Raw genomic sequence first — 288,358 nt, forward strand, 5'->3', positions numbered from 1 at the left:
CTGCTTCAGACACTCCCCTGGCTACTAGGTGGGCATTTGTGAACCTCCCTCAGTGGTACAGAACCATGGTCCAGAATGTCAAGTTTAGTTTGGACCCCAGAATAGCTGGACTGTGGCCCATTTTAAGGAGGGAATGGGTGTCTCATGCTGTGGTTCAGCTGTGTACATGAGAGGTGATCCAAGCAGTTTCTAAGCCTTTTCTCTTCTCTTGACAGATCAAGGCAAATCGAGTATCTCAAGTATCATCTTTGCCTTTGTTAAGCCCCTTTAGCCTGGCTTCCTGGCACCTTTTATGAACATCCCATGCTTCTCCCATTTCTGCTTCTCTTACCTGGTCATGAAAGATAAGGAGAAAGGGCCTCTGAGGCTTCGTGGTTTTTTGTTTTTTTTCAGGTCCAATTTATTCGCTCTCTACTAAGGAGAACTAAGCCAATTGCTGAGAATCTCCAGGGTTTCCCCCAGGAACAAAGGCACATATTGACTGTCTTAGAAAACCCTGCTGAGACTGCCGTGAAAGATGCAAGAGATTTAAGCTTGCCATCAGTCCCCTAAGGGAGCTCACCACTATGATGCAGCAAAGTAAGAGCTTGAAGGTCTTGGGCAGGACTTACTGAGTAGCCGTATGTGCCATGACAAACCTAGAAAGGGCTGCCATCACTCCAGCACCTAAGGCAGCGTGGGGATGAAAAGAATCACATGCCAGAAGTTTATTCAGTAAATATCAATCATAAGCATTTGTTATGCACATACTATGTTCTAGGGACAGGGAATACAAAGACAAAGATGAGATGTACATAGAAAATAAAACAGAAAACATATACAAAGTAATTTCTGGGAGCAGGGTATAAGCAACTTGGAGATTAAGCCATTTACAAGCATCTACTTAGCACATACTACGTGCCAGGCAGGAGGTTGAAACATGTCTAATAATGTCCCATATATAAACAAGAAGTGACTAAGAGACAAAATTGTGCAAACATGGTTGGAAAGTCAGGTGCAGTATTTCTAAAACAAGAGTGAGGGATGCAAGCTGAACAGCCCAAGTATTGTCTGTGAAATAAAGAAGTGTGATGTTGCCTGGAGCCTGCAAATTATAGATCAGTGATCTTCATTCACTTTAATTGTCCATCACAAGCTTCCCACAGAGGCCCATCCTAGAAGAGGACCCCTGCTCTAAACCAACTGTCATTAGATTCAACTATGGGAGAATCTGACCCTAAAGAGAAGGCATCAAGCTTTTGTCATATTCTGGCTTGTTATGCTGCCCCCACCCACCCTGCACTAGAGAAAATCCAGGGAAGTCTCTTAAATAAAGCTTAGATATGACTCATGTCTAGGGTCTCCTCTTTATAGGGATCAACAGGGTCTTTATTACTCTTTACTGAGATAGTCAGAAGCAATTGTCTTATGCCTCCACTCACCATCCCTGGACTTCCCAGATCAAGACACCCCTCCCCGGCTATCACTCCACTATATGCATTTTGTCTTTCTCTCTTAGAATGCAAGCCTTTTTAAAGTCCAGGGAAGAAGTTATAAGGACCTAAACTACAACAGTGGCCATGGGCATAGAGAGGAGGGGTCACCAACAGATACTGGCTGGATGAAGGAGAAGGGGGGGAAAGAGAAGCCAAAGTAGAGGTTCTGAGACTTGTTTGGGAAGGCAGAGAGAGAAAGATGTTTTGGCATAAAAATAATGACCATTTTTGGTCAACCTGAAATTGATGGGTTGGTGGAACATCTACAGAGGTGTCCTGTGGTCCCCTGGAAAGGCTGGTCTGGAATAGTAGAGAATGGGCTAGGGATACAGGCATGGGCCATATGAATTCTGGGAGTTCTTATCCCAATTCCTACTTGCACTGACAAGTCAGGTCACAAGAGGGCCTCTGACTGCATCTCTCCTGAAGGATTCCAGGAGTCTCCCTGAGGAGCAGTGGGTTTCTTTGTCTGCTGCATTAGCTTGAGCCCCCATTTCTGCTATGTTTTCCACAATCAATCTCCTGTTATAGTTAGTCTCTTCCTTGCATCATTGATTGACTCCGTGATTAACTCTCAATTTCACAAAGAAAAGTGAAATGCCCAAATTTAGAGACACTTTCACTCCAAGTGTTCACATGGACCATTTGTGTCCAACCTGTGGTAGAGCCTTCTGAGCTTGTATTAGCCTGGTCAGCCACAGTTGGGCATGTTGTACCTTGACCCCAACATAGTGATGCCATTTTGGTCCTCCAAGAGAATGAAGACAACAACCAACCAACAGCTCCCCATCTCAGTGTCACCAGTTCACTAGCTTTTACCCAGGGATATTTACTGAGACACTATAGTAACAATTACAGCCCTCTAGTAGGAGGACTTGCTGAGCCCTTTTCAGGACTGTTTGTCCACCTTTGGTGTCCACCTGTCACCCAACTCTCACCTGTGGCTCCAAGAAGCTGGAGCATGTGCAGCAACCACACCCTGGTAAAACTGTCTCAGCAGATGGGCTAAACCAGGTTGAGGGTAACTGAGGGGCCTCAAACCCCTTGGTGGGTTAGAAGATGTCTACCCCAAGCAAGTGCAGACTTTCCCTCCAGCAGAATGGGCAGATGAGAACAATTTGTTCCAATGGCCAGGAAGGTAGTGGAAGCAGGTACTGTGGAGCACTCAGAGCTTGATCAAGCATCCAAGATGCCAAGGTCACCCACTGCATCCCAGGCTAGTCTTGCCACTGGACTTAAATGACTCTGGAAGAGAGTGAGGCTGACGACTTTGTGCACCTCTGTCTCACTTCAGTCCAATTCATGTGCAAGTCAAAACATGACCCCATGATGTCACTGGTCCTTTTAAGAAATGAAGGACAAACAGTAGCAATACTAACAAGTGAACTTACACAGCATTTCTCCCCAAAACCAGAGGCAAGCTGCCTCCTGTATACCTCAGTTCCAAAGAAGAGAGGGCTCAAAACTGAAGCAGACAATGTACAGCATCCTCCCCTTCCACGTTCACTTCTGAAGGCAGCATTGCCAGTACACAAGTCATTCCCTTTCTTACAGGATGCATCTCAGGGCCGATCCACTACAGGTGTAGGTCTTATTGGTGGTTCCTTGGGGCAGACCTCTTCTTTAGTCTTGGCTGTCAGCAAACTCTGGTATGAAGTTCCTGGACATATGGCAGCTTGGCCTTCCAACATTTGGACATTTGATGGTTGCAGCCATGTAATAGTAATTAAGGTGGGACTTTTTGCTGTTGACCATTAATGATTCTGGCCTTTGTTTGAATGGGGCAGATAAAGTGGGATGTTTTTGTATTTCTCAGCACTGAGACAATTGGGAGCCATTGATTTGTATCTGATGTGATATTGGGGGTGGGGAACTTCTCCACACCCAGCCTGGGTGAGGTCGGGGCCCTCCAGCCCTGAACAGGATATATAAGCGCAGAGGTTAGTTCTCTTTGGGAGCTCTTAGCCACAGCAAGAGTGGCGCGTGACTCTGGGCCAGCCTTTGTAATGAGCTCCCTGGCTGAACACTCGGATGTTGAAAACTATGGATTGTATTTGGTCTGTAATTCAGGGTGCTGGCTTTTTCCCCTGAACTAGGTAGATGTTATTTGTATACTGGATTAAAGTAAGATTGTTAACCCCTTAACATTGCTTTCCTTAAGTAAAGCAGATCAAAAGGACCTGTGTTGGCAGCTTTCTGGGTGCTGGTGGTTGGTGGATCTTACACCCCCACAGAAACTGCTAGCTGGATTGTTGAAACAAGCCATCACCTTCACCTAAGAGCAGGAAATAACAAATGCAAAAAGACAAAGGGCGGAGATGCCATAGATTCATGGCCGTGGGGGGGCCTAAGTTAGGGGAAAGGGTTGCTATCTCTGGCATCCCCCTCTGGCTATCCAGAAGATTACAGCAATTATTTCCCTAATCAGTCTCAGGAAAAAGAGAGTGAATAAGGTAAAGTCATCGACACCTTGTGTTGGGCTTTCAGATAGTTCAGCAGCCAACCAAAAGGCCCTCTTTTCACCATGTAGTAAGTAGACAGGAAACATGACACTCTGAAGTCCACGTGGGACTGCATCCAGCAGAACATGGTGTTTACAGTCATAAGAACTGGCCATCCATTGAACAGTCTCTTCTTATACTTGGCTTGAGCGTCATCTACAAAGAGATAGTGGCGGGAACAGAGGGGCTAGGCCAGCTCACCAAAGAGAAAGAAGAGAAGGCAGAGGACAGGTCCTGGCATTTAGAGGAATGAGCTGTAGTGGAAAGAGACAAGATGAGGAGCCATTTTATTCAAACTGACCACACGTCTGCAAACATGCCTCTGATTCATCGCCCGTGCAGTTACTACCACCTACAATGTGGAACTGGCCCCATCTCTCCATCTGCATATCTACACATCTCTCCAGGTCCAGCCCCAACAACTGCTGTGAACCTCTGAGCCTGCGCTGCCATGCATGTGGTATCCTTTTTGCCCTTCTCTCAAGAGCATCAGCCCCCAAAGGCAAAAAGTACATCTAGGACCTTGTTATGACCCTGGCACTTCCCAGAACCCTGCCTTTCAGCTCTTTTCTCCTTTTACATTTTGAACATTTTGTAGTTATTGTAGGTGGCAGGTTGATGGCGGTGCTTTTCAAGTTGGAAGAATCAACCAATCATTAAGAATTTACTGAGCACCTACTATGTACTAAGAGCTCTGATAGATACTGGAGATACAAAGACAAAAAAAATGGATGTCCCTCTCCTCGAGGAGTTTGCAGTCTATTGGGGATGGCAACATGTACTTACCTTGAGTATATGCAGAATAAGTACAACATAAATATGAATAAAACACAAGGTCTTTTGAGAAGGAAAGATGCTCCCCTTCGCCCCACAAGGGGGAGGAAGAGGGGCCAGGAAAGGCTTTCGCAGAAGGTGCTACCTGAGCTGAGTTTTGAAGGAAACAGATTTAAGAGATGGAGGTGAGGAGGCAGAGCATTCGAGGCATGGGGGTATCTAGTGCAAAAACAGGTGAGAGATGGTGTGTTGTGTGGTGTGTTTGAGGAACAGGCATATCCATTTGTATACCAAATATTTCCCACAGATTATACAGCATTTTTCTTGCAGGCTGATAATAATTGCAGCACACATACAAAAGTTTTTACCTCTAAAAAGTTTAGGCTTTATATTACTGAAAATGGTCCTCAAAACAAGTCATATTTTATTCAGTTCACTTCAGCTCAGCAAAAATTTAGTATCCTGCCTACTACATACAAAGCACATACATGACGGTGTGGGGTACATGAAGACCCAAAAGAAAGACCCTGCCTTCAAGGGGAGAGTGACAGAGGCTAGTTGGAGACAGCTAAGTCTCTTGTCTGAACTTGCACAGAGCTCACCTTGAGGTGTGACTTGATCAGGTTTTCCCTGCCCTGACAGCCTTGGGTGTAGGAATGAATAATGGGCCAGATTTGACTGCACTGATGAGAATAGCCAAGGGTGCGAAGTTATTGGAATAAGCAGAAAAAGAGAGGACTGGAGCAGACATCATGCCAGAAGCAGCAGCAGGAGGAGAAACAGCTGACGTGTCACAGGGGGCTGGCCAATGATAACTGGGCTGGCAAGAGCATGGATAGCATGTTCGACCTGATGCCACCCCACCCCCACTCCATGGACTTTGGAGCTTGTGTGGGGTTTGTAGGACTGTTTCTTGTTTATTTACCGCACAGTGAAGAATGCTGACGTAAATCTGGGGGTGCAAAAACACCACCTGACCAAACAGTTCCCTGTCCATGTGAAAGGAGGAGGGCGCTGCAAGCCTCCAGGTGTGGAGGGCCTCCCCCAAAGATGGGGCCATTGCTTGTTTGTGTCTTCTTCCTTGAGACCTCCCTCAGATGGTCGGAAGAGCTATCAGATGTCCAGCAGCGGGGCCTGGGAAGGGAGCAGCCCTTTGGAGCAACCAGTTTATCCCAGCCCAGTAGGGAATCTGCCCAGCAGCTGAGACACTGTGACCTATAAGCAAGTCATTCATCTGCTAGGCTGCATTCAGAGGTTCATTGCAGGGCTTTGTAACACTCGCTTTAAGTTTGAGGCCCCTCTCCTTAGGGACTGAAATGGTAGGAGAGATTGTGCCCCATTCGGTGGGGAGGGAGAATATTCTTGTACTCCCTGCTATATTTTATTATTAAAAATACCTTTGTAAAAGCTAATTAATTTTAATGCGTTGATAGTGAAATACTAGTCACTGGGCTAATCAATGATATAGGGGAGATATTGATTACCTGGCGATTGATCCTGGAGAGAACATGCTGGAATGGAAGCACAAGCCAAAAGAGGAAGCCCCATAACCCTTAGGGCTATGTTTAGGACCCTGAGCAGTACAGTGAGATAGCTGGGCGAACTGAGGAGCCATCAAGTCCAGTGCCTTGGTGCCTCTCTGTAGCACCTAAGGTTTACAAAATGCTTTATGTACATTGTCTCGTTTGAGCCACACAACGACCCTGAGGGGAAGGTACTATGGATGTTGCTGACTACATTTCATAGATGAGAAAACTGAATCTAAGAGAGACCTAATCTATAGTCATATAAAAATACCCTAAATTAGAGAAGATCATAAGAATGGGGAAAGGACCCACATGTCCAAAATTATTTATAGCAGCTCTTTTTGTGGTGGCCAAGAATTGGAAATTGAGGAGATGACCATCAATTGGGAAATGTCTAAACAAGTTTTGATATATGAATGTAATGGAATACTAATGTTCCATAAAAAGTGATGAGCAAGCAGACTTCAGAAAAACCTGGAAAGATTTACATGAACTGATGCTGAATGAAATGAGCAGAACCAAAACATTGTACACAGTAACAGCAACATTGTGCAATGACTAACTTTGATAGACTTAGCTCTTCTCAGCAATGCAAGGATCTAAGACAACTCCAAAAGCTTCATGACGGAAAATGCCATCCACATCCAGATAAAGAACTATGGAGTCTGAATGCAGATCAGAGCATACTATTTGATCTCTCTCTCTCTCTCTCTCTCTCTGTTTCTTCTTTCTTGTGGTTCCTCCCATTGGTTCTAATTCTTCTTTACAACATGACTAATGTGAAAATATGTTTAATGTGAATGTATATGTACAGCCTATATCAGATTGCATGCCATCTTGGGGTGGGGGAGGAAATTTGGAGCTCAAAATTTTATGGAAGTGAATGTTGAAAACTAAAAATAAATAATTTTTTTTAAAAAAAGAGATAGCTAGTTGCCATAGTGAATAGAGTGTTGGACTTGGAGTCAGGAAGACCTGAGTTGGAATCCTTCCTCAAGTAAAAACTGGTTGTATGATCCTAAGTCACTTAACCACTCTGTACCTAGGTTTCCTCGCCTATGAAATGAAAGACTTGGGCTCAATGGCCTCTGTGTCACTGTAAGCCCTACATCTCCTGGACTATGATGTAGCAGGCACTGTGACAGGAGAGCAAGGAGAGAGAGAGAGAGAGAGAGGGAGAGAGAGAGAGAGAGAGAGAGAGAGAGAGAGAGAGAGAAGAAGAAGAAGAAGAAGAAGAAGAAGAAGAAGAGAGAATGAGAGAGAGAGAGTGACAGAGAAGGAGAGAGAGAGACAGAGACACAGAGAGAGAGAGGAGGGAGGGAGGGAGAGAGAGAGGAAGAGGAGAGGAGAGAGACAGAGACAGAGAGAGAGCGAGGCAAAAATGAAATAGGTTTGATTTCAAGGAGCTTCCATCCCACCAGGGGCCAATAACCTGCACAAATGGGTAGATACTGAGTCAATGCAGAGATTTCAGAGGTCAGGGGGGCAGGGCCTGGGAGATTAGAGTTAGATAAATGCCATTTCCTCTCCTGATTGTGGTCATCATGTCTTGGCTGATGATAATGAGAAATGACATTTCTATACATGGTCATTTGAGCCTCCCACCTACTTTGTGACATCTTAATCCCTCCCAAGGATTTTCGGGTTCTTTCTGGTGGGGTTGTTTGTACCCATGTGAGCCACTTGGGTAGGATGGCGGGGGAGGCTGGAGGCCATCAAATTGAACAGATTATAGGAGCTGCGCTGTCATGGTCTGGATGAATCCCCCAGGAAGACCTCATGCAATAGATATCAACTCAATTAAAAAATATTTATCAAGTTCTTAATATGTGCCAGGCATTGGGCTTAGGTGATGAGGATAAAGACAGAAATAAAACAATGCCTGAACTCAGGGAACTTACAGTCTATTGGGGAGTGGGCAGGATAAGTTAGAGTAACATGGATACCTACAAGTAAATACAGCTTTCAGCAAGGAGTCCTCAGCCATCAATCCTCTCATGATCTTTATTGCATAACCTTTCAATTAATGGCACCAATGATTCCATACCATCCTTCTTTAGAGTGCAAGAAGGTGCTTCCTCCTAAGACATTCCAATTCCTTTCTCTGCCCCCAGGCCTACGCAGTCCTCCACATACACAGAAAGAACTTCTTAACTATGACTTATCTTCAAGCATTCCCTCCTTTCCTTTCTTCTTTCTGTTCCTCTCTACCCTAAAGTCTACTGGTACAGGTCAGGATTCCCCACTCTCCTTCATAGCTTTGCCTTCTCCCTGTCCTCCTTAAAACTCTTTTTCAGCTAATAGCTAATAATAGTGCAGGCATTTTAAGCATTCTAAGATTTGTAAGGTCCTTAACATATGGTCTCCCTTGCCCATTCTCCCGGCCTAGAGAATATTGATGCCTTCTTCTAATCTTTTCACTCATGCTCTAAGATGGAGATCAAATCCTACTTTGTGCATATAGAGGTGTTATGATTCCAGGGGAAACACAAGATAGGCATGATCTCACAGACCCTTGCCCTCCATACTTGCTGGAAACCAGCGCCTAGGACTTTTGTCTTCTTTGTAGTAGTTCTTTTGACCAATCCTTGTGGCTAACTGTGGTGCAAACTGTCCATTTGCTAGTCTGTTCACTGTGCTGTGTGCCAGCTGGAGGCTTCTAGAGACTTCCTTTGTTGGGGGTGGTTTCCCACTTTTCCTAGAGCCAAAAAGATTCCATAATTCACCCACCTATAGTAGTCTGTTAGCATGTCACTGTCGCAACCTACGAAGGAAACAAGCTCTCAGAAGCTGACTGAAAGCCAAAACAGCTTCGATTCAATTAGCATTTATTAAGACCCTACTATGTACCAGGGACAAAAAGAGCCTCTGCCCTCAAAGGACCTTGGAGGTCATGTTGTCCAAACCTCTCATTTCACAAATGAGGAAACTGAGGACCCAAGAGGCTAAATAAATTGCCCCAGATCATATAGGTCATACGCACCTTAAGGGTAGTCATGGGAACTGAAGTGGTTGGGCAAGCCCCATAGACTCAAGTCCCGGAACCACACAGCCTCTCTGTGCCATTTTAGGAAGAAGCATGTATATGCAACATTAAATACAACAGATATACAAAGTAACTTCTGGGAGCACAGGCTTCCTGAAAGGGATGGCCTTGGAACTGAGCTGAGGAATAATCTGTGGATTCTACTAGGCAGAAGTGAGAAGCCAAGGCATTCTTGGCCTGTGAAAAAAACATGGAGAGAAGAGAGGGAACAGAAGACAGGCCGCCTGGGCTACTAGGAGAGAAACTTCCTGTCAGCCTGGAAAGGTAGGCTAGAAGGACTTTAAAAACCAAAGAGGAGTTTGTGTTGATCCTAGACAAAAGAAGAAACCGCTGGAACTGTTTGAGGAGGGGAGTGGCATGGCGCTTTAAGAATATCAGTCTTGGGGCAGCTAGGTGGTGCAGTGAGTAGAGCACTGGCCCTGGAGTCAGGAGGACCTGAGTTCAAATGTGACCTCAGATGCTCGGCACACTAGCTGTGTGACCTTGGGCAAGTCACTTGTCTCCAATTGCCCTGCCTTCCCCCCTGCAAAAAAAAAAATAGAATATCAGTCTGGTAGCTGTGTGAAGATGGATGGGAATGGGGAGTGGGGAGAGACTCGAGGCTAGAAGACCAATTAGGAGACCACTGCAAAAATGTAAGGGAGAGTTGGTAGCTGTGAATAAAGAGAAAGGGATGGTGGAGGTCAAATCACTGAGCTTTGGCAATGAATTGGATGAGAGGGAAGAATGGAGAATGACTCCAAGGTTATGAACCTGAGTGACTGGAAGGATCATGGCACCCTCAACCAAAATAGAGAAGGCAGCAAGAGAAGTGGGTTGGGAGACGGGTATACAAGGAGTTCAGTGATGGACATGTTGAGTTTGGGTTGTCTCCAAACCATCCAGTCTGGGACCTGTTGATGTGGGGCTGGATTTGAAGAGAGAGGTGGGGTCTGAGCACATCTAGATGGGGGGGAGTCCTCTGCCTAGAGGGGACAGCTGAATTCATGGGAGCTGATGTAGCAGAGGAATGGAGAGAGGTTATGTCCAATTACTCTTTGCAGCAGCAGGAGCAGATGGAACCAAGAGGGACAGAGAAGACTTTAGGTTCCCCAAGTCAGACCACCTGCCAGTTTTCGCCCAGGCATTCCAGTGAGAGGCTGGGATCCCACACACTTCTGCCCTTACTCTTCTGGGCTCATTCCTCTCCCACTGCAGCCTCTGGCATTCCTGCTCTAGAGACAACAAACCGCCCTTCAGATCAGACCTTTGCCCCCTCCCTGGAAATTGCTTTGTATATGTTTGGTATTTAATTGTGTTTGAACATGTTGTTTCCCCAATAGAAAGTAAGCCTCTGGAGGGCAGGGACTGTTTTGTCTTGTCTTGGTATCCCCACTGCCTGGCACACAGTAGGTGCTACATAAGGGCTCATTGAACTGACTGGAAAATGAGAGTTTCTCTGCAGAGAAGAAAATGAAGCAGCGGTCCATCCGTCCCTGCATCCAGCCTCCCTTTGGCTGTGGGGCAGCCCTGCAGAGAGTCCTGAAGAGCAGCTGCTCTCTTCCCTACAAGTGGCCTCCTCTAGGTGTCAGGGAAGGGGCACCAGGGCATCCGAAGCAAGCCTGTATTTTTTATACACAGGTATTTTTAATAAACAGACTCTGAGACAGGGCTTTGGTCCCTGCTGGGAGGAAGCTCTGTCGCCCTCTGGTGACCACTGTGAGAAAAGGCCCCCTGGTTCAGAGGGGGGGTGGGGGGGAGGGGTGCTCCCTCCCTCACTTCTTCCTCCTTCCTGCCTTTTTTCTGAGATAGAGGGAGCCCAGTATGGTGGTCTTGGCTGATATGGTTCTCATCATCAGGTCAATCAGTGAGCAATTATTCCACATCCATTGTGTGCCAGGCACTGTTCTAGGCACCTGGTAGACAAAGGCAAAAGCAAATATCCCTGACCTCCAGCCTGCAGTCTACTGGGGATTTGGGGGAGGAGAGGGAATGACATTTACCCAGATCTATGAATACCAGCTTGATCCTCCTAAGTGAATAGAATCCCTCTTTTTTTGGACTGTGACTTCATGGTAGCCAACTTCCCCCCTCAAGCTTTAGGTTGGCCAATGTGTGTGCTGATAGTGAGGGATGGGCCTGGTGATGATGCACTGGTGAGTCTGTCATCTGGGGACCAGCTCAGCTCAGGTCAGGGAGACTCATACCCACGCTGACTGCAGGGGGAGGGCTGGTTACTGAGGGCTGAGTGGTTTCTGTGCGTTGGGTGAGGGTGGCAGTGGTGACAGCACCTTCCCTTTTATGGAGTTTCTCCTCCTTTCCTATTATTTGTATGAGAATATGGTTTTGCTTTTTAGAATTTTGGAACTACTTGCTATAGAATATATGTAAGTGTATACACTTTCTATAGCACCATATGAACTGAGTTAATAGGTTCTTATTAAGTGCTACTGTGTGTTTCGCACACTGGGCCAGCTGTGAGGCTTCTAAATATCATCCATGAAACACCCCCTACTTATAGAAAGAAGGCCTTTACCCCTCTTTAGGACTTTGGGGAATGAGAAGACTATTCCCTCTTCCCTTTGGAACTCAAGTGAGTTTTTTGGCCCCAGAATTGCCCAAAGATGAGTTACTGAGTTCAAGGGGGTGGGAGTGGCCGGCTGTGGTCTATTAGTGAGCACTATCCACATTAACCAAGTTACATGCAGGACTTTGGAATATGGAAGTAACTCTTGGAAAACAGAGATTATCCACAAGGTAATGAAACTCCATTTAGAAGACCTAAGCCCAGAAGGGAACATCAGTCATATTTAAGGTACCTGACCCCTGAAGCAGCTCAGTACTTTTTCACAGATGGCGAAAGCAGAACACTCATGGAATGACTTCAGACATGGGTTCACTTCAGCTCTCCTATTGACATACCCAGATCCACAGGAAGATCCTGTGTCTCCACCCTCTTACCTGCTTCTCCAGCCTCCTCCAAATCCTGCCAGGGCTCCTGTGTGATGACCAATGCATAGAAGAGCTGTGCAACCAAGGGAATGATCAGGAAAGATCCAAGGCAGCCCTTGACCTGGGGAGGGGCCATCAGTGGTATCCACACCACCTGGAAGGACCTAGACCACCACTAGCAGACAGCCCAGAGGCTCGGTTAGTGCCAAGTCTACTGCCCTTGGTTTTCATGCCTTCTCTATCACCTATGACTCCAACACTCCAACTGGCAGCTGATGCTTTATTACAAAATCAGAAAGTGAACACATGACCTGTCAATCATCCTGACAGAACTTCCCCACAGACCACCAAGTCTGCAGCTACTCAACCTCATTGGCACTATCCCCAGAGTTACCAGAGCTAAGCCACCACCTCAGATAATCAGATGGCTTACTGTGGCCCAGTTGGCCACCTTTCATGTCATGTGGGCATGATGTCACAGATAAGTAATCCAGGTTACATTGTCTTATGCTTGTAGAAAGACTTGGAGCTTGAAGGACTTTAAAAAATTTAATATTTATTTTTCCCCAATTACGTGTAAGAATAATTTTTAACATTCATTTTTTAAAACTTTTGAGTTTCAAATTCTTTCCCACCCTCCCATCTCCTTGACATAGGTTATATATGTATAGTCTTGCAAAACATATTTCTATATGAGTCATGTTGTGAAAGAAAACAGACAAAAAAAGAAATGGAGAAAGAAAAAAATAAAGCTTTTTTTTAAAAAAAAAAAAAGCATGGTTTGATCTGCATTGATTCCATCAGTTGTTTTCCTGGAAGTGAATAGCATTTTTTATCCTAAGTCCTTAAGGAATTGTCTTGGATCATCGTATTGCTGAGAAGAGCTAAGTCATTCATAGTTCTTCATCAAACAATATTGCTGTTACTGTATACAATGTTCCTCTGGTTCTGCTCACTTCACTTTGCATCAGTTCTGATAGAAGTGAATGTTGAAAACTAAAAACAAATAAATAAAATCTTTTCAAAAAAAAACTTACATGAACTCAATTTTTCCAAGGTGGTATGATCTAAGAAGAGGTGTGTTTACTACTCTTTTCTGCTCCAGAGCTGTGACCAGGGTCCTGCTCCCCTTCAGTGAGGCCACAAGCTCTGGTGTGTTAATGCTCCTCTTCACCCTGGGACTATGATCCAAATCTGGTTATGGGTAATACACCAGAGTACTGCACCCAGAGGCAACAAAGGGACCTTTGTCATCTCCTTCTGACCAGTCATCCAGCCCCCTTACCATCTGCTGGCTGAGAGCTCCAGAAGCAGCTGCTGCCACAGATTCAGTTGCCACCAAGGCCTACTGCTGGTTTCCTGTGGCTTGTACTGGGTCAGCCTGTGCTTCACTCTCACCGCAGTGTGACAGACCTTTCCTGCTGAACTTCTAAGTTGTCTTGGGCTGGAAAATTGTTTCGCCACATGCTTTTGTGGGTTCTGCAGCTCCAGATTTTTTTTTTATTTAAAATTGTATGGAGGGGAATTTGGGAGAATTCAAGTGAGTTCTTCCTTTTCTCCACCATCTTGGCTCCACCCCCTTGAAGGACTTTTTACAGTTTTTAGTCTCATAATATCCCAAAAAAGGGAGAATGTAGCATCATCAAATTCTCCATTTAATGGGGCTGGAAGAGGAAGTTCAGGAAGCTTACTTTGATAAGAAAACATAAGCCAGTAGAAGAGATTAAAATGATGATAGATAACTTTTACATAGTACCTACTATGTGCTAAGTGTTTTACAAATTTGATCCTCACAATTCTGGGGGCAAGGGCTATCGTTACCTCCCCCCCGCCCTTTTACAGATGGAGAAACTTGATCAAACAAAAGTTAAGTGGCTTATCTGCCAAGGGGCACATAGCTAGTCAGGCTAGATTTGAACTCAGGTCTTCCTGATTCTTGGATCACTGTTCTATCCACCATATCAGCTAGCTGAGGCAGCTGAGCTGGAGGTGTGGGGCACAGGATTGGAATTGGGGTAGGCTGGGCCCTGTCTTCTAAGGCCTCATTACATGGCCTGCAGCTTAGGGCCCTCAAAAAGATGCCAAGATTATGGGGAATGTAGGATTATCTTTGTCAAACCAACAAGACATTCTTCATTTCAAGGCAATTCGACAGCTGAGTCGAGCCAGACACAAACAAGGTGCAGCAGTGACTGCCAGTGATGCAGAAATAGAAATGCAGTCATTCCCCAAGAGGAACATGCATTCCCAAAATGGAATATTCTTCCATGTGTGTATGTGTATGTATAAAAATCAGCAAGATGTAAAGGACCAAGGGCTGGACTCAGGAAGAGCTGGGTGCAAGTTCTCCCTGTGGTACATATTGCCTGTGTGACCTTGGACAAGTCACTTGGCTTGGAACATAGTAGGCACTCATTACATGCTTATTGACTTGTTGACCTAACATCTTAGTGCCCTGGGCAACTTTGACTGCAGAGCATGTGCCAACCCACATTGGTAGAGACTCCCTGTAGCAGGGAAACCACAGGTCTTGTCCACCCCAAACCTTATAGATGAGTAGATTTCTAGTAGCCTACGCTGTCTTGGGCAAACATGTCCATGCTGCCACAGTCCATCAGTGTCCTTTTCCTGTCCCCTTACCCACCGTGACCAGTTGTCCTTTTTTTGAGGGGGCCAGCCATAGCTTCAGGGCTCTCATAAGCCCTGCCCAAGCCCCATTCCTTCCATTATACATCCCAAAGATGCATCAGGAGATATTCAGTCCCCTAGTATGCTCCATTAAGCAAGCTGGTGATGCCACAACTGAGTGGGAGGGAATAAACAATTCACAGATACCACAGAGTTAGGATAGAAATAGAGTTTTGTCCACATTCTCTGACACTAGGCCACCAGATCTGAAGACCATATGAGTGGGGGCTGTGTGAATTTAATTATATGATCAATTAAATTCAGTTTCATTTATGCTTACTCATTGAGCATCAGGACTATGCCAGGGAAACAAGGGTCTGGTAGTCCTCAGCAGTTACCCAATCATGCTTGCTCTGAACGGCTTATAGTCTTTGAGGCAAGAACAGTGGGATAGCCAGTAGAGCTGTGATGTCTGAGTACCCTGAGGGTTCAGGTCCACCAATGGACTGTGTGTCTATTGTCTGACCACAAGCAATCCTGAATCCCTCAAGGCTCGTCCCCCATGGGCCGACCATCTGCTGATGGATTGTTTTGACCACACCGACTGCTTAAGAAACCTACTAAGACAAGAAAGATAAAAATGAGCAAAATGCGCACACATAGGGCTCATCCAGCCAGGAAGCCGCCTACCCTAACCCTCCCATCTGTTACAGAAGAGTATTTTCACAATCAGCCCTGCTGACTGTTCATGGAAGTTTGTTTTTGTTTGGTTTATTTTAATGATGTCTTTTGCCATTTGGCTGCAGGGTGAATTTGTGTAATTAGAATATTGAGATATGATCTAAATAAATTCTCTCTATTGGAGAAGGTCCCTCAGAAGTCCTAGTGGGTGGATGGCATTGTGCTAATTGCATCAAACCCCAGAATATATTGAGGAAGTCCAAGGGAGGTTGGCCTAATAATCCAGAAAAATTGGCTGATAGAGAAGGCCTGTTGCTTGGCTTCCGGCCTCATCCCTCCACTAAAACTGCTTTCTCCAAGGTTAAAAGGGATGGATCAGGGGAGTCTCTGAACAGTTTGGTAAATGCCCCCAAACAACATGTTAAGATTATAGGGCATGGAGCTTGCTTTGGAGTGACTTAAAGGACACCTCTAGAAGAGGAAGACACAGAGAGTCTCTCTGATTGCTTCCCACTGACTAAGGCTGCCTCTAAGATGCTTAATGACCTAGAATCAGGAGGAAGATTGCAGAAAGGAGATAGTGATTGAGGCAAAAATGATCAGGATCAAGTCCATGAAAAGATGACCAATTTGGAAAGCCAGGGAGCAGTAGAGGGGATCCAGAGTCTTGGACACCATCACACAGGTACTAATATGGGATAAGAGATATCCATCAGTGACCTTCATCAATTAGGGCCTCCTTCTGTAATAATGAAGGCTCCTTGAGTTCAAGAAATTTAATGATAAGGAGGCAGCTTGATCAATTTCTCTTGACTTTTCAGTTCCTTTATTTGACAGCAAATGCCTCTCCCAAAGAGTGAGTCTATCATACCCTTGCCTCTCCACTGGGCAGAGGGGTGGGTTGGAGTTGAGGGAAGAAGAAAACTTGTGGACAAGGTTCACCTGTCCGAAGAAGACCTGTGAAAGGATAGTTTTGGATGGCTAGAGATAGAAGTGGGCTACTGCAGGCCTGGAAATCTGCATTCAGATTGGAATGATGACAGAAATGGCATGGTAGGTCCAAGGGTGGCTTCCCAGCAAATCCGTTTATTCAGACAAGTTCCCACATCTGATGTATTTTAGAGATGCTTCTGCCATGATGGTAACTGGGATGAAGCAAGATGTTATTTGTGTAGCACTGTCTTCAGGGTTACCCCTCCCCCAGTGGCTGGATGCCCAGAGGAGTGGTTCCCACCCATTCCCCACATGGTACTACCAGTAACTCTTAGAGGCGGAGGTTTCTGTCACTCAAAAGCCCCCATTGCCGTACTTCTTATTGATTATCAGCCAGTTAATCCTTTTATAGAAAAGATATTTATTAAGTAGGTATAGTAAGGACAGTTGTTACAAAAATAATCTCTACACCACCCCCAACTGGTGGTATGCTCTCCCTTTGCACTCACAAGTTCCCTGGGGACAGTGGGCTCAGATTTAAAGTACAAAGGTACTGAGTCACATGTTCAGGAACACATGTGGCAAAGAGATAACTATTAACTCCCGCTCACCGAGAATCCTTTTCTTGCTTTGTAAAGTCCTCGTTAAGTACCCCTGAGTTTTCTGCTGAGCACCAGAGACTGATGCCTTTTTTTTATTTTTAGTTTACAACACTCAGTTCTACATAATTTTGAATTCCAGATTTTCTCCCCCCCTTCCCCCCTCCCTCCCCAAGACAGCATGGAATCCGATAAATCTTCTACGTATAACTTCGCATTGAACTTATTTACACACTAGTCCGGTTGTGAAGAATTATGACCAATGGAATGATTCATGGGAAAGAAGAAATAGAACCAAAAACAAAACCCAAAAACAAAAACAAAAGAGAGAAAAAAAGGGGGAAAAAAGGCAAGCATAAAGTATGCCTCAATCTGCATTCAAACTTCACAGTTCTTTCTCTGGATGTAAATAGCATTCTCCATCGTGAGTCCTTTGGAGTTGTCTTTGCACCTTGTGTTGCTAAGAAGAGCGAAGTCTGTCAGGGTTGGTCCTCACGGAATCCATATATCTGTGGTTGTGTACAATATTCTCCTGGTTCTGCTCCGCTCACACAGCATTATATCGTGTAGGTTTTTCCTGGTTGTTATGAAGTCCGTATCATCCCCATTTCTTATAGCACAATAGTATTCCATTACCTTCATATACCACAGCTTGTTCAGCCATTCCCCAATTGATGGGCATCCCCTTGACTTCCAATTCTTAGCTACTACAAAAAGAGCCGCTATAAATATTTTTGTACATATGGGTCCTTTTCCCACTTGTGTGATCTCTTTAGGATACAACCCTAGAAGTGGTATTGCTGGGTCAAAGGGTATGAACATTTTTATAGCCCTTTGGGCATAGTTCCAAATTGCTCTCCAGAATGGCTAGAGACTGATGCCTTTTTAGAAACCATCATCTGTGCTTCTCTTTTCCTTGAAGGGTTAGGCTACCCAATGCTACCTTTTCTTGCTGTTATCTCCTTTGGCTACAATATATCCCAATGAAGATGTTGCCATCTGCCACTGGGGCTCTGGTGACATGGCTACATTTCCAGGTGAACATTGATGGGAATGTCAGATCTTCCAACTTCTATAAGTTCAATGAGAAAAGAAGGGGGGGGAGGAGAGAGAGAGAGAGAGGGAGGAAGGGAGGGAGGGAGGGAGAGAAAAAGAGAGAGGGAGATTGAGAGAGAGAGAGATCGAGATCTTTGTTCCTCCTCCAAGTTAATGCCCTTTAAAGGATTCTACCAGTCATTTACATTTATTTGAGTGGGTGATGGAAACTCCCAACCTTACAACTGCAATCTCTGTTCCAGAAATATACTTTTTACTTGTATTTCTATCACCAGCACTTAGCACACTGCCTGGCATATAGGATGTGCTTAATAAATGTGTGCTTCCTTCCTTGTTTCCTCCCTCCCTTCCTTCTTTCCTTCTTTCCTTCCTATCTCCCTCTATCCCTCCTTCTATTCTTCAATCCTTCCCTCCCTCCTTCCCTTCCTTCCTTCCTTCCTTCCTTCCTTCCTTCCTTCCTTCCTTCCTTCCTTCCTTCCCTCCTATCATCTTTCCTTGCTTCCTATCAGATCTTTGAGCATGGTAATTGGTTGAGAGTAATGAGAGTATGAGAATGGAATGTTCCCTGATTAACTCAAGGTTAGCTACCTAAGAGATGGGAACAGGCTTATTTATGACCCCAGGTTCTATGGGTCCGACTAGATACAGATGGCCAATTTATCTAGGAAGTTATCATTGAGCAAGGAGGAGAAGACCATCTCAGATGGTTTTATTGGCAAGAGAAAAAAGCAAGGGATAATGAACCCTTCTAGGGTATGGGTTAATTACTTGACAAGTGCCATGAGAGCAACTTTGGGTTATTTCCTCAAGTATGGAATACAAGGCCTTATGGAGATGTTTGTGTCACTAAGATGGTGGAGTTCAGGCAGCAACTCAGCTGAACTCTCCCAACATTCCCCTTCAAGAAACTTTAAAATAATGCCTCACATCAAATTCTGAAGTGGCAGAGCCAACAAAAGGGTGAGAGGAGATATTTTTCTAGCCCAGGACAACTTAGGGGATCAGCAAGAGAGGTCTGGGATATCAAGGCAGTTGGCCCAGAGCATATGCAATGCCCACCTCTGCCATGCCAGCAGCAAGCTTGGAGGCAGCTGCAATGGCAGAACCAGCACCTTCAGGAGCTCTCAGCCCACAGACAGCAAGGGGATTGGACAACTGGTCAGAAAGAGATGACAGGAAATCCTCTGTTGGCACTGGGTGCAAGATGCTGCTGCATTCCCCATAGGCGGTTCTGGGTTATAGTTCTAGGGCAAAGAGGAGAATCAGCATTTGCAGTTGCAATTGAGCACGATCCCAGGTTCCAGGTCCAGGGTGGAGAGGAGTGCTTGTGGTGATCCCAAGGTAGTAGGAACCTGGTCTCAGTTCCCAGGCAGAAAAGGTATTTATGGATATGTCTATATGTTGTTCCCTCTCTTCCCCCAAATCCCCAGTAGATTGCAGGCTGGAGGTCAGGGATGTTTGCTTTTGCCTTTGTCTACCAGGTGCCTAGAACAGTGCCTGGCACACAATGGATGTGGAATAATTGCTCACTGATTGACCTGATGATGAGAACCATATCAGCCAAGACCACCATACTGGGCTCCCTCTATCTCAGAAAAAAGGCAGGAAGGAGGAAGAAGTGAGGGAGGGAGCACCCCCCCCCCCCCCCCACCCCCCACCCCCGTCTGAACCAGAGGGCCTTTTCTCACAGTGGTCACCAGAGGGCGACAGAGCTTCCTCCCAGCAGGGACCAAAGCCCTGTCTCAGAGTCTGTTTATTAAAAATACCTGTGTATAAAAAATACAGGCTTGCTTCGGATGCCCTGGTGCCCCTTCCCTGACACCTAGAGGAGGCCACTTGTAGGGAAGAGAGCAGCTGCTCTTCAGGGCTCTCTGCAGGGCTGCCCCACAGCCAAAGGGAGGCTGGATGCAGGGACGGATGGACCGCTGCTTCATTTTCTTCTCTGCAGAGAAACTCATTTTCCAGTCAGTTCAATGAGCCCTTATGTAGCACCTACTGTGTGCCAGGCAGTGGGGATACCAAGACAAGACAAAACAGTCCCTGCCCTCCAGAGGCTTACTTTCTATTGGGGAAACAACATGTTCAAACACAATTAAATACCAAACATATACAAAGCAATTTCCAGGGAGGGGGCAAAGGTCTGATCTGAAGGGCGGTTTGTTGTCTCTAGAGCAGGAATGCCAGAGGCTGCAGTGGGAGAGGAATGAGCACAGAAGAGTAAGGGCAGAAGTGTGTGGGATCCCAGCCTCTCACTGGAATGCCTGGGCGAAAACTGGCAGGTGGTCTGACTTGGGGAACCTAAAGTCTTCTCTGTCCCTCTTGGTTCCATCTGCTCCTGCTGCTGCAAAGAGTAATTGGACATAACCTCTCTCCATTCCTCTGCTACATCAGCTCCCATGAATTCAGCTGTCCCCTCTAGGCAGAGGACTCCCCCCCATCTAGATGTGCTCAGACCCCACCTCTCTCTTCAAATCCAGCCCCACATCAACAGCTCCCAGACTGGATGGTTTGGAGACAACCCAAACTCAACATGTCCATCACTGAACTCCTTGTATACCCGTCTCCCAACCCACTTCTCTTGCTGCCTTCTCTATTTTGGTTGAGGGTGCCATGATCCTTCCAGTCACTCAGGTTCATAACCTTGGAGTCATTCTCCATTCTTCCCTCTCATCCAATTCATTGCCAAAGCTCAGTGATTTGACCTCCACCATCCCTTTCTCTTTATTCACAGCTACCATCCCAATTCAGGCCCTCATCAACTCTCCCTTACATTTTTGCAGTGGTCTCCTAATTGGTCTTCTAGCCTCGATTCTCTCCCCGCTCCCCATCCATCTTCACACAGCTACCAGACTGATACTCTTAAAGCGCCATGCCACTCCCCTCCTCAAACAGTTCCAGCGGTTCCTTCTTTTGTCTAGGATAAAACGCAAATTTCTATATAGGCAAGGAGGAGCTTCTTGTTAAAGCACAGAGGGGTCATGACTTCCCTAAGGTTCCTACAACCAGGAGTGTCAATATTATTAAAACCTTGGGAACCTAAATCCAATTCATGGCTCTAGCCACCAAATGGTGATGCCTTTTTCTGACATAATCTCTCATGTTCTTCTTACAATCCATCAGTCCCTCAGGCAAGAGGAATTAGGAAAGCAAGTCAGGGGGCAGCTAGGTGGTGCACTGAGTAGAGCACTGGCCTGGGAATCAGGAGGACCTGAGTTCAAATGTGGCCTCAGACATGACATACTTACCAGCTGTGTGACCCTGGGCAAGTCACTCAACCCCAATTGTCCTTCCTTCCCCGTCCCCCCCCAAAAAAACCAAAAAAACAAGAGGAAAACAAACAAAAAAAGCCAGAAAAAAAAGAAAGAAAGCAAGTTAGGCTCCTAGAGTGTTATCTGTAAGGAAGCTGAGAATGACAATAAGCTTTGATTCTTTGTCACTCACATTCAATATTAAGCCCCAGTAAGGCACAAGGCACTCTGCCCTTCCTACAGATGCTTTTGTTCTTGTATTGATTTGAGAAAGGGATGGGTTTAATAGGTGAAGAGTACTCCCAGGTTAACTCCCACCCCTTATGTAGAAACTCATCTGTAACTTCATTGACTTAGTGTTGGAGAAAAGCTTGGAAAACATGTCATCCAACTATTTCATTTTATGGATGAAGAAACTGAGGTCGAAAGAGCATAAGTGACTTAGATCGCAGGTCTTTCTGACTCTAAGGCCAGCCACCAATTACTCCAGTCTGCCACCCAGTTCTGAATCTACTGAATTGTACTAATGGCTCTAGACCATATCTATGTTTTCCAAAGGAATGGCATTGGGACATCATTACGTGTTTTGTTAAAAATACAGGTAAACTTATCCATATCACTCTTTTAAATCTATATTGTAGAGAGTCTATCCAAAAAGGTAGAACGGGCTATTAGCATGACCTGATCGTGATGAAGCCATACTGGTTCTTTGTAATTACTACTGCTTTTTTTTTTAAGATGTTCACTAACTACTCTTTTAATATTTGTTTCAGAATTTTTTCAAGAATTCAAGTCAAAGTCACTGATCTATGCTTTACATACTCCATTCTATTTGTCCTTTTCCAATTAACTTCACTTAGCCTCTATGATCTTTAGCTACATACTACTCCAACCTACGTCCCACTGTATTGGTTCCCCAGTCTCTTTCCTCCAGGATCACTGCTTTACATGAAAGTGGTAGGCTGCCTCTTCTTCAGTCATCATCTCTATTCTGATCAGTTGTACTCACTCGCAGGTCAACCACAACCTGATTCACCATCTCCTGCTCCATTGCACTGTGTCCTTTTCAAATGCGTAGCTTTCAAAATTACATATTATTTACACAGAATGTCCCAAAAGTCTTAGTGCAGCTCTAAGCTAAAGCTGCACTCAGAATTTTGGGACACCCTGGATATTCGATGTACTTTACGTCCTTATGAGGTGTTTTTGGAGATTAAGCTTTCTTGCAAATATTATTTGCAGCCAATTAGTATGTAGTACTGACTGAATCTGACATACTTCCAATTGAACACCCCCACTGTGTATTTGGAGACCCTGTGACTCACAAAATTGTGTAGGGAGATAAAAGAGCTCATTACAGAGAATCCCCATCCTCTAAGTAAAGGAGGAATCAAGACTATCTGCAGAAGGAGAGAAGATTTAGAGCAGCCACTATTAAGAGTGATAGGTGGTCAGTAAGAGATGAACAGGATTTTTGCCTTGAACCACTGAGGATCAAATTGAGGTGAGATAGTATGAATTTCTTCTTTGGATCTCAGGTGTTGAATTTATTATATACTTTTAAAAAATCCCAGCTGTAGGCAATAGAGATTCATGATTTCATACACAATCCTTTTTTTTCTGTGCTTCATATAAGGACATGTTAATGTTTACTGATGTTTTCAAATACATAATAAAAAATAAACAAATTAAAATGCAGTTTTAAAAAACTAAAATGAAAACAATGACAGACATTGAGAAAGTTAAGAGACGAACTAACATGGGTGTTGGAGGATGACAGAAAAAAGGATGAAAAAGAGACAGTGTAAATAGCATTGACTTAAAAAGATATAATGTTATTAAGGAAGGGTCCAAAAACAACTCAAGAGAGCAAGGACAAAGCCAGCTCCTTTTCCGGGAGCTGTGAGTCAAGGGAAATAGGGCTGGTGTCCAATGGATATGACTACAAGGGAAGGAGTGACCTTAGGGGAATTCCAGGTTCTACTTACATTGAAAAGGTGGAAATACTGTTACTTGAATAAGGATGTGGGAGAGCTTGTGGAGGTTAGAGAGGCTGGAAGTTCAGGAGTTGATAGCATGAACATGTAGTTTGCATGTCAGGGAATGAGAAGGGGTGATCGGGACTGGGGAGAAAGGACCATGAGAGTTGCATATCGTTGATACAGGAAGAGACTGTTTAGTCAGCAGCACTTAAACAACGGAGGAGCTCACAAGTGCACTGAAAAGTTTTAGATCAGCACCATTTTGTAACTTTCTCTAGCAAAGCTCATGAACCTGGGAACAGGAACTTTATGTCCCTATGATACCCCCACATTTGTATCTGTTTCATTCAAGCAAAAAGCCAGTCAAGTCTCTCACTTACTTTCAATCTCTCCCTCTCTGCTGGCTCCTTCTCGAACACATACAAATATGCCCGTGTCTCCCCCATCCTGAAAAAACCCTCGCTTGATCCTTCCATCTCTGCCAACCATCATCCTATTTCTCTTCTGCCCTTTGTAGGCTAACTCCTGGAAAAGACTGTCTACAATCAGTGCCTCCTCTGTTTCTCCTCTCACGTCTCTTCTTAACCCAATGGCTTCTGATCTTATCGTTTTACTGAAACTGCTCTTTCCAAAGTTACTAATGTTTCTTGGTTTCTTTTCTCAGTCCTCATTCTGCTTAACCTCTCTGTAGCCTTTGCTATTGTTGATCGCCCTCTTCGTGATACTCTTTTTCCTCTAGGTTTTCAGGACACGCGTCTTCTGGCTTTCTTTCTAGATGACTGCTCCTTCCCTGTCTTCTTTGATGGATCCTCTTCTAGACCATACCTTCTAATTGTAGCTGTTCTTTGGGATTATGTTCTAGGCCTCTTCTTCTCCTTCTATACTATTTCACTTGGTGATCTCATCAGCTCCCATGGATGTAACTATCATCTTGATGGTGACGATTCTCAAATCTGTCTTTCCCTCCTCAGTCTCTCTGCTGATCTCCAATCTCACATCTCCAACTGCATTTCAGACATCTTGGACTAGATGTCTAGTAGACATCTTAAATCAATATGTCCCAAACAGAACTCATTATCTTTGTCTCTAAACCCTTTCCTCGTCCTATTTTCCCTATGATTATATCCTCCCAGTCCCTTAGGCTCACATCCTAGGAGTCACCCCCACCCCATATCCAATGTGGTGTGGTGCCAAGACTTGATTTCATCTTTACAATATCTCTCAAATAGGCTCCCTTCTTTCCTCTCACATCGTCCTCACCCTTGCACAGGCAATCACTACCTCACATCTGGATCACTGCAATAGCTGCTGGTCAAGCTGTCTGCCTCAAGTCTCTCCCCACTCCAATCCACCTTCCATTCAACCCCTAAAGTGATTTTGCTAAATCACAGGTCTATGTTATCCTCTTCTCAATACACTCCAGTGGCTCTCTATTGCCTCCAGGATCAAATACAAAATGCTCTGCTTGGTATTCAAACTAGCCCCCTCCTACATCTTTAGTCTTTTTACATCTTACTCCCCAACACATATTCTTCAATCCGGTGACATGGGCCTCCTGGCTATTTCCACAAATGAGGCATGATGCTATTTCTTGGGTCTGGGCATTTTATTTTGCTCTCCTGCATGCCTACAATGCTCTCCCTTCTCTCGGCTTCCTTTAAGTTTCAAATAAAATCCCACCTCCTATTCCCCAACCCTTCTTAAATCTAGTGCCCTCCCTCTGGTAATTACTTGTTATTTATCCTGTATGTAGCTAGCTTTGTATCTATATTTGATGTTATCTCCTCCACCTCTTCCCCATTAAACTGTAAGCCCCTTGCAGGCAGGGGCTGTCTTTCACTTCATTTTGTATCCCTAGCACTTAGCACTGTGCCAGGAGCATAGTAGGTGCTTAATAAATGTTTATTGAATTGAATTGCATTTCAGCAAGGTCTCTCCCATGTATGTGTCTAATCCTACAAGATTCCTTGAAAGACATTACTGGGATATCCTTGAGGGCTCAGAATATTTACACAAAACAGGCAAACGTATGCCTGTCAATGGTGTTTGCCGTTGTCATGGACAATGTCCACTGTAAAATTCGAATGGAAAGATTCCCTATAATTGGTGAGATCTTCTATTTGAGCCCACATTTGCAGATGGCACGGTTCTGATCACTTTGAGTCTTGGGACATTAGTCTCCTGAATGAGATCCATAATCACTCAAAGTTTGGTCTGACTGTCCATACAAGAAAAACCAAGGAGAAGAAGAATGCTTATTTCCTGGACTGTGATAGACCCTACAGTTGGATATGAAAGGGATAAAACTGGTCAGTGAATACCTACCTCTTTCCTTGATAGCTACGGGGGAGGGGATAGAAAATTAGGTGGGCCCAGAGTTGAACAGGAAGTAGATGAACTGTGTCTTTTTTTTTTTTTGGAGGCAATTGGGGTTAAGTGACTTTCCCAAGGTCACACAGCTAGCAAGTATCTGAGGTCGAATTTGAATTCAGGTCCTCCTGAGTCCAGGGCTGGTACTCTATCCACTACACTACCTAGCTGCCCTGTGAGCCATGTCTTTAGGAAACTTCACAGTATTTTTAATGACCCCACACTTCTAAAACAAAGACCCACTTTTTGACATGGAACGCTACCATCTCCAAAGAAGTAAGGTTGTGGATCATCCAAAAGGCAATGAAAAAACGTGGGGAAAATGCAGAATTTGCAACATATTTCCAATGAATAAAAGTGTGGAAGTAGAGAAACATATGTGAACATATCCTTTGGACTGGGTCTATTTTCCCTGCAGGCCAGGAATGGGCAGATATTTAACTAAAAACCCTCTGAGCCTTGGATTTTTCATAGGGCTTCCTAGGCAAGATCACAAGATGATGGAAGGTTTACTCAGCTAATGGGGAGTTTCATCAAGGTGCAGAAGTTAATAAGGAGAAGGTAGAACTGGGAACCAGGGTGGCGTCAGAAATCTATGATGCATGCATTTGGGTAGAGACTGCCCTGTAGGCCCTGGGTTCCTACTGTAAGACAATGAAGCTGTTTTCAGGGACCCCAAAGAAGTCCCCCCAAAGTTATTTCTTCATCCTCCCTCCCCCCTTTACCTCCATTTACTGTGTAAAGCAAATCTTGGAGGTATGTTCTTTGATTATGTCTTATCAACTTAAAAAAAAAAGCTCCTTTGTTCACGAAGCATATGTTTTGTGATCTAGAGAAGCATATTCCACTGTGTATGCTGTAAAAAGCATGTAAAACTGCAGAAATGCATGCTCAGCATGCACATGTAGCACAGTGTATGTGTGTGTATAATTCCTCAGGCCACATACATTGGAATCCTCCTTTCTTCAGCTTTGTTGTTTTATAAAAAAAAAATTACCTGGGTTAATATTGAACCAACCTTGTCTTGTTTGTACTGCATTTTATTTTTCTCTTGTTATTTATTTATTTAGTATTTTTAGTTTTCAGCATTAATTTTCGCAAGAGTTTGAATTACAAATTTTTTCCCCAGTTCTACCCTCCCCCCACTCCAAGATGGCATATATTCTGATTGCCCCGTTCCCCAGCCAACCCTCCGTTCTGTCACCTCACTCCCCCATCCCCTTTTTTCCTTATTTTCCTGTAGGGCAAGATAGATTTTTATGCCCCACTGCCTGTATATCTTACTTCCTAATTGCAAGCGAAAACTTTTTTTTTGAACATCTGCTTTTAAAACTTTGAGTTCCAAATTTCTCTCCCCTCTTCCCCACCCACCCACCCTCCCTAAGAAGGCAAGCAATCCAACATAGGCCACATGTGTATCATTATGCAAAACCCTTCCCCAATACTCATGTTGTGAAAGACTAACTATATTTTGCTCCTTCCTATCATATCCCCCTTTATCCAATTTTCTTCCTTGACCCTGTCCCTTTTCAAAAGTATTTGCTTTTGATTATCAATCTCCTTCCCCTATCTGCCATCCCTTCTATCGTCTCCCCTTTTTTATCTCCTTCCTCCTTCTTTCCTGTGGGGTAAGATAACCAATTGACTGTGTATGTTATTTCCTCCTGAGGTCAAATCTAATGAGAGCAAGATTCACTCATTCCCCCTCACCTGCCCCCTGTTCCCTCCCAACAGAACTGCTTTTTCTTGCCACTTTTATGTGAGACAATTTGCCCCATTCTATCTCTCCCTTTCTCCCTCTTTCAATATATTCCTCTCTCATCCCTTAATTTAAATTTATTTTTTTTAGATATCATCCCTTCATATTCAACTCACCCTGTGCCATCTATCTATCTATCTATCTATCTATCTATCTATCTATCTATCTATCTATATGTATATATATATACACATACACATAAATATACATATTTTATATATATATATATATATATATATATAAAATATATATATATATTTCCTTCAGCTACCCTAATACTGAGGTCTCATGAATTATACACATCATCTTTCCATGTAGGAATGTAAACAAAACAGTTCAACTTTAGTAAGTCCCTTATGATTTCTCTTTCTTGATTACCTTTTCATGCTTCTTGATTCTTGTGTTTGAAAGTCAAATTTTCTATTCAGCTCTAGTCTTTTCACTGAGAAAGCTTGAAAGTCCTCTATTTTATTGAAAATCCATATTTTGCCTTGGAGCATGATACTCAGTTTTGCTGGGTGGGTGATTCTTGGTTTTAATCCTAGCTCCATTGACCTTCGGAATATCATATTCCAAGCCCTTTGATCCCTTAATGTAGAAGCTGCTAAATCTTGTGTTATCCTGATTGTGTTTCCATAATACTCAAATTGTTTCTTTCTGGCTGCTTGCAGTATTTTCTCCTTGATCTGGGAGTCTGAATTTGATGACAATATTCCTAGTTTTCTTTTTGGGATCTTTTTCAGGAGGTGATCTGTGGATTCTTTCAATTTCTATTTTACCCTGTGGCTCTAGAATATCAGGGCAGGTATCCTTGATAATTTCTTGAAAGATGATATCTAGGCTCTTTTTTTGATCATGGCTTTCAGGTAGTCCAATAATTTTTAAATTATCTCTCCTGGATCTATTCTCCAGGTCAGTGGTTTTTCCAGTGAGATATTTCACATTGTCTTCCACTTTTTCCTTCCTTTGGTTCTGTTTTATATCTTGATTTCTCATAAAGTCACTAGCTTCCACTTGCTCCAGTCTAATTTTTAAGGTAGTATTTTCTTGAGTGGTCTTTTGGACCTCCTTTTCCATTTGGGTAATTCTGCCTTTCAAGGCATTCTTCTCCTCATTGGCTTTTTGGAGCTCTTTTGCCATTTGAGTTAGTTGATTTTTTAAGGTGTTGTTTTCTCCAGTATATTTTTCAGTATTTTTTGGGGTCTCCTTTAGCAAGTCATTGACTTGTTTTTCATGGTTTTCTCACATCACTCTCATTTCTCTTCCCAATTTTTCCTCTACTTCTCTAACTTGCTTTTCCAAATCCTTTTTGAGCTCTTCCATGGCCTGAGACCAGTTCATGTTTTTCTTAGGGCCTTTTGATGTAGGCTCTTTGATGTTGTTGACTTCTTCTGGCTGTATGTTTTGGTCTTCTTTGTCACCAACGAAAGAGTCCAAAGTCTGAGTCTGAATCTGAGTCCTTTTTCGCTGCCTGGCCATGTTCCCAGCCAACTACTTGACCCTTGAGTTTTTCGTTGGGGAATGACTGCTTGTAGAGTAGAGAGTACTTTGTCCCAAGCTTGAGGGGTTGCACTGTTGTTTTCAGAGCTATTTCTACACAGCAAGCTCTGCCACAACAGCACTTCTCCTCCCCCAAGAACCACCAACCCAGACTGTGACTCAGATCTTAAGCAGGCTCTGCACTCCTGCTTGGATCTTTCACTTAATTCCTCCCACCAGGTGGGCCTGGGGCTGGAAGCAACTGCAACTGTAGTTCTATTCTTAGAGCTACACTACTTCTGCTGCCCCCAGGGTGGTGGCCAAACTGCAAACTCCTTTCACTCTGCCCCCACAGCTTTTCCCACTAACCTTCTCTGTTGTCTTTGGTGTTTGTGGGTTGAGAAGTCTGGTAACTGCCACAGCTCACTGATTTAGGGTGCTAGGGCCTGTTCTGCCCGGCTTCTGGTCTGGTTGGTCTGCACAGCCCATGCTGGGCTCTGCTCGACTCCACTCCCAGCTCCATGCACCATGGACCTTACCCAGCGACCATCCAGGCTGTCCTGGGCTGCAGCCCTGCTTCCCTCTGCTATTCCGTGTGTTCTGCAGCTCTAGAATTTGTTCAGAGCCATTTTTATAGGTTTTTGGAGGGATCTGAGGGGGAGCTCACGCAAGTCTCTGCTTTCCAGCCGCCATCTTGGCTCTGCCCCCTAGAGTCTGCATTTTATTTTTAACTATCGGTCTGGCAGATCTCATAAAAAGACAAATGATCTCAAAATGGAATCCATCTACTCTCTCCATGGTGGGTGCTTGCAGTTTAGCATTTCCCTTCTCCTTAGTCTCAGGAAAGAGGAGTGAAATGAAGGAAGGATGATAAAGGAAAGGAAAACAGAGAAAAGAGTCGCACCTTGAGTTGACTCAAGAGGATGAGATAAGGCAGGCTTTGAGGTTGCCTCAGGCCCCTTTCTGGTTGAAAGGGATGAAAGAGACACAAATATCAAGCAGCTATAGTAACACATAGGGATTTCAGATATAATTAGAGAGACGTATGGGCAGAAAATGAAGATTTCCAATGGAGATGGCTACAAGAGATGTGTTCTTCTAGGGGAAATCATGATTTCAGTTAAAGTGAGGAAGTATGTTAATTGAATGGAAAGTTTATTGAGCATAGAGTGGGGACTCCAAGGGGCACAACAGCATGAACTAAGAGATGGGCAAACCAGGTTAAGATGGAAATGGAGAGGAGTAGGGCTTATTAGAGTATCAGTTACGATTAAAGTCAATGAAATCATATGAGAAAGAAACCCCATCCATCTATGGACAAAAAGGAAGGCTTCTTTGAAGAGGTAGAATTGGAGATGGGTCTTGAAAGTGTTTCAACAATCCAGCTAGCAGCTTCTGTGGGGGTGTAAGATCCACCCACAACCAGCACCCAGAAAGCTGCCAACACGCTGCAAAAGCACAAGTTCTTTTGATCTGCTTAACGAAGGAAAGCAAGGTTAAGGGGTTGACAAGCTTACTTTAATTCAGCATACAAATATCATTCACTTAGTTCAGGGGAAAAGATCAGCACACTGAACTTCAGAGCAAATTACAAACAAATTACAAACATCAACAGACAGACCAAATATAGATTCATAGTTACCAACATCTAGGTTCAGCCCGGGAGCTCAGAATAAGGGCTGACTCAGAGTGCGCCACCACTGCTGTGGGTAAGAGCTCCAAAGAAGAGAAAGCCAACCCCTGGTTTTATATCTTTTTCAAGGTTGGGGTGAGTCACCCATGCGACTCACCCATGTGACCTAGAATCGTCACACAGAAGCAACTTAAACCCACCTGGTCTAAAAGCCTCTGCTGTCCCAGACATGTCACTCAAATTCATATGTGAATTAGGCCCTCTCCTGAGTTAGCCCCGCCTTGGGCCCCACCTTGGTTACCAAGTCACACCCACATAGGTTTTACACCTAATAGGGGTTTGGGCCTGGGGCTTAGTACCCAGGAAGGCTCAATGAAATATACTGAATTACTCAAAGGAAACCAAAGCCAACTAAGTGCTAAGAACCCATTTTGCTTACCAACACAGAAGGAAGGATAGAGTGCTGATCTGTGCCATGAACTGTGCTAAGCACTGAGAATACGAGCAGAAAGATAATCTCTGCCCTCAAGGAGTTTACATTCTTTTAAAAAATTATTTTCAGTTCAAAATCCTCCTGTTCCCCTCCCTTATTCATTCAGAAGGCAAGAAAAATAAAAACAAATTATATAGATATACACATATATAGTTGTGAAAAACACATTTCCACATTAACCAAGTTCCTGCCGTTTTCACCCTACCCTGCTAAAATCACGAGAGTACCTATTTTTCTACATCGCTTCCAGAATTTATTTTTGTTTTCTGTCATGTTATCCAATCTGATAGGTTTGAGGTAGTACCTGAGAATTATTTTAATTTTCATTTCTCTTATTATTAGTGATTGAGAGCATTTTTATATGACTATTGATAGTTTTGATTTCTCCTTCTGAAAACTGCCTATTCATATCCTTTGACCATATAGCAACTGAGGCAATTGGGGTTATGTGACTTGCCCAAGGTCACACAGCTAGTAAGTGTGTCAAGTGTCTGAGGTCGGATTTGAATTCAGGTCCTCCTGACTCCAGGGCCGGTGCTCTATTCACTGTGCCACCTAGCTGCCCCGAGGATTGACTCTTATACTTGCAAATTTGACTATTTCATATATATTTTATAAATTAGACTTTTATCAGAGAAATTTGCTGGAAAGATTTGGCATCTCCACCCTAATTTCCTGCTTTTCTTCTAGTTTTGCCGGCAATGGTTTTATTTGTGCAAAAACTTTTAAATTTTATGTAATTGAAATTATTCATTTTACCTTCTGCAAACCTCTATCTCATTTGGTCATGAATTCTTCTCTTATCCATAGATCTGACAGGTACATTCTTCCATGTTTCACAAATTAGCTTAAATTTAAATGATACACACCTTTGAGTTTATCTTGGTATAGGCGAGATGTTGGCCAAAGTTTCTGGCAGACTACTTTCCAGTTTTTCCAACAGTTTCTGCAAAATGGTGAATTCTTGGAAGGCCTAATAGCTGGGATTTTTAAGTTCATTGAACACTAGGGTTGTTTCCGTATATTATGTACCTTGTCTGTTTCACTGATCAACTTCTCTATATCTTTGTTGTTGTTCAGTAATATCTGCCTCTTCACGACCTCATTTGGGGTTTTCTTGGAAAGGATACTGGAGTGGTTTGCCGCTTTTTCTCCGGCTCATTTTAACCAAATTGTTTTGATGATTACAGCTTTGTACTATATTTGGAAATCTGGTAGGCACCCTTCTTTCCAATTTTAGTATTATTTATTATATTATTCAGGGTTTCCCATATTATTATTTCCCCAACTACATGTAAAAACAATTTTTAACATTTAAAAAATTTTTTTGAGTTCTAGTATCTCTCTTCCTCCTCCCTCTCCTCCCCCCTCCCAGAGAAGGCAAGAAGTTTGATATTTGCTATACATATGGGAAAATGCCAAACATTATTTCCATATTAGTCATGTTGTGAAAGAAACCCCCCTCAAAAAATCCCACCTAAAATAAAGTAAAAAATAATACGCTTTGATCTGCATTGAGACTTCATCATTTCTTTCTCTGGAGATGGATAACAATTTTTTTTTGGTCATGAGTCCTTTGGAATCGTTGTATTGCTGAGAATAGCTAAATCATGCACAGCTGATAATTGTAAAATGTTTGTGTTACTGGGTACAATGTTCTCTCGATTTTGCTCACTTCACTTTTCATAGGTTCACAGAAGTCTTTCCAGGTTTTCCTGGAGGCATCCTGTTTGTCATTTCTTATAGCACAATAGTACTCCATTACAATTATATGCCACAACTTGTTCAGCCATTCCCCAATTAATGGGCATTCCCTGAATTTCCAATTTTTTGCTACCACAAAGAGTTGATATACTTTTGTCCATATAGGTCCTTTTCCTTTTTTCCCCCCACCACTTTGGGATACAGACCTAGTAGTGGTATTGTTGGGTCAAAGAGTATGCACAATTTTATAGCCCTTTGGGCATAGTTTCAAATTGTTATACAGAATGGTTAGGTCAGTTCACAATTCTACCAACAGCGAATTAGTGTCCCAATTTTCCCACATCCACTCCAACATCCAGTATTTTCCTTTTTTGTCATATTAGCTACTCTGATAGGTGTAAGGTGTTACTTCAGAGTTATTTTAATTTTCATTTCCCTAATTAATAGTGATTTTAAAAATATATATATATGTAAAATGTAATATATAATAAAATGGCATTTTAATATGACTATAGATAGCTTTGATTTCTTATCTGAAAACTGCTTCTTCACATCCTTTGACAATTTATTAATAATGGAACGACTTGTATTCTTATAAATTTGACTTTGTTCTCTACATATTCGAGAAATGAGGCCTTTCTCAGAGACACTTGCTATAAAATTTGTTTTCCTTCTAATCTTGGTTGCACTAGTTGTCTTTGTGCAAAAACTTTCAAATTTAATATAATTAAAACCATCCATTTTACATCTTGTAATGCTTTCTGTCTCGTTTCATCATAAATTCTTCTTTTAATCATAGATTTGACATGTAAAATATTCTATAGTGTTCTAATTTGCCTATGGTATCACTTTTCATGTCTAAATCATGTACCCATTTTGACCTTATCTTGGTATATGGTGTGAGATGTTGGTCTGTATCTAGTTTCTGCCAATTTTTTTTTTCCAGTTTTCTCAGTAGTTTTCTGCAAAAAGTAAGCTCTTGTCCAAAAAACTTGGATCTTGGGCTTATCAAACACTAAATTTCATTTACTACTGTGTATTGTATATCTAATCCACCATTCTATTTCTGAGCTACTACCAGATTGTTCTGATGATTACTGCTTGGCAATACAGTTTGAGAGCTGATATGACTAGGCCACCTTCCCTCACTTTTTTTTTCTTTAATTCCCTTGATATTTTTGACCTTTTTGTTCTTTCAGATAAGTTTTGCTATTATTTTTTCTCTAACTCTATAAAATTTTTTGGTAGTTTTATTGGTATGGAACAGAGTAAGCAAATTAGTTTAGGTGGAATTATCATTTTTATTATATTGACTCAGTCTATCCATGAGGAATTAATAGTTCCCTAATTATTTATTTGTCTTTGCATGAAGTTTAATAATTGTATTCATGTAATTCCTGTATGTGTCTTGGCTGGTAGAATCCAAGGTATTTTGTAGGATTTGTAGTTATTTTAACTGAAATTTATCTTTTCTTTCTCTTACTGCTGGGATTTGTTGATAATACATAGAAATGCTGATGATTTGTGTGGGTTTATTTCATATCTTGCAACCTTGGTGTAAAGTGTTTTTTGATTAGTTTTTTAGTTGACTCTCTCAAGTTCTCCAAGTAAATCCTCATAACATCTTCAGAAAGTGGTATTTTTGTTTCCTCATTGCCTGTGCTTATTCTTTTAATTTTTTTCTTATTGTTATAATTAGAATTTCTTGTACAATACTGAATAGTAATGGTGAAAATGGACTTCCTTGGTTCATCCCTGATCTTACTGGAAAAGTTTCTCAATTATCTAGATAATGATTGTTCTTGGTTTTTGATAGATAACTACTTAACATTTTAACGAAAGCTCCATTTATTTCTGTGCTCTTTAGAGTCAACAGGAATGGGTGTTACACTTTGTCAAAAGCTTTTTCTGGATCTACTGAAATAATAATTTTTATTGTTTCTGCTGTTAATATGGTCAAGTATGCTTATAGGTTTCCTAATATTGAACCAGCCCTACATTCTTGGTATAAATCCAATATGATCATAGTGTATGATTTTTCTGATATGCTACCACAATCTTTTTACTACTTTAAAATTTTGCATCAATATTCATTATGGAAATTGGTCTATAGTTTTCTTTCTGTTTTAACTCTCCCTGGTTTAGGTACCAAAATAATATTTGTGTCATAGAAGAAATTTGGTAGGCCTCCTTCTTCACCTGTTTTTTAAAAAATACTTTTATAGTATTGGAAGTAATTATTCTTTAAATGTTTGGTAGAATTGGCTTGTAAATCTATATGGTCCTGTTTCTCCCCCACCCCCACCCCAGGAAGTTAATTTATGGCTTGTTCAATTTCTTTTTCTAAAATGGGGTTAAGTATATTTCCTGTTTTTATTAATTTGGACAATTTATATTTTTTATAAATATTTATCCATTTCATTTAGATTGTCAGTTTTATTGACAAGTAGTTAAACAAAATAGCTCCTAATAATTGCTTTTATTTCCTCCTCCTTGGTTTTGAATTCACCTTTTTCATCTTTGGTACTGGTAATTTTAATTTTTTAATTTTTAAAAGTAAAATTAGCCAATGGCTTGTTTTTTTCCTTCAAAAAGATCTACTTTTATTTATAAATCCAGTGGTTTTTTTTCTTTCTTTTAATTTTGTTCATCTCTCCTCTTCAGGTCAGGATTCCTGTTTTGATGTTTAATTGGTTTTTAATTTGTTGATTTTCTGATTTTTTTTTGTTGCATGCTCAATTTATTGATTTGCTCCTTCTTTCTTTTATTGATGTAAATATTTACAATCAGTTTTCCCCTGAGTGCTGCTTTGGCTATATCCCACAAATTTTGCTATGTTGTTTCATTGCTGTTATTATCTTCAAAGGAATTGTTTCTATGATTTGTTTTTTACCTACTCATTCTTTAGCATTGTTAGTTTCTAATAAAATTTAATCCATGTTTCAAAGATCCTCACTCATGAGATTTTTATGCCCTAATACATGATCAATTTTTGTGAAAGTGCCATGCACAGATGAGAAAGATATACTTTTTTATTCCCATTCAATATTTTCCACAAGTCTATTGTGTCTAACTTTTCTTTTTAAAAAAATTATGTTTAACATTCTTTTTAAATTTTGAGTTCCAAATTCTCTTCCTTCCTCCTAGCCCCTCTCAAAGCCACTGAGAAGGCAAGCAATATACACATGTGAAATCATGCAAAACATATTTCCATATTACCCATATTTTTTAAAAAAGCAAGAAAAATAATGTGAGAAAGTTATATTTCAATTTGCACTCAAAGTTCATTAGTGCTCTCTCTGAAGATGGATAGTATTTTTTTCATCATGAGTCCTTTGGAATTTTCTTGGATCATTGTATTGATTTGAGTAGCCAAGTTTTTCCACAGTTGATCATCATTACAACATTACTCTTACTATACACAATGATCTCCCAGTTCTTCTTACTCCACTTTGCATCAATTCATATGTCTTGCCATCCTGCTCATCACTTCTTATAGCACAGTAATACTCCCTCACAATTGAATGCCACAACTTGTTCAGTCATTTCCCAACTGAGGAGCATACCCTAGATTTCCATTTTTTTTAATCACCACAAAAGAGCTGATATAAATATTTTTGTTCAAATAGGTTCTTTTCCTTTTGATCTCTTTGGGATACAGAACTAGTAGTGGGAATGCTAGGTCAAAGGGTATACACAGTTTTGTAGTGATTTGGCCATAGTTCTTAATTGCTCTCCAGAATGGCTAGATCAGTTCACAATTCCACCACAATTCATTAGTGTACCTATTTTCCCCTCATGCCCTCCAGCATTTGTCATTTTTGACAGGTATGAGGTAGAACCTCAGTGCTGTTTTGATTTGTATTTCTCCAATCAATTGTGATTAGAGTATTTTTTCATAGAACTATAGATAACTTTGATTTTTTTCTGAAAATTTCCTGTTTATATCCTTTGACCATTTATTATTTGGAGAGTGGCTCTTATTTTTATAAATGTGACTCAGTTCTATGCTGAATATATATTTAGGAGATGAAACCTTTATCCAAGAAATTTGCTGTAATTTTTTTTAATATTACATCATTGTCTATGTTACCTTTTAGCAAAATATGATTTTCCTGATTATCCCTTTTAATTAGATCTACTTTTGCTTTTGCTTTGTCTGAGATCATGATTGCTACCCCTGTCTTTTCTACTTTAGCAACAGCATATTAGATTCTGCTCTAAGCCCTTCATTTTAACTCTGTGTGTCTCTTTCAAGTACATCTCTTATAAACAACATATTGTTGGATTCTGGTTTCTAACCCATTCTGCTATCCATTTCCATTTTATGGGTGAGTTCATCCTATTCATATCCAGTTGTGATTACTGTATATTTCCCTACATTCTCAGTTATCTAGACTTTTGTCTTGTCACTGGACTCCCATGACCCTGAAGGAGAGAATGAGGCTGTGCATAGCTCTGTCTCACTCAAAACCAATTCACATGCAAGTCAAGGCCTCACCATCATCTTGTCATTAGTCCTCTTTGAGAACAAAGGACAAACAATAACCCACTATCCTATTTTCTTTAGTTTCTTCTTTTATCTTGCCCCTCCTCAAAAGTTTATTTTACCTCTAAACTCTGCCTCCTTTCCCTTTTCCTTTCTATTTTCCTATAGGTAAAGTTAGATTTCTATACACAACCAAGTGTGCATATATATATTCTTTGAACCAATTCTGATGAGAGTGAGTTTCAAGCATTGCCTGCCATCCTCTCGCATTTCTTCCTCCACTTTAAAACTTCTTCCTTGTATGCCTCTTTTATGTGAGAAAATTTCTCTATTCTATCTCTCCCTTCTCCCTTCTCCCAGTACAATCCTTCTCCCTTTCACTTCCTTTTTTGAGATCATTCCAATGTTGCTAATTCACACTTGTGCCCCTTGTCTATATAAACTCCTTTTAATTGCCCTAAAAAATAATATAGAACTTAGGAGTTACGTGTATCACTTCTCCATATAGGAATATAAAGTTTAACTTTATTGAGTCCCTTATGATTACTCTTTCATGTTTACCTTTTCATGCTTCTCCTGAATCTTGTATTTGAAAGTCAAATTTTCTATTCAACTCTAGTCTTGTCATCAGGAATGCTTGAAAGTCCTCTATTTCATTAAATCCCCTGAAGGATTATAGTCAGTTTTGCTGTGCAGATTATTCTTGGTTGTAATCCTAGTTCATTTGCCTTCCAGAATATAATATTCCAAGTCTCCTGCTCCTTTAACATGGAAGCTGCTAAATCTTGCTTGATCATAACTGTGGCTCCACAATATTTGAATTATTTCCATTCGGCTGCTTAAAGCATTTTCTCATTTACCTGGGAGCTCTGGAATTTGGCTATAATATTCCGGGGAATTTTAATATTGGGATCTTTTTCAGGAGGCAATTGGTGGATTCATTCAATTTCTATTTTGCTCTCTGGTTCTAAGATGCTGGGGCAGTGTTCCTTTGTAAATTTTTGAAATATGATATCTAGGCTCTTTTTTGATCAAGGTAGTCCAATAATTCTTTAATTATCTCTCTTTGATCTATTTTCCAGGTCACTTGTTTTTCCAATGAGATATTTCACACTTTCTTCAATTCTTTCATTCTTCTAATTTTATGTTTTTTCTCGATGTCTCATGGAGTCATTAGCTTCTACTTACCCAATTCTAATTTTTAAGGAATGATTTTCTTCAGTGTACCTCTTTTTCCATTTGTCTTATTCTGCTTTTTAAGGAGTTCTTCTCTTCAGTGAATTTTTGTGTCTATTTTACCATTTGGCCAATTGTTTTTTAAGATGGCATTTTCTTCAGTATTTTTTGTGCCTCTTTTACTAGTGTTGATTTTTTAAAAAATAATTTTCTTTTATCACTCTCATTTCTTTTCCCAATTTTTCTCCTACCACTCTTACCACTTTCTTTTAATGCCTCCAGGAATTTTTATTTGGTTTGGGTCCAATTAGTATTTTTCTTTGAGGCTTTGTCACTGTTTTCACATTGTTATCTTATTCCTAGCTAATGTCTTGGTCTTCCCTGCCAGCACAGTAGCTTTTTATAGTCAAGTTCTTTTGTTGTTGTTGTTGTCTACTCATTTTCCCAGCCTATTTTTTGACTTTGAACTTTACATTAAAGTTGGGTTCTGCTCACCTGGGGGTGGGGAAGTGCTGTCACAAGCTTCATGCTTTTTCATGCTGCTGTTTTCGGAGCTAGTTCTGGGGGTCTGTAAGTTTTTGGTACTTCCAGAGGTGTGCTCTCCTGGGATGCACTCTGATCTTTATCCAGAAAGGGCCCTGCAGCTGCAAGCCCTAGTACTCTTTTCCTTGAAACTGAGACAAGGTCTCTGCTCCTTCATGCCTGATCACCAGCACTCCTCTCTGTCCTGGAACTGCTACCAATTTGTAATGTTGCCAATCAACATCAGCTATATTCAGTGTCAACAGAGTCCCATTATCTCTTTCTGAACAGTTGTCTAACCCTCCTATAACCTCTGAGTTGAGAGCTCTCAAAGCTGCTACAACCACTGTTGTTGCCATCAGGTGTATGCACTCTGGGCAGGCCTCTATTCTGTTGTCAAAGATGTGTCTTGTCAACCTATGTTTTCTTAGGTCTGAAAAATGTTTTACTCTAATCTTTTGTTGGCTCTGCTGTTCCAAAATTTGATTTGAGGCATCATTTTAAAGTTGTTTGGAGGAGAATGTTTAGAGAGTTCAGTTGAGTTGCAGCCTCAAAACTAACATCTTGGCTCCAACCCACATCTTAACTTCTCTAATATTCATTTTATTATTTTACTTATTTTGTGGTTAAGATTTATCTAGGTCTGAAAGGGAGTAAATTGAGGTCCCTCACTGTTTTAGTTTTATTTCCTCCTGTAATTAAGATTTTCCTTTAAGAATTTTGATGCTATGCTTTATAATCATGCACACACAGAGTATTGATATTAATTCATTGTCTTTGGTACCTCTTAAGTGTAGTTTTCCTCTTTGTCTCTTTTAATTAGATCTATTTTTGCTTGGTCTAAAATCATGATTGCCACTTTTTCTTTTCAGACTTTAGCTGAAACATAGTAGATTCTGCTCAGGCCCCTTATTTTAATTCTATGTGTATCTCTGTTTCAAGTGTGTTTATTGTAAACAACATATTGTTAAATTCTATTTTCTAGTCCATTATGCTAGCTTCTTTTCTTCTATGGCTGAGTTTATCCCATTCACATTCATAATTATGATTGCTATTTCCCTCAATCCTATTCTTTTCTATTTATCCTTCTCTTTCACTCCCCTATTTGAGTCTTTCTTGCCTCCATGAACTACCTCCCTTAACCTACCCTCCCTCATATTCTCCTCCTTTCTCTTCATCAATTAATAAAAATTTATTAAGTACCTACTATGCATCTGGCACTGTGCTAAGCCCTTAATCCTTTTCCCCATCTACTTTCCTGTTGGGTAAAATCAGTTTCTGCACCCAACTCTGTTTATTCTTCCCTCCTTGAACCAGTTTAAAGATGAGATGTGAAGTTCAAGTATGTCTCACTCCCATCCATCTCACTTCCCTTCTACTGTATAAACTCTTCCTTGTGCATCCCATTTATGTGAGATAATTCCCCCCCTTCTTTCTTGAACCTCCTCTGCCAGTGCATATATCTTCCCTATTCTTTCATTCTTCTTTTGAGATCATCAAAACACAATAGCACCACCCACACCCCATCTAATTAGACTCCCTCTATGAACCCTGGTAACAGTAAAGTTCTGGTTTACATGTATCATCTCCTCCTATAAGAATGTAAACAGTTTAACCATGTTCAGTCCTTTAGGATTTCTCATTCATGTTTGCCTTTTTATGCTTCTATTCAGGCCTGTGTTTGAATGTCAAATTTTCTATTTAGACCTAGTCTTTTTATCAGGAATGCTTAGTCTTCTATTTTGGCAAAAATCCATTCCCCTGCCCACCCCACCCATGTAGGATAATTTTCAGTTTCACTGGGTAAATTATCCTTGGTTGTAATCTTAGACACTGTGCCTTCCAAAATATATTCTAAGCCTTTCTTTCTTTTGCAGTAGTGGTTGCTAAATCTTGTGTGATCCTGACTGCAACTCCTTGGTACTTGAATTCTTTCTAGCTGCTTGCAATATTTTCTTCTTGAGAGTAATGGATTTTGGCTACAATATTCCTAAAAGTTTTCATTTTGGGGTTTCTTTCAGGAAGTGACTGGTGGATTCTTTCAATTCCCACTTTGCCCTCTGGTTCTAAGATATTTGGCTAGTTTTCCTTTATAATTAAAAAAAATGAGGCCTAGGTTCCTTTTTCATGGCTTTCAGATAATCCAGTTACTCTTAAATTATGTCTCTTTGATCTGTTTTCCAGGTCATTTCCTATGAAATATACCATATTTTATTGTTTTTTTTTATCTTTTGACTTTGTTTTATATTTCTTGACATTCCATTGAGTTATTAGCTTCCCAATGGCCAATTCTAATTTTAAAGGAGTTATTTTCTTCAGTAAAGTTTTGTCCCTCTTTTATCAAGCTATTAATTCTCTTATCATATCTTTCTTCCATAGCTCTCCTATACATTTAAAAAAAATTTTTTTAGCTCCTTCTTTAACTCTTCCAGGAATTCCCCCTTCAGGTTTGTGTTCAATCCATATTTTTCTCTGAGGCTTTGTTGTAGATGTTTCCAAGTCATTGCTTTCTTCTGAGTTTGAGTCTTGATCTTCCCTGTCACCATGATATATGGTTTTATGGTTGGTTCTTTCCCTTTTTGCTCCCCCTTCCAGCCTACTTCTTTACTTTGGATTTTATTTTAGCATTGGGCTCTGATTACTTCTAGGGGAGGATGTCTGATCTGAGTTTCTGTTCTTTTATGTCCTGCTTTCCCGGCTCAGTCTGACAGCTTGCAGTTTTTCAGTGTTCCAAAAATAATGTGATATGAGGAGACATTTATTCATTGCCTTCCTGATCTGAACTCTCAAACCTTGTATAATGGTGAGTTTCAGTAGACTGCTGCTGGACTCAAGTCACTGATGGGAGGTTCTGGAGGTTTAAAAGTGACTGAATTGCTAGTTCTCCTTTGTCTAGGTCTCCTACTCTGGTTATTCCACTGCAAGCTTATGAACTAGACTAATGATTAGAACTAAGTTATCGCTCTGTTCCTAGGCTCAGAACCACAGATAAATTTCTGTAACTTACATCTTACTCAGTACTTAAGGTCTCAGGCTTACTGGTAAGCATTCCTCTCTGCCTTAGATCTATGACCAGAACTGGGTAAAAGGCAACAAAGCTATCATACGGTACCTGTTCCTGTACCCAACTAATCCAAGGGTCCCCTGGGATCTTTCTGCCTCAGGGTTTCCTGCCATATCCTGTCTTAGCTTCTTTTCTGTCATGGGAATGTTCCCTGTTCGCACTGCCATGCTGCACTGCTGGCCAGTCCCTATTCCAGTGTCCATAGACCTATCTTCCTAAGCTTGTCTGGACTGGAAAAAATGACACATTGTGACTTTTTCCTGATTTTCCTGATCAGAATTCAGCCTGGTGCACTTTCTAGGTTGTTGTAAGAGGAAGTATGCTGAGTGAGCTGGGCAAAATTCCTTTCTCTCACTCCATCATCTAGACTGCAATTCCTTCCCTCTCCAGGAGTTTGTTCTTTGTACTTGAAAAAGGACCAATAACATCATGATGTTGGGGTCAAGGTACAGTGTGTTTAACTGTGGCTGATCAGTCCTATACAAGCTCAGAAGGCTTTATCACAGGCCGGGCACAAATAGTCCATCCAAACATTCTAAAGGTGGAAGATAACACATAAATAGAAGTTGAAAAGTGGAAGAGGGAGAAGAGAAAGTGCACACAAAAGGGCATGATTAAGAAATCCTGAGAGTCAGGAGTACAGCCTGAAAAGGAATGAAGACATTCAGGCATACGAGAATTGAGTTCATTCCATGCTCATCAGTCCAGCATTGATGTCCTGAGGAACAAAGAGTGACCTTAAGAGCTTATGCTAGAGGTAGCTGAGACAAGGACTCAGCCAGTAGCAATGCCACATTTGGATGCAAGCTTGTTAAGACGAATACTACGTAGACACTGTGTGAAGTCAGATCCCACTTTTGTCAGACAGAGATGATATAGCAGGGGTCTTAGGTGTTAGAGGGGAATGTTAGTACTTCTAGTCTTGCTCTATCCTTGCAGTATATATCTCTTTGTGGATGTTAGTTGATGGTCGCTGGTTAAACAGAACTATTTAATGGTGGCTATCCCAACATCTCAGGAGTGCTCACTCTTAGAAACCAGGGGGTAAGATGCAGCTAGCCTTGCTCTGCAAGAGTCAATCTGGATTACTTGCTACAGCAGGAATGCATCTTCTACTGGCTTCCTGTAATAGTGTCTCTCCAAATGTTTCACCGTAGATGGCAGCCAGATAGCATAATGAATGGAGTACTAGACCTACAGTCAAGAAGACCTGAATTCAAATCCACCATCAGACACTTAGAAATTATGTGACCACAGGCCAGTCATTTAACATTTGTTTTGCTCAATTTCCTCACCTATAAAATAGGGATAATGATAGTGCCCATCTCCCAAGGCTATTTTAAGAATGAACACCCTTTGCAAAGCGCCTTGTAAACCTAAAAGCCCTATAGAAATGCTATTATTATCATTTACTAATGACATTAGGCAGGATAAGGTTGAATTGGTTATAACCAGAATTGAAATTCAGTGGCTTTCCTAAATATTAACAAGAAACCATAACATAGTAGTGAACAGTAACTGATTGAATGTGGGAGGGAATAGTAAAATATATATGCCCATTTTGATGTAATCATTTAGGCATAAGAAGATAACTAAACCTTTTAATCAGCCAAACCCAATATTCATCCTAATATTGTATTTAGAATAACCTCCCTACAGGTTTTAAAAGCCTGCCTGAATACCTAACTCCCGCTTGATTTTATGTGAATATATCCTGCTAATGAATTAGTATGATTTCTTAGAAACAAGAATTTCCAGATAAACTGGATGTTACTCTAATGCTTATGTGATCCCACTGAGCAATTAATCTGGTCGATAAACAGAAGGAAATGGCCTAATTACTTTGGTGTCACCACTGAAAATTATATACTACACACACACACACACACACACACACACACACACACACACACACACATACATACATATATATATATATACATATATATATATATATATACACATTTATTTATTCCCTTTTTGAAAATCACATGAGGCCCCACCCAACAATACAAAGGATGCTGATAGGGTTTCTAGAACAGTTTTCATACTAAATGACCAGAATTTAAATGACCAATTGCTAATTGGTCAGTTATTCAATAAGCATGTATTCATGCTTATTATGTTCCAGGCATTGTGCTAAGCATTGGGAATAGAAAGAAAGTCAGAAAACAGCCCCTAATTTCAAGAAGCTCAGTCTTATGGGGGAGATAGTATGTAAACAACTATGTACAAAAAAGATACATACATGATACATGGTAATAATCTTAGAGGGAAGACACTAGCATTAAGGTTGGGAAAGTCTTGAGTGAAGTTTTAGCTAGGACTTGAAGCCAGGGAAACCAGGAGGCAGAGGAGAGGAAGACCATTCCAGGAGGGGAATAGCCAGTGAAAATATATGGAGCAAGGAGATGGAGTAGCTTGTTTGAAGAACAGTAAAGAAGCCAGTGTCACTGGATCATAGAGTACATGGAGGGGAGTAAAGTGTACAAAGACTGGAAAAGTAGGAAGGGCTGGGTAATGAAGGACTTTAAAAGCCAAATAGAGGACTTTATATTTGATCATGGAGGTAATAGAGAGCCATTGGAATTTATTCTAAAATATGTTAGATTATTCTAAATACAATATTAGGACAAAATTGGATTTGGTTGGTTAAAAGTTTTAGGTACTTTTTAATTGAATGGAGGGGTGACATGATCATACCTGTGCTCTAGGTAGAGAAATCTGATAGCTGAGTGGAAGATGGACTGGAAGTGAGGATAAGGTCTGATACAGGGAGACCAACCAGAAGGCTACTGAAATGGTACAATGATAATGGCCTATCCTGGGGTGGTGGCAGTCAGAGGAGAAAAGAGGGCATGTATAAGATATATTACAAAGGTAACAGGATTGGAAAGGCGGGGGAGGGAGGAAGAGGCAGAGGGAGAGGGAGGGGGGGTAGAGAGGAAGAGGCAGAGGGAGAGGGAGGGGGGTAGAGAGGAAGAGGAAGAGGGAGAGGGAGAGAGAGAGACAGAGAGGGGAGTCATCAAGGATACCACCTAGGTCAGGAAGCCTGGGTGACTAGGAGGATAGGCGTGACCAAGACATAGGACAGTTAGGAAGAGAGGAGGGCTTGGAAAGAAGAACAAAAAGTTCAGTTTCATACATGTTGTATTTAAGATGTCTTTGGAACATCCAGTTCAATATATCCAAAGACAACTGGAAATGCAAGACTGGGGATCAGGAGAAAGTTAGGGTTGTATAGGTAGGTCTGGGAATCATCAGCATAGTGATAATCATTGAACCTATGGGAACTGATGAGATCACCAAGTGAAAGAATACAGATGGAGAAGGAGGCCCAGGACCTAGTCTTGGGAGACATCTGTGGTTAGTGGGAATGACCTGGATGGATATCTAGCAAAGGAGACTGAGAAGGAATGATCAGACGGGTAGGAGGAGCCAGATAGTATCATAAGAACCTAGAGAGAAAAGAGTATCAAGAAGTAAAGGGTAATTGACAGTGTAAAATTTCAATCTCCTAAAAGACCAGACTGGTCAAAAAACCATTTGAATATAAATTCTTCCTTAGAGACGTTTTAGGAATCTTTAGAACTTTATAAATATTGTACAAAATAATTAGAAACTTACTGGGTTCTATTTTGCCCTTTGTATCTGGGAAAGAGTTAGTGAGCTCTTTTCTTCCTAAGGAGGTAAGCGCTCCCATCCTTTCCTTCCTTCTAACTTTTGCTCAGCTATTAATTAGACCTGGTAGAAAAATCTGGTTATAGTCACCTGTACTAAATTAGGGTGGGAAGAAAGGCACAATCAGATGCTGTTGGTGAGCTAGTGAATTGGTCTGAACTGTTTTGGATATGAATTTGGCATTATGCAAGAAAGGAGACAAAACTACACACCCTTTGATCCAGGAGCTGGGCTTATATCTCAGGGAATTCATAGATAGATACAAAGGTCCAACAGATATAAAAGCATTCATAGAGTATGTTCTATGGTTGGAAGCGTAACAAGGGTCCACAGCTATCTTTCCACAATCTGATCAACTGTGTGGGAACTTTGGGGCTGGATTCCTGATGTGACTCAGAGCTAAAGTGGTTATATTCTGAGCTGCTGGACCAGCTTAGGAGACCTTTTAAAAGAAGAACTTCTGTCTAGGGCTTCTTGCCTACATCTCTTTAGGTAGCAGATATGATTCCAGTGAGGAGTGGAGGGCAGGTCTATGTCCACTCCAGTTATCATACTGACCCTTCTACCAGCCCTCATGCAGAATGTGGATTCCTATGAATTAAGTGATCCCCATTGTAGAGATGAGGAGGCAGACAAGTCAAATGACTTTGCCAGTGTCACAGAGCTGGCATCTGAGGCAGGATTTGAATTCAGGTCTTCCTGACTTCTAACCTAGTGCTCTATTCACTGTGCTGCCTAGCTGCTTAACAGAAGACAGCTCCAATATAAGTGCAATGATCACTCAAAGGAAGTTGAACTCTGAGTAAAAGAAAAACCAATGAAAGTCTCAGGACAGAGACCGTGAAACAAAACTCTCCCCTGATGGCAGAGAGGCAGAAGATTACTAAGGAAGAATCATATACATGGTTACATGTAGTGACTATTAGATGTGTTTGCTTGTTTTACTTTTTACAAAAGAGGGTTAAATCAGGGGGAGGCTGGTGTAAAATCGACTGTGATATAAAGACAGGTGCCATCAATAGAATAGATTTAAAAGAAACCAAATCAAGCCAAAATTCCTGCCAGACCCATCAGTAGTGCCTTCTGCAAAGGAAGGGATGATTTAATCACAACACGCCATAGAGACATGATAGATTTGGCTTTTTCTTAATAAATTCTCAGTCTCTGACCCCTTATTTCCAAATGAGGGGAGAGTATCATTAAATTATCTAAGAACATTTTTGTCCTTGAGGATTATTTTTACATTAACAATGTGTAACCAACTCCAATTAACCTAATTAACTATGCCTTGATACCTTTATCAACCACTTTGACTTACAGAACCACTCAAAAGTATAGATTAGTGCTTCAAGCCACTGGATGAAATCAGATGACAAAATACATTGAGATTAGTTGAAAGAATTAAGACACACTTTTGGACAGACATCTATCAAAAAGGGAGATTGCAGTAGCGGTGTTCCTGTGCTTTGAGAGGCCAGACACTTACATCTATAATCAGAGGGCAGGAGGGAGATCAAGCCCAGAGGAAGCACCACCCTCTTCTTTCCTTTCCCTGCCTCCCCCATGAATCTATCACCAAAGACACTAGACTAGTAACAAACAACGCATACTGTTGGGAGCTGAGATGACAAGACAGCCAGACAATGCTGGTAACAAGCAGCTTCAGGACTTTATAGGGGTACAGATCCTCGGGCCCCAGCAGAAAGCCACATACATCTCAGAGGAAACTTACTAGGATTCTAAGAAGGGGGAAAAGGCCTTTCATCCAATGAAGAGCAATGAGCTATCTCTTTGCCAATGGGCTCTCTAAGCCCAAGTCTATTTTCCCCTGGACTCTGCTATTTACTTGAGGAAGAATGTGTCCCCCACATTTTTAGGGGGAATGTTTTATACCGACTGTTTTTATAGCAGTGAATACCCCTAATTAAAAGCTAAACAAATCCAGGTAGTTAATTGATAAATGACAATAAATGGGGAGCACCCAAGCTGGGGTTGTGAGATAGCATTAAAAAATAATCCAACCCCTCAGCTTTAGATCTAGTATCCTGATGGGAATAGTTTCCCTCTAGGAAACCAGCCTGCCAGTAAGAGTGGGAATCAGAAGAGTATGCCCAGGTACTAGGTTGAAAGCAATTCAGGTTTTTTGGGGTGGGGGAGAATCTTTCAATTAACATGAAGAAAAATTTACCTCTTAAAAAGAAAAGGTACATTTGTTTTTCCCTACAAAAGCTCCTTTTATCCTTAAATTCAATCAACATTTATTGAATGCATATTATGTGCAAGACGTGGTGCTTTTGAAAAAAATCCGCTCCCTACACTCTTCAACTGAAATTTTTTTTTTTATGGTTAGAAGTAAATTGTAGTAGAAAGTCCTTCCCTTTCGGTACGGTAAACTTTGTCTGGCCTTGAAGCATATACTTTTCTACTTTGTTATTTTGTCCAAAACTGAGAACAACTGGTGGGTGTTAGGGGCAGGGCCACTTGCCCAATCCTTCTCCCTAAGGGACTCCTCTGCTCTGGATCTATTCATGTGACCCAAATTTGGTTCAGCCCTGGGGAGCCTGGCTTCAAATGAATGAGGCCAGTCTCCCTTTTCTCAAACTTTGACTTGTTAAATTTTACTCCCCTGCCTCCATATCCAGGGGGAAATTTTTATTGATAGCTTAGGATTTGACTCATGTATAAGGACTCCCTAAGAGGGGAAAACAAAAAGAGAACTCAATATACAATGTGACCCAGAAATGGGACAGGTATCTATTTCCTATACACAAAGTGAATGCTAACTCCAGAATGCTAACATGTATACATGTGGCTAAACAAACTTAAAATAGGATTCAGTAACATCTGATTGGGAGACTTGACATTTAAACTTAGAACATAAAACAGTCTGTGGGATTGCTGTTATTTTTCATTTTATCTCAGCTCCATAATGACCCACATAGCTTCTGGTACAACAGACCAGGCTTGCACTGGTCATCTTCTCTAAGACAGCTGGAGTAGTGGCTGGGGTCTCTTCCCCTTGCTACCTTTCAACGGTGACACAAAGAATCCAAGACCTCTGTTTCTTTCAAACTCAGGTCTACCTCAGCACAAGCACTCTTTCATTTGAGATCCAGGAAAGACATGAAAGCAGGAAAGGCAGCTAAGGACTCAGGGACAAGCGCTAGAGTTCAGTCTCTGGCTCTAGGTGCCACATGGCTAGTGGCACCTTGAAGCCAGGATGGAGGAGAGTCAGCCTTTTTCCAACCTCCCACTGGAAGTCTCCAAGTTCTGTGATGCTTCCTGCTGGGTCCAAGTAAGCACCAACCAATCAGAGGCTGGCTCTTTTTAAGTGACTTGTCCCCCACCACTGTCTATGACAGTGTGGGAGGTATGGGACACAGGTGTGGGAGGTGTGGGACACAGGTGAGGGAGAACTAAGGGACCACTCCAGGTTTGCCATATCATACCAGAACACCAGCTCTTTAGTCTGGGATTACCGCATGGCAAGAAGCAGCCAGGTACTATCTTCACGTGCTCCGTAGAACCCATATTACATCTGTTGAGAAAAAATCCTCCTCTCTTGATTCTTTTTGGCTTTTTTTTTTCTGTGACCATAAATGTGTATCATAGTTTTTAATAGGTTTTTCTATGGCATAGCGAACAGAATGCTGGATCTGGAATCAGAAAAATGTGGGTTCGAATCTTGACTGAAACTTACTCTTCGGATGAATGTGGGCACATTATTGAACTTCTTTGCATCTGAAGTTGTTGTGTTTCATGGTGCCGCCACAAGGCACCATGAAACCACAACCAGGTAACTCCCTAGGACTTATCTGTTAAGTTACAAATGGCAACTGTGTAGGTGGAGGGCATGGATGAAACTGAAGATTGTTAATCATGTTCCATTTATATTTTGTACATTGTCATAAGGTTGTTGTACTATCCTCTAAAATTGGCTATGCAGGGCAAGAACACACCAGATAGGGTCACGCCCACGTGTCAGACACGACTGGAAAGACCAAACAACAACAATGGTTACGTACGGCTAAAAGATTCTTGCCTCCTTTGGCTGAAGCTTGGGCGCAATGAAGCAAGCTTTACTTACTGCCTTTTACCCCTACTCTGCCTCATGAAACAGATGACCAAAATGAGAGCCCTGGCTGTCCCTCAATGGCAGTTTTATGACTTCCACCCCATACCAATTCCTTGTCAATGTAAGTAACGGTGTTTGACAGCTGAGCACTCAGTAATCTGCAAGGCAACCCAACTTGACTCTTCAGCTCTTCCACTAACTCATGAGGACAGCATGATGACCTAGACAATGGGATTTAAATCTCAGTTGGGTTCATGTGGGGCAAGTACAAGCTCATTAGCTCTCATGGGTTAAATGACCATTTCTATTCAAGTATCTCCTCAATCTACATATCCAGTCCTATCCATTACTGGCTGCCTGCTGCACTTCTCCATTTAGATATACCATATGCATCACAAATTCACTGTTTAAAATGGAACCCAGAGTTTTTACCCCAAACCCATCCCTTTTTAAATCTTCTACGTGTCTGTTCAGGGAACCATTATTCTTCTAACCACCCAGACTGGCAATCTTGGAATAATCTTCGGCTCTCCTCTCCCTCAGCTCTGCCACATTCTATCAGTTGCCAACTTTATTGATCCCACCCTTGCGAAATTTTTCATGCCTATGCTCTTCTCCCAACCTATAGCCTCTACGTTAGAATTCAGGCCCTCATCAAGTCATCTGGACTACTGCAACTGTTTTCTAATTGGTTTCCCTCATTATGGTCTCTAGATATTCCCAATTCATCCTCTACATAGTTGTCGATTTGATATTACCAAAATACCGATCTATATTTCCCTTTTTTAAAAAAAAAAATCTTCAATAGTTTCCTACTGCTTCAATGATAAGATACAAAATTCTAGGCCTGACATCTACTTAAAGTATTTTGCCATGTGGCTTCCTTTTCTCTTACCAGATTTATTTCACACTACTACCCTCTGGATAGTCTTTGTTCCAGTCAAATTTGCCTACTAATTGTTCTCCATTTGACATTTCACATCCCATTTTTGCCTCTGGACAAATGATCTCTCATAACATTGTGAAAACAACTTTGAAAGACTTAATAACTGCCATCGATGCAAGGATCACTCTGAGGACTGACGATGAATAATACCATTGACCTCCTGAGTCATGTGGTTTCCAAGCATTCCTGATAAAAAGCCCAGGTATGAATAGACATTGTAAAATGGAAATGTAGGCACCAAGAGAAACACAGAAAAAGACACATATTTGTTTAACTGGAAGGGAACATGTGGGGATGAATTGTTTACATGTTAATAGGGGGACAAGAAACAAATGTCTTTTCAGAAACTTACTATCTTTACGGGTCATATAGAAAAGTAAAAATGATGGTTTTGATAGGTGTAGAAGACAAAAATGGGAGGGACAAGTGACTATGCTAAGGAAGAAAAGAGGAAGTGGATGGAAATCATTATCACATAACAGAGGGACATAAGATAAAGAGTAAATAATCATGGAGGAAAGGGTAGGGAAATGAATGCGCATGGCATGAACCTCATTTTCATTTGGTTTTTAAAAACTGTATTTTCAGATCCAAATTCTCTCTCTCCCACCCCTGTATTGTCCCCACCCCCGCTGAAAAAAAAAAACAAAATGTGTTACAAATAAATAAATTTGAGCAAAACAAATTCCCACATTAGGCATGTTTTTTTTAAATTATGCCTTACTGTGCCATTTAAGACCATCAACTCCCTATCCAGAGGTGGACAGCACGTTTCATTATGAGTCCTTTGGAATTGTAGTGTTCAACTGTAGTGCTGACTAACATTCTTAAGTTTTTCAAAGTTGTTTTTACAATACTGCTATCATCATACAAATTGTTCTCCTGGTTTTGCTCCCTTCACTTTGCATCAGTTCATACTGATGCAGACTGTCACACAGATGCAAACACACTGATCCAAACTTTCCAACTTTCTCTGAAACTGTCTCCTTCATCATTTCTCACAGCACAACAGCATTCCTTCTCATTCGTATATCCTGACTTGTCCAGCCATTCCCCAATTGGTGGGTCTCCCCTCGCTTTCCAATTCTTTACCACCACAAAAAGAGCTGCTATCAATATATTTTAACATATGGATCTTTCGTATTTGTCTCTGATCTCTTTGGGGGAATAGACGTAGTACTGGTATTGCTGGGTCAAGGGCTATGCAGAGTTTTGTAGTTTTTTGGCCATCATTCCAAACTGCTTTCCAGAACGGTCAAACTAATTCACGGTTCCACCAATGGTGCATTAATGGGCCCAGTTTCCCATATCGCTGCTAGCATATGTCAATCTCATGGGTGTGAATTGGTACTTCAGAGCTGTTTTGATTTACAGTTCTCTATTAGTAATTTAGAGCACTTTTTTCACATAGTTATTTATAACTTTGATTTCTTCCTCTAAAAACTGTCTATTCATATCCTTTCCCAATTATTAATTAGGGAATGATCCCTATTCTTATAAATTTCAGTCAGTTCCCCATATATTTTAGAAATAACAGAGTTGGAGAAAAATCTGTTCTGCTTTAGTTGAATACAAAAAAGCAGAAATAGCAATTGTGTTTTCAGATAAGACAATGATAAACATGATTATGATAATAAGATTAGCAAAGAAATTACGCCAGCATAAAAGCCTGACAGACAGTAAGTCAATATCAACACTCGAAATATATGTCCAAGAACAAAGCATCTAAATTCTTAAAGGAAAAGTTAATAGGATCAGAGGAAGAAATAGTAATAATATAATAGCAGGGGACCAAAATGTTTCCCTATAAACCCAGGCACATCTAAGTAAAAGATAAATAAGAAACAAGTTAAGGACCAGAGTATAACTTTATAAAAATTAGATGATAGATCTCTGGCAATTAATGGGAAAGAAAGTGAGGCTGCTAGGTAGCATAATGGATAGTGTCGGATTTGGAATAAGGATGATCTGAGTTCAAATCCTGGTTTAGATATTTATTAGCTTGTGTGACTTTGGATAAGTCACTTGACTTCTCAGCCTGTTTCCCTATCTGCAAAATGAGCCTAACAACAGCATCTCTCTCACAGGACTGCTGTGAGGATGAAATGAAGTCAGGTGTAAAATGCTTTGCAAACCCTAAAGGGTCATATAAATGCTAGTGATGGTTTTTATTACTACCTATTTTCCAGTTGAAAATGGCACCTTTACATAACATGGAGAAAAGCAGAAATACTCAACACGTCCTTTTCTGATTACGGAATAAAAAAAATGAAAAAGTAATTCAAAACTAAATAACAATATCAAAGAACTGGTAAGTGAAAGAATAGCTTAGAGAAAAATAACAAATTTCTTCAAAGAAACGCCCATAATGAGACAAAATACCAAAACTTATGGGATGCAGGTAAAGCAATTCTGAAAAGACAATTGATATCTCTAAACACTTTCATGAACAAATCAATGAACTGGGCATATATCTAAAAAAAAAAAACTTAAAAAAATAACAAATAAAAAATCCCCAAGTAAGCAACAAAATTAGATCCCCAAATTAAAGAAGACATTAATAAAGTTGAAAGTAAAAAGACTATAGGAACTGATAAATAAAAAAAACTTGGAGTTTTTTTTGGAAAAAACAAGAAAGATAAACAGTTGACTATTCTGATGAAAAATGAGAGGAAGACCAAATTGTTTCAAAATTAAAAAAGGAGATCTCACAACAATTGATGAAGAAATGAAGGAAATTATTAGAAATGAATTTGCTTAAATTATATTCTAACAAAACTGATAAGAGAAATGGATGACTGTTTACACAAAGGAAACTATTTAAATAAGCCAATATCAGAAGAATAAATTGAACATTTACATCTCGTTCAATTTCCTTTTTCTTCCAAAATGGGAAAAAAACCTTCAGGACCCAAAGGCTATGTAAGGAAATTCTATGGGCAAAGAACAATTAATTCCAATATTATGCAAACTTTTTGTGATGATAAAAAAGAGGCATTCTTCCAATCTCTTTCTATAACAGAAATGAGGTCTTCATACATAAACCAACATCAGATAAAGTAGAGAAAGAAAATTGTAAACTCCTATCTCTAATGAACACTGATGTAAAAATTTTAAATAAAATATGAGCAAGTAAGTTACCACAACATATAAGAAATCAGGCTGGGTTTATACAGCACAGGGGGACACCTTAACATAAGGATGACTATAGATATGATATATCATGTTAATAATACAGTATAAATAATAAAATCCATATGTTCATATCAATAGGTGTTACTGAAAAGGGCTTTGACAAAATCTAGCACCTGTTTCTATTTAAAAAAAAAGCACTCTAGAAAGCATAAGAAAATTTGGACCTTTCTTTAATATAGCAAATCATATCTATCTAAATCCAAGAGCAAATATATATAATGGAGAAAACTTAAGAGGCCTTTATAATAAGATAAAGGGTAAAGCACGGATGCCCTTTATCAACACTACTTCTGAACAAAGTGCTAGAAATTGTAGTTGTCAATAAGAAAGAAATAAAAGGAAGAAGTATAGGTAAAGAAGAAACAAAATGATTGCTTTTTTTGGAGATTAGACAAAGATTTACTTACAAAATGCTAAAGAATCAACCAAAATTTTAACTGAAAAATTAAAAATTCATCGAAATTGCAGGATATAAAATAAATTCACAGGAATCATAAGCATTTCTGTGTGTTATCAACAATCACTAAAATTTGGCATCTACATATATACCAGGCACTGTGCTAAGTGCTGGAAGCACAAAGATGAAAACGATAATGCTCTCCAGGAGCTCGCAAACTAATGGGAGAGACAACCTGTAAACAAATGTATACAAAGCAAGGTATACAAGATGAATAGGAAAATAATTAAAATAGGGAAGGCATTACAATTGAGAGTGGTTCAGGAAGGCTTCCTGTAGGTGAGATTTTAGTTGTGACTAAAGCCAGGAGCAGAGAAAGGAGTGTTCCAGGCATGGGGGACAGCAGAGAAAATGCCTGGAGTCAAAAGCTGAAGTGTTTTGTTCATGAAATAGGTCATCAGTGTCACTGAATGGAAGAATAGTTGTCAGGAAGGAAGATGAAAGAAGACTGGAAAGGTGGAAGGGAACTGGGTTATGAAGGGCTTTGAATGTCAGAGGATTTTGTATTTGATCCTGGGAGTTTATTGAGTAGAGGATGGCGTGTTGATCCTGCGCTAGGAAAGTGAATCGAGGATGGCTTGCAGGGGAGACAAGCAACTCCCCCCCCCCACCAGCTGTTACTGTAATAATAAGGCCATGAGATGAGGAGGGCCTGCCCCAGCGTCGTGCCAGTGTCAGAAGAAAGGTGGTGGCATATTGGAGAGATGTCGTAGAGGGGAAATCCACAGGCTCTGGCACCATGCTAGACATGTGGGGCTAAAGGTAGTGAGGAATCCAGGAGGTCTCTTAGATTGGGAACCTGAGGGACTGGGGTGGGGGGGCTGTTACTCTTTATAGTTATAGGCAAAGTAGAAGGAAGGAGGGCTTGGGGGAAAGACAGTGAGTTGTTTTGGACATACTGAGTTTAAGATGTCTACCTGACATCCAGTTTGAGATGTATGAAAGGCAGTTGGAGATGGGAGGCTGGAGTTCAGCAGAGAAGCTGGGACAGGAAAGGCAGATTTGAGAATCACCAGCAGAGAGATGGTAATCAAATCCATGAGAGCTGATGAAATCACCAAGTGAAGTAAGACAGAGGGAAAAGAGAGGACCTAGGACAGGACCTTGAGGGACACCTATGATTAAAGGCCATGATCTGGAGAACGATCAAGCAAGGGAGACTGAGGAATAGTCAGACAAGTAGAACTAGGAGAGAGGTTTTCTGAAAGCCTAGAGAAAAGAGTTAGGTATGACCCAGGTACTCATTCCTCACCCCCACCCCAAATCATCTTGTGGCTCTGGGACTGTGGTCAAGGAGTAAAGACTACTCCTCTCCCCCCATTCGTTTTTCAGTGGGAAAGTGTCAAAAGAGAAAACAAGCACAAACAGGTTGCAATGTGCAATCTGCCTGAACCCTGCCTAACAGTAGACCTTTAAGGGCTAAGTCACCAATATACTTGAAGAACCCCTGGGGCTCCAATATGTGGGGTCTCCCCCGGTTAGAAAGTGAGCTCTCTGACAACAAGGACTGTCGATTTTTTTTGTATTCCTAGGGCTTAGCACATGGTGTCTAATAAGTGTTTTCCCATTCCATCTACCTACATCATTTATGCGTCAACAAGAATTTAGTAATTGCTTAATAGCCTAGGCAGTATGCTAAGCACTGGGTGTACAAGAAAAGGTGAAAACACGGTCTGCGCTTTCAAGGAGTTGACATTCTAACGGGGAAGACAACACGTAGACAACTATGTACATATATGACCCACACATACAGAGTGTCAATGGGAAATGATCTTAGAGGGAAGACACTAGCTGTGGGGAAGGAAAGGGGTATTGGGAAAGGGCTTGTGCTCTTAAGGGGATTTGATTTCAGGCTGGAAGGAATCCAGAAGGTAGAGGTGAGGAGGTAAAGTATTCCCAGTAGGGGAGACCGCCATTGGAAAGGCACTGAGATGGGAGATAAGAGAACAGCAAGAAAGTCAGTATCACTATGTAGATTAAGCATACAGGAGAGTAAAATGTAGGAGAAGCCAGGCAGTGAAAGACTTTAAAAGCCTAAAAGCACATTTCATATTTGATTATGGAGGTAGCTAAGGAGCTGCTAGAGGAGGGGGGTGATGTGGTCGGGCCTATAGTTTAGATCATCTTGAGACTGAAGCAGGAAGACCACCTAACAGGCTACTGCATTAGTCCAGGTGTGAAGTAACAAGGGAAGGGTACCAGAGTAGGCTGATAGGGTCATATATGAGATGTATAAGCTGAAACAAGACTTGGCAAGAGATGGAACGTGGGGGTGAGAGTGAGGAGGGTGACACCTGGGTTGCAAGTCTGGGTGATGATGATGCCTCTGACAGTAACAAGAAAGTTCAGAAAAGGGAAAGATTTGGAGACAAAAGATAATGGAATCAAGATTTGGCCACCCTGAGTTTGAAATGGCAATAGGACACAACGTTCCCTAGCATTTATATAGTGCTTTAAGGTTTGCAAAGCATTAAACAAATATCACCTTCTTTGATCCTCACAGCAACCCTAGGTGCTACTATTTTCCCTATTTTTAGAGATGAGAAAACTGAGGCAAACAGAGCTTAAGCAACTTGTTCAGGGTCACACAGCTAGCACATGTCCAAGGAGGAATTTGAATTCAAGTCTTCCTGACTCTAAATGCAGTGCTGTACCAAATGAACTACCTAGCATCTCCCTAGGTTCCAGATGTCCAATGGGCAATTAGTAATGCAAGACTGAAGGTAAGGAGCAAGATCAGATGCACTGATCTAAGAATCATCTGCAAAGAGATAACGGAATCTACCGGAGTTGATGAGCTCATGAAGTCAAACAGTGTAGAGGGAGAAGAGGAGAGATCCATGGGTACACTCCTTGATCTAGCAAAAAAGACTGAGGAGTTGTCAGATAGGTAGGAGAACCTGGAGATAGCAATGTCATGAAAACCTAAAGAGTATTTACAAGATGGTGACTGGCAGTGTCAAAGAGTATGGAGAAGTCAAGAAGGATGAAGATTAAGTAAAGGCCATTGGATTTGGAAATGAGGAGATCACTGGTAACTCTGGAGACAGCAGCTTTGGTTGAATGAGGTCAGAAATCAGAAATGCATAATTCTGAAGACAGAGAGGGGAAGGAAAGGCACCCATGGTAGACAACCATCTCAAGCAGTTTAGCCAATAAATGGAGAACAGATATGGGACGATAGCTGGTGGGGATCAGTGAGAGTTTTTAAGGACGGGGGAGACACAAGCATGTTTGCAGGCAGCAGATATGGTGAGAATGAAGACTAATGAGTGGAGATCATGGAGGGGGGCAATCTCCTGGAGAAGGGGGAAGGAAAGGGATTAACAGTGCCTGAAGCAGGGTTTGCCTTGGCCACCTCTTCATGTGAGATGGGATGGAGAAGACAGTGGGGTTAGACATCAGAGTAGTGTGATATTAGGTGGGGAAAAGAGGGGGCTCTTGGTGAATGGCAAGTGGAGACAGTGAGGAGATGGGGAACCATGGAAGGTTTGAAGAGGGATGAAAAGGTCTGAAATGATCTAAGCTTTTGGAACAAAAGCTCATTATTTGACAAAAACTGCTGGGAAAACTGGAAAACAATATGGCAGAAACTAGGTATAGACCAACATCTCACACAGTATACCAAGATAAGGTCAAAACGATTTACACCTAAAGGGTGATCCCATAAGCAAATTAAGAAAGCATGGAATAATTTATCTGTCAGATTTATGGATAAGGGAATAATTTAGGACCAAAGAGGATATAGAGGGCATGATAAAATATTAAATAGATAATTTTGATTATATAAAATTAAAAAGGTTTTGCACAAACAAAACCAATGCAACCAAAATTACAAGGAAAGCAGAAAACTGGGACAAATTTTTTGCAACAAGTATCTCTGATAAAGGCCTCATTTCTTAAACACATAGAGAACTGAGTCAAATTTATAAAAATACAAGTCATTCCCCAATTGATAAATGGTCAAAGGATATGAATAGGCAGTTTTCAGACAAAGAAATCAAAGCCATCTATAGTCATATGAAAAAAATTCTCTCAAGCATTACTGATCAGAGAAATGCAAATTAAAATAACTCCGAGGTACCACTCCAAACCTATCAAAATGGCTGATATGACAAAAAAGGAAAATGTTGGATGCTGGGCGAATGTGGAAAAACTGGGATGCTAACACACTATGGGTGGAGTTGTGAACTGATCCAACCATTCTGTAGAACAACTTGAAATTATGCCCAAAAAGCTATAAAATTGTACACATCCTTTGATTCAGCAATATCATTGCTAAGTCTATATCCCAAAGACATTTCAAAAAAAGGAAAAGGACTTAGGTGTACAAAAATTTTTATAGCAGCTCTTTTTGTGGTGGCTAAGAATTGGAAATTGAAAGGATGCTCATTAATTGGGGAATGGTTAAACAAGCTGTGGTATATGATTGTAATGGAATACTATTGTGCTATAAGAAATGACAAACAGGATGATTTCAGAAAAAACTGGGAAGATTTACATGAACTGATGCACAATGAACAGAACCAGGGGAACACTGTACACAGTAACAGCAATACTGTTCAATGAAGAACTGTGAATGACTTTGCAATTCTCAGCAATACAATGATCCGAGACAATCCCAAAGGACTAATAATGAAGCGTATTATCTGCCTCCAGAGAAAGAATTGATATTGATTGAAAACAGACAGAAGCAGGCTATTTTTCACTTTCTTTCATTTTTTCTTTCTTTTTTTGGGGGGGGGGGAAGGTAGGGTAATTGGGGTTAAGTGACTTGACCAAGGTCACACAGCTAGGAAGTGTGTCAATTGTCTGAGACTGGATTTGAACTCAGGTCCTCCTGACTCCAGGGCTTGTGCTCTGCTCACTGTGCCACCTAGCTGCCCCAACTTTCTTTCATTTTAAAAAAAACTGAGTCTTCTTGTACAAAACGACTAACATGGAAATGTTTTACATAATTGCACATGTATAACATATATCTGATTGCTTACTATCTCAGGGAAAGGAGGGAGAATTTGGAACTCAAAACTCTAAATAAAAATGTTCAAAAAATTAAACAAAAAATCTGAAATGGCTCCTACGGTAAGTAGGGTAGTGAATGGATTATGACAACAGAAAAGACTGCCTTTTGCAATGTGTAAGCATCATCCCCTAATTTTCTCCAACTGTATTCAGTAGCATATGTTGAGTAATATTAGTATGTGGCACAAATAACTCAAAGCTGGGGCTTAGGATAAGAGAAGAGTGAACTGATGGGGAAGGATCAAGAAGAGTGGAGGCGCAGCAGGGATGATGCTGTGGGAAAGAAGTGGGGAGGGGAGTGGGAAGTGGGGGGAATCCTCCCTAAGCCCCTCCTCCTTCCGGTCTTCCAAATTCATCTCCCTGTTATCCATGATTCCTCACTCAATGGAGACTGTTCTCTTCAAGGACCTAACTGCCAAATCTCATGGCATCTTCTCAATCCTCATCCTTCTTGACCTCTCTGCAGCATTTGACATTGCTGTCTACTCATTCCTCCTATATTTATTCTCTCCTCCGTGGGTTGCTAAAAATGTTGTGTCACCTGTAAAAACTCTTATCTGTGCACTTTAAAAATTTAGAAACAGAACTCCTCACCCATTTAAATCCTTTTAAACAAAGAATTTCAGTGGATTTGAACTCAGTCATTAAAAATATAACACCTTCGGATTAACTTTTAGGAACTGACTGATATTAAGGCAGATGGAAATCTAATAGTCAAATATAAACAATAACCTTTGCATGATTTGTGGATAAGACTGAAAAATGAGTATCATGATTTTTCACAAGCACAGCCAATGATACACTTTCCCATATGACTCTACATATCTTTGTAGGTATTTTTTCCCCAGATATGATAGTTCTTAATACTAAGGATCAAAATAAATGTGAACTTAGAACCATACCTTTGATTGCTGGATCACAAAGTGGTAAACCAAGATTTCCAAAAATAGGCATATTCTATCACATCGCTCTCACTAAAATTGATATTTTCAGTTTTAGTGCTGCCAATACAGTATTATTTTATCTTTATTTCAGTCTTTTAAATTTATATTTTTGTAAAGGCTTTATAATGCACATAATTATCAGTTATGTTTACTGCTAATACTCTCACTTTATAGAAATTACTGCACATTTCAGGACATACAGTGAAATGGAAGGTCAATCAGAACTTGCCTCTTCACTATCTCCCTCAAAAAGAAAAATGCTCCAAAGAGGTAAAAAAGTTATAAATTCTCATACAATAACTAAAGCTCAACAAAAAGATGTTGAACTAAAAAATTCAATACAATGAAAAACATAAAAATTATAAAATATAGCAAAGAGAAAAATATCACAAGACTAACATCCAAACAACACCAGAAACCATGAAAGAAACCTTGAAAGATAAAATTAAGTGATTAATAAACACATGCAAAGAATTAAAGGAAATAAGATCAGGAAAAAAATCACAATAGGAATTACAGGAGGAACTGAGTCAAACTCGCAGTCCAGGAAGATGATGATGAAACAGTACAAAATATCTGGAAGAAGTTATGAATACTGGAAGACAGTAAAGAAGGCAGTTTAGATGGAAAAATAAATTCAGAAATAAATCAGAAAAGAATTTGACTAGGAAGCAATGCAGAGGAATCTACTGATCAAGGAAAGATAATCTCACAATTAGTAGAGTTTCAGAAAATATCAAAGAATAATTATATCTCAGGAAACCATCCAAAAAATTTCCCCAAAAGAACAAAAAGTAATTAATATTTGGCAAATATAAAGGATGCATGGAACATATTTGCCCAAGTAACATAAGACCTGAAATCTTGGAGTTGGAAAGCACTATACCTATCTTATTTTACTTACTTTCTTGGTATCCCTACTTACAGAAGAGAAAACTGAGGATGTGTGGAATTAGGGCTAGGCCTCTAAATTCCCTAATTCTAAGATTACGATTCAATGAAGTCCAAAGATGGGGAATGGCTTGCCTATATCCTCAAACTTCAAAATTCAAGATTAAAGAAGCAATCCTTCAAGTCAGCAGGTATGAAGACTTCAAGACAGCACTTTTCAAAAACATCATTTTGGGTTTCAAAAGATTTTTCTCCAACAATCAGCACTGATTAAATAAACTGAAAAAGGAGATGCCCACAGTTTAAAAACGTGGTCTCTGATATCAGATTTAGATCCCAGAAAACCTAAGCATTGCTTGAAAACACAAGGTGAATGGTTAAAAATCCTGAGGACCTTCAAGACTTTGTGAAAAAAAATCTAAGTGGCTCTTGGTAAAATCACTCCAAGGCTGGAGAATTTAAGCTAATGTGCTTTTCAACTGTGATTAATTGCAGTCTTACTGTAAGCACCACAGAATGACTGAAATTTCGTACTGCATCATTTAATCGGTGAGTGATGATACTGCTGAGTTAGAAAACAACGACTCCCATTTACAAAAGCTTTAAGATATGCCTTTTCCTCAACACAATTCTGTAAGGGAGAGAGGGCAGGTGAGGCACATGATGTGCTGAAAAATCAAGTAACTGCACAGACAGTGTGCACATACTCGAACCCAGGCTTCCTGATTCAAATCTAATCTGCTGAATGTTTAGTGGGAAACAGAACAAAAAACAGAAAAAAAGAAGGTAAAATAAATCTAAGAATATAATTAAATGATCATTCAGAACATCAGAGAGTAATAACTGAGAACAAGGTAAGATGAATGGAAAGAAAACAACAGAACTGGGAAGAATGAATTTTGGTGATACTGATCAAATAGTATTAAATATAGACATGTTGTTCCCTTATTTAATTTTAGTTAAGGATCAGAAATCCAGCTCAAATCTATAAGTTGCAGCAAAGCATAGTCAGTGCAAATTAATAGCTATGAACACTCATATTAAGGAGAGAAAAAGAAAAACTCCTTGAGCTGATTCTGTATTTCAAACACTTAGAGAAAGTCAGGAAGATAAGAAACTGAAAGTAAAGTTGAAAAAAGGAGCCGAAATAAGATGGATCATAAAAGAAACAGAACCGGTAAAACTATAATAATACAATAAGTGCCATTTTCATAGGGCTATAAGGCTTACGAAGTACTTTCTTTATAACAACCTTGGGACACCAGGAGGGCAAGTACAATTTAAGGTTTTGGAAAGTTAGGAAATTTGCCTCTGTATGGAGAGGAACCAGCAGGCTTCCCTGTTCTAAGCTCCTGATTTTCAAAACAATACATCTATGACACTTCTCAAAGTCACGAGCTATTTCTATTAAAGGACCAATAATAAAGAGAAAATGCTGACTAAATTAGGACAAGAATGTCCTTATGAGTACAACAAACTAATAAAATCTTCAAAGACTATTCTGCAGAGTTTTGTGATAATTTGAATACCAAACATAAAATTCCCAAACTGATGAAACAGAAGATAATTTGAACTGGCCTATCTTAGGAGAAATTACATGGGTCAGTAATGAGCAGCCTCCGGAACTTCTTAAAATAACATTTTTAAATGCATAAAACACATAGGATTACAAAGGAAATCAATTATTTGGAAATAAAGTTATGTTTATGGAACTTTATACAGAAGTTAAGAATGCTTGTTTTACAGGGTAACAGTTACCAAGTAGCAAAGATAGAATTAAAATAAATTTTTTGCCTAGTGCAGGTTCACTATGTTGAATAGCAAAGAGAGATAATCCCTACAAAATGATTGCTATTAGACAGAGAAAGATAGCACAGCATTCAATTATTTCTACCAGGCAAATATGGTTTTGAGCCACGATAAGGATGAAAAAGAAAACTACAGGCCAATATCATTAATGAGTATCAATGCAAAAATATTACATAAAGTACTGGCCAAAATATAGTAACATACAAAGACGTTTATTCATTTTGATAAAAAGAACTAAAGGGAATTCAAGTATACTTTCTATTACGGGAATGTAAGAATCTTTTAAAAAATGTGATCTGGACCTATGATTTCTTCAGTGGATTTTTAAACAAATGAAAATGGAAGTTGCAAAGAAATCTTGAGCAGATACTCCTTTCACTCTGGAACAAAAAGTCATCCCACAACCTAACCTAAGGGAGTTGCCTGGAGCACTGAATGGAGAGGTGACTTATCTCTGAACCTGCTGCCAGTACTCAGGAGGGGTCAACCTCTGGTTTTCATTACTTCAAGGCTAGCTCTCTATCCACGGTACTGCAATAGCCCCTAATCATATCAATATGGAAAACATGATTACATCAAGAGGTACATAAAGCTTTGTGATAAAATGCAAGGTTCATTTGTTAAAAAAATCACTGAAATATATGAACAGAATGATTTTTCCTTAATCTAAGTAGAAGATCTGGTTTTTATTAAGCGCTGGTGTACAGGGCACTGTGTTTGGCATCAAGCTGCAAAATTTTGATCAGACAGTGTGGCAGAGCTTTTCACTGTCACCATTCCTGTCGCCTAATTTTAGGAATCTTAGTTCTAGCAAACAGACATGAAAAAGGCATGACCAGTGAAGAAGTTACATCTCTCTAGTCCAAATCCCTTCCTTTTTTTTACAGATGAGGAAAAAAAGGTCTGAGATGAGGTGATCTGCTCAAGGTCAGTAAAAGTCAGTAAAGAGCAACGCCAAGATGTAAAAACCCTTGTTGCTCTTTCACCTAGAACAAGTCAGTACCGAGGGCCTAGATCCCAGCGGGGTACAAACCTGGAAGAATGATCAATCTCTGTTTTGAGAGGAGTTACAATTTTAAAACGATGTGAACTTGATTAAAAGTGGGATGTTCTTATGAACACTTAGCATTGAATGTGACAAGCCCTGCCAGTATGCCATTGCTCACTTACGTTATCACAGAGATCTAAAATAGCTGTGGAAAAGTAGGTGGCTAAGCTTTAACCTCTGAAAGCTATATCTTATTAAGGCTATTAGGGATGCCGCATTGCTAATTATAGCCGTGTGGCAAGGTATTTGAGTTACAGTTGTTATAGCAAAAACAAGATTGTAGGTTTAGAAAAACTGATTCATTCACTTTTGAAAGGGAGTACAAGATAACCCCACAAGTATCATCCGTATTTAAAAAAAATCTTATCAACAATCAAGAAAAAATGAGAAATATTCTTATAGAAAAAGAATGAACCAAATATCTGGGTTTACCCTACTAATATACACATAAGCTCTATAAAGACAAATTTTCAATTATTTTTGACAGAAATAAAGGAAAACTGAATGATAAGGATATCTCCTACAGATTGACAGGTCAAGCTCATAATATAGTAAAATAATAGTATTTCACAAATCAAAGATTTGATGCAATAGCAATCAAAATATTAATGGACTAGTGTGGGAGGTGGGCTTACAAGACTTTCTAACACCCTCAAGAAGAAGGGCTTTAAACCTAGTGATAACCTAAGACAGGCAAACTCTAAGTATCTCTGGGTGGCACAAGTCCACTACAGTTTATGGCCTTGAAGGGCCCTTTCTTTTCTATCTCCTTAGTTTGTACCATATACTTGATGGCTTGTTATCGGTTTGTATGGGATCTGAGGGCTTGTTACTTTTTCTAAAGGTCCTAATTCTGAGGTTCCAAGGGGAAATCCTAGGCTGAGGGATGAAGAGCGGAGGGAAGCAAGTCAAAGAAAAACTATGAAGAAGCCACAAAGCTTAACCTCATTTCTCCATGAACCTCAGGTCAGGGCACAAGTTACATTTATAGAATCAGATAAAAAAACACAATAAGAAAAAATTGGCAAAGTTTTCAGAATTACGGGGAAAAACTGATTGCTCTGCCAAATTTTAAAATACAATCAATAAAAAATAACATTATCTAATCCTAAAATCAGATGGAAGATAAATGGATATGCCACCAAGAAAATAGGATTAAGGCATAAATACAACTATGCCTTGTTAAAAGGAGGTACAGAATTAAGATTTTTAATGTTCATATTTTAAAATAATTTCAGAGCTCTAAGTTTCACTTTGAAATTCCTTAATTTTATTGTTCTTTATTACTTTACAACAGAAATTTAATTCATTTGTTAAGTCCAAATCCAGATGACCCTCACAGCTCAACTGCTAGAGTCCGATAAAAAAACTAAAAACAATCCCTCATCCTTCCAGCAATTTGGGAGTTCACCTTATCGCAAGCTCCTTTTAGTCAGGGGCTGTAGCCCTGCACTTCGATACTTCCCGAGTTTCCATCTCGGGTTTTGGCCTGGACATCTTAAGTGGTCACACCGTTTATGTAGGCTTGTTAAGCACCTACCACGGCTCCTGCCCCGCGAAACGCAGGGGTGGGTGAGATGATTATAAAGTGCTTACCAACTATTCCGGGAGCCTCTAAGGGTCCCGTAGTTAAAGCCAAGGCTGGGGGTGGGGTGGGAATCAGAGCAAGAACGAGATGGCACCTGGGCAGGGGGCTGGAGGGGACGCACTCTGCGAGACCCGCGGAGGACTGGCGGGTGCGAAGGTAGGTTCTGGCACAAAAACATACATGTGTAGAAACACCAAGGGGCCCAGGGTGGGGGGCGGCCCAGGAGGCGCCCACGCTGCAGCCTGGGCTCTCCGAACCCCACTCTTGGCTAAGGCCGCCTTCCCGGGGGGCTTCTAAAGGCATCAAGTAAAGCATATGCGGCTGCGAAGGAAACGCATCCCAACGGAACCGGCAGAGAAAATACGGGAAGGACGAGAATTCGGGCCCGGTCCGGACGGGGGAAGCGGCTGGGCCGGCCCAGACCCCTGGTTCGGGCCTAGTCCTGGCCTCCCGGCCTAGGCCCCGGAGGCAGACGCGATGTCTCGAGATGCCCGCGGCTGGGTCGAGGTCCCGTTCGGGGCTCCCGCCCGAGGCCGCACCGAGGGTACCCGGCGCCGTCCCCGAGAAGGGAGGCAGGGCCGGGGCGGGCCAGCGAGGCCTCGGCTCCCTCCTGCTTTCCCGGCCTCGCAGGGCGGTTTTCTTCGAGTCTTGGGAGCCGCGGCCCCCGCACCTTCCACCCAGGCCCTGGCGCTGGTGGCGGGGCGGGGTCCGAGGGGAGGCCGCGTCCAGAGCTGCCGACCCTCGTCCTTCCTCCCTTTCCGGTAACGCTTCTTCCTCTCCACCCCCCCATCTCCATTTCCCCGGAAGTAGAGCGACGTCGTCGCACCGACTTCCGGCGCACGCACGAGGCGCGAGCACGCCGAGGGCGGAGACGATGCGACTCAGAGGGCATTCGACTCTACTAGCACCGTCGCCATTCATCTCCGCTTATGTGTGTGAGGTGTGCGTGCGCGCTCCCGGTGCAGCGTCCAGCTCGAGCGCGCGCGCGCCGAGGGCAGTCGAGGGGAGCGAAGGGGAGGGGCCGTGGAGGCTCTAGCTCCCGCCCCTCCTCACGCTCCTCCTTCTTACCTTCCCCTAGACAAGGGAAAGGGGAAGGGGCGGGGCAGCCTGCCCCCAGGGGAGGGGCCAAAAGTGGGTCGATGAGGAAGAAGACACTGCTTGGGCCCTATCTCTGGAGCCATCCCCGTACCCTCCTCTTTCCCCCCAACCCCTACTCTCCCGGAAGTCCCGCCCCTCTCCCGTTCCCCCCTCCCCTCCCCGTCGGTCTGTCAGTCAGTCAGCTACGCTCTCCTCGGTCGGCCTCACGCACTCTCGCGCCCCGCCACTGTCGTCGCCGTGCGCGCGCCCGTCAGTCCCGCTGGGGCCGCTGCGTGCGCGAGGCTGCAGGCCGGGAGTTGTTGTCAGGCCCAGGCCTCGGAGGCCGCCGACGCCGCCGCCCCCCGCCGCCGCTGGGACCGGGATCGGGATCGGGATCAGGACCGTGAGAGAGTGAGGAGGAGCGAGGACGCGCGCGCGTGCGTGGGGCCGCCGCCGCCCGAAGAGGAGCGAGCGCCTGGCCGGCCGAGGCTCCGCGCACACACACGCCCGCCGCCCGCCTGCCAACCCGGAGCCCAACGTCGGGGCGGGATGGAGTGAGGCGCCGGGGCCGCGGCCGCACCACTTCCGCCTTGTACGGCCCGAGGAGCAGCCCGTGCCGAGGCCGCCGCTGTTGTTGTCGCTTCCGGGCGCGGGCATGGCCATGGCCCGGGTGTGAGCCGGGCCCGCCGGAGCCCGAGTCGGAGGAGGCCGCGCCCGCCCCCCCGCCCCGCCCGCCAGCCGCGTCCGGCCCGTCCCGCCGCGGGCCCGCAGCCGCCCCCCCATGCCGAGCAGCTCGGACACGGCCCTGGGCGGCAGCGGCGGCGGCGGCGGCGGGGCCGGGTCCGGGGCCGGGCTGAGCTGGGCCGAGAAGAAGCTGGAGGAGCGCCGCAAGCGCCGGCGCTTCCTGTCCCCGCAGCAGCCGCCGCTGCTCCTGCCGCTCCTGCAGCCGCAGCTCCTGCAGCCGCCGCCGCCGCCTCCGCAGCCGCCGCCGCCCCCGCAGCCGCCGCCTTCGCTGCTCTTCCTGGCGGCCCCGGGCCCGGCCGCCGCCGCAGCCGCCGCCGCCGCGGCCTCCTCGTCCTCCTCCTGCTGCTTCAGCCCGGGACCGGGGCCGGGGCCGCCGGGGCTCGAGCTCAAGCGGCTGCCCAGGGGGAAGAGGCGCGCCGCGGCCCGGCAGAAGCGGCGCCGCGGGGCCCGCGCCGGGCAGGAGGCCGAGCGGCGCCGGCTCTTCGCGCCGCAGCCCCCGCCGCCGCCGCTCCCGTCGCTGCCGCCGCCGCAGCAGCCCCCGCCGCCCTCGCCCTCGCTGCCCCCGCAGCCTCCGCCGCCGCCGCGGCGGCCGCAGGACGGGGGCGGCGGGACCGGGCCCGGCGCGGCCAGCCCGCCCGCCGCCGACTACGACGACGTGAGCTCCCAGTCGGAGCAGGGCCTGGGGCCGCCCGGCGCTCCGGGGGCCGGGGCCGGGCCCGGGGCCGGCGGGGCCAGCCCGGCCTCGTCGCCCGGGGCGCCGGCGCGGCGCGGGGGCTCGTCGGAACGCAGGCCGCGCCGGGAACACCGGGGCGGCGGAGGCGGCGGCAGCGGCGGCGGCGGGGGCCGCAGCAAGGAGCGGCACCGCGAGCACCGGCGGCGGGACGCGCAGCGCGCCGGGGCCGGCGAGGCCTCGGCCAAGTCCCGCGGCCGCCACGGCCACGGCGATGACCGCGCGTCCGAGGCCTCTGCCAAGGGCGGCGGGGGCGGCGGGAGCGGCGGGGGGCGCCGCAAGAGCGCGTCGGGCGCATCGGGCCGCAAGGAGCGGGACTCGAAGGCGCACCGCAGCCGGACTAAGGCGGCCAAGGAGCCGCCCTCGGCCTACAAGGAGACGCCGCGGGCCTACCGCGACGACAAGAGCGAGCCCAAGGCCTACCGGCGTCGCGCGCGCTCTCCTAGCCCGGCCGGCGCCCGCGAGGACGGCGCCCCGCGCGGCCGCAAGTCCCCGAGCAGCCCGGGGGGTGGTGGCGCCGGCAGCAGCCCGTACTCACGGCGCGGGCCGCGCTCGCCCAGCCCGTACGGCCGCCGCCGCTCGCCCAGCTACAGCCGCCACAGCTCGTACGAGCGCGGAGGGGACGTGTCGCCCAGCCCGTACGGCGGCAGCAGCTGGCGCCGCTCCCGGAGCCCCTACAGCCCGGCTGTCAGGTGAGTGCAGGCTGCGTGCGGGAGACCGGGAGTGGGGGAGGAGTGGGGATCCGGGGTGGGGGGGGGGGCGGAGGGCGGAGTCCGCCAGGACCGCAGGTGCCGGCTCCAGTGGCTGGTGCTGAGACCTTGTGTCCTGTGGCTTCTCGTTCGGTGTCCGAAAGCGCTTGTGCGGTGACCCCAATCCCATAGCGGATGCCTGAAAGTCATGCGTCTGAGCTGAAACCCGTGGGGAACACCTTCACCCCTAATGCAGCGAGGAGAACTGGGGGAGAAACCGCCCCACTTAAGCCTGATGTTGGCACCAGTAGAAGCTCCGCAGTTTGCTGCGATCCTCCGCCGCCCTCCATCCACTGAGGTGCTCAGAGTCAGCTTCATGGTGGAGACTTCCTTACATCTTGATTACCTAAAGTTGGTCTCCATGGTTGTTAGCCAACTTTTTTAAAAAAACGATCCTCACACTTTAACCAACTGTTGTAGCATTCTCAGACTTTGAGAGTTGGTGACGCTGCGTTAAGAAGGGACACGGGGTGCAGGTAGTAGGGATGGTTCAAAGTGAAAGCAGATCAATTTTGGTGGGTTCAGAATACTCCTCAAAGCAGGACACTGCTCTGGAGTATCACAAGATCCAATTTGGAATCAGCTAAAATACACATTTTCTTTTCCTGTTGCTTCTTTGTCATAAAGCATCAGAATAATAAGATTCCATAAGTCAACAAGCATTTATTAAGCATGTACTATGGAATGGGCCAGGCATCAAGGCAAAAACGGTCCCTCCTCTCTGAGAGCTCACCTATCTTTTGGAAAGACAGGGCATTGTAGGTTCCAGCAATTTTTTAAAGCAAAATAAAGATATGAACTAATTTTTACAGCCCCTCTCATGGTGCCAGACAGGCGGAAAATGGTGTGGTATTGAAATATAGCTAACTTGAATTAACCAGGTTTATTCTATAAAGAGGAAGCTTAGACTATTTTGCAAGTCAGGGAATCAGATGAGTTCAAGACCCACCTAGGGGCACTTGAGTTTAAATTAGGCTGTGTGAGCCTAGGCAAGTCATTTAACTGATTTATGTGCCAGACAGTTCAGAGTAGGAGCTGCAGACTGGAACTGTTGCAAGGAGTTTGCTCCCTAGGAGTTTCTTTGACCAGTGAAATTATAGGTTTATCCTCCCCCCACCTTTTAAAGGGAAAAAAAAAACTATTTTAAGTTGATGTCAATACATATAGCAGATTTAAACCTTTTCTTATTTTATGAAATTGAACATGTGACTGGAGCTTTGAACCTTTGAAAATGTGTGGTTGCGTTTGCATTTCCTCTGGTCATGCCCAGTCCCAGAACTTTAAAGTAACTGACTTGGGGCCTAAAGCAGTCTGTGGTTTGTATTTTGGCATGTTTCTTTGTGCCTTAAAGAATGTGGTGACAAAACTGAACAGTCCTAGTCCTCCCTGTGATTTTGTGGGTAGCAGTGTTTGTACTCCTCTAGTGTTAGAGTCAAAAAGTACTTCAGAAGTCATTTTTAATGAAACCTCCCTCTTCTAGAGGAATTTTCTGCTCTAATGTCCCTAAATAGCCTTTCAGGTGAGTTAATACTTGTGGGGGTGGGTGTGGTTCTTTTACCCACTGACCCAGCACTTTCTGTTGTTGGACAGTTCCAAAATGGAAGATGACTTCTTTGAATCCTGTGCTGAAGTCTGTCCTGCTCTAATTTACTTCTTCCATTTGGCCCTTATTCTGCCGTATGGAATAACATAGAGATAAAGTCCTTTTCCTGTGAGTTTTACAGGTGTTTAAAGAAGACCTTAGACTTCGCTAGGCCAACCTTATCTAGTGTGTTCATCTTTTTTCCCCCTTGTTTCACATGGAACCATATAATTTTTTAGACTTGGAATTTACGTTAGAACTCATCTCATCCAGCTTGTTCATTTTAAAGATAGGGAAAACTGAGGCCTGTTGAGGGGAAGTGACTTGCCTGAGGTCATTCAGCTAATAAAGAATGGATCTGGGAGTAGACTTAACTGGTCTTCTAACACTTGCCTGGTTGAGGATTTTCAGATGAACCTTTCATCATACTGGTTGCTGTACTCTGGCCAAAAAATTCTAATGAAGAAAGGGAAAGTTCATTGTGGTTTGGAGTTGGCAGAGATGGCCCAGTGGTTGCTGAGCTAGGGTATGGATTAGTGCGGTGGGACCAAATAGTAAACAGCTGAAATGACTAATAACACATGTATGTTTGCAAAATGCTTTGCATAACATTAAGTCATTTGAACCTCTTGGGTCTCTTACCCATCTGGTGACTTCTCTCCTTCCCTGGTTTGTTGTTCTTCTTCTAACCCATAGATGTAGGAATCTCTCAAATCTCTTGTCTAGTTCAACCCATTGAATTATTAATCACTTAAGCCACTAGTCTGTGTAGGGTACCCTAGGCTGGCTGCTAGAGATGGAAAGATCCTGAAGGCCTTTCCCCTTCAGTGCTAATGGATGTACTTTGCTATTTGCATGGGCCCTTCTTTCTCCCTGCTCCCCACCCCTAGTAGAATGATAATTTTCTGGAGGGTAGAGGCTGTTGAATTTTCTCTCCCTACTCTCATGGAGGGGTGAGGAGACTAGATAATTAGATCAAGCTATTTGATGAGGGTGGGAGTACTAAGATTTTAGGGGGAAGAGAAAGGCTGCCTGGAGGAGCAGGTCACAGGAGCATCCGACGTTCTGTTTCTTTTGAACCCTTCCTGTTTGCTTGTATTTGGTTCTAGAGTTTAGCTGGTTGTACATGGAGGACTCCTACATCTGTATCTTTGTTCCAGAAGCTGTTGCTGCATGAACTTTGCCTCATCTCTACCTGCCTTATATCAATTCCTACATATCGCCAGGGTACTTCACACTGAAGATGCCCCAAACCAAATTCCTTACCTTGCCCTCATATCTACTTTTCATTACTTTCTTATTTGGAACCTGCTCTTTCTCAAGTTACCAGATCTGATGGTCCATCCTCAGCCTTCATCTTTTCTGGTCACTCTGCTGCACTGGCCACTGCTCAGCCTTTCCTAGATTCTCTCTTCTCTCTGGAGTTTTTCTAGGTAGTTCTCTTATCTGGCTTCTTTTTAGTCTTCTTTGCTCTGTATCGTTATCTGTGTTCCATCCTCTGGTGTTTATATTTGAGATCTCTGTCCTCTTCTTTCTCTGCTCTCAATGACCTCACTAATCCCAATAGTTTAAATTTCATCACAGAAGAGGATTCCTAGATGCATATATTCAGCCCTTGTTTACACTGTATCCTGAGCTCTAGTTTCTTATAACCTGTTGAGTGCTTTCAAAGTAGATGTTCTATAGGCATTTCAAACTCAGTATGTCCAAAGAAGAACTGTTATCTCTCTTCCCCACCAGCCACTCTTGTTGAGGGTATCACCATCCTACCAGTCCTCAGTTTTCTGGCTTCAGCCTGACCTTTAACTCCTTCCATATTTGTTCTTCTCCTGCATAGCCAATCAGCTGTTAGATCTTGTCATTTCCAGGAATGACGCAGCTTTACAAACAACAGCTCTGTGCCGGTTCTTTACTTGGGCTGTGTGAACTTTTTCCAAAAATATTGTGATATCTGTATCTCATATAATTGGTTTCCTTGGCAGTCCTATGGATTTATCCCTTTAAAAGCATGCTGAGAAGGGGTCCATGTTGCAGACATGGTTGAGAACCTTTACTCTAGTTTTCTGCAGGATCAGTACGAACTCTGCTGTTTTTTTCAAGCCCTTCACAGCTTTTCTCTAGCCCATCTTTCCAAGCTTATTCTGCTGGGCTTCACATGGAATGCCGGCCGCTAGTCTCTGTGCCTGGATTTTGTTTCCTCCTAAGCTCAGAGGACTCTTAGTGTCCTCAGGGGCTTTCAAAGCTTATCCCAAATACCACCTTCTACACATAAGGCTTTCTCCCCCTCTCCCATATTACCTTGTGCCTATTTTGAATATACTTTGTTTATACTTATGGTCTCCCAATGGAACAGAATCTTCTGTTTCATTGTCTCTGTAGTTAGGCCCCAGTGCCTAGCACTGTGATGGGCCCAGAGCAGGTGCTTAACAAACGATTGTCGAATGAATAATACTGCTATTCTTTATCACCCAGGCTTGAATTCTGGGCCCTCCTTGACACTGTGTTCAGTTAGTTAGCAAGGGTTTTGAATGCCATCCCACATGATCTTTGCGATCGGTCCTCTCTAGTCTTACTGTTACCTCACTAAGTAACATCTTTATTACTTCTAGCCCAGACTGAAATACCTTCCTCCCAGCCTCCCTGCCTCCTGTATCTGCTTGGTTTATTCTCTTCTTGCACCATTGCCAGAGTAAATTTAATAATGTATACTGCTAATAATGTAGCCTTTAAATACCCCTTATGGCCTACCTAGTAAATTCCACACTCCTACTTTATCATTTGAAGGCCTTTATCATCTATATTAAGCCTGTCTTTTCACCTTTTTCATACATTGTTCCCCAAATTCTTCTTGTCTGTGCTCAAATTCCCAGAATCTGAGTTCTTGAAAGAGCCTTCAGAGGACACCCAGTACCTGAATGAGAATCCCCTAGGTAACATTCCCAACTATAAGTAGTCATCCACCCTTTGCTTAAAGACCATCAGTGATGGGGACCTCATTACTTCCTGAGGTCCCTATTTGACCTTGTGATAGCTTTAATTGGTAGGTATTTCTTTACCTTTCTCACTGTTAGGAAGTTTTCCTTTTTTGCATCATCCACCCATTGTTCCTGGTTCCCCTTTCCAGAGCAGAGAACAGAATGCATCGTTGTCCCCCAACCCCACCTCCTTTGAATTATCCCCTCAACTGTCAAGGCTCCCACCATCCTCAGATTCCCCTGGGCCTTCAGGCTTGGTGTCATCCTTGCTTCCTCAAGTTCATCACCAAATCTCATTCCTGCCTGCACAGTATATTTCTTCCCTCACCTAGCCACAGTGATGAGGCCTTCACCTCATCTCACCCACTGGGTGACTGCAGTAGCCCTGGATCTCCCTGCCTCTTCTTTCCCCTTTTGGATTCATCCTCCATGTAGTTGCCACAGTGTAGGTCTAAGCACATTAGTGCTCTGTTCGGTGGCTTTGTTACTGCTGGAGCAGATAGGTAGGCTTCTACGACGTAGGACTCTTTGTAACTTGGCCCCTTCATGCCTTCTTGGATCTGCCTTTTCCCCATGCCTGGACTCCTCTCCCTCCTCATGTATCAATTCTGCCTTCAAGCTTCTCCGACTCTTCCCAGACTTACTTAGCTCATCCTATCAAATTGAAGGAGGCCTTTCCTTGTCTCCTCCCTCCGCCCAATTAGAATGTGGGCTCCTTGAGTGCAAGGACAGGCTTTTTTGCCTTTCTTTGTATCCCCAGCATTTTGTGTGGTGCCTGGCACAAAGCAGCCACTTAAAGAAATGCTTGTTGATTGACTAACTGGCTGACTGAAGTAAGTCAGAGGTAATTTGAGTAGTGAGAGAGCGCTGCCACCTGGGATTGGAGGGAGGGAAGTGATGGTTGGATATGGCCCCTGAAGTGACCTTTGAAGGGAAGTCCAGAGGGTCCAGAGGGAGAGATGAAGGCTGTGTTGGGGAGATGGGGTACTAAAGTTACTGTAGGCCAGTTTAACTGGAACATAGAATTCCTGAAGGAGGAATAATATGAGTAGGTCTGGAAAAAAGTGGATTGGAGCCAGATTGTGGAGGGTTTGAAAATGCCAAGTGAGGGAGTTTGGATTGTATTCCACAGTCAGTGAGGAGCTACAGAAGACTTTTGGGTAGGAGAATGAGGGATAAATTCACCTGTTGGGAGTGAATATAGATGGAGGCATTTTGAAAGACTAGAATGTTGTGGGTTTTTTGTAGGTTCACGTAAACAAGTTCAGCATTTCTGCTGTGACTTTTATCAATTTATCCCCAGATCATGGAAAATTGTCACCTAAATATTTTCACATCTTTCTGCTGTTTCCTCCCCCAGCTCTGTCCAAGGAAATGAAAATTCGGGGTAGACTTGTACTAGTTCAAACTCATACCCTGTGTGTGATGCTGGTCAAGGCTCCTCGCACTTAGCATAGTGCCTCCTATACAGTAGGCATTATATAAATGCTTTAAAAATAACCCTCAAGCCTACTTTTTGTAAAATTTTTCTTTACAAACTCTTTAATAACAATAATGCCAGCTAGCACTTCTTTAGCACTCAGTATGTACCAGGCACAGTACTAAAGGTTTTACAATTATTTTCTTATTTTATCCTCAACAGCCTTGACAGGTAGGTGCTGTTACCCTCTTTTGCAGATGAAACTGCGAGAAACAGGTTAAATGACTTGCAGGATCACATAGGTCAGGGCTGTCCTACCTTAGGTTTTTATTGAAACAATAGACAATATATTTTGGTTTGTCATTTAGTGGGAGCTCTACGGTAGCCCGGCTTCACTTACTAAGCATTTATGTAAATTTCTATGCTTGTAGGTGGGCTGCCAGCCACATGCGGCCGCATTTTGGACAGCCCTGATAGAGCTAACAAGTGTCTGAGGTCAGATTTGGGTTTGGATCTTCCTGACTCCAGGCCCAACCACTCTATCGCCTAGCAGCCCAATTTCTTTATTGAGCATACATAACTGTCACAGAATTTTGTTTAGCAGCATCAGGATTATAGAATTTTAAAGCTAGTCTAATCGTTGTGCTCCCCTCACCCCCATTCTCTTCCAAATACCCCAGCAGGTGGTCTCTTATTTCCCTGTGTCTGCTTGGAAAGTTCTACTGATGAGACCAGTGAGGGGAGCTTTAATGCACCCGTAGGCAAATACTGCTGTTGTGAGTAGCTTGGCCTGAAAGCTTCTCCTGGTAGTGCCAGAAACCTAACTTCCTGTATCCTTCATTTAGGCCCAAACTTAGTAGTGATTACTAACCTTTTCTCTTGCCTTTGTATTTGCTTATATAGGGACCTGGAGGAAACCATTAAAATGTGAATTCCTTGAGGGTGGGACAGTGATTTTGTCCTTCTTCCCGCTCTCCAGTGATTTGCCTGGGTAGATGCCCAATGACCCAATAGGGCTGGCCTTGACTGAGGATTGTGACTGGGTTTGAGCTGAGCAGCATTTTCTCCCAGGATGAGAATCTCAAATGCAGTGAGCGTGGGTGATGTTTAGGCACAGGGAGCGATCTCTTAGTACTAGAAGCTGATTGGCTCAAAAGGGTCCCATTGCAGTATCTTGGTCAGACTTAGACGCTCACAAGATCTGAGAGTGGGGCAGGAAGAAATAAGGTTTGGGTTTTACTCTGCAATAATTCAGTAGCAGAGTTACTGAAGAGGTTGAGCTGGACAAGGGGTGCCATTGTAATTTGGAGGTAAAGACTGCCATTGCCCCTTCCAGGGTTACTTCTGGTACCTTTTGTTCTCAAGGCTGAGGATGAAGGCTTTGAGCCTGGTTCCAGATTTTCTGCCCGTATCCTTCTCAGTCCATCAAATAAAATACTACAGGTAATGTCTACGCCGGTCGGACTTGTTTTTGCTCTTCGGCCTGCTGTCAGGAGCCTGACAGTTGTTGGTGTGGATCAGTACTTGTGGGAGTAGTTGGTTGGAATTCCAGTCACTTGCTAAGTTGTGGGTAAAGAATAGATATGGGATGACTGCATGGCCAAAGTGAGCTAAAAAGCATCAGGTTTCACTACTTAGGTAGGGAGGAGGGAGACATCCTCTTTGTCAGAGAGTCTGGAGGTTCTCTAATTGCCAAGGATTCCCTGGGATCCTCTGGCTTTCTGGTCAGGTTGGTGTCAGCACTGGGTGCACATTCTCTCTCTTAAAAATCTTTGCCATCTCTGGCTGTCCCAGGTTATCATTGTGGAGCAGGGGCTGGTTGTAGAAAAGAATCTATGGTGAAAAAACCTACTATTTTTGTGGAAGATAGAGTTCAATGTGGAGTAGAGGAGCAAGTGATTATAGCCAAACCCCATGGGGTGGAGGGAAGTTGCCTAGCTGCCTTCATTAGGCAAGGTCCTGCTTTCATATCCTTTTGGTTCTGCCTTGTTGGGTAGTGGATTGGAGCTGGCATTCTGCCAACAAAATTCATCTGAACTTGGAGGGGGAGCTGAATGGGGGCCATTATCCACAGCGAGGTGAGAGTGCAAGTAGAAGATTTCCTTGAGAAATAAAGGCGCCTCTGTCATAGTGGGTGGGGAATGAGAGTGACCATTATCCAAGAAGTTCTCACCATTAGTGTGGAATCCTGTCTTTACTAGGGTTGCATCTCTGTGAGGGGTCTGTTTTCTCTGCCCAGGGGCAGCAGCGGGCTGTGAACCCTAAAAAAGAATCCAGAACCTTTCTCATTGTTCTAGCTGACATTGTCAGCTACTAGGGGAAGGAACTTAAACCTTCTTGAGATACTAGGGTAGTTACGTTCAGCTCTGTCTGCCCGCAGGAGAATTGCAGGGAGTATGAGTGAGGGGTCCCATACATACCAAGCCTTCCTGCCACTAAGACACCATTAGTGCCACTGAGGGTTAGATGGATTCTATAGTCCTTGGTTAATATTGGCTGACATCATAAGATGTCTGAGATGGGGCTGCCAGAACTTCATAGCACAAGGGACCAGAGATTAAGACCTAGAGTGAGCCTGAAGGACTGTGGTCTGGCTGTCTTCCTTTATAGATGAGAAAACTGAGGCTGAGAGTGCTAGAATGACTTTACTGAGGTCAGATAGGTAAAAAAGCATCAGCCAGGATTTGAACCCAGTGCTCTTGTTGCTGCATCAACACGACCTGGCTGTTGGGCATGCTCTTGGAACCATCTGTTCCAACAATTTGGCTGGCAGCTGCTGTGGGGGTATAAAACCAACAACAACCAGCTCATAGAACGCTGCAAGCTCAGGTTCTTTTGATCCGCTTTACTAAGGAAAGCAACGTTAAGGGGTTAATCTTACTTTAATGCGACATACACATATCATTCACTCAGCTCAGGGGGAAAAGCCAGCACCCTGAGCTTCAGACCAAATGCAAACAAATTGCAAACGTCAACAGACCAAATACAATTCATAGTTACCAAGAAAACCATCAACATCTGAGTTCAGCCGGTAGGCCCTTACAGCGGGCTGCCCAGAGTCCCATGCCTCCAGGAGTGAGAGCCTTAAGCAGATAGCTCTGTTCTCTCTTTTTATACAGTTTCAGACATCATCAAATGTCACCTGAGCGACCAGAACTTAAGCTCTTACCATTGGCTCTGGAGTTAGCACCTCCCTTCGTTGGTCCCACCTGGAGCCCCACCTTAGTCACCAATTCACACCCACATAGGCTTAGCACCTAATAGATAGGGGTTTGGGGCCTGGGGTTTAGCACCTAGTAGGGCTCAATCAAAGACACCCAACTTAATTGATATTATACCATCCAGTGAGCCTTCTAAAGTATTGAAGTCCTGGATGGCAATACTAACTCCACAGGCTTTAAGGTTTCCAAAGAGCTGTCCTAACTCTTTGAGATATCCCCATTTTATAGGTAAGAAAACTGAGGCTCTGATCCATTTGACTTGCCCTTGGTCAATACTGGTCTAAGTCTAAAGACTGTAGTGGAAGCCAGGTGTCCTGACTCTGCCCCCCACTCTTCCCACTAGGCTGTGACTGACGCTATATAGAGTGCCCCATCAGAGACTAACCCTTCCCTTTTTGGGGTTAAAGGAACAGGTGGTCCCGAGAGAATCATCTACCATTTGAAAAAGAATCTTCTGGGACTGTATGGTCTCTGGTTTCCATCTTCTTTTCCCTTTTCCTCTCCATTTTCCATTCTTAAATTCAATTTTTAAAAAATTTCCAGTTCTGAATTCTCCCGCACCCCCCCCCAATCGAAAAAACAAAAAAAAAAGAAAAAAGAAAAGAAACAAAACCCGTTATAAATATGTGTAGTCATACAACACAGATTTCAGTTTTGGCTAGAAAAGAAAATTTGCTTCAGTTTGTACCCTTGAGTCCATTAGCTCTCTATCTGGAGGTGGACATCACGTGGTTCGACATTATGTTGATCAGAGTTACTAAGTCTTTCAAAGTTCATTATCTTTTATAACATTGTTTCTGTGGCTTAAATTGTTCTTTTGGTTCTATTCACTTTGTTTTGCATCAGTTCATATAAGTCTTCCCAGGTTTTTTCTGAAATCATCCCCTTCATTTCTTACAGCACAATAGCATTCCATCACAGTCATATACCATAACTTTTTAAGCAATTCCCCAATTGATAGGCCTCCCCTCACTCTACAGTTCTTTGCCACCACAAAAAGAACTGCTTTAAATGTGATACATGTGGGTCCTTTTCCTTTCTCCCTGTTCTTTGGGCTATAAACCTAGCAGCGGTATTGCTGGCCTAAAGGATAGGCATGGTTTAATAGCTTTTTGGGTGTAGTTCCAAACTATTCTTCACAGTGGTTGACCTAGTTCACAAATCCACCAGTAGTCCATTAGTGTACCTATTTTCCCATATCTCCTCCAGTATTAGCCCTTTTCCTTTTCTGATGTTTTAGCCAATTTGATGAGCTTGAGGTGATTTTAATTTGCAATTTTGTAATTATTAATGATTTAGAGCACTTTTATCGATATGGCTGTTGAATAGCTTTGATTTCTTTCTCCCTTTGAAAACTTCCTATTCTCATCCCTTTATCAATTGGAGAATACCTCTTATTGTAAATTTGACTCAGTTCCCTACATACATTCAAAATGTGGTTTCTGGTTTTCAAGAGGCAGCTTGGAATGCCCCTCATCTGTGTTCCCTGCAGTTTTCTCATCAGTAGGCGGGTGTCCCAAGACACGTTGGAGTTGTGTTGAGCTAACCCTCTGAACACTAGGAACATTGGATTAGATGACATCTGAGAGTTATTCCTTCACACATTTCTACTAAGTCTTTTGTCCCATTTTCTGGGATCAGCTGTTTATAGTCTTTGTTACCACTGGGCACCTTCAGTGGAGGTGGTGGGTCCTCCCTCTCTCCCCCCAAGCACACAGATTTGAAGATATGGAGGTGGAGTACCCTGGGGGTGGGGGAAGAGAAGGGAGAGCAGATAGAAAGTTTCATTTCATCTGGTGGCTTCTCTGTAGAATCCTGTACAGGTGTATAGTACAGTGGAGAGAACACTGGCTTCTGAATCTGAAGACGGACCTGGCTTCTAGCACTGCCTTGGGTTGCTGCTAGAACCTTTTAACCAACCTGTCTCCCCATTCCAGTCTTTCTTCCACTCAGCTGCCAAGTATATTTTTAAAAAATGTTTGACTGAGGTGTTACCTTGCCATATAGAGAGCCCCAGGGCTTCCCTTGTAGCTCCAGGAACAAATGTAAAATCATCTGGCCTATACATCTCTTCTGAAGTTGGCCCTCTATGGCTTTCTTATGCTTGACTCTGTGTCTAGCTCAAGAGGCCTATTTGCATTTCCTTAAACATGACCCTCTGTCTGGGGATGCTGGCATTGCATGTCCCCCCATGCCCAGAATGCTTTTTCCCCTCGCTGCCGTCTTTTAGTTTCCTTGGCTTCCTTCAAGACTCCAAATCTGACTTTGGCTTGAGACCTTTCCCAGCATGCCCCTCACCCCCACCCCAGCTGCTAGGTCAACCTTTCAGATTACTTTCTATCTACTTTGTATGTATCTTGTGTTATACATACATGCATGCACACACAAACACACATGTGTGGTCTCCCTCATTAGAAAGCATACTGCTTGAGGACAGGAACTTTCTTTTGCCTTTCTTTGTATCCCCAGCACTTAGCACAGTTCTGGCACATTCTTTAAGAGCTTAATAAATGCTTATTGTTTGCATGTGATGCCTTTGGGAGACCCCTTTCAGCTCTAGATTCTATAATCCTATGAATCTTTTCCTTGAGCCACTTCCCCAGGCATGCTGTTGCATCGTTTTCTGGTAATAATGTGTTAGTATCACCATGTACCCTCTGCAGTAAGCTTCACTGATTTCTCACGTCCATCCCTCTCCTGAGTTTCCTATGAAGAAGGAACAGAGGGGCAGCATTAATGCAGCTGGGTATTGAGGCAGGTCTTGTTTTGGATTCTGTTTTTGGGTGGTTGCTGGTTTAATTAGGAGAACCCTCATTTGAGATGGGATCTGTCAGACTTTGATCAGCTAGTGACTAGCTGCCAGTCTGTCAGAGTTGCCTGGTTCCATTAGAAGTCTTGGGCCCAGACAGCTGCTTGTAGTGCTGCTCCCTTGATGGAGTTGGATGGGTAGCTAGTTGAAAGCTTTCATGCGGCCTGTAGGAAGCTCTTTTGAAGTTGGTGAGCAGATAGTGGTCAAGCCAGGCTTCAGTCGGAACGCTCCTTGCTCTCCAGTGCCCCTGCTGGATTCTGTTGCTGCCACCATCACCTTTAAAGAGAATTCATCTAATCTAAATGTATCATCCAGCCAAGATTCTGGTAGCTGTAATCTGCCAACCTCTAGGACATTCTCCTTCTTTTCTCAGAGTTCCGTGCCTGATTCAGAGCCTTTCTTCTTGATCCCAACTTCTGCCCTTAGGGAACTTTAACATACACTTTGTTGTTTTGTTAACTTCTCAGCTTTTCAGTCTACTCAGTTCCTATGTCCTCTCCCTTCACTCCACTTTAGCTGACCACTGATGATCATGCCCTTGATCTTGCCATCACTCATAGGTGTTCCACTTCCATATTCATGAACCCTCAAATTCCTTACCTGATCGTAGTTTTTTTGCCATGACATCTTAATTTTTTTTACTGATGCCTTTTTTAATTCACCAGAATTTTTCTCCCAGTATACCCCACTCCCCAAGAGAACTATCCAGTATAACAAATAATTGTTTTTGAAGGAAAAAAGGAAAAGTCTGAAAACAAATGCAGTATTTCACACCTGTGTTCCTTTTACCTCCACAGAGGAGTGGAGTGGGAAGGTCTTTTAACTCTTTTGGGCCCTGATTGTTTCTTGTGATATTACAACATTTATTTTTGATTTTTTTTATGGTTGTTACTTCCATTTATATTGTTGTAGTCATTGCGTACTGTTTTCTTGTCTCTGCTTACTACTCTATTCAATATCAGGTCATGTAAGTCTTTGCATGTTTCTGTATTTATCATATTTGTCATTTCTTAAAGAACACAAATGTTATAGTCACGTTGACACATTTTGTTTAGCTGCTTCCCAATCAATGAGTATCTATCTAGTTTGTTCCCAGTTATTTCCTGCCAGAAAAAGTGCTATTCTAAGTGTTTTGGTGTCTGTGGGGACTTTATTCGTACCAATGTCCTCTTTGGGGTATAAGCCCTTAGAATTTCTGGGTCAGAGAATATGGATATTTTAGTCACTTTATTTGCATCATTCCAGGTTGCTTTAGAAAATGGTTGCACTGATTCTCAGCTCCACCAGCAATGCAGTAGTGTGCTTCTCTTCCCATAGCCCATTCAACATTGTCTCTTCTCATCTTTTGCAATTTGCTGGGTGAGGCAAAATCTAAGGGTCATTTTGATGTGTATTCCCCCTCCCCACCCCACTAGTGATTTGGAGCATTCTTTCTTATGGTTACTAATTAGTTTGGAATTCATCTTTTGGGAACTGTTTCTTCACATCCATTGGCTACTTATTTATTGAGGGATGCTATTATTACGTCTTTCCCTCTGTTTCTTGAGCTCCAGCCTTGTTCTTCATCCTCACAGTAACCTCTGATCCATTACACAGTTCTTTCCTATGCCATCACCTTTGCACTGACTGACTATACTTTCTTCCTTTCCCTTTCTTCACCCCTTGGTTAAATAGTTCAGTTCTGTACTTGTGTCCTTTGCCACACTCTCCTATTTGCTATCCATTGTGTCTTGCTAAGCCTAAACCTTAGATTATACCAACCAAATGCTACTTTTGCTCCTATGCTGAGTCCATTACAAATTTCTGTTTCATAATTTCCACTGAGCTCTCATGGTATCAAGGCAGTCCTTTTAAATTTCAGTAGTTCACTAGTTAAATTTCAGTAGTTCACTATTCCACTCACTACAGTGGCTGTCCCAAAACTTTTTTGTTCTTCCTCAAACTTTACAGAATACCTCTCCCTTCATCCTCTCTATTAAGAAACTTTTTCCCATGTTTCATTGAAAAAAAATGATTGAGGTCATTTGCTCAGAACTCTCTCTTCTCTCCTTCCCATCTTATGTTCCTCTGTCTCCTTTGATGAGGTCGACCTTCTTGCCAAGGCAAACCCTTCTATATGCACAACTGAACCCATTTTTTCCTTCAGATTTGTGCTCTTTATCATAGGTGCTCTCTCACTAATCTTCAGTCTTTCCTTATCTACAGACCTTTTCCCTCCTGTCAACACCCCACCCCCCACCCTATTTTCCATTGTGCTCATCTCTTGATCCATCTACTCCTGCTACCTTTAGCTTTCCTCCTTTTCTTGGCCAAACTCATTGAGAAAGCTGTCTACACTCAGTGTCTCCAATTCTTTTCCTCTCACTCTCTTTCTTACCCCTCTGCAGTCTGGCTTCTGACCTCACCTGAAACTGCTCACTTCAGGGTTACTAGTGACCTCTTAATTGGAAATCTAATGGCCTTTATCTTTATCCTTGACTTGTCTGTGGGCTTTGACACTGTCACTTACCCTCTTCATGTTTTCATGACACTCCTCCTAGTTTTCTTCCTCTCTGTCTTACTACTCCTCACTCTCTTTTGCCAGATCTTCCACTGATGGTGGATCCCTGCCTTAGGCTCAGTCCTCTGCCATTGTCTCTGCTCCTTCTACATTGCTAGGTGGTGCAGTGAGTAGAGCACTGGCCGAGGAGTTAGTAGGATCTGAGTTCAAATCCAACCTCAAACACTTGACACACTTACTAGCTGTGTGACGTTGGGCAAGTCACTTAACCCCAATTGCCCTGCCCTCTCCCCTCAGGGAAAAAAAAATCATAAAAAATACTATCTTGCTTAGTGATCTCATCAATTTACGGACAGAGTTATCTCTAGGCAAGGATTTTCAGATAGATTTATCCAGATATAACCTCTCTCCTGAATTCCAGTCTCCAACAGGACAATTGGCTGTCTTGTGGACACCTCAGATATGTTCAATATGTTCAAAACAGAACTCATTATCTTTTCCCCAAAGCTTTCCCTTCATCTCAATTTCCTTATTTCTCTTAAAGCCACCACCGTCCTTCCAGTCACCCAAGCTTGCACCTTAGGTTTCATCTTCTCCTTCGCTCTCATCCCGCGTAATCTAATCTGTTGCCAAGTCTTGTCTTTTCTACCTCCCCAGCATTTCATATATGTCCCCTTTTCTCTCCTCACACAACTGCAGTCTGGTGCAGTTGTCCCCTCATGGCCAGGACTTCTGCTTGGTCTCTTGGCCTCCACATCCATACTCCACTCAGCTGCCAGAATGATCTTCCTAATGTGCAGGTCTGACTGTCACCTCCCTTACTCAGTAACCCATAGTGTCTCCCTGTGGCCTCCAGAATTAAATATAAAATCCTCCATTTGACTTCTAAAGCCCTTCCTACCTTTCCAGTCTTGATGATACAACCAACACCACCAGCGTCGTTCCTTGAACATGATGGTTCACCTCCCAACTCTGCCTTTTCATCTACTGTCTCCCATCCATGGAATGTGCTCCCGCCTCACATCCACCTCCTGGCTTCCTTCAACTCAAGTCTTTTTGTGTATTCTTCTCCCCAACCTTGTGTTACCTCCTGCTTTAAGGGTCTATGCCCTGTGTGTATCTACTTATGTAAATGTTATCTCCTCCAAGTGAATCCGAGCTTCTTCCTGAATGTGAAGGTAGGGACTGTTTGTGCTTCCATTTCCTTTACTTAACAGTGCCTGGCTTGGGAGAAGGCGCTTGATAAATGCTTACTGACTGTTGATTTCACTGAGTAAATTTGATTCTAAGCGGGACAAGTGACTTCATCTTTAACTTAACAGCACTTCAGGTATTTGAATCCTGCTATCCCATTCCCTCCAAGTCTTCTCCAGATGAAATATCCCGAGTTTTTGCAAGGGATCCACATGTGATATGATCCTTTTCTGGAGGCTTTACAGATTGTCACATCAGAAACCTCTTAATAATGAGTTATTATTACAGTGATAGCTAGCATTTACATTACACCTGCTGTGTGCCAGGTATTTTGCCAATTTACAACCATTATCTCATTCTTTCCTCACAGCCATTCTCGGAGGGAGTCGCTAATATTATCCCCATTTTACAGTTGAGGAAACTGAGGCAAACAGAGGTTAAGTGACTTGCCCAAGGTCCCACACCTTATCACTGAGGGTTTGAACTCAGGCTTTCCTATCTCTGGGGCCAGCACTCTATCTACTGTGCCATCTAGCTCCTCAAAGGAGATCATTGTAAAGTGCTTAGCACAATAGGTGCTATATAAATATTAGCTATTATTATTAAATCTGATAATCATGTACTAAATGTCTAATCACAGTGGTGAGGTCTCTGACCTCAATTCATGGATGTGGTGGCTCTCAGTGTAGCCCAAGATTGAATTTCCTAGCTTGGTCGCCATATCCCACTGCTGACTTATTCTGAGTTTTAATCTAGCAACATTTCCCTCCTTGCTCCCCCTTGCCTGTCACGCTTTTTCCATCTTGTGTTTGTGAATAACTTTTGTTAAATTTCATCTTAATTGATCCGGTTTGGTGTTGTTGCCTATGAAGATATATTTGAACACTGAATCTCCAGGTGAAGATGTTTCCCACCAGCAGTTAAGGGTGCAGGGCTGCGGGTCATGAGAGCAGTTAAGGCTAGCTGTTCAGATTTGAGATCATTGTCTATATTGAAGACAAAATGAACCCTTGGGACATGATAAAATTGCTGAGAGGAGAATAAGAAAAGGGTGCAGTACACTGGAGATTTACAGTGAGATCTGAGAAGGAGCTGCAGAGATGGACTGTCATGAGGCAGATGATCCATGAAGTCAAGCTCATAAAGGGATGGGAACTTGACTCATACTTAGACTATACTGGCATATTCTGGCCTTAAGAGCAGGCCTGTGCATTGACTCACCCTTTTACTACAACTCATCCAAACCCTGTAGGCTAAGGAACTTGATCCTTGCTATCTTTGGCCTTCATAAAACCAGGGTACCGTGGGCTCATTTACAACCTTGTCCGAGGGTAGAAACCTGTGTGCTACGTTTGGCTTCTTCACTCTTAGGGGGTTTGTAGTGTCACACACAGTGAAAACTCCCAAAATCTCATGTGAGTAATTGGAAAAACATGTGCCAGCTCTGATGTAGATCCTTGTGGGTCCAAGTTGGGGTATGAGTTATGAGGTGCTCGGCCTGTGTTCTCTTTTCAGTAGTGTAGGGGATCTGTCGGCTGGTGCTTCATAATCCAGTCATTGTTTGGGACTCCTTGAAGGTCATCACCTTCTGTTCCTGGTATTGCCGGGAGCATTGTCTAGAACTGTATGCTGCATCTAACTATTCCCCAGCTAGACTCCAGTTCCATTGCCATTATCAGTACTATTAAGATGTATTTAGTGCAGTTAAGTCTGTGAAAGACACTGTGTGTGCCACCCCATAAGCTGTTCATTTGTATGAGCAACCTTTTCTTGGTGCCTCAGTCCTGGCTAGCTTGGTCTCCTGATTGACCAGGACAGAGATGGTGGTCTTGCAGAGTTCTTCGAAAAGAATTAGAAATCATCTCACTCATAGAACTAGTATTATTTATTAAAACAAAGAGTGGTAATCCCGTCATGACAGCAATGTTCCCATTACCATTACCATCTAGAACTGATTCCTCCATTCTTGATACCTAACTTCATGAACCAGTTTCTCAGAACATGGCTATGGATCTTATAGGATTCCTATGGGAATACAACCTAAAAATTTTTTATTTTTAAATTTTTTTCATCCTTTATAAATTTTATTTTGAAAGTTCTTTCCACAATAAAAATATTTTGGAGAAAGAAAATGGAGTGGACTCAAATTCCAAATTTTTCTGTCTTGAGCACCAAAATAACTTCTTAAATGAAATGCTGTATCCTGAGGAAAAGTAGCAAATAAAATTGTCGTGGTACAGCAGTAACTGAAAATTAACAATTGTCCATTAAGAACCGTTTTGCTAAGACGAAGAAAGAGGAAAAGAACCTATATTAACCAAAAGCTGGAAACTAAAGAGGAAGGTGGGTTTGCCCACCTGTTGGGAATGGCTAAGAACATTATGGTGTGTGAGTGTCATGGAACAATATGGCACCATATGAAATGGATGTTTTCAGTGAAATCTGGTAACATCTGTGTGAAGTGAAGTATGAAGAAATTGCATATTATATATTATAAAGAAAATAACTTTGAAAGACAATGACCATCCCAGAGGACTGATAATGAAGAAAGCTTACCCACCCCCAGAACCAGCTGTAGTTTATGTGAATATCACATGGGCCTAGTGTACTTGTAGTTTTAGTTTTATAGATGACCAAATTTTTCTTCTTAAGTTCAGTTTTTTTTTCTTTTAGTTCTACATTCTCTTCCTAGCTCTACTCCCCTCCCCTATTCATTGAGAAGGCAAGAAACTTGATACCCATTATACGTATGCAAAACATTTCCACATTAGCCGTGTTGGGGAAAGGGGGACACAAGAAAAATAAAGGATGGAAAAATCCATCAGTTCTCAATCTAGAACTGGATAGCATTGTATATCATGAGTCCTTTGGAGTTGTGATGTATCAGTGTATTGATCAGAGTAGCCAAGTCTTTCATAGTTGATTGTCCTTAGGACACTGTTGTTACTTTGTAGATTGTTCTCTTGGTTCTGCTCATTTCACTTTGCATCATCTCATACAGATCTTCTCAGGTTTTTGTGAACCTGTCTGCTTCCAGCTGACCAAATTTAAAGACCTCCTAAACTGCGTAGGCAGTACATTTTCATGTTCACTTTTATTATTGAGATCCTGCTGAGGATGTCAGATTTATCTGAGCTGTCCTCCCTTTAAGCCACACAGCCTTTCCTTGATCAAACTGGTGATCTAGTTCTTCTGCAGAGCTCCTGGTAAGTCTCTGGGCAGCAGATGTGAAGACCACTGTGGTGTACCGTCTCCTGTATACAAATAGGATACTCCGGAGGGGCTCATTGCACCTTTATCCTGCTTCTCCTGTTCAAATCCTAGAATCCTAGGGACCTGGGTTTTGAGCTGGAAGGCAATTAGGGTTCGTTGAATCCAGCCACAATAAGGAAAATGAATGGCAGAGACTGTGATTCTCTCCTGCACTGACCATTGATCTCTACTGCCTTTTGGTGAGCTGCTATTTTAACCCTTTGGATACCAGTATTCCATAACTTTCAGTCCCAACAATGATGTTGCTATTATAGGTCTTCGTTTTTATGGCAGATCTCAAGGGCATTAAAACCAGTCTTCAGTTTTCCAGTGGCAGTCCAACTAGCTCTCCTTCTAAATAATTCTAGGCCCATCTCATCGGCCATCTGCAGTGTCTGTCCAGGATGCCTTGTCCTGCTGGATGAGCTCTGCTGGTGACAGTCTGGACAATAGGCAGGCTAGAGCTCCCTTGGTTTTTTATGTGTTGATGGTTGTGCCATGTGCTTGAGTGACTATGGATCTCATTTAGGATGCTTTGCAATGCTTAAGGGATTAATTGAATCAGCACAGTGTTACCTGCACACACAAGTGTCAGAATGAACTCATTCCATGGTATTCTTTATAGCAGTAGCAAACACTGTTGAGTAGTACACATCTCTTTTAAACCTCAATTGATAGTGATAATCAGAGGATCAGAAACTCTGTTACATCCTTCAAGGACTCTGGTATGATTTTAACATGAATGGGGCACACTTTCATGTCTTAGGGTAGTATGCGACTCACACCCTATCCCACAAAAGCTGCTGAAACAGACTGGTCTTCTCATTGTGTACAAACACACCATATGCATTCTCACCCCTACTCCTTGATTCCAAATACTCATCTGGCCTGGACTAAGGTTCTTCCATTGTCATTGTGACCACGTCAGTGATTCAGAGGGGAGAGACTTGAACCCGGGAGAATAATTAGGAGCCTATTGCAGTAGTGCAGGTGAGAGGTGATGAAGAGGTAGTGTAGTGGTGGCTGTGTCAGTGGAATTAAAGGGATGGATCTGAGGGATGTAGTCATTGACTTTGTGGGCTGAAGGAGAGGGAAGAGCTGAGGATGACACCAGGGTTATAAGACTAGGCAACTGAAAGATGATAGTACCTTTGACCCTTATAGGGGAAGCTCAAAGCAGAGGTGGATTTGGAGAGAATTTGAGTTCTATTTTTGACATGGTAAGTTTGATATTCTTATGGGACATCTATTTTGAACTAACTTAGGCAGTTGATGTGAGTTTGGAATACAGGAGAGAGAAGGGCAGGAGATACAGATTTGTATAGAGATAGTAATTAAACAATTCACGGGAGTCGAATGTAGAAAACAAAAACGTGGATCCACTTTTCTGGATGACTATCCAGCAAAGGAGGCTGAGATAGTGGGGTCATAACCAAGAGAGAGTAGTGTCAATCAAACTCAGAGAACAGAGACTGTCTGGCAGGGAGAGTTTGATCATCAGTGTAAGAGGTTGCAGATCAAGAAGAAGAAGAAGAGACCATGAAATTGGGTGATTGAGATCAGTCATTGCTGACCTTGGAGAGAGCTCCTCTGTCATCTCTTTAATCATTACTGCCGTAGTGTGTGTTCTTTGTGATATATTAATATTTTCTCTTTACTAGTATTTTATTCAAAATTTTTGCATCAGTATTCATTAGAGAAATTAATTTATAGTGTTTTTTTCTCTGTTTTGACTCTGCCAGGTTTTAGGTTATCAAGACCATATATGCATCATAGAAGGAATTTGATAGGACTGCTTCTTTACCTAATTTTTCAAATAATTTATGCAATATTGGAATTAATTGTTCTTTAAGTGTTTGGTAGGATTTGCTTCTAAATCTATCTGGTCCTGGGATTTTATTTTCCTTTGAGAGTTCATTTATGACTTGTTTAATTTCTTTTTCTAAGATAAGGTCATTTAACTATTCTTTTTTTTTCCTATTAACAAATAAAACTAAGGGCTGCTTTAAAAATAAAATAGATAAGCAGTTAGCTAATTTTTAAAGAAGAAAACCACATTACCAACATAAAAATGGGAAAAATGAATATCCAATGAGGAATATAAACAATTACTATTATTGTTATTATTGTTATTGTTATTATTATTATTATTATTATTATTTCGGAGGAGGAAAGGCAGGGCAATTGGGATTGACTTGCCCAAGGTCACACAGCTAGTAAGGATGTCAAGTGTCTGAGGCCAGATTTGAACTCAGGTCCACCTGACTCCAGGGCCGGTGCACTACTCACTGCAGAAAAACAATTATTAGGAACTGTTTTGCCTGTGTCAGTAAAACTGATGGGCTAAGAAGTTTTGTGGAAGCTTTGCTTGTAGACATTTTCAAGTCCATTATTCTTCCATCTTCTTCCAGCTCTTCTTCTGTGTTTGGGTCTTGAGTTTCCCTATCATCCTCGTGTTCGTTATGGTGGGGTTCTCTTGTTTGCTCATCTGTGAAATGTCTGGTTTTTTTTCAGTTCATTACTTCGTCTGATCTTGACATCCCTAATATATAACCTAAATTTGTTTTGTTTTATGTTGTGAAAGACTAGTGAATTAATTGAAGCATTGACATGTTTTCAGTTTGAGGAATCTTATTTCTTGGGAAGTTAAGTGGCTTCTTACCAATAAACTTAGAAATTGAATGTACCAAAAATATTTAGAGGATAGGCTTAACTTTATTAGTCTCAAAGTTTCCTTTTTGGATACAGTTGATTATTTCCAATTTATGCTGAGCATAGTTTTTGCCTTTTGTCTCTCCCTTATGGATCATGACCTCTTTGAGAGCAGAGGCTGTCTTTCATGTTTCTTTTAATCTCTAGTACTTAGCACAGTGTCTGGCATGTAGTAGGCATTTAATAAATGTTTATTGACTGACTGCCTATAGTACTCAATCACCCTTTAACGTTTTATCATTTTCTCAGAATAGTTAAAAAAAGATCTTACTTGACTTATCTCACTGAATTTTACTTTGTATACCTTCATTTATCTTCCAACTTTAGTATTAGTTTTCCTTGATGGTTTTGTCTTTTCAAAAGATTATAAATATTTTATACTTGCTTCAACTTAGGCAAGAACTTTGTGATAGATTCTAGCTGTGTTTGAATGTATCTTACCTTATATAAGAACTAAAAAAATGGCCACAATTAAGTCAGTACTGACCGTGTCAGTTCTTTAGTAAATACTTTATGGGGTGTGTGACATCATTGATGATTCTCCTTCAGGTTGTAGATCACAGCCCACCTGTACCATCTTGGCCTCTGTGTCTACAGCTTCTTGGGGGGGGGGGGGTAGTGCTAAGTAACAGAGATTGGGTTGGGCCACCCAGCCTTGGAAGCTTTCTTTAAGGTCTTAAGAAAACTAACCAGAGGGGAGGGACGAAAGCAAACAAATTATATAAACAAAAGACAGCTTAACTTGGTTCCTTTTTGGCTTTTATGTATTTTAAGGAGAAAATCTAAAACATTCCATTCATTTAACAATTAGCAACAAGAAGCGTAATCTCATTCTCTTTCCTGTCAACCACCCCTCTTGCATATATCCCTGTTATCATCAGTGGTACCATTTCCTTTTGGGGCCCCCAGGTTTTCAACCCCAGCTCCTTATATTCTGCTTCACCCTACCTAATAAATCAGTTGCCAAATCTTGTTGCTGCTGCTATAAAAACTTTTACATCCTGCATTTTCTTTGCCTACACAGCCATCACCAAAGTTCAGGTCCTTATCTCTCACCTGGACCGTTGAAATAATAGCCTTTTAATTTGTCTTCTTTCATTAGGTTTCTTCCTACTCCAGTCCATCTTTGAGTCAGTTGCCAGCACAGATCTGCCTGTGTCAGTCCCTTACTTAATAATCCCCAGTGGCTCCCTGTTACATAGAGGACCAAATATAAACTTCTCTATTTGGCATTTAAAGCATTTTGTTAACTTGAGCCCAGTGAACTTTTCCAACCTGTAAAGGCCACTTCACTTCCCTTCACGAGTTCCATCTGGCCTCATTGTTCCTTTTACATGTCTCTCCATTTCCCATCTCTCTACCTTTGCTCTGGATGTTCCCTACCCTTGGCCCTTCTTCTTCCCTTCTGCCTCTTAGAATCTGAGCCAAGTGCCCTATTCTCCAGGAAGCCTTTGTTGACTCTCCCAGATGCCAGTGCGCCTACCGAACACTTTGTATCCCATTGGGCTGTACCCATGTTTGAACCTCTGTTCTCTTCCTCACTAAAATGTCTGCTCTTCCAGGGTGAGTGTACGTTTTGTATCATTAGCCCCTAGTGCAGTACTTGGGGCATTACTAGACACCTAGTAAACTCTTGGTGATTCGTAAAACTGATAAATATGAATCTGCTATTGTTTGGGGAAAATCTTTTAAGAGGAAATAAAAAAGAAAATGAAGTAGGAAGGATAGATAAACAGAGAAATATAATCTGAAGCAAAAATCATGCAGAAATGGATAGTTTTAAAATAAGAATATCATTGTGATCCTTTTAAATCAATGCTACATTTGCATGACTTTAGGCACAAATGGGGATATCAGCTCTTAGTGCTTGCTGTATGGGCTGCATGAAATCCACTATGACAAAAGGACAAGAGGACAACTGTCTCACCAGTGTGTTGTTTTGAAAAAGCCAGAAATATTTGTAATGTATTACCTTGCAAATTTGGATTAGGTGGTTTAGTTGTTGACTTTGCTTTCTATAATCACTTTTCATATTTATCAGTCATTTTCTTCAGAAGCCTCTTAAATAGTCTGTATAGAGTCATCTTTTAAAAAAGAGGCAGTTTTGGTGTAGAACAAACATCTGGGTCCCTTCCACTTCTGTCTCTTACTTTTTTTGTGATAATAAGAAAGTCATTTAATTTCCCTCAGCCTCAGGTGTTTTACATGTAAAACAGAGTTAATATTTGCCCTGCCTACCTTATTGGGGTTGTTTTAGCATAAAATGAGTTAATGTATGTGATTGTGCTAACAAATTGAAAGTGATATTCTCCCAAATTAAGTATTTCCTTGGTTTCAAACCCTTGAAAAAGGACCAAACTTCTATTTCTGGCTATGCCATTAATTCTGTGACTTTAGGCTAATCACTTTCCTCCCTTATACCTCAGTTTTTGCATCTATGAAATGTGTATAATAATCCCTGCCTTACCATCTCTCAGAGTTTTGTAAGGAAAAGATAAATAATGGTTGTTGAAACACTTTGAAATGCTGAAAACCCTTAACAAATGTGATTTGCTATAATGACTTTTAAAATAATTCTTCTGTTAAGTGCTTAACTATTAATGCTTTAGATATTAATAGAATGGTAATTTGGTAAGAATCAACTCACTCTCTTCTGTGTCCGATTTGCTGTGCTGTGTGTTAGAAGGTGAGGGTGGGGGGAGCCTTTGCTCTGTCCTCTAGGAGGCGGCCAACTTAACTGAACTTGGACCTTGCTGGGGGTGTCTGGTGGCTTCAGCTGTTGCTGAACTCTCACCACTGTAAGCCTTGCCTTGCCTGTGTTTCCTGAGGTATCAATCTTGTCTTGTGGCCCTTTTGTCTGTTATGTTTTTTCTTCTCAGAGACTACCTCTGCCTCTTATAATGGGCCAGAGGACCTTGGGAAAACCGGGCAACTCTATTTCCATGACTTCTTAACTCTAGTCAATAATTACACTTTCTGTTGATGCTTTCTTTTTGTTTCACATACATTATGGTTTTTGTTGTTGCTGTTGCTGCAGTTGAAGAACTAAAACCTTTCTGGACCTCAGTTCCCCTCATCTGTAAAATTAAGGCAGTTGAATTTGAATTCAGTGCTGTAACCTTGTAGGTAGACGTCCCTGATCTTACAATAATCCTAAGTTAAGTTGGTAACTGTGTTTCATCATAGAGTTGGGAAGTAAATAGTCGAGTTTGAATATCACCTCCCCCCCCCCCCCCAAAAAAAATGAACATTTGCTAATGCAATCTTTACTGTTTTTCAAGCAGACGATCTGCCAAGTCGAGAAGCAGAAGCCCTTACTCATCTAGGCATTCGAGGTCCCGCAGCAGACATAGATTATCTAGGTCCCGGAGTCGCCACTCTAGCATTTCTCCTAGCACCCTGACTCTGAAAAGTAGCCTGGCTGCTGAGTTGAACAAGAACAAGAAAGCCAGAGCCGCGGAAGCAGCCAAAGCTCACGCCAAAGCGTCCAACACCTCGACGCCCACCAAAGTGGGGAGTACTGACCCTGCAGGTGGTAGTGTGCCTCAGGCCAACCATGTGAAGGAGCTGAAGAAACTCAAGGCTGAACACACGCCTTCTCCCACCAGCAGTGGGACTCTGAAAAATGACAAGGCAAAAGCAAAGCCCCCTCTGCAGGGAGCAAAGGTGGAAAATAATTTGATTGTAGACAAAACCAAGAAAGGCGTTGTGGTGGGCAAAGAGAGTCAGCCAACTGTGGCGAAGGAGGAGCCAGCATTACTGAAAGAGAAAAGCAAACCTCGAACCCCAAGCTTGGGCACCAAGGAGAAGGAGCACCATGGACCTCTGGTGACCTCCACTTTACCACCTTTGCCTTTTCCTCCCCTGCTGCCTGAAGACAAGGATGCCGACAGGTGAGTGCTGAGACTTGGGATGTTCTGTGAAAAGAAAAGAGTATGTTCTGGGGGAAGAGACTGAGCACAAAGCAAGTTGTTATTAATGGAGTCCAAGGAATCAAATTGGTGTTTTTACTGTCTACATTTTGACACCAAATTAGTTTCTGTAGGATCATAGAATGAAAAGGAATGTCAGTTAGAACACTGCCACCCAAACCTATTGTTAAGTGCTGCAGTTTTGTGTAGTTACAGTGTCTTCCAAGGCATGCTGCCTGGATCCTTGGTGCCCGTCCTGAAAAAGAGTCCCAGAAATGCCAGGGGAAGGAGGTGGGGGACGTTTTGTGGGAGAACTTCATTGCCCTCAAAGGGTGAGGTATGGCTCCTGAATGTCCCCCAGATGTCCCTGTCTCCATAGCAGTTTGTGACAGTCCCTGTGGCTAAGCCTCCATGAGTCTTGCTAATCTCTCCTGTGCTATATATGTTATGTTACTGACTAGAGGATCATCTTAGCACCTACCTTGCCAAGCTGTAAGAATCAGAGTTATTAATATATGTAAAGTATTTCGCAAAACTTTGAGCACTAGAAAAATGTTAGCTATTAGAATTATGATTAATAATTACACAAGTTTATCTATCAATGCTTATAAATTCTAGAACATTTTTCTCTAATTTGTTTTGATTATTATGAATACTAAACCATAGGAGAATAGCTTTTCTTAGCTGAAACATGAGAATGAACTGAAAGATCAGTTAGTGTGTTTTCAGGGGATCTTTGAGTATAAATGTAGAAACTTAAGAATGTTTCCTGTAAGGTCTTTGCTTCCATGAAGCAGGCAGGCGATTTGTTGTCTTTCTTGGGTCCTTTTAAACAATTTCCTTTTGTGATTTTTTTTTTTTTGGTGTATGTGAGAAGAAGCCAGAGCTTTGTGGTTCTGTGCCTAGGACTTTATATCCTGCTACCCCTCCACCTTCTCTCCTTTACCCCCCTCCCCCTCTTCTATCCACTCTCCCCCCCCCCCACCCCCCGCTTCGTTTTTCTAGTCTAGTCTCTTATTTTTCCAGAACCTGAGAGCAGGCTACAAAAAGAAAAGTCAAATGCTGCCTCTTGGATTGTGTGTTTAGTAAGTCTTCATCTTCATACGAGTCTCCCTTTCTGTATCCAGATTGTTTCTTTGTGCTACCCCTCCCATCCCCTCTCTGTTAGGGGGCACATCTGGACTAGACAAGGAAGATTGCGTGCCATTAGTGAATGTGCTTTGGACCCAAGATCACTTTACATTATGCAGTAATTTGTTAATTTCAAGTGCCATCAATTAAATTGAACTTCATCCTCTGAAGATTTCATATTTTTAGCTGAGTTACTAAATTATTAACTTTTAGTTTGTATTGGCGTAGCTAAATTATTAACTTTTTATTTGGTGTAACTAAAATAACCATTTTTATCTTTTAATTGGTTACCCCATTTTCCCCTTTGTCTTGGGGAAGCTGATGACAGGTGAATTAACCACCATACCCCACCTCCACCTCTGAATGCACGTCCATGCACATGTGCACACACATACACACCCATTAATTACTAAAGTAATGGATTCATCAGTTTACAGCCAGAAGAGACATTGGAGGTCGGCTAGTCTCGTCCTCCTCATTTTAAAAAGGAGAAAACTGAAGCTTAGCTGAATGATGCCACCTCAGATGCCACTCTGATAATGAATAGTCTTATTTAAAAATAGTCACTAAGGTTAGGTGAAGTACAATATTTCTTATTTAAATAACATTTGTGACTGCCAATTTTTGGTAACATAATGGAAATGTAATAGAACGTGGACAAGTCATTGGACTGGAATTTATTGTCTACATCTCTACTTATTTTATACGCTTAGCAAGTCACTTAACTTCTTAGCTTAAACAACCTCATCTGCAAAATGGGACTATTCACATTACTTGACTACAGGATCATTTGAGGATCCAGTGAGGTAATGAGTGGGTTCTGGTCCCCTCTTGGAGTTATAAATGCTGTCTTGTAGAAAGAGGGAGAGGAATAGTTTAGGCTAACTCTTCTTTTCCATTAAAAATAGTTTTATTGATGCCTTTTGTTTTTGTTTTGTTTTGTTTTGTTTTTTTGGCCAAGGCAATGGGGCTAAGTGACTTGCCCAAGGTCACACAGCTAGTAAGTGTGTCAAGTGTCTGAGGCTGAATTTGAACTCAGGTCCTCCTGACTCCAGGGCCAGTGCTCTACTCACTGCGCCACCTAGCTGCCCCAATGCTTTTTATTTTTATATCAGTCATTTCCCCTTACACCATCATTGAACCTTTCCTTGCCACAAAGAAAAGCATTTAAAATGGCTGATTTTCCAGGGATTAGCTTTCATTTTTATTTCTTCAGCATTGCAAGTTTCATCTCAAAAAAAAGAAAGGTAGTTCTATTATACTATAGTTTAAATTCACTTGAAAGGGACAATAAAGAAATTGAAAGATGACTTTGTCATATCTCTTGTCTTTTTGGTCTGTATAGTAACTTAGAAACCATTGGTTAGTAATCATACTTCCTTTTGTTCTTCTCTTTCCCCAAATTCTTTGTATTTGTATATGTGTTTCCCTTTAGTAAATGAAGCGCAGGAAGAAAAGGGATCATAGCATTTTTGTAATTTTTTTCTTATGCCTCAGAGGTGGCTATGACCAATTTTTCCATGATCTAAAATAATCATCTTTCTTAAAATAACTTTTCTTCTGTCCCCCCCTTCATCTGCTTTGGATTGATCATCTCTGTGGAAGTTGGTGGTATCGTCAGAAATGTAGTGGCCTTTGGAGTTACAGTTTGAGTCTTTTTTATCAACCTTTCAGTGAGGAGCAGCATGTGTATGTTCTGGTTGCAGGCAAAGTTGCTTAGATGGGGATGCACTTGGAATGGATTTGGGATCGAACTTTTTCATTTCTTCCAGGATACAATGAAACACGTGTTTTTATTGTGTAGATACTTTAAGTTTCCTGTGCTAACTTCTTTACAAATATCATCTCATTTGATACTCAGAGCAACCCAAGAAGGCAGATGGTATTATCCTCCTTCTACAGGTGAGGAAAATGGAGGCAGACAGAGGTTGTGACTTGCCCAAGATTACATGGTTAGTAAGTTTCTGAGGTCAGATTTTAACTCAGATCTTCCTGGTTCCAATTCCAGTGCTCTATGCAGTGTACTACAGTTTGTGCCCACTTACTGTGCCAAGCACTGTGCTAATAGGTCTGGGGATATGAGCTAGAAAAGCCAGACAGTCTCTGATTTCCAGGAACTCATGTTCTAGCAGGAGGAGATCGCACAGAGTAGACATTTTAGTTTCAAGTCACATGGAAATGATCTTTAGAGTGAGGGACTGAGCAGATGGTGAGGCCTCTTCATTAGTGTCATTTCCACTGCTAAAACCATGTTTGTTTCTGATGTTGAAACCATTTGATAGTGCCAAGGACTTTGATGGGAAGAAGTTGGTTCTCCTGGTCTTAGGTAGCTGTGATTGCTGAGGTGGCTGGGGCTGCAGCTCCTGTAAAAACAACTCTCACTTCTCTCCACAGGTTGATTTCCTAGGTGATGGCTGTTGGGGCTGGGCTGGAAGAGGGCCATTGGTTCATGTTGGGAGTGGTAGGGAACTCTGGGGCTCAGGATTCTGCACTGGTTCCATCTGGGCTTTAGCTGAAGGTGGCAATCAAGGTCTTAGAAGTAGTTTGACTTTCCTGGAACATGCCGCCTGCCCTTCTGTCTCTCAGGGCACCTTGTTTCTTCAGCTCGGCGGATTTGCCTTCCCTGGGGGTGGCAACAGATTGACATGCAATTTATCATTCTTGTGCAAAAGACAGAGGGTTGTGAACCAAGCAGTAGTGTACGATTATCCAGATTCAGAACCAGCCAGCATAGAGGTACCAGTGAATTGTCCCGCGTCAGCTTGGATTGCAGTAGCAAGAGAAGAGTGTCCCAGGAAGTTTGGCTCGGCCTTGTGCTCTTGAATGGCTTTATTTAGGACTGGATAAAGAAACGTAGGGCACACTTGTCAAATCGGTAGATGGCACCAGGCCTGGGAGGGATTGATAATATGTTGGGAGATAGAGCGAGGATCTGAAAAGGTCATCTTAGAAAGATAGGATTGTTGAACAGAATTGGATGAGATGAGATTTCTGAAGCGTTAGTGTAAAATGTCCTACTTGGGCCCTAAAAATCACTTTTGCAAGTACAGGCAAGGTAAGGCCCAGATGGCTAGGTAATATTTGGGGTTTTAATGGACTCCAAAGCCAATATAAATCAACAGTGCGGTGTTGTAGTAAAGTACAGATCAGGTCTCCACCCCCAAACTCACACAGTCTGAGGTTAAGAAGGTCTAGAGTCCGTGGTGCTCAGCCCTGCTCTGTGACGTCCGGAATATTGTGTCGGATTTTGGGCACCGCTTTTCAGAAAGGACGTGAGGAGGGTGGCCAGCACTGTGAAGGGCCTTGATCAAGGTCATATGAGGAACATTTAAAGGGACTGGAGGTATTTAGCGTGGAGAACACAAGACTGAGGACATGAGGGCTGCTTACAGTTTGGACATGCTTTTCTGTAGAAGTGTGATTAGACTCATTCTGGGTGTCCTCAGAAAGTTGAACTAGGAACAGAGGCTTGCTGGCCATTTGTTGGGCTGGGTTGGGAATTCTTGTTCTTGTCTAAGTTGGACTCATTTGCCTCCGAAGTTCCTTCCAGTGCTGAAATTCAGTGATTTCGTATGTATATTTGAGAAAATGTTCAATCTTGAAAAAACTGAATGAATGTTTTTGACCAGATATTGCTGTGAGGAAGGTGTGACTTCTTTACTGTTGAGGTTACTCTCCCCCCACCCGCTTTCCCCCAGTCTCCTTCACATTTATTATTTATTCTTGAATAATACACAGTATAGTATATCCAGCACTTTTGAAAAAATTTTGAGTTCCACATTTTTCCCCTACCTCTAGCCTCTCTCCCACCCATTGAGAAGTCAAGCAATATTGGTATCACTTAGAGATGTGAAGTCATGCAAAACATATTTCTGGAAACATTCTTGACATACTACTTTGATATTTCCCAGTTTGGCTCTACCCAATATAGACTATTTTGTAATTGTTTTTCAAGATCCTCCATAAAATTGATAATTTGTTTCCTTACCTGAAAATTATGAATTTGATTTGATTTTCAGACAAATTTAAGACCTTTTAGCTTGGTGGAGCTCGGATTACGAAAGGAAATCCTGCAGCAGGAGGTAGTATCTGCTGAGGAAGCCATGTTAGATATTAAATAGCACATTGAGACCTAGAAATGAAAACAAATGCCCCAACACAAATGAGATATCAGTGATAACCAGAGAGGTTGCAGACACACCATCCTATATGTTCCTCCTGTTTCAAAAACCACTTCAAGTAAATTAGTAAGAGTTCCATGAATAAAACACATCATTTAAAATTAATGACTTTACCCTGTTTATTTATCATCATTTTTTGTTTTAATGAAAAAATGTGTTTAGTAAGGACAGAGAGAAGGAAAATGTGACAATATTAAAATGAAGTGCTTAAAATACGTTAGTTACTTTTTGAAAATCGTAAAATAACCTTAGTCTCTTGAACCAGAATGAAATAAAGTGTTTGGTAGCTTGGTGGCAATTCACTTTCTTTTTTACTTGGAGCTTGTGTGCTTGGGGCACACGTATAGGGTGTCATCACTGGCCGTGTGAAAGGTCAGTAGTGGAAAGTGGTGGAGAGAGTATCCCCCAGACAGTACTGTCCAAGGCGAGTGGGCATGAGAGCCGCATTCATCTGATGACCTTTTGTTTTCTAGTTTGCGGGGGAACATTTCAGTAAAGGCAGTGAAAAAAGAAGTTGAGAAGAAGCTGCGCTGTCTGCTCGCAGACCTGCCCCTGCCCCCTGAGCTCCCAGGAGGGGATGACTTCTCCACAAGCCCCGAGGAGAAGAAAGCCTCTGCCCCGACGCACAGTAAGAGAAGGCCCAAGTACGTGCTGCTCAGCCCCGATCCTTGTTTTCTGCCTGCTGTTAAAACTTGCCTCAGATATTTGTGCTTTATCCAGAAAAGCTGAAATATGAAATCAGATTGCAAAATTAAAAAAAAAAAACAACCCAATGCCCCCAAAGAACCCCAAATCTTTTATGTTAGTAGCCTAAGTTTTTAAATGCAATTTTCAGTGTACTGGAAAAATTAAGACAATCTTTATAACTACTTGGTGTAATCTTTCAGTGAGTTCCAATAAAAAAAATCTTACAAGTATATGAATTGCTGTTACTTGGAAGAGATTTTGGACATGTTTGCTTGGGAAGAGAGAGTTAGGAGCAATGGGTAGTAGCTGCAAAGAGGCAAATCTGATCCTAGAAAAATGGCTTAACAATTAAAGCTCTCAAAAAGGGCGCTGGGTGGCGGTAGGTACCTCAGTGGTCTGCCAGCGAAGGCCGAGGAGTGACTTGCTGAGAGTGTTGTTGGGGTGGAGTCGATGCTCTCTGAGCCACTTTCTGACTAAGACGCTGTAGTCGTTTTATCTTGTTAATTTCCTGTGGCTCTAGGGAATGTAATAATTCTCTTTCATATGTAGGGGATTCTAAACAAAATAGAAACAATAAAACTTAGAGGCAAAGGAAGGTATTTGTGGTCAGCTTCCTGTGAAGCTGCACAAAGTGGATTGTGGGAAAGCTGATACACCCCTTTGCTTTTAGTTTCTAATTATTTTCTTGCCTTTGATATCTCCTGTGTATCTTGTTTTCCAACAAGAACTGGAATTTAAAATAGGTTTGAAGTCTTATTCTAGTAGCTTCAGTGAAGTAACTGAAGGAAGTCTCCCTCAGCCATCTTCAAACATAGCTCCCTTTTCTTATGGCTTTCTTCCCACCAAGGGAATTTGTTACTTAGATGTGAAACATTCCATGCAGATTAATTGGAAAAGAGTGAGATATTGTTCACCCCTACTATGGACTGGGTTATAGCATAGGTTGGGGAGCTAGGACAGTTTTAAAATTTCTCCTTATTTGGGTGCTAATAGGTGATAATAATATTACATTTGAATGGTTGTAGCTATTAAAACTAACCAAGCATTTCCTTTAGAGAATATAAAAAAATTTTCTGAACTATTCCTATGTCTCAGGGTGGGGTACTGAAAATAGAGTTTGTTGGGGAAAAGTTAGGGAGTCAGAGAATCTGGGTTCAGATCCTCTCTTCCACTAAGGCCTAGTGTGACTGTGGTTAAGTCACTTGACTTTTCTGGGACTCAGTTTCCTAATCTGTAAAATTAGGGATAGGACTCGACAATTTTTAAAGTCTCTTCCTGCTGTAAATCTGTGATCTTGTGATCTGATATTAGCCTAGGTCATTGAGTTGACTGAAACGAAAAATTGTATGTAATTCCTTGACTTTAGAGCTGAATACTGATGTGTCCATTTGTCAGTATAGGACATAATTCGATACTAGCCCCCAAAGTTCTATAGTTTACCTTACAAACGTGCTTAGCATAAAGCTGTAACTGTAAGAGATGTGGTTGATGAATGGGAAAACACGAAGAGACAAATCACTTGGGGTTTTTCCCCATGAATGTTGATTCCTTTGACTTTAGTGACCTGCTGTTGTGGAAGAACCTTCATGGAGTTTCTTCCATTTAGTTCTTTCTTAGTTTATACACAGAATGAATAAATATCTGGGTGATAAACAACCCTGTAGTATTATTATAAACCCCATTGGCATTATGAAGATGGGGGTGGGCTACAAGGGAGGAAGGGATTTTACTTTGGTGATTAGTACTTAAACTAGTCTTGCTTGACTGCATGTAAAACTTGAGAACTGTATTTACTAGAATATGTGGGCCTCGCTACGGCGAAATCAAAGAAAAGGATATTGACTGGGGAAAGCGCTGCGTGGATAAATTTGATATCATTGGAATTATTGGAGAAGGCACCTATGGGCAAGTGTACAAAGCCAGGGATAAAGATACAGGTAAGAGCTCGGAAATACGGTTAGATTGCTATCTGCTGTGGCCTTGGCTTGCTTTCATCTTCTAAAAAGACACTTTTAGGAATCTTTAAGAATATAGTTGCTAGAGAGGGAATAGTTGTGTCATAATCATGTCAGCTTCTTTTGCCACATTGTGATTCTTGATAGAATCAAGTGTTTTATTCTGATTTCTTTGATTTTTAAAGAGAATTTTACATATTTTAAAAACTTTCCTTTGTTGGCCATAATGGTACAATTATTTTAACCTTAATGAGGCAGGGTTTTTTTTTTGTTGTTGTTGTTTAGGTGTTTTTTTTAATATTTAAAAAGTTGTAAGCAATTTTTTTTTTGAGAGGATTAGGAAAAAAACCTTACCCAGAATTGTTTTTATGTAGCAGATTTTATTGTAGCAAGTTCAACAAAGTACTTTTACCATTATTGGCAGAGATCCCCTTCAAGAAAGTACTTTATGATTATTTAAGGCTGTTTAGAAACATTTTATTTACTTAGTAACTTTATACAATCCAACCCTAAGGAGGTTAGTTTTTTGACAGTTAACCTTTAGGAATGTAGACAGGGACTCAGAAGCAAGTGAGAAATGTTCAGAGCATTAAAGGATAAGAGCAAGTTACATGGACAGAAGAAAAGGAACAAAAAAACCAAAACCTATAAATGGTCCTGGGGCCATTTATTCTATTCTTGTTCCCTCATCGTAGGCCTTGACCACTTCTTCATCAAGTTAATTAATTTTAATGACTCCCTGGAGCCATTAGTGAGTGCATGACATGGATGTTAAGATGATTAAAATGAAATACATGAAACAACTATATCGAAATTTTGGTTATAACAATATTTGTTATAACTTACATAACAGTATTCTTATGGTTTCTTTACGTACATACCTACACACACACACACACACGTAGGACTGCAGTGTACTTTGTGAACACATCTTGCCGACAAACTGTAAAAAAGAAAAGAACCTAAATATGATTTTCTTGTGTTTTGTCTTGTCGAATCAGGCGGTTGCTTTAAATCCCGCATGCCTTCAGTTACTTGTTTAGTGCCTGGCAGAGAGTGATTCCACTTTCAGATTGGTGCAAATGAATATGAACTAGTTATTTTTCAAAATTTACCAGTTAGAGTTGGAATTTTGGCTGTGTTTTTCTCAGATATAAGTAATCTAGGTCTCATTTATGTATAAATGCAAATTTGGATATGCTGGTAATGAAAGTGTTTGACATTTAGAGTAGACTGGAGCTTTGAGTAATAGGGATTAAATATTGAATTAAAATTTAAAATTGAGAAAAATGATATTTGGTTTGTCCATTTGTGATGTATTTTGATTTGTTTAATTTTGTTACAGGAGAAATGGTGGCATTAAAAAAAGTCCGGCTAGATAATGAAAAGGAAGGTTTCCCCATCACAGCCATCCGAGAGATTAAGATCCTTCGACAGCTTACCCACCAGAGCATTATCAACATGAAGGAAATAGTGACAGACAAAGAAGATGCTTTAGATTTTAAGAAGGACAAAGGTATGTGATGTTTATTTAGAATACTGGCTTTGTTTAGTGATAGCAACACCAACTTGTAGATAGAGCTTGTTATTTGGTTAGAAGTACATTTTGGGGGAAGTAATTGACCTTTTGGTAGTAAACAGTTAAATGAGAGCCTGTTAACCTAAGGAAAGCCCTTTATTTAGAAATTTAGTGGAATTGAATATGCTTTAGTACTTTGGTGGGTCACAAGCCATCCATGCCTTCTCATTGTGTGCCATTCTTATCCATGTCCTTCCATGAATCTTTCGTACCAGTAGAAAGCCTTCTTTGAGCTGTCTTAGATCTCATTGATGCCAAGAGAGCACCCATGCTATCTCTGCCCCTTTGCTGTAGCTCTGGGACTAGCCCACCCTCTTTTCTGGTCATACATTGCCTTGAGGATGTCTTTTATCCTTTTCCCACTTAAACCATAATCTGGAAGTATCCTATATTCTCTTCACACTGTCCATCATTCCATTGCCCTTTAGGTCCTTTTGAGTCTTCTCGGATCATGGTGGTCTATGATCCACAGCACCCTTAGGATTTTATCTGTTTTAAAAAGTTGTTCATTTGTGCAGTAGGGCATCCTGCAGTCATTGAAAGCACTGCTTAGTTTTCCCAGGGCACTCCAGTCTACCCTCCTCCTCCTGTTGAGTTCTGGGTCTAGATTTCTGTCACAGAGAAGGGCACTGATGGATTGAATCACTGGGCCACCTGGCCAACTTTGTGCTTTGAGTTGGTCTCTATGCCTTCTTCATCCACTTGGTTTTTCCTGTGTGATTTCTCATCTTGTTCAGGCAGTTGTGGATCTCACTGAGGAAGCTTGTAGTCTTCAGGAGCTCAGTGTATTCAGCATCGTGTCATCTGTAAGCAGCATCTGGGCGGTTTGATAAGCAGCTTATTTCTTTTTAGTGGCTTCTTTGCATCAGCTAAATGAAAAGCAGGCTCGCGTAGTGTGTGGAAGAGCCTGTATTTTCAAATCTAGTCATTAATTTGAAAATTTTCTTAATGATGAAAAGGCTTATGCTTGAGTGCTGCTTTGGGAGTTTATGTTGGCAAGTCTTGTATAAAGGCAGATGTTTTACAGTTAACACCATACATCTGAGTTGTACTGACCTTTAAATATTTAACATAACAATAACAGCCCTCAGACCTCCCCATACTGTCTGGAAACTGGTGTTGCCTTTGAGTCTCACTGAGCAGCTTTTCTTGGGTCTTGGTGTTGAGCAGCAGAACCACCTGTTCTCAGCTCCTGCTGGGGCTGGGCTGTTTCCTCTCCATTCCTAGAATTTGTGTTTCTTTATACACTAGATTCTCTTTAGTGACAGTGTAGATGTTGAGAAGAAGATTGAGAAAAGAGGGATTTGTAGTTCACAGTGCAGTGCCGTCGTTTTGAACGAAGAAATACTTATTTGAAAGCATTCTCAATTCAGTGTTCCATTGCCAGGTGAATATTCCTTATAGTACTGCTTTGATCCTGTTCTTCCACTCAAAAGCCTTCAGTGAATATGGCACTAGGGGTAAAGTAGGAAGTTGTTATATTCATCTGTATGATAGAGAAATTTAAAAACTAGTTGTAAATTCAAAAATGCTTTTCCTATTTTTAAAAGTTAATGATAAATTCATCCCTTCCCCTAATGACAGCTCCTTCCCTGTAATCTCAGCCTTTTGGCTCTTCGCTGGACATGGGACCTGCCCTTTTGGCTCTCAGCATCCTCTGAGCCCTTCACGGCTCAGCTGGACAGTCATTCTCTAGACCAGGCTTCTTCTTCTTTGCTCCCTTCCCCTTCCCTTCTTTGGCAGTTCCCTCTTCCTGCCCCCAAACTGATTTGTGTACATTTTGTATTGGCATATCCAGCTACATATGGGGGATTCTCCCCCTTAGTTGAGGGGGCAGCTGCCAACCCAGTGCCTGGTGCTTTAGCTACACTTGTGGAATAGATGGCTACAGTGACTTGCCCAGGCTCACATGTCCAGCTGGGGGCATAGCCTTTGCTAAACCTATTGCCATTTTATACTCTTGTGTTTGCTTGTCTGATCAGGAGGCCAAAACACATGTGTTCTGCGTGTAACTTGTATTCTGCCATTATAGGATGAGGGAACAGAAATAGCTCCAGATGTGAATTCAGTCTTAGCCCTAAAGACCTAAAGGCTAGGCATTACCTGACCCAAATGCCTCACTCTCTCCAGTGCCAGCTCCTTAGTGAGAGAAGACCCCAGGGATACAGGTACTGTGGCTGTCCTTCCTGCTATGGGATGCTAGACAGTCCCGCTAGGCCTCATTACCTGGTACTTTTCCAATCCAATGGTTAGCAGACCCCCCAGCTCTCTTTCCTGAGTTGTTGTAATTCTGAATTGCATGTTGCTCCTTAGGAGCAAAGCCATAGCTAAGCCCATTTTCCCTGCTAGCTCTCCCAGTACTGTCTTCCCTATTCAGCAGAGCCCCTTTTCCCTGAAGGCCCCTTCTGTTGTGTCCCGGGGAACTTGTGGTCATTGATAACAAAGCCCTTTCCTCTAGATCTCTTCCTTGGGCATACTCTCCATCTTACTGCACTCATGGGGACTAGATGAAGCATACCTGGGGACTCCATCACAGAGGCTTCTCTCCCATATCTGAGCCCTTTAACTCTGTCTCTCCTGCTAATTTTGGCATTTAGTAATTTACATAATTCTGAAATTGAAATTTCCAGCCTTAAAAACTAGTTTATAAACTGAGGAAACAGGTTCAGAGATTCAGGCTCCCATCTGTGATGTTGACCTTGAGCTGGCATGATCTAAGCTGTGGGGCAGAGGGAGGAATGAATACAATATTTTCCCTAAGGGAGAAGCAGGGGAAAGTGGAGCATATGTGTGTGTGAAGGAGGATGGCACCTTGGAAGGACCTGTGCTGCAAAGTAATAGGAGGTAGAGTTTGGATTAAGTGAGGTAGATTGGGACTTGATTATGCATGGACAGCTCCGAAATTGGTCTTAGAAGGAGTGGGGAGCCACTGAAGGGTTTTGAGAAGGAAAGTGGCCTGATAAAAACAGTACGTTGAAGAAAATTGATGTGCTAGAGTGATAACAGTGGGACTGGAAGAGCAGCTCGAGGGACAGTGTGATAGAGTCCACCGAGTCAGAGATTTGGGGGGAGCCTGGTTTGAAATGTGAATTTTTAGTACTAATGTGAGTGTGGGCAAGTGACTTGGCTTCTCTGAAAACAGGCAGTGACAGCGTGTGCAGTGCCTTCCTCTCTCATGTTCTTGCTGGCGAGCTCAGGGAGATGATGTCCAGCAAATACTGTACCCAACTTTTCATTGCCCTGGGATGGACTGATTCTTAGGTTTGTGCTAAAGGGGACCTTGGAAGTCACTGGGTCCAAACTGAAACCCAGAGAGGTAGTAAGTGGCAGAACTGGAGTTCGAACCCAGCACTCTTGCCACGGAGGACCTTTGCCACCAAGAGCAGGAGGAAGCTCCTTGAGAACAAGGCCTGTCTTTTGTTTCTTTTTGTATCCCTAGCACTTAGCACAGTGCCTGGCACATAGTAGGCACTTAAACAGTGTTGACTGATTGGTTGAAGTCAGCTATAGTAATAATAATATGAAAAATTTATAGATTACTTTTTTTTGGCTGCAAATGATATGACAGTTTATTTAGCATTCTTAGGTAGATCTGAGATAATTTTAGCTAAGTAGCAGAAAAAAAATTTATATCTATTGGTCATCAATTTTTTATATGTCAGTAATAAAAAGTAGAAAGTGGTATCGTACTATTTAAAAGAAAAATTCATTGTATTCATTGTCAAGAGATTAACCTACCAAGACACATGCAGAATTTATATAAGGATTACTAGAAAACACATTTTAGAATCAAAGAACTAGTTTCAGTATTCATAGCTATCAAAAGCAAATGTAGTAAAGATCATACAGTCTAAGTAAATTGGTAGATTTATTACTTTAAAAATCAGTAGTTAACATAACTTTATCAAGAACAGGTCATGCTGGAGTAACTGGAATTCCTGTTTTGTCCAGATGCTAAACTGGTAGATCCAGATGTACTTTACTTAGATTTAAGTTTTATATATCATTCTATTAGAAATATTTATAAAAATGTTTTTAATTAAACATTTAAACATTAAAAACATTCCCCTTTTCCTTTTGAAAAAGTGTTTTACTTTGGGCTTTTGTTTTTATATCACACTTATTTCCTTTACATAATGAGCCGTCCCTTGTAACAAAGTTTAAAAAAGAGAAAAATCAGTTAAATAAAACAAAACTGTACTTCATGGTATCTGATGATAGAACCGAGAGTCCATACCCATAGTCTTCCATCATGCAATGAATGAAGGGAGAGAGGTATATTTTCTCTTTTTTTACATTCCTTTTTAAAAAATTTTTTTATTGTGATCTTTTGCTTTTATATCATCTTCATTTTCACTTATCTTCCTGCCCCATCCACTTACCTGGAGAGTCATCCTTAGTAGAAAAGAACGAAGAAAGGGAAAAATGCAGCTCAGCAAAACCAACCAGCACATCGTCTGGCAGCTATATCTCCCTACTTTTCCAGAAGGGAGGGAGGTGCATTTTTTTTTTCATTCTTTTTTGGTGCCAAAGTTGGTCATTAAAATGACATAGCATTCAATGTCCTTTTAGTTGTTGTTCTTTGCATGATCATGTCTTCATGTGTTATTTTCCTGGTTCTGCTTACTTCTTTCTCCATCAGTTCAGATAAATCTTCACATACTTCTCTGAATTTTTTGCATAGTCTTTGTTTCTTGTGGCACAGTCACATTAATGTAGTTTCCCTGCTTATTTCTTGGTATTGTGAGTTTTAATTTTTGCTTTTGTGTTTGTTTGTCCTTCATTTTCAAAGAGGACCATGACATCAGGGAGATGATGACATGACTTGCAGTTGACTTTGATTTGAGTGAGGGAGGGCTGTGCAAGGTCACCAGCCTCACTTTCTTCTCCAGAGCCAATCTGGATCCAGTGACCAGATATTCACCGGGGTGACTGGAGATGGCCCAGGATGCAAGGGGAGACCCTGGCCCTTTTAGGCTAAGGCCTTTTCATGCACTCACTTAGAGTGAGGAAATGCCCATTCAGTGAATAGGAGGCCTCTTTAAGAAGTGAGAATAGTACGCTGACAACTTCTGTTCTTATGGAATTATCCAATGCATAGAAAATTTGATTCTAGTCGTTTTCTTTCTGTTATGTATCTTTCTGTTTTAGATTTACATTATTGAGTTTTTGGTTTTTTATTTGCTTTGTCACTCTTTCTTAAAGATTGCTTAATCCATTCACATTGATGGTTAGGTTTGTTTTTTCCTCTGTTAATTCTTTTGTGTTGGTTTTTTTTTTTCAATAAGTTAGTACTTTGCCCCTGAAGTTTTTTTTTTTTTTTGTTTGTTTTTTTTTTTTTTGGCTTATGCTGCTTCGATGCTTGTCTTTTTCCAAAGGCGCTTCCCCTAGTCCCATTTACTTTCTCTATTCCAAGTTTCTTTAAGTTACTTATGTTGTTAATTTCTTTTTTTTCTTGCTTTTAAAAAAAAATCTGTTTAATCTGTCTTTTTGCTTTCTTTTCCTCTCCATTTAATCTTGCAACAACAACAAAAAAAAACCCAAACCCCACCTCCCCCATTTAAATTTTACTTCATCTTCCACTTTAGTCCTTCTCATTTCTCTTTTCATATTTATTGAGTTGTTTTCTAATTCATGTGCTGTATGCTTACTTGTTCTTTATTTTCTGTATCCCTAGTTAGGTTGAAGCTTCTGAAGTACCAATTTTGGACTTTCATTCCTGTGTTATTGTAGATCTTACCTTGTTCACTTTTTTTTTTTTGCTTTTCCTTTGCTTTTCCTCTAAGAAATGTTAATTTGTGGGGAGCACAGTGTCAAATGGAAACAGTATCATGTGATCAGAGTCACTCCCCATTCTTACCATGACTACTCTTGACTCAAAATACTGGGTTATCCAATTTCTGTCGTCTGGGTGCTGGCTGCCCTTGGCCTCATGAATCTCTTCTCCTGTGGTTGGTCAAGTCCCTGCAGGGAAGCCCTTTTTGGAAGGTGGTTTTCAAATGTGCAGGTTCCTCTCCCACCCCCACCCCCAGCCCCCTTGGAATTCACTATAAGGTTCCTCTGTCTCACCACAAACATACTCTTCCTTGGTGGGAATATTCTTTGATGGCTCCCTTCCCTTTTCTCTTCTGGGATGAGACTTTTCTTTGTATTCCACCTCCCTCCAACCCCCATCCCAGTCCTCCAGTCTCTTAATAGTGCCCCACAGTTGTTTAGAGATGAAAGAAATTATTCTTTTGACATTTACCTATGGACTTGGTGGGGACACGTCTTCTTCCCTCTCACTTGGCTCTGTTCTTCCTGTTCTTCGCTCTCAAAAGATTTTGATTTACTAATGGGGAGCGGGAAAAGCATACTGGGCATGGAGGTATGTGTATTATTAACTTTAATCCAATGAGTAATCATTCACGTGTTTCTCTCCCAAATTTTAAAATTCCCCTTAAATTTTTAGCTCTTTAGGTCCTTTTGGTCCCTTGATTATTCTTTTATACCTCAGTTCAGTCTTTTTTTTTTTTTTTTTTTTTAGCAATAGAATATAAACTATAAGGAAATTGATTTCATTACTTAGGCTTGACAGTTAGACTTGTTGACTTTTCTTTAATTTGAAAGTCAAATATTCTGTGAGCATTTAGGGCTAACCCTTACCCTCTGATTCATTTTTTTATTTTTTATTTTTTTATAGGAATGCTTCAAATGTCCCTGTTGCTGAGGGTCTACCTCTTTTCATTGTTTCTCAGTTTTACAATAAACATAATCTTGGGTTGACCTTGAGCTCTTGCTTTTTTTTGCAGTATATACTATTCTGTTCTCTTTGATTACTTGAGACTATTCTCTTGACTGCTTGCAAAGTATATTATTTATTGTTGAAATTGTATAATTTAACCAGTACATGCCTTGCAGTTTTAAATGTTATTTTCCATCTGGTGGTAATTCAGAGAACCAATTGATTGGTAATTTGCCTGTATTCAGATGTTCTGGGGAGTTCACTTTCCTGCTATGTCGTATTCAAGTTTTTTGACGTATCATGCTTGTCTGGGAGATCCTGAAGTTATATTGGCATGCTACATTATCAAAGAAAGTTGCTTTGACTTCTGTAGAATTTGTGCTCTTTTAACATTATTATTGCCTTTTTCTTCTCTTTTGCCAAATTATCTTCTACTTCTTTATTTTTCTGTCCAAAAGCTGTCATTTGCACCTTTCATATCTACTTCTTTGGTGAAACTATCCATTTTACCAGTAAGTTCTATACTCTTTTGTCTGATTTTTTCCCCAAATAAAATGTAAAGTTTTTTGTCTTTTACCTTCTGTTGAAAGTTCCTGTATCTATCATTATAGCATTCTTAACATCTTTTAACCTTACTTCTTGTTTGAAACCTTCCGGATTTCTTGCTGTTGCTCCATGATCTCTGGGATGTCCCCAAACTCTGATGGGGGCATTTTGGTTCATCTTTTTTCATCTTTTAGTACTTGTTCACAATGTTCAAGCCTTCCTTGGAGCTCATCCTTCCATCTTTATGAGCTCCTTTGTTGGTTTTCCTGTTTGTGAGTGGTGTTTTTGCTCACAGGTTCTCTCTTGACTTTTTGCTTTTTTCAGCCTTTCTCTTGTATTTCTAGTTGCTTGTCTGAACTCTTGCCACTCATGCTTCCACTGTTGACAGACTCAGCCTTCTCCAGTAGGAGATGTAGACGCTTCACCTGGGTTTTTAACTGTAGTCAACTCTGGTGGAGAGAATGCTGGCTCTAGGTGGGTTTCTAGTCCCTTTTTCCATAGGCAGAAGCTTTCCCCTCTTTTCCTTCATATGGCTGCATGGGATCAGCAGATACTATCTCTTTTTGTGTTTCTTTTCTTTTGAGGCAGTTCGGGTTAAGTGACTTAGCCAGGGTCACACAGCTAGTAAGTGTCTGAGGGTGGTGCTTTATCCACTGTGCTACCTAACCACCTCTATACTGCCTCTTAAGGGATGATCTGGATTCTAGACTGAGTCATTGCTGTGGGGGTGAGGGTAGGAAGGAGGGGAAAGAAGGGAAGAGGGCAGGAACTCCTACAGTTGGACCTAAAGCCACAGGCCTTTAAAGTTGCTTTTGTGTTCTTTGTATTGGATGAGCACAGGGAGGCAAGAGGATAGGGAACTACACTGGCTCCATAGCTTAAGAACTGTTTTGTTTTACTTCAGTATTTTTACTCTTATCTTGTGGTTTCATTTCAGTTACTCTGTCTGGTCCATAATTCTCTTTTATGGGATGTTATTAAGCACGTGCTTTTCATTTACTTAAATTTGGGCAAGTCACTTGACGATATCTCATGCTCTGCTGTTGGCTAGATGATGGTACATTTAGGTGGCGTTAGAACTCCTTGAGCGACCCTATCTAAAGGGTAGTCATTGAGGGTTCCATGTCCTTTTGGCAGGATGTCTTTGGTGGTGTCCCCTGATGATCTGTGCCTCAGTGTTTGTATAAAGGTCTTGAATAAAGGCCTAGATGGGGTGACTGACATGCATGAGGTGAATTGTAAAGCCTTGGTTTTAGAGCTGGAAAAAGGTATCTAGTCCAATCCTTGCATTTTACAAGTGAGGAATATGAGGGTCAGAGCAGTAAAGAGACCTGCTTGGCTGGTTGGATGGCCTGCAGCGTCTCTGAGATAGCAGGGTTCCATGATACTGAGTCATATAATATCACTGGAAGACTTTTGATGTTAAAATGAGATGGCCCTTTGTTTCATTTAGAAGCCTGGGGTGTTTAAAAGCACTCTGCAGTTTTCTTGCCAGCCCTCTTCCCCTTTCATTCTGGGCCCCGTTCTGGTCCAATCAGCAGTGTCTATCTAAAGTACATGTGCTGAACTGGGAGCTATCCATCCAAATTACTTGGGTAGAAAATTCAATTTTACACTTATCAGTTGGGGAAGACATGGCTAGATTGCAGTTCATCTGAGAACAAGATGAGGGTTTAGTGGCCTTGTGTGTTCAGTGTCTGGCATCAGTTTGATATTACTTCTGAGAAAATGAAGGTGACCATGGGTTGTGTTGCTAGAAGCAGAGCTTCTCTGAATAAGAAGGCACTAGTTGTTCCGCAGTCTGCCCTGCTCTGAGCAGTTCTGTAATGTTCTGTTCCATTCCGGGGGTCATGTTGTAGGAAGGACATCGTAAGCTGTCTAGGATCCAGAGAAGGGGCAGCTTAGGATACTGAAGGACCCCAAATTTAATACCAGATGATAATTGGTTGCAGGAACTCTGAGGATGGTTAGCCTGGAGAGGACATAGGGAGAACATGCTGTGTGTCTTAGAAGTAATTAAATGACTGTGATGTGGAAGAGTGATTAATCTTGGTTTTTTTGGCGCTAGAAGAGCCATGGGTGGAAATTAGAAAAGTCAAATATAGGCATGTTGTCAGGAAAAAACAAACCAAAAAACCCAGCTAACCTGGTTAGTTGAAAGTGAAATGAAATACCTTAGGGTGGAAGCAGTTCCTCCTCCATGGGCCTCTCCAGGCAACCGCTATAGACCATTTGTTGGCCATGTTATGGAAGAAATTCCTTTTTGCGTGTAGGTTAAACCGGATGACCACCACCAAGATCCCTTCCAGCTCTGAGATACTGGCATTCTGAGACTCTCTCTTAGACCTAAAAATTGGTACTGATCATTGGGCAATCAAAATCTGTGTTGGCATGTCAATCAGATAGTCAGTATACATTTTATGAAGCACTGATTATGTGTCAAGCACTAAGCCACAAGGAAAGGCCCAAACCAGGCCCAGCCCCGGAGCAGCTCCCAGTTTAATGAAGGAGACAATAGTAAATCTCCAGGTACAGATAAGATCCATACAGAGAAAATGAAGGTAATGAGAAGGGAGCAGACATTGGCAGCTGGAAATGGAAGGGAAGGGAAGGGAAGATCAGAGCCAACTCCTGAAGGAAGCCAGGGTGACAAGGACAGGGAGGGGAGGGTACAGAGTGTTTTTAGGCATGGGAAACTTCCATTGCAAAGACATGGAGAGAGAAAATAGTATATCATTTTCTGAGAAGTTGAATTAGGTGTGTGTAATAAAGGTGTAATAAGACTAGAATGGTAAAAAGTCTAGGTTATGAAGGTTATGAAGACCTTTAAATGCTAAACAGAGGGTTTTAAGTTTGATATTGGAAGTAATAGGGTAACATGGTCATACCTATATTTAGAAATAGAACCTTGATAGCTGAGTCGTAGTTGGCTTGGAGTGAAGGGAGACTTAAGGAAGACCAGTTAGAACTGTGCATTGTCAGTTGTTATTTTTTGAAGGAAGAAGTGATTTGACAACTCACTAAGGGAAGATAATTATGACTCCACCTTTGGATATACTGAGTTCCATGTGATGGTGGACATGTAAGTGGAAAAATGGCCAGCCAGAGAAGGGAATGACAGCTGAATATTCAAATGGATGGGCAGGTGGAGAAAGAAGAACCAGTCAGGAAATTTGGGGAGGAGTGCTTTTAAGCATAGGAAAAAAAATGAAGGTAGCGTGGATTGTGTTTGGGAAGCAAAAGTGGGAGACTTCAGGATGACACGTGTTTCATGTGCCAGAGAGGCAAGGATCAAGTTTTCCAGCTTTTTAAAGCTTTCAGTGGCCTTTGCCAGGGCTCTCTTCAGACAAAACAAATTTAAATATTGGCTGAATTGGTTGGAAGGACAAAAAGCCCTTGGAATTTGTTCAGGAAGACCACTACTAACCTTGGAGAGAGCATTGAAATTTAGTGGGGTTGGAAACCCTATCACAGAGCTTAAGCAAGGAATGGAAGGCAAGGAGGGAGATGGGTAGAGATCCATCTTTTTCAGTAGTAAAAGGAAAAAGAAGCTTTCATTGATGTTGAGTGGATAACAAGGTGAGAAAGAATGTTCTTTCTAGTCTGAGTGCTGCCATGTGGTGGAAGCCTGGGAAAGATGGAGCCAGCTAAAAGGAGTAAATAGGGGAGGGTTTGAGGTGGGTCCTACAGTAGGGAAGGAGAAATGGATGGGGATGCTGGCCATTTTCTTGGAGAAGGAGAAAAGTGTTGGGGACACACATGACAAAGGCCAGAGTAAAAGAGGGAGCTCCCTCCCAACATCCCCAATCCCTCCATAAATGAGGAGACGAGGTTGTCAGCCTTGGGGCTGGGGCGGGGGTGCTTCTCACTCAAAAGCTTCCCATTGCAGTAAGATGTACCCACCAGTTTAGGAACAGGTTGATGTCTCAAAGTGTATTTATAGTCATCAGCTCTTGGCGACAGGTGTGAGAGCTGTAGGAAGCCTTAGAGGGCATCTAGTCTAAACCCTGTATTTTACAGACGAGAAAATCAAGGCCCAGAGAGGCTAAGTGGCTTTTATAAGGTCCTGTAAGTCTTCGTTAAATCTCAGAGTACCCTTTTCCATACTTAGTATTAAATTACTTTGGGGTTCCCAGATTAGCCCAGAGAATGTTATTTGTTATTTTCACGCTCAGTCTAGCTGTGTGAACAGCCTCCCTCTTCACATTTCCACATCCTCTGGGGCTGCCTCTGACATGCAGGCCGTTGCTGGTCACGTGCTCCAGCTCTCATACCGACTGCTCGTTTTTCCATTGCCCTTTGAATTGCTTGCAGTTGGATTTTTCTAATATGTTTCATGAATTCTAGCAATTGATCATTATAAAGGGGCGAGACTTCACAACTCTGGGATGTTGGGAAGGAGGAACAGTCATCAGGAAGGACTTGAAAACTGGAAACATGGCTGATTCGAAGGGTGGTAGACCCTTGGTAGATAGAGAGAAATGTGGAGGGGGCCGGTTTGTTGAGGAAGACAAAGAGCTCTGCTTTGGACATGCTGAGTTTGGAACACCAGGGAGACACCTTATAGGATTGTGGGCTGAGAGGTGGCAGGGGGAGCTCAGAGATCACCTAGTCCAGTCCCTCTCATTCTGTAGGTGGGAAAACTAACGGTTACACAGACCTCAACAGTGGTGCTGGGGTGTGCATGGGGTGGAGGAATACAAGTCCTGAAGATGTCATGTTGTCTACACTAGGGTATGTCTAGCATGTATTTAGTGAAGGAGGGGTGGCAGTCAGAAGAGAGGTGAGTGTTGGAATATGGGTTTGGGAGCCAGTGACATAGCAAAGGAAACCAAGAAAGAGCTAGCAGATAGGGAAGAAAGAACTGGAGAGAGAGCAACTCATGGAAGAAAATTTATTTTAAATGATAATTTAAAAAAAATTTTTTTAATCTGAATTTATTTTTTGTTTGATATGTATTTTTTATTTCCCTCCCAATTACACTAACATGTAGTTAAAACAATTTTTAACATTTGTTTTTTTAAATTTTGAGTTCCACATTTTATCTCCTCCCTTCCCTGAGATGGTAAGCAGAGATAGGTCATACATGTGCGATCATGTAAGACAATGATAGAGAAGAGTTTGCATCTTTATACTTTTTCTTTAGTTACAAAAAGCAGTTATTTGATTCACCTATATAATAGTCTGCAGAAACTACATATAAACGGACAGTAACATTTGAGTGACTCGTCCCAGGTCCATTTCTATCTGAACTTCACCCCCCCACAAAAAAAAGATGAGAACAAGATGATTGCCAATAATAATAAATGACTGTTCTGTAGGGCTTCAGAGTTTGCAAAGTGCTGGATCTGCGTTACCAGTTTGGAGACTCATAATCCAGTGAGGTCTTAAGTATTGCAGATACTTCTGTCCCTGTTTTACATAGGAGAAAATTCCAGCCCAGAGGTTAAATATTGTCTCAAAGCTAGTAAATATCAGACAGAAATTTGAACCCAGCTCTTCCTAACTGTAGGGTCAGTGGTTTATATACTCCCCCCAGTGCCTCTCTTGGGCAAGAATCCAGACAGCCATGTCTGCTGCTGAGGGGGTGGGAAGAATGGAGACTGAGGAATGATCATTGGACTTCAGATGGCCTTGGTCACCTTGGAGAGATGAGAAGGCAGAAGTGGCAAGTAGATGCTCTTTTTTCTACCATTCCTCCTTTTCCATTATAGGCCCAGCCCCTCATCTATCTTCATTTCCTCTCCAAGGGATCTGTATTGATTTACTGATTAACTCAAATTGACTGCCAATCCCACCGCATATCCTAATGGGGGACTGTGTCTACTTTAACCACTTGACTTCTCCCACCATGGCTGGTGAAGCTGAGCTTATGAGTGGTAGTGGAACTCTGAAATGGTACTGTGATGTGGTTTGGCTCGATGTCTTCTGCAAGCATTTCTTTCTGAGGGCCATTTCTATTCCATATTGGATTGTGTGTATGATGACTTCTGTGTCACTGGTAAATAGACACTGTTGGTGCATGTGTGTTTTCCTATTTTATGCCCCTCTTTGATAACTACAGGAGTATTCGTTAAAGTCCTGTGATTGCATCATCAGGTGGTTGATCCTGTGTCAACTTACCATTTTGTATGAGAGGCACTTTTTTGGCAGAAAGCTTTTTAAAGGTTGTATTTTGCTTTACCAAATGAAATGCTGTTTAGTCCCCCAGACAGATCACAGTAGGATCGTGTATCCCTACCTTTTCCCTCCAGTTATTTGCTTAAATATGTGGTCACCTGTAAAGAATTGTGTATGAGAGGCATTTATTCAGATTTGCATCAAGGTGACAGGCCATTTTCAAGTGTTTTACCAAGGGGAGGAGCCAGGCTCTGAGATGAGCAGGTGTTGATCCTCTCACTCCTTCTTGGGGGTAATAGCACTTGGGACCTTTTCCACCCTTTTGGAGTTTTCCCCTCCTTGAGATGTATGGACAAACCTTCCCTGAGTGCTCTTACAATTGTGTTCCATCTCACAGCCGTGTTCCTTCTGCTGCCTGTCATTACCTTGAGGATCATTTCTGCTTCTCTCTGCGGCAGGTGCTGAGCACTGAGGGAGTGGGGCCACTATCAGGGATGATGAGGAAAGGAAGCTGAGAAAGGAACTGAATCTCTTCTTCGTCTTTTGTCCCCTGAGCAGTTTTACTTAGAATTGCTTTTTGTCTGCTCACCAAGCTGGCCTCGTACACACTTTTATCCTCAATTTCTAAACTCGTGTGTTTAGCTACCTTACCTTTCTGCTTGATGAAGTGACAAGGCTTTGTTGGCTAAGATAATGTTTGGCCCCTTTTGACCTAATGGTTAGGACAGTTGTGTTACAGTGGTTGAATGAATGCAAAGTAGGTGACTGAGTCAGGGCGTTAGGAAGGCGTTGGTGCATAAGGTGGTGTAGGAGCTGCCTCTTGAAAGAAGGTAGGGGTTATTGGAAGTTTGTTGAGGGCAGAATGTCTTCTAAGTCTGGAAGCTCAGCCCAGGCAAAGAAAAGCACAGCAACCAGAGTTGCAATGTTGAGAGTGAGAAGAGAAAGAAGACCAGAAAGAATGCAGGAGAGAGGTTAAGATTTAGCGAATCTGGAAAGATGGGGTTGAGGCCCACTTATGTAGAGCTTCAGAAGCTAAGTTTTATTCCAGAGGCACCAGAGAACATCTAGAGAGGATGGAATAAAGGGTGGCAGCAAGCTGTCCTGGAGGCTGGCAGACTAGGGTGGAGGCTGTTAAAGTGATGTGGGCCAGAACCCAAAGAGGTAGCTGTATGAAGAGAGAGAAGGGCTGGCTGGGGGAGATGTTGTCGAGGTGCAAATGGCAAGGTTTGGCAATTGTTTGAATGGGTGAGGTGAATCAGAGTGGGGACTCAAAGGAGAGGCTGAGGTTACAAACCTGTGAGGCTGGAAGAATGGCAGTGTGATTGGCAGAAATAGGAATATTTGGAAGAGTGAGGGCTAAGAGTTTGAGGAAAGAGATAATGACATCAACCTATGGAGTTTGTGATGTCTCCAGGACACGGTTTGAAATATCTAGGACTCCTTTGATGATGAGTGAAGCTCTTGAAGCTGAAGGGCAGACTAGGGTAGATGCATGTACATACATTGTCTCTGTCTGTCTGTGAGTCATCGGCTTAGAATGGAAATTAAATCCATGGGAATTTAGGACATTACCCAGGGGCAGAAGAGGAAAGGGCCTAGGAGGAAACTTTGCGGGGATGTGATGTGGATGAGGAGCCGGTGAAGGAGAGGTCAGATCAGGAGGAGGGGAATCAGATGAGAATATTATGAAAACCCAGAGAAGGGTTAACAGGTGTCACATTGCACAGATGGCTGAGAAGCTTGAAGTCTGAGAAAAGACCATCAGATTTGGCAAGTAAGAGGCTGTTATTGAGGGAGCTCATGGTGGGTAGAGCACTGGGCCTGAGGTCAGGAAGACAAGTTCCAGTGTGGCCTCAGACACTACTTACTAGCTGGATGACTCTGGGAGAGTCACTTAACCCTGTTGGCCTTAGCTTTCTCACCTGTTAAATGGAGATCAGAGCAACACCTACGTGGCAGAGTTGTGAGGATCAAATGAGGTAATGTTTATAAAGTGCTATTAGCACAGTGCCTGGTGCATAGAGATACTGTATAGATGTTTATTCTTTCCCTTTCCTCCCTATTAATAACATTGGAGATTGTAATTTCGGTTGATTGATGAGGTTGGAAGCCAGCTTGAAAAGGGTTCAGGTCATCTTGTCAGTTTTGCTCACCATGAACATTGCAAGGAAAGGTCACTCCAGGTACTATGAAATGATTTCTTGTTGCCTTTTGGCATGTGATAGAAACAGTCTCTGCCAACTCTTGTATTTACCTCCCTGAAAACAGAGGAGCCATCCTGCCATTTAGCTTTAGTTTCTTTCTGGCTTCTGGTTTTATTTAGAGGGAATATGTCCATATGAATGTGTGCTTACGTCCTCAGTAGTCTGCCGGCGGATAAGGACCTAAAAATTAAAGAATCATTCACCTTGTCTGTTCTCTCTCCTCTAGCCTTCCAATGGGAGTTGGTGGTATGGGAGGGAGGGTCATTTTGTACTTGCATGTTTTATTGAGCCCCCTGTTGAGCTCCAGCCTCCTACAGTTGTGCCTCTTTGCCCTCATTGCTTGTGGTTGACATTTGGGCAGCAGACATGGCCCATGGTCGGGACAAGCCTGGAAGCCCTTCCATCTTGGAAAGCTGCCAGAGCTCAGCCTTCAGCAGCTTATGGTTAATAAGATTTTTGTTGGGGTGATTGAAATGCAAGACAAACAGTGCTAATCAGAGTTACAGATCCGTGATGGAGGAGCCGAGTAATGGCAGAAGCCAGAAGAAGGCCAAGGGTGGTCTTTGGAAGAATTTTGAAACTTTCCCTTTGTTTTCCCATCTACTACTTACCTAGTGCCAGCAGTCTTGAGCCCTTAGGTTATTCCAGGCCGTCCACTGCTATGCCTCAAGTACATTTGCAGTATTCTTTGTAATTTGCCCCATCCTCCAAATGCTGTAAACCTTCCCGCCCTCTCCCTATGCCTATTTCTTCTAGGCAGTTGTTTTCCTCCTGATGGCCTGATTAAATTAGTTCACATTAATTTTTGAAGGCTAGCATCTTAAGTTTCCCAGGAGTATCTGCAATTTGAAAAAGATAACTTATTTCAAATTAATTTTACCTGGTGAAATTTCAGGTACTTTTTTTTTTTTTAAATTAAACCCTGGGAAAAAAATTCAAGCAGTACAGAGAGATTTTGTGGTTAGGAAAACTGTAGGTATCCCTGCCATGGTTTTCTGGCTGAGTGACCCTGCACAAGTTACTTAATCTCTGCCTCAGTTTCCTCATTTGTAAAGTGCTTATAGCCCAGTAGCTAACATATAGTAGGTGCTTAACAAATGCTGATTTCCTTCATTCTCCCCCCCGGAAGTGGAAGATAGGTTTGATGACAGCCCTTTATAAACTTGGGGACAGCCCCTCTTCTTTCATATCTTCGTATAGCATAAATATTCATCCAGAAATAATTTTGTAAAATTAGTGCGTATTAACCTTCTGTAAGAATAAGCCATACTTTGCATTTTTGGGGGAGGGGTATTTTATATTTGGGACTAAATATTGAAGAGGGGGTGGTATTGGGAGTATTGATCAGGTAACCTTTGACCCTGTCTTCTCTAGTACCGTGGCTTAGCCTTCAGGCTCATTGGGATAAATGCTTTGTGAGTTCAAAAGTTTGTAGGTTCAAAAGGTTTGAATCATATAAGTTTGTTCTTGACTAGTAACCAGAGAATTCTTTTGCAAGATTATTCAGGGCAGTTCAATTGGAAATGAGCAAGGGGTCTGTTTCCCCTTGCTCTGATGTCCTCTTGGCATTGGTATGCAGCAGATCCCTCCAGGAGGAGCCAAACTGTTGGAAAGGCCTGTAAGCAGCCCGTCTCGGCCTCATTGTCAGACTCAGGTCACCACTTCCAGGTTGGGGATGAAGGCCTCTTGTAGTGGATTCCAGTGGCTGTACCCAGATCTTGATTTGACTTAAGGTGACCCACTTCACTCTAGTGCTGAAGGGTTTTATTACCCCTCTGAAAGATGGAAAGTTCTAACAGTGCACTCATGCCTTGAGCTCAGGGTTTTTATTGCTGTCTTATCTCCCAGCACTGCCTGGTGCTAAGCCCCCTGAGGGTAAGGCTTTTGAGGAACTGTAGATGAGACTCTCTTCTCTCTGGGAGGGGCCACAAATGGCTTTTTTCCACATACTCCCAGGTCAAGATTGCCAAAATCTGGTAGTTTATAATAAGTGAGACATAAAAGACCAATTATCTTCAAAAAACCAACCGACCAACCAACCAGAATAGGGACCCATCTCAGAATAATAAAACTTCCTTAAATCATAGAATTTGGGATTTGGGTGGGAATTGAGAGAGCATATTTACTCATTCAAATGAAGAAATGGAGATACAGAAGGGAAGTGGCTTTTTTTATGTAAGACCCTTTATTCCATTATTGCTCCCAGCTTCCAAAGGCAGACTTTCTTGGAAGACGAGACCCTGGACCTCCAGACATTGGGATTGATGTATTTCCTCCTGCAAACCTTGATTTAGTCCATCAGTAAATATTAATTAAGTGCCTGCTGTGTGCTAGGAAATGAAGGTAAAAAAAGAGACAAAGGGACTTAGAGTCTAAGAGTGGAGACGCCATCCAAACAAGTATATACAAAGTGAGCTAGATACAAGAAAAATGGGAATACTCAAAAGAGAGAAAGCCCCAGAATTAGGTGGGGTTGGAGGAACCTTGAAGAAGCTGGGGTTTTGTTCAGCTGTTTTTCAGTCATGTCTGACCCCATTTGGAGTTTTCTTGGCAAAGAGACTGCATTTCCTAGCTCATTTTACAGAGGGGGAAACTGAGGCAAACAGGGTTGAATGACTTGCCCAGGGTCACAGAGTAAGTGTCCAAGGTTAGATTTGAACTCAGGAAGAATTCTTCTGACTCCAGGATGGGCACTCTATGAACTATGGCGCCACCTAGCTGCTGTAAGCTGGGATTTTAGTTGTGACTTAAAGGAAGCCAGGTAGGTCAGTAGTCTGAACAGAGGAGGGAGGGCGTTCTAGGCATGGGGGATGTTCAGAGCTGAGAGATGAATGGCCTTGTTTGTGGAACAGCGAGGAGGCCAGTGTCACTGGATGGAAGAGTATGTGTTGGTGGAGTGTGGTGAAAGAAGACTGGAAAGGGAGAAGAGAGCCAGGTTGTGAAAGGCTTCGAATGTCAGACGAGAGCATTTTGTATTTGCTTTTGAAGGCTATAGAGAGCCTCTGAAATTTATTGAATGGGGGTGGGCTGGGGTGTGACATAGACCTGTGGCCAAATGGAGGCTGGATTGCAGGGGATGGGGGGAGCCTGGAGGCAGGCAACCCCACCAGCAGCTACTGCGGTAGTCCAGGTGTGAGGTGATGAGGGTCTGTACCAGGGTGGTGAGGTTGTCGGAGGAGATAAGGGATGTTGCTGCTGGGGAGGTAGTGAGGAGTTCAGGATGATTCCCCTGACAGAGGATGGGGATGCCCTCCACAGTAACAGGAAGGGAGGAGGGGAGGAGGGTTTGGGGGAAAAGACAAAGAACTTGAGTCAGTATTTAAAAAGTTAATTAAAAAAAAAGATGCTGAAGCTTTAGTTATATGAAACTAAAGGAATTTCAGATACAGACAAAACTTGTTTAAAAAAAAAAGAAAATAGATTCTAATCAAGCCTTGTTGGGGAGAAGTTGTTGGTACCTGTTTAAGGTAGGACTTGTGTATGAGACTGGGAGGATCTGTAGCCTGAAACCCGGCAGGCTGAATTCAGGCTTGTATTCTAAGGGAAAGGTGTTGAGGAGCCCAGTAAACCACAGATAACACAAAGGAGAAAGAGGGGCAAAGTTCCTGGCTGTCGTTCTGGTCTCCTTTTGACAACTAGCTGGCCTTTGCTGAGGATTCTCCTCTTGGTTCTTGGCCAGTTTCCTAGAATATAAAATATTTCTGTTTCCTTAAATTCCCCACGGGTCAGTCCCCCTGCTCTCATCTTGGGGGCTCTTCTTTCTTCCAGAGCCAAACAACTGAAAAGCTATCTATACTTCCTCCTTCTACGTCCTCACTTTTTAACCCTTAGGAATTTGGTTTTTTTTCCTTGCCAGTTAACTGAAGTTGCCCTCTCCAAGGTTAATTAAAATTTCTCTTTTTAAAATCTTTTTAATTGTTACTCCAATTAGCTGCCAAATTGATTTTCCTGAAGTGCAAATCTGATCCTGTTGTTACTCACTGCCCCCACCCCAAACCACAAAAAAAACCCCCAAAAAACCCCAAAACCCAAACTCGAGTGTATCTCTGTCTCCTGTGGGATCAAATACAAAATCCTCTGCTTGGCATTCAGAGTTCTTCACAACCTGGTCCTTTCCCACATTTCCGGTCTCCTTACTCACTGGGTGTACTCTTTGATCCAGGGACCCTATGCTCCTGGTTTTTCCTCAAACAAGAAACTTCATCTTTTGGCTCTGGGCATTTTCTCTGGCTCTACCCATGTCTGGAATGCTCTCCCTCTTCATCTCTCCCTTAGCTTCTCTGGTTTCTTTCAAGCCCCAGATAAAATCCCACTATTCACAGGAAACCTTCCTCAGCTGCTCTTAATTTCAGCGCCCTCCCTCTGTTAATTATTTCCTATAAATATTCTCTAGTGCTTGTTTTGTTTATATTTGTTTGCATATTGTCTCTCCCATTAGATTGTAAGCTTCTTGAAAGCAGGGTCTGTCTTTTGCCTCTTTTTGTATGCCCAACACTTAGCACAATGCCTGGCGCATAATTCAGATCCAGCACATAGTAGGTGCTTAATAAATGTTTATTTGAGTGACTTTTATATCACCTTCATTTCTGAATATATTCCTTCCCTCTGCCCTACCTGTGAGCCATCCTTTGTAACAAAAATTAGGAAAAGTGAAAATAGTTTAGTAAAACCAACTAGTATCAATAGTGTTTGATGTTCTGTGCAGTATTTTATACCCATAATCTTGTATCTTTGCAACAAAGGTAGGGGAGGACATTTTCTCGTCTTCTCTGGGTCCAGTCTTGAATTAAAGTATATGCATTTGGTTTTTATTGCCATTAGTTACATAGTGACTAAAGCCATGATTCTTTTCTGATTCTTCTTTAATACTGCAGCTTTTAATAGTGGCCATTCTTTCTTTCTCAGTGTACTCTCCTTCCTTGGCATTTGTGACATTCTTATCTGTCTGCCCATTACTTTTCAGTCTCATCCAGAAGGTGTGGTGGTGTGCCCAATTCTCTTGGTGGTCTTGTCAGTCCCCATAAGTTCACCTCTTAGCTCTATACAAATTACTCCTTAAACTACATATTTAGCTCTTACCTCCTTCCAGTATTTAATTTCCAAATGAACAGTTGTAAATTCACTGTCTGAAATGAAACTCGTTATCCTTACCCTTAAAGTTGCCCCTTCTCTCACTTCCTGATTTTGTCTAGTGCTTCACAGTTCTTCTAGTCCCTCTGGTTTGTAAGTGATCAGAGAATTTTAGAATCATCAACCTCAGTGGCCATCTAGTCTAACCCATAACCAGAAGGAATTCCTACTATAATGTACTTGCAAAGTGGTCTTCCAACTTCAACTTGAAAGATCTCCAAAGAGGACAGGCCATTCCACTTCAGGGCAGTTTTCATTATTAGGAACTCTGCCTTTTGGGTCCAAACAGAACAAATCAATCCCTCTTCCACGTGGTAGCTTTTCAGTTGCTTGAAGACATCTCATATGAGTCTTCTTGTCCAGGTTAAGTATCCTCAGCTTCTTCAGCCTGGCCTCAAGATGTGGATTTAGGTCTCTTTCCCTGTCTTGTTTGTCCTTAGCAAGGTCTTCCTTAAAATGTGGTACTTAGAAATGAACACATTGTTCCAGATGTAGTCCGACCAGGGCACAGCAGAGCAGAGCTCCCCGTCTGTGGGACTTGTGATCCCTTTGATGGCCTCTTTCGGCTTCTCTGTCACTCAGCTGTTTCCTGCCAAGCTCGACGTTCCCTAGCTCTCATAAGAAAGGTTAGTCTGGCACGTTAGCTTTCTGTAATCACTGCTTGTAATCACTTGGCCAGAGATTGAGAATTTTCCCAGAAATCCAAGTCACGAAATCACGACCATTGGCCTACAATTTGCAGACAGATGATGGGACAACCTTTAACTTCTGCAGCCCTGAGGTGCCCTGTGTCTTCCATGGCTACTCAGACAACACTGACAGTGGCTGAATTCTCATTACCTGAGGCGGTAGTTAATCTGGGTCAGATCACTTGAGCTCATTAAGAGCACTTATACTGCTCCTGTTAGACATTTTTGTTCTGCCATTTGCAGTGTGAAGGTCATTCTCCCAAGCAGAAAAAAGGGAGCAAAGTAAGAACTATTAGCATTATATCCCCCGGTAGCCTCTCTTTCCTTTTTGTGCTCTTCCAAATAACTGCAAATCCAACCAAACAAAGCCTGCTTTTTATCCCTTTCTGAAATGCGGCTCCCCTGCTCCTGTTTTCATAAGATGATATAATGCACTTAAATGAATTCTTGGAGTATCTCCCTCTGCTTCCCATACATGTCTCCTTAGCCTTGATGTTGGTTCATTTCAGTCTCTTTCGACAGCTTCCATCCCAACTTTTCTTCATCTCAGCATCATCCTCACTTCACCACCCGCTTTATTTCTGTCATCCAGTTTTGTTGCCAAAGTCCTGTTGATTTCGCTTGCACCATATGTCTCCCATCTCTTCCTTTTTTTCCACTCAGACAGCCACCTCTGGGTAGAGGCCCTCCTCATTTCTTGCCTGCACTATCACAATAAGCATCTTCACTGGTCGCCCACTTCTAGCGTCTCCTCTTTCCAGTCCATCCTACATACCTGCCAAATAGTCTTACTAAAGCACAGGTGAGACTGTTAGATTACTGGCCCTCCCTGCTTGAGGAGCTTCTCTGTTTCCTTTAGATTAGGAGATAAAGTCCTAGGCTTGGCATTTAGAGCCACCTGACTTTAGCTTACATTTCTAGCCTCATTTCCCATTTCTTCTCACGTGTTCTGTGGTCTAGCCCACCTCAGTGACATCCTTTTCTCTACTTGATGTTCCATCTCCTGCCTCCGGGCCTTTCTAGACTCATCTATGTGCCTGGAATCCTTCCCTTCCTTCAAGGCTTAGCTTAGGGTGCTGTTTTCTTTGTGAGGGCAATCTCAATTCTTTTGTGTGTCTCCTAGTCCCTGTTCTGCCTCCACCCCTCCTTCCCCCCGATTTTACTCATGTGTGTATGTGCTGTATCAGCTTCTTAGGGCAAACATGGCTTCATTTTTGTATTTCTGATCCCTTTTTCTGACTTCTAGTAAACATTGGATAGAATATACTGCACAGAGGCCCCCTGTGCTTCTGGCAGCTTTGAGTTGGTCTGGTCCATATATTTTTCCTGTAACAAAATTGCTTGTAGTTGCTTCAGTGCTTGGTACATAGTGCTTAATAAATACTTGTGAGATTTTACACTGTGGGGATACAGGTATAAAATTGCATATTAAAATTAAAAATTCTGTTGGAGGGACAAGATAAAAATCACGGGGGAGGGGTGAGAGAGAATATGCATTCATTAAATCCCTATTATGTGCCAGGCATTGTGCTAAGTGCTTTACAAATATTATCTCATTTGATCCTCACAACAACTGTCGGGGGAGAGGTGCTATTATTCCTATTTTTCAGTTGGGAAACACTGAATTAAGTGGCTTGCCCAGGGTCACACAACTAGTAAGTGTCTGAGGTCAAATTTGAACTTAAGACTTTCTGACTCCAGGCCCAGTGCTCATAAAACATTGACCAAAAAATTGTGTTCAGGACCAGCTTTACCTCAGAAAAGAATGAGAAAACATTCCTGTTACAGATTTGAGGGTTGGAAGGAATAGACCAACTTATCCTTAGAGGGCCATTTCCTTTAATATGTACTTGGCCATTGGTTATGCAGCGTCTTCTTGAACACCTCCTGCTCTTGAGGCTGCCCACACTGTCTTTCGTTGACTTGCCCTGATTCTGAGGATGATTTTTTTCCATCAAACTTAAATTCCTCTTTGTACCTTGTACCCAGTGTTTCTTATTCTGTTGTTTGGGGCTCAGGAGAGCAGAGCTGATTGCTTCCCTCCTGATGCCTGTTCAGATACTTGGAGATGGTGCGCCTGTTTCCAAAGTCTTCTGCTTTGCAGGCCTCGGGGCCCTACTTCCTTCAGCAGGTCTTTCCATGGCATAATCCCCAGTCCTGTCACCACTCATTGGCCCTGCTCTGTGTGCTCTCCTGCTTATCACTGTCCTTCCTAAAACGGGGTGCCCATTCCTCTGATGTGGTCTGATCAGGGCAGCACATGGCCAGATTGCTGTGTGCCTAGTTTGGGGCACATTCTTAGTGTAGGCTGGGATCATGTTAGCTTGTTGCTTGTCATGTCATACTGTTGACTCATATTGAACTTGTAGTCCATTAAACCTGCAGATCCTTTTCAAATTGCTGCCCAGCCATGTTTTCCCCACTTAATGTAATAACTTAAATTGATCCCTATCAAATTTCATCTTATTAGATTCAGCTTAACATTTTAGTCTTTTCTGATCTTTTTCAATCCAGCCTCTGTCATGTAACATGGTAGCTCTCCCTCCCAGCTTTGTGTCATCTGCGAGTTTGATCAGGATGCCATCCATGCTTTTATCTGGGTCATTGATAAAGTTGTTAAGCAGCACAGGGCCCAACACACCTCCCTGGGGCCCTCCCCTCCAGACCTCCTTCCAAATTGACATGGAACCATTAAATAGTCTTTGCTTCTAGCCATTCAGTGAATTTTGACTCCACCCAACTGTATGATTGTCTAGCCCACATCTCTCCATCTTTTCCACAAGAATAGCATGAGAGACCTTGTCAAATGCATTGGTAAAATCTAGGTAAATTATGTATCTGCATCATTCCCCTGATCCACCAGTCTAGTAACACTGTTTAAGAAGGAAATAAGGTTAGTGTTGCATGACCTATCCTTGATGAAGCCATGCTGGCTCTTTGTGACCACTGCTTCTTCCTCTTCCTCCTTCTTGCTTTGCAGGGCTCCCTGCTTCAAGGAACCAGCACTCAGGCAAGTACAATTTATATTCTAGTTCAGCTTTGTTAGACACGAAATAGGCTGGGACATTGCTTGAGGTAGAGACCTTAGAACGTTCTTTATGTTAACCACGATGATATTGAAAGCGTTGATGATGTCATTTGTATTCTTGTCCTCTACCGTAGTTACCCTACTTAGAACTGTCCAGAGCTAGGGGAAGGAACTGGGAAGTCTGGTTTGATAAACTTTAATGGTGATAGTAAATTGAGGGGTGGGGGGGACGTGACTTTGGGGAGGAGGAATGCTATTCAGGTGTGTAGGGGCTAAGCTGCTCCTAGCAGCCCAGTGCACGAAGCACTGATGATCTCAAAGGGGCAGTAAGTTAGCCAAAGAGAATCCCAGAATCCCAGTTCTAGTTAAAGGTCTTAAAGCTATAAGCTATGCATATTTTTATTTAAACATAGGTAGACATACACAAACACGTTCACTCCCTAACATTAACCTCATTTCCTTTTTTGACAGGGTCACTATTACTAGTTGGGTAGAGGAGAGGAAGGATATAGACATAGTATGTCTGAACTTCATCTGGATAAAGTCTCTCATGATATCCTTGGATGGTGTCCTAATAGGGAGAAATGTTTGCTGGATACCAGCTGGATACTAGGTGGATTTGAAACTGGTTGGATGACTCTTTTCTTAGAGTATCGATTTAATGGATTGTTTTTAACATGGAATGGAGGTGGGGGAGGAGGTCTCAAGTGGTGTGCTATATGCCCCACTCTTTGGTCCCTTTATGTTAAATATTTTTATCAGGGACATTGATGACTTATTTGTCAAATTCGTGGCTGACATAATTCACTGGATGAGAGAATCAAGTTGTAATAAAAAATCTTGACATGTTGGAACGTTGTGCCAAATTAAACAAGAATTTAAATAAGGTTAAAAGTGAACTCCAAAACTTTGGCTCCATGGGCAGAGAACAGTTCACATTAAGAGGACCACAGGTTTAGTTACCTGCAAACATTAATGTAATGTGACTGTCACCGTACTCTGATGTTAATCACTTAGGCTGCATTCATGGAAATATACTGTCCTTCCCGCTAAAGGGGAATAGCCATCTGTGAGTGACCAGGGGTGTGGTGTTTTTCATTTTAAGTGCCCTATTTTAAGAGGAGAATTGACCAGGTGTAATAAACCAAAAGAAGGTGACAAAGATGATGAAACAGTGCCAGTAAAGGCCTAGTTGAAGTAACTGGGGATGTTCAAACTGGAGACAAAAAGATGCAGTGTGACCATGACCGCCCGGAGTCATTGAGGGGCTTTTAGGTGGAAGAAGGCACTAGGCCTAGTCATTCTGATATGACTCTAGGGGCTGAAATAAAGCCAATGGTGAGAAATTGTACAAAGCCAGATTTTGTAGTCAATGTGATATTGTTTGAAAATGAAATGATTGAATTCTTTGAGCCTCAAAACGATTTTTCATTTTTGTCTTTGTGTGCTCAGCACCTAGCACAGTGCTTTGCACAGAGTAGGCACTTAGTAGGCGCTTGTTGAATTAAATTAAATCATGAGGGCAGGTAGTTTTGCATTGCTGGAAGTCAGTATGCAGTCCCACCTCAGGTGCATTCTAGAAGGAATTCCTGTATTTGGTCATAGTTGAACTGCATGACCTGTAAAGCCCTGCAGCCCTAAGCTTCTGTATCCTTAATATCATAAGCATTTGTGAATCAGTTATTCAGAAAGGTTTGTAATGGTTCAGCACAAATGGAAATTGCATGCCAGAAAATAGGATGAGCTTTCAAAAATCTGTTGTACTATGTGTACAGTAGAAAGAATATTGGACTCAGAGTCCAAGGACCTGAGCTCAGACCTGGTATTTGCCACTTCTGTAGGCTTGGACAAGTCATTTCACCTCTGACCCTCAGTTCCTCATCTATAAATGAGGTGATTGGTCTGGTTCTAACCCTCTGGCCCTATAACTCATGAATAGTAAAGACAATGGATAGCTTTTCTTTATTTATCCCTCACCTTTTGGGGAAAAGCTTCTGGTGTTTCTTTGTTATGAATAATGGCCTTGGTTTCAGATAGATATTTTTGTTCATAGCAAAGGAAGGTTCTTTTATTCCAATGAATCCTAGTGTTTTAACATGTATCATTGCTGTATTTTGTTGAAGTATTTTTCCTCGATCTCTTGGTATGATCGTGTGATTTTAAATTATTGTCATTAATTATGTGGTTTGTTATGTTTATGACATTCCTAATGTTGAACTATCCTTGCATTTCTGGTATAAATCCAAACTGGTTGTAGTGAATAATTTGTAAATGAATTGTATAGTTTCTTTGCTAAAATTATTCCATATTTTGGCATCTGTATTAGTTGCGGTGGGATGTAGTTTCTGATGGATATCTTTTTGTTTGGGGTTTCAAAACCATAGTTTTCTCATAGATTGGTAAAGTGTCTTTCGTTTCTATTTTTGGCCTCTCCCCACAAAAAACAACAAAATCCAAACAAACCAACAAAGAACAACTACCACCAACAGAAAACAAAGCAAGTATGAGCAACATTGGAATTTCTGGTGCTCGAAATGTTGCTTAGTCACTGGCCCTTTCTGAGTCTGTTTGCTCGTCTGTTAAATGAAAATATTGGACAAGGTGATGTCTAACATCCCTTTCAGCTTTCAGATTATGATCCTGTGACAACTTGATTTCAAGAATCTGCTAGAGATAATTCATGGTCCTTACATTGGCATCTAATAGTGATCTGGTCATTAGGAAAGTGAACTTTAGGAAAAATTGTGTTGGGGATTTCAGAGATTTTTCGGCCATTTTGAATGTCAGCTCTAAAGGATTTGCAATGCCCCAGTTTGTGTGTCAGAGATACTGACCTTGTAGTTGTGGTTCTTACCCACAATGGCATATCCAGAGCTGGTTGGGACTCCCAGAATCCTTCAGTCCAATCTCCGTTCATAGATGAGGACTAGAGAGGGGTCCCACCAGCAGTAAGAAGGCAGGATTTGAAGTGAGGCCTTCTGTTTCCAAATCCCAAGGTTTCTTCTCTCTTCTCCCCCCTGCCCCACCCCTCCCAGTCCAAACCATTTATTAAGCGCTCACTCTATAAAGACATGGCATCAGGTTCTGAGTATTTGAAATCAAACAATTCCTACTTCAAAGAGCTTCTGTTTTACTGGGAGAAGATCCACTATGTATTCAGATAAGTTATGGCCATTTTAAGGATAGAGAGACTATTCATAACTAGGATGTTAAAGAAGACTTCATGGAGAAGATAGCTTCTGGTCTGAGCCCTAAAGGAAGATGAGAATGCAAAAAGTTGTAGAGATAAGAAAGGGCCAGGCATGGGGCCAGCCTGAGAAAGGGTCAGAACTGGGAGAAGGGATGCCAAGTTCACCAGCTTAGGTAGTTCAGTTTGGCTGGAGAGTAGAGTGGATAAATAAAGGCCATGATGGAAAATAATCTGTAAAGGCAGGTTGGATTTAGACCATGGAGGACCTTCAGTTAGGCCTGACTGAAGAACTTGTGTTTTATCATACAGGCAATAGGAAGCCACTGAAAGCTTTTGGGCAAAGGTGTCTAACCTGGTTAGATCTGTGCTTTAGGAAGGTTAGTTTGGGAATTACCTGGAGAGAGAAGAGGTTGGAAACATTGAGAGTTGAGGTATGAAGTGATAAGGGCCTGGATTCGGGTGGTAGCTGTGTTTATGGAGATAAGGGGATGAATATGAGACTGTGAAGGATTGGACTTAGGAGACATATAGAAAGGATTATTCCAAAGTTTACCAGCAAGATGTTAGTGCCCCCAACAGAAATAGAGATGTTTGGGGTGGGGGTAGGTTTAGGGAAAAAATGGTTGGTGGTTGGTTATTTGTTTCTGAAGAGGACCAAAATGACATTACTATGCTTGAGTCAAGATTCATTGTGTCCAGCTGTGGCTGATCAGGCCAATACGAGCTCGGAGTGCTCTACCACAGGTTGGGCACAAATAGTTTGTGTGAACATTTGGAGTGGGTACTCCAAACTTGTGCATTCTGTGTTTCCTTTAAACTGTTTCAATTCTGCTTTGCTCAGAGAGCACAGCACCTTCTGTAATGTGGGCATGTGATGAATGGTCCTGTGCCAATGCCTCCCATGTCACACAATCAATTCCAGAATACTTGAGAGAGACCTTGAGAGTGTCCTTGTATTGCTTCGTCTGACCACCATGTGAACGCTTGCCCTGTGTGAGTTCTCTATAAAATAGTCTTTTAGGCAAATGTACCAAACAACGTGGTCAGCCCATCAGAGTTGCACTCTCTGAAGCAGAGTTTGAATGCTTGGCAGTTTAGTTTGAGAAGGAACTTCAGTGTCTGGTACCTTATCTTGCCAGGTGATCTTCAGATCCTTCCTAAGACAATTCAAATGGAAGCAATTCAGTTTCCTGGCATGGCACTGGTAGACTGTCCAGGTTTCACAGGCATACAACAATGAGGTCAGCACCACAGCTCTGTAGACCTTCAGTTTGATAGTCAGTCTAATACTCTTCTCTCCCATACTTTCCTTCAGAGCCTCCCAAACAGTAAGCTCCATTTTGGATCTGCTCACTTTAAGAAAAGTAGGATGTCCAAGTGGAAATGTCTGTTGGCCCATTTGGCAACATGGGACTGTAGTTGAGGCAGATTAAGGCTACGTATTTAAACTGGGAGTCTTCTGCAAAGAGGTAATTGAATTTCTGATTATACAAAGGAGACTTTGTAGAGAGAGTCCTGGAGGACGATAGTAAGGAGGCAGTAGATAGATGATTACCTGGCAAAGGAAATAGGAGAAAAGAAAGATAAGGAATAAGCAAAGGCCATTAGATGTAACAATTAAGAAATCACTGGTAATCTTGGAGCTTTCAGTTTCTAGAGGGTGATAGGGCTAAAGCCAGGTATTGGTTGAGAAGTGAGTGGGTGAAGAAGTTGAGACCGTAAGAGTAGATTGCTCTTAGGTGTTTGGCTGTGAATGGGAAGAGGGCAATCAACAAACACTTTTATTAAGTTCCTACTGTGTGCAAGGCTCTGGGATATAGAGATGCAACTTGGGAGGTGGGCAGGGTCAAATGTGGTTTGAAGGATTGACTTATTTATAGGCCACTCTCAATCCAGTGGGGGAAGAATATGAAGAAGAGAGAGAAGGGAGGATTCTTTGATGAATTTACTAGAAGATAGCAGAGGAGAGCAAAGGGCAGAAGGAAGAACAGTGAAAAGAAGATTGACATCTATGGAGAAAACTGGAGCAAAGAAGATGGGTCCAGAGGGAGGGGCCTGTGCGAAAGGAGCCTCAATGTGTGATGGAGTGAGCTTAAAGTTGTTCTTCTGAGAAATTGAGACAGTTTATCTACTGAAGGATAAGGGGGAGTGATATGTGGGACTAATGGGACAAAGGAGTCTTGGAATAATAATTTTGGGGAGCATTAGGTTAATCAGGGAAGAATTGCTGTGCATCTAGGAAAGCCCAGGTGAGACCAGATGACATAAATTTGTAGCTGACCAGTGTAGCAGGATTCAGCAAGGAGAAAACAGCTGGTGGGGTGGGGGTGGGGGACCCGGGTTTTAGGATTTGACAGGCATGAGAGCTGGAAGAATCCCAGGGACAGTGAATTCAAGGATAGAACATTCTAGATGTTGGAGTCTAGATTGTTCTGTAGGGATTGTGAAGGGTTAGGTTCCAGCTACTTGGCCTCAACCCAGTATGGGGGCACAAGGAGATGATAATCCCACACTTGGTGAACATATGCTCAGCTTCTGGCTTCTGATCTTTGACCCCAGGGGCTCAGGTTTTCTGAAGTATCTGGCTCATTGGGCATCTCTTCCACACCAGGGAATTAAGTTTCAGTCTCTTATCTTCTTCCATATCTACCACCTTATTCCTCTGAAACTTCCCTTTTGCCCTTATCCCGACCTCCTTTCTCCTGATCCCTTCCTGTTCTCACAGTTCCTCATACCCATGGTGGCTTTATTTCCCTCCTCCACCATCTTAACCCTCTCACTGGCTATTTCAAAGAGGCATCGACCTTCTCCCTTGGATACCTTGCTTCCCAGCCCTTCTATTGTTCTTACTTTGCTAATCATCACTGCTGAGATTTCCCTGTCTTCATTTGTTAACTCTTCAGTGATGAGCAGACTTGCTTCATTAGGGGCTCCTCACTTGCTGGGAACATGGATGGGCTGTGTGAGGAGGTCAACTCCTATTCAGTTTCTAAACTTTGATCCTATAGAGCAGTGCCTTGAGCTTCTAGCCAAACCCTCGGGGAAATGCTTCTATGGAATCCCTCACCTGTGCACTAGGTGGACCTGAAGTAGAATCTGCCATGGTTGTATTGGCTGTGTGACCCTGGGCAAGTCACTTCAGCTCTAAGTCTCAAATGGGGATAATATGTCTAGCCCCTACAGTGTTGCTAATTCTCTAGGGAAGGGACACCAGCCTGGGAGCATAGTTAATGCAACTCCTAGCCTTCTGGACCAGAACTCACGTTCAGAAATTGAAATGAAGGAAAATCTTGAACATTGAATTACCTTTCAGTCACTTGTAGCCCCTGTCTCTGGCTTGTGCCATCCCACCTCCCAACTTCTCCTACACATATGTTGAGGCAAGGGATTGTTTTAGGAGAGCTAGATTTTGCTTAACGTTTCCGTAAATTTGACCGTGTCAGTCCCTTACTAACCCACCCCACTGGCTTCCTCTTGTCTCTTAAGATCAACTATAAACTCTCTCAGTTTAACTGTTAAAGCCCTTCATAATCTGTCTCCTACCTATCTTTGTAGCCTTGTTCGACAACAGTCTCCTCCCTCGGCTCTCCATGCTGCATGGCCAGGCTGCTCTTCTCTTCCCCTCAAACAGACTCCCATCTCTGAACCTCTTCCTCAAAGAATCTTTTTCATAGAATCATTGTCTTTTAAGCCTCACCTTTTATGGGAAGCCTCCTGATCACCCAGTCAGGTTGTGCCCTCTCTCCCAAACAACCTCATAGTTAACTTTTTGTATTTACTTTCTTTATATAATAAATAAATATGTGTGTATACGTGTATACATATGTGTACATAAACTCCTTGTTGTGTCACCTGCCTATTCTTCTCTCCTCCTACCCGCATCACACCCCCCCGCCCCCGGCCCCCAATTAGAAGGTAAGCTCCTTATCAGAGAGATTGGTTGGTTGGTTGTATTGACACCTATAGTATCTGGCACAGAGGAAGCTGCTCAGGATGCTAAACTTGGAGTCAGAAAGACCTGAATTTGACTCTTGCCTTGTATTCTTACCAACTGTGTGGCCCTGGAAAATCATGTAACTTTTCTCAGTTTCAGTTTGTAACTTGTTGTAATAAGAGCACCTACCTCACACAGGGCCATTGTGAGGATTAAATATGTAAAGCATTTGACAAACTTTAAAGCAATATGTAAATGCAGATTATTATTATTTCTTACTTATGGATTGACCATGACTGGGTCACTAATCTTCTGTAGTTTAATAGTTCTTCACTTAAATAGCTACGTAGGGTTCAGACTCTCTTCTCGTCTCTCAGTACACTCAGTGATCTCATCTGCTCCCTTGGTTTCCATTCTAACTTCTTTGTTACACACACACACACACACACACACACACACACACACACCCGTATATGTCTGTATATATTCATCTCAGCCCCTCATTCGTATCTTGCTAGAGATTCTTGCATCAGCTGCCTACTGCACATTTGCATTTTGTATTTCCTGGTTAGTAGAGTTCTTGTGGCTGGAGTGCAGAGAGTGTGGTGTCCCTTTCTCCTGACTTGCTTTCTCTTGACTCATCTTTTACTGATAATGCTTTTCTTTGGTGTTACTCTCTTTGCCACTTCTTACATTTTAGGTCATCATTAGAAACATTGTCATAGTATCCCTTCATTTCTCTAGAGTTGACAATATGAATTCTTTGTACTGTGGTTATCCAGGATTCACAATCATACAGCATCACTGGAAGGAATGTTTGAGTAGCAAAGATGGATCTTTGCTCTGGAGAAGTAACAAATTGGCATCTTCCTTCTCTTTAATCCTGGGCCCAACTTTTTATCCATCTTTCAGTGCCTGTCCCAGATACGTTACTGCTGGATGCTAGCTCAGTGAACTAGATGCTCTAATCTGGAAAGTAAGCATTTTTGGTCCACTTAATTTTTTTTACACAGCCCTTGGTCTGGAGCAGTTATCGGTCTCTTGAGAGGAAGAAATCTTGTAATATTTCTGGGGCTTAATGCATCTGGACATGCTCATGATCTAGAAGGAATCCCTTTTCTATTTGGTCCCTGCCTTTACAAAATATCTTAATCAAATATATCTCTTCTTTTTTTATGCTTTGCGTCACAGTGATCAGGGATACTGAGCGCAGCTCCCCATGTCTGCATTTATCAAAGAGTCTGATACTATTTTAACATACAGATGAGAAATTTCTTAATCATAAATGAATATCATTCTCTTCCTCCTGGGGCAGAGCCTTTAAGACTGTTCTAATTGACAAACAGAGCAGAGCTCCTTTCCGGCAGTTGTAGGGCTCTGAAGAATCATTTATAAAAGCCTTTCTCTTTCCTTTTACATTTTCTTGAAGGACACCTTTGATATGCACACTGATTATTCTTATAGATTTTAGAAGCTAGGAAAGCAGGTTTTTGGTGGGGAGAGACTGCTGTGGTTTTTTTTTTTTCTGAGTAGTAATGTCATCTCTGGTTTTCTTCCATTCTTTTGGTGTCTTTACCTCCCTGAAATTTCTTGGGAGAAGTGTCTCAGTGCTTTTGAGACAGACAGAAATAGGGTAAATATCTCCACCAACATATCTTTACTGTGTCCACTCAGTTCAGTTCAGCTATTGTTCCTGGCTTTGTCATATGCCTTGGCATTTTCCACTAGGTACAGAACGTCAAGGATTAAGTGTGAAGGTCCTTGTGACTTGTGATGACAAATAGATTAGATAGAAAGGCCGACAATCTCGACCCACTCTCCATTGATTTGCTGTCTCATTGCTTTCATCTCTTGGTTTGCTGGGGCTCAGCTGGGGTCTCTGGGCAAGTGTTTTTGCACCTGTTTTCACTTCTTCTGCTTTTCCTTGTTGTGTGAGGCAGTGTGGCTCATAATGTTCTTCTTCCCTTTGCATTTTACAAATTTGTTTGTATTCAGAACTGGTCTTGCCTTGGCTTCTCTGTCATCCCACTTGGCAGAGAGATCAGATGCCTGCTGCTTCAGGTGGTTTCTTGGCTTCTTTGTCCTTCTCACTGTGGCAACTGTTTTCTTTCTGTTAAACTTTAGCAAAAGAATTGGTGGCACTCATAGTTAGGCTAGTTTCACTTTTTAACATCAGTAGCGCATTTAAATATCTCTTTTAACTTTTCACAGTATTTTCTGCCTACCTTTATCCCTTCTTGTAATTTGATCCTGGCTCTAAATAGTAGATGGTTTTAATATAACATTTCTGATGTCTCCTCTATCTGAATCAGTCATTTCCTGTGCTAAAATAGTTTCACTTGGTACTCACTATGTTATACGCCTTCTAGCTTGCTTTTTGAAGGAAGTATTGATGATAATTGTGTGGAATTTCTTGAGTCGTCTTATAGCCTTCGATCTTCTTTGGTTTCTCAGAATGAGTCATATTTTCTGACATTCTGTTCTCTTCCTTTATGTTGATTAAAGTCATCAAGTATTAAAATACATATATATTTTTTACCTGGTTTTGAGGATTCAGGTTCTTTGTAGATTCTCAGCTTCTTCAACCTCTGCAACAGACTTTAGTATGTAAACTACAATTATCTTAATGACGATCTTTTTATTTATACTTACCCTGATTGCCAAGTGTCCTGTGAAAGATGTTCCTTATTGTCTGTAGATAAAAAAACAATTCTGCCCAATTTCTTTGATCTATTTAAGGTGAACCAGTGAATCATCCTTCTATTTAGTTACAATATCCTTTTGACTTCTGGTTTCTTTTATACTGAGAATAATGATGTGATTTAATTCTACTAATTCTGTATTCGGTTTGTGTTGACCCTTAGACAAACATGTAATGTTTAGGGTGGCTGAAGTTTAACTAATATTTTATGAATGGTCACAACTGTGATTTTTAAAATCCTCAGTCCTCTTTTCTACCCACTTGACCTATATTACTGGGGAAGCACAAAAGGCCACTGTGGGGCTGATGACTTCTTTGTACATTTGGCATTTTTTGTGGCTTGCTGTGGCCCAAGACTATATCAGCTGGTAGCCAGCTTCTTGTTGGTGAGCATGGCTAGGTTTGCTTGGGTTAGCTCAGACTATTTCCTGGACCTCTGTGAATGCCACGGGCAGAGCCATAGGGGATTCAGGGTCAGTGCTGTGCTATAAGGACCAGTAGAGGACTGTAGAAAAAGGTGAAAGTGATGGTAGTAAAAAGGGAAACTGAGCATGCCTAGACTTTTGGGTGCCTTTTGGTGTTATGTTACTGTCATTTCCTGATAGAACTTTTTGGTCCCCCTTTCCTCTAAATCCAGTGAGCGCTTACCTTGTAACGACAATAAAAACCCAACAACAGCTGTTCAACAAAACCAGCAGACAGCACAGGCAACATTCAGAACTTTCTCTCCCCTTCCTCTCTACTGAAAGCAAGGAGAAACATTTCCTCCTCTGCTCTCCGAGGCCAAGATAGGTCAGTAAAACCTTCATAAATTGGCTTTGTTTCATTGTTATTTTTGTTTGCATTATTATAGTTGTGAATATTGTTGTCCTTTTCAGCATTACCTTGTACAAGATCTCCCATGTTTCCCTGAAATCTTCACGTTTAATGTCTTCTTAGAGCCCGAATTCTAATACATTTGTATTCTAGGATTTGTTCAGCCATTCCTTAGTCAGTAGGCATTGACTTGGTTTCTACTTTTTTGCTGCACAGAAAGTGCTGCTGCAGATATTTTGGTACTTAATGAACCTCTTTATCTTTGACCGTCGCAGTAGTGGGATTTCTGGTTCACAGGATAGAAAGAATTTAGGGATATTTTTCTCATAATTCTAAATTGTATTTCCAAATAGTTGGGCCAGGTCACAACTCTTCCAGCAGTTCATTAGTGTGCTTGTATTTCTAAATTCCCTTCCATATGTACTGTTTTCATCTTTTGTAACATTTGCCAGTTTGTTGGCTGTGAGATGAAACCTTAGAGTTGTGTTAACTTGCATTTCTCTTATTAGTGTTGTGGAGCAATATTTCATATTACTATCAGTAGTTTGAAATTGTTGCTTTGAAAACTGTTGGTATCCTCTGGGAATATAACTGTTGGTGAATGACCCCTGATCGAGTGCTCGAGCTCTCTCTCTGTCATAGACACAGACACACACACAGACACACACACACACCCCTTCTCTGTTAGGTATCTTAGATATCAGAATTCTGTCTCTGATGTTTGGTGCTGACTTTTTTCACCCTGTCCAACCATTTTTTCTTTTTTTCTGGCTGTGCTGATTTTGTTTGTCCAAAAGCCTTCTCATTTTATGTAGTTGAAATTGTTGATTTTTTTCTTTTGATGGCCACGTCTATCCCTTGTTTGCTTGGCATATATTGATTGGCATTATAACCACTTCTCCTTGCTTAAAAGTGTTGTTGTTTTCCCTCGATAAACTAATCATTTCAAATATCTATGAATGTGGATGTATTTCGGGTTTTCTGACACAGCACTTAACCTTGGCCTCCTTGCGGCAGAACAGTCTACTTGTTCTCTGCTTCAGTGGTGTCACCTTGGTTTGGGAATGGGAGCGATTCATATTTGATCTAGTCTTGGAAGAGCTCGTTATCTAGAGTTTATTCTGGTGATGCATTTCAAGTTCCTCCTCTGGGTTTCTACACTTGCTAATGGTGATGATGCAGCAGGGAACTTTAAGGCCAGCTCAGTGTGTACCCAGACAGATCAAAGAAAATAGGTTTGCAGTTCTTTTGGGTATGTGATCCTGAGGGATTCAAAGATGAGATGCTTCTCAGTTTTCCTTTTCATGAGTGAATATATTAATTTTCCCCAAAAAAGTCTTACAAAATTATATTTTTATGTCATGGAGCTTCCTATGATTTCTCAAAGACCTTGCCAGTGAAGTATAAGCTCTGAAAGTTTCTACTTTGCTCAAAAGACTTTGAATCTGTACCCACTACAGCCTTATGTTTACCTTTCCAGGACCAGCCTTAAGTGCAAAAAGGCAAATAGTTTGTACTAGGCTGATCAGTAGGTAGTAAATTCTTAGATATCAGTAGTCTATGAAACACAGAAGAATTCAGAATGGCCCTTGTTTCTGTGCCCTGTTCCATTCCTGTCATGGCAGTGACATTGGTGGAAATGGTGTCAAGTGTACCAAGAATCAGGCAGTTGTTTACTGTCTTAAATAAAAGTATTAACTTAGTTGTTGGTATTCTCAATGGAAATCCTTTTCCAGTGACCAGTGAGTGGATATACTCCTGGAGTAAATAAATCATATTAATTTTTACATTGTCAATATAAACCAATGATAATTGCAGCTCAGTTGAAGGATGGCTGGCTGGTGGATTGTGTGAGGAGAATAAATACAAGGGTTGGCTGAGTAGGCTGCGTTATGTGTCTAGAGACAAAGAGAAACATGATGTTCACTTTGATTCAGAGTGTTCTGCAGCAGCATTTGTACAGAGAGGGTGCCATGATAATATTGTCTATCCCAGTATCTGATGCAGATCAGGAAAGAAAATCTACAAGGAACTTTAGTGCAGTGCTCCAAATTACATAATTTAATCCGTCAGGACTTAGTACAGTGCCCAGCACATAGTAGGCACTTAATAAATGCTTTGTTGTCTTAATTTTGATACTTGGTGACTTAATGGAAAGGTGAGCATAAGGGATGAAGGTGAAAATATTTTGAAAAATATAACTTCTTTGAAAAAGACCAAAGTCCTTTTGACCGTACAAGTTTGATGCCTGCTCTCTCTTCTATACTGTATCCTGTAAGTGGTTATCTACCTTTCCCTGCAGACCTCCAGTAAAAGGGAACCCACTGCTTCCTGAAAGAAACCCATTCTGCTTTGGGGTAGCTGACATCGGACCTAAATTGACCTCTTTGCTAAGTTTCCCCACTGTTCCTAGTTCTACCCTTTAAGAAAGCATTTAATTTGGTAAAGTGAACTGTTGCTTTAGAGGCTTTTTTCTCTCACAAGGCATGTGGCATTCATGTGTTAAAATCATGCGAGAAAGATTCTGCATCAGAGATAACTGATTACCTTCTGATTATAAATAGCAAAGGAAGCATTAAACAGAGATGTGTAGGCTTGTCAAAGGAGTTGGCCATGATCATGGAAGATGTCCAGTGCAAAGTCCACATTGAAGAGGGCTTCCTTCACGTACTCCTTCCTTTTTGGAAATAAAATTGTGCTGATTGGCCCAAGTCTCACAACATTACTAAGCCTTCGAAATGAAATTCAGAACCACTTACTAGCCCAGTTAACATAAGTATCCCTACAGGAATAACCAAGTGGGTGAAGAATACCTCCTGTCCTGACACCAGCATTTCAAGGTTAGCCCATCACACTGATCCCTCAGTACATCTGTCTTCTTTTAAAAACTGTTATTTTGTTTGAAAAGACACTTTTCCAGAAAATCCCTAGATTCCTTTAAAAACTGTCCTGAAAACAATTTTTGGATAGTCAACAAGAAAAAAGATAGCCTGTTATTTTAATTGGATAGGATAGTACTGACATTGACCTTTGTGTGAAGCCATTGTGTATATCATCCTTTGTACCATTGTTTCCTTAAAGTTGTCTTCCCAGCTCTCTGATTTCTTCCATTCACTATGGGGAGGCCAGCTATATGGTGCCAAGAAAAGAGACCTGGCCCTGGTGTCAGAGCACTGTGCTTCAAATCTTGCCTCTGATACTTCAGACCTTTGGGACCATTCTCCTTATCTAGCCCCATTCCCATTGTTAAATGAGTGAGTTAGGTGTTCACTTGGTCATTGGTTCACTTGGTCATTGGAAGTTTGTTTTTTGGATGGAGACACACTAGATACTTTCTCATTAAGATTGGTATGAAACCATTATGCCACCATCTCCACTGTTATTTGACCTAAACCAAGAAATACTGGGCTACAGCAATAAAACTAAAAAAAGAAATCAAAGGGGCAGCCAGGTGGCGCAGTGAGCAGTAGAGCACCAGCCCTGGACCCAGGAGGCCCTGAGTTCAAATATGGCCTCAGACACTTGACACGCTTACTAGCTGTGTGACCTTGGGCAAGTCACTTAACCCCAATTGCCCGCTTCAAAATCCAAAAAAAAAGAAGAAATTAAAACAAGCACAAGAAAATTAACTCTTATTTGCAGATGTGAATGCCAAAGAATTGAGAAACAATTTTTTTTTTTTTGCAGGGGGGAAGGACAGGCAAATGGGGTTAAGTGACTTGCCCAAGGTCACACAGCTAGTAAGCGTGTCAAGTGTCTGAGGTCGGATTTGACCTCAGGTCCTCCTGACTCCAGGGCTGATGCTCTACTCACTACGCCACCTAGCTGCCCTGAAACAATTTAATCTAGACAATCTTCAGTTCGTATTAGAATACAAATAAATCCACAAAAATCCAATGTTTGGTATATCACTATCAAAGTTTAGGTTGAAAAAATAGGAAAAGAAATTCTCTTTGAGATAACAAATTGTTTTAAACGTCTGGTGGTTATCCTACCCAATCACAGCTCTTACATAGTATCAAAATTTTCACAGAAAGTTGGAACAAATACCAAAGTTAAAATATGCGGAGATTGGTGGCAGAATTGTTTGCCTGAAGATCCTTGACTTGAAGATGGAAGCAAAAGTTTTTCAGAGGTTGTTGGTGTTTAGTCCAACTCCTGCATTTTATAGACAAGAAAATTGAGACCCAGAGAGGTAACCTGATTTGCCCAAGGTCACACAAAAATAAATATTAGTGATAGGATATGAACGAACCCATGTACTGGAATGTAGCATTTGCCACTTTTCATTACACAATTCTGGAGGAAGTTTGGCATTGCCAGATCCCAAGCCAATTTTACAAAATTTTCTTGGATGGGTGATGGAATAGATTTTAGATAAGTAAGATCTAGAAATAAGTGTGTACAGACCAAGAAATAAATGTCTTGGCTTACAAAATATGACAGTACCTTCCAGATGACTCAATGGCTTAAATAATTAAAAAATCCTATCATAATAAAATGAGAGGATATCTATAGGGGAAATAATCATAATCAGATGTGGGACAATCTTAAGATAAAGCTGGCTTTGGATTATTTCACATTAAAAAAATGCAGCTAAAATTAAAAGAAGAGATACAGACTGGGGGAAAAAGATAACATCTCTGATGAAAGTCTGATATCCACATCTTCTCTTGGATTGATACAAACCTAATAAGAAATATTCTTTATTAATTAAGGGGTCAAAAGGCATAAACAGACTTTCAAAAATTATTATTTAAATGTTTTCCCAGTAGCAAAAGTAGTTAAGCACAAAACTGTAAGTAACAGGAGTGAATTAACTAGAGTAATTCTGTTGTAAAAACACAAAATGGATACAGTGTCTGAAACGTTGTAAGAGGGGTGGGTAGGATAGAAACCTTTCAGAGTTGGGAAAAGTGTCCCTTAGCACATGGTCAGATGGGGTCAGAAAAGGAGCAGTCAACCCCCCTTCTCCTTTTCCTTGTACAAAGACTCTTGCAGGCACTTTGGGCTGGATTAACCATGGGACAAGCCCTGCCCTTTGCGTGGCTTCCCCTGGATTGGAACTTTTGAGTACAGATGAAGTGCCCTTTGTCTCTTGTTAGCACACGGACTCCCTGCCATCACACTGCTCAAGTCTGTCTCTTTAGCTTATGGCTGTTCAAGAACACTGTAGGATTTTCCCTTCTAGATTTCCCATCACTTTTGTCTTCCTTTTCAAGGGGCTTTTCTTCTCCAGCTCTTCTGTTTCCCAGACAGACTTGTTAAAAAACATTTTTATTGATACCTCTTATTTTTATATCACCTTTGTCTTTCCCCCTACCCTGAGAGCCATCATTGGTAATAAAAAATAAAGGCGAAAACAATGAGTAAAGAGCTTTAGGAGAAAGAAATAGAATATATCAGCCAATGTGTCTTGGATGGACTGCCCATGGCATGTGAACTGAGCTCACCATTGATGCAGGAGGAAGAGAGAGTAGGCTCCATACCATCTTGGAAGTGGTGCAGGGCTTTGAATAGTGCTGAGCTTCTCCTTGCAAGAAAGGGCAGGCTTGTTTAACTGAAGTGTTCTCCGAGTGTAAGGCTACGGATGCCTTCAAATCAGGAAACTCCAGGCTTCTGAGAATTAAAGCTGTCAGTTACTAAAGATCAATGACAGAATAAATGATGAGTGTGAATAGATTTCAGTGTAATACCAAAGAAGTCTTGTGTGTGCCGAAAGTAAGCTGAAGCGTGTTGTTGAGAATATGTGGCTGGAAGCGGGGGGATGGCTGATCTTGTGTTGAGAGCAGCAGAGAAACCAGTGGATGACTCACATGGGCTAGGGGAAGGCACTCATTATGCTGGGTAGATCCTCTGGGGAGGGTTCCTGAGAGGTCATGAAGGATGAGAAAACATGGATGTATTCCAGTCTGCATCATTGGAAGGCATGTCCACATCAGTAAATCATCATCACCACCATCGCTAACATTTATGTAGTGCCGACTGTGTACCAGGCATTGTAAAGAGCACTTTAACCCTCACAACGACCCTGGGGAGCAGGTGCTATGATTATTATTCCCATTTTACAGATGAGGAAACTGAGGCAGAGGTGAAGTGACTTCCTCAGGGTCACACAGCTAGTAAGTGTGAGGGTGGATTTGAACAGGTTTTTTTTGACACCAGGCCCAGTGCTCTAGATGCTTATGTCCCTCAGTGATCAGTGCGATCACACAGCCACCCATTGTGGCTTTGCATGTGTCCTCAGCACTTAGCATAACGCCTGGCACATGTATTTCACAGATATTTATCGACTGATTAATTAAAAAGTACATGGTTTTAGTGCAAGGAAATTATTTTCTCCTTTGCACATAGGTATTTTATTTTTGTCTCAATCACATGTGAAACCTCTAAGCTTCCAGTAGATATGTAAGGGAATACACATTTCAGACGTTGTCTGGGGCACACAAATTCTCTGTACCAGCTGTGGCCCCAAGCTCTTAGACTGAACCCCCAAATCCCACTTTTCTACATCTGTCCATCACATCAGGCTGTTTAGCAGGAGATAGCCAAATAGAGTTTTGTTTCCTTGGGACCCCCTTGCTAATGCCAGCAGACAATGGCCAAGATAGGTGTTAGTAAGCACTTTGCAAAATAAAGCTCAGTGGAACTGTTTTTGTTCTGTTGTATATTTTTCCAGTACATGGCCCTAATGACCACATGTAAGGCAGATGTGCCAGGCTCAGCACCCATAGCATATATGGGAAGGTAATATTAGAATCCTTTCTTAGCTGTAGAATCTTGCTGTAGCAGCTCTGGCCTAAGTACACTTTTCATGATTTTATTTACTTGTAAACATTTTATGACTATGAAGTTACTTTCACAAATCAAATGTATTCCCATCACTTAGCATGGTGCCTGCCACATTTAGAAGGCACTTAATAAATGTTTGTTGACCGACTGACTGATTAATATGTTAGGATCTGATTTTATTGGTGTGGTTATTCTCTCCAAAGACTCAGATTATTATTAACCTTCTAGAATTGATGTGGGTGAAGTCATCAATAGCTTGTAGCTAACTTAGTGATACATTTCTCTGACTTGAGTTAGGCTGGTCTTTTCCTGAATATTTCTAAAGTTCTTTCAGCCTGGTTGCATCTGCTTGCCCACCACTGGCATCACCTTTGAGAACCCAAGGCATTAATTGACACAACATGGTGTTTCATAGTAAGGTTATCGTGCGAACATGATATTTGAACGAAACTATAGTCTTAAATTTAAAAAAAAAAAGGTACCTGGATTTCATTATGCCTTGTGAAAAATCTGAATATATCCATATGGACAAAGATTGAGAGATAGGCTGGAAAATAACATAGTAGGCTTGGTTCAGAACTATTGGAATAGGTGGATTCAGAGCGGTGATTAATTGATGTCAACTTTGGTTGTAGGGGGAGGGTGCTAGGGGAGTACCCTACAGCTCTGTCTGTGGCCCTTTGAAGAGAGAAATAGCCTGCTCATGTGAGAGGTGGCAGAATTAGGTTGACAAAAGATCTTGATAGATTACTGGCAGGCTTTTGTGATTTTTTTTTTTGATTAGGATCAGACTTTACCCCTACGAGGAACTCCCAGAGTGGAAAACCCCTCCATTGACACACTTTGCAACTTAGGGTTTTAGGAAGCTGCCTTGGGGTGCTGAGCAGTAGCATAACTTGCCTGTGGAATCAGCCTGAGTATGGCACATGCAGAATTTTTAACCTGTGTCTTACTGACTCCAAAGCCAGCCTGTGTATACTCTGCCACGTTGCCTTTCTTGGTGAACTTTACTGAGGATAAAATGTAAATTCTTATACTCCAGTTTTTTTTAAGTGTATAAGCATGGACATGTTGCTGAACTGTTCATGTGAAGTGCAAATTTAATGAGTCAACAGTGTGATTTTAGCCAAGAAAGTTACTATTAGACTGTTTGTAAAAAAGCATTGTCTCTAGATTGATGGAGCTAACATTCTGCCCTGATTAGAATCAGTTTGGAGGAGAAGAATCTTGATAAGCTGAATGAGGGGCATCCAGAGGAGAGGGATCAGGGTAGCTACAGGACACCAAACAAGTAGGGAATGAGAATCAGTTTTGGGAACTAGATATGAGAGAGAGATTTTTGTCTATGTGGCTAGCCGCTAGCATGGGACTTGACATGTGGGTGCTTACTAAATGCTTGTGGATTGATTGCAATGACTGTTAATTTAAACGAGTAACATTTTGTTAATTCTTTTCCTCTTTTCTTAGGTGCATTTTATTTGGTGTTTGAATACATGGACCATGACCTGATGGGCCTCCTGGAGTCAGGCTTGGTTCATTTTAATGAAAATCACATAAAGTCATTCATGAGACAACTGATGGAAGGTTTGGATTATTGCCATAAGAAGAACTTTTTGCATAGAGATATTAAGTGTTCAAATATTCTACTAAACAATAGGTATGACTGAATTTTTTAGCTCTGTATTTGTGTATGTACATTTTTAGGGGGAAAATGTATAGTTTTTAAGTGCCCAGTAAGACAGCACATTCACTGTTGTTACACAGGATACTAGTTTGATGGTAATTTTAGAGTAGGACTTTATGCCTGATCACAGATAGTAGCTGACAGTGTAGATTAAATCTGATCAGAATTGAAATTGAAACATGACATTTAAACACTTAATTCCTTGCTTTTGGGAATTAAAAGATGAAGACACACTACCTAAGTAAGCAAGTGATTTGTCTTGTTGCCCAACATGACATGCACCTTGTTCTGATATACTTTTCAAATAATAGATCTATTTCTATTTGACCAGTGAGAATACTGGTGTTTGGAAAACTACTTGATACTTTTCATTTTGGTCAGTTTGCAAAGTGAAACGGAAGTTGCCACTTGACCCTGTTGGTCTTGGTTTTGCACTTCCCACATGAGGAGGCCTCTGAGAGGCAGGCCCAAAGCTCCATTGGCCTCATATAGACTGAAATCTTGGAGAGAGATAGCTGTGCTAAACCTCGAGGCTTCTTCCATGGCCAGGTCTGGAAACACCTTGCTGCCTTGGGTCTCAGTGTAAGGGGCTAATGAAATCCAAAGAGATGCTTTTGTTCTTGGGCCACCAGAAACTTTTGAGTCATTCTCAGATGATCAATTCAGGGGCACTCGTTGGGAACAGCAGTCCCAAGGAATCTCCTAAATCCCTAAAATAGACTGGACTGGGAATGTAATCCTTGTGACTGTTTGCTAAAGTGGTAGTTTGTCTAGGTTGGCTTAAGTTCAGACCTCAATGTCAGGATCATCCTTTTGAGATCCCAGGGCTCTGTAGGATCTTCTTAACCAGATCAGCAAGGCCATTTGTGACTAGGATATAGCTATCCGGCCTATGCCTGTTTCATATATAGGGACACGATATACTTTTGTTTTAATCTTCTCATTTGTAGCATTCCTTCCTGGGTTGGTGTTCTCTAGGAATAGCTACTTGGTCATTGAGAGTGAATGAAATAATGAAATTTATTTGGATTTTATAAAGGGCTTATGGAAATGCTTGCTTAGATGAAAGATGTTGTCTTAAAATGACCATTAATTGAATTCATCTTAGCTCTAAATCTAAATTATGTTATAGTTACCAACTTTTGAAACATCTCTAGGTGTTTGTAGTGTGTGTTAGCGTTTATGCTAACACCTGAACAGATGGTATCTCCGTCACGATCAACACTGTGAGGACAGATGACGCTTATGGGAAGTAGAAAATAATGAGAGAATGGGTGTAGGCAGTGCTTAGGCTTCACATAGAACATCAGCTTTCTTTGTTTTGGGGTTGGGAAAAAGAAAACCCCAGACGTGCTATTTCCTGATTCATTTGCTTGATCAATACCCCAGGTAGTTTTTGTGAATTTGTTTTTGACCATATCTTCCTGTAGCAGTAATTGATGTTGTATGATTTGATTTGAACGAAGAACTCACAGCCAAATTGATTATAATGAGATTCCTTATTTTTCCTCTTCTTTCCCTTAGAGGGCAGATAAAGTTAGCTGACTTTGGACTTGCTCGATTATATAGCTCAGAAGAAAGGTAAGATGCTACAAATATTGTGAACTTAGTGGCCTCATTCTAAAAGTCCAGCTGACAAGGGTGGCATGACTTTTCTTGCCTAAGCTTGAGAAGGGTGGCCTAGGTCATCAGGTGTAATGGATGACTCCTGGTAGCATGATTATTGTCACTACCAAATCTTGGTAGGACCTCGCAAAACCTCATTGCTTTGAATTTTGTAAAGACTTGGTGCTTCTGAAAGTTGGGAAACCATTTATTCAAGGCAGTATAATTGTACTAGAATGCTTTATACAGGATGTCAAATAAAGTTGACTTTCTACAAATGAAACATTTTTAAGTTTACATTTATTACCTGCACATGTTACCTGAATGATGTTTAAATGAATAAATGTAACATTTGTTGGTTGATACACTGTTGGTCCTTGTATTACTGCAGTGGGAGTTAAATGTATCCACTTGATCTTTTATGGGGGGATGTGCCCTAAGTGTATGTTTTCATTAGTGGTTTCTGATTTTGTGTCTGGCTTACTGTTAATATGGACATGTTGAGGATTATTTTTGGCCCTTGATTCCAAATCTGTGGAGGGAGGGTCTGCCTGTTAGTCTACAGCTCTTGTTAGTAGACAGCTGGAGATCTGCGATGGGCTATGGTTGGGGATGTACTGCTTCCCACTCTCCCCCTCCCCCCATTAGTTAAATGCTGAGGATATTCGGTAAGATGGTGTGTTTTATTGGTGAGATATTTTAATTTGATTTTAAGACAAGTGAGTATTCCTTTTGACTTCTTTTATAAACAAAAAGTGATTTAACACAATTTATTCATTAATTTATTCTCAAAAATGACACGGTTTGCAAAATAAAACTTTGGAAGGTATATAAGGGGAATGAAGTGTAGATTTTTGTGTAAGCAAATGATGAAACTCTTAGCTATGGAATAAATGCTTCTTGGATTGAATTTAATGAGAGAGCTTGAAAGCGGCCTCTTGGAGCCATTAAACACCCCCTTATTTATAGACTCTAAGCTAGTTCACATTTGATTTTAACATCTTTTTCATTTCATATCATCAGGGAAGGCAATTCTCCAACACAGATTAGTGTTACTGTAATTTGCATGCCAAACTTCTTTGGTTCATATAGTAGCATGCTCTTTTTTTCAATAAATCCCTCTGAGTCTCTATTTTGAAAGAGTTGATGAAGATTTTTTAAAGGATGCCTTTTTGAACTCTTGTTTAAGTATAGATCTAAAAGACAGTGCCATTTACCTGACTTAATAGAGTATATTGAGAATAATTGCATTCAGAATCGCCTGTTCTTTTGAATCTGTTCTTGTAGGTTATAGAGTATTGGGGTTGAATAAGACCTTAGGGATCTTTTAATCTGCCTGCCCAGCACCCTCTTACTTTACTGAGAAGTAATCAGAGCCCCTTTTGGGGGAGGGGGTTGGGCCTGGCTCACGTAGTTGGTAAAGCCAGAGGGAGGCTTAACTCTGAGGTCTCCTGATTTTTATGATCATGTCCTTCTGCTGGGCTGTCTGGGAAGTGGAGCAAGCATGCCCTTGTTCCACGACCCTCTGAGACGAGGCTAGTCTGCTCGTTCTCCTCTATCTGCTGATAGGGGTGCAGAATAGGGAAAAACAGGTTTCTAAGGAGGATTCCTGGACTGTCTCACACCGCTTGGGGCCTCACAGGCAGCGCAGTCTGGCTCGCTCATTGTCCAGATGCAAACACTGAGGTCTAGGGTACTTAAGGAACTTGCCCAGGTAGGTGTTCGGGGAGGCATTTGAACCAGTTTTCAGAGTCATAGTCGTTGTCAATTGAAATTACTGTAAGAATATTGTTTTCTAATATTAAGCTGTGTATTTCTTGCTTGAATGGAATATGCTTTCCTACTATGTTTTGGTAGAGATGCAAGTCAACTATGAATTAATTATAATTTTTCATTTAACAGTCTCAACATATTCAATGGTCTAGTTAGAAAAATATACTCCAACAGTTAGAGCAACAATATATGTCTACCTTTTTTCCTTTTTCAGTTTAAAATGGGAGATACCTTGGGCATGAAAAGCTGGAGGTTATAAGAAGGGAGCTAAGAGTTCTGCTTCTCCTAATTACTCTCCAGGTGACTGGGCAAGTCTTCTCTGAGATTGTTTCCTTGTTGAATTAAGTGTGCCTCTGTTCAGCACTTCTCTGAGGGAGGCCCTGGGCTCGGTGCTAGAGATGCCCCCAAAAGAAGACAGCCCCTGCACTGGAGGGGCTCATTTGTGGTGGTGGGAACCTCACAAAAATAACATCACAAGTAAAAAGATTCTTAATTGTGGAGGAGGGGTCAGACAGAACAGAAGCTGGGCGGGCTGGGAAGAGTTGTGGATGGTTTCTTTGAGGAAGTAATGTCTGAGCTGGGCTTTAAAGGAAGACAGGGTGAAGGGTGGGTGGGGGTGAGGATGCCTCTGTTTCACAGATGTAGAAAGCTCTGTGAAGGGACAAGGAAATTCTAACAGCCTTAATTTGTCAGGAAAATAACATAGGAAGAGAAGGAGGTAGGAAGGGGTGTGGGAGCCATATCTTGGGTCTTAGAATGGCAGATTGGGAGTGTTCTCTGTTTCTCAGTAGCTAATGCAGAATAACTGAAGATTTTCAAACAGGATAGTGATATGAGAACATTGGTGCATTAGGAAATTCATGCCAGTGGTTACACCCCACCCTCCATAGTTTTTACAAAGTATCTTGTAAGCTCTTAAACACTTCTCTAAATGTGAGCTTATTGGTGAAAGAGGTGTGTAGTGTCTCACACTGAATAGTCTTCTGAAATCTAATATGGGATCATTTATTTTAGGGAAGCAAGAAATTTAACTCCAGAATGTTATGTATTTAGGTAACATGATGACTTTCTTTTTTGTTTGATCATTTCCAGAATATAGAAACATTATATATTTATTTTCTGTCTTTTAAGGATCAGAATAATCCTTCAACATTCCCCTTGATGGACTAAATCCATGCCAATTTTGATAATGATTTATTTATGAAAGGAAAAAGATTTATACATTTCCTCAGAATCCTTTATCACCACCTTGATTTTAAAAATAACATGGCTTCAATTATCTGGAAGATTTCCCAGTGTAACTATGGAGTATGTACTTTTATACAGAATTCTCTACTGATATTAAATTACAACCTCATTCATTTTTTCAATTTTCAGTCGAAAATTAATGGAAATGAAAGAGGAGGACCAATTTCTGGTTATAGCATCTCCTCCCTCATCCAAGATATTTTTGGTTCTGTTTAATTCTGTCTCATGTGCTGAAAGGCAAAAAGCTTCTACCAGGCATGGGAAGAGATTTAGTGTTGTCAGTTTAAAAAATATGGGGCAGTGAATCTTTCCCTGTTTTCTCTTATTATAAGACATGAGAAATATGGAAATCTTGGGAGTCTTTATTGACTTTTCCTTAATGTTCTGTAGTTGACAGGAATCTATAAATACAGCTTGAGTTAAATAAGGCAAAGTTTAGTAATAGGCAGAAAACATTAGGTGACTATAAAAGCAAACTAGGAAGAAACTTAAGACGACTAAATGAATAGGAAGTGACATTAATCTCTTAAGTCTCTATAATCTCTAGTTCATCCTGGAGAATAGAATAAAGTGTCCCTCAAAAGACTGGAAGAAGTGCTTCAGAGGGAGCCCAGTGAGGACAGACCAGGAAGAGGCAGAAGGCATTTGAAACTTCTTCCAGGATATTCCAAGGGAGGATGTGGAGGAGCCAGAAGAGCGAAAGAATTGCTGACCCTGGAGAGGCTCCTGAAAGTCCTGGGCCTGAGCCCTCACCAGGACTGCTGGGGACAGAGGATGTCCTCCAAGCCTGGTCAGAGGAAGGGAAGAGTGAGTGGGATATGCTTGTTTCCTTCTACCCATTGGCATTATGGTGAGTGGCCATTGTGGATCCTGCTAGATTAGCATTTGTGCTACCAAGACTTGTCAAGCCTGGTGGACTTGGTGATAAGGATGAGGAGCCAATGATGCTGCCTGGCAGAACCTCTGAAATGATCTCTGGACTGTGGGCAAAAAATTCGGAAGCTTAAGGCACAGATGGGTCTCTAATTATGGCTGTCCAAAAAGGTTTTTAGGAAACAGTATTCGGTTAAGAAGATGGTTTTGGGAGACAGAGATTTGAGTCTAGATGATGACCTAAAACTCAGATATAATGTACTCTTGGCCCAGGGAGACTGTAGCAGAAGACAACCTTCAAATAAATAGACAAATAAAAATGTATTTGCATGGAGGTTGGAAGATCTGATTAAAAGGTCTTTAATTGGAAATGGAGGGAGAATGAGAACATTCCACATCTCTTTAAAGGCAGATATCACAGAGAGAGGCAAGTATGTCATAGGGGAAAACTGTTGGTGGAGAGGCCCCAGTGATTCATGGGAGACACTGTCCAAGAACAGGGGCATTGATGATGATTTCTGTGGTCTTTGTACATCAGGCAGAATACGGAAGATAAGCTGCAGCATTAGGGGAAAGGAGACACATTCTTCCTCTTCATCATCACTATGGGTCATGACTAAAATATGGAAATGAACAGTATGTCCTACTCAAAAGAGGCAGATTAGGCAAAGTCGTATTGCATCACAAGAAGATATATTATTGAGAAAATTTGTGAACAGCACGAAGGGGGGGCGTATTATTAGGATGCAGACTATTTCAGTGATGATAGTGGAGAGACAAACAAAGGATTTTAGTGTAGGAATGCACTGTAGAGCACACTGGCCTGGAGGAACACTGCTGACTAGCTGTGGTTGCATGGTGTACTTGTGATGGAGGGCTTGAACTGGCTGGATATAGCTACTGGAGCCTTCTCTCTCTGCCACAACCAGAGCATCTGGTAACTTTCTTTTATTGATGAGAGCTTTAGTCTTCAGAAGGTGAGGAAGTGGCCTTGAAGTGGTGGTAGGGACCTGTCGAGGAAGCACCCATTTCATCCTAGGGCTCAGAGTCTGAGCCAGCCTCAGTTTTGAGAGAGCAGGTTTCCATAGGTTCAGAGAATAGGGAGTGGAATCTGTCTACAGAAATGGATGCTTAAGAAAACCTTCTAACATTGCTCTGTGGGGAGGGAACACTGGTGTAAAATAGAATTTCAGTGACAATAAAGGATTTTCTTCACTTAGAGCTTAATGGGAAAGGTGAGGTAAATAATAGCAGTTTTCAAGTAGTGACCCCAGGGAAGAGATGTGGTGGTACTGGGAAACAGCAGAGAATCAGATTTAGGTTCATCAAAGGGGAAAACGTCTGAGGGATAATGGCTTTCCTCCTACTAGTGGACTCAAAGGAAATCGAGATGACCACTTGCAAGGTATGTTTTATGTTTCCTCAGTTGTCTTTGTTGTGGTCAGGCTGGAGTTTGTGATCTCTGAAGTCCCAACTGAGATCCTGTCATCTCGTGCCCTAAAATCCTGTAGGAGGAGGATAGAATGCTTAGAGGAACAAGTGGGAGTTAGAACAATGAGATAAAGAGAGAGAGCTGTCTGCAGAGACCCTGGATGCTCAGGAGCCTACTGACCAGCATTTCGTCCTTAAAGGTCATGGTAACTTGAGAGGAATCCAAGAGAGATAAAGTCCTGTAATAATTGTTTGAGAAGAGTCACGGGCTCAGAATAAGCTGAACTTAGCAACAACACAAAGGTTAATGGCTTTTAAAAATGCCTTCTAAGGACAGCATCAGAGGAAGATAAAGGAAAGTAGAGATCTCAGCTCTGTGTGGGGTGGAGAAAGGGGGAGAGAAGGCAGAACTACTCAGCTCTGTTGGAGAAAGGTGATTGAGCTTGTCAGCCTCATTGCAGGCAAGAATGATGCTGCCTATGCCTTCTCTTGAGGTGTCACGCTGTAGTATCAGGTGTGACTAGTAGATGCTCACTGAGTGCCTGCCTGCATCCTTTCTGGTGGGTGTGACTGCTGAGTGTGAGGAATACCACAGGAAGCCTAAACAAGGGCAGGCCCTCAGGCATAAGTTGAATTGAGGAAGATAGCCCCAAAGGCTGCCAGGAAGTCTGAGAGTAAAGGGAGGAATGAAAGTCGGGCAGCTAGAGTGACCCCTCATGACGCTTGAATTCAAGAAAAGTCTCAGACCACTGGCATGTGTCCTGTCTCCTTGGGCCATCCCATTGCTCTGGCCATCCCCAAAGGGTAGAACAACTTGGATCTTATTTGTTCCTTGACCCTCATCCTTCCTTTAGTAGTACTGCTGGAGAGGGTAGCAATCTGAGCAGGATTTACATTTCCAGAGTAGTATTTTAAAATACTTTGTTAAGTATCTGGAACTAGAATGTTTGAAGTATATTAAAAGTTAAAAAAAATTGTGTCAGATTCCATATTGACAAGATTTTCCTTCAGCAGCATAATTAATGGCCAATGTATGAGACTTAGAAATTGTGAAACTCTTTTAATGACCTCAGGTTTCTTCTGGAAACAAACTTCAATCTTTTTAATTCCAACATTCTGTTGGGTGTAGGGAGGGGGAGGTGTGGCTTGTTTTTGAGATTTGGAACTGAAGAGCTGAGAATTAGTTTAAAGGCCAATAGTGGGGAGGCCCCCATGGAGCAGGAGTTGGCGGCACTGTGCAGCTGATGAGGGGCCTGAAGGATAGGAGGGAGCAAAGGGATGTTGGAGAAGAGTAGATTGAGGAGGGCCCTGGCAGCTTAGCAGAGTGGGAAAGGGAGAGTTGCAGACCTCCATGAGTACCAAGTGAAAGTTAGCATTGGAACCTAGGTCTTTGTTTTCTTACTCTATCAGTGTCAAAATTTTGGTCAAGATTCAAAATGGGATTATAACATGACCATTTTGAACCATCTTTTCAACGTCAACCCCACTGCCAACACACTGGTATTAACTATGGCCTTGCAAGATTGGCAGTTTGATGGACAGCCTCATCTCCTTGTGGGAAGATAGCACCACCTTGTGGGCTTTAAGGATATTGCCCCGAAAGATCTTTGAAACCAAGTTACCCTATGACAACTATGGGAAGGAGTGGGACTTCAAATTTGGGATTTTCTTGGTAAAGATGGTGGAGGAGATTGCCATTCTCCAGCTTATTTTACAGATGAGGAACTTAGGCAAACTGGGCTAGTGAAGTGACTTACGCAGGATCACACAGTCAGTCAGTTTCTGAGGTCATATTTGAACTCTTGAAGGTGAGTCTTTCTGACTCCAGGCCCAGCGCTTTGTATACTATGGCACCCCCAACTGATCCTATGTACTATGTTTACTGATCTGTTTGTCCCTTTGTGTCGCCACTTTCCGCCCTTTCCATCATGTCACCCCACCCCCACCCCTCACCTAACACTTGCACATTTTTTCCATTAGTATTCTACTCTACTGATCAACCAGTAGCAGCTAAAGGCATACTTGGTAAAAAAGCTCCTTCTAGGCAGAAGATCTGATCAAACAAAACCTGGAAGAAGCCACTGCTAAGGAGAAAAGAGCTGCTGTTTTCCCAGATCCTGTTACTCGTGGGCTTGGGCAGTATTCCTGCTACCAGTGGAAGCAGAGAGAGGGACTGAAGTAGTCCCCAGATCCACTGGGAAGGGGACCGTGGCTCCAGGAATGGTGCTGAAGGCTGGGAAGAGAAAGCTGTGGCTGACTCCACAGGCTTCCTGGGGTGATAGCAGCTGGCCAGCTGGTGACTTACGGGGAAATGTTAAGAGCACGTGTGTGTCTGAGTGTGCATGGGGGAGGGGGGGAGGGATGATTATAAAGCCAGACAAACTGACATTCCAGTTTAGAAATGAAACTTTTCAATTACACATTGTCCAAGTAGTTCACAGTAGCTCTAATCACCTGATTTCATGCAGGTCAACAAACATCATGTGCATAGCTGTGCTGTTTTCTTTAAGTATTAACGAATAATATCTGACCTCCAACATTTATTAAATTTGGGAGATTGACAGTTCAGTTATTCTTTCTGTTCATAAGCTTCTTGAATCTAGAGATGAGAAATTGTATGCATGTAATGGTTTTTTAATGTTTTTATTTACCAATGTTATCGATCAGTAAGAGCACTATGATAGTAATATGAATGGAAATAGGCATTTGCAATCCTTATTTCATGAGGCATGTGCTTTTTGTCTCCCAGGTAATACCTTTATTGTCCCAGATGCAGCCCCAATGTGAGCCTGACAAAAAGCTCACTCTAGTCTGAAAACATTGTCTTTGATGAATTCTGCTTGTAGGGGATTGAAAACCACTCTTGTTGTTCAGAACAGTGCTGCTTGCCTGGAAGGACTGAAATAGAGGCTACCTTTTTCTGTGAATAGGCCTTTGGGTGTATTTTATAGGATTATTGTAGAAGCAAGCCCCACCCCACCCCCCCCCAAAAAAGAAAAGTGACCCCCCTCTCTTCAGCTTTAGCACATCAGTCACAGGGGTGGGTTAGGAGCTGGTTGTGAGATACAGTGTTGTCTTTCCTGACTTGTAAATGACTGACCTTGGTGTCTGTTATCCCCCAAGCAGGCTCCGATCTGCCTTCTGAATCAGAGAGGCAGGAGGAGCTAAATAAAGTGGAATAAACCCGCCACTTCGCCCCTGCTGCCACCTGGCCACTTGAGCACTTTCCTTCCTTTAGCTTCTCCAGTTTCTGAGACATTTGGAATTAGTCTAGTTCAGGAGCTCAGCCCTCCTCACTTTTCCCCTAGGTTGTTACAGCAGCCTTTGAACCTGATTCTCTTCTCTCTCCTCTCGAACACATCCTTACCCAGCTGCCAAATAGATGTTCCCACAGCACAGGTCTGGGCCTTCAGGCCTGCTTCCCATGTGTCTCCAGCCTAGCCTTCCAGACAGACAGAGACGCTTCTCGTTTCAGCCACATTGACTTCCTTTTGGTTGGCAGCGCCCTGGCTACCTCCACACTTGAGTACAGGTGTGCTCCCCTGCCTGGATTGAAGCGTGTCTTCACCTTGACCTCTTGAAATCTCTCACTTCACTCCCCCAAGGGTTCAGGTTCGATGACATTTTCTTCCCAAGGGTTTTCCTGCTCTTGCCTCCCAGTTGGTGTTCTCCCTGAAGCTGAGTGGTGCAATGGTTAGAGTGCAGGGCCTATAATCAGGAAGATCCAAGCTCAGATTCCAAGGACCTGAGCAATAGAGGAAGGCTGGAACAATTTGAAATTTTTATTTCCACCAATATTTTTTTGTAAGCACCTGGGTGCTAGGGACACAAAGAATGACACAGTCCCCCTCCACTACAAATACAAGGGAGAAAGCCTGCACTGGGCCCTTCCTGCTGCCAGGCATTCCTCCAACCCCCCCGCCCAACCTCTTCCTCTCCCCCCTTCTCTCTTCCTCTCCCTCCCCGTCTCCCTCTCTCCCCCACGGTGGCTCTTCCACATCTTCTCATCCTTCCTTAGTCCTCCTGTAGCTTTCCCTTTACGCATCCTCTTGGCCAAAACTCTTGCCTCAAGTTTTTTAGAATAAAATCGGGCCATTCATTGTGAGCTCCCTCTTCTCCCATCTTCCATCACTCAGGTGCCTTCTGCCCCTCTGTCATTCAAAAACCATAGGTCAGGAGATGGGTGCTTTTATTATCATCCTGATCTCACAGAGGGGATATTGAGGCAAACAGAGGTCGAGTGACTACAACTATATTTGAACTCAGGTTTCAACGGCGCCACCTGGCTGCCCTAACCTGTGACATGTTGACCACTCTCTTCCCCTCACTTGATCCTTCCACCCCCACTATCTATCATTGTATTTTTCTTCTGCCCTTTGTATGTAAACTCATCTACGACTGTCTGTGCTAGCTACATTGACTTTCTTCCCTCTCGCTGTCTTACAATCTGGCTCTCAACCTTAACATTCCATGGAGACTGCTTTCTTCAAAGTGACCCATTTATCTCTCAGTTACTAAGCCCTGGGTCTCCCCTTCCCTGTCTGACAGCTCCTTCTCTGTCTCCTTTGCTGGATCTTCCTCCAGATCACACCTCAGTAATCATGGGAGGCCCTCTGGGCTCTGTCCTGAGCTCTCTTCTCTTCCCCTCTATCCTTCTGCACTCAATGATCTCATCAGTTCCCATGAATTTAATGACTCTCTGATTTACTCTGCTGACCTCCAGTCTTGCATCTCCAGCTGCCTTTTAGACATCTCAGACTGGATGCCCAGTAGACATCTTAAACTCAACATGTCCAAAACTGAATTCGTCATCATACCCCCAAGACCTCCCCTTTCTCACCTTCCCGTTACTATAGAGGGCAGCAGCCTCCTCCCAGTCCCTCAGGCTCACAGCCCACATCCTCACCAGCTTTTAGCGCCCATGTATCCTAGCTGTTGGCAAGGCCTGTACTCTCACCTCTGCAGCAGCTCTCTGGTGCAGGCTGGTATCACCTGGGACCTGGACTCTGGCAGCAACTGGCTGGGGATCTGCTTGCCTCGGGTCTCTTGCCACTTAAGCCCATGCTCGCATTCAGCCCCCAAAGTAGCTTTCTTAAAGCACAGGTGCAGTCATGTCACTCAGTAATGTCTGTGGCTCCCTACTGCCTTGAGGGGCAAATAAAAAGTGCTTTGCTTGTTGTTCAAAGCCCTTCCTATCTTTCCAGTCTTCTTTCACCTCACTTCCCAACACATCCTCTCAAATCTAGTGACACTGACCTCTGACCTGCCATTTCAGCTATGGGCATTTTCTCTGTCTCCCTCATCTCCTCCTGGCTTCCTTCAGGTGCCACCTAAAACCCCACCTTCTGCAGGAAGCCTTGCCAACCCCTCTTCATTCCAGTGCCTTCCCTCTGCCCAGTGTTTCCACTCTATCCTGCATATAGATTTGGTTGGAGGTTGTCTTCCCCACCAGATTGTGAGCATCTTTTCCATCTTTTTGTATCCCCTTCACTTAGCACAGGGCCTGACACATAGTAGCCACTTAATAAATATTGAATTGATTCCACAGAGACCACAATACTCAGAAACAAGCATCTGGGTAGCACAGCGAATGGGAGTGCTAGACCTGGAGTTAGGAAGACTTGAATTCAAATCTAGACATTGACATTTGTGAGCTGTGGGACCCTGGGCAAATCACTTTAACCTTTGCCTCAGTTTCCCAACTGTAAAATGGGTACATTGATAGCACCTGCCTCCCAGAATTATTGTGATGATCAAATGATAGGTTGTTTGTAAAGCTCTTATCACAGTGCCAGGTACATAGTAGGTGCCTAACAAATGCTTATTCCCTTCCCTTTGCTTTCCTTTGTCCATTACTATATATGTTTGTTTTGACTTATTTATATGTGTGTTGTTTACCTTGAGTAGAACGTTAACTCCTTGAGGGCAGAGGTTTTTGTTTTAGCCTGGGTATATCTAAGCAAGTGGCACATAGTAAGTACTTCATAAATGAACGAGAAAGAGGCCAGTGACATGGGGCATACATGGGGTGAGTGGGGGAGTATTAGCTACTCTCAGCAAGTGAATGTTTTCTACCTGATATCTATTCATGGCGATACTGTGTTCCACTTAGATGCAACACAAGTATAATACAAGTGTGATAGATTTGCTATAAATCTTTTTCTATATGGCCTCTTGTTTTACAAGCAAAGAACACAGATTTTGATGATTATTCTAACCACAGGCGGGGAACCTGCCTGCCTTCAAGCCACATATAGCCTCTAGATCCTTAAGTGTGGCCTTTTGACTCAATCTAAATTTTATAGAACAAATTGGAAGGCTACAGATTCCCTACCCCTGCTAGGCTTTTTAAAAATGGAATTTTCGGTGTTAGATATATAATTCACTTTTGAGGTTTTTTTCCCTTAATTGTTGTGTATGTATGATTACTTAGGTAAAACTATCCTCCTTTCGTGTTGTCACTGGGTATCTGGGAAGTTTCTGTTATAGATGTTATAGATGTTGTCTTCAGGTGCTCTTTCATTTTAAAAACAGGATCTATTAAAGACTTCTAGTTTTACAAGGCACTTTATTCATTTAGTTTTAACACTAAAAGGGGATTCTCTGTTTATTCTTTAACGTGTGGAAATAAATCACATGAGTATGTAGAATATATATTAATCTCTTATTTAATTCAAATGTTTACTTAATTTTCTAGTAGAATTGAATAGCACGCATTCTCTAGTCATTATGTCTTCACATACTGCAGTGGCAGACCTATGTCACTGCCAGTGTATTTGTTTTACCCAGGGGTTATTTATCCTGGAATTCTGGAGTTTTAATTTGTACTTGGGACCATAGAAAGTGAGCAGCACTGTAATGATGACACTTGAAGGTTTGACATGCTTTTGTTACACCTTGGGAATTGTATCAGAAAAGTTAGTCACTTCCTAGAAATTTCATCAGTCCTGATGCTTTGTCACACCCAGTCATCCACAGTCTGGTCATCTTTTGGGGTCTGGCCCCAGCCCACAGTTACCGTTTCCTCATTTTGAAATCCCGTCACATTGTCATTGCCCTGAATAATTCTTTCTCCACTACCATATACCATATGATTGATTTACTTGGAGAAATAGGACATCTGCTCAAGAAGGAACCTGGACTCCCCATTCCTAGCATTGGGATGCTTGTAGAAGAAGGAAAATGTTAGCAGATCTAATTGAACAAAGCCCCATGCACATGAAAGGCCAAAGAAAGATTTAATCAACATTGTCTGTACAACGTGTACACCTCACCTATTCTCTGGAGAAGGCAATGAAGCGCAGTGCGTCCTTACTAGACTTGGTGCTGGTCCGTCCAGGGGGCGACTCTGCCCTGGTGTGTCAGGTGTGTGACTGTGGGTCAGTCCCTGAGCACCTGTGTGCCCCTGTCTGCTCGCCTGTCCCTGGCCAGTAGTGATCACAGTTGTATTTCCTGCCTCACAGGGAAATTGGGAGAAAAGCACTTTGTCAGTCATGAGTATTTCCAGGGAGCTGCTGTCTTCCCCTGGCTGGTACCTTTTTTCCTGGGCCTTGGTCAGACACTAAAATTACACAGAATGATCCTGAGGGAGGAATTTTTCTATTCACCAGCTATGTGATCGTAAGCAACTTGTTTCGCCAAAATGTTTTTTATCTATGAGATGGGAATCACTGGCTAGGCAGACACTGGGGGGGTGGGTAAAGTCTAGACTTGTGACTTCATCAGTGCAGGGAGCTCCTGGCTAAGGAGACTTCCTCTGCCAGGAAATAGGCAGCAGTGTATCTTCTTAGAGTTGCTTGGGGTTTTGAAGGATGCTGGGAGTTCACCTGGGGTCACTCAACCAGAATGTGTCAGAGGCAAGACTTAAACCTGGGTTTTCTTGACCCCCAGGCTGGCTCCGCTCACCACAGCTCTTGGCCTATCCCTAGTGGGATTGACCTCAAATGTTCACACACACACACACACACACACCAAATCCAACTTCAAATATGTTAGGTTGGAGTGGAATGTGCCCAGGGAAATTTTCCTTGATTTCTCCTTTCATAAGCTCCCTAGAGATAAAAATTTGCTTCAGGGTATCAGGTTTCTTTGGGGGTTCGGGACCTCAACCTTCAGATTAGTACTAGAACCACTTGGTCTTTCCAGTTTATTAGGCTATATCAAAATCTGACTTAGCCAAAGAATGTTTGCTTTTGTCAGAATCTGGCTCCCCACATAGCCTGTCTTAAAATAGAGTGAGCAGTAGCTAGAATTTTATAGCGCTTTTAAAGTGCTTTGCAAAGGTTTCTCTCATTTTAATCTGATTAAGTGGCACATTGTTCCAGCTTTAGTAGAAGGCTACAGAGTCACAGAATCTCGGAGTTGTAGAAGACCTGCATGGCTCTCTTCTTCAGAGAATATGTCAAGGGAGGAGCCCTGAGATGTGGTTGTGGACTTGCCAGCCTTGCCACCCCTACCTTGCAGGAAGTTTATCCTCGTTGCAGTCCTTTCTCTCTTCAAATCCCTTTCGGCCATTCTCTGCTAAGGTGTTTATTCAGGCCACAGCCCCCAGCTCCTTCAGCACCTCCTCCGGCGATCTGGATGTAGGGTCTTCCTCTTTCTGGTTGTCCTGCTGTGGGGTATCTCTACCTCATCAACAATGCTACAGGACGAGCTACCACAGGAACGGTTCTGGGATCTGGGCCTTCCTCGAGGACATCATCGTCCTGCACTGTGACCCCTGCTTTAACACTGGCTGGCTAGGAAGGAAGGGGTGAGGGATGAAGGAAAAACCATTGATCCTGTGCTTTGCTCAGCTATGTGGCCACAGTTACTGCACTGCCCTCTGACTCAGTTTCCATATCTGCAAAGTAGGCTAATGATTCTTGTAATTTCTGCTTTGTGGGGTTGTCTTGAGGATCAAATGAGATGATTACAGAACACCTCAGGAATGTCAACTTACTCAGAAGAGATAATGGAACATTTTAAAAATGGAGACCTACTCCAAAACTTGCTGCCTTCAGAAAGAGTGGGTTTCTAGGACTTTGTTGGCATGAGGGATGAGTAAGGAGGAACAAACTATACTTCTCTATTTCCAGAGAAACAGGTTTTTTTCCCTTGACATGTGGTATTTTGTTCAGTTATATCTGACTCTTCCTGACACCACTGGGGTTTTCTTGGCAGAGACACTGGACTGGTTTGCCCTTTCCTTCTCCATCTCATTTTACAGATGACAAAACTGAGGCAAATAGGGTAAAGTGACTTGCCCAGAGTCACATAGCTAGGAAGTGTCTGAGGCTGGATTTGAATCCAGGTCTTCCAGATTCCAGGCCTGGCACCCTAGTCCCTGCTGAATTTTAGGTGAAATCAGTTTATAGCATTTGTCAGGAACAAATGTACAGCATAAGGAGCTGGGTTACAAGGGCCCTAGCTTGTTCTGCTGGCTATTCCTGGTATGCTGGGTATTGATGGTGTTGGGTCCCCTTCTGAACCTGTTTTTAACACTGACATATCCGGTATAGAAAGCTGTTGGACACCAGCACTCGTGTGTTGTGTGTGCCGTTGAAAGCGACTGAGTCTGTTGGGTTGGAGGGTGGTTGTGATGAGCTAGAAACAAGCTCTACCTGAGGTTGTCTTCAGGCAGTCTGTCCCTGTCTTACGACAGATTAACTTGAAGAGCTGTTTCCTCTTGTTTCAGTCGGCCGTACACCAACAAAGTGATCACTTTATGGTACCGGCCTCCGGAACTTCTGCTGGGAGAGGAGCGATACACCCCTGCGATTGATGTCTGGAGCTGTGGGTAAGAGACTTGGTTGCATTTCCCGTTGGACTTTACTCAGTCTTAAGTTTGAAGCAAAATAAAAACCTTAGGTAACAATGATACTTGTTTTCCAGATGCATCCTTGGTGAACTCTTCACTAAAAAACCGATATTTCAAGCAAACCAGGAACTTGCACAGTTAGAACTGATAAGGTAACCTCTTTGAGGGGGTTCTTCTTTGAGATGGGAGTTAAGCTGTCCATAGCATCAGTGCTGTGGAACCTGTGTGGAAGTGAACATTGGTGGGCGCTGCTGTTTTAGCCATGTGGGATAGAGACAAAGCTCAAACCCAACTGTGTGGAGCCTGGGAATCGAGAGGTCGTCTTGGGAATGTGTAAAAGGGATTCAAGAATTGGTAGCAGATGGAAGGTTAGCCTCGGATGGAACAGAGAGAAGAAGCAATTCATGACGAATCAGCAGAGGGGAAGAAGGAAGAAAGCATAGGGATGAGTAGAGTAGAGTCAAGGAGTACTCATGACTGTGACCTATGGGGGAAAGGGAGATTTATTTGCAAATGGAAAGGAAAGACAGATGCGGGAGGGTCCCTGAAGTGTGTGCGCAGAGAGCCCCGGCCCTGGATCAGGCAGCTTTCTCTGAAACTCACAGCTTGGTTACCAGTCTTTTTTTTTTCCTAATTAAGAAATACTTCTCAGCTATGTGAATATGATTTGTCAATCTTAAGAATTTGAAAGATTCAGAGTTTTAGAGTTAATTCTTTGTTACTCCAACAAAATACTATTCCTTAGGAATAAGCCATATAGTAAGGGTTACATATTTTTGGCTGCACACACGAGGTGGAATTACAGCTTTGTCCATATTTTTCTTGTTTTGGCTCAAATTTAACTAATGGAAACTTGCATGTATTTTAGAGACTTACTGTCACATAAATATCTTAGTAAATTTGTGATTATTAATAATCTTTAATGTCATATCATAGATTATTATTCTTTACCAGGATAATTTCCTCATTTTATTGTACCTTACCATTTTTTAATTAAACAGAGGGTAAAAATCAGCTTTTTACTCTGGCTTGCTCCCATTGGGCAGACCTTGCTCTCATTTCTACTTCTACACCAAATTCAGTTTTCAGTTAATTAAAAAATTGATGGCAAATGGGTCAATAGATTTTTAAGCTTGCCAATTGCAAAAATGATCATTGTCACTGAAGCCAGTTATTAACCTAGGAGAGCTCATTTGCCTGGCTGACAGAGAGGGAGCCGGACTCAGAAATGGAAAAATCTGAGTTGGAATCCCGCTTGGGACGAGTCACGTGACTTTGCACTGAGCCTTGGGCAGCTCAGGGCAACACTTAGAGTCAGGAAGAGTTCAAATCCAGACCCAGACCAGGGAAGTGATGTCACCTCAGTTTCCTCATCTGTCCACTTCTTTCCTTGAGTGGTGAGGACTAAAGAAGATGTGCAATAGGCTATGAGAAGCTTAATTTCACTTTAAGGAGCTATTTCTACTTGATAGACACAAGATCCCCAGTTCAGAAGGGGGTCTGTCCCTCAGAGAGGTTCAGGGAGCTATCACAGACACAAAGAAGTTGCGGAGTCAGGATCTGAACTCTGTTCCAGTGACTCCCAGTCTTGCCCTTTTTCCAGGACACTGCCCTTTGAAAGAGAGTTCAAGGTCAGTACCAAGCAGACAGTGAGGGAGCTGTACCTTCACATCTGCTTCTCCACCTCAGCCTAACCTTGATCCTTCCCGTGCCCAGTTCTGCCACTTGGGCAGAGTTTTATTCCTTTACTCCTTTGTTTCTCATTCCTTACAGATCAATAGGTATAGTTATTCAAGTAATTTTTCGCTGACTGATTGACTTAGTAATTACGGGGGGAAGTGGGACAAGAAGGAATGTGTATTTATTCACCAGTAACCTGCCCTTAACAGGCAGCTTTGAAAAGGGGCAGAAAGGTCCCATGTTGGTGTTGGCACCGTGTAAGACTAAGCTGTTCCTGGTCATATCCTGTGTTGTTGGGTGGGAAGGGGTTTGGTGTGCCTGGGGCAGCCCCCTTCTTTCTCTTCATTTTTCTTTCAATACCCATTCTGATCCTGGACTGCTTTGTGAAATGCCTCCCCATTGCACCAGGTGGGCCTGGCGAAGCTTGGTGTGGAGGCCAGACCAGGGGAGCAGTTTTTCTGTGCCAGTGATGAGTGACTAACTCCCTCTTTTTGCATGTGTTTTTTAGCCGAGTATGTGGGAGTCCATGTCCTGCAGTATGGCCAGATGTAATCAAGCTTCCCTACTTCAATACGATGAAGCCGAAAAAGCAGTACCGCCGGAAACTTCGAGAGGAGTTTGTCTTGTAAGATTAGAGTAAATGGGTGTGGGTGTGTGTGTGCCTGTGTATGTGTGTTCCCGCCCGCTCAGGTTCTCAGGAATTTGTTCTCCCTTGGGCTGCTTACCCTGGGTCCACACCTCCTTCAGTGCCCACCCCTTTTATTTTATAGCAGGTCTACAGTGGCCATTTGTCACCTGCTAGTAACAAGTTTGATCTGTGAGCAGTGATTTTTTAATGTGCCTTATTTGGTGATTGTGGAGAAGAGCCTCAGTGTGGAACCTGATAGAAGCTAGAGAAATGTCTGTAATACCATTTCTTCCCACGTTTTCTTTTTGTTTTATTTTAAGAAAATGGCCGCTTTCCTTCTTGTAACTCTTAAGCTGTAGATTATCTGTGGAATCATGGAAAATCACATTTTGAAACGTAGAGTAACATAGAAAACTCTTCACACAACCTGTGTCAACATAACTATCTACTTTATTCAGACGAAAACGTATCCCCAGAACCTAAGCACAGTGTTATAAATCATGCCTTGACTTGAGTGCATCATACAGGAACGTCAGCAGAACGGAAGTGACTTTTTCCTTGTCTCTTTTGCGGCAGTATCCCCACAGCAGCGCTGGATTTGTTCGATTACATGCTGGCTTTGGATCCTGGCAAACGCTGCACGGCAGAGCAGGCCCTTCAGTGCGAGTTTCTGCGAGATGTGGAGCCCTCCAAGATGCCGCCCCCAGAGTAAGTGGGACAGTTCTTCGTAAATGGCTGTGAGATGAGTCACCCACAACAGCTCCTGTGATTTCTGGCTAAACAGAGGCCAACCCAGGGGACTGCCCCTTGTCTTCTCTGCTGGCTTCCGGTTTGGGGGCATGAGTTCACATCCTTGCTGGGCTGCTTCCCACCTGGGTGATTTTAGTCAAGCCATTTAATATCTCTTGGTCTCAGTTTCCTTATCTGTAAAATGAGGTTGTGGGATTTACTCTTAAGATCTCTGCAGGTTCTTGATGTAGGATTTTAGATTCCAAGGACATTGATGAGCTGGCCAGCAGGTAAAATGCCCTGGGGACAGGGATGGGGATGATCCCCAAGATCATGCCAAGCAAGAAGCAATTAAGAGACCCAAGGATAGAAAGTATGGAGAAGAGGCCAAGTGGAGATAGGCTTTTGTAGGGAAGAGGGATTAGTGGTGTCCTGCTTGGCCTTAGACTAGAAGAAGGCAGTTCACAGCAAATGACCTTGATTTTTCCTCTAATATAGGAAGCAGCAGTCTCAGCCAAGAGGGCAGGGGCAGCGGGAGCTTTGGGTGACTTGAGGGATGGGAAGTTGTGGAAAAGCCCCTGTGGATGGTGGGAGCGGTCCCTAATGAAGCAAGTAGAGAAAGATGGACTGGAATTGGAGAGGGCCCAGTGGAGGTAGCCCTGTCAGAATGGCCATGGGAGTTTCTCTACCTTCGTTTAGCAGCATATGTGTGTAAGAGGGAAGGCAATGAATGGCGGGAGTGATCTAAGACTGAGGCTTGGGGCGGGGGGCACAAATGGAGATATATGGGGACACAGGAGGACAGTGTCACCAGGGGCTTAGGATGGGCAGAAGGGGAGAGAGGGGCTAAGTGCGGGGGAAGGGGATTTCAGATTCTTGAACACTGAAGTGGTGTATTTGTGGGTGATGGCAGGATCAAGGGTATAACTATCTTTGTGGCAGAGGCGAGGGGGAGAAGGGGAAGTGAGCAGGCTAAGGAACTGAATGGCTCAGGTGCTGGAGGGAGAATCCTAGTATGAGGGCAGGAATTGAGAAGAGAAGTGTGAGCCGTGGACCAAACCAGCAGAGCACAGGAGTGGCGCAGGGGTCTGTAGGCAACAGCCACCAGGATTTTTATTAGGTAGGTAGGGATTGTATGGACCACAAAGGAGAGGTTACCAAGTGATGGAGGTGGGGGGAGACAGTGTGATGGGCCTTGGGGACCAAGGCGTATTCCCTCTCTCCCTTCTGGACCCGTGAGTTGAGAAGAGCAGTGGAGGTGTGGCTAGGGAGGCTGTTTTGTCAGCAGGGAAACCAGGTCTCAGCGATGGCTAGAAGGAATGGGAGAGAAAATTGTTTAAGATGATAAAGGAAGTTGTCTGGGGAACAGGCGTGCCAGAGGGCACCGTGAGAGGAGTTTGTTTGGGCTCTGGGGTAGCAGGGTTGAGGGGGTGGCAATGATGGAATGGGCAGTGAGGTTTAGAGGACAGTGTATGACCAGGTGGGACAAGAGTGACTCCTTGGCCCTTACTGCTCATCTCAAATCGCTCAGATGTTTCTGCTGCTTTCTCCTCCTCACCGTCTCCCATGAAGAACGGGCCTCAGGCCTCACCAAGGCAGACCCCCCTGCCTGTCCAAGTGCTCTTATGCCATCCTGTCTTCTCCAGCAGAGAGCCTGCATTGTCATCCCTACTTCCTCACTTACTTTCAGCCTCTCCCCCTGCTACCAACCTTGTTCTCTTTGCTGCTTACCCCTCACCCCTCCTACCTTCCTTGTCACTGTAGAAGGCACAGCAGCCTCTGCCCCTGCCCTTAGGCTCACGACCAATGGGTCACTCCTTAGAGTTGTTGCCAAGGGCTGTTCACTTTCCCAATATCTCTTCCCCCCATGCTGCCCCCATCCTGGTCCAGGCCCTCATCACCCTGCACCTGGACTGCTGCTATAGCTGCTGGGGGCCCCGGGGGGTTCTGCCTGCCTCCAGTCCCTTCCTTCACTGAGCCACCAAAATGATTGGTGACCCTTGAGGAGCACTTCCTTATCTCTTAAATGGGGATAAGAAGTGCACGTGCTTCACAGGGATGTTGGGAGGATCAGACGGGATGACGTATAAAATGCTGTGTAAACCCTGCAGCACTATGTAATGCTAACTACTGTTAGAAAAGCGCCTTCTGGTTAATTGAATGATTAGGGGCTGACTTTTCAGTCTGCTTTAGATTGAATACATATTGTTTGCATAATGTATATGTATAGGCCCAAACGGTAACCCTGACACAGGTGGTTGACACATAATAAAATCAAAGTGAAATGATTTTCTTAAGAATACACAGAAAATTAGCTTCAGACCTTCCAAATTTGACTTACCTGTTCTAAGTTAGTGACTTTTGGCCCCAAGGTCTCTTTGCTGCCAAATAGCCCAAAGTTGGGACGCTTATTGGCAAAAAGAAAAGCAACCGATCTTGGCCCGCCCTGGTGGGCATTGAGCCAGCTTGAGAGTTGGCCAGAGAAGGAAGGGGGGGGACTTTGGTCTAGACTTGGGATTTCACTGGTGCAGAGAAATTCATCAAGTATAGTCTCAGAGAGTTGCCTCGAGCATCGATTGGTTGTGTTTGTCCAGGGTGACAGAGCCCAAAGTGCATGAGCGGTAGGTCTTGAATCCAGGTCTCAGGGACTCCTGAGCCAGCCTGCTCTCTGTTCTGCCATCTGCAGGGGGCTTTTGCCTATCCAGATTAAACTATTTGTATCAGTGCAAATTATCTGTAATTGGCTGTCATTATGACGTGGATTTTAAACATCTAACATCTTGTTCTGTTACTTGGCTTGATGTTTCAGTTTATTTACAGTTGATTTAGTTTGTTATTCATTAAGCATGGTTTGGTAAATCATCACTTGCTGATTTATTCAGAGCTTGGTGTTCATTTGTTTTCAATCACGTCTGGCTCTTTGTGACTCCACTTGGGGTTTTCTTGGCAAAGATTCTGCAGTGGTTTGTCATTTCTTTCTCCAGCTCATTTTACCGATGAGGAAACTGAAGCAAACAGGGTTAAGTGAGTTGCCCAAGGTCACACAGGTAGTAGGTATCTGAGGAAGCAGAGTCTCTCTGACTCAAGGCTTGGTGCTCTCTGCACCATGGAGCCCCCTAGCCACCCAGTTCAGAGGTGCTCATTGTGAAACAGGAAGGCTTTTGTGTCACTGTGTGAGGTCAAGGATCTTTTTCTTGCTTTGGAAAGAATTTGTGGAGCTTAAGAGACCTGGGGTTTTGCATTGAGCGTTTCATAGGCCTTCCCGGAACTTTTAACTAGGAGATAGTGTTGAATGCCTACATTTTCTCTTTTAGCCTTCCTTTGTGGCAAGACTGTCATGAACTGTGGAGCAAGAAGCGTAGAAGACAGAAGCAGATGGGGATGACCGAGGACACGTCTTCAGCCAAGATTGCTAGGAAAGATTTGTCTCTGGGCCTGGATGACAGCAGGACCAGCACCCCCCAGGGCATGCAGGCAAACTCCCAACTCAAATCTCAGGGCAACACCAATGTAGCACTTGGTCAGTAACATTTGCTTGCTTTTATTTTTCTTCCTACTTTTTCTTTGAAAATGGTTAATTATTACATTGCTGTAGAGTTGGAAACACCTTGTTTCTAAACAGTTGATCTCTCCAAAACTATTGATCTCTCTGTAGCAAACTAGAACTAGGCTTGGCACTGCTTTGCATCATCACCAGGAGAACAGCAGCCATGGTGGTTAGCATTATGGGCCTCTCCTCATTGTCAGGATGTTCAGAAGGGGCCCAGGGCAAAATAGTACCCCTGGCCCCCCAAGCACCAGGCCTAGGAGAAGAGCAGAAGAGGAAGGAGGGGCCCCGCACAGTGGGTGCTGCCCTGAGGCTGAAGCATTAGAGGTTTTGGGAGGCACATGGCATGAGGGGAGACTTTTGCATCTAACTTTCTTAAAAGCTGATTTTTCAGACTCCTGATTCCAAAAGACCCAGTGTAGACATCTTTCACATAACAGCTTTTTTGCTTCCTGAGAAGAATTAATGTCCTGGTCTTCTTGTCTGGCCATGACAGTTTGAATTTTAAAGTCTTTCAGTGTAAGTAACAGTTATTAGGCTTTTTCCTTGCAAAGTGAGCTCCCGCAAACATTTACTTCTCCATTCTATTGAGTAGTTATTAATAAACAGGATGTTTTATAGGCCCTTTGCCTCATCCTGCACACGGCATAAAGCACTTTCATCTGTAGCCTCACCTCTTCAGACTGATGGAAGGAAGCGTATTGATAAATTAAAGGCCAGGGACTAGCGTTCTAGATTTGTTGCTGGTTGGTTGGAAAAAGGACTCATATCTCTGGCCGAGGATGAGTCAGTAATGTCAGGCTGTTCACCTGTTACAGGTAACCAGCGTCATGGCACCCTGCCCTGGTCACCATCATTTCTGTCTGGATGGTGGTGCTCAGGGCCTGTGTCAGGAAGGCCAGAAACAGTATGGAGAGTGTTGAGACAATGGTGCTTACGGTGACAGTGTGGTACTTTACCCCAGTGATACTGAAGAGCAAGGAACAGAGTGGGAAAGGGGGATTTTCCTCTCTTCCATTCCTGTGGCCCAAACTCTTGATCTCTCATAATTGGCACCCTTAATTCCATGGAGCAGAAGCTGGCTTGGTGATATGCCATGCCATCTCTACACACTTGGATATCTGATGCCTTTTGCTGCTCTCTAGCATTAGGATTAGCATCCTAAGATGAAAGAAAGGCCCTTAGAAGTTGTCTAAACCATAGGTTCCCAAAGTGGGCGATACCACCCCCGGGGGCACTGGAATGATGGGGGCGTTGGGAGAGTAGTAGTAGTTTGAAATGATGCAAATTTAAAACAGAACAAAAACCCAAAATGTTAAAGGGTTAAATAAAGTAGATTTCCAGGGGGGTGCTGAGTAATTTTTGTTTTGAAAAGGGGGCGGTAGACTCTAAACCAAACCCCTTTGACTTATCCAGAGTCAGCCAAGTTTTAAGTGATAGAGGTGGAAAGGTAGAGACTGATCCCTTGCATTCCAACCCTAGAGCCCTTGCTCTTTCCACACACCACCCTGCCTGTTTCTTTTTCTGCGTTGTTGTTTCTGAGGTTTGAGTTATTAGGTTCTTTATAGGAGAAGAGTATGGAAATCGATGATCCTCCCCCCAGTCCATTGCAGGCTGCCCATTTCTGCTCCAGAAGCACATGGACAGGCAAAGGGAACTGGGTCATCAGACTGGGAACACTGGCCCTTCTTAGTGTTCATGGGCCACAGATCTGACCCAAAGACCCTAAAAAATGGTTAATTTGGGTAATTATTGGTTCCAGGAAAGGGTTGCAAGGGAGCAGGAGCTCTCGCGGAGGATATGGAGAGAGAGGATATAGTAGGTACAAACCAGCTAACCATTCTCCATCTCTGGGCTTCCCCTGCAATGAGAGACATCAGAAAGAACTTCCTAACTACAGGAGTGCCGGAGGAGGCATTGGATGTGGTTCTGGAAGGGTTCCCGACAAACTCCTCCTAGTTAGAATAAGAACTGGGTGCAAGGATTCCAAGAAGTCCCCTTCTATAGCTTCTGTAGCACCCCCTCCAGAGGGATCCACCCAGATGTAGGTTGTGGTTTGCACTTTAATCTCATGGTTCAATTCAGATAAAACTGAACAAAGAACACTCCAATGTCCAGGATGCCCAATGGCTGCTCTCTTGCCTTGTCTTCAGTGGAGTCCTAGGGGAAGGCCCCACTATTGTACAGATGCTCCCAAATTTGCTAGAGCAGGAGGCCTAAGTGAGGCATTTTCACACTGTCCCTCAGTGGCACACGGAAGGGCTTTAAAAGGCAAGTTTGGAAAGATTTCCTGCCAACAAAGAACATCAGTAGGGTTTTCTGGAGGAATGAGTACATAGGATGGATCCTGTTGCTAAAGTTATAAAGAGACCTTTTTTTTTCTTGGTTAAACATAAAGGATTTTGGCAAGAATCTTAAGGTTTTTTCCTTTTCATGAAGAATTTACCTCCCAAAGTAAGCTCATTAAAAATTGAACATTGGCTCCAATTCTTGTCTTTTCAGCAATAATACATGTGAACTCTCATGAAGTATGTGTAATTGTTCCACATTGAGATTTTTCTCAGGACTGTCTAAAGTCACCTTCCCCTCCCACATTTCTTTTTTTTTTTTTCTTTTCCTTTTGGTGTTATGATAGAAAAGTCTGCTTTGCTGGTTAAATAAATACCTTCCTGGCCTAGTCTGGACTTGGGCATTTGAATGATGACAATTCTGATTAATAATAATTGTTTAAAATTTTGTCTTTAGTAAAAACAGGCACTGGACAGCATTTAAACCACAATGAATTGGCAATGCTTCTAAACCTACTACAATGTAAACCAAGTATTAGTGTGGCTGACTGTGCCCAAATATTGAACATTAAGGTAAATCCTGAGCCTCAGCAGTAGCTAAATAAAATAAACCTTCCTGCTGGAATTTTGGCAACAGGTGAAAAACAGACAGATCCACCAACACCCCAGCAGGAGTCTTCAAAACAGCCGGGAGGAGGACTGCAGCCTTCGACTCAGCCCGTGCAGCCGAAAGTTGAGACTGACGCTGCCCAGGCAGCCGTACAGAGTGCATTTGCAGTTCTCTTGTCGCAGCTAATAAAAGCCCAGCAGTCGAAGCAGAAGGATGCAGCCATGGAAGAGAAAGAGAATGGAGCTGGCCATGAGCTGTCTCTGCAGCTGCGGCAGCCTCCGGAACCCAGCCCTCCTTTATTGGGTGAGTAACCACTGTCTGGGCCACTTGCCTTTATTTCTGGAGAGCATGTTGGGGCTGATGTGCACAGTGCGGACACTGTGAGCCCTGCTTTACAGAGGAGAAAGCTTAAACTTGGCAAGGGAAGAGGTCTCAAGCCTGACAGTTCTGTGTCTAGTGCTCTTTCTTCATGGCATTTTGAGAGCAGAGAGTGCTGTGTTTGGTTCTGAGTTCCTGGCTGACAGGTCAGTGTGACCCGGGAGCATTGTCTCCTCTGGGCCTCACCTTTCTTCTCTGTAAAATGAGTGGGTTTGTCTTGACGGCTGATGGCCTTGAGATCCCTTCCGGTTCTAGGTTCTTTGCTAGAGTATATTCCTGTGGTTTGGTGCTGAGGCTGGCCCCTCAGAGGCTGTGTTGGGATAGCTCCTGCCCCACAGGCTCTGGAGGCATTGATTTTGGTTACCGCAGCCCCTGGCAGTGTGTCTTGAGATGTGGAGAAGGTGCCAACCAGAGCAGGGCCCCAGATCCCCCATTACTGGTACATCATAGACCTTTCAAAGGCATGGAAAAAGGAAATCTGAATTTTAGACCATCTGCATGGGCTCCCCAGTGGCCCAGGCTGGCAGCTGCCCTCCACCATCCAGGGAGCTTTCTTAAACAGTGCAGTGATTATTGCTTCTCCTGGCTATGCTCATGTTGTTTTCTCTTATACACAAAGCTATGTTTGCCTTCCAGAACTCTTTCTTGTTGCCCATTAGTGCAAAGCAGAAGAACATGGGTGGGGGGGCCTCAGAAAAATGTCATTGAGTTCCCATACACTGTATGTATGCAGAATTGTGTGTGTATGTGTCTGAAACGTGCACATTCCCAGCGTTCCCAGCCTTTTTCCTTACTTCACCTCTAGGCCTCTGTAGTTTAGACTCGACCAATGAGTGAAATCATCTTACATTCATGAAGAACAGAAGGTGGATGGAGGATGTGGGATGGAGCTAAGCTTCAGGTGCTCTTTGAAATCAGTCTTGCTTCTCACTTCTTATGTTTGGCCTGAACCTTAAATGACATGGCCAAAGTGTCCGGCAGAGCAAGAATGTTTAGTGTGTGTTTCTAGCTTCCACCCAGCTTGTGTCGTCAGGAAAAGACAACCATGGATTTTGTAGTAAAATGTATTGAATTATTCACGTGCCCCATATTCTTTCTGACTTAGAAAAACGCTCTTTCACAGTGCCTGGGATCCCCTTGGTTATTCTTGTAGAAAACCCTTTATTTTTAGTGTGTGGGGGAAGGAGTGCTGCAGTTTTCAGGAGAGGGAAAGCTAGATCTCTGGAAAGTAAATTCTTTTGGAAAACCTAGCCAAGGAGATTATCCCATTTGATTAAAAAAAAAAAAAGGAAAAAAATGAGGTATAAGTTCCAGGAGGATACTAGAATTGGCTCCAAAACATCCTGTTACATACAGTAATCCCTCATTTAGATGTTCCAACAGAGTCAACAGTTGTTGAGCATCTCCTGAATGTGAGGTGCTGTATATCACACAGGAATGATGCCATGTGCCTTATGTTCATAGAGAGCAAGGAAGGATATGTTCATTCCACCTGGCGGGTAGGGGAAGGGGCATTGGAGCTGGGTTTTTGAGAAAGGGTTGCAACATGTGGGAGGATTTTGATAACGGGGACAGCATGAGCACATGCAGTGATCCTCAGAACATGGAAGAGGACATCAGGGAAGAAACCAGACTTTGTAAGTGATAGGTTGGGGTGAGTAAGCCAGAAGAGACTGTCAGAGCTGCTTCTTTTTCTTTGGGGAGGACAAGTTGGGGTGAGGGAGGCTTGGCTTTGCCTGCTGAAATTCTGTTCCTAGTGCAGAAAAAGACTGTCTTGCCCCAGTTAGATTCTCTCAGGGTTTGAGGCCTGCTGTACCCAAGTATAGTCCATTTGGCAGGACACCCCACACCCACACTATAATCTCTCTTGATATCTTCCTTTCCCATTCACCTTCCCTTCACTCTGCTACCAGATTCTCAAACGGATGTTTTTTCTAGAATGTTGGCCATTATTTTAATATCAGGGATCTTTCTTTGTAGATGTTGGGAGCTCCCAACTCACAATCCACTTAAATGATTTAGTGGATAAATATATGGGGGGGGGTGGTGCTTAAGTGCAGAGAAGTTAAGTGATTCTCTTGGAGTCACACAGCTGGCAAGTGTCAAAGGTGGGATTTGAACCTTGGTCTTCTATTCACTGGGCAGCTAGGTGGCACAGGGGAGATAAAGTGCCGGGCCTGGAGTCTAAGTTCAAATCTGGCTTCAGACACATGCCAGCTGTGTGACTCTGGGCAAGTCACTTCATCCTGTTTGCCTCAGTTTCCTCATCTATAAAATGAGCTGGAGACAGAAATGGCTACTTCGGTGACTTTGCTAAGAAAACCCCAAATGGGGTCACAAAGAGTGGGACTCAACTGAAAAACAACTCCCATTAAGCCATGCTGACTTTCCAGTTCTACATTGAATGTTTACATTGGAGCCTCCTTTTTGTCTGGTAATGCAGCCTTCTAACTGCTGGATTTTTTTTCGCCTCTGAGGACATTTCTGGCAAAAGTGTGTTATTAGGACATAACCCCTTCCTTAATTGTGAGATTACTCTCATGGTGACTGTCTCCACAGGCTGCTTCTACTCTGTCAACTGACATATATTCATCATTGTATCACCTGAATGCAGGGATAGTTGAAGTGAGGCTTGTCTTGTTATTGGAATAAGTGGGTCCACAGATTTGGGTGGTGTCTTCATTGATGCCATGAGATACTTGGTATGGGTAGGCCTTAGCATGTCTCTGCACCGAATGATTTCAAAGATTGCAAAGCCATTCTTGAATTGGCCTTCCTCTAGTCAATCCAAGGGTTCTTAACTTTTTTTGTGTCATGGACCCCTTGGGCAAAAGTTTGATGAGGCCTATGGACCTGTTCTTTCTTAGAAGAATATTGTTAAAGGTATAAAATAAAATGCATAGGATTACAAAGGAAACAAATTCTATTGATATAAAGATGTACTTTTTTTCCCCTCTACAAGTTCATGGACCCCTGAAATCTATCCATGGACCCTTCTTTAGTGTCCGCAGTAAGGCCTTGGCAGGTATTTATCCATACAGTGAAACATGGATTGATTTTTTTGCTGTTTCTTATCTACGTCTGTGGCTTAATCTCTTCTGATACTTTGCTCTGTTGCCATGGTTGCTTCTGATCTTTACTGATGACCTTTGTCTCCCACCTTTGAGTTGCTACTTTTTGCTATTTACTCTTTATTTCTCCTTGTTCATCCTATATGCCAATAGGGCTGCTTCTTTTAAAGCTCTCACTAGCCAGAAGAGGGAGCTTTTTCCTTTTTGAACATGCAGGGCCATTTACCTCTAGTTTTGGATAGTTGGCTCTTCTCAGCTCTTTTCATTATTGCTTGCTGCTCAAAGGCTTCCCTAATTCTTCACCTCACACTGAGATGGTTGAGCTTGCCAGAAGTTAGATTTCCAGGTAAGTAAGGTCTTACATATTTAAAACATTTAGGGGGTAGGGATGGGGGTGTAAGGATATTAGAGGTGAAAATGGTTAGAATGTTTAGAGATTAGAATGTTTATAGAAGTCATTCTACATTCATTTTTAGGCTTAAACATAAGACCTTGTTTATCACGTTGACCTAAGTGGCACCTGAATGGTACTAGGCCATTTTTGCCCTATATACCAATACCAGTACTACTGTTATTTTAATACATGTGTCTCTTCTGATCCCCCACAAAAGTACTGGTTGTTCATTTTTCAAAGAAAACTTTTAAAAGTAAAAGCAAGTGAGCCTCAGATCGTTTTAAATGATGATATTGTTGAGCTTAACATGTAAATCAGTTGTGATTTTCTTCCCCCAGTACTCTGAAGCTGTGCTCATACGTTGTTTAGAAGTTGATTCTTTAGGGCAGCAGTAATTAATTTTCCCTGTAATCCCCATGCTCAGGTAAACTAAATCTCTATCATGTTTTCAAATAGCATATAATAATGACGGTAATAATAATAACACGTTTGCCAAACACTTTACAAATATCTCATTTAACCTTCGCAAGGCCCTGAGAGGTAGGTGCTATGTTGGGTAAAAGATGAAGTGGCTGAGGAAACAAATGGAGTTTCTGAGTATATTGATCTAGTAAGCCATGCGTGCCTGCATTACTTAACTAATTGGGACCAGGCCCCCTCCTCAGCTTGGAGCTGGAAGCCAAATAGAGGGGAGACTTTTTTATATTAAAAACAATTAGATAAGGCCAATTAATTGAAAGGAAACAATTAACCCAGAGTACATTATTAGGTAATCTGACTTCTTATTGGAGGTTTAAAGATTAGGGACTTTTCAAGTTGGGAGGGGGAGAGTGAACAGGTAGAATTCCCTGAAATCAGAAAAAGAGGTGCACCATGCCCCCCCCCCCCCCCAAGTCTCTGTATTCAGTCAAGGACAATAACTGATTGATTACTTTGGGGCCAATTTTCAAATAAGACATATGGGTTGCTTGAGCTATATAATAGTGAGAAAACTCCCTGCATCAGTCTTCAGATCTGTCTAGGTTTCTGGTCAATATAGCCTAGGCTTTTATTTAAGAGTCTCTAAGCATCAGGTGGAGGTACCCAGCCTCCCAGGGCTAGGTTCAAACAATGCAATAGAGTTTTCTCACAGTTCCTATAATTGAATCGTTTTCTCAAAAGGCAGAAGTTGGACTAGACCCATAATTAAATAATAATTAAATAGAAAGGGAAAATCGAGTCCCAAGATGCAGGCAGTATGGTTCACTCATTTCCGACAGAACTCTTAGTATCCTCATTTTATAGGTCAAGAAACTGAGGCAGACAGAGTTGAGTAATTTGCGTCTGATGCTGATTTGAACTCAGATCTTTCTGACTCCAGGCCCAGTGCTCTATCCACTGTGGTGCCCCTCTAGCTATTTCTGATAGAATGACTTTTCCAAGTTGTTTTGTTTAGTTTGGTGTGAGACCTTGTGACTTTTCTTCCCCCAATTCACTTAGGGCCAGATGAACACGTCAAACATGCTGAGATGAGGATGTTGGAACTAACCCCAGAACAAGAGCGCCCACGAATCTTGCCTCCAGATCAGCGCCCCCCAGAACCCCCTGAGCCACCCCCTCCTTCTGAAGAAGATCTGGATTATCGGACAGAAAACCAGCATGTGCCCACGCCCAGTTCTTCATTGACTGACCCTCATGCTGGAGTGAAGGCTGCTCTGTTGCAGCTCCTTGCTCAACATCAGACCCAGGATGACCCCAAAATGGAAACAAGTATGGATTATCAAGCAGGCGACACCTATGTTCCAAGTTCAGACTACAAGGATAATTTTGCATCTTCTTCTTTCTCTTATGTTAATGACGGTTTAGGAAGTGGATCTGTTCCAGCCCTAGAAAGACGAAGCTTCATTGGAAACTCAGATAGACAGTCTTTGGAGACCTACAGCGCGGCTTCATCTCATTCTGGGGGCCCGCCTCAGCCGCCTGCCTTTTCAGAATCCTTCTCCAGCTCCGTAGCTGGGTATGGAGACATTTACCTCAACACTGGTTCCATGTTGTTTAGTGGAGATAAGGACCATAGATTTGAGTATAGTCACGGCCCAATTGCAGTTCTGGCCAATAGCAGTGACCCTGCCACAGGGCCTGAGAGCACTCACTCTTTGCCAGCCAAGATGCACAGCTACAACTACGGGGGCAATTTGCAGGAAAGCCCAGTGGGCCCTGGCCTTCTGCACGGACAGACTTGGCCTTCGCCCGCCCAGGGCCCTGGCTACTCCCAAGGATACAGGGGACATATTAGCACATCTACAAGCAGAGGGCGAGGCAGAGGGTTGCCGTTCTGAGTATCTGTTTTTCCTCAGGCACATCGTTTTTATCTGGAAAGACTTTTCCTAGCTGCAGTTTCAGGCAGCAGTCCAACAGACTTGAATAATGTTAATTCAACAACAGCTTTATTTTTTATGTGGAAAAGGGTCTTGCATACAATAGTTTAAAAAAAAAAAAAACCTCACACACAAAAAACCCACCTTGGCTTAAATTCATGCTGTTCTGAAAACTAGATCTCCTGACTGTACATCTTCAGATTCTAGTTAGCAATTTTATTTTGTATTTTCGCAGGTATTAGTGTATGCTAAACTTGGGGACACGAGCATTTTATGACCCTATTGCAGATCTTCTGAACTATGCACATTTGTGCTTTTTTTTGTAAGTTTGGACCAACTTTTATGTAAAAAAAAAAGTTTGCCAAGAATCAGAAAGGGCACTGATTTACCGGGTATTTTTCTTTTTACAAAGCTACCTTCAGCCCAAGGTCACTGTCAGTCTTTGCACCTGCTTTCAGTGTGATTGTGAAAGGTGTACTTTGTGCTCATTTCAGAAAATAAAACACAACCTTTCTCTTGATGCAACAGTTTTATAAAAAAAAAAATGGTCAATGTTATTTTTCTTTTGAATTTCCAAATTACTGCATAGCCTAGCAAAATACTAAAATGAAACAATGGGTTTTATATACACAATATGTTGGGGTGGGGAGGGAAAGTAAGTGCCTTAACAGGTAAGCTTAAAGTTTGAAAAAATAGCCTTTACAACCCATTTTTTAAAAAAGGAGATTGGTGCCCTGAATGGAAGAGAGCCCACTCTCAATTCACCTAATATCCACCCTCCCACGCCCATCACCCCCATGCTTCTTCCCGTTGCCCACCCACCTGCCTGCCTTTGGGTTGGGTCACTAGTCATTACCACCTCCATTAAAAAAAAAAGGGTGAGACCGAGAACAGAGGAGGATGAAGGTCCTCTCAGTACATTTTGCTACTTGTCAGAAGTTCTGCTCAAAGAGTTTCGTGAGGGATCTGGCTAAAAGCATCAAAGAGAAGGAGGATTTTTATTTTATCTGTGAAGTTCAGTTATCCATGCTATCCCCATTCCCATGGATAATTGAGAGTTGACCGTAAAAGCCAGAGGTCAGTACCAGAATGGGAACAGTCCTCTTAGAATGGATAAGGGACAGAAACAGCATTGTGAATTTATCTAATTGCCATGTATTCATTTCCTGTCAGCCTGCTCCACGTATTTCATTGGTTTAATGAGAGCCATTGCCCAGAATGATTGCAGAAGTAATAAAAGAGGGAAACGTTCGGAAACAGATCCCCTTTACTCCCCCTTCTAGATAAATTTGACATGACTTGTTCTGAGTTCTTCTGCCAAGTGTTTCTGGAGTTTTAGTTCATTTTAACATCGTTTTTCTTTTGTAAAATAGAAGAGAATGATGGAATAATCCTTATTTGAGCTGCAAGTGGTACCAATTTTAACTCTCTTTGCTCACAAAGAATCATTCAAAAGGGTAGCCAAAGGTAAATAAATGTTTCCATTATAACAAAATAGAAAATGTCATCCCTGGAAATTAGAATTGTGCCATTTGGATATTCTGATGATAATTTAGTGTTTGATTTGGAGTTTTAAATTGGAAAGATTACTGAATCCAAACCACTCCAGGTATAAAGTTAATTTCTACTTCCGAATGTGCTCCCTTCACCCTTACAACCCTTAGGCCCTGCCCTCTCCTTTAGGAAAAAAAAAACTTGAACCCCATTTCATGGAAAAGGATTTCAGAACAACATGTGGAAAGAATCTGATAAATGAATATAACTGTTAAAACTTAAGGCACATTCGTAACTTTTGTAAGTGGTAAAATTTTCCATTTCACTACTATGAAATGAGTTGGTATCAGTTGGCTTTTAATTTTTGGAGTTTTTTTGGGGGTAAGGGAGGGATGGGGTAGAAAGACAAAACCCCAAAGTTTTATTTGAACTTTGAGTTACTAACAACTTTATAATTAATTACTACATTGCAGGGAGTGAAGAAAAAAATCTGTAAAATTAGCAAAATAGGTACAGTATTGAAGTATCTGAAGTTGAGTACGGTGAGTCTGGTAGCTTAGACTTTGCTATAAATGACAGTATCTAAGTTATTCTTCATAGTCACACTAGAGAATCCTGCTGCCCAGAAGCAGCTAACCTGGAAATGAAGATATTTATGTGACATGAATAGCCTGTGTTTAAAAAAAATTAAATATTTTATATAAAATTGAACTGTGTTTGGATAGTTTTTCCTGATCAAACATATGTCAGTATATCTATTCATGCTGTGGGAATGGTGGGGAGAAAGGAAACAGCTGTGGTGCACTGGCTTGGCTTTAGCACTTTAGTCACGTCTCTGCTGCAGATACAGTGCTTTAAGGCTTATGGGACATTTACTGTATCTGAGCTTATCTGAGCCTTAAAACAGCTCTGCGATGTAGTAGTGGGGCAAGCATCACTGGCTCCATTTTACTTAGGAGGAGACTGAGTTGTAATGACTTGGCCTCTAAGAATAATGCTGCTTTCTTGGAAAGCAGCCACCAAACACATAGCTGAAGGTGCAAAGGCTATTACTGGCATCGGCCCTGTCCTAGAGATGCAAGCATGGGGGTGGGGGGTGGGGTGGTGACTCCAGGTAGATACCTGTATTGGGAGAGCTGAGCACAACTTGTAGGTGGAAGTCATTCAATAATATAGTTGAGAAAAGACCAGGAGTTTCTTAAGAAGCAGGTGAGTCTAACAGCTACTAACAAGTTAAATGAAAATAAAAGTTTTAGATTCATTTTGTCAGCTGACCAGGACAAGACTGAAAGGTTTCTCTTCTCTTGACCCATTTTGCAGAAGACGCTTCACATTCTAATCATATTTATGCACGTCCAACAATGTTTTGGTTTGAGATTTAGCTGCTGCTTATCGGGAGGCCATTCCCAAAATGAAATGCTATCTAATGCAGAATGTTTTTTCCAAGAACAAATAAGAATTTAAAGGACAAGAGACATCTGTGACCGGGTCTCTGGGGAGGTCAGTTAATTATTGCAGTTGGGCCCTGTAATACACTGCATTAGCATAGAAGGTATTTTTCACGTCTGCCTCAAACCTGATAATAGAATTTGCAGTTGTGTTTGAAATCTTGGTTGCTAGATTTAAAATTTCACCTGTTTCAGTTGTATCCGATTTTTCATGACCCCATTTGGGGTTTTCCTGGCAAAGATAATGGAGTGGTTTGCCTTTTCCTTCTCCAGCTCATTTAACAGATGAAGAAACTGAGGTAAACAGGGTTAAGTGACTTGCCCAAGGTCATGCAGCTGGTAAGTGTCTGAGGCCAGATTTGAATTCAGGGAGATAAGTCTTTCTGACTGAAGGCCAGCACTGTACCTGAGCTACCTAGAATTATGGCTGACAAGTCTCTTGACAACCTCTGTCAAGGAATCAGGTGGTCAGTGTTTATTTGGTAGGAATCAAGTATTAATGCATTTGAGCATGTGTGGGTCCTGGGGATGGAAATGATGCAAGCTGGTGAGTTTATTAAGGAAGTGGAGCCAAAAGGCTGGCTTGACATCAAAGGGAAAGAGGCCAGTCCAGTGGAAAGCCCGGCTTCATGGAGCCATTTTCCTGCTTTGCAAATGAGAACTTAACAGAATGCATCACACTGCAGTATCTGTAGAGACAGCCTCTGGCCCAGTCTCAGGCTAGTCCCCTTTTATAGGACTAACATTATGGTAATGAAATAAGGATTTCTGTTTAAATTGCTTAAAATGTTTTATTAATCATCCAATAATTCTCTTTGTAGTTCAACTTAATCTTGTTTATCTGTGTGTCTAGTAAGGATGCCCATGGGCTTAGAATGAGGATCCAAGTTCATCTCCCAGCTCTGCTATTTAATACCTGGCTGACTTGGCCCAGTAATTTGTTAATGTCACCCTCCAGCTCCTTTTTAAAGCAAGGAGTTTGGCCTGGATTATCTCTAAGGGCCCTTAAAATCTACAGCCGAGACCCTGGCGAAATGCTCCCAGATGTACTATGAGGTAGACAATTGTGAGCTGGCCTCTCAGGGATTCCTTTATAGGAATAGCACACTGCCAGGAAAGGTTTGGTTTGGGGAAGAGTGCTGGCACTTCTTTTTTTAAATGCATCGATAGATAAGCACTTACTAAGCACCTGCTGCATGCCAGATACTGTGTTAGGCCCTAGGGGTCCAAAAACAGAAATGAAACAGCCCCTGCTCTAAAGGAGCCTGTGAAGCTCAGGAAAGGAATCATGTAGGTGGTGCTTGACCCTCTCAGAGAGAAGGGATGGTTCATTTCGAGGCCAGAGATGGAGGCCCAGTTAGGCAATGCTACTGGACAGGGGAATTGGGTATAATGAGATCAAGTCGCCAGAGGTTTTAATAAGCCCAAAGGTTTCTCTTTCATTCCAGAGTCAACAGGGAACCACTGGAATTTGCATAGGGGAGGCACATGGTCAGCCCTGGGCTCAAGGAAAACCACTGGCAGCTCCTTTAAAAAAGCCAAATCCTTTGCTCCTTAATTTAGAAGCTGGTCAATACCTGTGTGGCCTTGGGAAAGTCACTGAGCATCTTTGGGCCTCTGTTACCTCATGTACAAAATAAGGGGGTAGTAGTGAGGGGTTAGGCTGGTCATTCAAGTCCCTTCTAACCCTAAACATATGAACCTAAAAAGATAGCTTGGCCTTCTTTTTCCAGGTGAAGAAACAGGCTTAGAAGTCAGGTAAAATAACTTCTGAAAGTAGCTAGTTTCATGGTGTGGCCAAGACCAGAACTGTGGGTCTCTTGGTATCTTCTGCCACTGAAGGATTACATACCCCTTAGAATTTGCTGGGCAAGCTGCTGTAGGTGGAGAATCAGTCGCCTCCCCCACCACCCCCAGTCCACTGATGAGTATGTGGGTGCCGAGCTTGGGCAAGTCCCCCAGGGGCAGGAACCCAGGAGGATATACCTTCAAGAGTGAATCAGAATATCAAATTGGCACAAAGGGTGAACCAAAAAAGGCGGCTCAGGGCAAGGGGATTGGGGGCAGGGAAACAGAAGATGTTTCAAGAAGACATGGAAAATTAATCATTTTATAACTTGAAGAACTTTTCACCCCACCCCCCTACCCATTTTTGGAAGTTGTAGTAGACATGTCTAAATTGGAAGCTGATAGTTTCCAAAAGTGAAGGATAAACCCAGTCCTTAGTGGAAAGGGATTGTGCTCTGCAGCGATCTGGACCTGCACTTGGGTTCTGGGCCTGAATCATGTGGCCCTTTGGCTGTGGCTGGTAAAGGTAAATGACTAGCTTTAGAGCCGGCTAACTGCAAAGAAACCTCTGCTTTGATAACCAGCCTCTCCCTGCTTCCCCTAGCACAGCTCGTTCTGCTGGTTAGGTTATCCGATAAACGGTGCCTTCTTTTCATCTGTCCTTCATAAAGGAGCCAGAGCAACTTTTATTCTTCAACTCCCCTTGTGGCCATACACATCAGTGAATGGGGTACTAAGATGGGAAGTAGTGTAGTTCAGTGGAAAGAGTTTGGAGTGAGAACCCAAGTCCCTGCCCTCTCTGGGCCTCAATGTTCCTGTCTGTAAAATGGGAAGCTGCAGTAGGTAACCAGATCTGTGATGCCATGTAGGTAATCGATGGGATCTGGGTTCAACGTACTAATACGCAGATATTGCATTCCTCGTGTCCTCACAGAACAAGACCTCGAGGAAGTCACTTAACCTCTAGAGGTTAATTTCTCAATCTGATATAACGGACTTGACATAGATCTAGGGTGTCTGCCATACTTCCGGCCGTTTCCTGAACCAGATTAAAATGTAACTGGGAGATCTGTAACCAAATAAATTTAACAGAACAAAGATGATGCTAATATGTGGTTTTCTAAGTCAATACTCACCCTGCAGGGATCCTGATGTATGGTTCTCTCTGAGTCGGACTTCACTGAAATGGATAACACCTGGGGTCCTTTTCCTCTCTAACTAGGTGATTTAGATAGGTATTCCAGTTTCGAGTCTCTCCATTTGAAACGTGGATTGTCTATATTTTAAAAACTGTAAGCTGGTCAAATCCTCTTGTGGCTCAACTTTCCTTTTGGGGATTGCAAACAAATATTAATGTTAGGCTAATTAAAATATTTTGTGAAATCAAGGTGTGAAGATATTTATCTCAAAGTTAATATAAATTCACTTTTTCCTTTTGCTCTTAGCATAAATAATTCCCTCTCCTTTTGGAAAGATATGTATGTAATGCATTACCTAACACTAAAGGTAACAATTACCTTTTTTCGGTGTCTCAAGAAATCTTTTCCAATCTTAATATATCCATAGGAGAGACTTAATATGTTGATTTTTTTTTCCTCAGATGAGCCTTTTTCCCCACTAAGGACTTTTCTGCCTTTCAAGGCAAGTCAACTAGCAAATCTTATTAATCGCCTATTATGTGCCATGCACGGGGCTAAATGCTGGGAATACAAAGAGGGGCAAGAGACAAGTTCCTCCTGTCCAGGAGCTCCTGGTCTAATGGGGGAAACCTGAAAACCTAGAAGATACAGACAATATAAATCAGTGGTTGTCTCAGAGGAAAGACACCTTGATTAAGGAGGACTGGCAGAAGGTGGGTGGGCCTTGAGCAGAGACCAGAAGATAGAACTGGTGTGTATATGTGAATAATCCGTATATTCACATGTAAAATTGTTCTGAATACCCTCAAGTTCAAGTTGTAGGGTTGGTGGGGAGTAATGCAGCGGTCTCCTTCAATGACTAGTCTGGGGACGTTAGCTCATCTTACACTTTCCTAATATCTGGCCATTTATAAATCAGTCACTGGCCCCATACAGACCAATGTTGATGGGAAGGAACTGTTTGTAATCAGTTTCTCTGAAATTTGTGAAGTCAGTCTGCATGGGTTTTAAGTAATAAATACTAGATAACGAATTATCTAAAAAACAAGGATCATTATTAAAAATTAACTCCCCCTTTCCAAGGCAGGGCATCTCCAGATCCGCATTTGGAGTACATGGTCTCTGCCCCCTGCAAAAAGCATTCACGAAAACGAGGCTGAAGGTGGAAAAGCACAGTAGGCTTCTCGATGGTCATCTTTGTTTTGATTCCCTGGGGGGAGGCGCTATGGATCCAGGGCTGAGGCTGGCTGGCTGGCGAAGTTGGGACCTCCAGAGCTGCAAGAACTTGGAATACGTACATGCCTGTGGTTCATTTCCAAACAAACCCATTCTTGTGTTCCATTATCTAAATGACAGCAAATAGCAGAATGGACAGAAGGTAAATAGTGTTCTCATGTTTATGACCCCAGGCACAAAGCTGCTACTCAGGTGCCCCCTTTACTGATCTGCTCCCCTCCTTTCCTTTTCCATAACTCATCTCTCCCTGCCTTCCAAGGAACAATTAACTAATATAATATGATGAACTCACTGTACTAATATGTTAATGTCAGGAGGCAACAGAGATACATAGTCCTACCCACTTTTGGGCTCCTGGTATATCAGAACAAGTACTGTCTGGAGATCATCATTTTAGTAAATTGGTCCTGAGCTTCTAGAAATTCAGAGAAATGAGGGGTTGAGCGCTTGCCCCATGTTTAAGGGATCTTCTGGGTTTACCATTTGGGGATGCTTGCTTTGGCCCTAGGAGCCACTCTCACCCAGGTCACCTGTGTCTGGGGTGAGCTTCTGCGGAAGCACAGCCACACTCACTAGTCCTCCCAGGATCTGGGAAGAAGATAGCCCCGATAAAGTGTTCTTCCCCCATTTGAAGGTGGCTCTGCTAAATCCTGCCAAGGCAGCCTGTCTTCATGCCTCTTGATCATCCCAACCCACAGCCTCTAAGAGTTTGACCAATGGGTTATTCATTCCCTTCCTCTCTCTTCTAACTGGCTCTATCTCCATTGGTTACAAACACGCCTCATTCTTAAAACATGTTCTCTTGACCCTTTGACCTCGAGCTATCCTGTGCTTCCTCCCTTTAGTAGCCAATCTGACAAAGAAGCTTCTCTCCTTCCTTTGGGAGATTCTTTGCTGGCTCCTCCCCACATCTCAACCCCCATGACCTCCAGGATTTAAAGAACCCTCCTATTTGGCACACGTGGTCCCTTCTTACTTCTCCTATTCTACACCGTACTCCCTTCTGTGTGCTTGATGACCCTGTGCCACAGCATTTCTTACTGGTCATTACATACCCAATGGTCCATATCCAGACATGCACAAACACTACTTAGCTCACAGTAAGTGCATATTACTTGTTATATGCTTGACTGACTCCTATAACACCAGTTATTTCTATGCAAAAAACTAAAAAAATTCCAATATTTAGCCCTAATGTCTTTCCTGAAATAGTCCTGTATTACCAAAGTGCCCAGTAGGCATCTACATGGATGTGGGTCAGTATCTTCAATTTGAATTTCATATCCAAAATGAAACTCATTTTTTAATACCCCAATTTGCCCCTCAGCCCAAATGTCCCTGTATCTGTAAAGGACATCGCAATCCCTCTAATCTCTCACCAGGGAGTCGTTTTGTTACTTAGTCCTCCACAGCCTTTCTCCCACCAGTCCATTCACGCCTCCAAGCCCCCACCCCAAGTGAGCACACAAAGGTTCTCATCAGCCTCAAAACTTCTTCTCTAGCCCACTGACAGTCTTCTATCTAATCTCCTGGTTTTTAGTCTCTTCCCTCTCCAAACATTACAGCACCTCACTAGTTCTTGGTGTGGGAGAGGGGGGACACAGCAGTTAACATCTACTCTGTGTCAGCCACTAGGATAAGTGGAATTTCTTTTGTTCCTCACAACAACCCTGTGAGGTAGGCGCTATTATCACCCCTAGTTTAGAGCTGAGGACACTGTAAACAGGTTGTGACAGTATCTAAGGTCAAATCTGAATTCGGGTCTTCCTGACTCCAGGTACAGCCAACTGTCCCCGGCACCCCTAGCTGCCAGCCAGCCTACCTCCCTCATCTTCCTTCACACTTTGGGCTGCAGACCAAAGTCAACATCCCATTTCCCAGATTCTGTTCCTCGAGGTGGCTGTTCTCCGAACCTGGGCTATCCTTCCTGCCTCTTAGAAGCCTTAGCTTCTTTTAAGGCTCACTCTGGGCTGCCAACTTGTAGGGAGCCTTTTCTGATCCCCAGTATTCTTTTTCCTTCTCAAATTATCATGTGCTGCCCATGTTTACAGTCGAATGTCAGTTCTTTGAGGACAATTTTCCCTCCTGTCCTCTTTTCCCTCCCACACAGTACCCACCCCCTCATACTTGGGTGTGTGTGTGTGTGTGTGTGTGTGTGTGTGTGTGTAAGACCTGTGATTTAATTGTAAGTTCCCAAGAAGAAACACTCCACTGATGAAGATCTGCATCTGCTTGGCACCAGATAGTTTTTGCTTAGAGTGGAGAAATTCAAAATATCTTGCCCAGGGTCACACTTCTGGTGTGCATGGTTAGACTTGGGGCTGGAACCAGTCTCTTCCAACTCCCAAACTGGCTCTCTGGTGGCCAATCTTACTCACTTGTCTTTTCCCTCCTTTCAGAAAAGCCTTTCATTCAGCTGCAAGGTAAATGATCCCCACTCCTTGGTCTCCACCACCACATCTGCTCACTTTGGGGGGAATTCCCAGTGCTTGACACACAGCAAGGGCCTAATAAAATACTTGATTAATCAACAGGTGACAAATCCTGCAGATGTGCTCTTACAAGGCCCAGGAAAAGCCCAAGCTCCAAGGGCAAGGTTCAAATTTCTTGGAAAAGGATATCCTGAGAGTCTCCTTAGGATGTGCAAGGATGGAAGAGGAACAGGATAACTCCTATGGTTGGCCAACTCCTCCAGTGTCAATCTGGCCCAGAGAAGAAAGAAAATGGCTATTTTGCTACTTGGGAGACAGCAAGGCTTGGAATTTGTTTCTGGTGCCAAAAGCATGCCTTTAGGATGCTCTCAAGTTGTATACAAGCCATGTCCCCCAATAACCTGACCACTCGTGTATTTGCTGTTTACACCCACCTGTAGTCTTGGGGAATCTTGTTTCTTAAAATGGACATGAAACCTCGTGAGAGAGAACACACCAAGAAGGCATATGTGCATTTCCCTGCATCTTTACCAGATATCAAATAGCTGGAGGAACGCGCTCTACCTGACCTTCTCTTTTTATCTTGAGCGCAATCGTTATTTTGGATTTCTACTTGAAAGTGGAGGGAGCTGAGGCTCAGAGGTAAGGGGCTCGCCTTTAGTCACACAGCCAGGTGACACCCAGATCTTCCTGACTCCAAGTCTGGACTCCGTGCTTCTTTAACATCTCAAGAGCTTATGCTCTCAGAGTCTGATCACACCTACTGGAGAATGGTGGCCAGACAAGACAGCTTTGATCTTTGTAGGTCTAACAAGGACTCTGAGGTGGGCCCTCTACAAAAGGGCATTGTCTGGGGTGCAAAGCAAAGGGAGGGAGTTCCCCAAAATTGAGCCAATTAACTTGGGTTTTTCATAAAATATAACAAAGAACTGAGGCTTACTTGTGCCTTTCAGGAAATACAATCTAAAACTTTTGCTTGATGCTGGCAAAGTATTTTTTTGCCAGGGATTTGCCTTTGTTTTGGTTCCAATGTGTTTCCCAGTTACATTATAAATTGGTGCTGTTTTGTCCTTAATCTTGTCTCCAGAAAGCTCTTTTGACACTCTGCTTGAAATTCAGTATTTACAGTCCATCGTTACAACCTGATTAAGAGGGCTGGTTAGCATTATCTCATGCAGAAGATGACTGGCCCCACAGTTCTTTGTAAAGCACGAAAATTAGTGCCAAAGAGCTTCCAGATAATAGAACTAGTATTTAATTTTGGAAGTCTTTTAAAAAAACCCCACAACCCACTAAATTAAACAACTTAATTCCCATCACTATCTAATGAAATAATCAATAAGCACTGATTAAGGGTGAGCCTGTTAGGCCTCAGTCACTGTGCCAATACAGAGTACTTGACTCATAAAGAGAAACCACATCCATAGTCTGCAACTAGCCAGTAATGATTCAGGAGGAAGCACTAGAAATGTACAGATTTTCAATTTAAAGAGAGACTAATACCTTTTTTGCAACTTCCTTCACAGCTGAAACAAAACTATACCTGTAAACTAAAGAGAAATCAAAAACTTCCAAAAGTTGCAAATACACTGCTCTCCCATCACTAATACAATGTGTTTATTCCAAGGACAGATTAATATTACCTCCTGGCTCTACCTCATACAGCAGCACATTGCGGGGTGGGGAGGAAGGTATTTTCAAAGCAAACTGACCATCTGATTTAAAATAAATGAGATTACAATCAATCTTATTGAACTGTAATTCCAAGGTAAACATAATTCAAGAGATTTAGTCTAGTAAAACAGTAACAAGGAAACATTTTTCCAGTCATTTATTGTTGAACAGTATGTGCTTATATACAGGGTGGCCAAACAGACTGTAGAGATTGCTAATGATGCCTCATTATTTAAGTGTGGGTTTGGAAGGAAACTAAAAACCCAATGAACAAATACACACCCAAATGTGCATTATTAGTTTAACAATTTCATTTCCAAAGACTGCAACAGTTCTTTCCTGAAATGGTGTAAGTAGAACATTTTGTTAAAATTACAAAAGACGAATAGCATGATATTTACAAAATAGGCTATTTCATGAGCTCCAAATTCTGTTGATAGAACATCTGAAAAGCTTCACGAAGAAAACATTACAAAATAAGGACATACAAAGCTCTTACTACAAATGTTAAAAAAAATTAGGGGTACTTTACTAGTCCACAAGAGAAGTAGAGCACAGGGCCCACGTGAGGCATGAAATATATCAAAATCTCTTTAAATCAATTGCTGGTGATCTTCAGAGGCAGCATTTGTATCCAGGTGGCAGTGGAGTACAACTTTGTTATTGTTTAAATAAAGATGTCTTGTTCTTTTTCTGACAGATCAGAGCTCCATTGGAACTTTAGAAACGTTTAACTAAAATATCTCCCCCTTTTGCCAGTGAACACCGTTTGCTCATTGTTGTATTTTTGGTTTACATCTGTTACAGAAACGGGTTCTAGTCCTGCCCAGGGGTCCTCAAGCATTGAAGGTTTGAAATAGTTTTCCACATCATTAGATACTCTTTTCTCTTTGCCACGCGCTGAACCAAATGGTGTAGACGTCCTGGGTGAACCCTTTGGAGAAAAATCATCAAAGAAGGAAATATTCAGCAAAGAGACTTAAAATGTAAATAATTTTTAAAGAGAAAAATGAAAATGTAGCTTCTTCCCAAGAGTCTTTTCCAGAAATTAAAACCTTACTCAATGTAATGTTATCTTGCCACTCTATATTATGGTCAAAGACACTAAGAAAAATGGCTGAGTCAGGATCTATAGCAATGTCCCCCACATTTTCCTGTTCAAGTACCACTTCAACAGAAGGGAGTGAAGGTCACCATTTCACTGTTAAAGAAACAAACCAATGGAGCTTCTGCCTGTGGTCACAATTTGAAATGTTCACCTTAGTGCTTGTAAATGAAGCTATCATTAGCATCATCCTACCAAGAGAGTCATGGTACCCACAACTTGAGTCAGGCCTGGCCAAACCTGCTTTGACTCTACAATCTGGTCCCCAAATTTTTCAGACAAACGAATTCTTCTGCTTCAGATGAACACATAGAGCAAAACATATTTCTGTAAAACACTGGTTGTTAAACTCAATTTAAACTCTGATGGAAATTATGAAATAGGGAGTTAACATCTGTCTAGGGTACTCTACTCTCTTGCCTTCCCTCCCCTCCATGCAAGCCAGACTAAGGAAAGTACACTGGACAAGTCCAGTGAATCCTCCCTGGGATGTATGCACTGCTGCCTGCAGCAAGTGATGATAATGTACACTTCTTTTCATTTTATCATGATCAAAAAATCCAAGTGCGCCAAGAGCAAGAATGAAGTGCATTTCCATAAATGTCAGGAGAGATAATTCTGAAAATACCAGGTACTACGGTGATATCAAGTTTGGCCTCGAGATACCAGGTCTAGTTTGGATAGGGGCACACAGCTTCCTTTAGCTCAATCCCGTTTCCTTGGATTAACCTATTAAGTCAAGTCTCTATGGCTTAAAGGAGGAAGGAAAGAAGATGAAGGAATAATATGAATGTCCTTTCTCACCACCCCTCCCCCCACGTTTTCTACTTCTCCCTCTTTCTCAGTATGGTCCATCATCCACCTTTCTAACACATCACCAGTTCGATGCAACTCACTGCAATCAAGCACCTATAAGCAAGGCCCTTCTAAATCAGAAGGCAAACAAAATGAGTCCTTGGCCTCTAGTTACAGTTTCTCAAAACGACCAAGTTTCAAATGATAACCACTTAAAAATCAGCAAGTGCCTTGAAAAAATAGTAAATCCTAGCTTAGTGTATGTAAATTACGACTAAGCAGAACAGTATAAACAGCCAGACAGGAGCAGGCTGCAACAGCCCCTGGTGCTGCTGGAACTCCCAGGTGCCTTCTAAGCCAGGGACAGCTGGCCCAGAAACAACGTAAGTATTCATGATCTTTAAAACTTCATTTGGAGATAGTTTACATTCTGTATCCACAAGGCCTCCAGAAGAAGCTCTCTCTACACACACACACACACACACACACACACACACACACACACACCCTCTTTTACTACTTTGGGACTCTGAAAAGGTACGTACACCTATATTCATATATATGTATACAGAAATAATGTATACTGGTCATTTTTAAAATGATTCTCTTCTATTAATAAAATAATAACAAACAATGATAATAGCTAACAATTACATAGCACTTACTGTGTGCCAGGCACTTTACAACCATCGCATCTGTTCATCACAACAACCCTGAGAGGGAGGTGCTATGACCAAGCCCATCTTACAGGTGGGGAAGACTGAAGAAGTGACTTGCCAGGGTTACACAGCTAGTAAGTGTCTGAGGGCAGTTTTGAACCCAAGTCTTCCTAACTCTAGGCCTCTAACTGCATCCACTGCTGCCCCAAATGCAAATTAAAACAACTCTGATGTGCCACCTCAAATCCATCAGACAAAAAGGGGAAATGCTGGAGATGCTCTGGGAAAACCTTAATGCATTCTCGGCCGAGTTGTGGACTGGTCTCTGGAAAGCAGTCTAGAACAATGTCCGCAAAGCTATTTAACTGTGTACACCCTTCGACTAAGTGATACTACTACTAGATCTACACCCCAAAGAGGTCAGAGAAAGAGGAAAAGGACTCGTATGTATAAAAATATTGATAGCAGCTCTCTTTGTGATAGCAAAGAATTGGAAACTGAGGGGGTGCCTGTCAACTGGGTAAAGGCTGAGCAAGTGATGGTACATGAATCTGACTGAATACTCTTGTATCATGAAAAATGAGGAAGGGAATGGCTTCAGAGAAACCTGGGAAGATGTGGTAAGAACTGAGGCCTAATGAGGTAAGCGGAAACAAGAGAACAATTTATACAGAATTGTAAACATAGGCCATTTTGAAAGACTTCGAAACTCTGATAAATGCAATGACCAACCAGAGTTTCAAAGTACTCATGAGGAAAACATGCTGCTCACTCCACACAGAGGTGATAGATTCAGGAGTACAGACTGAAGCCCATTTCTTTATTTTTTTTGGAGACAGCCAAGGCAGTAACTTGCTTTACTTGACTATATGTACTTGTAATGGGTCTTGTTTTTCTAGCTTTCTCAAGTGGTGGGGGAGGGAGAGAATTTGGAACCGAAAATAAAATGAGCCTGATTTTTTTTAAAAGCCAGATATATGACCTTAAAAAAGAATCCTGAATTTCTGAAAAGAAAATACATTTGCCTAAATTTGCAAGATTAAACTATGTTTTAATATATTAGCACGTCTTGAAATCTATGTAAATTATAAATTAATTCCTGCCAATTTTTTTTCCTGGCAAAACTGCTTACTCAACATTAAAGTAAAACAAGGCCAAAGAGTAAATTCGGAGGGGTTGTTATCACCAAGTTGCATAGGCTATGCTTATATTCCTTTGGGGGAGGTTCCCCCAAATGATGAGACTAACTTAGAGCACATGGAAGCATTTGCATTGTGTTTTCTTCTTTATACTAAAGTGAACTGTAAGTGCTGTTAAATTAACCATTCCATTTCCAAATGCCAATAGTATTACCAAACAGATCCTAGTGGCCTAGAAGAGCCCTGCCTGCCTTAAAAATCATGTATGTGGAGAAACCATCTGCGACAGCGCTCCAAGGCTCTGAGTTCACAAACCTCCTCACCACTGCCACTCTGTAAAGTGTGTCGGAGCAACATCCTCAATGTACATGTGCAAAACACTCAGGCTTCACCTGCTTGGGCCACTGGGGCATGAGGAAAAACCACAGAAGCTATCTTAACTACCCTTCTAAGAAAGTAAAAATGTAGACTTGTAAGAAAGCAAGTGTTTGAGGGGTACTTACCAGCTAGATGGACATGTGGAGGAAGAATACAAATTCTAGTCAAATCTCCACCAATTTATAAAACACAATGCAACAGGTTACAACACACTCTTCAGAAACAACTCAGGTGAAAATATTAAGTCCCACAGGAGATCAGTAAGGTCAAGTATTTGCTGTACCAACTGATAATGCAAGTCGAGTGAAGTCACCAAAACAAAGCACAATGTACCGGTGGCTAATTTCTCCCATGACTTAAACCTGTCTCTTGCTAACTTTAGTTATAGACTCTTCAAAAGATGTACAGAAAAGTAAAAGTAGTTCTAAAACACTAACAGCTAAGTATCTGTGTTTTAAGCAAAAACTGATTTCTTTAAAAAAAAGCAAGAAGATAAGTGATAAAAACAAAACTGTTTCACAAAAGTCGATGTGATCAAGTCCTTTGAGAGTTAATTTTTTTTTAAATAAGTGCTTCAAGAAACCACAACTGAAGGTCTCAAAGTGCTCAGTAGTTGGATGAAACTGTCATCTGTGGCTTATCTAAACATAAGAAAGGCCTGTTTCCCACCACAGCTCTGTATTATTTTGTCAAGTCCTCCCCATACCACATGGCAGGGAAGGGGGAATGATGAACTGTTTCTGACAATCAATTTTACTGCAGGAAATAAACAAACCCAGAAGAGTAAATTAAGAACTAGAAAGAACTTCATTTTTAGTGAATTCATGAGCCTGAAATTCTCTTGGATCCAGCAGGCTCCAACGACCCGTCAAGCATGGAGGCTTTGTCGCTTGTTGAGGACATACAGGACCCGAACGGACCGCCGGACCATCCCACCGCCCCCTCCCGTCCCCAGCTTGCTCTATATACTCTTGGGCAAACTCAGAGCAGCACCAAGGTCTGTGCACAAGGTCTCCCTCAGACTTCTGTTTCTTCAGTTCATCCATCTTCTGCTCTATGTGCAAAAAACTGATCTGTGTTCGGAAATACATGAAATTGGGGGAAAAAACATAAAAAGGTGGGGAAACTTTTCGTTTCCGAAGTCCAAGCTGAAGCTCTAATGAGTGTGTGGGACAGTCGGACCTAGACCTACTCCGCAAAGAAACAGAGTGTGAGTTTGGCTTTTTCTTCTCCAGGGCAGTTCTGAGAACGTGACCTTTCCTGGTCTAGACCCTAGGGAAGCCCTCGGACCCAGAACGCGTCACTTACCTGCGGGCTATTTCCCAAGTTGTTCCCGCTCCGCGCAGGGGCAGAAGCCAGCACCCTGCCCGAAACGCGTAACGAGGCGGCCCGTTCGCGGCCTGCTCGGGCAAAACCGCAGCCCGGAGTGGCTGGCCCCCCGAGCACGCACAGCTGGCGGTGCAGCTGGGCCTGGGGACGGGCGGGGCACGGACCAGCTTCGTGATCATCCGCTGGAAACATTGTATTTCTCAGGAAAAAAAACTTCAAATGAGGGGCGGGGGCCCGCACCCCCAGAAGGGGCCGGGGAGCGCCGGTCTACACCAGCTCCGTCTACACCTTCGGGACGCCGACCCGGTCCCGCCCCCCTCATCGGGGAGCAGCCCAGTAGAGGGGGGCCCTCTTGGGGCGAGGTCGGGGGCCCTTTTCCTCGACCCCCTAGGTATCCACGCACTCTCGCCGTTGCAGGGACCCCCTCCTCCACACACCCCCAGCTCAGGCGGGCGGGCAGCACTAGCTCCCTCCCCGTTTTAAACGGGGGCCACGTCCTTTAAGGGCCCCGGGACGCGGCCGACAACCGGGGGAGACCTCGGGAGCTCTTGGCACCGCCAGGCCGCCGTCAGTGCACCCCGGGGGTGGGCGTTCGGGCCCAGCAGGGGGTCCCACTCCCCTCCCGCCCCGAAGAAGAGCCCGCGGCTCCGAGCGGCCCCCTCACGTACCTGGAGCGGCCTGGGCGGCGGGCCCGGGGAGAAGCCGGGCGGAGGGCCCGAGTAGCCAGGGCCCGAGGCCGGGGAACCGGAAGCGGGCGCGCGGGGCCGGGTGCGGGGCGCGAAAGGCGGCGTCTGATGCGGGCTCCCGTAGCCGTCCCGCGGGGAGGGCGGCCGCGGGCAGCCCGGGGGGGTCCGGAAGCCGCCCCCTCCGCCGCCCCAGGAGCCGGGGCCGGGCCCCGCGAAGGGCGGCGTGGGCGGGCGGAAGCTGGGCCGATGCATGAGCGCGGGGGTTGCGGGGACCGAGGCGCGGGATCAGGAGCTGGGGTGCGGGTGCCGGTACCGAAACCGCTGAGCCCCAGGAGAGGCCGCCCGAGAGCGAGAACGAGAGCGAGACTGCGCGCGCCGCGCCTGCGCCCTGAGGCCTCCCCGCGCTTTCCGCCGACTCCGCCGCCGACGCTGCTACAGGAAGGTTCCGGGCGCACAACGTTCCGGGTCCCGCCGGCGCCCGCAGAACTAGCGAGCAAAGGGGAGGGGGAGGGGAGGGGCGGGGCGAGCCGGGGTGGGGCGGGGCTACGGTGCTTGCACCGGCTGGCTGAGGATGCAGAGTCCGCCTCTTGGCCGGGTAGTGCGTGCGAGTTCCACGGTTCTAAAGCCCGTTCTGGATCTTCTGAGTGCACCTGTCAGAACTCCTCGGCCCTAGTGGTCTGGCCTGGAGCCCTCCCCTCCCCCCGCAGCGCCTGCACGGGTTCCCCAGCTCTTCGCCCCACCCCACGGCCCAGCACCTGCACGGGCTCCGCTTTGCTCCCCTGTGCTCGCCCTCTTGCCCGGCCCGGGAGGGTGGCGGATTCCGCCAGGACTCGGGGGCCCCACCAGCCGCCTCCCTCCCCCACCCCCAATCCCGTCGGATCGCGTAGCCCAGGATGCTGGCCGTCGGGGCTGTGTATCTGCGCTGCTGGCGGAGGAGCTGCGTTTGGAGGAGCAGCCCCAGCACAGGTCCGAGGCGGTTCCGGAGCAGCTGCCCAAGTCCAGGTAGTCAGTCCCTGCCAGACCCCACCGGGGCCGGAAGAAGCTGTCGGCAGCCTGGGGAGGAGCAGTGCACGCGCCCTCCAGGTTGCGGCAGCAGGTGCTTCACCGGCGCCCGTGATGGAAGTTTCTGCCGGCACCCACCCGCAGCCATTCTAACCGAGCCCCCTCTCCTCCCCGCTGCCCCCGACGTCCCTGGGAGAGCCTTATGAGCCACAGTCCTGGGGCTCAGGGCCAGCCATCGAGGGAAGTGGGTTGTGCCCAAGGGGTATCACTGGGCCATGGCACCCCTCTGCCCCCGCACCGCCTTGTCCCTGGTAGTCTACAGTCCAAGATGTGTGGAGGGACACACTGGAGAAGCGGAGGAGCTGACCCGGGATCCTGCACACCCCGGGGCTCAGCTTCTACCTCTGTGAAATGAGGGGGTTGTTCTAAGTGCCTTCCAAGACCCTTTTGAGCTCTAAATTTGATGTCACCACTAGATTTTCCTACTTTATTCCCATTTCCAAGACACCTGGTGGGTAGAAGGCTGGCCTTAGGGGCAGGAATACTTGGCTTAAGTGAAGGTTACTCACAGAAAAGAAGCCGAGGCAGCTGATGCTGCAGTGGATAGAACTCCAGGCCGGGCATAGTCTGGCCTTAGGCAGCTGTGTGACCCTGGACAAGTCACTTAACCCTTTGCTTCAGTTACCCTGGCTGTAAAATGAGGCTAATAACAGCACTTTCCTCCCATGATTGTTGTGAGGCTCAAATGAGATAATATTTCTGTGAGAAACGATTATTTCTCTCCTTTATTTATTAACTAATTATTATATTAGGACCGAAGTTTTTCCCCTTTTCTACTCCCTCATCCAGAAATCAACCAGTGTGGGAAATCTCCCTTAAGGACGTACCCAGGACAAGATCTAGTCAGACAGTAAAAGGAATTCCCAGTTTGGGCTAATGGCTGCGTTCTTGCTGCTTGTGTTTGCTCCGACCTGGGAAAATGTGGATCCTCCCTTTTGTCAGATAGGTGATATGGAGATTGATCAATTGTGGACCCAGACTTGGGTGACCCAGGTCACTTCTCCAAGACCTCATTGTACTATAGCCCACCTTCTCATTGTAGTATTCATTTTCCCATTAATTCTTAACCATCAGAGTTTATTGAATGCCTACTTTTCCAAGGGCATGTAAACTGTGAGCCCTTAGGGGTTTTTTGGTCTAAGAGAGAGAGCCAAATGACAGCCCTTTTATGAACAAATGTGCTGGCCTTACTAAAAAATGATAAAGTTACCCAGAAACTGTCTCTCAAACTTTTTAAAACACCACACTTGTGAAAAAAACAAAACAAACCAAAAAACCAAAGGCTTTTTAGCACAGTGCCTGGCAGATGAGACAGTATGTAAATGCTGGTTCCCTTTCCTTCCCTTCTATTCCCCCAGTACTTCTCCTCTCTCACACCTACTGGTTGTATGACCCTCAGCAATCACTTAATCTTTCAGTGCCACATGCTGCTGTTCTTCCTTGATAGAGGGAATGTCCTTACAAAGAGTTCCCCTGATCAATGAAATCCCAGGTCTGGGACCCTCCCCACCCCAAGCTTCCCCCTTATGTTTCTCCCATCTACCCTATAAATAATAGACTGGGAACTGGGTGAAATCGTAGCTTACTTATGAATGTTGAACTTTGCCCTTTGCCCCCTGGCTCGTCCTCTCTAGTGCAAAGCTTTCTCTCCAAGAGCCTCCCTGAACTCTCTCTTGCTGAGCACTGGATTGCTAGTTTTACATAGAACTTTTCTCGCCTTCTTTCTACCATAAGTCTTGAATGCTGATCAATCACAAGTCCTCAAGTCAAATCACATTCTCCAACATTACTCTTGGATGCACAAAAGGTGCTTGGTGTACTTGGAGTACACCCAGCTCTGCCTGTCACTGCCCTTGTGACCTTGGACAAGTCTCTTAATCTTGCTATTAAATCAATTCTAGCCTCTAATACTTACTACCTGTGTGCATGTGGCTGTAGGTAGGCGGTACACTGGATAGAGCCCTGGGCCCAGGAGTTGGGGAAACCTGAGTACAAATCTGTGTGACCTCAGACAAGTCACTTAACATCTGTCTGCCTCAGTTTCCTCATGTGTAACATGAGGATATTAATAGAATCTCCCTTACACTGTTGTTCTGAGGGTCAAGTGAGATCAGATCTATAAAGCACTTTGCGAACCTTAAGGTGCCATATAGATGGTAGCTATTAGTGTCCGCATTTTACAGATGAGGAAACAGACTGAAGCCTGTAAGAAGTTAAGCAGTTTGAATCAAGGTCTCCCTGGCTCCAGGTCCTAGCACTTAGTTGTTATCAAGGGTCAGAAATGGAAGTTCTGTTGGACCGGAAGCTCATTTCTAGCAGCCGCTGAGTATTTGTCTTAAATCTTCATAATCCCAGAAGGTCAGACCATTCAGAAGTCGGTATTTAGTACATGTTTGTTGTGTTGGATTGGATTTACTCAGATCCCACGAAGGTGTTCAGTGAAGGTGTTCATTGTTCTAGGCCTTTGTTGGAAGACAAGAAGAGTGCTATGTAAAACTAGTAACAGAGCTAAGGTTTATCCACTGGTCAAACTAGTTATCTACTAAACTAGTAACCTACTAGTTACCTACTAAATAAAAGCAAAACTGGAAGCAGAAACTGCTATTTAAACTGTTGTTTGTGCCTTTTAAAGAATATCTTTTTTGAATTACCTTAATTTATGTTCTTCACCCCCCCCATCCCGGTTTATGAGGCAAACTCTTACAATAGTTGGTGAAGGCCAAACTTGTCTTCAGCCCATTGTGCTGGGATAGTTACTTACTGTAATGTAGGAGAAAAAAGCAGGGGGGGGGGGAGTACCACATTATGTTTCTTTTAAACTAGTATCTTGGCCACCACACATCTCTAAGCAGTGCCGCAGGGGATGCTGAGGTCCAGGAACATCAGCTGTCCCTTGCAAGCCTAGTTAAGTCTGCAGACAGAACCATGTAGCAAAAGCCCTGGAGAGACTAGCATATGCTTTGCCGGACTGTCCTGCTTTTGTAACATCTGTTGCAAAGTGGGGGTGATACGTGCTGGAGGACTAGCACTCCTTGCTGTTTGTGGTTGACTCCTTAAGCTGTGGCTTTCTTTTACTCACCCAACGTCCCTAGAAATTCCCAGGCTACATTTTTGCCTCCTGTGTCAGGAGATGGAGAGAGTGTACCTTTAAAAGTCACCATTCATATTCCCTTCCAGGATGGAGCCCTCTGCCACACCATGGCGCTTTGAATACTCGCAGACAGCCAGTGTGGCTCTGTGTCTCCTTCAGACTATACAGTCCACAGTTGGTACTCAGATGCCATGGGCCTTTACCTTCCTGCTTGTCCTCCTACATGTGGTCTCCTATTCTCATTATTCTTTCTAACCTGTGGCTCCCAGAACTGAGCCCCCTGCTGTAGACGGAGTCTGAGCTGGGCACAGTGCACAGGGTGCTCACCTGGAAGCCACATCTCTCTTCATGTACCCCCAGGCTCAGTGGATTCCTGGCTTCTACATCACCTGACTGGCCCATGTTTAATATGCAGTCCACTAAAACCCTCATTATTTCCCTCTGTGACCTCAGAAATTCATCCCGGGGAACTTGACATCGCTGCTGTTGGGCAATGTTGGAGTCACCTTGGCTGGCCAAGGAGGTCAAAGACAGAGTCTCTGCCCTTTTCCGCCCACCCCCTCCCCCCACCAATGGACTTTCACAGAACTTTGTGTGGTGGCAAAGAACTGAAAACACAGTAGACCAGGGACTGGATAAGCAAATTATGGAACATGAATGAACTGGAATGTTACTGTGCTGTAAGAGGTAGATGAATGAATGAGAAACATTTATTAAGGACTTACTATGTGCAAAGCATTGTGCCAATGAGCGTGGAGAACACAAGTAGAAAAGCAAGCTCATCCCTGCTCTCAAAGACTTCACGTTCTAATAGCAGGAGAAGACATATGTGGGAAGTTTCAGCTGCAGGTCCCAGGTAAAGATCTCATTGTCCTTTGAATGCAGCAGCACCTTTTCCTTAAGGTTATTTCTGTTGTTAAAAGCAGATTCCTTTCTGATGATGAGCCCTTTATCAGTCAGTGCCTAGGGCTTTGTTTCCTTTACTTGGTTTTCATTAACTGTGGCTTCTGAGGAGGTCGGGGCTGTAGCATCCACTGCATGCTAGGGCCCAAATGCACTAGGGTTGCTGCCCTGGATCGTGGCCACCAGGGCCTGTGGTTTGGTTGGCACATACCTTCCCAGAGCTCTCTTAGGAGCCTAGAGGGAGACCTACAAGGCCTGAAAGCAGGCTGAAATGAGCAGCCCCAGGAAAGCAAAATGCACCCACTATAGTGGAGGACAATCATAGGTAGCTAAATAAAGCAGGTACTAAGTGCCAGGTATTGTGCTTAAGTAAGTGCTTCATTTGATCCTCATGACAACCTTGGGGTATAAGTGCTACTATCATCCCCTTTCTATAGATGAGAAACCAGAGGTAAACAAAGGTAAAGTGACTTGACCAGGGTCACACAGCTAGTCAATATCTGAGGCAGGATTTGAACTCAGGCCTTTCTGACTCCAGGCCTAAGCCCCCTATCCATTGAGTTGCCCAGCTGCAGAGGTCTGAATAACTGAAGTCTCATTATGATTACTACAGCATGCCTTTTTGCCAAACTGAAAAACAATTTTTTGTTGTTATCTTTTGTTTTTATATCAGATTCATTTCCCAACATATCCCTCCCCGTCCGTGCAGAGTGAACCCCTATAATGAAGAATTAACAGGAGGGAAAAGTATCGTCTCAGCAAAATTAACCGACACGTTGTCCAAGTCTGCCAGTATATCCAGGCTTCCATCCTCATCATCTCCTACCTCTTCAAATCAGGGAGGGAGCTGTATTCTTTTTTTTAATTTTTCAAATTTTAAACTAAACACCCCTCAAGCCATCATTTCCACATACACATCAGAACATAAAAAGATTGCATATGAAATGGAAATCTTAACTTCATACTGCTTGCCTTAAAAAAGTATATAATAAAGTGTACCTGCTACTTTCAAAATTGTCCTATATGTCTTTGCTTCCTTCTGAACATTCTTCTGTTCTTTTCTGTGCATTTAAAAAAAGTTTCAATCTCCCTCTCTCCTACTTCTCGTCCCTCTCTCTCCCTCCTCTCTCTCCCCACCTCACTCTTTCTCTTTTCCCCTCTTCCTCCCTGTTCCTCCGCAACCCTTCCATCCCAATTGAAAACTGAGAGAAAAGGAAATCATGACAGATAAACAAGTCAAACAAAACAGAACCCACAGTGGCCATGTGCAAAAGTGTCTGTTCCTGCACCTTGAGTCCATCAGCTCAGTATGAGTTAGCAGGGCGTTAACAGACTTCATTGAAGGGCCTCTGGTGGCATGGTTGGTCATCGTGTTGATCACAGTTCTTAAGTCTTTCAAAGTGTTTTTTCTTTACAATGATATTGTCCTCATATAAATTGTTCTGGTTCTGCTCACTTCCTTCTGCATCAGTTAATGTTCCCCACAATTCTTTGACAACATCTCTTTTGTCTTTTCTTATGGCACAATATTCCATGACATTTGCATTCCCTTTATATTCAGTCATTCCCTTTTTGATAGACCCCTTCTCACCTCAAGTCTAGGTCTTTTTTTTCCTTTTCCTTTTAATGCCCTGCTTCATTTTTAAGGATCAGAAAGTTTGGTTTGCTTGGGACTATTCTCTCTCTGTTTTTATTCTCTCTCTTAATCTCCTTTATCCCTACTTATTTCTTTGATGTATTTCTACACCAAACTAATTGTGTGGTGTGTGTGTGTGTGCGCGCACACACATGTGCAGCCCTTTGTTTCAGGTAAGAATGAGGTTCATCTAATGCCTGCTCCTTCCTCCACGTTTGTTTACTCTTCTGATCATGTAAACCAATTATGAAAAATAGCAAGTTCCACCTCCTTTTTACTAGTGTATTCTTTTTTAACTTCTGGCTTTTCCCACACTCTCACCACACTCTCAACAGAATCAATTTATCGCCCAATTCCTTTTTGTTGTTATTGTTTAAAAAAATAATTGAACTTCCTCAATACTCTTTGAAGACAAATTTCTGAAGGGAAACTTCTCTCCCTATTCAAATGTTGGCACTGCATCCTGTTAAACCTGAAAGTTGGTTGAAGGAAACACACAAGCTAGGTGATAGAAAATTTATATTACTTATACATTTATTCATTCCCTTTAAGCATAGAGGACAGACATGATCATGGATTGAGCCAGACAGAATCTGACTGGCTCGTACAGAGGAATGAACAGGTTTTTATATTTTTTAGAACCATCACAATTCAGCATGTTACTCAATTTTATGATCCCCATGTATGTTTAACCACAAGACTCTTAATGGAATAGGTTTGTAAATACAAGAGTGTTGACAAAGGTCAGTTAAAGTATATACCTGTAGAATATTAAGTGAGGTAGTCTCTTGGGATTAGGGTCTCATCCCTTAATGGTTAACGGGAGAGAATGCTCTTAGGTCAGCCAGATCTGGCCTTGTTGACAGAGAAAATATATTCTCTGAGCAAGCTTTAGAGAACAAAGAAGTCCAGGTCCTGACTCTTCAAGTGGGTCATTAATTCAGGCTCTGGGTCTTATTGAAATTACAAAAATGATACAAAATGGTATAAAATGTTCCACAATCATCATATGGCCACTTCCTGTTACTCAAATAAATTTACTCTTCTGGGTTTCTCTATTCTCTTGGATTTTGTGTTTCTAAGTTGCCCCTCAACTCTGGTTTTTTTTTTTTTTCATCAGAAATGCTTGAAAATCTTTACCATTAAAAGTCCTTTTTCCCCCATCTAGGATTATATTAAGCTTTTCAGGGTAGATTATTCTTGAATATAAGCCTATATTTTTTGCTCTTTGGACCTTTGCATTACAAAATCTCTCATTTGTAGCAAAAGCTGCCAGATCTTGTGTGATCCTAATTGTGATTCATTGAACTCCTTTCTGGATATTTGGCGTGGAAGCTACAGATTTCATTGTGACATTGCTTAGGCTTTCTCTTGGGGTTTCTTTCAGGAAGTGATCTGTGGAATCTTTGTCTTCACTTTGCTCTTTGGTTCTAATAGAATTAGACAGTTTTCATTTAGGATTTGCTTAAAATAGAGTATCATGGTTTTTGTTTTTTGCTTTTTAAATCATTATTTTCAGGGAGTTCATTGATTCTTAAATTATCTCTCAAAACTTTTTCAAGGGCAGTTCTTTTTACTATTAGATATCTTATGTTTTCTTCTATAGTTCAGTGTTTTGATTTTGTTCCAATAATTCTTGCTGTCTCAGAGAGGGATTCATTTCTGTTTAATCCAGCCTTGGTTATAGAGTCTGTTAGGTTTACCACTTTCTCTTCTAACGTATTTGTTCTCCTTCCAATGTTTTCTTCCATTTCATTTTATTTCATTTTTTTCTCTCTTGATTTCTTCTGAAAATATTCATGTAGTCTTTGTGGAAAATCCATTTTATCTTTTGAGTCACTAGTTCTAGTTGTTACTCTCCCTTTCTGTATTAGCAAGCACCCTAGCACACCCAGGATGGCCTGCTAGCACAGGTTCTTTTATCTACTTCTCTAAAGGAAAGACAACTTCAAAAGGGTCAGCAATCTTATTTTAATTAAAGATAGGTAAGTAAAGAAGGTAAAGGTCATTTGCTAATTCAGGGGAAAGGTCAGCATTTTGAATGTGGAGAAAATACAAGCAGAAAAGTAAAGGTCATTCACTAGTTTAGGGGAAAGGTCAGCACCCTGAACGTGGAGAAAATACAAGCAGAAAGAAATTAGCACAGAGATCTAATAGGGCTCTAACTGTCCAAACAAAGTAATAGATAGTCACCAGACCAGGGCCAACATCTTGAGTTCACAAAGCCCTGGGGGGTTTCTTAACAACTCCTATGCAAAGTCTCCTCTGGCCAAATCACAAAGACCTCGGGTGAACATTCTTCCCGTGAGTGAGCCCCAAAGCAAAATCTCACCATGTATATATACATGCTTTAGGCTAATAGGCTCAGAGCCAAAAGGTATAACAGCTCTGGTGACTCAGTGCCTAATTAGCTTAGTACCAAAAGGTGTGAAAGCCTTCCTGCAAGTAAGCCTCCTCCTTAAGCAAGCTTCACCTTAGGCAAGTTGCAAGTTCCTCCCCCAGGAGGGGGAGTCCTGTGACTCAGGATGTATCCTATCACAGCTGTGAACTGGGCCAGAGCTCAAAGCAGCAAGACATCCATAGTTGAAATACCTGTGTACCTTTAGACCTAGGAACATGGCCTCAGTTCCAAGTAAAAAAGGGAACATGTGGTCACATAGGCCTATTACTGGATGAGGAAGATCTTATATTCCATTAACCCTACACCTTCTAATCTGAATTTTGGGTCATATCTAGTTCTACCATAATTTTTTGTACTTGTAATTATCATCTTTTGTTTACTCATCTCTCTAGTCTCTCTAGTTGGCAAGGCAAGAAAAAATAAGTCAAACAGATAGATAAGACAAGGGAAGAAGCTAGAGAGCAGGGTTAGGTGTCACTACCAAGTAGTTAAGAAATGCTAAAGAGGTTCATTCCATTGGTTATAGTTCTTCTTTGCAACTTGACTATTGTGAAAATATGTTCAGTGTGAAAGTATATGTAGAACCCAAATTGCCATCTTGGGTGGGGAGGGGAGAGGAGGGGGGGAGAGAAAACTTGAAACTCAAAAACTTGAGGAACTGAATGTTGTAAACTAAAACTAAAAATAAATTAATAAAAAAGCTAAATATAAATGTAAACAATTCTACATTTAAAAAGTGAGTGAAGATTTTTAACAGCTTTCAGATATGTCCATCAGGTGACTTCCTCCACAAAGGCACTGGTTGAACTGCCTGTTTCCCAGTAGGTCATAATCTCTTTCTAAAGGCCACATTTGACAGGTTACTGCTAACGCGAAGCCCAGAAGTGAAAATCGGCAGGGTTTTCTCTACTTCATGAAGACTGATGACCTTTTTGAAACCTAATTCAAAATATGATGTATTGATGGGAGTGTTTGGGGATTTCTTAGTCTAACAAATGTTTCACAGCATATGCTTGCTTTGGACAATAATTGTTCTGTTTGGAAAGACAATTTTATTGATTCTGCTGATATAGGAAGACAGTTTTATTGATTTTGCTAATATATTATGTTCAGCTTAGGGGAAATTCATGACAAAATATGATAAACTGTATTAAAAATATAGAAAGAATTATCTCAAGCACTAATGAATCATTTTCTAGGTAAATCCTAAAAAAAAATGCTAAAGTGGCTGTCAAAGAGCTGAGGTTTAGGGAGGTCAAGTTTAGCTACCCCAAGCAATTTAAAAGACCAGGAATGAAGGTCCTACTTCCAAAAATAATGAAGGGCAACATAATAAGGGCAGTGACTTGGAAGTGATTATTCAATGTTTTCTGCCACTGCCAAAAGACTATGCTCTATGGTGAAAGGGCTCAAGGACTGCCTCCAAATGCTCCATGTTAACAAGGACAATGAGACCATTCAATAAACACACATATGCCAGCCTTGCCAATTGTATTCTCCTTTACTCTTTATGTTCCTCCTTAGGTCCTTCCCAATTCCCTTCTTCTTCAAACTGAATCCTCTTTTAACTTAATTCATTCTCCTCCAACTATTCCTGAAGTTCACCCAAATCTCATCTGCCCACATCTCTAAAGTCAACTTGCTTGCTTGCCAATTTCATCTGTCATATAATCTTCCAAAGCCAAATGTACATTTCAGGAGATCTTTTTCATTGCAATAGATTTTTCTTAAGAAGTTGTAGTATTGAAGGTGGTAGAGTGGAGGCAAGAACTCACCTGAACCATTGAACTAATAAATCAAGGAGCTGACTTTAGGGAAAAAAAAGCCAACAACAATAAAATAGATAAATCATTGGTTAATTTGATTTTAAAAAAGTGGAAAGCCAAGTTACCAGTATCAAAAATGAAAAGGATGATTTCACCACCAATTTAATTGACATTAAAGCAATTATTAGGAGCTATTTTGCCTAATTACTTGCCAATTAATCTGACATTCTCAGTGAAATGCATGAATATTTACAAAAAATATAAATTGCCTAGATTAATGGAAGAGGAGATGGAATGTTTAAGTCACCCTAAGAAAAAAAATTGAATAAGCCAAAAATGAGCTCCCTAAGAAAAAATCCCCAGGACCAAATGAAATTCACAAGTGAATTTTACTAAACATTTAAAGAACAATTAATTCGAATACTATGTAAACTATTTGGAAAATAAAGAATGAGTCTTGCCAAATTCCTTTTACAACACAAATTTGGTACTGATACCTAAACCAGGAAGAACAAAAACACAGAGAGAAAACTATAGACCAATTTCCTTAATGAATATCGATGGAAACATTTTAAATAAAATACTAGCAAGGAGATTACAGCAATATATCAAAATGGTCATTTGTGATGACCAGGTAGGATTTATACCCAGAATGCAGGGCTGGGTTCAGTACTAGGAAAACTATCAGCATAATTAACCATATTAATAACAAAACCAGCAAAAATCACAGATTATCTCAATAGATGCAGAAGAAGCTTTTGACAAAATAACAACTCTCATCTTCTTAAAAACACCAGAATGCATAGGAATCAGTGGAGCGTTCCTTAAAATAATAAGTAGTATCTATCATCAGCAAGCATCTGTAATGGGGTTAAACTGGAAACGTTCCCAGTAAGATAAGGGGTGAGGCAAGGATGCCCATTGTCACCACTTTTATTTAATATTGTACTGGAAATGTTAATAATGGTCATAAGACAAGAAAAGGTAATTGAAGGAATTAGAATAGGCAATGAGGAAAGAAAATTATTCCTCTTTGCAAACAATATGATGGTATACTTACAGAATGCACTGAAAAAAGTTGAAATAATTAACAACTTCGGCAGAGTTGCAGGATGTAAAATAAACCCACATAAATCATTAGCATTTCTACATATTACAAACAAAGTCCAGCAGGAAGTGATAGAGAAATTCTATTTAAACTAATTGCAGACAATATAAAATACTTGGGAGTTTACCTGCCAAGGCAAACCCAGGGACTATGTGAACACAATCACAAAAGACTTCGCACAAATAAAATCAAGTCTGAACCATTGGAGAAATATTAATTGCACATGGGTTTGTTGTTTAATTGTTTTCAGTTGTGTCTGATGGGATGTCTTGGCAGAAATTCTGGAACAGTTTGTCATTTCCTTCTCCAGCTCATTTTTCAGATGAGGAAACTGAGGCAAACAGGGTTAAGCAACTTCCCAAGGTCACTTAGCTTGTCAGTGTCTGAATAAGTTAAATCTTCCTGACTTCAGGCCCATTTCTCTATCCACTGCACAATAGCTGCCATTCATGGGTAGACTGAGCCAATATAATAAAAATGATAATTCTACCCTAAATCCATTTACTTATTCAGTGCCATACCAATCAAACTACCAAACACTATTTTGTAGAGCTAGAAAAAAATAATAATGAGATTCTTTTGGAAGAACAAAAGGTCAAGAACATCAAAGGAATCCATGAAAAAAAATGTGAAGGAAGGTGGCTTAGCAGTACCAGATCACACAGTATATTACAAAGTGTAATCATCAAAACAATCTTGATTTCTATGAACTGCAAAGTAAAGTAAGCAGAACCAGGAGAACGTTTTACACAGTAACAGCAATGTTGTATGATGATCAACTGTGAATGACTTAGGTATTTTGATTAATACCATGATCCATAACAATCCCAAAGAACTTATGATGAAAAATGCTATCCACCTCCAGAGAAGGAAATGGTGGAATCTGAATGCAGATTCAAACATACTTTTAAAAAATCATTTTATTGGGGTGGAGCCAAGATGGCGGCTGGAAAGCAGGGACTTGCGTGAGTTCCCCGCCAGGACCCTCCAAAAACATATAAAAATGGCTCTGAACAAATTCTAGAACTGCAGAACCCACAAAATAGCAGAGGGAAGCAGGGCTCCAGCCCAGGACAGACTGGATGGTAGCTGGGTGAGGTCTGTCACACGTGGAGCTGGCAGCGGAGGGGAGTGGAGCCCACGGCAGGACCAACCAGACCAGGAGCCGGGGGGAACAGGCCCTAGTGCCCCAAATCAGTTAACTATGGCAGTTACCAGACTTCTCAACCCACAAACACCAAAGACAACAGAGAAGGTTAGTGGGAAAAGCTGTGGGGGGCAGAGTGAAAGGAGTTCGCAGTTCGGCCACCACTGCGGTGGTGGTGTGGCTACAGAACTACATCTGCAGTTGCTTCCAGCCCCAGGCCCACCTGATGGGAGGAATTAAGTGGCAGATCAGAGTGGGAGTGCAGAGCTTGCTTAAGATCTGAGTCAGGTCCAGGTTGGTGGTTCTTAGGGGAGGAGGAGTGCTGGTGTGACAAAGCTGGCTATATAGAAATAGCTCTGAAAACAACAGCGCATCCCTTCAAGCTTGGAACAAAGTACTCTTTACAAGCAGTCATACCCCGACGAAAAACTCAAGAGTCAAGTAAGATGGCTGGGAACATAGCCAGGCAGCGAAAAAGGACTCAGATTCAGTCTCAGACTTTGGAATCTTTCTTTGGTGACAAAGAATACCGAAATATATAGCCAGAAGAAGTCAACAACATCAAAGAGCCTCCATCAAAAGGCCCTAAGAAAAACATGAACTGGTCTCAGGCCATGGAAGAGCTCAAAAAGGATTTGGAAAAGCACGTTAGAGAAGTAGAGGAAAAATTGGGAAGAGAAATGAGAAGGATGCGAGAAAACCATGAAAAGCAAGTCAATGATTTGCTAAAGGAGACCCAAAAAAATACTGAAGAAAATAACACCTTAAAAAATCGACTAACTCAAATGGCAAAAGAGCTCCAAAAAGCCAATGAGGAGAAGAATGCCTTGAAAGGCAGAATTAGCCAAATGGAAAAGGAGGTCCAAAAGACCACTCAAGAAAATACTACCTTAAAAATTAGACTGGAGCAAGTGGAAGCTAGTGACTTTATGAGAAATCAAGATATTATAAAACAGAACCAAAGGAAGGAAAAAGTGGAAGACAATGTGAAATATCTCACTGGAAAAACCACTGACCTGGAAAATAGATCCAGGAGAGATAATTTAAAAATTATTGGACTACCTGAAAGCCATAATCAAAAAAAGAGCCTAGATATCATCTTTCGAGAAATTATCAAGGAGACCTGCCCTGATATTCTAGAACCAGAAGGGCAAAATAGAAATTGAAAGAATCCACAGATCACCTCCTGAAAAAGATCCCAAAAAGAAAACTAGGAATATTGTCATTAAATTCCAGAGCTCCCAGATCAAGGAGAAAATACTGCAGGCAGCCAGAAAGAAACAATTTGAGTATTATGGAAACACAATCAGCATACTACAAGATCTAGCAGCTTCTACATTAAGGGATCGAAGGACTTGGAATATGATATTCCAGAGGTCAATGGAGCTAGGATTAAAACCAAGAATCACCTACCCAGCAAAACTGAGTATCATGCTTCAAGGCAAAATGTGGATTTTCAATAAAATAGAGGACTTTCAGGCTTTCTAAGTGAAAAGACCAGAGCTGAATAGAAAATTTGACTTTAAACACAAGAATCAAGAGAAGCCTGAAAAGGTAAACAAGAAAGAGTAATCATAAGGGACTTACTAAAGTTGAACTGTTTTGTTTACATTGCTTCATGGAAAGGTGATGTGTATAATTCATGAGACCTCAGTATTAAGGTAGCTGAAGGGAATATACATCTATCCATCCATCCATACATACATACATATACATACATATACATATACATACACATACACACATATATATACATATATATAGACAGAGGGCACAGGGTGAGTTGAATATGAAGGGATGATATCTAAAAAAATAAAATCAAATTAAGGGATGAGAGAGGAATATATTGAGAGAAGGAGAAAGAGAGAGATAGAATGGGGTAAATTATCTCACACAAACGTGGCAAGAAAAAACAGTTCTGTAGGAAGGGAAGAGGAGGCAGGTGAGAGGGAATGAGTGAATCTTGCTGTCATCGGAATTGACCTGAGGAGGGAATAACATACACACTCAATTGGGTATCTTACCCCACCGGAAAGAAGGAGGAGGAAGAAGATAAAAAAGGGGGGATGATAGAATGGAGGGCAGATAGGGGGACGAGGTAATCAAAAACAAACACCTTCAAAAAGGGACAGGGTCAAGGGAGAAAATTGAATAAAGGGGGATAGGTTAGGAAGGAGCAAAATATAGTTAGTCTTTCACAACATGAGTATTGTGGAAGGCTTTTACATGACGATACGCATGTGACTTATGTTGAATTGATTGTCTTCTTAGGAAGGGTGTGTGGGGAGGGGAGAGGGGAGAGAATTTGGAACTCAAAGTTTTAAAAACAGATGTTCAAAAATAAAAAAAAGTTTTTGCATGCAACTAGGAAATAAGATACACAGGCAATGGGGCATAAAATTTATCTTGCCCTACAAGAAAGGAAGGGAAAAGAGGATGGGAGGGGAGTGGGGTGACAGAAGGGAGGTCTGACTGGGGAACAGGGCAACCAGAATATATGCCATCTTGGAGTGGGCGGGAAGGTAGAAATGGGGAGAAAGTTCGTAATTCAAACTCTTGTGAAAATCAATGCTGAAAACTAAATATATTAAATAAATTAAATAAATAAATTTTAAAAAACCACTTTATTTTTCTTAGTTTTTAGGGGGGGAAGTGTTTTTTTTGCAACATAGCTAATGTGGAAATGTAATTTGCATGACTTCACATGTATAATCTATGTCAAATTGCCTTCTCTTTTTCTTTTCATTTTTCTTCTGTTTTATAATATCTTGATTTCTCATCAAGTCACTAGCTTCCACTTGCTCTAATCTAATTTTTAAGGTGATATTTTCTTCAGTGGTCTTTTGGACCTCCTTTTCCATTTGGGTAATTCTGCCTTTCAAGGCATTCTTCTTCTCATTGGCTTTTTGGAGCTGTTTTGCCATTTGGGTTAGTCTATTCTTTAAGGTGGTATTTTCTCCAGTAGTTTTTGGGTCTCCTTTAGCAAGTCATTGACTTGTTTTTCATGGTTTTCTTACATCACTCTCATATCTCTTCCCATTTTTTCCTCTACTTCTCTTACTTGCTTTTCCAAATCCTTTTTGAGCTCTTCCATGGCCTAAGCGCAATTCATATCTTTCTTGGGGGCTTTTGATGTAGGCTCTTTGATGTTGTTGACTTCTTCTGGCTGTATGATTTGATCTTCTTTGTCACCAAAAAAGGAATCTAGAGTTTGGGTTTGAGTCTGAGTTTGAGTCTGAGTTCGTTTTCACTGCCTGTTCATGTTCCCAGCCGACTACTTGACCCTTGAACTTTTTGTCAGGATATGACTGCTTGTAGAGTAGAGAGTACTTTGTCCCAAGCTTTAGGCTCCAAGTATTGTTGTTTTCAGAGCTAATTCTACTCCACCATCACCCCAGGCTCTGTCACAGCAGCACTCCTCCTCCCCCAAGAACCACCAACTAGGAAGGCAATTCCGATCCAAGCAGGGCAGAGCAAGAGAATCTGTATTTGTGCCCACAAAGTGCTCCTTGCATTCCCACTTTGATCTGCTGCTGGACTCCTCCCACTGTGTGAGCCAGGGACTGGGAAGCCGCTGACACTGGCGCTCTGGAGGCAGCCTCAGGAGCTGCATGACCTCATCCACCCCCAGAGCTGGAGGCTGGACCCCTCTGAACTAGATCTTGCAGTTTCCCCCCAACCTGCTCTTTGGCGTTTGTGGGTTGAGAAATCTGGTAACTGCCACAGCTCACTGTTTCATGGCCCCAAGGCCTGTTCCGGCTGGCTGATTCTGGGTCTGGTCTGTCCCAGCGTGACCCACTGGGCTGCCCTCCGCTCTCAGCACCATGCTATAGACCCTTCTCAGCGACCATCCAGGCTCTCCTTGGCTGGAGATCTGTTTCCCTCTGCTATTTTGTGGGTTCTGCAGCTCTAGAATTTGTTCAGAGCCATTTTGTTTGGAGGGATTTGGTGGGGAGCTTAAGCAAGTCCCTGCTTTCCTGCCACCATCTTGGCTCTGCCCCCCAAATCACTTGCCTTCTCAATGAGGAGGGAGGGGAGGGGGAGAATTTGGAAGTCAAAAATTTTTAAAATAAATGTTAAAAATATTTTTCCATGTAATTAAGAAAAATAAAATAAATATTAAAAAATTCAGTTGTCCTTCAAAAAAAAAGTCATAGCATTACCAACCATAACTTTAAAAAAAACAACCATTTGCATCCCTTCTCAAATTTCTCATGGCTTCTTTTTCCCTCTGTCCCACTGCCCCACCCCCTGCCCCCCACTTCTAGCTGAGAACCTTTCCTCCTATTTTGCTAAAAAACTTGAGGCCATTTGCTATGAGCTCCCTCTGCTCCCCTTCTCATCTCATTCAGATATCTTCCCCCACTATCTCTTCTTCCCATGTCTCACATGATGAGGTCATCCTTTGTAATGTTCAGATACTCCAGGGGAAGTGTGACCTCATTGATCTGGGTGTCCTTTACAATGGTGCAGGTTACAACCCATCCCTGCCTGTCCGTTCTATGTGACTCTTGTCCATGCCTTCCTAAAAGTTTGCCGGAAGGAGCTCCCTTGACTGGCGGGACACCTTCCTCAAATTTTCCCTGCTAAGAATCTGGTGTCTTGCTACTATATACAAAATGCTGCTATAAATGTTGGTGTCCCTGCATCCTGGCTTTCTAGGTTTTGACTTCTAGCAGGTGAATGCCCAATAGTAGTCATTAGGTGGGTCATTTGTCTCAGTTTTCCAGCATAGCTAGATCCATTCCACCCACAGCATCACCAGCACATGGATCCTTCTCTCACATCATGCATTGCCAGGTCACGCTGGCTCTTTCTTCACTTCTTAGCTTGAACATGCTGTGTGTTCTTGGGCAATGGGTTTAACTTCTCTTGCATTTCCCGTGTTCTATTACAGAAGGGATAATGAATACTTTAATATTCTAAGAGATGACCAATATAAGAGATTATGAAGTACTTGGAGAGGGCAATGTGGATCTCTAGAGAGCTGCCCTTGGAGCCAGGAGAACCTGGGTTCAAATCCCAACTCTGACATAAGCTGGCTGTGTGAGCCTGCACAGGTAACTCAGCCTTTCATTGCTCTAGGCAGAGAAGGTGCCAGAAACTCAGATGAGCTCGCCTTTTGCATCTATTAGGAGCCAGATGACTTCTCAACAAACTGTAGTTATTATCTTGCATGCGTGCGTGCGTGCGTGCGTGCGTGCGTGTGTGTGTGCGTGCGTGCGTGTGTGTGTGTGTGTGTGTGTGTGTTGATGTTCACAGAGCTTTGGGGAGATAACAAGGAAATTAAATGTAAAGAACTTTCAGCCTAAGGAGGTAGACAAGACCAGCATCTGTGGGTTACGTCCATAAATAAATCATGATCAAAATGTTTACATATTATTAACCAGTCTCATCTGTCTACCTACATACATAAATGCAAGCCTTCATTGTGCTGAGGGGAGCTTACTTGGATTTTGCTGAGGAGAAAGTCCCTCTCACTGATGGGGATCCCATGTGAACTTTAAGGAGCCAGCCTGAGTCTTACCAGTGGTCCTCTCCGGGCACTCCTTATATTTTGTCTCCTGATTGAACATCAATCTCTCAGCCTGAATCTCTGATGCAACAACTTCTTTCCCTGTTTTCTCAGCCCCTTCACACTTTATAGACACCTTAGTAACAAGGTGGCTTCCCTTTTTAGTTAATGCTTGCTTATCTCCCATGTGGGACCTTGCCTCCCCTAGGCAATGATTGCCTTCCCCTAGCCTGGGTAATTGGGTTTCTCTGTGCCCCAAACAGATCTTAGACTTCTTGGCAACTTGGCCTAGCACACGAGGCATTTTCACTGATATGCAGAGCACATGTAGGATCACTGGAGTTGTATGTAGAGATGAAATGACTAAGTTTAAAGTGCTTTGAAAACCTTCAGTGTGCTATGTCAGTATCAGCTTCCGTAACTAAAATAGTTATTACAGAATCACCAGGGCCCCAAGGAACAGCAAGATGCCCTCTGTACTGCTAGCTAGCTACACAGGCTCTCAGTCTCTGTTCAAAAATTCTGCAATGTCACTGTAATGTGACCAGACTTTGAACACCATCCCAGAAGCCCTGTTTCTTTGGAATGGATGTGTTTGCTTCAGGAAGTCTCAGCAGGGGAGAGAAGCTGTCACTGTCAAGTGACCTAAGTTAGTCTCTCTCTCTCTCCCTCCCTCCCTCTCTCTCTCTCTTTCTCTGTCTCTCTGTCTCTCTGTCTGTCTCTCTCTTTGTGTCTCTCTCTCCCCCCCTCCTACCCAGAAAGAGAACCTTGTATTTATCTCTAGGCTAATCAGAAAACTGGGTGTACTGAGATAACATTAATCTTTATGAGAACCATCCAAGGTACCATAGTTGACTTCAGTAGTTTTTTATTCTACTCTGACCTGAAAGCGTTATCTAGGCCAGGGGTGGGGAACCTGAGGTCTTGAGGCCATATGTGGCCCTCTATGTCCTCAAGTGTGGCCCTTCACAGTCTGGGAAGCTTGGATTCCGTCAAAGGGCCTGCTCTAGGGTGTCTCAGAGTTAAAGTACTAAAAATAGGTCTTTCAAATAGATTAAAAAAAACCCCAGTCATTATTCTTATAGGATGGGTTGGAAAAGAAGTCAGCCTTTTCTCCCAGGAAGGGCCCAATTTGAGAGGCCCATGGTCTCCTGGAAGCAGCCTTGGATTTGCAGTTAGAAGGATGTGGATTCAAATTCCAGCATTTCTCCCTACTAGCTATATGATCTTGGACAAGTCCTTGTCTTCTCTGGGCCTCACTTTTCTCATCAATAAAATGAGGAAGTTGTACAAGATGGTTTGAAGGTGCTTCTCCAGTTTTAAATCTAAGATCCAATGAGAGCTCCTTACACAGGCCAGAACAAATTACACAAAATTACTCTATAAGAATACCGATTGTTAAAGTTGTAATATTTCTTTCAATACAAAAAATTTTTCAAATGAATGTTTATCATTAATTTACTTGTTCTCATCTAGTTGTTCTCCCCTGTAGGAGCCTGGTTAAAGGCCACACTCTGGTTTGGCACAGCCAGATTTGGGAAGGAAGGGTGACCTAAAAAGACCAATGGTTGTGGCTACTGTAGGGCCCCTGGAAGAGCAGGCAGGGGAGGGGGAAGCCTGGAAGGTGGAATTCTGGGATTGTGGCCTGGAGCCGTGTCTTCTTCAAGGCAGCTCCATCAGAGCAGCTGGTTGCGGCAGGAAACACCCAACTGTCCAACATGCATTTATTATATACCAGCTGTATGTTAGGCACTGAGAATACAAGCCAACAAGGAAGCAGTCCCTTCTCTCAAATGGTTTACATTCTGTTAGAGGAAAGAATGTGACCTAGTAGCCTTCATGGTAGTAGTGAAAGATGAATTTGTTGTTCTTTGGTTGTTTCAGTTGTGTCTGATCCCATTTGGGGTTTTCTTGGCAGAGGTACTAGAGTGGTTTGCCAAGTCCTTTTCCAGCTTATTTTACAGATGAGGAAACTGAGGCCGGCAGGGTTAAGTGACTTACCCAGGGTCCCACAGCTAGTAAGTGTTTGAGGCCAGCTTTGAACTAGGGAAGATGAATGTTCCTGACCCCAGGTCCTATCCACTCCAGACTCTATCCACTTCGCCACCTAACTGCCCAGGAAGAAAGAGAGTACCTAAATAGGGCTGAATGAGTCTCCCTGGTGAGGATACTTTGATCTGACCTTGAGCACATCTCTACAGAGTTCTGCACAACCTAAAGGGGTAGGACAGGAGTCTGGAGGGCTGACTCAATATATCTCTGAAAAGAACATTGCCATCAACAATAAGCATGTTTAATCTTGATTATTTTTTCCACAACTGTCAAGTATTTCTCTTTTTTCCCTTCCTTTTTCTTCTTTCCACTGATAATCATTTAATATCAATTTAGTAACTTCAATAAGGGCCAGAGCCTGAACTAATAATCAACCAGAAGAGCCTGGACCTAAGCCTCTTTGTTCTCTGAGTTTACTCAGAGAATACCTCTTCCTATGTCAACAAGGCCAGATGGGGCTGACTTAAGAGTATTCTTTCCTCTGTCTATGGCCATTAAGGATGAGACCCTTAATCTGAGACACTATCTTGAATAATGTGATTTTTTCTTCTCTTAATATTTTGTGGACATATACTATGTTATGGCATGTTAATGGTAAATTAAACACAGAGATCCTGGATTGTAATTTCAATTGACACTTTGTCAACTCTCTTATTGTATTTACAACCTATTCATTTGAGAAAAGGCCCTTTCTTGTATCATGGTTAAACATACATGGAGATCATAAAATAGAGTAATACAGACATGCTGAGTTGTTACTGTTCTAAAAATGTATTTAAGCCTTCTCATTCTTTTGTTCAGACAGTCAAATTTTGTCTGGCTCCATACATGTGTGTATTCTGCTGGCTTTAAGGGAATAAACAATATGAATTTACATATCACCTTGCTTGTTTCCTTCCTTTAACCAACTTTTCAGGTCAACACCACTTCACTTGAGTGGAAAAGGAAACACAAAACACTTGTAATAAGCTAGTTCATGTAAAACATATTAAGGATTCCCAATAGCCCACGAATACTTAATGCAATTATCCTCCCTTTCCTTTGTGAGTCTGGCTTGCCCCAGGGTCCTAAAAATCCACCGTACTCGTAGGATTCCCCCTGTGGTCTGGACTCTCATAGGAAGGGAAATTGAACTTGAAGTTGCCAAGAGATTGATCTTTCAACCTTTGGGTGAGTCCCTATTTTAGCCAAGAGACCCCTACAAGTATGGAGACTTATGGCACTGCCCTGTGGACTGGACTGCCCCAGACAGAAATGCCTTTGGGGTTGCTAGGCAGGCAATCTCCTCCGTTTGGGGGAATCCCAGTTTTATTGCCAGAGACCTCTACAGGCATCTAGGTATATCAGACTACTCTTGTCCAAAACTGGGGTTATAATTCCCTTCTCACTAGAGAGGCTACCCCCTTTTCCTTTGGCCTTGCACTATCTGGATGACTCATAATAATAGTGAAGGGCAGAAGCTAGGTCTTTTGCTCCCCCATATTGTGGCTTGGGCTCCCCTAGTGATCATCCAGCTTTGGGACCATGTATGCCACCTCTTCTCTCTTTAAGACCCCGCTCCACCCTGTCCTGAGCCCCCAGCCTCTAAACCTTGGGGTTGCTCTTGTGACACCCTGCCCCCCCCCACTCCATCCCGTGGAGGAGGCTTATCTCCTATTACAGATGGCGAGCCCATGTACATGCGTGGGCTGCCAGAGGGCTGCTTTTCTGATTGATTTCTTTGATGGGAAATGCACTTTCTTTTCAATACAACTTTTATTTTATTTGTTCCAACTGCCAAATATGTATGTTCTCTCCATTCTCCTTCAAAATGGAAGAAGACAAACAAAACCTTTATAACAAATAAGGGGAAAGAGGAGGGAACAAACATTATGGTTCCATTGTTATGTGCCAGGCACTGTGGTAGACACCTTTTACAAATATTACCTCATTCAATACTCAAAGCAGCCCTTTGAGGCAGGTACTACTATTCTCCCCATTTTACAGTTGAGCAGATGGAGGCAGGCAGATGTTAAATGATTTGTCTAGGGTCACACGATTAGTGTCTGAGTCCATATTTTATCTCTTCCTGACCCCAAGTCTGTTGATTTACCCATTGTGCCAACTAGCTGCCTCTAGGCAACAACAGGGATAAACCATATGTGCACACACAAATACTGAAGGGAAGGAAAAGAGGCCGGCAGATGATGAAATGGATAGATTGCCTCATGGAAACAACAAACATGAATTTGGACAGACTTTGAGAGATAGCAGAGGATAGAAGAGCCTGGCGCACTATGGTCCATGGGTCACAGAGAGTGGGCATGACTGAACAACACTATATATAGACCTAGGGACATACATGTGCAAATATACACATGAACATATTCCAAATACAAAATGGAAATATACATTTATTCATCCATCTGGACACTCTCCCTCATTGTCTCATCAGGTCAACGTCTTCAGTGCAGTTGGGCTCTCTGTGCTTCTGTCCTCTAACTTGGCTTCAGTTGGGTCTTCGAAGCTTTAGGTTTTGAATGCCAGACAGAAACATTTTTTTCAGGGAGATAACAGCAACAACAATTGTTTTTTAGCCTTTGAAGTTATTTAAACGACTATTAGAAAAAAATGTTTCCTGCCCTCCCCCACCCCCCACCTCTGTCCCAGTTTCCTGAGGGGGAAATTTGAAATTAATATTATTTAGAAGGCTAAGGGAAAAAAGTCTTATTTTGGTGTTTTTTTTTCTAGATATCAACAATGTGAAGCCTTTGGATGGTGTGAAAATTTTGGATCTGACCAGGTTTGTCTCCATGTGTCTAGTTGGGAGTGGCCAGTTTGGAGGAGAAATAGCAAGAGGACATTTTGCTGAAAGGCAATGAATTTATTCATCCATATTAAATATTGCAGGGTACTGGCTGGACCTTTTGCCACTATGAACTTAGGAGACCTTGGAGCTGAGGTGATTAAGGTGGAACGACCAGGTAATGGTTACTTTATTTTTACCAATGAATATATTGTCAGTAATACATCAGCTGTTTGTGTGACCTGTGCACACTTTTTTGTTACCCTTTTAGAAGTGGAAACTCAAAGGACCTGTTGTGCTGCCCTTCTTCCCCTGACTTGGAGACCAGTCCTGACCTCCCCCATCCTCTAGAGGTGCCAAGGGTCAGGGTTTGGGATGAAGCTTGAGGTACCCAGCCCCAAACCTAATTCTGGGCAAAGGGCCTGGGAATGGAGTGAAGAACAGAAAGCAGATGTGCCAAGAGTTAGGGCTGAGCCTGGGACTGCAGCCTGAGATCAGAAACCAGGCTTTGGCAGCTGAGCCTGACTACTAGAAAGAGGAAGAGTCCTCAGCTGACTTGGGATGAGCCCCCTGGCCCTTGGGAAAAGCAGGGGAGAGGCAGGAAAGAAAGGAAGAGGAGAAGAGTAAGAGCAGAGAAAGTGCAGAGAGTGAATGAAGAGAAGAGGAGAGATAATAGAATAGATGAGGAAAAGAGAGGAGAGAAGAAGAAGAGAGGAAAAGAGAGAAGAGAGAAAAGAAAAGAGAGGACAGAATAGATGAGGAGAGGAGGAGAGAAGAAAGAAAAGAGAGAAGAGCAGAAAAGAGAAAGGAAGAGGGAAAGAGTAAGCCAAGTAAGAGTGAGGAGCTAGGAGCTATCTAGCACACGGTGCATTGGACCAGAAAAAAATGAGTGAAGATTAACCACCCTTTCCAAAATAAATGCTTCCCAATGCTGTGCTTTTTCTTTTACTTTTCTAAACACACAGATTTTCCTTGTCTTATTTTGGATTCAGTAAACATTCATGAATGTGCACAATGTGCAAAGTTATGTGGAAATGTTCCCTAAGAAAGTCTTCCTCAAAAACAATTCACCTACTGGGACGTGAGATAATTCATACTAGGGAGCAACCTTATGAGGGTAAAGTCTGCTAGAGCCAAGCACAGCCGGTGGTGTAGAGGAAGGAGCCCTGGGTTTGGGGGCAAAGTGCCTGAAAATAACTGGCTGTGAGACCTTCAACAAGCCCCTTAGAATGTCCTCAGCTGTGAAGTGCGGGACCTCGAAGATCACTTCCAGCTCTAGACCAACGATCATATGAAAAAATGCCTGGGAAAGTTCAGTTTATGCGATGCATGATCTTTTTCATGTCAACAACATCTCTCCCTCCTTCCTTTCTTCCTTCCATCTGTCCTCCCTTCCTTTCTGCTTCCCTCCCTCCCATCTATTCTTTCTGTTTCTCTCTCTCTCTCCCTCACTCTCTCTCTCTCTCTCTCTCTCTCTCTCCCCTCCCTCCCATCTATTCTTTCTGTTTCTCTCTCTCTCTCCCTCACTCTCTCTCTCTAGCTTCTCGTTCATCTCTCTCCCCCTCCCCTCCCCATCTATTCTTTCTTGGTTTCTCTCTCTCTCTCTCTCTCTCTCTCTCTCTCTCTCTCTCTCTCTCTCTCTCTCTCTCTCTCTCCCCTCCCTCCCATCTATTCTTTCTGTTTCTCTCTCTCTCTCTCTCTCTCTCTCTCTCTCTCTCTCTCTCTCTCTCTCTCTCCTCCTCATCTCCCCCTCCCCTCCCATCTATTCTGTCTGTTTTCTCTCTCTACTCTTCTCTCTCTCTCTCTCTCTCTCCTCTTTTCTCTCCTCTCTCTCTCTCTCTCCTCTCCCTCCTCCCATCGATCTTCTGTTTCTTTCTCTCTCTCTCTCTCTCTCTCTCTCTCTCCCTCCCTCCCTTTCTTTCATCTATTCTTTCTGTTTCTCTCTCTCTCTCTCTCTCTCTCTCTCTCTCTCTCTCTCTCTCTCTCCCCCCTCCCTCCCATCTATTCTTTCTGTTTCTCTCTTCCTCCCTCTCTCTCTCCCTCCTTCCTCCCTCCCTTCCCTTTTTGGCTTTACTTTGTACTCTAGGTGCCTAGTCAGTAGTTGTGCTTAATAAATGCTTGTGGATTTGCTTATTGCCTTGACTTTTATATTTTCATGCTGGACTTCAATGAAGAAGAGAAGTTCCCTGAGGATAGAGATTGCTTTAATTTTGTCTTGGTTATGTCAGTGCCTAGCCTAGTTCCTGCAATACAGTAGGTGCTTAATTGATGCTTGTTGGATTTAGTGGAATCAAATCAGCTGACGGAGGGCTCACATTGATTAAATCCCAGTCCCTTGAAGCATTGAAGTGAGACAAGAAGCTAGAGCTGGGCCTTTGGGCTCAGCTGGTTCCATTTCTCTAATCCAGTGCCTTCAAGGCCTCTGGGAAGCCTGGAGGGTACTGCTCATCCCTGGCCTGGAAGGTTGTTCAGGCTTTTTCATGTAAAGTGTCAGCGATCATGAGAAGACTGCTCTGATTTCTAGGAGCTGGTGATGATACTCGGACTTGGGGACCACCTTTTGTGGGATCAGAGAGTACTTATTTTCTCAGTGTTAACCGAAATAAAAAGGTAAGCTAAGGGGATACTTCATTTGGCTTTTTCCCCTGATAAGAATGAATTTAAGATATTGAAATCTACCAACCTAGAATATTTTTATATAGAATCATAGAACCTCGGAATTGCAAGGGACTGTGAAATCATCAAGTGCAACCCCTTTATTTTACATATTTGGAAACTGAGGCACAGAGTGGTAAAGGGACTTGCTCAAGATTATACAGGCTCAATCACTTTTCACATATAAAGAGAATTGCCAAATGAACATTAGTTTTTTTTGTTCTAGTTTAAGGTTATTGAGAGTTACTATCCAGAAATAGGATGGAACTGGAAGAAACTAACCTTAGTGGTCATGCAGCTTAACCCTCTCATTTTACAGAAAAGGAAACTGAAAGACTGTGTAGGTGGAGTAAAAGGCTCAGTGCAAAGGGCACTGGACTTGGAATCAGGACCTGGATTCAAATCCTGTCTCAGACACTTACTAGCTATATGACACTTTTGGTTTCCTCATCAAAAGAATGTCTCAGCTCTTCTAGGTTCCTTCTAGGCAGGTTTAAATCCTGATCCAAAGTAGGAATGCAGGATTTGAAGCCAGGTCCTCTGACTCCCAATTCAGTGGCACACTTTCCACAGCAACATCCCACTCATCAAGACATATTTAAAGCGCATTTTCTGTATTTGATCCTGTGAAAAGCCATGGACCTCAGAGGCATGTCTGTGGAACTCTGGACCTGACTATTCTTCCTTTCTAGAATGCAGGAGAATGGTCTTACCTAGATCATCAATGTTGTTGTCTCTTGGCTAATTAGCAGGGCTACCATTTGTAGAACACTTAATACAATAATATAAAGAATAATATAACTTTATATATATAATATAAAATAATAACATAAACCTTACTCTAACTTGCTAATAAGCTAGCATGACAAAGAGACAATGTGGCGCCTTGGGTAGGGAACAGAGTTCGGATCCAGAAAGTCCTGAATTCAAATGCTTCCTTATTCACTTTCTGGCTGTATTACCCTGGACAAGTCACTTGACCTCTCGTTGCCCCAGTCAACTTTCAGAATGTGGTAGATCACATCACTGGTAAAGGGAGACAATGAAATCACTATACCAATGGAATCAAAAGTCAGTCCAAAGGAAAAACCTATCTTGACACATTCTAATTGCCATGAAATTGGTTAAAAAGGGGGTGGTGGTGGTTAAGTTTTAAGGGAAGAATAGATCACGTGTTAGACAGGAACCTATAAATGAAGGGCCCAGCTAAACCTTCCCTGTTCTGACTAATGTACTGTTTCATTGTCTCTTCAGAGCATTGCCATCAACATCAAGGATCCGAAGGGGGTACAGATTGTCCAAAAGGTAGGGGGCACTCTGCAGGAGGTGGTGCATACCTCTGCAGAGATGGGGCAAGAGTTTAAAGACTGGCTTTATTTCTAGCTGTTGTTTCAACAATCCAGCTAGCAGCTTCTGTGGGGGTATAAGATCCACCAACAACCAGCACCCAGAAAGCTGCCAACACGCTGCAAAAGCACAAGTTCTTTTGATCTGCTTTAGTAAGGAAAGCAACAGTTAAGGGGTTGACAAGCTTACTTTAATTCAGCACACAAATATCATTCACTTAGTTCAGGGGAAAAAACCAGCACCCTGAACTTCAGAGCAAAATACAAAGTACAAACATCAACAGACAGACCTTGTCTGATTCAAATTCCAATACATAGTTATCAGAGTTTAACAAAGTCCCAACATCCAGGTTTACAAGCTGGAGGGCCCTTAGCTACAGCTGCCCGGAGTCTCCACATCATCACACCAGCACGAGTGAGAGCCCTAAAGAAATTACAAACATTGACAGACAGACCAAATACAGATTCATAGTTACCAACATCTAGGTTCAGCCTGGGAGCTCATAACGAGGGCTGGCCCAGAGTCACTCACTCCACCACTGCTGTGGGTAAGAGCTCCAAAGAAAAGAAAGCCAACCCCTGGTTTTATATCTTTGTCAGAGTCAGGGGTGAGTCACACATGCGACTCACCCAAGTCGTCACAAAGAGGCTACTTAAACCCACGTGGTCTAAATGCCTCTGCTGTCCCAGATATGTCATTCAAACTCATGTGTAAACTAGGCCCTCCCCTGAGTTAGCCCCACCTTGGGCCCCCCCTTAGTTACCAATCCACACCCACATAGGTTTTACACCTAATAGGGTTTTGGGCCTGGGGCTTAGCACCTAGTAAGGCTCAATGAAATACACTGAATTAAAGGAAACAAAAGCCAAACTCTTCAAGGGCACTTGGTTGAACTAAGTGCTAAGAGCCCATTTTGCTTACCAACACAGCTGTCCACAACAGAACAACTTTCTGTTTCTGGAAAAGACTATTGAAGGATGTAACTGGCCTCCCAAGGGCTAGGGGAGTGTAGGACTTTTAGATGTGATGCCTTTCTGGTTTGAATCATTCTCCCAATTCCAAGATGACTCTGCCAACTTTGAAATCTCCTTTGTTGGATGTAGAGGGAGAGAAACAACAAAGCAAAGATCCTCCAATAAAAATGACCACCACGACAAAACTACATAGGCCTAGAGAGTCCTGAGGCCTCTGCATCTGCCTGGCTGGGGTAAGGAGAGACATGGCTCTTTCCCTTGACTCTGCCCATTCTTGACCCCAAACTAATTCGACTACAGGAGATTAAGATAGAAACTAGACCTCTTTGTTGATATAGGGAACTCCCAGATGAGGAAATGCCTTATGCAGAAGCAAGTTAGCCCTTGTGCCACAACTTAGAGTCTTAGAGAGTTTCCTGGAGCACAGAATGGGTAAGTCCGTTACCCAGGTTTGCAGAACCAGGGCACATCTGGAGCTGGACTTGAACTCAGATCTTCCTAGTTCTGAGACTAACTCCCAATCCACCATGCCACACTATCTGTTTAACTAGTGAATGGATAATAAATAATTGGAGATGATGAAACCCTCTGTGGTTTCCATGTGTGTTTCAAGACCAATGCTCTCCCCTCAGCATCAGCAACAGCATCTACCAGTCAGCATCAGTGTCAATATCAGCATCAATGTCAATATAAGCATTAGTGTCAATATCAGCATCAATGTCAATATAAGCATCAGTGTCAATATCAGCATCAACAAAGCAGCATCGGTGTCACTATCGGCAAAAGTGTCAGTGTCAGTATCAGCATTCAATGTCAGTATCCCCATCGGCAAAGCAGCATCAGTGTCCGTATCAGCAGCAGCAAAGCAGCATTAGTGTCGATATTAGCAACTGTATCAGTATCAATATCACTGTCAATATCAGCATCAGTGTCAGTATCAGCATCAGTATTCGTATCACTGTCAGTATGAGCATCAGCAAAGCAGCATCAGTGTCAGTATCCGCATCGTCAGCACGCTTTCCATGCTGCTCACTTTAGCTTCTCACCTTGCAGGACCAGGCAAGAAAAGGGAGTGCAAACTTCCTTAATTTCATTTTCATGTTCATGGCCTGAATTCACTGACGTAATTATTGCACACATTTACATAATGCTTTAAGGTTTTCAAAGTGTAACATGATCTTTGTTGCTTGTCCTGCTGTATCAATTTAGCCAATATACAAAAAGATGTAGAATCATATAGCTTGGAGTTTGCTGGATTTTTATTTTATACTCATATTCTAATTATACTTATTGACATTGGTTTCTCCCTTAGCATCAAATAGTGGAAGCTGCACTTAGTGGGCAGCTAGGTGGTGCAATGGATAGAAGGTTGGGCCTGGAGTCAGGAAGTTCTGAGTTCAAATCCAGTCATATATTTAGTAGCTGTGGGACCTTGGGCAAATCATCAAACCTCTGTCTCAGTTTCCCCAACTGTAAAATGGAGACAATAACAGCATAATAATGGATCATGATAATTGTTGTAAAGATCTAATGAAATAATATTTGTAAAGCACTTAGTACCGTGCCTGGCACATAATAGGTGCTATATAACTTTTATTATTCTTATTCTTGATTATTATAACAGTTATATAACTATTAGTTATTATTATAAATGAATCCACTTCCTTCCGTTAACTCCTCTTCTGAATCCTTTTCTAATCTGGGAAAATTTCTAAAAGTCACCTTCTCCATTGTCCTCATCCTTTGGCCTTTCTTTTCATCTTCTTATCTAGTGGGTAATTCCTCCTAGGAAACTCTTCTTTTCATCTATCATGTTTGGGAGTTTTCACCTTTTCCAGTCACTTTCTTTAACATCACCTGTAGAACAGGGTCTGGCGCATAGTAAGTACTTAGTAAGTGCTTGCTGACTGAGTTCTTGTAGTAGCCACAACTCCTTTTCCTTTTTTCCTATTGCAGAATATTCCCCAGCTCCCACCCCCCAACCCTTAGTGTAAATCTCCAGTGTGTGTGTGTGTGTGTGTGTGTGTGTGTGTGTGTGTGTGTGTGAGAGAGAGAGAGAGACCTGGGGAGGCATGACAAAGTCTCATGATGGAGTGGAGAGAGGGCTGGCTTCAGAGTCAAGATAACCTAATCCCAAATCCTGCCTCTTGTACAGATTGGCTGTCTGACCCTGGGCAAGTCACTTAACCCCCTAAGACCTGTAATTCCAGAGTAGGTACACATTTGTTCTCTGAAATTTGAACTCAGTCAAAAGGCCACACCAAGGACCTAGAAAGCCACATGTACCCTCAAGGCCATAGGTTCCCTATCCCTGCACCCAAACAGGCTGCTTTGGACACCAAGCCTTTGTTTATAAAATCGGTACACTGAGCACCTGGCTTTCAAGATATTCCTTAAAATTGGGGCAGCACTTTCCATCTTAAGTTTCTGAGATTTCTCTGCCTGTTAATTTTCTCTATCCTGAAGATTCTGTCCTGGGGTTAAGTCGGAATATGCTAGAATAGATATTAAGATAAAAAAACAACTATCTGGCAGTTTCCTTTACTGATGAATAAAATTCAACCCTAAACATCACTCTCAGTGTCCCTCCTCCTTTCTTGCTCTACCTTCTCCATCATCTTTTCAGGAAGAGTAGCTAGTGCACAGAACATTACCTAGAATAGGGTAATGTAGATTTTAACCCTGACTCATATATTGGTCTGTTGTATAATTTGGGTGAGCAGCATTTCTCTTTCCTGCATCTCAGCTTTTCTACCTATAAAATGGAGGTAAGAATCCTGGCTTCTGGCTTAATCCTGAGGAAGCACAGAATTTTAGAGCTGGAAGGGAGGGACCTCAGTGTCCGCTCATCCAACTACATCCTGAAAGGACTCCCTGCAGTTGTGTTCCTGCACGTGGCCATCCAGGCTCTGCTTGAAGGCTTTGGAGGAGAGGACACTCCCTGTTCTCACCTCATAAGGCATCTGATTCTCCTTTTGGACAGCCCTGATTAACAGGATCTTTGTCCTGAAAAGAGCTTAAATTTACTCTTTGGAACTGGCTCCTCATTACTCCTGGCCTATGCTATGGGATCATGTGAGGGATCTAGCAAATCTAATCCCCATGTGAATAATAATAATGATAAGGACAATAACTAGCATTTATATAAGGCTTTAAAATTTTCAAAGTGCAAAAAACCTAATTAAGTGGTGAAAAGGGATTATATTGTGAGAAGAGGAAAGGAGGGGGCAGAAAAGGGTAAATTATATCACATGAAGAGGGACAAAGACATATTATGGTAGAGGGAAAGAAGGGAGGGAGAATAGCATTGTTTGGTCCTCCTGACTCCAGTGCCAGTGCTCTACTCACTGTGCCACTTAACTGCCCCAGAATAGCATTGTTTGAAGCTTATTCTCTTCAGATTTGGCTCAAGGAAGAAATAACATACTCAGTTAGGTATAGAAATCTAGCTTGCCCTATAGGCAGTAGGAGAGGGAAGGAGGAAAGAAAAGGGAGAGGGTGGTTAGAAGGGAGGGAAGGAGTAGTAAGGGAAAAGGGAAAGAAAAAGGAGGGGTCTGATAGAAGGGAGGACAGATTGAGGGAGATGGTAGTCAAAAGCAAAACTTTAGTGAAGAGGGAAAGGGAGAAAGGAGAAAGAAAAGCATAAATGGGGGGAGGAATAGGATGGACAGAAAGACACAGATAGCAGTCATAACTGTAAATGTGAATGGGATGAACTCTCCCATAAAATGGAAGCAGATAGCAAAGTGGATTAAAAACCATAATTCTACAATATATTGTTTTCAAGAAACACATTTGAAACAGAGGGATACACACAGAGTAAAGATAAAAGGCTGGAGTAGACTATATTGTGCTTCAGCTGAAGTAAAAAAAGAGCAGGGGTAGCAATCCTGATCTCAGAAAAAGCAAAAGTAAAAATAGATCTAATTGAAAGAGACAAGGAAGGAACTAAAAGGCACCATAGATAATGAAATGATATTATTACTAAACATATATGCACCAAGTGGTATAGCATCTAAATTCTTAGAGGATAAGTTAAGGGAGTTATAGGAAGAAACAGACAGCAGAACTATACTAGTGGGAAATCTCAACCTCCCCTTCTCTAAACTAGATAAATCTAACCTCAAAATAAATAAGAAAGAAGTTAAGGAGATGAATAGAATTTTAGAAAAGTTAGATATGGTTGACCTCTGGATAAAATTGAAAGGGGATAAAAAGGAATGCTTTTTTCTTGGTGGTATATGGTACCTACACAAAAATTGACCATGTATTAGGGCTTAAAATCCTCACAATCCAGTGCAGAAATGCAGAAATAGTGAATAAAAATTACATGTAATAAAGGGCCATGGAAAGATAGACTAAAAATTAACTGGAAAATAAATAGTCTAATTCTCAAGAATGAGTGGGTCCAACAACAAATCATAGAAACAATCAATAACTTCATCCAAGAGAATAACAACGATGAGACAATGCACCAAAATTTATGGGATGCAGTGAAAGTAGTTCTTAGGGGAAGTTTTATATCTCTAAATGTTTACATGAATAAAATAGAGAAAGAAGAGATCAATGAATTGGGCATGCAACTAAAAAAGCTAGAAAAAGAACAAATTAAAGCCCCCCAGTTAAATACCAAATTAGAAAATCTGAAAACTAAAGGAAAGATGAATAAAATTGAAATTAAGAAACTATTGAACTAATAAATAAAACTAAGAACTGGTTTTATGAAAAAACAATAAAATAGATAAACCTTTGGTTAATTTGATTTAAAAAAAAGAAAGAAGAAAACCAAATTACCAGCAACAAAAATGAAAAGGGTGAATTCGCAACCAATGAAGAGGACAAAACAATTATTAGGAACTATTTTGCCCAATTGTATGACAATAAATTTGACAATCTTAGTGAAATGGATGAATATTTACAAAAATATAAATTGTTCAGATTAATGGAAGAGGAAATAAAGTATTTAAGTAACCCCATTTGAGAAAAAGAAATTGAACAAACCATCAATGAACTCCCTAAGGAAAAATCTCTAGGGCCAGATGGATTTACAAGTGAATTCTATCAAACATTTAAAGAACAATTAATTCTAATATTATATAAGCTATTTGGGAAAATAGGTGAAGAAGGAGTCCTGCCAAATTCTTTTTATGGTACAAATATAGTGCTGATACCTAAACCGGGAAGAGCCAAAACAGAGAAAGAAAATTATAGACCAATTTCCCTAATGAATATAGATGCAAAAATTAAAAAAAAATATTAGCAGGGAGATTATAGCAACTTATCTCAAGGGTAATACACTACGATCAGGTAGGATTTATACCAGGAATGCAGGGCTGGTTCAATATTAGGAAAACTATCAGCATAATTAACCATATAAATAACAAAACTAACAGAAATCGCATGATTATCTCAATAGCTGCAGAAAAAGCATTTGACAAAATACAGTACCAATTCCTATTATAAAACACTAGAGAGCATAGGAATAAATGGAGTCTTCCTTAAAATGATAGGTAATATTTATCTAAACCATCAGCATTATATGTGATGGAGATATGTTAGAAGAATTTCCATTAAGATTGGAGGTGAAACAAGTATGTCCATTGTTACCACTGTTATTCAATATAGTACTATAAATGTTAGCTTTAGCAATAAGAGAAGAACAAGAAATTGAAGGAATTAAAAGAGGCAAGGAAGAAACAAAACTATCACTCTTTGCAGATGATATGATGATACACTTAGAGAATCCTAGAGAATCAAGTAAAAATTACTTGAAATAATAAACAAATTTAGTACAGTTGCAGGATATAAAATAAACCAACATAAATCATTGGCATTTCTATATATTACTAACAAAGCCCAACAGAAAGAGATAGAAAGAAAAATTCCATTTAAATTTACTGTAGACATTATAAAATATTTGGGAGTCTACCTGCCAAAACAAATCCAGGAACTATATAAACACAATTACAAAACACTTTTCACACAAATAAAGTCGGATTTAAGTAATTGGAAAAATATCAATTGCTCATGGATAGGCCAAGCTGATATAATAAAAATGACAATTCTACTTAAATTAATTTACTTATTAATTGCCACATCGATCAAACTACCAAAAATTATTTTATAGAGCTAGAAAAAACAATAACAAAATTCATCTGGAAGAGCAAAAGGTCCAGAATATCAAGGGAATCAATGAAAAGAAATGCTAGGGAAGGTGGCCTAGCTGTACCAGATCTTAAATTGTATTATCAAGCAGCAATCATCAAAACTACTTGGTACTGGCTAAGAAATAGAATTGTTGTTTTTGTTTTTGTCCTTCGTTTTTGAAGAGGATCATGACATCAGGGAAATGATGACATAACTTGCAGTTGACTTTGATTTGAGTGAGGGAGGGCTGTGCAAGGTCACCAGCCTTACTTTCTTCTCCAGAGCCATCTGGATCTAGTGACCAAATATTCATCAGGATAACTGGAGATGACCCAGGATGCAGTGGGAGACTCTGGCCCTTTCAGGCAAAGGCCTTTTCATGTACTCACTTAGAGTGAGGTAATGCCCATTCAGTGAATAGGCCTCTGTAAGAAGTGAGTCAAGGGATGGCCCCTTTAATTAGAAAAAAAGAAAAAAATCAGGCTGGGAGGAGAAGACCCTTAGTGTTGCTGTTCCAAAGAGAAACAGTGGAATAGGTTAGGTACACAAGACACAATAGTCAATGACTATAGTAATCTATTTGATAAATCCAAAGGCTCCAGCTTCTGGGATAAGAAGTCATTATTTAATAAAAACTGCTGGGAAAACTGGAAAATAGTATGGCAGAAACTAGGTGTAGACCAATATCTTACACTATATACCATTGAAGTTAAGGAGGCAGCCTTCAGCCTCAGTTTTTTTTTTTTTTTTTTTTTTGTCCAGGATCCCTAAGGATCGTCCCCATCCAGTTTTATTTTTTTTCTTTTTGAGTTTTTTTGTTTTTTTTGTTTTTTTTTAATTTTTAAAATTTATTTAATATATTTAGTTTTCAGCATTGATTTTCACAAGAGTTTGATTTATGAATTTTCTCCCCATTTCTACCCTCCCGCCCACTCCAAGGTGGCATATATTCTGATAGCTCCATTCCCTAGTCAGCCCTCCCTTCTGTCACCCCACTCCCCTCCCATCCCCCTTTCCTTTCTTTTCTTGTAGGGCAAGATAAATTTCTATGCTCCATTGCCTGTGTATCTTATTTCCTAGTTACATGCAAAAACTTTTTTTTGTTTGTTTTTGAACGTCTGTTTTTAAACCTTTGAGTTCCAAATTCTCTCCCCTCTTCCCTCCCCACCCATCCTCCCCAAGAAGGCAAGCAATTCAACATTGGCCACATGCATATCATTATGTAAAATCCTTCCACAATACTCATGTTGTGAAAGACTAACTATGTTTTGCTCCTTCCTAACCTATCCCCCTTTATTGAATTTTCTCTCTTGACCCTGTCCCTTTTCGAAAGTATTTGTTTTTGATTACCTCCTCCCCCTGTCTGCCCTCACTTCTGTCGTCCCCCCTTTTTTATCTTCTTCCCCCTTCTTTTCTGTTGGGTAAGATACCCAATTGAGTGTGTATGGTATTCTCTCCTCAGGTCAAATCTGATGAGAGCAAGATTCACTCATTCCCCCTCACCTGCCCCCTCTTCCCTTCCTACAGAATTGCTTTTTCTTGCCACTTTTATGTGAAATAATTTACCCCATTCTATCTCTCCCTTTCTCCCTCTCTCAGTATATTCCTGTCTTATCCCTTAAATTGATTTTATTTTTTTAGATATCATCCCTTCATATTCAACTCACCCCATGCCCTCTGTCTATATATATATATGTATGTATGTATGTATATATACACACATATATACATATATACACACATATATACATATATATATACACCTACATATATACATACATACACATACACACATATGTATACACACACACACACACACACACACATATATATATATATATATATATATATATATATATATATATATATATACATTCCTTTCAGCTACTCTGATACTGAGGTCTCATGAATCATACACATCATCTTTCCATGTAGGAATGTAAACAAAACAGTTCAACTTTAGTAAGTCCCTTAGGATTTCTCTTTCTTGTTTACCTTTTCATGCTTCTCTTGGTTCTTGTGTTTGAAAGTCAAATTTTCTATTCAGCTCTGGTCTTTTCACTGAGAAAGCTTGAAAGCCTCTATTTTATTGAAAATCCATATTTTGCCTTGGAGCATGATACTCAGTTTTGCTGGGTAGGTGATTCTTGGTTTTAATCCTAGCTCCATTGACCTCTGGAATATCATATTCCAAGCCCTTCAGTCCCTTAATGTGGAAGCTGCTAGGTCCTGTGTTATCCTGATTGTTTTTCCACAATACTCAAATTGTTTCTTTCTGGCTGCTTGCAGTATTTTCTCCTTGACCTGGGAGCTCTGGAATTTGGTGACAATATTCCTAGGAGTTTTCTTTTTGGGATCTTTTTGAAGAAGTGATCGGTGGATTCTTTCAATTTCTATTTTGCCCTTCTGGTTCTAGAATATCAGGGCAGTTCTCCTTGATAATTTCTTGCAAGATGATATCTAGGCTCTTTTTTTGATCATGGCTTTCAGGTAGTCCAATAATTTTTAAATTCTCTCTCCTGGATCTATTTTCCAGGTCAGTGGTTTTTCCAATGAGATATTTCACACTGTCTTCCATTTTTTCATTCCTTTGGTTCTGTTTTATAATATCTTGATTTCTCATCAAGTCACTAGCTTCCACTTGCTCCAATCTAATTTTTAAGGTAGTATTTTCTTGAGTGGTCTTTTGGGCCTCCTTTTCCATTTGGCTAATTCTGCCTTTCAAGACATTCTTCTCCTCATTGGCTTTTTGGAGCTCTTTTGCCATTTGAGTTAGTCTATTTTTAAGGTGTTGTTTTCTTCAATATTTTTTTCAGTATTTTTTTGGGTCTCCTTTAGCAAGTCATTGACTTGTTTTTCATGGTTTTCTCGCATCCTTCTCATTTCTCTTCCCAATTTTTCCTCTACTTCTCTAACGTGCTTTTCCAAATCCTTTTTGAGCTCTTCCATGGCCTGAGACCAGTTCATGTTTTTCTTGGAGGGTTTTGATGTAGGCTCTTTGACTTTGTTGACTTCTTCTGTTTGTATGTTTTGGTCTTCTTTGTCACCAAAGAAAGATTCCAAAGTCCGAGACTGAATCTGAGTGTGTTTTCGCTGCCTGGCCATGTTCCCAGCCAACTAACTTGACCCTTGAGTTTTTTGTCGGGATATGACTGCTTGTAGAGTAAAGAGTACTTTGTTCCAAGCTTGAGGGGATGTGCTGTTGATTTCAGAGCTATTGTTATAGAGCCAGCTCTGCCACACCAGCACTCCTCCTTCCTCAAGAACCACCACCTGGACCTGACTCAGATCTTAAGCCGGCTCTGCACTCCTCCTCTGATCTGCCACTTAATTCCTCCCACCAGGTGGGCCTGGCACAGGAAGCAACTGCAGCTGTAGTTCTGTAGCTGCACCACCCCTGCTCCCCCCAGGGTGGTGGCCAAACCGTGAACTCTTTTCACTCTGTCCCAGCAGCTTTTCCCACTAACCTTCTCTGTTGTCTTTGGTGTTTGTGGGTTGAGAAGTCTGGTAACTGCCACAGCTCACTGATTCAGGGTGCTAGGGCCTGTTCTGCTCGGCTCCCGGTCTGGTTGGTCCTGCCGCTGCCCGTGCTGGGCTCTGCTCCCCTCTGCTGCCAGCTCTGTGTGTGATAGACCTCATCCAGTGACCATCCAGGCTGTCCTGGGCTGGATCCCTGCTTCCCTCTGCTATTTTGTGGGTTCTGCAGTTCTAGAATTTGTTCAGAGCCATATTTTGTAGGTTTTTGGAGGGACCTGGTGGGGAGCTCACGGAAGTCCCTGCTTTCCAGCCACCATCTTGGCTCCGCTCTTTTTGAGTTTTGATTAAAGGGGCCATCCCTTGATGAATTTCTTCAAGAGGCCTATTCACTGAATGGGTGTTACCTCACTGGAAGTGAGAACCTGAAAGACCTTAGCCTGAAAGGCCCAGGGTTGGGCCAGCTAGGGGGCGCAGTGAGTAGAGCACTGGCCCTGGAGTCAGGAGGATCTGAGTTCAAATCAGACCTCAGACACTTGACATGCTACCTGTGTGACCTTGGGCAAGTCATTTAATCCCAATTTCTCTGCCTTCCCCCCTCAAGAAAGGGCCAGGGTCTCCCATTCTGGACCATCTCTAGTCATCCTGGTGAATATCAGGCCACTGGACCTAGATGACTGCAGGAGAAAGTGAGGCCGATGACCTTGCATTGCACAGCCCTCCCTCATTCAAATCAAAGTCAGCTGCAAGTCATATCATCATTTCACTGATGTCATGGTCCTCTTTGAGAATGAAGGACAAACACAACAACAACACTGTATACCAAGATAAAGTCAAAATGGGAACATGATTTAGATGAAGACTGATACTATAAACAAACTAGGAGACCAAGGGGAAGAATTTATGACCAAACAAGAGATAGAGAACATTATAAGATGCAAAGTGGATGATTTTGATTACATTAAATTGAAAAGTTTTTGCCAATGCAACCAAGATTGGAAGGGAAGCAGAAAGCTGGGAAACAATTTTTACAACCAATGTCTCTGATGAAGTCCTCATTTCTAAAATATAGAGAGAATCGAGTCCAATTTATAAGAGTACAAGTCATTCCCCAATTGATAAATGGTCAAAAGATATGACAGGCAGTTTTCAGAGGAAGAAATTAAAGCTATCTATAGTCATATGAAAAAATGCTCTAAATCACCACTAAATAGAGAAATGAAAATCAAAACAACTCTGAGGTACCGCATCATACCTATCAGATTGGCTAACATGAAAAAACAGGAAAATGATAAATGCTGGAGAAGATGTGGGAAAATTGGAACACTAATGCATTGTTGGTGGGGTTGTGAACTGATCCAACCATTCTGGAGAGCAATTTGGAACTATGCACAAAGGACTATAAAAATGTGTGCGCCCTTTGACCCAGCAATACAACTTCTAGGTCTGTATCCCAAAGAGATCATACAAAAGGGAAAAGGACCCACATGTACAAAAATATTTATAGCAGTTCTTTTTTGTGGTGGCCAAGAACTGGAAATTTAGGGGATGCACATCAGTTGGGGAATGTGGCTGAACAAGTTGTGGTATGTGAATGTAATGGAATACTGTTGTGCTATAAGAAATGATGAGTAAGCAGACTTCAGAAAAACATGGAAAGACCTATATGAACTGATGCTGAGTGAAATGAGCAGAACCAGGAGAACATTGTACACAGTAAAAAACCACATTGTGTGATGATAGACTCACATCTTCTTAGCGACGCAAGGATCTAAGACAACTCCAAGAGACTCATGATAGAAAATACTGTCCACATCCAGAAAAAGAACTATGGAGTATGAATGCGTACTACTTGTTCTCTCTCTCTTTTCTGTTTTTTGTTTGTTTCTTGTCTCTTGTCATTTCTCCCATTGCTTCTAATTCTTCTTTACAACATGACTAATGTGAACATAGGTTTAATATGAATGTATATGTAGAGCCTATATCAAATTAGACAGCATCTTGAGGTAGGGGAAGGGAGAGATGCAGAGAAAGTTTGGAACTCAAAATCTTATGAAAGTGAAGTTGAAAATTAAAAATAAATAAATTTAATAAAAAAAGAAAAGAAAGGGAAAAAAAGAAAAAAAGATTTGAAAAGTGCTCTTTAATGTGATCTCATTTTATCTTCATCATAGCCCGAGGAGGCAGGTACTATTATTATCCCACTTCATAGATGAGATGTAAGCTACATATTAGAGTGTAAGCTTCTTGAGGGAAGGACCTTGTTTTTTTCTTTGTATCCCTGGTGCTTATAGCACAGTGCCTGGCACAGAGTATTTGATAAAGGACCGATTGATTTTGATGCCGTTAATCACTGAAGCCAGAGAGGCAGTGTATAGGTATGTAGTAAAAAGAACTTTGGACTCTACGTCAGGACCTGGATTCTAGTTCTGCCTCTGACACTTATAAATTCTTCCGTTCCCATCCCCTGGGCAAGTCAGTTAACCTTTTTGAGCCTCAGTTTTATCATCTGTCAAATGGGAAGATTGTTGTGAGGCCCGGCAAAAATGACATATATTTTTAAGCACCTACTATGTGCCAGGCACTATGCTAGGTGCTGGGGCTACGAAGACAAAGAATGAAACTATTCTTTCTCTTGAGGAGCTTCCCTTCTAATGGGGGAGAAATAATTCAAATACAGCATTTTGTAATACTCTGATAATAGTAACAGTGACAATAGCAGTAATAACAAGTGACGTTTATGCAGGGCATCCCAAAAGTCTTAGTGCAGTTTTAAGCTTTAATAGGTATTGAAGCTTAAGCTATTAAAGCTTAAAACTGTACTAAGACTTTTGGGACACCCCACTTTTCATGCCTTTTCTCACTTGAACCTCATAGGAAGCCTGTGACATAGGCACCCAGGTATGGATATCACCACTTTACAGAAAAAGAAACTGAGGCTCTGAATGGTAAAGTGACTTCCCAGGGTTGTATAACTAGCAAGTTGCACGTAAGCAAAGCCAGGGCTCTCCGGACTCCAAGGACAACCCTCTTTCTGTTACACCGCTTGGGGTCCGTGGGTTGATCTGAACGCCGTTCTTATTTTCCTTGTTTCTGAGCTGCTTGTTCAAAAGGCTCCGGATCATTCCTTATATGAGGAGTTGGGAGCTGCTTTCATTTCAAAACTGAGCCTATTTTTGGTCAACCCGGACTAGAGAATGGACAGTGAAAGCTGACTGTGTCGATGTGAAAAGCGGTTTGCAAAAACATCTGTTTCTGGGAGAAAAATAATCTAAAGGAAATGAAGGCATTAAAAAAGCAGAATAATGTTTATTAAGGGCATATATTCATGATGGGCACAGACACTTAATAAAGGTTACTCTGAATTTTTCTTGAAAACATTTATTTCTTTGTGGCATTATGGATAGAAAGACAGTGTCAGGAAAGCCTAGATTCAAGTGCCTTGTCTGACCTGTGCTGACTGCGTGACTCTGGGCAAGTCACTTAGCATGTTAAGCATTAGCTGCAGACAACTATTAAAGACTGTAGGTTGCAATGAAGGTGCCACCCCGCATTGATAGAGGGTCTCTCCTTATCTGTGAGCTCCTTATATTGATGATATGTCAGAGCCATTAAAAATGCTTATGATACAATATGGTTGCTTAGAAATGTTGCAAAGAGAGAGATGAGCCTGGTGGAAGTCTACAGGGAGGACACAAGGGAGGGGCAGACAGAGAGGCCATTAAGTGCATGACCTTTGTTTTTTATAGAAAACAGCTTGTTTTCTTCTCCTTTCTATCTTTTAATTAGAGTAGAATTCAAAATTTTCTTTTTGGACTCCTGAAAAAAATCTCTTAAAAGGTAAAAGTAGTCTAAGAATTTTTCTTATTTAACTGTTGAATGCAAGTCTATTTAGTACCATGGTGCAATTCGGTGGTAAAGTAAATAGAGCACTGGCCTGAAGTTGGGAAGATCTGAATTCAAATTTGACCTCAGACATTTACTAGCCCTGGGCAAGTTCCTTAAACTATTGGCCTTAGTTTTATCATCTGTAAAATGATCTGGAGGAGGAATGGCAAACCACTCCAATCTTGACATGACTGAAGGGACTGAAAACAACAAAATTTACTACCAGAGTATTAATAATAAATATTCGTAGCCATTGGTTTCTTGCCACTAATAACTCCGTATTGTCCTCTCAGGGCTTTTCTTCTTATCTAAGTTTGCTGAGATTGTCTTGGGACATTTGTATGGTGAGAATACCACAATCTGCTTTGTTTACTAAGATTTTAAAAAATAAAGATTTAACATTTAAAAATTTAAGATTAAATCTTTAAAAATCTCTAAAAAAATTTTTTAAGCCTGTCAAGTTGAGAATGCTGTGAACATTTTGGATTCATTCAATTCAATTCATCATACATTTGTTCAGTGCTTGCTAAGTCAGAGATTCACAGACTGAGTGATGGAAGGAACCTTCAAGGTCATTTAGTCCAAATCTCTCTCTACCTCCTCATATTCCTTATTCATTCTTGTCCTAGTTCTGAGGTAGGGGCTCGTAACCTGATGTCTGTGAATTTGTTCTTTAAAACATATTCTGATAATTGCATTTAATGCAATTGCATCTTCTTGTACTTCGATGTATTTTGTTGTATGCATTTAACAACCTTATTCTGGGAGGGGATCCCTGGGCTTCACAAGATGGCAAAAGGTTAGGGGTTAGGGGTTAGGGTTAGAGTTAGCCCTAACCATGACACAAAAAGGTTAACCCCTGCTCTAAGGTAATCAAGGGGCATTTTCTGATATTCCCATATTAATTATTAAAATTGTGAAATCCTTAATGAATGAATGAATGACTTTTGTGTTCCTGCCTTTGTTTATTAGAGAAGCTTTTCCCATAAGCATTTGCTAATTTCTATCATACTCTTAATCTCTTAGGTTTAAAAATAACATGGTTCCTGGTTATACTTAACAATACTTAATAATATAACAAACAATAAAACAAAGACATAAATAATTGCTTACAATATATCAGCTGTGAGAAAGATTATATCCAAAGTAACCTTTAACCACTACTTAAAACTGCAGATTTCTAATTCTGGAAACATTCACTTCTTATATTCTAAGAGGAGGTTAAGTCTCTAATGAAAAACTGTCTTCATGTTTGTTCCTGAAGTGAGGTTCAAACTCAAGTTCTCTCAGGAAAGAAGTTCTCTTAGTCCTCTTTCTTTGTCCTCTCCTCAGGCATCACAACTAAGAGCTTTTCCACCATAACAGTTAAAATTCTCCTCACAGACTCTTTATAGAGCCTAATTCCCTAACCCAAATTTAGTTAAGCTGAGGCTCCAAGGTTTTATTACCTCTTAAGGATAAAGTAACAGTAATTTGGGTGAGGTCATTAAAATTGGTTATACTTTCAAATGGAGAGAAAAATATAAGAAAATACGAAGTATTTAGTAATTCCTAAAGGGGGAAAGAAATAAAAGCAAGGGAGATCAGGAAAGGCTTTGTGGAGGCATAGCCTCTGCACTTTGCCAGAAGCTAAGGGTGATGGGAGAATTTTCATTGAAAGCATTTACACCTAGGGAAGCGGCAAATGCTACAACTCAGGTCTTGGTCTATTGTTTCATTGATCATCTAGGCTTAAGAAAGTGATAGAGGAAATGCAGATTAAACTGGAAAGTGCATCATACACACTATTTTTTTCTTCTGGATAGCCAGTTGTTAATATTTGTGCAAAGACATGGAGATGAGAAATGCAATCTCATGTACAGGAAACAGCTGTCAGATCAGTTTGACTGGAGCAGTGAGTAAAGGAGAGGATTAGGAACTAAGATGGGAAATGGAGACTTCCAGATTGTGGAAGGCTTTGTATTCCAGACTGTGAATTTTGCCTTTTATCCTACAGATAATAGAGAGCCACTGAAGATGAAGGGGAGTGACATGGTCAGAACTGTGTGAGACATGGTTTGGAGAGGGGAGATACAGGGAGGCTATTCCAGTAGTGCAGATGTTCAATGACAAGATGATAAGAGTGAGAGAAGAGGCCAGTGAACCAACAAGCTTTTATTAGGCACTTACTGTGTGCAAGTTACTGTATTAGGTGCTGGGGATACAAAGAAAGGCAAAAACACGATCTGTGCTTTCAGGAGCTTACAATCTAGTGGGATGATGTGGAGGTAGAATTAACAAGATCCTGATTGGATGGGCAGCTAGGTGGCTCAGTGGATAGAGCACTGGACTGGAGTTAGAAAACCTGAATTCAAATTTCATATGCCACAGTTAATAGCTATGTGACCCTGGGCAAGTCACTTAACCTGTCTTGGCCTTGGTTTCTTCAACTGCAAAATGGAGATAGTAATATAACCTACCCCACTGGGCTGTTGTGGGGAACAAGTGAGAAAACAGATGCACAATACTTTGCAAACCTTAGAGTGCCGTAGAAATGCTTTATGGATTGTGAGGGGGAGAGCAGCGTCAGAGATGACCCTGAGCTTTTGAACCCAAGTAGCTGGAAAGAAGGTGGTGCCCTGAGCGGAGACAGGGCAGTTTGGAAAAGGGGTGTGTTTGGGGAGAAAAAGAATGTTTCTTTTTGGACACATAGAGTTTGAGATGCCATTCATTGTCTCATTGATCTGCCTCTCCTTTCAGCTTGCAGCTGTTTGTGATGTTTTTGTCGAGAACTATGTTCCTGGCAAGCTACTTGAAATGGGTCTGGGCTACGAAGACATAAGCGAGATTGCACCTCATATAGTCTACTGTTCCATAACAGGTACTTAGCCATTTACCTGGCATCAGGATTCAGCGTACCACAGGGAGGAGGGTGAAGACACCTCAGGGGTGACATAAGAAGCCTCTGGCTGGTGATGGTTTCCTCTAAATAAGTTTTTTGCTGACTATTTCAGCCTAGAGAGAGGTGGGGTCCTTTTTAAAAAATTCTCTTCCTGTTATACCCTTAGTAACCAACCGCAAAATCAAACATTGAAATATACAAACACGAATTTTGAAAACAAGATTGTACATGAAAAGCAGAGGAGCTTTCCCAAGACGGTCCCAGAGCACTACGTTGGTTTCCCTAGCCCCTTCTGAACTCCTTGTCTGTATATTTTCCTGGATTTTGTTGGCGTCCTTTTCATTATTTTCACTGTCACTGTCAGCATCCATGTGGTCGGTCGTTCTGCTTTGCTACTTGGCCTAGCATCTTCTCATTTACACCTATGTTTCCCCATTTATCTTTGTACCAGGGAAAGGGCTTAGATCAGTCTGAGGAGAACTTGTTGAGAGAGCCCAGAGAACAAGGAGGTAGGCGTAGGAAGTGGACGCAGCAACTCAGTTCTCTGATTGGTTCCCGGTGACTGGGGCCACCTCGAAGGCATCATGAGCTGCACCTGCTTGCCCGGACTGCCTTTTCTTTGGTTTGGGGCACGTCTAGCGACTTTGACAGATTTAAGGGTGGTGAGGCCTGGCAGGGCCTATGATGGAAGCCACCCAGCGGCCCTAAGAACCACAGAGAGCTCCCCGTCCCCTGCCCCTCCTGGGTCCCCAGAGGCCCTCTGGTGTTGAATGAGTCTGGGATGGCCCCACACCTGATTTTCATTCTGAGAAGTTCTCAGGTTACGGCTCAGCAGCACCCCCTGGTGGTTAAATGTAAATCGAGGCAATTCCCCAAATGGAGAAGGGAAGAGTCGGGCCCTTCAGGGCTGAAGCGACTCAGCAGCACCAGTCCACAGCATAAGGTGGCAGCCAGGCTCAGATGAAGCTGAGTGGGTAAGGCACTTAGGGCCTCAGGCCAGAAAGTCACAGACTTGGGGCTAGGAGGGGACGTAGGGGCCGTGTGGTCCAACCACCCCCTCATTGTGCAGATGAGGGAACTGAGGCCCACAGAGGTTAGGTGCTCACCTAAGGTCACACAGATACTCACTGACAGAGGAGGGATTTGAACCCAGGTCCTCTGATGCCGGGTCCAGCGCTCTTTACCCTGTACCATACCGCTGTCCCATTTTGCAAACATCAAGGGGCCTTATCAATGGCAGTCACTGTTTTTATGTTTCATCCCTGTGCCTCTGATGGTCACCGATCAGAGTGTTGGAGTGGGGAGGGGCCTGGACGTCCAGCTCCTTCATTCTGCAGATGAAGAAAGTGAAGCCTAGTGAGGCTGCGTGACTCATCTTAGGTCCCACAGTGAATAAGTGGGAGGGCTGGGATTGGAACCCAGGTCCTCTGATTCCATGTTCCAGCTCCCTTTCCCTTCATTGTACTAGGACATCTCCACCTTCACAGTCCTCCTGACTATGTTAAGGCACAGCAGGGTTGTCTCTTAGCAAAGCAAGCTTCCCTCCCTGTTGTCTCTGTACTACCCTGGGGGCTTTTCAGCCAGGGGCCTGATGCATTTTGTTAAAAGAGTTTATTAATTACCAATCAGAGTTTCCCAGGTGCCTTGTATTTTTGCCTCCTGGTCCTAACCAGGTCCACTTCTCCACCCACCCACTAAGTGAGCCTTCCCTCGTCCCAAAGAACAACAGGTGGGCAGAACCAGCCATGCCTAATGCAGCAAGAGTGTTTGAAAGGCCTGCCTTGCTATCAGGCACTGCTTTCTCCTCAATCCTTCCCCTGGAGAAGCTCCTATGAGCACACGTGTCATTCTTATGGTTGTTGACAGAGACCAAGAGTGATATCAGCAAAACTAGAGGCAAACGGAGAAACAGAATACAGCCACTGATCGAGCAAAAGCATTTACCAAGCAGCTATCGTGGTGCTAAGTGTTGGGGATATGCTCAATAGCTCAATCCACAAGCATTTGAAAAGAGCCTTCTATGTGCTAGGCATTGTATTAGATGCTGGAGATGCAAAGAAAGAGGAGGAAAAAGAAGGTGGGGAAGGGAACAAGCACCTATTAAATGCCTATTATTTGCCAGGCAGTGTGGTAATGCCATAGTGCACAGAGTGCAAGGCCCAGAGTCAGGAAGACTCCAAAACCTGAGTTCAAATCCAGCCTCAGACACTTCCTAGCTGTGTGACCCTGAGGGAGTTGCTTCACCCTGTCTGCCTCAGTTTCCTCATATGTAAAACGAGCTGAAGAAGGAAATGGAAAACCACCCCAGTATCTCTGCCAAGAAAACCCCAAATGGGTCACAGAGAGCCAAACATGACTGAAAGAAAGAGCGAAAGTGCTAATGCTTTGCACATATTGTCTCATTTGATCCCCAATACAACCCTGGGAAGTAGGGGCTGTTATTATCCCCATTTTACAGTTGAGACAATTGAGGCAAACAGAGGTTAAATGACTGACTTGTCCAAGGCGGCACAGCTATCAAGTGCCTGAGGCTGAATTCTGAAGCCTAGTACTTTGTGCACTCTGGCGCCCCCTAGTGACCTCGAAGCAAAGTGCTTCTTGTCCTCAGAAACGTCTTCTGATGTGACACGGACATAGGTGGGTATTTTACATGTGTGTGTGTTTTATATAAAATGCATTATATATATTCTATCGATGTCTTCACAGAGAATAGATGCCATGTAACCTTGGAGGAACAAAAAGGACCAGGTCGCATCCTCCATTTAACTTATTTCCACATTCATGTTCCAGTTCTCTCTCCGACCATGTACGTGGGTACAGAAGGCAAGGAATGAGAGAATTTCCCTTCCTAAAGTCCCCAAGGCCGGTGGAACTGTCAGGAAGTGAAATATTCAAGTATACTTCGGCTCTCTTGCCTAACAGCAGCCTCCCCCCAACCCCCATCCTAATGGAAAACCCTAAATTCCTGGAGAGCCAAGGGTGTGGGAAGCCGCCCCTGCTGTGACAGCGGGCAGGAGGTGCTGGCTCCCATTAATTGTCTCTGGGAGATCGATATCTGCTCGCGTCTTGCCGTTCGTTTTTCACCACTTTGTTTATAAAGGTGGAAGTCATTAGCAAGTTTAGTAGCAAGGGACTTTAAATTGCTGGCGTTTTGAGAACCAGAGGTCGTGTGTAGGTGATGAGTTCAGACGCAGATAGGGCCAAATTCATCTCCCAGCCAGAATGCCGGTGCTCCTGGCCAGGGAGCCCTGCCTTCCATGTTTTGGAGAGGCAGCCGCTGCCCCCTGGTACGACTTGGACGCCAGAATTCCGCGATGCCATCTACATGGCAGTTGGACCCCAGGGTGTCTGTTCTCACTCATATGTTGGCTTTGGGGCTGATGAGTGTAATTTTAGAATGGTTCCAAGTTTTACGTGTAATCGATTCTGACAGCTGGTGGTTAGGATTTGTGAAGAGTACAGATGTTGGCTCCTCTGACAGATACTCTGTTCTGGTCACACGGGGGCATCCGATTCTGGCCCTGTGTCTGGGCCTGCTGAGCAGGCTGGTTCAGCCTAGAGCTCTCCGTTTTCCAGCGGCCGTACTTGTGCATGGACTGTAGGGGGCAGTCTTGAAAAGGACATCATTGTTACCAAGGCAGATTCCTGGGAGTCATTGCAAGAGGGAAACAGCGGTGTTTCTAGGACATCATTAGGAAGAAGAAATTCTGGAAGGAGAGAGCCGGCCACTTTGGAAGTGCCGTTTGGGGGTGAGGGAGCGGCGTCCCTGGCCCCGCTGACCCAAGCGTTGGGAAGGTGGCTTTCTTGGCGTTCTGGTTTTGTACCCGAGTCAAGATTTCTCTCTTGCAGCTCGGGAGCCTACAATTTCACTTCTGTCTAAACTGGGGATAGAATTTGCTTCTTTCACCTTTTTTTGGCTCTCTCGCCTTCTTTTGGGAAGGTTAGGTATGTGACCTCATGAGTAGCGGAATCACGGATGGAGAGCTAGGAGGGACCTTTTACATAATTGAGGCTAATGTCCTCCTTTCACAGAAGAGAAAACAGGCCCAGAGGAGAGAAAGGAATTGGCCAGGGAGCTGCAGGTATTAAGTAGAGGAGCTAAGATTTGAACCTCAAGAGGGGAGAAAGACTCACCCGAGGTCACACAAGAAACAGGAGGCAGAATCATTATTCCAGGCCAGATCTTCTGTTTCCACATCTAGTGCTAGGGGGAGCCATAGTACATAGAGGCTGGGCCTAGAGTCAGGAAGACCGGAATTCAAATCTCACCCCAGACATTGCTAGCTGTGTGACCCTGGGCAAGTCATTTAACCTTGGCTACTTCAGTTTCCTCCATTATAAAATGGGGATCCTAACAGCACTTACCTCCAAGGTTGTTGTGAGCATCAAACAGATAATAGTTGGAAAGCTCTCGGCGTACTGCCTGGCACATAGTAGGTACTTAATAAATGTTTCCTTTTCTCCTTTCCTTTCTACTCCATCACTCTGCTACCATCATAAGCCTTTCTTAAGTGCCTACTGTATGCCAGGTTTAGGGAGACCTGACCAGGGATCTCTAAAATAGAGATGGGACATTTACTCTTTGGATATAAATGCAGGAATAGAGCTACTAGCAAGCTAGCTCTAGCTAGCATTTCTATGGTACTAAGACTTACAAAGCACTTTACACGTTATTTCATTATCTCCTCACAATAACCCTATGAGGTAGGTGATGTCATGATCCCTCTTATATATATGTGGAAATTAAAGCAGAAGTTAAGTGACTTGCCCAGGGTCACACAGCTCATAAGTGTCAGATTTGAACTCAGGTCTTCCTCCCTCCAGGCCTGGAACTCAGTCCACCGTACCACCCACCTCACTGCCCCTGAGCTAAAGTATCTCCGGCACCTCCTCCTCTGAAATGCTTTCTGGTGTCCTTTTGTGGTGAAGCTGCTTCATCCTCATGACTGTGGCTGCTGCTCTTCCCTTTTACCTTTGTGGTTTTTCCCTCTTGCTGCATTTTTGTGGTTTTTCTGTTTTCATGAATCATCTTACACTGAGTGTATGATGTGGTGTTCCTTCTTCAGCCTTCCAGGGCTTGGGAATGTGTGGCTCTTCTTTATGCTGCACGCTTTTGATCTTGGTCATTAATCTGGGGGTTTCATGTCCACAAGTGAAAGTTCTTGGGCCTTCTTTTTTCTTTCCTAAGTGAACAGTGAAGGTGATCCCGGACTCAAGAATTGTAGACACTAAAAAAACCAATTCTGGACACCAACCAAACAATGGATAGATAAGTTGTCAAGGGTTGTGAGACGATTGTTGAGAGGCATGTTCTCATCTCTGTCATCTTCAGCCGCCATGTTGCTGAAATGGGGGCAGTTTCCTTTTGGGAAGAAAGAAAATTCTCTTGAGGTGATAAAAGGGTGAGGCCATACAGACCTGCTTGTGGTGGTGTTAGTGTGTGTGTGTGTGTGTGTGTGTGTGTGTGTGGTGGAAGAGGAAGCTATATGTGTGAATAATCTCATTTCAATTCGTAAAGAAAGGTGTTATATTCTTTTTTATTGTGCATTATTGGAATTTCCTAGAGCAGTTCCAATTAATCAGCATTTGTGGACCACCCACTCTGTCCCCTGGGTAGCTGCATAGGCTCTGGGCTCACTCTCCCAGTGTATACTCAGTCCTCAGAGGAAGGCTGCTGCTCTGTCACTCCTAGGGGAAGTCCTGAGGGCCTGTGAGTTTCTTCTAGAACTATGGCACATGATCCCTCTTTAGGGTATTATTCCAACTGCAGCTGACCATCTACTATGTTCTGGATGTCATCTAATTAGTACTGCATGATCCATTGTCAATTTGTCTCTTGATCTCTCTTCAATATGAATTATCAAATTAACATCAATTAGCTTTCACCAATGGATTTTTACTGAAATGATAAATAACAAGCTATGAACTACAAAAGCCTCTTGGACCAGGAGGCCTCTTTCCTCTGCCACCTTGATCCTTGGGGAGAGTGGGCTCAAGCTTACATTGCCGCACTCACGCCCCTCACCGCATTTACTTCCAGCTGCTGAATGTGTGGCCAATAGAGGAGTGGCTCCCATGCTTGCAGCACATGCTGTCACAGCTGCCAGGCTGATACCCTGCCAGGCTGGCTTGAGCAGCTGACCCTTAGTTCTGGGCTGACTCACTTTCACTTAGGTGCTGGTGACTAGGACAGGCTTCTACACACTTCCATTTTTGGACATCTGGTCCATTCTGATCTTTTGAAGCTCATAAGATCATTCCATCTCCCATAGTCATTCACTTTGGATCAGGGAGGAATAAACCCAACCCAAAGAGTGAAAACCCCAAAGGCCAAGTGGTGACTAGGTGGGGGAGAGGCTCTCCCATCCAGACACTTAGAGAATTTCTACCCTCTCCATTGAAAACTACCAGAGAGTACTATTGTGCTATGAGAAAGGAGGAGAGATGATTTCAAACAGACATGGAAAGATTATTTGAACTGCTGCAGAGTGAAGTTTATGGGATCAAGAGAATAATTCATATGATCACTATTATAAAAATGAACAATTTTGAAGACCTTTATAAATTGATAATGAGTAATGTGAGCAGGACCAGGAGAACAATTTATATAATTAATTACAACATTGTTGTAAAAAGAAATAACTTTGGACCATGTACAACTCTAGAGGACTGATAATGAAACATGTCATGCTGTACTGAGAGGGGATGGCCTTAGGATGGAGGAGGAGACATTTATGTGCAACTAGGGAGAGAATTTGTTTTGCTTGACTCTGCATATTGGTTACAAGAAAATTGCCTTTCCCTCCCACCCTGCAGTGGATTGTGGGCTGGGAGGGAGAGAAAATAGATTTCTGTCCATTTAAAAAAAACTGAGGGTGGGGTGTGTGTGTGTGTGTGTGTGTGTGTGTGTGTGTGTGTGTGTGTGTGTATGTATGTATGTGATGGATGTGAAGTGTTGCAGATACTTTCAGACAAAGTCACCCTCTTATTAATTTTACTTAACAAAGTTTCACTTTGTTCCATGTAGACTGCTTACAAAATGTGAGTTATCTGTAAGTGGAATGTAAAAATGAAACCCATCAAGAAAATACCTTTTATTTAAGAAAAACTTATGGGTCCATCCAGACTTTCTGCTCTCTATGCCTTTTGTCTGCACACTTAGTTCCAGCCCAGCAGCCAGTTAAAAGTTTTTTTTTATCATCATATAGTAAGCCAACAGCAGTGACAGAAAACCCTCCCATCCTCTGAAGCAGTGACACTGTCCCAGTTTTCTGGAAGTGGCCTCCCCAGGCCTCTGCTTACATTGCCCCAGGCAGAGAATATTGTCTATGCTCCGAGGACCAGGCCAATCCCCTCTCCCAGATTGTACTTCATCTCCCACTGCTTCTGTAAAAATTTGCCTTTGTTTCTATAAACTTTGAGATGCGTTTCTGCAAGGATTATTAACACATGGAGAAGCAATTCAGCTCTTAAATAACAGGACTTTTGGATGCTGTGTCGATCCCGGCCTGTTTATCTGGCATGGCATATGCAGCATAGTGGAGAGAGACCAATAATTTCCCTCCTGTTGCTGCCCCTTCCGCTGGCCTCTGTGCTGCTACAGTGCCCTGTCACTGGGAGCTAAGTACTGCCCGTCTGAAGCAAGAGACCCCAAGCCATGGTTTCCAGGGCATTAAGGTCCAGCCTTCATCCATTTCCTTCCAGTCCACATGGCTCCTTCTTTCCCGTTTCCAGGAGCAGCTCAGCTTGCTCAGCTCTGGCCACTTTTCAAGTCTTGGCTTCCCTTTCTTTTCCAAAAAATGGTGGTGGAGGGCAAGGAGACAGAATGGCCAGAGTGAAGTTGGATTGGACTTTGTTACAGCTAGTCTTTGGATTTCTTCAAACCTCCTGTTATGTGACCTCCTTTTTAAATCTTATTTTTTTATCTTCTGGACTTCCTCATCAACAAACACAAATATTACAACATACAAAGAGCAAAAATATGAAATCATAAACTTATGTTCATTTTGTTTTTAAAATGTGCTTACAAGTTAGTAACAAAAATGTATTTTTGCCCTGTTTCTTTGTGTCCCCCTCTGAGCTTTTTACTTCCCTCTTTGTATTTATTTTTCCTTCCTTCCTTCTTAGGGTTCGAGTTGTTTTCTTGTTTTATTCTTTTCATTTGCATTGCCGTAGTCATTGCCTATATTGTTTTCTTGGTTATTCTTATTTCACTCTGTGTCAGTTCATATAAGCCTTTTAGTGCTTTTCCAAATTCTTTACATAATAGAGGTTCAAAACAGGTCCCCCTCATCTGCTCTGGCTGGAGGATACCTCATGCTAAGCCTTTGTCTTATTAGGGAAAATGGGTAGTATTTTGGTATAATGCAACAAACCCTAGGTAGACCCTTGATTTTCCTTTCCGCTTCCTCCCCCCCCCCCACATGCATACATATATATACATACCCACGATGATTGGGGGTGAGGAGTGGGGATCCCACGTCGGGTTGTATCAAAGCTGTGTCAAATAGGACTAGCCACTGATTCCAAAAGAGCTGCTCATGTAATAAACTTTCAAAGGAGTGATGCTGCCTTTTGGTTCTTTCTGGAATGTGTTGCATGTAACAGGAGTTTCTTCTAAAGACTGAGAGAGGGGCAGCCCATCCTAACCTCAGTAGTTAGGATAGATCTGAACTCATGTGCTACCTAGGGGATCCCAAGTCTCTGGCTGTCAATTTTGCTTCCTGTTTCTTTCCTTGAGCATAGGTGCCTGCCCAGTGATCCTGGAAGATCAACTTTTCTGGAGTGGCTTCCTTGGGAGCTCCTGGATTCCTCTGTTGGTGCTAGCTTTGCTTTGGGAGGAGCCATCTCACAACCACTATGGGAATCCTTGGAGAAGGGCTTGCCAGAAGACATGGACATTGAGGGAGACAATGGTATTACAGAGATAAATGCTCAATGTAACAGGCCTATGGAAAGCTTTCTGTTTTCATAAATATGTTAAGTATCAGCATCCCAGGAATGTATGCCAGGAGTGAGAAGCTACTGCTTCATGTTTACATTTTTTGTCTGTGTGAGCTTAGAGTCTTTTGGGTTCTAGACTTCTCTTTCTTGTGGAGGACATAAATAGCTGTCCTATACCTGACCCACACTGTATATCAAGCAACTTTCTACTCCCTTTTGGAGGAAATCCAAGATATGAGCCAAGCTTAAGCTTTAAGTGATTCTCCTTGGGAGTAGGGATTTATTGAGCCAGAAAATTCAAGAAAGAGAGCCTGACTCCTCTCTTCAGAGGCCAGGTTCACTGAGGATGGAACTCAGTCCATGTGTTGGAGAGCTGAGGAGAAGGGACAAATGAGTCCCCAGCTCCCCTGTACTCAGCAGTGATTTTGTATGTGTTGTTATAGTCAGTCATAGTTCTTATGGCACAGTAATAATCCAACCAATCAGTCAGCAAGTATTCATTAGGTATTATTAAGCCCCAACTCTGTGCCAGATACTGCTTTGAGGGAATATGGATACAAAAACACAATGAATAAAATAATCCCCACTCACAAGGAGCTTACCTTCCAAATCATGGGAGGCAACAAATATCTAGATACATGTGCACAAAATAAATATAAGAGAACAAATACAAATAAGTATGAAGTCATTAGCACAAGGTATATGATGAAGGAGGGGATCAGAAAAGGCTTTAAGTAGAAGGCTATGTTGGAAATGAGTCTTAATGTGAGAGAGGGACTCTGTGAGATAGAAGTGAGGAGGAAGTACCTTTCAGGCATGAGAAACAGCCAATGCAAAAGTTTGGAGTTGGGAAATGGAGATTTACTTGTGCCACAATTTGTTTTACTATTCCCTGCTTGTTGGGCATCTACTTTATTTCTAATTCTTTTAGTTTTATAAATATTTTGGTGTATATGGGACCTTCCTTTGGAGTATATACCTATAAATGGATTTTCTGGGTCAAAACCTATGGATATTTTAGTCACTTTGGGAAAAAGCGTGGCTTCAAATTGTTTTCTCAAGGGGTTGAGCCAGTTCACAGCTGTGCCCACAATGGGTTGGTGGGCCTGTGTTTTCACAAAATCTCTCCAATACTGACTAGTTCCGTCTTGTCACCATTTCCATTTTGTTGGGTATGAGGTGAAACCTCAGAGTTGTTTTCATTTGTTTTTCTCTCATTATTAGTGACTTGGCAGAATCTTTCATTTGGCTGCTAAAAGGAAACAGAACGAGCATAGTTAGGATTCCTTCGCCCCAGTCTCTCTAAGGCAGTGGGGTAAAACACAAATAGAAATAGATCCCTGCCAGCCAAATACTGGCTTAGAAATTTTAAAACTTTAAAAAATATTTTAAAAGTTAAAATAAAGAAGGATAAAAAAGAAAATCACAGATTACTATTATCTATTTTTAATTTCAGGGTTTTTTTTGTAAAAATTTTCATTACTTTTTAATCTGGTTTGGACTACATTCAGGAGTTTTGTGCACCCTGTGGCCCTTGAGCTGCACATTTGATGCCTCTGCTCTAAGACAAATTAGCTCAGGAAGGATGGAAGGCTCTCAAAATGAAATTTTGTGGATACAAAGAGAAACAATTCTGATGTAGATACACAAAATCCTCACTGGCCAACTTAGGTTAAAAAGACATTTGTAGAAGATGCAAACAAGGCCCTGGTGACAGGTTGAATCAAAAAGAATGGTCTGGTGCTGGGGGAATAATGAGATAAGTGAAAAAAGGAAGTGGGACGGCGAGATTGGACCATGAGGATGATGGATGATGGGGGTTTGGTTCTGGGTGCCTGCGAACTCAGGGAACCTGTTCCAGGAAGCGCCAGATGACATGGCATGGAAGCCTTGTCTCTCCAGTTGCATATTTTAGAAAGGTCATTGAAGACTTCAGAGGAAGGCAACTAGCTGAGGGGCCCTTGGTCTATACCAAATAAGAATCAGTTAAATAAACTAGGGATGTACTTTAGTCACAAAGGAGAAGGAGGGGCCTGTCTTTTTTTTTTCTCTCAAAGAGGTAGCTCCTCACAGCTAAAGAAAATGGTCATCATTCTATAATTGTTGTCACTCAGTCGTGTCCGACTCTTCATGACCCCTTTTGGGGTTGTCATTTCCTTCTCCAGCTCATTTTACAGATGAGGAAACTGAGACAAAGAGGGTTAAATGTCTTGCCTGAGGAAGGGGAGGGGGTAGAAAACCTATAGTATTCCCTTAGTCAACCTAATTTTTTAAAAATGAAACAAGCAAAATTTGTCATGAGCTGTTGATAATGAAGTCACAGTGACTTGTTTTTTAAAAAAATTTATTTTCTCCCCTATTACATGTAAAAACAATTTTTAGCATTCATTTTTAAAAATTTTGTTTTCCAAACTCTATGCCTCTCTCCCTCCTCTCCCTGTCCTTGAGACAGTAAGAAATTCGATACAGGTTATACACATGCCATCAGGTAAAACCTATTTCCATGTTAGTCATTTTGTGGCAGAAACTCAAATCATGGTGACTTTTTATGACCACTGCTTCCCTTTTGAAGTGCTCACCGCTATCCTTAATAACATGACCTTGAATTTTGCCAGGAATCAATCAAGATCACTGGGCTATAGCTTGCAGGCTTCATTCTCTCTCTTTTTTAAAATCAGCCCACCGCTTGCCTTTCTCCAGTCCTGTGGCAGCTCTCCCATTCTTCATTAGCTTTGGAAGATCACTGATTGGGATTCAGCAGCCACACCTTCAGGGTCTCCCAGTGTGACATGAGGACAGAATGCTGGATGAGGAGTAAAGATGGTGTGGGTTCAAATCCTGACTTTGACATGTATTCACTCTGGGAACATATGTCACTTCAGTTCTCTGAGCCTCTGTTTCCCCACCAAGAAAATGAATCTAATAACGCCTGTAGTAACTATCTCACAGGACTGGAGTAAGGCTCAAATACAATCATATACGTAAGGCATTCTGCCAAACTTAAAGCACTGTGTAAATGTCAATTATTGGTACCTAGGAATGTAGTTCATCTGGCCCTATTTGACACCCTATAAACATTTTTGTTCTATTCTTTACTGTACAGTACGGCAGCTAAGTGTCATCACAGTGGATAGAGTGCTGCGTCTAGCATTGGGAAGACTCTGGCCGTGGACACTTACTAGCTGTGTGACCGTGGGCAAGTCACTTAACCCTAGGCCTTCCAAAATCTGGGATCACTGTACATTTTCAAGCCTGTTCTCCAATCTTTTCTTCATTTACTCTCTGCAGAGTTATGGGGATATTCCAACCAAAGCGGGCTTCTCTCTGTTCCCCAGACACACAAAGCTCTGTTTAGTTCTGTGCCTTTGCCTGAGCTCTCCCTGCTGAGACTGCCTCCTCTACTTCACACCTGGTACAATTCCTGCCAGTCCTCTAAAGCTCAGCTCACACGACTCTTTTCCTCCTATCAGAAATGACTTGCCCCCTCTCACCTAAGATCACTTTGGTCTGCCATTCTCTGATATATTGCTTCATGTTATAACTACCTGCACATCTCTTTCCTATACTTCGAGATCCTTGAGGATCACAATTGGCTGATAGGGTTAGTGTATGTGTCACGTATGTGTCAAGCTGAATTGTAGATGTTTTATAAGGCCTCTTCTGGTTCTGCCCCATTCTATGATCTAAACGATTGTGGCAAGGAGCTACAGGGTGGTTACTGACCAGGTCACCACAAAATCCAGATGGTCCTTGGATAGAAGAGGCCGAAATGACAAGATGCTCACAATCAAGACAGTCACTCCAGGCACCAAACCTAAAACTGCACCTTAAGTAACCTTGTTATATTTAACTGCATTTATATTTATTCTTTTCATTCGTTTTCACTGCTCTCCCTTCCCTTCCCCTCCCCTCCCTTCCCTGGCCTTCCCCTCCCCTTCCCTCCCCTCCCCTTCCTGATCCTCTCCTCCCCTCCCCTTTCCTTCCCTCCCCTTCCCTCCTCTCCTATCCTGTGTATGTCTTCCTATATATCTCCGGACTCTGGAGGCAGATTTCCATATACACTAACCATTTTGGAAACCTGGGACAATGTGGAGGAAGGGAGAGGAAATAATAAGAATTTACACCCAGGCCAATTCCCTGCATAACAGTCCCATTGCAACTTGGCTTCAGTTTGTGTCGCTGGTGCCATGGTGTGAGCCCAAGTTGGGCTACGGCTGCTGGATGGTTTGTCCCATTTATCCATTGCCCTTGACTGCCTCTGGAAGACTCTGGGGACCTTTAATGTTCCATATCACAGCTCTTGCAGCCTTTCTGAATAGCTTTCTGCCTGCAGCACAGACCTCATTTAATATTTAGGGATAAGAACAACAATGAGTCAGCTAGTATTTGTCTAGTTGCTAGCTGATCCGAAGCTTGCAGCTGATGGTTAGATAGCATGGCTTGGGGGGTGATGGGAGGTGGTGGAGAGGGAGCTCTGAGCTTACAGTTGGAAGATATTGACTTTGAGTCCTGATCTTGGCCCCAGTTGAGTGACCTTGAGTCACTATACTCTTTTCTTTTATATGTCAATTGAGGGGGAATAAATAATCTCCTAGGTCCCTTGTAGTTCTGAATCAAAGATCTTATGATTTCAAGAGTCCTTTACAGTCATAGACTTACAGAATCCCTAAGTTGGGAGGAACCTCCATGGCCATCTACTCCAACCCCTACTTAAACAAGATTCTCTTCTGGGTTAGCTCAATAAGTGGGAGGATACTTCGCAGAGTGGAAAGTGTGCTGGGTTGGGATTGGCAGAGCTGGGTTCAAGTCCTCGCTCTGCCACTTTCTACCCTTGAGACCATGAACAAGATTGGTAACTTCTGTAGAACTCAGGTTCTTCATATCTAAAAGGAGGGGGTTGGACCCGACAGCCTTCCACTTCCCTGCTGGGGGTTGGCCATACTTTGTTTAAAGAGCTCAAATCCTCAGCAATCATCGTGTGAGGCAGCCAGGCTCAGGTTTCACATTGTGAAATAAACCTTCTAACATTTGTCCTCACAAAGTCAGTGGGAGAAAAGCACATGGAGATGCCCAGGACTGATCTGAACATGAGCTGTTGTAATGGCTGAATTTCATCCATTTGTATACCCACTTACCACTTGTAGCTTTCTGGGGAAATCAGTTGTTCTTCTTGGAACTCAGGCTCCCTGGTGGTCCAACAGTAGAGTTGGACTAGAAAGTCTCAGAGGGTCTCTTCAGCTCTGACTCTGTGATGGATGATCAGAACTAGCCCCGTTTCCTGGGCCTTCTAGGATTACACTTTGCAGTGTGTAGAGCATCTTATCAATATTCTAAAAGCCCCAGGATTCACAGCTGGGAACAGCCTGAGAAGGATTATTTATTCCTATTCATGTTCAGAATGGGTGTTCCCAGGACACAGAGGTTAGAAGTCCTTTTACTGTCTTTGCTCCTGCCACTGTTCCTCTTGAGATCCTTCTCCCAAGCCTCCACAGATGTGATCCTCCCTTCTTTCTCCTCTGGGTGAATGGCCAGTTCAATTAAAACCACAGGAACTTGACACTGGATGCAAAGGTGCCTGTCATTTTATAGACTGAAGCCTCCTGACCCTGTGAGCTTTGGGGTGGAGGTTGCTACTCAGGGTGAATATTGCCCTGGAGATGGGTCAGCAGCTGGCTCAACCAGGGTTCTTGCTGCGCACACAGACCTGCCAAGGGATTGGACGTCTCATCTCTCAAAAATAACAACTGGCCTTTGCATAGTGTTTTAAACTTCACAAAGCAGATACCATATAGTGGTAAAGTCACTGACTCTAGACTCAGAGGACTTGGTCCTGTGATGATGACCCCCGAGTGACCTTGTACAGATCACTTTACTACCTGGGCCTCAGTTTCCTCATCTAAACTCACCAGCATGCTGCTAACTTAATCCGGGATGGCCACTGCCTCCTTCAGCCTCCTCTCCCCTCTGACTGGAGGGGGCATTTAGGAGGTGACATAGAGTAGCAAACTCCTCCCAATGCCATCCTTTCTAGGGTACAGAGACTGGACTCTCATCTCATTCCACTCAGCATGTGCTGCATTGCCTGGTTTTGGCTCTACTCTCTGCCAGATAACTCCTGGTGTTCCCTTCCACTTTCTTCCCTTTCCTCCTTCCCTTTGTGTGTTGTCTTCCCCCTTTAAGATTATAAGCTCCTTGAGGGCAGGGACTGTCTTCTTTTTTAAAATTAATTGTAATATTAGCACAATGCCTGACATTTAGCAGGCACTTAATAAATGTTGATTGGGTTGGAACAAGAGTGTTTACTCTGAGGGGCTGGGTCTTTAAGAAGGAAACAGTGCTGATGAGATGGCTCTGTCTACTGCAAGCCTGATCAGGAGCTGAAGGTTCCAAAGAGGGCCACATGTTGGCACTGTTGAGCACTGGGGTGACCCCGCACCCACTCTTATTTATGCCCCGACTGCTGCCGTTTGTCTTGACTGGTGTTGTCTGCTGCCTCCTGGGGGCACCCTTGGTTTGATCAACCTCCTGCTCAGTTCCCATTCCTGCTGACATTTGGTGGGGAGAGGGGAGGAGTGGAGCCCCATGCTTTTGTATTCCAAATCCTATTTCAGATATGGCCACTGAGGAAGCCAAGAGTGTCATTGGGTCAAATGGTGCTGACTTCTACTTGCCAGCCCTGATCAGAAAACTGCTTTAAACCTTTGGTTCCATGTGAAGGAAATAAATAAGAAATACCTTGTTTTGGTGAATGGCCACAAACTTGGTTATTGATCTCAGGATTGAGGACTGGGCACATCCAGATTGGGCCTGTTCCTGCCTCACTTCCAGGCTCTCCCCTCTCCAATCTATCCTCCACACAGCCGCCAAAACACAAGTTGACCCATACCACCCCTACGCCCAAGGACTAGTGGCTCCCTATTACCCCTAGGATAAAATATAAAATTCTTAGCCCTACACTTAGGGCCCTTCACAATCTACTATGGTGTAGGGCTGCAGTCCTATTTAATTTTGTTACACATACACACACACACACACACACACACACACACACACACACACACACCTTGACTTGTATTTTCCATCTTTTCCTGGCTCATGCCCAAGATATCCTTTCATTTAAATATCTGTTCAGTTGTTTTCGGTCATGTCTGACTCTCCATGACCCTATCTGGGATTTTCTTGGCAGAGATACTAGAGTGGTTTGCCATTTCCTTCTCCAGCTCATTTTACAGATGAGGAAACCAAGGCAGACAGGGTGAAGTGACTTGCCCAGGGTCACACATCTAGTAAGTGTCTGAGGCCAAATGGATGGAGGGCTAGCCCTAGTATTCCATCCATCGTGGCAATGTTCTTTCCTCCTTCCTGTTTGACGGTTCCTTCTCAGTCTTTGCCGTCTTCATCCATATCATGCCTACTATCCATGGACGGCCACCAGCGTGTCCTGGGCCCTCTTCTCTCCCCCCTTTCTCCAATCTCATTTGGTGAGCTCATCAGCTTCTTCAGCTTTAATTATCGATTACTTCATCAGGGCAGCTAGGTGGCACAGTAGATATAGCATGAAGCCTGGAGTCAGGAAGACCTATCTTCTTGAGTTCAAATCTGGCCTCAGACACTTCTGAACCATGTGACCCTGGCCAAGTCACTTCATTCTGTTTGCCTTGGTTTCCTCATCTGTAAAATGAGCCAGAGAAGTAAATGGCAAATCGCTTCAGTATCTTTCCCAGACAGCTCCAAATAGGGTCACGAAGAGTTGGACACAACTCAAAATGACTGAACAGCAACAAAAGTGTACTTTGTAAATATTTAACTTCTATACAGCTAGTAGTTTGCCTTCAAATGTGAGTTCCTTGAGGGTGGTTACGATGCTTTTGCCTGTCTTCTATCCCTAACACTTAGCATAGCACCTAGTAGAAGCTAAGTTCTGTTAAGAACTCTTAATGTTTGTCGATCAACTAATTGACCTAAGCCCCACACCCTCTCTATTAATATTAATAATGCTATTGTCATCGTCTATGATAATGGATAGTTGTTATGGATGATAACGAGATTAGCATCACTGACACCGTGTTGTAATAATTAATATTAACAGTGACTGTTGCTATTCAGATTTCTACGTTTGTTGTTAGCTAAACTATATGAGGTTTTCAGGACTGAGCATTTTATTTTCTCTTTGTATCCTGTTCCTAGTGCACAGTAGGTATTTAATAAATGCCTATTTGTCTGGGAGCCCTGAAAGGTTAATGTTGAAGTTGCGCAGAAGTTAGTTTTCCAAATATTTCTCTTGGCATGTTTCTGATAATCCCAGAGCATGATGGCTGCATCCAGAGAGGGGCCCTGGGGCCCTGGCTCCAGCCCCACATGCAGCTTGCCAAGACCGGCTTGATCAGAGGAGCCCATAACCGAACGTGGTATTGGGGATCACTGGACTTCCTAGGCAGGGCCAAAATCCTGAGGAAGAACCCTGTGATAATCCCTAGAGAAGGCTGTAAAGACCACAGGACTCCCAGAGGAAGACCAAGTGGTAGCCCCCCCTTAATCTGTGGGGATCACAGGACCTCCTAGGGGTCAGACCCAAGTGATGGCCCCTTAGGACAGCAGTAAGATCACATGGCTCCTGAGACAGGGCCAGAAGTCCCAAGGCTGTGCAGACCACAGGGTTCCCTCCGGAGTGGTAGGAATCATCACAGTGGGGATCACAGGACACCCCAAGGCAAGATCCGGGAGTAAGCCCAGGACAAGCTTCTACTGCCCATTGCTTCCCTTCACTTGACCTTAGGAAGATCCATGTGATTTGCCCATTCTCACCCAAAGAACTCAAGACCAGAGTGGGCAGAGAAAGGCATTTTATTACACTTCTTGAGAGAGCAGGTGCAGCGCTCACTGGAACACTCACACTGATACAGCTGCAGGAACAGGGGTAACCATTCCCTCCACTCCTGCTAGAGTTATGGTTAGTTTACAATCTTTATTTTTTACATAGTTTTCCTAGGTTATACAGTTTATACAGGTAGGATAATAAGGATACAGAAGCAAAAGTGAAGTTAGTTAGATTTTCCTTGTCTTAGTTTAGTTTAACTATATTCTTTTACTTCCCCTTCTTTCCCTCTTTAACATATGCAAATTATGCAAATCAGTAGGTCTGGATTCTTGACCAAGACCAGACCCTAGATAAGCTTGAACTGGTTCAAGCTGATTTGGCCTCTCTAATTCCCCAGACTGCCTTCTCAAAAAGCATGCACATGCGTACAAGCCTCTGACCTCTCACCTGACCAACCTTGAGGCCTGGTTTCTGCTAAAGCTGGGGGGGTGGGGGGTGGGGTGGAAATACACCTTTAGTTCTGTGGAAACAAAACTCCTCCTCCCATTTCTTACAACACTATTTCCAGAAGACCCTGATAAAGCAGCAGACAAAATCAGTGCTAGGGAAGGTTTGTTGTCTGGAACAGGCCAGGCTCAGAAGCCCCAGTGACTCCTGGATCTCATGGGCTGAACATGAATGGAATTTCTCAGGCTTAGCTGCAAAGTTCTTGAATAAACAGAAAAGGGAAACAGATCAAGTTCAGTGTCTGGGACTTAGGGCCTACTTTTTTTTTCTGAAAAATTTTCCCAATTTCCATTTCCCGGAAGTAGGGTCCTCTTGGCTGAGGAGGGGAGTTTGGCTATTGTAATTAGATTCCAGAAGGAAGTCCCCTTTGCTAATGGAATCCCCTGAATATTGGCAGGTTCTAATCCGTCTGGGCCCGGAGCTGGCTGGATGACTTGGGTCAGGATTTGGTTTTGTTTTAATCAAGGAGCCTCTAGTGGCCCAACTCCAAAGTGAAGGGGCTGGATTAGTGGACCTCCAAGGCCTCCTTGGCTGGGACTCTGAATGGTGACTTTTTTCTGCCATTGTGGCTAACTTGAAATAGCTAATCCTTGAAGAGAAGCAGGCTCTGAGGTTGGGAAGGGAAAGTAGTCCTGGGTTCATAGGATCATAGATTTAAACTGGAAAGAACCTCAGATCATCAAGCCTCACCCCTCAGTTTGCAGATGAGCAAACAGGCTGAGAGGTAAAGGACATGCCCAGGGTCACATAGTTACTGCCTGAGGTGAGACTTGAACCCAGTTCTTGCTGAACCTAGGTTTTCTTCTTGTCTCTGGTACTTACTAGAGATGTGACCCTGAGCAGGTCTCTCTGTGCCCCCTCCCCCAGCCTCAGTTTCATCACCAGTAAAATGCAGGTAATGAAGCTTCTAGCCCTTATCTCCCAGGCAGCTGGATGGTGCAATGGGTGGAGCATGTGTATTCTGCCTCAGACAATTTAGATCAAACAGTAACAGGAAAATAGAAGAATGAAGGAAGGAAAAAGAATTTACTAAGTACTTACTGTGTGCCAAATATTGTGTAAATACAGATTGCATAAACAGATACAGTGTGTACATTGTGGATTTGGATATAAAAGCAAAGGTAGGGCCTGCCCTCAAGGAATTTCCATTTTAATGGAAACAACATCCATTAGGGATTGGTGTCCAGGGAGGAAGGGACACTTTCGTCAGGAAAGTTACAGGGATGGTGAGTGGGGACACGCGCAATTCAATGAACATTTGTTAAGCATCTGTTATGTGCCAGGCACCATGGGAATATATTGATACACTCCATGCAGGAACAATGCCAACGTTGATTTCCCCATGGGTCATGATTCTAGAACTGGAGGAGAGGTGAGGCTGGCAGCTCTACAGGCCATGGAGGAGTGAAGTGAAGCATGGCTAGAGCTTTTTCTGAAATTGTTGTCTGGAAGAGGCATCACCAGTCAAGAGAGAGGGGTCCCAGGATGGAAGCTCTTCCAGGGAGGAGAATATATTAGTATGAAACAGCACCAGAAATGTGGTCTCAGTACAGTACAGGTGTGGGTGCTTTAAAATCTAGTTATGACCCCTAAGACATTCAAGGACCATAAGGCTTTGATACAAATTGATAAGCTCAGATTTACTTTGACCCAGGGGACAGCTAAAGTCATAGATCAGAGATTTAAAGTTGGAAGGTACTCTAAAACCATCTAACCTCTTTGACAAATAATTATTAAGCACCTACTGAATGCTAGGTGAAAGAGGTGATGCAAGGTTTAGCTAATGTGTGGTCCCTGCCCTCGCTGAGCTCAAAATCTAGCAGAGGGGAAAGAGCCATAAAGTGATAAATCCAACTGATCTGTTCTCATCAATTTCAATGTTCCCTCCAGTGATACTGGCCAGGAGCTATCCACACTTGCCCATTCTGATATGCCGATGACTCTTATCATCTTTCCAGAATTTTGCAAGTCTGCCCACCATGCTGGAAGTCTTGCTCACTTTCTCTTGATTTTGAGGGGACATCGATGGAGCACTTGGACTGTCCCCTTGTCAGCCCTCATCCTGGTTCTGCTTCTGTTAGCAGTGTCTGTTTTTCAGGTTTCTTTCCTGGTTAGATACTGTAGCCTATTCACAGCCACCACGGGTGTCTCCACTATCTGCTGGGATACTAATTTTCTCTTCTGATACTGTTGTCTTTCATGTCTTACAGCTATACAATAGCATGCCTTGAATAATAGATTACAAATATGGGTCTTCCGTTTCCAGGAGAAGCTTGGGGTGATTCAGGTTTCCAATTTCCTGAGGCAACATAGCCTGTTTTCCCTTTTCTGTTCAGTTCTGGGCCCAGCTTATTATCTCTTTGTCCTGATTAGGCCAAACTCTTCTAGAGCTAGCTGTAATAACATGTTGTAGAATTATGGAATCACAGAATTTTAGAGTTAGGAGGAACCTCTGTGGCCATCTAGGCCAATCCATGCCTGAACAGAATCTCCTCTATAGCATACCTGAGACATAGTCTTCAAGCCTCTTCCTATGTGGGAGCCCACTACCTCACCTGGTTTGCTGACACCTCCAGTTGCCTAAATTTGTCTCTGCACTTCCCTGCTTCTGCCTTCTGGGACCCAAACAGGATAAGCTGGATCCCTTTTCTGCCTGTCAGATACTTGTCAAGGCCTGCCATCTCCCCCCCCTCAGCCCCCAGCCTTCCCCAGGCTGAGCAGAACACCCAGTTGTTTGAACCGATCCTGATGGATGTCTCCATTGTAAGAAGATGTGCCAAGCAAGGGCTGATGTGATTCAAGGGAGGATCTGGCAAGGCATTTATCTTAGGTTTTAAATTAAAGAATGGGTTCAATAGGTGGTTCAAGAAATGAGGAATTTTGTTTTAATGATACCTCAAGGGGTCATGGGAAATTTAGATACTTAGAAACTTTTTTTGGTAAAGTGGAATTTCTTATCTGTGTCAGATATTTTTGAACCAGAGGATAGATCTTAAAACCGGGGGAACAATTATATGGTTTTTCTTTTTTTTTTTTTTGAAAAAAGTGTGTATTGATATAGACGTTTTATTGATAATCTTAAGAAAAAGCACTTCCTAGTCATTTCCCAATGACTGGCCCCAGACCACTTCCATAGAAACCTCTTCCTGCCTTTCCTGTTGCTGTGTAGGGCATTGCCATGCTCTCAGTCCCAGAGGCTCCCAGCCTAGGAGTCATCCTGGACCTCTCACTATCCCCCTCATCCGCACCCCAGCCCTTCTTTGCCAAGGCCTGTCTATGTCTCCTTTGCAACCTCTCTTGAATACTCCTCCTTCTTTCCTCTGACATAGCCACCACTCTGGGGCAGGCCCTTCTCACCTCATGTCGGGACTATTGCAAAAGCCCGCTGAGGGTTCTGCCCACCTCAAGTATCTTCTCATCCTGATCCATCTTCTACTCAGCTATCAAAGTGACCTTCCTAAAGCCCAGATCAGACCGTATCCCTCCCCCCTCCCCCACCTCTATTCAGCCTGGTTCCTTACTGCCTCCAGGATCAAGGATAAAATCCTCTGTCTGGCTTTGAAAGCCTTCCATAGCCTTTCCAGTCTTCCTCCACCTTGCTCACCCGTACATGCTCTGCAATACGGTGACCTTAGCCTCCTGGCTGTTCTTGTACCTCCAGCCTTTTTTATTGGCTTTCCCCCACACCTGGAACGCTTTGCCGCCTCATCTGCCTCCTAGATTCCCTGGCTTCCTTCCAGCCTTAGCTAAAGTCCCATCTCCTGCAATAGGCCTTTGCCGGCCCTCCTTAAATCTTAGCACCTTCCTCCTGAGATTATCTGCAATTTAGTCCACCAACAAGCAATAGTCCTCTCTGAATGTCACGTCGATGTTTGCATTCCTCCTTAGACGGCGAGCTTCTGGAGAGCAGGCCGTCTTTTACCTTTCTTTGTTTCCTGAGTGCTTAACACAATGTCTGACGCAAAGTAGGGGCTTAATAAATGCTTGATTACTGTTGACTGACTAATTTTTATAACAAAGTATTTACTTAAACACAAACAAATCAACTATAAAATGGGGGTGACAATAGCCCCTATCCCCCAGAGTTGTTCTGAGGATCACATGAGATAATTTTTGTGAATCACTTAGCCTGGTACATAGTAGGTACTTAATAAATACTTATTCTCTGCCCTTCCCATTTCATCTCCCATCTCTATATGTTTTTAGGGGCCATTCCCCATGCCTGGGATGCTCTCTCTTCTCATGGTCACCTCTGAGAAGGGCCCTAATTTCTTTCATAGCCCAGCTCAGGGTCATCTTCTCCAGGATTCCCCTCCTTGCTGTTCGTTCCCTTTAGAATTGACTTTGCATTTATTTATCAACATATCTTCTGCATCCTCCCAAGAGAATGTGAGCCAATAAAAGGCAGGGACTGGTTTTGGTTTTAGACCAAGTTCTCCTAGCAGTTAGCACAGAGCCTTGGATAGGGCAGGCCTTTAATATACACATTTGTTGAATAGGATTATTTGTTTCATTAATCTTTATTAAATAAAGACATGAGATGGGCTCCATCCAATGGATGGATTTCTTCTTGGCAGGAGAGTGAAGCTAAAGGTGTTTCTTGTTTCTTTGTCACTCCTCTGGGATCTCCATTTATCTGGATTGAATTGGAACTGATGTTTTATGCCCTATTTGTAGAAAGGTCTGGACCAAGGCTTTTTTCTGTTCTTTCCCCAAAATGTCATCTTCCCAGCTGACGTGGGGCTGCTATTTGCAGTGTGGGAATCTAGCTATAGGAAATTAGCTGGTGTGAGAGTCTGGCCAGGCCTGTGTTTTCTTTTTACCCATAGAATGTATTTTATGTCTCTGTCATTTAAGTTTGGGTTTGCTGCTGGTTGGTCAGGCTCTCCAGACATCGCCGTCCCCTGATCTCTGTAATGCCTTTATGGGGGGGTCTGTCACGTTGTTGGCTGGGTTGTACCCAGGAGAAGAAATGGACTTTTGGTGTCAAGCTCACTTGGGCTGCTGCTGCCTTCAGATGGCTCTCTTATTACTAAGATATCCTTGAAGGCCGGCTTTGCGATTTATTTTCATTTTATCAGTCTGTTTTATGCAGGTTGTTTTCCCCAGGCTTATAGAAATCCCAGCGATAACTTGCAATGTTTTTGTGTGCATGAGTGTATAATCACCTCCCTTTCCAGGCTTAGGCTACATAACTCCCTGTTTCCCTCCTGATTTGTTTCTGTCAGACTGGCCTTCGAGCTGCTTCCTCTGTGTAACTGTGGTGGTTGCTGAGAGGGGTTACTCTCCTTTGGGACACGCTTGTCTCTCCAGTCACTTTCTCAGCTTCTCACTCTATGGAATTAGTTTCCTTTCAAACCCAGCCACACTAAGGCTTAGTGGTGGCTCTTGCCTGACTTGTATGTCCAATTACCCTCCTGTACTGCTCCTGACTTGTAGAGGCAGTTAGGTGGCAAAGTCGATAGAACACTGAGCCTGGATTCAGGAAGACATGAGTTCAAATCTGGCCTCATATACTTATTAGCTTATTACCTTAGGCAAGTCGGCTCACCTCTGCTTGCCTCAGTTTCCTCAACTGTAAAATGGGGTGATAATAACCTTTATCTCATAGGGTTATTGGGAGAGGATCAAATGAACTCATATTTTCAAAGAGCTTAGCACAATGCCTGGCACATAGTAGGCACTTAATAAATGCTTGTTTCCTTCCTTTCTGCTCTGGGAAGCTAATAAAGATGAATCAATAACTCCAGCTTTTAACTCTGAGTCCCTAGCCAGAAACCTTGCTTGGGTAGGTCCAGCAGTTTCCAATCTCTCTGCCCTCCCGGACCGTCTCCAGTATATCCCTCCCCCTACACACTCAAGCAATCAGTAGTATACACTTTAGTCCCATTTCGTAGCTTAAGAAAAATAAGTAAACTTGTAAACACAAAAGAGTGAATGCCTCCTTGGGAAGTATCAGGTTCAGGGGAATGGGGTGGAAGAAGAATAAAGATTGCTGGTCCTCTTCTCCTGCCAAACAGCTTTGATCAGTCTGGGCTTGAGTCTGAGCATCAGTTGTGATGCTTCATGTCCATGCCCTGGGACCTGGAGCCGTAGATATCTCCTCCACTCCTCAGGAGCACTTTTCTACTCTCTCCAGGCCGGAGGTGGGAAGGGCAACCTTATGAGTTAAGATCTTCACTTCTTTCAGCCCATGGAAAGGGCAAGATTCTTCAGTGGAGTCAAGGAGGAGACTCTGGGGAATTTCTGCCCTAACTTACAGACTTTCATGTCTAGCATCCTGATCTCCTTACCCCCTAGTGTTGAGCACAGTGCCTGGCACATATTAGGCTATCAATAGATATTGAATGATTGATGCTTATGAAGCTGACAACAGAGAGTTCTACATTCTTGCCTGGAGCCAGAAATTTTAGAATCACTTGCAAAATTTAGCGCTGCCTACTTTCAGTAGTGAAATATACAAAATCTCCCTCAAATCCCATCACCATCTCTCCCTTCGCAGCTCAACTGATGTAGTCATGAGATATGGTCACAGAGATGAGATGCTGGTACGGTAAAAAGGTGTTCACACCCTTTGAATCTCCCCATTGAATCAGAAAGGGCAACTTGTTTGGGTGGGCTGAAAATCAACAATATTCCTGGTAAGTTGAAAAAGATAAATTCTAGAATCAGCCAGCATTTTAACAATTGGAGACACTATAGGCATGAACAGTCCCCTTCTTAGGGGGAGGAGAGGATTTTCTCTTCCAACTCTCCATTGGCCTTGGCATTTAGCGGCAGAGTGATTCACTCATTTGAAGTCAAGGTCAAGAGGGTTTGAGGCCCAGTTGAGGGAGCACAGGCATATATTCCAAAAAGACACAGACACAGACAGAGAAAGGCAATCATTCAAGGCCATAAACATCTTTAAGAAATGTGACCCCTGGCAAGAAGAGAGTTGCTTGTGGGCTTGAGAGAAAGCTGGCCTTGGTAATGAAGAGCTGAGATGCAGTGAAGATTCCACCAGCAGAGAAAGGATTTTGAGACCCTGGAGTGCCAGAGGAGTGAGTAGCCTTAGTCACATGCGTTCCTTAAATGTGTATCTTACCATCTTTGTCACCTAAGTTTGGACCCACTTTTCCTATAGACTCTGTGGGCATTTGTGGGGAATTGTGCCCCAGGTTTATGGGCAGGGAATGTTTTAACCACTGTTCTTAATACATTTTTGCTAGTATCTAATTGTGTCTAGTTGACTATTAATGGGAATCACACCAGACTTATGAGATGCAGTGGTAGAAGCTCAGAGCAACAATGTATCCTAGAACCTTGGGGACCCAACCAAGGAGTGCCACAAATGGGTTCTACATAAGCATAATAGCAAAACGCAAATAAGTAAAGCAAAAGCAGCAACATAGGACCATAAATTTAGAGCTTTAATGGACCCTAAAGACTCTCTAGTCCGACTCCCTCATTTTGCCAATTAATTTATAATCCTTTCTTCAATGGTCCTTTATCAATATAATTGTCATTGGATTGTGGCTAATCAAGAGTGAGTTTAATATTTCTACTAATCTGCATTTGTTTATGTCCTAATACAAAATCAGCTTTTGTAAAGGTGCCACACATAGCTGAGAAGTATGTATACTCCTTTCCGGCAAGTGTAAAGCAGGTTTGGAAGCCACTTCTTCTTTAATGTAAGCTTGGTGCCCTAGCCACTTTGCCAAGCTAACTCTTAGTAGGCTTACAGATTGATAAACATGCCTAAATGTCAGCATACATGAAGACAAATAACAAAACCGTGCATAGCTAATGGAAAAACTATCCATAATCCACACTGTCATAACAGCTGATTAACATGAACAACAAATAAAACAGGAACGTATTCAGAGCATGGAGTAATTAATGTGTGCATCAGTGAGCAACAGGTATTATCATCTGGCTACATCTCCAGTTTCCTTTATGGTGTCATAAGTAAGTCTAATCTGGTCACAGATAGAATAGACCTACCCCTCTTGTGTGCTGGTGATTAGTCTGCCCACAGTTGTCCCTAAACTAAATGATGGTGTCCTCATCAGAACCCTAGTTGTGTATTCCTAAACCTGAACTTGGGGGGGGGGTGCAGATTGGCTCCTTGGGGGTGTTTCTTTACTCCAGAAGTCTCTGTGGTTGAAGTTTAGGCAGGAAAGGTGTTGCCTCTGGGTTTAGTCCACTCTCCTTCTGGGAAAGGACAAGGCTGTTTCTGAGATGCTTCAGACTGCACAAGGAGGGACTGATCACTCGTACGCAGTAATCTGAGCAGTTTATCCATCCTTTCTATTTGCTTGTAAATCAGAGAGTTCAACTGAATCTCCAATGGGAACTAAGTGGTTGTGGCAGATTGTCCTTCTTGGGCCCCCACCAGCGTCTCTGACTACCGTAAACAAGGCAAGGCTCTCCAGAGCCCAGTAGGACATAGCTGTCCATTTTCTGCTTGCTAACCCTTTGACCCCAGGAGCACCAAAGCTTCCCTTTCTCCTTGTTGAAGGCCCTGACCATGAGGGCAGACATAGGTCCATCCCTTGTTCCTGACAAAGCTCTTCTGAGCTGACCTCCTTCGTGGGTGCTTAGCCTCTCTCTCACTTGAGAGGCCATGATGGTTGAGAAGGTCTTCGGGTCCCCCACCCTCTGAGACTAAAGCACGAGTCAGCAGGCTACAGCAGGTGGGGAAGCCAATTGGGTCATTCGTGGGGGTATTGTGGCGACTTACCTAGGTCACTGAGCTTGCACCTGTTAGAGGCAGGATTGTAACCCAGGACTCTTCTGAAAACAAGTTGAGAACTCTCCTCATTACACTACACTGCCTCTTATCATTACAACACAAACCCAAAGCTAAGGAAAACTCTTCCCATAGTTTTAAAGAGTCTCCATATGAATTAATTTCCCCCAGTCATTCTTAACATTCTGGAGCCCTATTGCTGTTTAAAAACAAGATAAGCTCCAGAAGAGCTATGATCTATAGGAATCAGGATCTTTGTGGGCCCCTCTCCCTGCCCCAAACTGGGGCCAAGCCTGGCTGTTTTTGGCAGCCCCCTTCTTGCACCTCTTGCTGATTTAAAGAGCTCTTTTCAGCGATGACTCTTTAAGGGGAGAATTCCTTCAGAAGACATTCTAGTTAGAGAAAGACATTGACTTTTCCCAGGGGAGGCATCTGAGCTCTTGGCCAGAAACTTGAGAAGATTGCCCCTGATCTTTCCAATTTGGGGTTTCTGAAGACTTAACTCTTCTTGGAGACCACCTGTCCTAGAGAGGCATCTGATGGAAGCCTTGCCAGAAGGGACCCCGGCCTGATGATGGCACCTTCTCTCAGCTCTCTGGTGGACTTCACAGGCTGGTGGCTGCCTGGAGTCTCTGTGTGGTAGAAGAGAGAGCCTGGAGCATAGAGAGATATCCTTCGAAGCTCCCAGTTGGCCACCCTACTCCATGAAACCAGACCTTCTCTGCCCCATTTGGCAGAGACTTCTCTGTATCTCACTGTGAAAGACCTTAGACATATGCTGTCTTTCCTTCTCCTCTGCTCTTACCATCACCTCTTCTACAGTCTTCTGAGCTTTTCTAAAGGAATGGTTTGTTATTTTTTTTTTGTTGCTGCCTTTCTCAGTTTTTATGTGGAAATCTGTCAGCAAACTCACCAAGGGGGATCAAGTTGTCTTTGAATAAGAGCTTGCTTCTAAATGAGTCATTTCAAGATTTTCCTTAATTGTATTTATTTTTGAAAATTGATATAATTCTGGGGTCTTAAATATACATATATATATACATAAACATACATACATATGACTGTATTTCAATGTGATTGGCTTCCTTTGTCATCCTAAGGACTTTATGCATTTACAAACAATTCTGGGAAGGGGTCTGACCATGACACGAGGTTGAGATCCCCTGTTGTGAATTTCATTGGAAAATTGGAAAACCTCTCCAGCTATTGTTAATTGTGGGTAAATATTATTTCTGAAGGAGTTCTATGTATGTATGTATGTATATCTATATCTGTATCTATATCTATATACATGAATGAGTGTGTGTGTGCGCGCGCGCATGTGTGTGTGACTGGATGTGTACGGATATATAGGGAAGCATGGGATAGTGGATAGAGAGCTGGTTTCTGAGTCCAGAAGACTTGGATTCAAATTCTACCTTTGGCATGTTATGACTGTGGGACCTTGGCCAAACCATTTAACCTATACCAATTAAATCCCAGGTCTGTAGGGAAAGAAACCAAAACAAAATAACTTATGTTTGTTTGCACACTGAGAAAGTATTAAAATATAATCCAGTAAGAATGAATGAATTAACAAATGAATGATGAGTGAAAAAAATCATTGACTAAAGGCTGACTTTGGGTCAGGCACTGTGCTAAGTACCATTGATAATAATACAAAAAGCCAGGTATTCTTGCCCTCAAAGAGCATAATCTCTAATGGGAGAAGCCAATGCACGGAGGAATAGTGACCAGGGTTTTGTTCTGGGAAGTCACAGAGTTGGGGAGGGAGCCCAAGGGAAGTAGCTGGGCAAATCCAATCCAGAAAGAATCAGAATGGACCTCATTTATCTTGAGTTGCCTCTTCTCTTGCTCAGGGGAATTTGCCTCTTAGAGGGGAACTTCCAGAGGAGTAAAGTAGCTCTCCACATTAATTAGCCTAATCTAAGGAGGGGTGTGGTTCTCCCCTCCCCTCCCAATCTTGGCAGTTTCCTAATTCCTCCTGGCTTGGTTCTCCAGTGATAGCCTTCTTTTATTTCACTTGTGGCCTCAGAGACAATCTATACGAATATCCAGTTTTGCAAGCATAATGGTTTTAGGGGAAGCATTTTTATGTCCCAGTACAATGCAGCTGAGTGGGCCCTGGAGCGTTAGGTTCATGCCCCAACCCTGCCACTCACTACCTGGTTGTGAACTTGGGAAAGTGAGACATCTCTTTGGGCCTCAGTTTTCTCACTTGTAAAATAGAGGTTGGATCACATGGTCTAGCCCAAGGTCTATGACCTGTGACCCTAGGAACAGTGGGGTTCCAATACCCCCTGTATGTGTTGAGATTCTTAGATTCCTGTGGTTACATGTCATTACCACCTTGGTGGGGCACAGAAACTAGTCCTGGAAGCCTGGAGTCCTAACACATCTCTCTTCCTGTTTCAGGTTATGGTCAGACAGGTCCAATGAGTCACAGAGCTGGTTACGATGCAGTCGCATCTGCCCTTTCTGGTCTCATGCACATCACAGGGCCAGAGGTAAATATTTCTGATGATTACACAGTGAAACACAATCATTTCTTAGCAGGTACTTGAAAAACGCTAAGGAGAGGCTAGGCTTGTTCATTGTTGTCCCTAGAGGTCAGAACCCAAAGTTTTGGCGGAAGGTGCAGTGAGGTCAAGGCTTTATAGCAGGACCAATGTCCTAATGAGAGCTGGCCCAAAGGGATCTTCCTAGAGCACAGGTCTGGCCTTGTCACCTCCCCACCCCATCCCATCAAGAAACTCCAGTGGCTGTAAATATTTTGGGGAGGAGAGGGAGGGGGAGAAAATTTGGAACTCAAAAACTGGTAGAATTGAGTGTTGTAAACTAAAACTAAAAAATAAATTAATAAAAGAAACTCCAGTAGCTCACTAGTACCCCCAGGATCACATAGAAACCTGATGTGGGCCTGCCCTACTGCTGTCAACGTGCTCCACAATCCAGCTACCTTACCCAGCTCCACGTCTGGGCCTTTTGTTGGCTCTCCCCCTCCTCACCTCCACCTTTTAGATTCCAGCTCAAATTCCCCTTCTTCAGGAAGCCTTTCCTGGTCCCCTTTACCCCACTAATGCCTGCCCTCTGGTGATGAGTTCTACTTGACACTGTATATATTTTGTTTCTGCCTAATTGTTTGCATTTTGTATCCCTTGTTAAACTATGAGCACTGTGAGGGCAGGGACATAGTTTTGCCTTTCTTTGTATCCCCAGAACTTAGCACAGCGCCTGGCACACAGTAGGCACTTAATAAATGCTTGTTGACTGACAGCTGTCCAAAAGTCAAATGGGCTGCCTTGGGAGGTAGTGAGCTCCCCCTTGTGGGAGATACTCAAGCAAGTTTTATGTCTATTGAAACAAGCATTCCTTATTTAAGTATGGATAGGATTAGATGGCCTCAGCCAATTCCTTCCAACTCTGGGATTCTGAATCTGTGACTTGCCATCCGTAGAGTTAGAAAATGTCAGAGGTAGGATTTGAACCCAGGTCATTCCTGTCTCGAGGGCTCTTTCTGATTGGCCCCAGTGCATGGTTCTATGCTAGATATTTCTGGATATGAGTGTGAGATGGGGGTCCCTTTTTGTTGTTCTTGAAGACTAGCAACTTCACTCAGAGAGTGCTTTAATGAACACTTAGAGGAGGAAGTCAGGATTACCCAGAGTCACCTGGGCTGATCGAGAATGGGTCATTACAGACCAAGCTTATTCTCCTCCCCGCTTTTCTTTTTGACCAGGGTTACTAGAAGGCAGATCAGGGAAATGCCCTTGGTCATAGCGTCATTGACTGAGAGCTGGAATGGACCTTCAGGTCTCCCAGCTTTCCAGCCTCTTCACTTTCTGGATGCTGAGAATCCCCATATGGCACAGACTTAACTGGAGAAGGAACAAAGGTGGGATTTGAACCCAGGCCTTCTGACCCTAAACCCATGGATCTTTTTATGGCATCATGTTTTCCATGAGACAGTTAACACAGCCCTTTGCTATATCCTTGTTGATTACATCGACAGATAAAATGTTCACTAAAAACTTACTTCGTATCAGACTTTGTCCTACGATCTTGGGATACAAAGATAAGCAAAGAAGACAGCCCCTACCCTCAAGGAGCTCACACCCTAAAGGGGGAGACAACCCATGAAGAGAGGTAGGAAAGTGGAGGGGCAGGAGAAGGGATCGGGACACCAGAAGATACCAGAGGCAGGGGACGGAAGCTAGGCAGGTCAAAGATGGCAAGTGGACCTGGCCACAGGATAAGGAAGGATGGCAAGCAGAAGCCCCCTGTCCTGGCCTGCCCTGCCCACCAGCAGCAAAGGGAGCCCTCAGGTTTGTTTACCACAGGGGAGAGCCTTTCTCAGAGCATCTAGCGTGAAAACCTGGGGTCGAGAGCAGCTAGGTATCCCAGAGGATAGAACACTGGGCCTGGAGTGAGGAAGTCAAATCCAGTCTTAGACATTTACTAGCTGTGTGACCTTGGGCAAATCACTTGATCTCTATTTGCCTCAGTTTCCTGAACTGTAAAATGATTTATTCGGTACTTAGCACAGTGTCTGGCACACAATAAATACTTATTCCTTGCCCACCCCCCAGGTGATTTTTAGTGGTGCTACTCCCATTGGGACAGGCCATCTTGCTCTGCCCCTCCCCCAACTCCCGTGGAATAGCTCCTCCCTTGCTTCCCTCCCATTGAAGCGTGAAGTAGAGATCCTCTAGAAACACAAGGCATTTTGGATACCCTCTTGTGCCCTTAAGCTGCCAGCCCAGGCTCAGCCAGGAAGGAGACAGGTGGAGGTGAGGGAGAGAAAGGGGCCATCTATGCTGTCTTTTTTCCAAAGCCCAAACTCACATTTGCCTTGGAATTTTGACACGTCAGGCTGTTCTGGTTTTCCTCAGGCTTCTCTAGACCTGTTGGAACTGAATTAAACCAGCCCGGGGGTGGAATCTTTAGGCGGGAGGCCTCCACCTGTGGCCACGCTCAGAGCTGTGGCCATCCACCCAGCGGTGCCCTCTTAGCTTACTTGCCTGTTCCCCATGGCAGCCCTGGGTCTCTGCAGTGAACAGTAAATGCTTGTAGCCTGGGTGAATGCCGTTGTGCCTTTGGCCAGGCAGGCTGGGGTTTTAATGGACCTCAGACTCAGTGATGGGAACCAGCGCCCCAAAAAGCTGATGGCGGGTAGGGTGATGGCGGGCCATCGATGGTACCCTGTCCTGGTCAGAGAACATTGGCATCACTGTTAGTTCTCATTGTGTCTGACTGGGGAACGGTCATGGGCACTAAAGTGGTGCCGGCAGCTGCCTAGTATTTCCCAGGTCAAATATGAACCCATTTGTTTGGCTCTTAGAGCCCCTCACAGCCTGTCTCCGACCAGATTCACCAACCTTTCTGCCCATCATTCCTTGCAGCCAACAGTCTTGGCCAGCTGGCCTCTGTCACCATGCCACAATCTATTTCTGTCTCTTGGCCTTTGTACAGACTATGCTGCCACATGTGGACTGCAATGTTCCCACCCCCACCTTTAGAATTCCTGTTCTCCTCCAAAATTCATCTCAATGGCCACCTCCTACAGGAAGCCTACCCGGATGCCCCAGCACTAGCCTTGCTCCTCCCCAAAATTCATCTTGAGTTTATTTTCTGTGTGCTGGTTGTCAGACCTAGTGTCTATACTGAGAGGATGGAAGCCCCAGGGGAACAGAAACGGCTTGATTTTGTCCTTGTTCCCCCAGAGCCTGGCACGTGGGAAGAAGGGCCAGCTTTGGACTTCATTGGTATAGGCGACTCCCAAGTGAGGAAATGCCCTCCACCAATGCATATTGGCACCTTCTCTGCAACAAGGAATAAATAACTTTTGACTCACTGGTTGACATTGATAATCTGGAGTGTGTTCAGAAGAGGGAGTGCAGTGCAGTGGAAGAAAGGCCTAAAACCAGGCGGAAATCTTTGAAAGGACTGCAGAAGAAAAGATGGAGTTAGGAGACATGTATGTGTGTATACGTATGTAACTACATGGATATATAGCTCTAGCTAGATAGATCTATAGATCTTTCTTTTTTTTAAAAAATAAATTTATCATTTATTTTTAGTTTACAACATTCAGTTCTACAAGTTTTTGGGTTCCAAATTTTCTCTCCCTCCCTCTCCTCCCCACTTCCCCACCCCAAGATGGCATATAATCCAATGTAGGTTCTACATATGCCTTCACAATGAACTTATTTACATAATAGTCCAGTTGTAAAGAAGAATTATAACCAATGGAATGAATCATGAGAAAGGAGAAACGAAACCAAAACAGAAGGAAAAAAAGAGCAAATAGTTTGCCTACATCTGCATTCAGACTCCAGACTCTGGACGTGCGTAGCTTTTTCCATCGTGAGTCTTTTGGAGGTTTCTTTGAACCTTGCATTCACGAGAGGAGTCAGGTGTATCCAAGTTGGTCCTTATGGATACTTTGTTTCTGTAATCATGTACAATGATCTTCTGGTTCTGCTCCCCTCACTCAGCATCATGTCATATAAGTCTTTCCAGGTTATAATGAAGTCCGTCTGCTCCTCATTTCTCATAGCACAATAGTATGCCATTACATTTATATATCACAATTTGTTTAGCCATTCCACAATTGATTTTATTTCTTTTTAATATGCAAAGGACCCTCCTGTAGAAGTTATTGATAATCACATGGGTCAGGTTTGCTGTGCTTTGATCAATCAATTGGCCCCAGAGGCTGCATGAGGCAGAGAGGCAGATTTCCATGGCACACGAAGGCAATGCTTTCTAACCATTAGAACTGCCCCAAAGTGACCCTGGCTTCTGTGGGAGATGTTGGGGCTCCCTTCACCCCAGATGCTTAAGTGGAGACAGAGGACCACTTCCTGGGAATGTGAAGCAGGGACGCCTGCTCAGACGTGTTTGGGATTAGCCTGGCACTGCGGTCTTGTCCAGCCCTAAGATGTTGTGATTCTGTTGATACTCTAAGGAAGAGGGTCCTTGAAGGCCCACCTCAACAAGTTCTTGTGAGTGAGGGCTTTGCTAGACTCTCTTTCCCCTGTTCATCATGCAGACCCTACTTGACAGCTGCCTGACTCGCCTCTACTTCCCCATCTTACCCAGTGACCCACTGTTCCTGACCCTTGCTTAGACTTTTCAACCCTTACATTCTGCAGGCCCCAGCTTTCATGGCCTCTGGGGATTTGGGGGACCTAGATCTCACTTAGCAAAGCTAGTCAAAATGCTGGTCAAGGTAATTGATGGGGCCCCTGCTTCATTCTGGATGAGTGACCCAGCAGACCAGCCTCTTTCAGACCTGGGAGGGGGAGGAGAGAGTATTGTGACTTAGCCCAGATTTTTACCAACACTCCTCTGCAACCCCCCAGTTTTTTCAAGGGCTTGAGGTTTGGCTTTGTGTCTGCCAGGACTGGAATACATGGGAGACCAAGCTGAGGCAGACTCATCAGCTGGATGAGGGGATAAGAGAGAATTGATGGGGCTTGGATGGTGTCTTCAGTAGAATGTAAGCTCCTGGAGAGAGGGGACCATGCTTCCCTCTGGTTCTTTGTATTTCAGGACCCAGCCCATAGCCTGGCACACAACAGAGCTAAATAGATGATAATTAAATAGAAAAATCTTCATCTTGAGGGGGCGGCCAGGTTCATTGCCCACCTCCTTTAGAGGCTGGGGGGTGGCCAGACTCTACCTCCTTTAGAGGCTGGGAGGGTGGCCAGGCTCATTGCTCACCTCCTTTAGAGGCTGGAGGCTGGCCAGGCTCTACTTCCTTTAGAGGGTGGGGACATTGCCTGGCCATGCACATGTCACAGAGGATGGCAGCTCAAATCAGGACGCTAGCCTAGGGCTTGGGCTGAAGGGTTGGGCTCCTGAAGGACCATGCACTCGGATTAGCAACAGAGCATTATGTTCAGTTTTGGTCACAACATTTCCATAAAGGAGAGATTCGAGAAGGTCCAGAGCAGAATGACAGAAATTGTTTGACACCTGGAAAAAAAGACCCTTTAAGTCCTTGAGGGTCTTAGCCTGGGCTCTGTTAACTTGGACTTTTTAGTATTTTCACAACAGTATTTCAGCATAATTGAAATCCTTTGTAACTGTACAGACTTTATTTTGTGCATTTGAAAACATGACCATGGAAGGATCCAGGGCACAAAGATGAGGAAGAGTCTTAGATCTGCCGAAAGGCTGAGGGCCTGGATTTGTTTAGCCAGAGCAGGCTAAGAGATGACTTGATTTCTATCTTTAAATGTATAAAAGGATTTTTATAGGGAGAATGTAGAGCAGTTTCCTTTTGTTTGAGGAAGAATGAACAAGGGGAAATAAGCTTAAATTACAGAGAAGAGATTTTGGTTGGATTGTAAAGAGGCCGCCTTGACCATTGGAGGGGCAAAGCTTTGGAATGGACTATTGAGAGCTAGTGGGGAGTCTCTGTTCTTGGCACACTGCAAGGAGAGAGGAGACAGGCCTCCCTCCTGTGAGGCTTGGGGCTGAACCTGCCTGAAGGCTAGGGACTGGCCCAGAGGATCTCAGGAGAAGTTTCCAGTCCTGGGGTTCTGCTTTTGCTGTTTTTATTCAGGAAACTTAGTAATAAGACTAGCCTTTAAAAAATTTCCCAAGGGGAAGATTGACCTGACACATTCTTGGATGATTGTTCCCATTCTGTGCTGGGAACGGGGCAGATCCAGAAGGACCCAGACAGTTACTTTCTGAACCATAGGAAAGTTGCCGAGTCATGAGAAGTAAGTGACTAGTGAAACCCGAGCTCGGGACTTCCCCAGGAGGCTCGGGGGGACCTTGGGCAAGTCAGGCTGTGAATGTTTCATTACCCTACTCCTGTCATGGTCCCCCTGAAAGTGGGCAGCTGAAGCTTGAGGAAGGGAGAGGGAGATAAGCATTTATATAAAGCCTACTGTGTGCCAGGCACTGTGCTAAAAGCTTTAAAAATACTTTCTCATTGATCCTCACAACAGCCCTGTAAAGTACATACTGTTATGACCCCAATTTTGCAGGTGAGTAAACTGAGACAAACGAGGTTAAATGGCTTGCCCAGGGTCACACAGCTAGTGTGTATCTGAGGCCACATTTGAACCCAGGCCTTCCTGACTGCAGGCCTATTGAGGGATGGTTCCATGATGGTCCATAGGAACCTTAGGTCTTTCAGCAAAGCTGGAAGGGTCAGCCTTGGCTTCCTCTTCCCCATCATTCTGGCCACCACTTCCTGAAGGATGGGGATGTTACAGTTCACCTCTCACCTGGGGCCCTACAGTCCCGTAAGGGGGTTTGAGGTATGGAGGCTCTAGCCCTGACTGATGATATTCTGCCAAGTGTCGGGGGTGGGTCCCATGTACCCCAGTTCCATTTAACTGGATTAGCTGCACCATCCCCACCTTGGATGAGTGAAGTTAATTTTTGGAAGCCAAGTGTGGGCCTTTGTAGTGATTGCTATTCAAGTTTATTTTATTTTTAATTAAATTTACTTTTTTCAGTTAACATACATTTATTTTCTCTCCTTCCCACCTTCTTTCAGTCACAATGAGAAAGGGGGAAAAACCCTTTTGTAACAAATGTGCAGGTTTAAGGAAAATGAGTCGCTACACTGGCGACGTCCAGAAGCGGGTGGCCCGTTCTGGATGTTGAGTGCATCAGCTCTCCGTTGGGAGGTGGGGAGCGTTGCTCCTCTGAATCACCGTCGGCCATTGGGTTGGTCAGAGGTCTTAGGTCTTTCAAGATTGTTTGTTTTTACAATGCTGTAATTGTAGAAATTGTTCTCCTCGTTCAGCTCATGAAAACCTTTTTGGATGTGGGCATTGTTATCCAGGATGTTTATCTGTTCTGTGAAAATTTTCTGACTGTGACTTCTATGCTTTTCTCCAAGCCATTGATAAAAATGTTTTAACAGCACAAGTCCAGGACCGTGCAAAAGTTTTGAAAGACAACCTTCTCATTTCAGTGCTATGAGATAAAGCTGTACTTCATTCCTTGGGGCCAGATTAGATCTGAATCCCCAAGTACAGGGTCATAGAACCATCCCAGGGGAGGATAAATGGTGCTCATTTGGGCATATGATTGAAATCCTACTTGCTAATAGGATAGCCTTGAGTCCAAGCATTTATTAAGCACCTGCTGTATACCAGGGACTGCTATGCATGGGATGCAAAAAGGCAAAACTAAAACAGTCTCCTGGAGCTTACATTCTACAAAATTAGAGGATCAGAAGGGCCTAGCAGAGTCAAGGGGCAGGAAAAGCTCTTAAGAGCTAAGCATGGTCTAATGGGCAGGGCCCCATGTTTGAATTCTGGCTCTTCCCTGACCTATCTATGTGGGCTTGGGCACATCACACCACCACTGGGGGTCTTGGTTTCCTCATCTGTAAAATGATGAGACAAGTCCTAGATCCCTTTTAGCTTTGGGTCTAGTGAACCCGTCTAGCTAATCCTGTGGTGCCATCTAAACTTTATTAGACGTTGGCACTGAACTCTTGTTTTCCATAAGGCTGGAGGCTCCTTCCCATGGCCACTTGGATTTTCCATGAAGGCTGGAGGCTCCTTCCCATGGCCACTTGGATTTTCCATGAAGGCTGGAGGCTCCTTCCCATGGCCACTTGGATTTTCCATGAAGGCTGGAGCCTCCTTCCCACAGCCACTTGGATTTTCCATGAAGGCTGGAGACCCCTTCCCATGGTCACTGGACAGCACCTTGGGCTAGGAATGGCCCAGGGACTAAGCATGTGCAAGATGGCCCAGGGAAGGGCTTAGCATCTGTGGGCTGCCAAGTCTGCAGCCGTAGCTCTAGCTGGCCGGTTCATCTTCCCCTTTAGTCAGTGCCGAGAAAGGAGAGGTGATGAATGAGATCCTCCTTTTGTGAGTTCTCTGGGGAAGAAGGCAAATGGCAGAGAGGAGCCTTGCGTACTTGTTCTGACACTCAGCCCTTCCCCAAGCAGCTCCTAAGAATCTCTCTGAGCTTGAAGGCCCCATGGCAGTCACGCTGGGTGGTATGGGAACCTCTCTCCCCACTGTGGGAAGGAGTTCAAAGGTATTTCTGAGGGAGACTCTGCTTCTGCCTGCTTTGAAAACTTGGGAGTTCCAAAGGAGTCTGTTCCTGGAATCAAGAAGTGAACCGAGCCTTAGTTTATACTTTTCGGAAGCAGGGAGGATGGCTGTGTGGATGTAGGGAACTGTTATCACTCGAGGGCTCATGTGTTTGGCACCAGCCCCTGCCTCCAGGCTGGTCTTGACCCTGAGTCCTGAATGTAATGTGGGAATATCCAATAACCCCACACGGTTCTTATTCCTACCCTCTAGCAGTCACTGGAAGAGTGAAAGGAGGTCCAGGCATCCCCTGGCTTCCTCTTCACTCCTTCAGGGGCCATGCTCAGTGCTGCTCTAGGGCATTGCTGGAGGGTATCACGGATGAGGAAGTCACAGCCCTGCCTGCCCAGCTCTAATGGTCCCTGAGGTTCCTGACTGGGCAGGATGCTGAGGAACATCTTGTTATATAATTCCACACAATTTATGCCCTTTCTCCCTGAACTCTTTGGCAGGAAGGAGACAGAATTTTCTCCCATTAAAAAAAGTTTTATTGATGTCTTTTGTTTTTACATCAGTCATTTGATTTCTTGAGATCACTCCCATTGAATCCTGTTCTGTAAAAAGAAAACTGTAAAGGAAAAGGACCAAAGCTGCGGTGTATGTAACATTTCACACCCATAGTCTTCCACTTCTCTATAAAAGGAGGGGGTATCTTCAATCCCTAGTTCTCCAGGACCAAATTGGCCCCCTACCCCCATCTCTGTCTCTTCTCTTCCCTGGCTACCTTGCCCAGTCCCCCTTCACGCTGGTGCCTTCCCTCCGGGATTATCTCCAATATATCCGGTATGCATCTTTTTTGTACCTAGTTGTTTTCAGGTGGTCTCCCCACTGGACCGTGGGATCCTTGAGAATCACAGCTGTTTTTGCCTTTCTTTGTATCTCCAGCACACAGTAGGGGTTTAATAAATGCTTGTTGATAGTCATGGTTAAGGAGAGTTGGGCTGCACTTGGTGTTCTTTTCATCGACATGATTGTCCTTGAGTATACATTGTCCTTGAGGTGCTGGTTGCTTTGTGGAAATCCATACATGTCTTCCCAGAGGCACAGAATTGGGGAACTGGAGGGACCTTGGCAGCCAGAGGGTCCATCTCAAGACCTAGAATGACTCTTTATCATGTACATGACAAAGTGGTGGTTCAGCCTTGTCTTGGACACTTCCAAGAAGGGGGAAGCTACTGCCTTGCCAGCCAGCTCATTCTCTTTGATTTGCTTATGCTTCCCTGATTCTTTACTTCTGGTTCCTCTCTGTTCTAGGCAACGTCCACTGAATAACCTTATGTGTTAACATTTATTCAGCGAGCATTTATTAAATGCTTATCATAGTCTGGGTGCTAGGGATACAAAAATGAAAGAGAACCAGTCCCTGCCCTCCAGGAGCTTCCATTCCACCAGGAGCAATGGTATATGTCTAAAAATGAAATATTAAGGGCATACAAAATAATTTCCCAGGGGAGGATCCCAGTGGCTGGGGCAGGCAGTCAATACAGGCTTCTTGGAGCAAATGACCCTTGAACTGAACTTGGAAGGAAGCGAGGGATCCTATTACATGGTGTGAATGGTTAGATGTGAACCAGGACCTGGATATGGACACACCTGATATATTGTCCCAGAGTGTGCTCATCACTTCTGGAGATGCACTGCTCACCTAGCACAGCTCAATAGCCTGGAGAGGGTCCTGGGATATGAGAGGCAGTTGATAAATGCCTACGCAGCTAGGTGGTGCAGTAGCTAGAGTGCTGACCTCAGACTTCAGCTCCTGCCTCGGACCCTGGGCAAATCACTAAACTTCTCAGTCTCAGTTTCCTCATCTGTAAACTAGGGATAATAGTAGCATCTACTTTCCAGGGTTGTGAGGGTCCACTGAGCTAATATAAATAAAATGCTTTGCCAACCTTAAAGTACCATACAAATGTTAGCTATTATTATTAGTCATTACTATTAACTACCCTCTAGAGGTGCCCTCTGGGGTGATGATGGGGAATAAAAATGTGGCATGGTAGTCATCACAGAAATCCAAATGAACCACTCTGAGGTGCCATAGTTGACAAAAAAGGAAAATGACAAAGGTTGGGAGCTTTGGGAAAATGGAAGGAGAATAAGATTAAGGAATAAATATTTCTTCAGTACCTGCTATTTGCCAGGTACTACCCTGTTGTTGGAGCTGTGGATTGGCCCAGGAAAGCAATTTGGAAACATGCCCAAAGTTCCCAAATTGTCCATATCCTTTGAGCCATCCACAGTGCTATTAGGCCTGTTCCCCCAAGAAATCAAAGAAAGAGGAAAAGGATCCATATGTAGAAAAATATTTATGGTCTCTCTTTTGTGGTAGCAAAGAACTGGAAACTAGGGGATGCCCATCAATTGGGCTATGGCTGGACAAATTATGGTATGTGAATGTTTTTATTGTTCAGTCATTACAATTGTGTCTGATTCTCCATGATCCCATTTGGGGTTTTCTTGGCAAAGGTACTGAAGTGGTTTGCCATTTCCTTCTCCAGCTCATTTTTACAGATGAGGAAACTGAGGCAAACAGGGTTAAATGACTTGCCCAGGGTCACACAGCTAGTATGGAATACAAATTGAAATTGTGCTGTAAGAAATGATGAAAGGGATGGTTTCAGAGAAACCTCAGAAGACTGGTGTGAACTGATGCAAATTGAGGCAAATGTAACCAGGAGAACAATTTGTATAAGAACCGCAGCATTGTAAGACAAACACCTTTGAAGGACTAGAACTCTGATCAGTGCAATGACAAGACAGTGACAACCATGATTCCAGAGAGAGAGAGAAGCACATTACTGATCTCCTGAGAGACATGCTGCTCCGAGGGTGCCGATTGAGACGTCTGGTTTTTGGGCATGACCAATTTGGGAATTTGTTTTGCTTGACTATGAATAATTGTCTCACAGGTTTCTTCTTCTTTTCTTAATGAAGGGGGGAGGATAATGGTGGCTGGTGGGACAGAGAGAAAATAAGTTTTTGATACTTGAAAAAAATTAAAAAAACCAAATAGATGGTGCCCATCATGGTCAGTTACTGATTTTCATGGGTCAAACTCTGTTTGAGAGCTGCATGCTGTAGAGGAAAGAAGGCTGGCATTGGAGCCAAAAGACCTAGGCTCACATATTAGTCTATTTGAAAGTATTTTTCAATATTGGCAATGGAAAGTGATTTCAAAAGAAGCCAAGAATATATTTTAGATATAATAGGTGACTCTAAATTCCCTTCTGACTCTGAATCTCCAGTCTCATGACACTGATGAGGAGTGTGTTCATTTCTACTCTTCCTTCTCTCCCCTCACTAGGATGGAGATCCCGTTCGTCCAGGGGTTGCCATGACAGATCTTGCCACTGGATTGTATTCATATGGCGCCATCATGGCGGGGCTCTTGCAAAGGTACAAAACAGGGAGAGGTCTCCACATTGACTGCAACCTGCTGTCATCTCAGGTATGAGCCAAACAACAATGTTACATTTCATAGAAGGGCCTAAAGTGAGCGGCCAGGTTCTCTTTCCCTATACCAAATCATCTCATCACAACAAACTCTAAGGAAGTACATTTTCTTTAGTTGTAGTGGATTTTTGTTGTATTGGGCATTGCTTGAAATACTTAACCTCTTGGCTAGGGCTTGAAGGGAGTATTTCCAGCAGTGAGATCACCTATCCACTGAGCTGTGGAAGTAGGGTGAATTTTCACTGTCAAGGTGTTTATTGTAATGTATTGTGACCTGTATTAAGGAGACTAGATTTTTTCTGCTTCCTAAGACAGGGCTACAGTTGTCACATTTTGGGGCTTAGTCTTCCTTTCTTCGAATCACAAGGTCCTAGGTTAACAAGATAATGCTTTTCTTGAGTTCTTGGTCACCTGGGGACCTAAAAGATTTAGCTTGCTCACAGCTGGGTACTAGCAGTGAGGTGGCATCATGGATAGAGGTCTGGGCCTGGAGTCAGAGAGACAGTTCAAAGCCAGCCTCAGATGTTTACTGTGTGATCCTGGACAAATTGCTTAGCCTCTATCTGCCTCAGTCTCCTCATCTCTAAAGTGGAGAGAATTATTGCTCTTGCCTCCCAGGGTCTTTATGAGGATCAAATGAGACACTGTAAAGGGCCTGATACATAGTAGGTGCTTAATAAATGTTTGTTTCTTCCTCCTTTCCTTTGCTACCACTACAAGGACAGTGGGACACTGTGGAAGGGCCATGGGATGCGTTTCAGGAGAGGCCTGCTTGCAGCCCTGACCTCTGACACTTCTTGGTCATAGACCCTCCGAGAAGCACTGGACAAACCCCCAACGTTAGCCCTTGGGCTTATTTCATGTGTTTTTCACTGGGAGCTTCAGTCCACCCTCCCAAGGGAGAACAAAATAAAATTTAATTTGTGTGAGGAGACATTTTACTGTGGGAAAACAGCTTTATAGGCTCTGGGGGCTCCAGCTCGGAATGTCCGACTTGAGTGCCAAACACGGGAATGCAAATCACAAACCTGGGAACCCAGTTCGGATGGCTTTCTTTCTATGTTTGGGGGAAATTGTGAAGGCCATGTTGCTACCAAAAAAAAGGAATAAAAGAAATTAAGAAAGAAAAGAAAGAAATAGGTAAATTGAACAAGACCTCTTAGAGGTTTCTTATAGCTTGGTAGGAGTAGCTCTGGAGTTAGAGGAGCTGGGTTCAAATTCTGACTGCTGTTTACTTCTGTTAATCCGAGGCAAGTCATGTAGTTTCTCTAGGCACTAATTCCTCACCAGTAAAAGGAGGTGATTGCACATGTCTTTTGGAGTCCCTTACCACTGTAGATCTATGGTCGTTTGCTCTAAACTTACACAGAAAAACTGTTACAAAAAGGTTCCTGAACTCTCTTCCCTTTCAAGGCAGTTATAGTGCAGAATCATAGTTTGTCAGAGGTGAACACAGCCTCCCTGAGCTGAAGCCTCCAGAGGTGAAGTGATCTGACGGAGAGAGTGCAGTGTGCAGCAGGTGGCACAAAGTTGACCTTGGAGTCGGAAAGATTTGAATTCAAATCCTACCTCTGAGATAGACTCTAGGACTCAGAGCCTCAGTCAACTTTCTGAGACTCGACGTTACAGAGGAGTTGAAAACCTGGTATCTCCATCTGAAAAACGAGAATGAAAATACTTTTTTTTGAGCTACAATCTCAAAAGCTCATAGGGATGTAGATTTTGAGCTGGGAGTGAACATAGAGTAGAGGCCTCTAATCTAAGTTGCTCACTTTACAGATGAGAACACTGAGGCCCAACAAAGTCTAGTGGGCTTCCCAGGGTCACCTTGTAGTGATGGGTAGAGATGGAGTCTGGACCTTGGCTCCTCTGATTTGAGTTCCAGCTGTGACAGTCCAGAACCTTTGTGACCTTCACTGAACCACAATCTCTCGGGGTATTTATTTCTTCCTTTGTAAAATGAGAGACAGGGATTGGGTGGCCCCTAGTACTTCCAGCTCTTGTTTCCAAGGGCTGTGGTATGTAGGAATGGAATGGGATGTTATTGCTTTGTCGGTAATGATGCCCAGGAAGAAGCTGGAGAAATATGGAAAGACTCGAATGTCAAAGAGGGAAATTCACCAAGTTGGGAAGCAACCTAAGATGTTGCTTCATGCTTCAGACTTCCACACTGTGGTGGGATGGCCCCCTTCAAGCCCTCGCTGATGGACAGCCCATGTGGTTCAAGCAATATTCAGTATGACAAAAATGTACACAGTGTAAAGGAAAAGAGCAACAAAATAAGTCTGAATGCTGTCAGTCAGTAAACATTTATTAAGCACCTACTGTGTGCTAAGTTCTGGGGATACAACAAAAGCAAAAGACAGTCCCTGCTCTCAAGGAGTTCACAGTTTGATAGGAAGGACAACATGCAAATGATAATACACAAACAAGACATAGACACGGTAAATTGGAAATAACTATCAGAAGGAAAGCTTCATTAAGAGGGATCTGGAAAGACTTCCTGTCAAGCCAAGTTAGCTAAGACTTGAAGGAAGTCATGAGGCAAAGATGAGGAAAGAAAAAAGATGAGGAATGAATGAATGAAAGAAGGAAAAAAGCACTTATTAAGCTCTTACTGTGTGCCAAGTGCTGAGGATATATGTAGTAAAGTCAGATGTTCTCTGCTTTCAAGGGACTAATGTGGGGAGAAGCCAAAAATGGAAGGTTTTATCTGTGCATCCCATGAAAAGTTTCCATGGTCCTTAGGGTGCAGCCACAAAGTAGAGGGTGACGCTTCAGCTACTTGTCATTTCCACTGATGGAGTCCTGTTAGTTTCTGGTGTTGAACCATGGAGGGGGCCAAGGATTTTGGTGGCAATTCTGGGTTTCCAGGAGTTGTGGCCATAGCCTTTGCAGGGCAGATCCAGGGTGCCTGCCCTCAGGGCCAGCTTCCTGAGATGAGGGCCAGGGTCACTGGGCTGGGGGCCTGGCTGTGCCCAGGCCTCCTTGGTTCCTGGTTCCATGCTGTCTCCATCTGCAGGGATGTGTTTCTCAAGCTGGTGCTGGTGCCTTGGCTAGCCTGACAATGCCCCTGCGCCCACCTCCCTCAGGGGGTCTTGGTGCTTCAGCTAAGCTGACTTGCCTTCTCTGTGAGGGGTGGTTGGTGAGGATGGGAAGGGAGCATTTTCACTGGGTTGGAGAAGCAGAGGCCCATAGGATAGAATCCTGCATGTGCTGTCAGATGTGGTTGATGGATCAGCTGGTTCTATTTAACTTTCCCACCTTGTTACAAGGGAAGGCTCACTGGATTATGCCTGGAAATAGAGTCATCACATTAACTCACTCGATCCTCAGTAACCCTGTGAGTTTGGAGGTGCTGGTCCAGTTATCCCCACTTTACAGATGAGGAAGCTGACGCCTACAAAGGGAAAAGACTGCCCAAAGTCAGACACGAGGGATCCGAGCTGGTGTACGAGTCACAGTCTCTAGCCTCCCCATTCATTTCTCTTAATTTATTCTTTTCTCTTTCCCTTTTTCTCCTACCTTAAAAAATAACTCTCCACTTAAATGTCAAAAATAAACATTTCTATGGATAAGGTAGAACAGAAAAGGGGGATTATAGTGAGACCCTGAGTCTCCATGACCTACCTTGGCTTTTCCTCTTTTTCTCCTCACTCTAAGTACTCATGACATTGATCTGAAGCACACACAGACATACAGACACAGACATACAGACACAGATACAGACACACACACACAGACACACACATCTACTTACCATGTGCTAGGTTCTTCACTCTGGAATGGATGGGAGCCTGAGTTCTTGAAGGCTGTTCCAGGGGACACATGCTCTGAATAGGCTTACCAGCTGGGCCTTGAGATGTCTGCTGTCTGAGACCAGCCAAACTAAGGGGAAATTGGCCTTAAGTTGGCTTCTTGCCCAGTGGTGGCATTTTTAATCATGGGCATTCATTCCATTGACCTTCTCCTAAGTTTTAGGGGCTGCAATCTGGATCATAGCAGGGACTGTCTGGAGCTCCTAGGCTTTCTGAAATCCTCTAGTATTTTATATTCACTTAATAAAAAGTTGCATTCTATTTTCTCAGTACAAAAGTATGAACAGTGTATTTTATATTTATGTTTTTTTAAAAAATTAATGTTCTTCATTTGTGTCCAGCTCTCCATGACTCCATTTGGGGTTTTATTGGTAGAGATACTGGAGTAGTTTGCCATTTCCTTCTCCAGCTCATTTTACAGACGAGGAAATTGAGGCAAACAGGATTAAGTGACTTGCCCAGAGTCACACGGCTAGTCTGAGGTCAAATTTGAACTCAGAACTCATGGCTTCCTGACTCCAGGCCCTACACTCTACTGTGCCTCCTAGCTGCCCCTTAAAAAATGACCAAAACACTAAATTAATTTGCCTTTTATCTGCCTTTCAATTGATTTCCTTTTTGTGGGGAGAGGGCTTCGGTGTGGTCAGGTCATTGTACGAAGCAACAATTTGCAGAGTCCTGTTTCCAAAGCGAGGGGACGTTTGGTCAATGTGGCAGCCTTTGGTCAATGTGGCAGCCTCTTCCTTTTCAGCTCTACATCC

The 288,358-nt window shown here is 42.8% G+C and overlaps 3 protein-coding genes across 6 annotated transcripts in view; 2 read left to right on the top strand and 1 right to left on the bottom strand.

Annotated features, from left to right (window-relative positions):
* Window positions 1–67,583: 67,583 nt before the first annotated feature.
* Window positions 67,584–180,623, top strand: CDK13 (cyclin dependent kinase 13). Its single transcript, XM_036739691.1, has 15 exons — window positions 67,584–68,968; window positions 93,975–94,583; window positions 100,387–100,557; window positions 102,398–102,537; window positions 103,901–104,071; window positions 128,528–128,557; window positions 147,476–147,665; window positions 149,217–149,273; window positions 164,299–164,400; window positions 164,496–164,573; window positions 166,610–166,726; window positions 167,306–167,437; window positions 170,773–170,978; window positions 173,931–174,206; window positions 179,226–180,623. The coding sequence occupies exons 1-15, from the start codon at window positions 67,584–67,586 to the stop codon at window positions 180,062–180,064; spliced, it is 4,503 nt and encodes a 1,500-aa protein (XP_036595586.1). The 3' UTR covers window positions 180,065–180,623.
* A 10,831-nt stretch (window positions 180,624–191,454) lies between these two features.
* LOC118831902 (M-phase specific PLK1 interacting protein) lies at window positions 191,455–197,746 on the bottom strand. 2 transcript variants are annotated; one of them, XM_036739378.1, is made up of 2 exons: window positions 197,388–197,746; window positions 191,455–192,248 (listed from the first exon to the last, which is right to left on the bottom strand). In XM_036739378.1, exons 1-2 carry the CDS (start codon window positions 197,655–197,657, stop codon window positions 192,045–192,047), a joined length of 474 nt encoding a protein of 157 aa, XP_036595273.1. In that variant the 5' UTR covers window positions 197,658–197,746; the 3' UTR covers window positions 191,455–192,044. The 2 variants fall into 2 exon arrangements, with proteins under 2 accessions (XP_036595273.1, XP_036595274.1); XM_036739379.1 differs by lacking the exon at window positions 197,388–197,746 and adding an exon at window positions 196,699–197,235.
* Window positions 197,747–197,997: 251 nt separating this feature from the next.
* SUGCT (succinyl-CoA:glutarate-CoA transferase) overlaps window positions 197,998–288,358 on the top strand; it is a 643,092-nt gene continuing 552,731 nt past the window's right edge. For 2 of the 3 annotated variants that reach the window (XM_036738675.1, XM_036738676.1), the window contains exons 1-8: window positions 197,998–198,407; window positions 220,817–220,868; window positions 220,976–221,049; window positions 223,396–223,481; window positions 224,781–224,831; window positions 242,096–242,216; window positions 271,655–271,746; window positions 283,631–283,774. In XM_036738675.1, the coding sequence (XP_036594570.1) occupies window positions 198,299–198,407; window positions 220,817–220,868; window positions 220,976–221,049; window positions 223,396–223,481; window positions 224,781–224,831; window positions 242,096–242,216; window positions 271,655–271,746; window positions 283,631–283,774 (729 nt within the window). In that variant the 5' untranslated portion in view covers window positions 197,998–198,298. The remainder of the gene's footprint in view (window positions 198,408–220,816; window positions 220,869–220,975; window positions 221,050–223,395; window positions 223,482–224,780; window positions 224,832–242,095; window positions 242,217–271,654; window positions 271,747–283,630; window positions 283,775–288,358) is intronic. The other variant, XM_036738678.1, reaches the window with a different exon arrangement.

Source organism: Trichosurus vulpecula, chromosome 9 (genome assembly GCF_011100635.1).
Source record: "Trichosurus vulpecula isolate mTriVul1 chromosome 9, mTriVul1.pri, whole genome shotgun sequence".
NCBI lineage: Eukaryota > Metazoa > Chordata > Mammalia > Diprotodontia > Phalangeridae > Trichosurus > Trichosurus vulpecula.

Coding starts and splice junctions, on each gene's coding strand:
- LOC118831902 (XM_036739378.1), bottom strand. CDS start 197,657: ATGCATCGGCCCAGCTTCCGCCCGCCCACGCCGCCCTTCGCGGGGCCC. Junction 192,249..197,387: donor CGCCGCCCAGGCCGCTCCAG/GTACGTGAGGGG, acceptor TTTTCTCCAAAG/GGTTCACCCAGGACGTCTAC.
- CDK13 (XM_036739691.1), top strand. CDS start 67,584: ATGCCGAGCAGCTCGGACACGGCCCTGGGCGGCAGCGGCGGCGGCGGC. Junction 68,969..93,974: donor CCCTACAGCCCGGCTGTCAG/GTGAGTGCAGGC, acceptor TTTTTCAAGCAG/ACGATCTGCCAAGTCGAGAA. Junction 100,558..102,397: donor CACAGTAAGAGAAGGCCCAA/GTACGTGCTGCT, acceptor TGTATTTACTAG/AATATGTGGGCCTCGCTACG.